General features: G+C 42.4%; 6 protein-coding genes across 11 annotated transcripts; 3 read left to right on the forward strand and 3 right to left on the reverse strand.

Moving 5' to 3' along the window:
• The first annotated feature begins 51,669 nt into the window (after nucleotides 1–51,669).
• On the forward strand, nucleotides 51,670–101,988 carry ctnnbl1 (catenin, beta like 1). 2 transcript variants are annotated; one of them, XM_079178519.1, is made up of 16 exons: nucleotides 51,670–51,787; nucleotides 52,538–52,768; nucleotides 54,975–55,081; nucleotides 55,362–55,501; nucleotides 56,743–56,840; nucleotides 59,762–59,855; nucleotides 63,031–63,122; nucleotides 63,549–63,621; nucleotides 65,153–65,211; nucleotides 65,626–65,774; nucleotides 70,222–70,403; nucleotides 80,902–80,999; nucleotides 82,543–82,623; nucleotides 93,043–93,180; nucleotides 93,669–93,741; nucleotides 101,170–101,988. In XM_079178519.1, exons 1-16 carry the CDS (start codon nucleotides 51,758–51,760, stop codon nucleotides 101,256–101,258), a joined length of 1,734 nt encoding a protein of 577 aa, XP_079034645.1. In that variant the 5' UTR covers nucleotides 51,670–51,757; the 3' UTR covers nucleotides 101,259–101,988. The 2 variants fall into 2 exon arrangements, with proteins under 2 accessions (XP_079034645.1, XP_079034646.1); XM_079178520.1 differs by lacking the exon at nucleotides 56,743–56,840 and having other exon boundaries at nucleotides 55,362–55,446; nucleotides 59,774–59,855.
• Nucleotides 101,989–107,249: 5,261 nt separating this feature from the next.
• vstm2la (V-set and transmembrane domain containing 2 like a) lies at nucleotides 107,250–157,797 on the forward strand (the record flags this gene model as incomplete). Its single annotated transcript, XM_079183012.1, has 4 exons — nucleotides 107,250–107,439; nucleotides 145,856–146,025; nucleotides 146,122–146,166; nucleotides 157,333–157,797. Exons 1-4 carry the CDS (start codon nucleotides 107,322–107,324, stop codon nucleotides 157,795–157,797), a joined length of 798 nt encoding a protein of 265 aa, XP_079039138.1. The 5' UTR covers nucleotides 107,250–107,321.
• A 4,065-nt stretch (nucleotides 157,798–161,862) lies between these two features.
• tti1 (TELO2 interacting protein 1) lies at nucleotides 161,863–182,380 on the reverse strand. Of its 2 annotated transcripts, none has more exons than XM_079181234.1 (14): nucleotides 182,249–182,380; nucleotides 180,701–181,467; nucleotides 178,998–179,335; nucleotides 178,596–178,896; nucleotides 177,398–177,575; nucleotides 176,185–176,477; nucleotides 173,660–174,076; nucleotides 172,298–172,457; nucleotides 171,843–172,007; nucleotides 171,504–171,652; nucleotides 170,533–170,673; nucleotides 169,511–169,715; nucleotides 163,662–163,749; nucleotides 161,863–162,809 (listed from the first exon to the last, which is right to left on the reverse strand). In XM_079181234.1, exons 2-14 carry the CDS (start codon nucleotides 181,424–181,426, stop codon nucleotides 162,602–162,604), a joined length of 3,369 nt encoding a protein of 1,122 aa, XP_079037360.1. In that variant the 5' UTR covers nucleotides 181,427–181,467; nucleotides 182,249–182,380; the 3' UTR covers nucleotides 161,863–162,601. The 2 variants fall into 2 exon arrangements, with proteins under 2 accessions (XP_079037360.1, XP_079037359.1); XM_079181233.1 differs by having other exon boundaries at nucleotides 171,504–171,655.
• A 532-nt stretch (nucleotides 182,381–182,912) lies between these two features.
• On the forward strand, nucleotides 182,913–187,968 carry zgpat (zinc finger, CCCH-type with G patch domain). Its single transcript, XM_079180202.1, has 7 exons — nucleotides 182,913–183,052; nucleotides 183,583–184,240; nucleotides 184,641–184,774; nucleotides 184,869–185,033; nucleotides 185,271–185,393; nucleotides 186,710–187,139; nucleotides 187,389–187,968. Exons 2-7 carry the CDS (start codon nucleotides 183,639–183,641, stop codon nucleotides 187,525–187,527), a joined length of 1,593 nt encoding a protein of 530 aa, XP_079036328.1. The 5' UTR covers nucleotides 182,913–183,052; nucleotides 183,583–183,638; the 3' UTR covers nucleotides 187,528–187,968.
• Nucleotides 187,969–194,060: 6,092 nt separating this feature from the next.
• chrna4b (cholinergic receptor, nicotinic, alpha 4b) lies at nucleotides 194,061–203,408 on the reverse strand (the record flags this gene model as incomplete). Its single annotated transcript, XM_079169887.1, has 6 exons — nucleotides 194,061–194,186; nucleotides 195,160–196,579; nucleotides 198,461–198,570; nucleotides 198,665–198,709; nucleotides 200,595–200,746; nucleotides 203,357–203,408. 6 exons carry the CDS (start codon nucleotides 203,406–203,408, stop codon nucleotides 194,061–194,063), a joined length of 1,905 nt encoding a protein of 634 aa, XP_079026013.1.
• Nucleotides 203,409–235,739: 32,331 nt separating this feature from the next.
• On the reverse strand, nucleotides 235,740–258,104 carry LOC306703898 (potassium voltage-gated channel subfamily KQT member 2-like; the record flags this gene model as incomplete). 4 transcript variants are annotated; one of them, XM_079170047.1, is made up of 19 exons in its annotated part: nucleotides 235,740–236,582; nucleotides 236,700–236,793; nucleotides 237,611–237,679; nucleotides 238,304–238,435; nucleotides 239,472–239,577; nucleotides 240,354–240,371; nucleotides 240,895–240,942; nucleotides 241,589–241,788; nucleotides 242,586–242,639; nucleotides 243,175–243,204; nucleotides 243,775–243,834; nucleotides 244,462–244,556; nucleotides 244,661–244,756; nucleotides 246,304–246,414; nucleotides 246,593–246,718; nucleotides 247,797–247,972; nucleotides 248,321–248,447; nucleotides 248,542–248,632; nucleotides 257,806–258,104. In XM_079170047.1, the coding sequence occupies 19 exons, from the start codon at nucleotides 258,102–258,104 to the stop codon at nucleotides 235,740–235,742; spliced, it is 2,775 nt and encodes a 924-aa protein (XP_079026173.1). The 4 variants fall into 4 exon arrangements, with proteins under 4 accessions (XP_079026173.1, XP_079026174.1, XP_079026175.1 ...); XM_079170048.1 differs by lacking the exon at nucleotides 242,586–242,639; XM_079170049.1 differs by lacking the exon at nucleotides 237,611–237,679.
• Between the last annotated feature and the right edge of the window lie 1,898 nt (nucleotides 258,105–260,002).

Here is a 260,002-nt window from a genome sequence, read left to right on the forward strand (position 1 = left end):
GCTGAACATATTTAATAGTAACCGGACTCATGGATAAAGGTTCAGCTTTATTATCATTATAATACAGGATTGCACAATTAACTGCAGCTGTAGCTCCCTCAAAGATTCGCACACAGAAACAATCTAAACAATTGACAATAAGTAGTAGTTAGAATAGTTCCAAGTCAAATTCACAGATGCATTGCAACGTGTAAAGTTGAGGTTTATGAGAGGAGTCATTTATTTATGGTGGTGTGCAGAGGATGTCGCTCAAAGCCGAAAGGAAAGAAGCTTCTCTGAAGTCAGTTTGGCAGCTGATACTTCTGTATCTCTTGCCAGACGGTAGCAGGGGGGGAAAGGCTGTCGCTGGGGTGGCTGTTGTCTGTTAGGATCGCTTGATCTCTGCGCAGGCGCCTCTTGTCACCAATGATACTCGGTAGATGGGTACCAACGGCTCTGGCATTCAGAGTGGAGGATGTGTGACCTCCAAACCGTACTGGCTGGGGTATCCAGTTCGGTGTGGTGACCAAGCCAAGAGTGCTAACCAGCCAAGCAGTGTCATTCTGATGTGTGAAGACTGAGAGGAGGGCTGTGAAGAGGCATCCTCTGTGGATCCGCTGGCGAGGGTCCGGGCTGGTTGGGGATGTCGTTTTTAAGATGTGCTGGCGAACCAGTTTCTCAAAGCTTGGGTGAAGGCCAACAGGGTGGTTGTCATTTAGACTACACACTGCTAACTGCTGTCTTAAAGCAGGTAGGAACACTCTCCTGCGACAGTGACGTGTAACATTTTTAGACATCTTCTTAGAACGCGGCCGGGGATGCTATCGGGCCGACAGCTTTACTCACATTCACTCTCAGCAGGGTTCCTCTCACATCCGCTGTGGGCACTGGCAGTGGCAGGTCCTCTGGAGGCGTTCACAGTTGAAAGCTGACTCTTTGTTGAGGAGATTAAAGCGAGCATTGAAGGTGTTAAGCTGATCTGGCAGCGAGGGCTCACACATGCTTTTGTAGCCTATGATGGTCTGGATGGCCTACCGGATGTCCTTGGAGTTGAGGTGGCTCTCCAGTGTCTCCCGACGCCTCCGCTTTGCCTCCTCGATGCCAGCTTTCAGTCTCGCGGTGCTTCGTGCTTCCTTGTCACCTGACCCATGAATGCCCGTGTTAAGGCCACAGCAAGGCCTTTAAAACTACATGGCAAAACAAGCATCCTCCAAAACACTGACTGAACAGAAAAATGCTGTCTTTAGCATGGCAGACGAGTTCCCAGAAGAAAGAGTCATGTATGCAGAACAATAATAAGCAGTGGTTAATTCCACCGTGAAGGAAAATAAGTGTAAAAATATTTTTTCTTCGCAGAGCCTTGGACCAACTCCAACCTCATCAGGGGGGCAAATTTATTTCAGAGTCAGAAATGCATTGGCTTTAATTTCACGCTGCTCGCATTTCGATACCAGCAAGAGGATGGAAAAAGAGAGGAGCAGGGAGAGAGACAAAGAGGACGAGAGAGGAGAAAATGAAGTTTAATTTTCTGCCAAAAGCCACCATACCAAAGAGAATTAAAGTTGATACACTTACAAACAAAGGAGGAAGAGAGGGAAAACGAGACGAGGGGATGTTTAGTTATCGAGGTAATGTAAATTCAGGGGAGGCGATTGGAATTTTTGTCGTGGAAATAATAGAATTTGTTCAGTGTTTGATGTCTTCGGCTTTCTGCAACTGATGCTTTCTGTAACTCCTTCATTTTACTTGAGTTTGAACAGAATTTGACAGGCTATGAACAGAATGAATTGGCTGTGTTGATGCTGTTGCGGGGGCTCCTTGCGTGATGGAACTTCAAAAACAGCGGGCAGTGGAATGAGGGGAGAAAGGGATACACCCTTGAAAATAAATATGTGGTTGATAAACATATATAGAATGAGTCTAATGCATTGTGTCTTTTGACAGAAAATTTCAAATTTCTTCAAATTTACCAGCTGAATCTGGGGTGTGTCACTATTAACAATTTACACTAATGAAACAGAACAATTTGATAATTTCATGTGGTGTTGGTCATTTTTGAATAACTTGGATGTGATATTTCAGAGTTTTAGCCATGCTAGCTGTGTGGCTCTGGAGATGTTGGTCCGTCAGTCGGTCCTTCACTTTGGTCCGGACTGAAATATCTTGAGAATTCTTTGGAGGGATTTGCATGAGGATGTATCCCACACTGTTTATCTCAATGCATCCAGCTCCTAATGTACATAACAGCAGTGGATGGAAACAGATCAAAGATTTTCTGGAAATACGGTTAAAGTGGTAACTACATTTAGAAGGAGGCTTCACTTTGTGTTTGCTTGTGTTCAGCTCAGCCACTGACTGATCTCAAAACTGAGAGGAAAGTCCAGCTCATTCCGTTATTTCCCTTCAGTCTCTCTCCTTTTCCCTCTGATCTGTGTATGAAACAAATTCAATAAGTCCTGGGGCAATTGCAAGTTTTTCACTCAAGTTGAAACATTTGGAACTCACGGGGTGCCGCCCTGGCCCAAATTCCCATCTAATTGCGTCCATGGACTCTAAAATTTGCATCGTGTCCTGTCTGAGCGCCGCAGTCTTGTTTGAGTTTTAGATTTGTTAGTTAGTAGGAAAATACATTTTCATTTATTAAGTACATATTGTCGATTAGTGGCAGCTATCAGTTGTTTTTTTTACATCAGTGGTAAAAGTTAACTTTTTGAATGTCACAAACATAGAGACAATAGAATTATTAGGATGGCATTCACTGTATGCATGTGTATGTATGTACTGTACGTGTGTGTGTGTGTGTGTGTGTGTGTGTGTGTGCGTATGAAAATGTAATACAATGGCTATCAGTGTCACAAACCATCATCGATCACCACCATCTGAAGTAAACCAGTAAACAGTCGCTTTTTGCACTGGTTCTTTAAAATTATTCACACATCTTGGCATTAAATCCACAAAAGAAGCACTCTGAGAAAAACAAATATTTAATAAGTATATCCCCAAATGAAAACTACTAAATATATCCTCAATGGTTGAGCATCCGTCCAAATCTTCTTTCTCTCACAGCTTCCCTCAAATCCAAAGTCCTTGGTGCTCTGTCAGAATTCTCTCAGTCTGCATTCAGCAGCCTCCTGCCCGCTTTACTGTACCTGCCAAGAGCTGCTTCTATTTATGGAGCTGAGAAACTGCTACAGGGACCTTATCACACAACATGCATGACAATAAGACACAGGTTATCACCCAACAGCACTGTCGTTATGTTATTGCACCGACGGGAAAGTTTAATTAGGGACAGAAATACAAAAAAGGGAAAACACAAAAAAAGCACTACAGTCGGTTTTTGAAAGATCTTGTGTGACAAAATGTTCATCTAATCCTCAGATGGGCCCTTGAACCCGTCTGTTTTCATCCGAGTCTAGACAGAGTCAATAAGCTTTTAAATGCTCTAAAGATGATGACTGTAAAGAAACCTTGTTCCACAGCAATGGCTGAGTCACCGCTCTGCTGCAGAGACATGAGCAGGCTGCAGAGGGCATGACCCTACATGAACCCACACACAGACACAACACACTGAGCAAGGCAACGATGGAGCTGTACTCTGTTGACTTCCTGTGGAGATGAGCCACTAAAGACGGATGTGAAAATGTTCATATGCTTTTTCTTTTCTTTAGAGTTTCATTAGCCAAACCATTGCGGTGTATAGCTGCAGGGAATTGTGGTGCAGACATACATGAATTGTGATGGCAGACAGGCAAATATCTTTCTTAGAATTAAGGTTCAAGTACAGTGAGTAAGGTCAAGTCAAGTCACAAGTCTTTGAGCTGGAGTCCAAGTCAAGTCTCTTATGGTTGTGATGAATGTTCATCTGCGTCATGCCTCCCATTCTGCTTAGAACACGGCATAGCTATATCTAAGGAATTTAGAGCATGTACTGCATCATCACTCCTGTTAATATTATCAAACAGTATCCACATGTATTAGTTGCTGGTATGACTTTAAACAGGCTACAGATATAACAAAAAAAACGCAATTAAAACTTTCCTTTGTAGTTAATGACAAGTATTTGGTCCCCAAAAATAGATATAGAATGTTACTCAGGGTTTCAGGAACATATTGGAAACATTATTGGGCATACACTAATAACTGTAAACATTGTTTTCAGTAAAGGTTAAAGTATAACCCCACTGTGTAATTACACAGCTTCTACTCTACTGCAACGTAACACATCCTGGAGCATCTCAAACCCAGAGGTGCTCGCAAGTCATTTTTTGTCCAAGTCCAAGTCAAGTCCCACGACACTGTGTGTTCAGTGCAAGTCCCGAGTCCAAGTCCCCATCTCCCCCCTATGGCTAGCTCTGTCCACCAAGTTAAGCACCATATTAACTCAAACTTTTAGCTCTGTTTTAGGCCCTCACCAACTCCTGAGGGGAAGTGGCTCTTTAGATGCTAAATGCTCCATCATATTCACAGTAAATAGACTGAGGACACACACACACACACACACACACATGCATACACATAGACTGTCCATCGTGAGACATGAATGAGGAAATTGTATCTATCGAACATAACGTGCATCTATCTTCACCAAATGCTCATTTAAAAATGTAATATGTGCTTCAAACTGTGTGATGACACAAGGACAGTGATGGATGACTTTATAAACCAAGTCCAGCATGAAGAAACATGTTCTACATGCACAAGCGAGAAAGCAATTACAGCAGAGATCATTTTCATATATACACAAATGTCAACGAACTCCTCTTCATCCAATAACCTCGGTCGGTCTCTGTTGCCTTCGCTACCAGTCACTTCTTCAAATGTTGGAACTAGTGCAGCTGCACTGTATGTGCGTATTTGACATGACCAGTCGGCTTGAAATTAGATACATCTTTTTAGTGACATGGATTCATGTTCAGTGATTCTTGAGTTCTGACGTAGTAGTAATAATTGTGATTTAATATATTCACCTTGTCATAGATTTTCCAAGAAATACACCCTGAGTAGACCAAGTGGAGACAGAATGTGATGTTTTTCAATAACAAAAAAGTGGTTGCTCTAAACGGGTCTCTTAATATTCTTCCAATCAAAAGGTGTGTTTAAACCACCGTTCTTCATCATTCTGCACAGATCTTGATTTTGTAAAAGGCTAGTTTCTCGAGTTTGCAGTAGCTCTTTTTATTCTGATTGAACAATCGGGTGGAAGACTCAGTTGATGCTGATTATTTAGCCCCGTGGTCCTGTTAATTCAAATTTTACTCCAGCTAAAAGGCAAACTGTTTGGACGATATCCTCGTAAGGAGGGCCTTTTTGGTGTTAAAAGGTTAAAACAGTTGTACACGATCTCGAGCATCTTTAAATTCTGTACTCTAATTAGTACATTTGAAGGCGTATTAGGGTCATTGTAGGTAAATCAAAAAAGAATCACAGAGCGGGGAGGGTGTAATATTCCAAGATTAAAGTCATAGATTCATGAGGGAAAATAAACATGGCTATTTTCTGAGATTTAAGTTTATATTTACTAGAAAAAAAAAACTGTCCCTGCGTCAGTGTGAAAGGAAAAGAACACAACAAAGCACATAACATAACTGCTTGTGTTGACCCACTGATTATGGTGAAGTGAGAGTATAGTGAAGAGGGACGTCTGGAACACGATGCTCCTGCTGCTCCAGCGACCCGACCCTGGAGAAGAGGATAATAATGGATGGATGGATGGAGAGTTCACAACAATATGACATATTTTTCACTCGGCGGCTCACATTACCACAGTGTTTGATCGTTGGCGTCTGCGGTGTGATGAGGTTGATTCCGTTCTTGCAAAGTGAAGCGATGTGGTTCATCACCACGATTTCACTCGTAAATGTATGACTTTATAATCGAGCAAATTTGTTTGTTTTTTCTCAGAGAATTGCCACTTTAATCTCAGAGAATATCTGTGTGTGTTTTCCACAAAAATATATGACTTTATAATCTCTACTCTCCCCCGACTCGGCAGTTATTATCTATTTTTTTAACTACAATGGCCCGAATATACCGACTTAAATTACAGTTCCTCATGCACAAAGATTCAAGGGAGGAATGTCCACTAAATGTGGACCTTTTAGGTAGATGGTTATTTAAACTTGCATGTGGCAGCAGGCTCAGTATGCGTTAACTCTCATATGAGGGTTTACTGTAGCCATATTACCATTATGCCAACTCAAAACCAAAAAGCCATCCAATCTACTACTATTTGATTGTCTAAAAGCACAACATCTTCTCTCCCAACAAGTCTTTGCATTGATTGTAACAACAAAAAAAGAAGACAAAGTGATATTTTCAAGTTCTGAGAGTACTTCATTAATTCATCTGTCTTTATCTCTGGACATCATGAAACATGAAAGAACAAAAAAAACTTGCCCTATTGAAACAAATTCCTGAAGACCCCTCTCCATGTTTCTGTCGTATGGGTTGGATGGAGTTAGATGGCCAAGGAGACCTGTTTTGTTTCCGGTCCACAAACTCTTCTTCTTCTGTTACTCGCAGATTACAGCCATCCGTAGCCTATAGAGCCAACGTCTGACGAAAGTAGGCTTTGCATAACCGTGTTTGTTGGCTCCAAACCATCTGATGTAAATCTAATTCAAAAGTTCACTTAAATTCGTTTGTTAATTCAACAGAAACATGACTAGTGTTTTCCTGACTGCAAAGACCGAACTAGCAGGGGGGGAAAAACAACGTGTGTGTGCGTGTGTTTGTCCAGGGCCTTTAAATACACTTTACATTTTACACTATATTAAAATCTACATATAAATTCTGGACTTTTTTTAAAATGTCTATTGAGAAGTCAATGGGTTCTATGGTTCTGCAAACACATCTCAGCAGTGTGCTCCCATTTCTCATATTCGCCCTTTTTCTTCCGAGTGGTGCAGGATTCACCTGCAGTAGAAATGTCCTGTTTACACACACACACACACACACACACACACACACACACACACACACACACACACACACACACACACACACACACACACACACACACACACACACACACACACACACACACACACACACACACACACCTCACTGGTCCCATTCTTATTGACAGAGTAGCAGTGAGCAGTAACTTCTGCTGTGACTGCTGTGAGATGTTCATTCAAACAGCACCTTCAATAGTAGCACCAGGATTCAGGACAGCTATAACCCCACACACATGCACGCACACACACGCACACACTCTCACACATGCAGTCGGTGCAAACACTGTACGAACCCATGTAGGCCTCCATAGACAGAAGGGCACATAGCATGTTTACACCCCTCACACAACTACAAGGACATAAAGATGCAGATGCACACACTCTGCAGAAGACTGGGTTGCTATAGTAACATCAGTAGAGAGATACATACTGTGGAGCATCTTGTTTGGTCACTGCCCTTTTGAAATGGCCGTCCGCTGAGGCACTTTTTTTCTGAGGAGATGAGAGCGCAGACTGAAGATATGGATTGTAAGGCCTCCTCTCCTGCACCTACAGCAAAGATGAACAGCTGACGTCCGTTTCTCTCACCCCTTTTACAGACGCATTTTGTTTATTTAAGAGAGTCACATTTTAAGAATGCATTTGGAAGTGACTCTTACGAAAGATTTTACGTAGTCTTGATTATTTGCATCTTCTTCTGTGGCGCCTGTATCTTTACTCATTCAAAGCAAATCACCACAAAAGTTCAGCATTTCTTGTATATAAAGTTTTGACTGCAACATTTAAGGAAAATTCCAAATTGTCTTATGAGTGTTATTGTGCCAGTTAAAGCCGATACACCAGTTCTAGGCAACTTTTAAGCAGTGCAACCCTAACCCAACTATATAAAGCAGTACCAGGCTGTGGCGTTCCAAATGAAGGTGAACATTAAAAGTTTAAACTTGCAAGCTGTTGTGGCTTCTTTGTGAACATTGGGACATGGGCTGAGTCCTCTTGTGCAAATGAGCAGTCATACAAAATTAGCGATGGAAATCTTTGGAAATGGAAATTTGATTTTGATTCTTGGCGTCACGATTTTATTCATCTTTCATCATCTCTTTGATCAAAACCAATTCTCGATTCAATAAACCAAAATAAAATAGCACACTACTTTTAAGGCTCTTACTCTGGTGAACTGTGTGCCAACAGACCATTATTTATGATGTACAAGAATCACTTTTTTGGAATTTGTGGATTGATTCATAGAAACGTTTTTTTCTTCTTTTCCCCCAACCTAGTACAAAATGAGGAGTCATGCATGAACCAATGGAGCTGCTTCCAGTGGAGTTTCCTCTGTCTCTACAATAATGGTGGTAAGTACAGCACCTGAACAACATCCAGTAGGTATCAGCCAAAAACACAAAACAAACTTTACAGCCTTTACAGTACAGCAGCCCAATATCCCTAGAGATTACGCCCGTATTGAAATTCCTCACCTCACGATTGACGTCCAGTCCCAATATTGAGTGCCAATGTTGGGATAAGTAGATCTTTTCCACTGGCACTTTTGGCCTCACCAAGTCAAACCAGGTCATGCTGTTTTCATCACCAGTTTTAGCGCGACGAGTTTCGCCGAGTCGTGCCCAAGGTGGACCATCTCCGGAGTCAGGCCAAAGTGCCCCTGTCACGACTCCAAGCGTGCTGCGGTGAGGTCTCGCTGGCCGTGGCCAACCCGTGACGACCGCGATGACGAATGTTCACTTCTATATTGACCATAAGCCTGACCACACCTTAACCAGGGTCTGTTTGGCGTGGCCGCAATTGTTGCTTAGCTTTGACTCCATGTGAAAGCTCTGGTGCTTGTACTTGCATTTATGTTATTTCACAACTTTATTTTCATAGTTTTGTCCTTTATTCCTGTTAGTTGCAATAAAATGTTGCTCACCAAGATGACATATGGGTATGAAGCTCTAATGGTCAGATGATCAGACCCTTTCTTGAAGGTTAAACTGAAAGTAGGAATGCCAGAAATACCAATTGTATTGCATAGAAAGAAACATGTACAACTGCATGTAGAACTACACTGTGCGTTCCAGTACCCATACTAACATACTATTTGGTATGCCCACATTTCTTTTGTCCAAATACATAGACCAGGATGTTTTACTGCATCCGGTCGCATTTTGCAGTATGCAAGCTGGCTATTGTGACCCACAGTCCTGTAGTGGATATATGAGCAAGAGGGTCAAAGTTCAAGGTGCAATGTTGTGACTAAGTGCGTATGTCCCAATTGAATGCATACTGCATGCAACCGTACATACTGTATGGCAGCTGCTGCAGTATGTACCAAAAGCGATATTTTCACAGTACGCTATGTAAGTCAAAGCTGAACCAGAAAGTTGGTCCGCAACATCTGTTTGTTCCTGTTCTTTGCTCTGTTTGTTGGATTCCGTTCTCGCAAAGCTGCATCCATAGAACTTACAGCCTTAAAACTACCCAAAACATTACCCGGGTTGTAAAAGGATGGATTTTTCCTTAAAATCCATCACTCTGACAGGAGAGATGCAAAACAAAGACAAACGCAGAGTTTTCAACGCACTGAAAACGTGAATTGTTCATGAGGCTGGATATTAAGAAGGTGCTGCTGTGACACACAGTGCACTCGGTGTGTAGCTGGCAGGTCTGTATGAGTGCAGGCTGTGTGGGTGGCGATGCACTGTGGTCGGTAGGATTCACACCGAGCCTTCAATACCACCCCATCACACAGTCTCTTCAACTCACAGCTCCATCTTAACAGAGGTAATCATTTATCCTCTGAGGATCCACTGAAGAGACACACACACATACACACAGACACACACGCACACACGTATTAGTCAATTCTCACTCCCTCTGCTGACACCATCACAGATAGAGTGATGAAATGATTTTCTCCTCCAGTGCTTTTCAATTCACATTAGGGGGAATATCGAGCCCCCCTTTTAAAGCGGCCGCAGGTAAATCAAACTATATTGGGTCCACTGAAAGCCGACCCTTGTCTCTTTATCAGCGCGATCTAGAGAGGGCCGTATCTAGCTGTTTTTTTTTTTTAAAGTGGAGATTTATTTATTACTTATAGTTTAAGTGCATTGGGACTTTTATGTGAAGTCTAAATTATAATCATTTTGTATGTTTTACTTCTTTCTTTAGGATTTTTATGGCACAATGAAATCGCTTTAGAATATCGTTGGAATGTGGCTGAGAGTCAAACGGCTACATATATGCGAGACCATACACACCACTGTAATATGATGTCTTTAATGGGCGCTGGATATTAAGAAAGACATAAAGTCTGCAGACAGCCATGCCGATTGTCCTTCCTCTCTTTTAAGTCTGCTCAGACTTGGAACTGGTACAACTTCGTTAGCAACAGCTCACATACACACCCACCAACAGGAAACGCACACGCACACAAACTCAAAGAAAACACAGATCTCTGTTAAAACTGGCAGCAGAGAAGCTGATGAACAAACCGCTCTCTGAACAAGAACAAAGCACTACAAAGCAAATCAACGCTTGATGCCAGAGTAATGACATCTGGGAATTGAATCACTTTAGAGAGCTGCAATCAGGTATTGCCATCCCTCTCTGAAAAACTCTGCAATTCAAATTGACGGCACAGAGTCAAAACATTCTCGCTTCTTCTCTTTCCTTTCCACCTGGCAGAGGATTGATGTGCAGACAGCTGTGTTAAGTCCTAACACCAGTCACCAATTTGTCTTACTGGCTCAGTTCAGGCCCGATGATCGGCTCAGTGTTTCAAAATGCGGTTTGCAGGAAACTGGGGACCACTTGTTCATAAGGGATAAGCCTGCGTTACACTGGGAACATAGATTTTTAAAGACATTGGCTTTTACCAGAGTCAAGTTGCATTATGGTGTGTTTTTGATCCACAGTAGCATTAAGAGGAAGTGCAATGATAAATTGCTGGCAACTGACATTCTCTCAAGCCTAATAGTTCAGGAAGCATTACATTAGAGTTATTTAGCAGACACTTTTATCCAAAGCAACTTACAATTCTATCACAATTCTACACCGTAGGCACAGCTACAGGAGCAAGTGTCTTGCTCAAGGACACATCAACAAGCAGCTAGTGGAGCTGAGGGGGATTGAACCGCCAATCCTCTGATTGAAGGACGGCTCTGCTATCCACTTCAGCACAGTCTCCCCACATGGGAGTATACATGGTATGCTATAGTTAAAGGGGAAATTTAGTGATAGTGAAATAACCAGGACGTATCTCAGTGGTAGCCATGATAAGAGCTAGTAGAATGATCTCAATGATCAGGGAAAGGTGCTTCAATGCTTCCTTTCATATCTCCTTCAGCATAGGGCACAGGGGACCATTCTTTACGAAAGGAAAGGAGATAATGCCATCCCATAATTCCTTTGTCGCAGCAACAAGTAAGCTTACCAGACCTCTGCAGCCCGCTCCTCCCCTCTGCTGGAGGCTAGCGGCTCGGGGCTACATTACCCGCTACCACCACAATCTCAGAACTCAGCTGTCAGAGTTGAGACATCCTTTTACATGTGCTGCACATTGTTCACAGTCCGATTAGACTTGAGATGCAATGGAGTTGAGAGACAATGTGTATGACCAGATTGTTTCACAAGTAGCCAATTTATAAGCTCATTTTAAACCAATAAAAAGCGAAATACTCGTCAGAGGATAGCCTGTGGGTTCCGAGATTGCATTTCAGCCAATGCTTTCTGCCCATTTTGCTCTGCTTACGGACTGTTGACTCTCATTTAACCAAAGGCTGCTTGAACGTGACTGGCCAGCACTACTCTGAATACAAACGGAAACCAGAACGCTTCCGATGCCCAAATCTTGTCCCGTTGCCTACAGATTCGACATGTGATTGCAGAATCTGTTAATCGAGATTACTACTACCATAGCTCAATGGTTGACAGTTGTGTTGCATTATGGGTATTGTAGCCATCAAGTATCAAAATTGTCAACGGATCCGATGTGAGTCTGACAATGTTATAGAAATGCAGTGCTAAACTGGTGGTGGACATAAATGGAGTAAAGATGTTTGTGTATTAGAGTATGGCGTACTTTATTATTCTGTGATGAGAAGATTTTTTTGAAACGTTTTTATTTTTGACAATCTTGTATCTCGGTAGATACCAAAATGATGTGTAAAATCTTCAGTATCCACTGTCCTCGGGAACCGTCGACTTTATTCCATTCACCAATGTTCTTGTACGCAGTTTAACTTTACAGAAAAAGAACAGGATGTAGTAGCTGCTGCAGCGCTGATACATGGCAGTCAGTGATTATCACTGGAAGAGAGCTGCGCTTCAAAACCAAGAATGCAAAGCTTTCCCTCTCTTTTTCTCTAAATTTGGTTCCTTTATCATACCAGCAGCTCATCAGAGACTACACCGCTTGAGCAGCTTACAAAATATAAGAAATTTCACTTTTCACACACTCACACACACGCACACACACACACACACAGTGGGTGATGGGAGTTGTGGGCCCGGTGTAATTACCCATAGTTCTCTGTCTGATAAGAGTTGGGTTCATCTATCTCTCTTAAAAATCATTTGGCCCTGAGAAATCGTTTCCTGGACCCCTGACATGAAATGACCTGGGGTGGTCTGGGCCTGAGGTGTGTGTGCGTGTGTGTGTGTGTGTGTGTGTGTGGACAGGCGTTTTAGTTTCCAGAGACCGAGAACCATCAATCCCACTGAGCACCTTAACATTCATTTATTGTACCAGCTGTCGACCTGTTTCATGTAACACCTCTGGTGATCAGGGCCCCCGACTAAATCGCCTTTGGTACCCGATCCTTAAATCCCTTCAGATGGCGACTCGCCGCCTCTGGAGACTCCTGGAAAAACTTTATAAACTTGTCGATCTAAAATTAAAGTTTCCAAACAAGCTGCCATGTTGGTCCGTTTTGAAATCCGGCCGCAGACCATGAAGCAACCCGCACCATCACTGTCCGTTTTTGGGCCATAAACATCTTTTTGGTCACAGCGAGCTCCACCAATCAGAGGCATCGCTTTTAAAATGTCACTTCTCCATTTAGAATAAAACATGTCTTTTAAAAGATGACTTCTTACGGACTTGTGGTTTCTATGCCATCCTTACATAACCTCATAGCTTGTGGTAAGTTTACATTATAACCTGCTGCCAGATGGTTTGTTAGACAGAACCATCTGGGAAGCCGTCATTGGAAACTGTTTGGAAAAGGGCAGGCACTTTCAAATAATACGTGGCAGGTGATTGGATGAACCACCTGTCAATCAGACTCGAAAAGCCTTCAGTTTCATCATTTGCTCTTCTTTCAATGAAGAAATACTCTCCAGTTCTAATAGAAACTGATGCTATTGCAGCAGCTATGCTAACATCTTCAGTAGCAGCCATTGTTGTTTTGAACAAAGACCTGCCTTTTTGTGTCATTTACACACACCTAAGCCCCGTAGCTGCCTGTTGCTCCTCACAGGATGCTGATTGGTGCATGCACTGGCCTGCAATCCCGTAATTTTTGCATGATCTCGGGACATCGTGAGAATCCAGCTGCCGGGCAAGGTAAACGACATTACGGCTGACAATCGAAAACCTCCATTCAGACTACGAATGGGCATTTTTCACTCCCAGAACCTCACTGCTGAGCTCGGCTTGTTTTCAATATAGGCACCCAGACGCTGGAATTGTTCGGGGCAAATCCAGCGCTGCAGTTGCCTGTCTGAGGGCCTGCTGTGTGACGAGATCATCGTGGTCTGGATTCTTCATTTTCCTCAAAGTTATGCAAGCATCCCGAGTCTGTATGAATGCACAGGCAACAAAGAGTTGGGAGACTATATAGAGATGGCAGAAATCACATTTATGTTGCTCATATCCATGGAACACCACCAACAAAGAAACTATAAGTGGAAAGAAGCCATTTGGAGAATTGCCTCTTTCACTTATTGCAGTGAAATTTGTTGTGAAAAATACTTTCCTCTGATGTGAAATATAGAGAGTATGTATCCATAGCAGCAAGAAGAGGAAATAATAAAATGTGCTGCCGCATTATGAGCAGCGGCTCCTATTGTGTTGGTTATCAGTATTCATGTGGGAATGGAGCATTTAGAGGGATTCATCTGCATTTAATGACTCTGTTAATCATTTTAAAAACAAACTTATTCTTCGCAATACATCTGTTTTACACTCAAGGCGCAGAGCTGTTGGGTATTAAGGCATGCAGCCCGAGAATAAAGAAAAACGCTGCGCAGAAAAGACAGGCAAGTTAAGAGAAAGAGAGATTGCCACCTTCAATTCTCTGCCCAGGGATAAAGAGATCGCTACCCTCCATTTCACAAGTCTGTCCCTGATGAGCTGGTTTAGTCGGTTCTGCTTAGAGGTGGGCCAGCCACAATTACTGGCAATCCACTTAACTCGTGACAGCTTCCCTAAACGTGATAAATTACACTGGCGGGGCAGAAATAACATTCTAAACTTTTGTTTGATGAATTTGGTCTCTGTTTTGTTCCAAAACTTTGCGAGGTAATGAGCGAAGTCCCACAACTCCCGAGGTTTTAATTGGTGTGCTTCGTCGTGATTGTTTTTTCTTAGGGGTGTAGGAGAGTGTTGGTGACACTGATTTATTTCTCTCTATCTATCTATCTATCTATATATCTATCTGTCTGTCTGTCAGCTGAGGGAGAAGTAACATTTTTCCATCTGCAGACAATCACTGGAAGAGATCAAATAATCTTAGGGGAGGCAGAGGAAATATTAGGTAGGATGCATGATTACCCGTTGTTGTTTAATTGTGTGTTTTGTGTACATTTTTAGGGGGTACAGGACTTCCCCTGAAGGGGTCAGAAAATACTTGTCTACAGTCTAGAGTTGGCTGTGATGCTGGATGTCACAGTGACAATTACTGTAAGATGCCCATATGCAGTGTTTGGACATGATGCAACATTTCACAATAAATCTTGGAAATTGCCACTTGATTTTGTCAGCCAAGTCACTGTCCGGTACTTGCTCCTTCTTCTCCACTTCCCTGTTCCTTATTATTTAGGATGGGAATCGTGTTCCGGCCATTGCGTTGGACACAAAATGTCAACCCAGTCAGCAAAAAAAAGAAATGTTGGCATTGTACTTTACTTCAAACCACAGGAAACATTGAATCTTGACTTTTCTAAACCAAAAATACATTTCATGAATACGTTTAGCCTAGTATCACGCTTGCAGAAACGCACAATGGTCACATGGTTAACGGTGAGATACGATTGGTTATGTTTAGGCAACAGAACTACTTGGTTAAGGTTAAACAACGAAACAACTTAAAGTAACAACCATAATTACGCTATTATTGTAAATCCAACAACAACCGCACTCAGCTGACTTTCTTATGTTATGTTACCTAACAAGCATAACAACATCACGTAACAACGTCAACGTTTACTTTTGGTTTCACACAAACAAAGGTGTCCTGGGTGAGAGTCCTGTGTTTGTGTGACCCATCTACCTCTCGCCGTATGTGATTCTCTCGCTGGTTATACTCATTAGTGTACCAAGAAACTTTCAAAAATGGTTGCTCGATAGACTACGCTACTTTCTTTGACCAAAATAAATGCATTTAATGACTCCTTGATGACCTCATCATTTATCATTGCAAATAACGTGCAAAATAAAAAGCCAGACATACAGTGACAAAAATAGGAACCAAGAAACACTATGAAACGCCAGAGGCCTTGGCTGCAGAGGACTGACAAAGTGAAAAGCCTTTACGCTTGTTGTCATGCAGCAGCAGCAGCAGTGGATTTCTCTCTCTCTCTGAATCCTAAAGACTTTGTTAATACAAGTGTACATTCATTAACGCCAATTGATTTGAAATTTCTGAAACAGAAATAAAGGTATTACATGCAGTGCTATATAATATTTCTCTGTCTGTCGCTCATCTTTTCTGGGACAACAGATGTTGACGTCACACGGGCAAACGATGCATCTCACCAATGTTCACTGGGTTAGAAACACAGCAGGTTAACATTTTGAGAAATGTGCCTCAAAGCTTTCCTACGGTGATTGATGTAAATGTCATGTCTGTGTGAGAGATACAAAGTTGGGACATGTTTAGCCTAGCTTAGCATTAGCACTAGGGGACAAACAGCATAGTTCAGGTCAAAAACGTGTCCACCAGCAACTCTATCTTGACTTTACATGAACAGAAATACAAAAAAAACATCAATTTGGGATTGGAGGGAAGTTACATTTGACAACAAAACTGTGGCTTTCTGTGCATAGTTACTGCACCCGACTGTTATATCCAAATAAATACTTCCTCTAAAATCACAAATTGTTGCTTTGACCTACTACAGATTTTATATATATATATACACACACATGATACATGTTAAGTAGTCGGTTTTAAAGTAGTCTGTTTTTGAACTTTTGACAGAGCCATGCTAGGCATTTCCCCGTTTCTAGTCTTTATGCTAAGCTAGGCTAGCCACTTCCCGACTTCAGCTCTGCACTAAATGCACAGACAGGAGATTGATGTCAATCTTCTCATCTCACTCTCAGAAAGAGAGTTTTTTTGAATAATAATGAATTGGCCCAAAGGGGGATTTCTTCATTTATAGGGTACAACATGATTGTTTTTGCTTTGATTCTTTGTAAATTAATTTCTGCTTCCGTCTCTCAGGTATACCCAGAGCTTATGATTCTCTTGCTCACACAATTAATTTCATTCTTCGGCGTTATTCTTGCTCTTTCTTGCGAGCCCTCCACAGTGTCCCTTGTGTATATCTCCTCTCTGACACGCTGAATCACTGACATTTTCACCATTTTCTCTCTCTCTCTCTCTCTCTTTCCCTCCCCGCGGCCTCTCTCCCCCCTCCTCTCCCCCATCTCATTCGGATGCACGGCTGTATATTTGGCCTTTGTAGAGACAGCCTCGCTCCTGGAGGATTCTCCTGGAATCAATTTACCCTGCCTGTGCCAAGCCACTGATCAACAATTTACAGGCCATCAACTGCTGGGGCTGCTGGGAGGCTGTTTAACCACTATATTAGGTGTCTGACTTGACAGAGCGTTTACAGCAGGTACAGTCCCCTCTTTAAACACAAAGAGTGCGACATATCAGGAAAACCTTTTGATATTAGGTTTGGGTATTACCCACGCCAAGTTTCCTTTCCCCTGCTCTCCTGTTTGCTGACATGCTTTTGGGACCCGGAGTAGATTTAATCGATGAGGAGTTAGTCGGTAACACAAATGTGCTGCAGCAAACTGTGTCCAGAGCTCAATTTCAAAATATCGTGTAAATTCAAATATTTTGTAGAATCTCATTTGGGGCTTTGAATTGTATTCAAGTTGCAAACATCATAGTGACAGGAAGATCAAGGCCAAATTACATTTGGAGTGATAATGTAACACACGCGACATCTCCACAGCAACACAATGAAGCGAGGCGTTAAACACGTTCCACCGGATAGAATTACATCCGACACATTCCAGCGTGATCTCAGTGGCGGAGTTGAAGCCTGTGCAGATATATTTGCACCAGACCTGCATTTAAGACTAATTCAGACATGTAAACCCCATTACAGAGCCCTCACGCGTCATTGCCTTCTTTTGTCGAGCTGTGGAAAATTGCAATATACAATTTAAAAAACCCCGGCTCTGCTGTGCCGTATCCATGGAGATTAATTAGATTCATTGGGGCTCTCTCGTTCTCTCTCGAGACCCTCTATGTGTGTAGAGAAAAGAAAGAAAGAGGTAGAGAGAGAAGAAAAAGAAGAAGAAAATAAAAAGGCAAGAGAGAAAGTGGGAGAGACAGTCAGGCAGGTTAAACAACAGGCAGGCAGATAAGAACGCAGCGGTTGCCATGCGACGGCGGCCATATAGAGCGGTGATGGCCGTGGTAATGCTACCTGGCATTCTGTTCAGTGATTTAATCAGCTCGCCCAGCCAGCCATAAATCATCATCAGGCTGAGTTCTCAAAGCTTAAAGGAGAAACACGGACAAACACCAGAATTCAACGTCACTGAAGGAGAAGCTTGTTGCTTTGACTTCTGTGTTTGAAGTTAAACTCTGGTCTCAGAATGGAACAATTACACGGTCCAGTGTGTGGCGAGTGGCAGTCCTTAAGATTTGTCTGCATAGTTTTGAGACCTAGAATTTAATTAAATGTTTTTCTAAAAACAATCTGTGTATATATCCTTTTGTTTACTTTTTTCATGCTGTGACATCTACTCCTTCTTTAGTGAGCAAATCTTTGGTTCGTACTGACAGTGCGGGCACCGGTAGTTCGATTGGTGCATTACTCGTGTGGGCTGAACATAGTTTGTAACGTCACTTCAGTTCCGAAGGCCACACAGACAGTTAACCAGCTGGGTGTTGCTACGTTGTTTAGCCATTGCTCAGTCCCATCTGTGACTTTAGCACCCCTTACGTTACTCCATGACTCCATACGTTACTCCGTGCCCAGGATTAAAACCACGGGATACTTCGCTGAACGCTGTGGTTCCGGGATTCTACTTGATGCAGTGAGTTTTGACAGTCTGGCCATTTGCCATCACTGGACCCATGAAAAAAGAGACAGGTAGCTACACCATCCTTTCTATCATGCAGGACAAGCACAGCACAAGTGTGCCAGGAGCTGACATGACTCAGCAGGTGTTGAAGTAACATGAACATTTATTTTCTGAGACAACTCAAACAACACAGAGTAAAGCAGGGTTTACCGGTCCAATTTTTACACAGCTAAATCCAGAGCATCCTGTCATTTTTGATTACTGTCTGGTACATTGGCGTCAGTTTATGATTTTGTCATATGGGTGCCCAAATTAAGTGAATACCACCAAGGCAGGACAGAGTGCCTAAAGCGGAGCTTCTTCCTAAAGCTATGCGTTACTAGGCACACAAAAGTCGGCCTATTTGTCATTGTATGTATATTGTATGAGGTGTGCTCACACAGTCGTTCCATCTCTCCTGAAATTAATTCCACCAGCCTAGCCGTGGTAATCAAAGGATCTTGAACATTGGGTGGGAATCAATGCTAACCGAAGTTGAAAAATAACCACAATAACTGTAGAATCAGTCTATATTTCCTTACACAAAAAGTGATGTCCGTTTGTCTGCAAAAAAGTACAATTGTAAAAGTAAAAAATGGTTCACGGCATAATTTAATTCTATCTATCACTGCAAAGGTTTTCAGCAATTGCCACAACAAGACTCTAATTTGTGGTACATTATAGTGAAACATTATAGCGAAATATATGCAAACCTCTCAAATCAATTACTGAGGTGAAGTTTCAACAAAGCCATCTACCCAGTTGCCAGAAAAATTGTTGGTTTTACAAATCTCTGCAAACCACGGGATACATTGAATGCCGACGTTTCTGAACCAAAGGTTTCACGATGCGTTTAATATCAGCCTCGTATCACGCTTGCAGAAACACATAATGCCACATGGTTACCATTGTTAAAATGATTGGTTAGGTTTAGGAGACAAACTACTTTTTCAAGGTAAGCAAAAACATCATGGTTTTTTGTTTAAATAATAATGTAACAATGTAATGTAACACCAGTAGCAATGTAACTAGCTTAAATAAATAACAAGCACCTTTAACATACTTTCTTACATAGCGCTACGTAACAAGCGCAAAGTCAACGTTTACTTTTGGTTTCGCACAGGACACGGACTGCAGTCTCCTGGGTGAAAGTCTTGTGTTTGTTGTCTGTTTGTTTGATCCATCCACCATCCCTCCAACCCACCTATTGTGGACTTTCTTGCTTGTTCTCATACCACGTAACTTTCAATAACAGTTGCTCGATATACTACATCACTTTCCTTGACCATAATTATCATCATGAACTCCCTAAATGTGTAGGGAATTCCCCCTCAATACTTCCAAAGTCCTCAACATCAGTCTGCTGTCTGTGCGTTGTGTTAATCAGTTGATTAAGTGAACTGACGTGATGATGGGAACAACACGGGAAAATTGAATGTCCGCTGTGATCTGTAATTAAAAACCCAACCTAATGGCCATTTTGGCCAGTATCGCACTGGGCAAGGTGATGAGATACATTCCTTTTTAATGCATCTGTGGACACTGTGAGCCTGTGTTTGACTGTTGTTTATGCCTTGCTTCATCTGTGACACAAGATAAGATGTCACAGTAGCTCACTTTCACTGCCAGACTTTAAGTATTTATTGTCATCATAATCACAATCATCCTGTCTTGTAGTGGTGAGATTTAGTGTTGATGCTGTTAGGGTTTAAAAAAAGAATTGTCATGAGTCAAAACTCCACTAGCACAAGCCCACCTTCACTGAGACATTTTGGTAAAATGTTGGTTTAAACCAAACTGTTTTTTTTAAGCATTTCTACGCAGTGTAGTAACATTTAATACATAGTTTATATACAGTATAACACCCTCTACTGTAATTGTAAGCAAATAAAGACATTGTTTTGTGTATCAATGTGTTATTATAATTTCTCCTATGAAGAATTCATAACTGTTTAACAAGTAATAAATGCTTATTGCACAGCATAAGGATTTGTCCATGTGTAAGATTTATTGATGCTTTTTAGGATATTTTTCGAATCCTTAACAAATGTATAACTGAATCCTAAGGGAGAAAAGCATTATAGGGCTTCTTAGGTTAATAAGTTCTTAAATCTGCTTACAACTAAATAGTAGTGTGTTATAAATCATTTATTAGGTGTAGTTTTGGGGAAGTTGAATGAAAATGGTACCATTTTTGTCTGTTGTTTTTCCTTACCTCTGTAAATGTTACTGCTAAATGCCGCTTCAAAGCCTTCTCCACACTTTCGAGAGCAAACATACCCCAAAGATCACACCTCCCAATCTATAGGCGCTCTGTTCATCCTGGCAGACCTTTGCCTCTACATGCATGCTTTGCCCAAGATCTCGTCAGAGAGACTTGAAATCCCTTGACAACCCACACAACAGGCATGCAAGCCACCCCTGTCTGCGGCACCCATCAACCAAGTTCTCCAATGTACCTCTTTGAGGTAATGTCTCTTTGATCCTCATGGGGAAGAGGCTGCTACTGCGTGCCCAGATGCCTTTTGTAAAGCACATTTCAAGAGCTATTAAATAATCTATAGCCTTCATTGCATATTGTAAGGGTGCTGCACTGACTTGAACAGAACTTTTATCTAGCTGCATATCAGAAATATTGGTTTATGTGATGTTTGACTGCGTATAATTTGTGGATTCATCATTGGGCTCAATGAAATCATCATCATCTCTGTCTATAAAGTAGCGCCCTCCAACTCCCCTTTAAGTACAGGACAGATGGCTCCTGTGTCAAGTAAGCTGTTTCAAGAAAGAAGGCAACGCACACAAACACACGCGTGCAAACAAACACACCTGCAGGTAGACTTGAACCGTAGGTCTTATCGGGTTGCCCCAGCTGTGGTGCCAGACGCTGGCCTCCACTCGCCGTCTGTCTGCCGGAGTTAAACTGGTGGTGTTTAAAATTAGATTTAACATCGATCATTTCCCCAGCCTGAATGGGGCCCAATGTCAGGGGCTGGCAGGGGCCATCCCTCACCCACCGTCCGGCTGCCTCATCTCAACACACCATCAGTCAGGCCTGGGAGAGATTGAGGGAGGGAGAGAGAGAGAGAGAGAGAGAGAGAGAGGGTCACAGTAGGGAGAAAGGTAGGAAAGGATAAGACGAAGGAAAGGAGATAAGGAGCAGATGGTGGAATTGATCAGTGAATGAGAGAGGGAAAGAATGAGTGATGGAGAGAAATAGAAGACTAGAGGTGGAGGAAAAAGAGACGAGGGAAGAGAGGAAAATTAAGACATAAATAAAGTCTTCATGCTCTCATTCTACCTACAAGGTGGATCAATTTAGCACTCTATATTTCTTTTACGAAAACACTTGTGAAAACACCTTTGGAGCAAACGTATAGGTTTGGGGACAGAGATTGAAACAGTAACTTTTATTCATCATTTGCCCGTGAATGGAGAGCAGAGATTATACAGCAGTCATAGAGATTGCAGGTTCCTACAGTGGTGTCATTTACATGACTTATTTGTATGGTAATTGTATTTTCATGCTACATTTCCCTTTATGCAGTGTCACCACCGAGCAAGAGGAGGAAGGTGATCTGCATATTAACAAGTTACATGGTGGGTAATGGTGCCACAATGTTGGATACCAGAATAAGTGGGCTATATAATCTAAGTTATTGCTGTCCCTGTGGCGTAGCTTCGTTTGAAGGAGAGTCAAAAGGTGCTTCAGTTAAGCAGGAGGAGGAAATGTGGTTAAAGACGTGTTCAATTTAATGTTACCTTGAAAATGTGGATACTTTCAGCAGCTTTCTCCATCTGACATGTTCAGCTTCCAAAGCAGCACCAATACTGAACAAGTCCAAAAAGCTGTCCTTGTAGAAGCTCATTCTCATTTTCTATACAAGCATCTTAGAGCATAAACCAGAGCAAACGTACAGTGCAGAAACAAATAAATACAATAAGTGCAACAAACTAATACAAATACAATGAGTGCTAAGTGGAAGGCTCAGGGTAGTACTTCTTGAAGAGGTGAGTTTTCAGCCTGATGAAAGATGGGCAGCAACTCTGCTGTCCTGACGTCAGTGGGGAGTTCATTCCACCACTGTGGGGCCAGGACAGAAAACAGCCGTGACCGGGTCGATCGGCCGCAGGGACCTCTGAGCGATGGGGCAACCAATCGCCCCGAGGCAGCAGTCTGAATATTCAGACGTTCAATGATCAGTACATTTAAAGTGGTGCCCATCCAGAAATAAAAGCAGACTTTGCAGAACACAAAGGCAAAAAGAACGCATGGGGCCATTTCAGTCACATCTCTAATATCTGACCCTTTTCCAGTCGAGCAGTACATCTTTTTATGAAACACACAATAAAGTATTTTCAAGCATGACATTCACTCTGTAATGCCATCCATCCACCACACCCCACTTATGGCCTTGCAGCCATAATGCCCACTCATTGGACTGTCGCTATTGCCATCAGCATCCTTGTTATGTTTGTAAAGCATGGACTTGCCAAATGCAAGCAACATTGATTTTTATATCCCTGCTCCCAACAAGGTTTATAATATCTTTAGTCTTCCTCGCTGGCCTTGCGTCTTTACAGGGACAATATTTTTGAGTGAGTATGGTAATTAAGCCGTTAACGTCTTTCTGAAATACATTTGATCAGCAGTATGATCAACTGTTTCCCCTCCATAGAATAAATACCCGACCCTGTTTCTGTTCAGTTACTTCTTGAAGTGGCTTTCTCATTACTGTCTTGATGACTGTTCAATTAGAGTTACCATCACTTTGAATTGAAAGTGAATTAGCGCAACACTGCAGTCTCTGAAATGCAGTCAACTCTTTGTACAAAGGGGCCATTCAGGGTGTGAAAATGGGTTATACCTCAGGGAGGAAATCATAGGGCTGTTACAATAATGGGAGACTAGACAGTGAATGTAACATAATGTAGCGTGAATCTATGGGCTGCCAATGTGTACAGAATGGGCCAAATAATTCACTGTTTCTCTGCACATACTATATGTATTATGCCTCTGCACACACTTACTAAAACACAAAGTTGTTGTAGGTTCCATTTCTGCAGATTGCACTTTTTTTTAGTTATACGAAGGACGCACCCAGATACAGACATAGAGACAGCTGTACAGACAGAGTTGACAGATTGCTTTATAGTGAGATTGATAGCTACTAGTGCAACAGCACAACTCCACACTTTTTACCTGCCAAGTGTGAAGTAGATCAAATGAACGGTTGTCAAGAAGGCAAAATTGGCATCAATGTTAATAGAGTGGAGCGGTCCTGTGTGTTGTGATCTACAGTGAGGATTAGTCTATTTGTAGCCATGCTCCCAGCATGGCTCTAGGGGTTGCAATGTCGGTCAGTAGGACATAACACCACTGTGGTCCAAACTGAAATATGTCAACATCGATGGGATGGATCGCCATGAACTGTCATTTATGTTCCCCAGAGGTTGAAGCCGGCTCTTCCTACAGTGCAACCATGACCTTGACGCGCTTGGCTTTTAGCAAAATATGTTGACAACTATTGGATGGATAGCCAAGACAGTTGGTGCCACCAGCAAATCAGTAATCCTGAGAAATGTTTTTAACATCTATTTCATGGAGTGGCATCCAATCAGTGGCGGGCCGTGGATTTTATACCTGGGCCTTCAGTGCTGTTCTCCACTTCTAATAACCTCATTATGACGTCACAGCTACGGGTTATTATTTGTTTCGTGTAAAAGCCGCATATTCACATAACACTGCAACATTTGACAAATGAAATAAAATGTGCAGATACATGAATACGAGCATGACGGGACGCTGCGTCATTAACGGACAATATAGTCCAAATCAATGTAACACAATGACCAACTCACAAGAGCAGTCGCACATATTCATATGACAACAAAGCAACAAATCAATCCAGCAGACCTGCATCGGATCCACGCATTCCACCACACGAGCACGAGCCATTCAAATACTATTCATAAAAACGCCACGATAGACAAATGAACAGTAGAAACAGTAGAGGTAAACAAACGAAGTTCACTTACCAAATGCTGTCTATGCTGACAAAGAGTTTAATCCCAGTACATCAGTTCCAGTAAGAAGTCCAACCGGATCCGCCGCCGGTCGCTTGTCCGTCTTCCGCGGCCGGTCGGTGGTCCGTTTTCCGCCGCAGTTCGGTGGTCGCCTTCGACCGTTCGGTGGTCGTCTTCGGCCGTGGACCGGCGAAGGGCGGGCCGCGGTTGTGAGTTGTAGATCCACTCCAGTCTCTCCAAAAGTACCGACGCTCAGTTAAAATGAAACACATTCCCAACCATAACATGTGCAACGCTTCTGACGCTGCATACAAATCCTTTTCCTGGCTGGTCAGGGCTGCTAGCTGTGGGGTCATTTCTTACTGTCCAGTTTGTTCAGAAATGTCCTTCTTGAGAAAAGCGTTCCCTGTAACTCTGCCACTAAATCCGTTTCTCCTCCTTCCGCCATTTCATATTAAAAAAACAAAGCTAGGTAAAATGTCTTTCAAATATTTCCACTTGAAAGCTCTGCTAGCAATCATGTTTCGCGGGCACATAGTCACGTGCCCGCTCACTGACCAATCACAGCACACTCTGCACCTTGCTGGCAGAGAGGCATCTGGACTCTGAGCTGACGTAACTAGGCCTGCAAACTGCTCTGGTGGGGCCATGAATCCCAAACTAAAGATCTGATTGGTTGAATCAACAATATCGTCCCCATTCAATTTAAACTGCACATGGCAGCACTGGGTGAGTCTGCAGGCCTGGGCCTCTCTTCTTACTACAGACACAGAGGTGAAATCTGATTGGATAAAAGCTCTACTTAAAACAAGCTGCACTGGAAGCAGAGCAACTGAGGAGCACAGTAGCTGTGCAATGAGAAAATAAGATAATGGGAAAAATATTTTTATAAATTATAATACATATAAGAAAACATTAAATGTATTTAAGAAAACATATTAAATTATAAAATAGCTATAACTTTGTGATTCTGTTTAGGCCAGCAGAGAAGGCTTTGCAGGCCCTGACGGCCCGCCACTGCATCCAATTTGGTAGACATCATGGTGTCCTTCGAAATCCTACAGACTTTAGTGATGCCATTACTTTTCCTGTGGTCCTTTCCTTTCGGGAGCCTAAAATGTCTTATGTAGCATTCGGTTGTACTTAGCTCCACCCTCTCTTGTCACTTCTGGTTGTAAACGGCCAAGATGACGATGGCCGTATCGAGGATGGCGACGGCCAAAATGCGAACTGAAGGCTTAAAAATTGCAGTCCACAAACCAATGTGTTGTGTCATGATGACTTCGTCCACTTCTTACATATGGTCTATGCTAGCACCTTCATTGGGTTGTAATGTTAGCATGCTAATACACATTAGATGGTGAATATGGGAAACACTAAGCCTGCCTAGCGTTAGCGTTGTCATTGTATGCGTGCAGAGATGGGCAGTATTTCTATTACTTGTAATTGAAATACGTATTTCAATTACTTTTGAGTATTTTGTAATTTGTATTTGATAGGGCCGATTAAAAATCTAACGTAATTTGTAACAAAATACTTCAGAGTGGAGTAATTTTGTATTTAAAATACTCAAAATACTTTCTCCACGAAACAAAAAACAGTTCACGAGTTCAGTCTTCAGATCTTCAAGTTCAACGGATTGTCTGTCAAGTTAAATATTGTATCTGAGTGTGACAGATGTCAACTAGCTTGATGTATAACTTATGTCTGGGTCTGGCTACATAGCCTATTGTATAAACATGGTGATGGTTATAATATCAAGCTAGCGATCGATGCTAACATGCGAGCGATCGATGCTAATATGCTAATGACGCTAGCATGCTGTCTAGGCTAGTGCATAGCCAGTGTTTAGCAAGTTAACTTATCAGTCGAGTAGCTAGCTATTTAAGCAAAGCAACTTCACGTGGAGAATCTCCAGAAACTGAGCAGAGTGGATCTGCTTCTGTGTTGAAGGCATAATGATATGAAATGTTCTTATTGTAGAACATATGATGTGTCTACTGAACTAATCTACATCAAATTATTTTTATTAAACATGTTTCTTTTTGTTAACTTGTTTAGAACTTTTCTTCTTTTAGTATACAAGTGTTCATGACAATAAAATCTTAAACTGCCTTTAAATATTAGTCTTGGCCAATGTAAACATTAAGAATAAGCTTAAATAAATATGTTATATATTTGTAAACACACACTGCTATATATTTGTAAACACTGCTATATATTCGTAAACACATTTAGTGAAGCTTAAACCATATGCTATGTGCAGTAATCATAATATGTCTCTAAGTGTAAAGTCACAGAGTGAGGCAGTGTATTCCACCTGCGCAGGGCCCCCTCATTATCTAATACAAAACAGGAACCAGGTACTCCCCGGTCTTGCCACTGCCTGGTACAAAATAACAGTTTCGACTAAGAAGTAGTTAAGCGACCTTGGCTTTAGAATGAACTCTCAAACACACACACACACACACACACACACACTGATCTGACTCATCGCTGGAGTGGCTGGCTATCCGTGTGCCGGTGGGGACGGACGTCCTGTGCACCAATGAGGCCCTCAGAAAGTTTAAACCAAGAGCCGCCTCCACCAATAGTCAACCAATCACAAAATGCCCTTAAGAACATATAAATCATTGTGACTCCCCCTTGGGGAGCGCCTTTTTCTTTGCTGTCACAGACAGTTTTGATGAGGTCCGAGCTCGTATTGATCTGCTGCGTCAGAATACTCCTGTTATGAATAAACACTTTGTTCGATTTTAAGTATTTTGAGTTCAGTCTTGTCTGTGTCCTCTTTCATTAACACCAACTAAAGTCCAAAGAACCTGAAATGTAGAGATGAGTATAGTGTCAGTAAGCCGTTGTAATGAAACATGTTGGTTAGATGTCTTTAGGAGAAGATATATCAACCAACATACTGTTGTCTGAGGTGCAGGGGAATGTGTCACAGACTTTCAGATGTGAAATAACTAAATAACATTACAATGAATGAGAGAGCTTTAGGGCTCTCTTAGTGTTTGGAGCTAAGTTGTATTTCCTAAACGTGCAAAAGGACTAAATATCTGTTTTAAGTTATCAATTTTGTATCAGAAGGCACATTTGTGAGGCTTATAAGGACTTCAGTGTGAAATGTTTGCCTAAAGCAGAACAGCTGGAGGTCAGAGTGGGTGACATCAGCTGCTCCGCTATCGCCCCCTTCTGGCTTGGGCCCCGTTCCTTGTACGTGGTTCAACTAAGTCAATCAAATGTCCTATCATCCAGCTTAAATTAACCCGATGATTGATGTCAGGCTATCTCGCGTCCTCAAAGGCTGATCCGCGCTCAAACAATCTCGTTAATTCGAACCAGAAACCATGATTTCCTAACAGTACAACGGCCAATAAACTCAAAGAAAGAGCCTCTTTTTTGTCCGCTGATGAGCAGGAGATGATCATGAACGCATATGAGGGAGTTAAATGCGTAAGTGTTGGGAAAATGTATAGGTTAATTTTAAGTGCCTCATCACCCCAATCAATCAGATGATATTTCTTTAAATGTGACTGCTGGCAGTAGGCTTAATGGAATGCATCATCCAATGAGATCTTATAGTGAAAATTATTATCTCAACTCTTTCAGAATAAGTAGATAAAAACAAGCCCAAAGAGTATCTAACTGATACGAATTAATAGATACTTATGAGGATATATGTACTGTATGCGCTTATGTATCATGTACTATATATATGTGTATATACATGTATGTGTAGTTTACCATATACAACTAGGAGTTTGAATATGCGTGTGCGAATCTGTGTATGGGCATATCAGTATATGTATTATTCATAATCAGTAATTCAATCAATTGAAGCAGTGAAAATAAATTGTGTGTGATTCTCTCTATTCTTATCATGAGTCCACCTTAATCATGTTCTACAATAATGATATGCTATGGTGTACTAATAATACTGTCATATAATTATGAGTGCTTTCAACCATCATGTAGTTGCAACCCAGCTATCAAGAGGACATGGGAGCAAGTAAAAACTAAGCACTAAAACATTATTCAGAATGGTGAGTCAATATGAAGGCAAATCACTGTCAAAATCCAAGAGCGCAAATGAGATCCATGCGCGAGCGAAAATCAAACAGCCGCGCTGTTACTTTGAGGAGCGCTTTTATATCACTCAGCGAGCAAAAGTCGCTCGCGAAGTTTAAACCTGCTCGCTCGTGAGTCTTTTTCCTGCTCGCTCGCGAGTAGTTTTTCTTTTTGACAGTAAGTGGGCGGACCCAGTCTCCCTTGTATCTCTACATATAATTGGTTACAAACCTCGTCTTTGGATAAACTGGATATCACTCTGACTTTTCAGATTTTCAGATTGCACTACAGGTCAGGGGCAAATAATGTACATTTTACTGCACGGGTACTTTTACTTTCTGCACATAAAGTACATTTTGCTGATAATAACATACTTGACTAAGGTTTTGATTGCAGGTATTTTACTCGTAGTGGATTATTGTTTCATCAGTATGTTATTAGTACGTTTACTGCAGTGAGGATCTGAATACTTTTTCATCCACTAATTACTTGTCAGTGATTTAAGTTGGGCAAACAGTTAATATACAAATAGTGGTCCCTAATCTCGGCTCCAGATCCTTGAGCGGGTCCAAATTGTTGCTCATATTATATCTCTTAACTTCTGTAAACATAACAGTATGATTAAATATGATCATCATGTTTTAATCAATTAAGATCAAAAAGTGTCACAAGAGGTTTGACTATCAAACACACATTGTCTGTAATAGAATGATGGAGTGAATTTAAACCAATCTGAGCAACTTGACTTTAACACATTTTGTATTATTGTATTTAATAACGCGATTAAATTGAATTGAAAACCACCTCTATCAGACCTAGCATCTGCGTCAGAGTGATATCCGGTTTATCCAAAGACGAGGAATTTAACCAATTATATGTAGAGATACAAGTGAGACTGGGTCCGCCCACTTACTGTCAAAAAGAAAAACTACTCACGAGCGAGCAAGAAAAAGACTCGCGAGCAAGCAGATTAAAGTTTCGCGAGCGAACAGGTTTAAACTTCGCGAGCGACTTTCACTCGCACGAGAGTGAATTTTGCTCGCGGAGTGATATAAAAGTGCTCGTCAAAGTAAAATACGCTCGCGGCTGTTTGATTTTCGCGCGCGCATGGATCTCATTTGCGCTCTCGGATTTTGACAGTGATTTGCCTTCATATGCGGCGTGTGGTGTTAAATGTATGGCTTGAGAAGGTCTTGTAAATAAATGATTCCGTGTCGGCAGAATCGATAGCGCTCGTACAGGAAGTCATCATGCCATACCAGACAGTGATGCCTGTGGTGAGGGTGCTCTCTACCAGTCCTCTGTAGGCCTGGGTGAGAGGGCGACGGCTCAGACCAGCTTTCCTGAGCAGCCTGATGAAATAAAGCCTTTTCTGGGCTTTCTTTACTGTGGCTGTGGTGTTAGGAGTCCAGCTCAGGTCCGAAGTAACCTGCATTCCCAAGAATCTGTAGCCGTCGGTCCTCTCCACCTCGGTCCCCTTGATGATAAGAGGCTGTAGAGGGGGAGGATTCTTCCTGAAGTCTATTATTATTTCTTTGGTTTTGTCTGTGTTGAGGATGAGGTTGTTCTCTTCTCCGTAGACAAGAATGTTATTTACCAGGGTCCTGCACCCTGACTCGTCCCCTCTGTATATATGTGGCCTAATTAAAAGGATGAGACCAAACACTCAGATACATTTAGATTTTATGTGGGTCTGTCGTGTAGACAAGTTAACAAATTGAGTTCGAGGCGTTTACTTAGATTCAAGCAATAGTTTTATTTATCACAGAGATATTAGCCGAGCAGTTAAACGTGCACGGTCCTAACAGTTCCTCTCCGAGTGAGAGCAACGTGAAAAGGCGCTTGGACACGGCAGCGCGGTAAGTTTTGTAGGTTCTCCTTAGAGGAGCCATTGGTCAAAGTCAAGTTGCAGGCGGGATCGATTTTAGCAGAGCGACGGCCTGGTTGGAGCACTGAGCATATCCGCTCACACTGGCTCTCGCCCGGGATCCTCCTTCGATGCGTCTTCAGTGTGTGTGTATGTTGTGAAAGCCTAGCCTAACAGGCTCCAAAGTGTGACGTCTACGTTTTGCTATCTCAAGCTGTGGTACGTACTGTTCTCAGCTGGCAGTTTACTCCAAGATTTGATATCAGTGTATAGTTGCCCAAGCGTGTCCTTCAGAGTTACAGTTTTCTCATTCCTTTGTACAGGCGAGTGCTAGAGCGCCCCGCCTGGAGTTTTAAACCCTTCATAACCTGTAACTCGCAACTCCGCTAATTAGCACATAACGCTCTGATTAAGTGTATTTACATAACAGGTCTTTTATTTCCCCCCGACTGCACTCACAGAGTACAGCGTTAATTAGTCAGATTTTAAGGCACTTTACAATTTACAGCAAACCTAAACCATTGCTTTTTACTGAATTTAAGGTTACGATATACATATAGCTACATATAAAACACAACAGTAGTGGCTTCCTCCTGCCAAACAGAAACAAAGAACCTCGGCATCTGGGCCATGCTGTTCAACTCTCCAAGATATGCAGATAACATTCATTTACACAGGAACACAATTTATCACTCCCTCACTCCCTCATCAGCAATCGACCTGTGCGCTCTGATCCACACCCATGGAACTGACGGCAGCTTCCGTCTCCCCTCTAAACGAGGCAGATGTACACAACTCAACACCAGATGCGTACAACTTAACACCAGTTAACAACAAACAGTTAACCCCAATTTCAAGGTGATTCTGCATTTATTCGTAACTTACGCTGACCCGTAGTTCAGGTATTTCTAATCAGCTCAGTTCTCAGCAGCCTCTGATTCCCGCTCTTTATTTACACATGTCGCGTGAACTCAGTCCTCTCGCGTAGCTCACGCTTCACGGTTCTTAAAGTGACAGTACAAAAACCTTCCTACCCCCACTTCGCCTGGCTACATATATATATATATATATATATATATATATATATATATATATATATATATATATATTTGTGAGCTGTGGCCAGGTTTTAACACGTCAAGCACTTCTACATATCACAATTAGAAGAGCAATATACACTCTAAAAAGCACAACACAGCAAATGTGTAAACCATTCGCCGTCAAGTCAAGGCTCGCTCCGCCGTCAACTGCCGACAGGCTCCGCCCCGCCCCATCCCGCTCCGCCCCACCCTGCCCCGCTCCGCCGTCAAGTGCAGACAGGCTCGACGGGCTCCGCTCCGCCGTCTAGTCCGACAGGCATGCCGACAAGCTCCGCCGAGCCACAAGCTCCGCCTGGCACACAAGCTCCACTGAACCGACAGGCCTATACCAATGCCAACAAACTCCCGAATCCGACAAACTCCGCCGATGCCGACAGGCTCCTCCGATGCCGACAGGCTCCGCCAATGCCGACAAGCTCCACCGAGCCGACAGTCAGGAGACTGTCGGATCGGCGGTGCTGCTCCGCCGAGGCTAACGCTCGGCAGAACCTGTCGGATCAACAGAGCCGCTCGTCGGACGCTCGCGGATACTGTCGGATCGGCGGTGCCGCTCCGCCGAGCCTGATGCTCGGCGGAACCTGTCGGATTGGTGGAGCTGCTCCGCCGAGCAGGCTCGGCGGAGCCATGAAGGCAAAGCTCCCGGCGTCAAGGCTCAAGCGGCCGCCGTCTAGGCTCAAGGCTTCGCCGTCTACACTCAGGCTCCAGCGTCAAGGCACAAGGCTTCGCAGTCAAGGCTCAAGGCTCTGCTCTGCCGTCTGTTCAAGGTAGGGCCATCCAATCAATTTCAGCAAACTTCCCAGTATGATTTAATGCAAACAAATTAAGGTATCAAACACGCATTACTACCTTGCAGTTAAATATTTAACATTATTCCAACACGAGAAAAAGCAGTAAATAACATCTTATTTTTGTCACCCTCACAGGCAATTCAATATATATATATATAATAATAATAATAATAATAATAATGACGACTATAATACATTTAATTTCACTATATTTTTTAAATAAAGATGTCTACATTTCCCTTTCTCTCCTGTAAGCTAAGCTCTTTTTTATTCTACTAAGTTAATAATCAATGTGAACAATTTGATATTCAAGGAGGGATTTGGTAATCCTAAAATCAGTCTGGTGGCATCAAACATCCTGAGCCAAATAACAAAAAGTGGTAGCAGTCAAAGTCTATTCTGAATCCAAAGTTACAGGTCAGATATGCTACTGGTTTACACGACAGGAGTTTGGTGCAAGTATCTTACCACAGCATCCTACATCAGACCCACGGGAAGCTTGAAGTGAGCTCTGAGGCAGACTGGCACAAAGACTTCCTGCCCCCAGGTAGCACTGAAAACTGGCCGACCATCTTTACACTCAGCTGACGGCAGCCTGCGGCTTGCCCCACCCAGCGAAGTAAGCCACACAGTGACCTATCATTGGCAGGACTCAAGAGCGCGACTGAGTCTTCCCCCCCAGTTCAAACACTCACCGTCAGCATTGGCTCCGAGAAGCCAGCTACTACCTGGGGGCAGTTCTGAAAATATGCTGCGGCCTACCTCAGAGCTATCCAGCTGTCCTCTATGGAGTTGTTTTTTTTTCCATACTATACAACATTTCTACAACTGTGTGATTATAAATACCGTGGCTCATTGGGTAGAGGGGGTCGTCCGGTAACCGCGAGGGCGGCGGTTTCATCCTTGGCTGCTACATGTCCTGTGCCAAAGTATACCTGAGCAAGACACTAAACCCAGCCCACTGCTCCCAATATGCTAGGGATTGGTTAAATGCAGAGCTTGAATTTCATATGTATATAATGATGACTATAATACATTTAATTTCACTATATTTTTTAAATAAAGATGTCTACATTTCCCTTTCTCTCCTGTAAGCTAAGCTCTTTTTTATTCTACTAATTAAATAATCAATGTGAACAATTTGATATTCAAGGAGGGATTTGGTAATCCTAAAATCAGTCTGGTGGCACCAAACATCCTGAGCCAAATAACAAAAAGTGGTAGCAGTCAAAGTCTATTCTGAATCCAAAGTTACACGTCAGATATGCTACTGGTTTACACGACAGGAGTTTGGTGCAAGTATCTTACCACAGCATCCTACATCAGACCCACGGGAAGCTTGAAGTGAGCTCTGAGGCAGACTGGCACAAAGACTTCCTGCCCCCAGGTAGCACTGAAAACTGGCCGACCATCTTTACACTCTGCTGACGGCAGCCTGCGGCTTGCCCCACCCAGCGAAGTAAGCCACACAGTGACCTATCATTGGCAGGACTCAAGAGCGCGACTGAGTCTTCCCCCCAGTTCAAACACTCACCGTCAGCATTGGCTCCGAGAAGCCAGCTACTACCTGGGGGCAGTTCTGAAAATATGCTGCGGCCTACCTCAGAGCCTCAGAGCTGTCCGGCTGTCCTCTGTAAAGTTTTGGAAGATACTGAGTTTAATTTGCATATTAACCTGGCTTCATACATAAGATGACACGTCAACATTCTAATTTATTCGAGTCAGAGAACAGTGCGTGTTCCATCCAGCATTCTATTCTATTCTCAAGGGCAGATAATGTCTTCTTTTATGAATTCACTATTTGCTAGTCCAGCGTTCACTATGTTTTCCATGGCACAGTTTTCACAAAACTACACACATTATGACCAGTTAGCAGTAATGAAATAACACTGTATATTACAAATAAAATGTGTCTATTGCTTTGCAGAGTCACAAGTCAGAACAAAAGTTTAAGCTGTTGCAAATAACTCAACAAATTCTCCTTTTAACATTGTTAAGCTGTCTATGTTTGCAAATTCATATTCAAATGCCCGTGTACTTGATGGTAACTATAGCAACATCCAATCTCACCTGCTCCTGAGTTTGGGAATTAGTCAGTTGATGGATTTAAGACCTTAAAACTGTTTTGAACTGAAGTATTTGGTGGTTAATAGTTATTAAGACAAATAATAATAATAAGTCTTTCTATTACCCAATTTACATTTTACTACTATGACTTTTTTTGACATAATATAGGCCTACTATGACTTTATTCAATATGCTATACTGTGACTTATTTATTACTTTATTCGACATGCTAAAGCTAAACTATGACTTTTTTAGCTTGTGAAGTAATTCATATTTTTCTAGCTACAACGTTAGCGAGCAAGCAAGCTAAGGTTAGCCAGCTAGCTGCAATTTAGCTATGCTGCATGGATTTGGCAAAAACGTTTTGGACATACTTTATATGACTTTTTTCAATATACAATACTTAAACTTTTTAGACATACTGTAATATGACTTTTCTTTGACTTGGTCCATATTATTTTGCGACAAAGGATGCTCTGCTTAATATTTAAAATGTAAAAGGTATTGTGGACTCTCATCTTAGTATAAATATTCATTTTTAATTGAAAGCTTCCTAAAATTCCTCTTTTTGGGGTCCCAGTAAAGGAGGACGATGCTGTAGGATCTCTGAAGTACTTAAACTGCAGGCTTGCTATCTTAGTGAGTGTGCAGTATGAGAACAACGGAACTGTGACATCAGTGGCGGCTGGTGGAAAATCCCAGTATGGTTTAATGCAAACAAATTAAGGTATCAAACACGCATTACTACTTTGCAGTTAAATATTTAACATTTATTCCAACACGAAAAAAAGCAGTAAATAACATCTTATTTTTGTCACCCTCACAGGCAATTCAATATATATATATATTAATATAAAATGCATATATAGATATAAGCTATGATGAGTTTTCACTGTTAATTTACCATCTCAATTAAATATTGATGCCTCCATGACCAAGTTAAGCAGATGAGACTGAGGACAACTATGTAGAAGAAAAGATGTTCACTTTGCCTAATATGTAGCTTGACAGAGTTCTCATGTGTGCCCTGGTGTTCTCATGTTTCCTTACCTCCTCATCCCTCACTCCCAAACCTGGTTTTTTCATGTTTCCTTACCTCCTCATCCCTCACTCCCAAACCTGGTTTTTTCATGTTTCCTAACCTCCTCATCCCGCACTCCAGTAACTGTCCGTGCTGGATCTGTTCCCGTTGTTTTAAGTTATTAGCGTGACTGCATCCAGCTAGCCAAACCTGTCTGGTATAGCTAGTAGAGAAGCTTCATGTACTGCTTCCTTTTCCCGCTAGTCTGCTGTCTGATTGTGAGGTCAGGCTTATCTGGGGTCAGCTCTTTGGCCTGTAGTTTCTCCTAAAACTTCTCCTCTCAAACGGGTCTTGGGGGAGTAGCGCTCGCGCTCGCCTGTCGAGACTTCTCCTGACGAGAACGCGCAGCTTGGGGCCAAATCATTTTGGCCCCACTCTGAATCTATTTGAGGACGCTGATTGGGTAAATTGTATGTCACTCATTTCTATCTTTAATCAGCAATTGGCTAAACTGCTTCATAGACCCGCCTCGGTGGGGCCAGCCCCACTAGCTGCGCGTTTTGAGCCGTGCACACAAGCGGAGATGATGAGCAGACAGGCTGCATACAAAATCCCCTTCAAAATAAAAACACAGGATTTTCTTTTCTTCTTTTTTTTTGGGGCTCAAGGTGGGGTCAGGCCCCATGGCCCCCTATTGACCAGCCGCCACTGGAACCAATGTTCACAGGGTAGGCATTGCACGTAGAAATGTGTTCTCAATTATATGTTATCTATTTGTATTGTCATATGCAGGCTTTATAGAGTTAATTCAGATACTGTGTGATGGACAAAGAGAACAGCCAATAAGAGGTGCTGAAGGTGACGTGTCAATAAAGTTTTACTTTGAAAAAAGAGTTCCACTGAACAGAAGTGATGCCCCACGTTGTTTTATTCCTCCGTAATTACATTCGGGTTAGCACTGGGTATACACGCCAGCATCGCTGTACAATCTACATCTGCTAACAGGTTATGGGCCCAGAGTTATCCAGAGCTACCCAGGGTCACCCAGAGAAAATTATCCAGCGAAGTACCACCGAGAGAAAAGTCGCAACTGTGGAGAATTTAAGAATTAAAAGCATTATTTAGTAGAATTTATAGCACCCCTAGTGGTGAATAAAATTGTCACAATGATGAGAATGTAAATTATGTTAAGAGTCACAATATATTTACTTATGGAATGTAATATAGGTTTACAGGATGTTTACTTATAGAAGATATTATATGTTTGCAATAAGTTTACTTGTAGGAGTCTTTTAACATAATCATTGGAAGTGTTGAACCAAAGTACAGTCACATAGTTAGGGGGTTCTGAGCCATGAGGAAGAGACATCAAAGGGGACACAGAGGTGCTGGACAAATGGCCAAGGAAGGAGGAGGAGAACCGGAGACAACTGAAGGGAAGCAGACGGTCATAAAATAACAGAGAGGACTCCTGGGTAAACACCATGCGGCCGCAGGACAGAGGGCAGGTCAGAGGTGATGTCAGAGGTGATGTCACAAGGGGTCCAGCCATTGAGATGAGCAGTGGATCGATGAAGGAGGCGTCAGAGCGATTGGAAGCCAATCACTGACCCCCAGAAGACGGCCTTTGTGTTTTACGACAGATTTCGGACACTTTCCGACCATCAAAGGACATAAAAGGACTGTTTGCGAGGACGTGCGCCAGGCCATGGTAGTTCGCTTTGCAGGATCCGACTTGGTCGGGCCTGTGAGGGGAGTTGCACGTGGTCTCTGCTCTCGAGATGCATACTATCGATAGTGTATTATAGGTTGTAATTGTCATCATCAGTTTACAGTCGTCATTGTTTAATTAAATACTGTTTTGAATTTGGACCGGATCGAGTTACTTTATGATGCGCCTGCGCAGAAAGAAGTAAACACAGCAGCGGCCTTGCGCTTCCTCCACCAGTTTCAGCCTCAACACAACGTACCGCGTGTCCAGTGAGAGTTCGCATACTATGCTAGCACCATGAGTAGGCGAAATTATGAACTGTGGGAGACGAAATTTTTGGGCCATCTTCGGTTGCAAGGGCTAAAGGATACTATTTTAAATGAGCCCACCGAGGATGAAGAACCGGCAGCCTACGAGACGAAAAATGCCAAAGCATACGCAGAGCTAATCCAGTTTCTGGATGATAAAAGTTTGTCGCTAGTAATGAGAGAAGCGGCAGACGATGGGCGGAAAGTACTGACGATTCTGAGAGACTATTATGCTGGCAAAGGGAAGCCACACGTATTTAGTGTGTATACAGAACTGACTTTGCTTCAAAAGTCGAGCAGTGAGAGTGTGACGGAGTATGTTATACGCGCAGAGACCGCCATCACAGCATTGAGAAACGCAGGTGAGACATTGAGTGACGGGCTGTTAGTAGCAATGATTTTGAAGGGACTGCCAGAATCATTTAAGAAGAGGGAGATAGGGAGCTTGTATGTCATATGTGATGAATATTTTCTTGTTGATACAACGCCAAAGTTTATGGGCTGTTAAGTCCCATTAATACAAATATATATATATATACATAATCAATCAAGTTGTTGTCTTGTAATAGCTTTGCTTAGTTACACTGACATTCCGTGACTGTTCTTCCTTTTTGTGCGGTTCACCAGAGCTTTGTGTACATTATAGCCCAAACCTGAATGCTCTGCTATACCAAATTGTGAGAAAACAGAAAATCCAGAAAAAAGTATTTCCTATATTTTAAATACAAAATACATGTATTTTGTTACATTTTCTGGCACCAGTATTTTGTATTTTGTATTTTGTTGTAATACATTTATTTGGGGGTATTTTGTATTTTGTATCAAAATACATTTTGATGTATTTTTGCCCATCTCTGTATGCGTGCACAGTAGTGTATGACAGAGGGCTCTCCTGTTTAATCATTTATAAGGCGTATGAGCTGTCTCTTACAATATCTCTCCTTTACATCCATCCAAACTAAGTTTATTTTCTCTTTTTTCCATCACCGTCTTCTTCTCTCTCGACCCCTCTGCGATAGCCATCAATCCTTAACTGTTGAGGGACACACTCATTTCACAGGTCAATTAATTTTAATCAGAGTGTGTCAATTTAATCTGAGTTCAAACCACTAGACGGACACTTTGTAAAAATCTCATTAACCTTCCCATTTCCAATCTGCTCACTTCATCAGCAGGGCAGAGCAATGACTCAGTCATTTTTAAACCCACAATTTTTTTTCTGTAGGTAAACAAACTTGGATAATTCGGATAATGTCACAGGAAAAGAGACGCCAGGGAGGGGAAACACAACATCCTCTCACACCAAAAAAAACGACACTGACATTGACTTATTGTCCTCACGTAGGTTTTTTAATAGCAATAACACTGGCAAGAAAATCAATGTGATCTCAAGATAAGGTTAAGGTTAAATGATTGTCGTGAGGATAAAGGATGACTGCAACAGGAAGACAGTAGAATATAGAAAGCACTAAAAAGAAGACAATGCTATATAAGATAATGTAAAAGAATGGACTGTAGATTAAACAGCAACAAATAACACAATACATGTGTCTTCATCAGACTAACAAAGAGTAAAAAGGCTCACTACTATGTCCACACTGCAGATAAAACATCCTTACAAGGTTTTCTATCACTCCTACATGACATACATCAGACGTTTACTGATGGGATGATTTCTGATTTCAGCTATATCACTCTGCACTCTGTCACTGTTATTTAAAACTCCGTTTGCAATCCAGCCGAAAGACACACACGCCTGTCATCCATCGCTAAGGTGGAGTAAGTAAAGAGTTTTAAGTTCCCGGTTATTTCTTTAGGAAACTTAAGAAGGCAAAATGCCAAGTTGTTGTTAACTTTTACAGAGGAGCAATAAAAAAACACATTGATACTTGATTGAACTTCATTGATACTATCAGTGATATTGGTGACAAGAGGTGCCTGCGCAGAGCCCATGGAATCAAAGACAATACCCAATACGGCTTTGATACTCAATTCATCCTCAATTCATCCTCCACCCACCCCATATGATGTAGTTTTGTTTTTTGTGTGTTTTTCTTATGTAGTCAAATGGGACTACACACTGCATTTTGTTGCACAACCCTGTTGAACAATGACAAAAAAAGATCCTTGTAATCAGTTATTTACCCAGCAAACAGCAAGGTCATAACTATAATTAGTATTTGGGGGGATGCTTACATTCACACTAAATTACAAGGGATACTTGTAAAAATGTACAATTACCAAAAGGAGACCAATTAAAGCCACAGCAATTTCTTTGCTTCAGCATAAAAAAGGAACTTAAAAGCTGCGCTAATCAATAATTTAGTATGAACATTAAATGAAATGACTTTGTGTATTGTAGTAGTGCCAAACCCACAGATACGTATCACCTGACTCTGCAGTTCCCCATAGTTCTTATACTTAAACTTTATTACATTTGTCATATAGCCTACGTACATGAAATTTGACCTTATTTCACCCAACCTAAGCATAGGACCAGTGGGCTGCTGTGAAGTGCTCTATGAAGCGGTTCAGCTTCTTTAAGCTCATTGTTTTGGTTTTGCTGCACAAAACTTCACTGTGTTGGTTCAAGCCATACGTATGAAAGCAGCAATTACAGCAGAGCAGATGTGCACGTGTGCATAATTAGCTTATCATCATTATCGGATTTTCAATAGAATAACACTACAGTTGGTCCAATGCTGTGATGTTAGTTATTCACATGATCATATTGCAGCTTTCCCTTAATGGTACATTAGAAAATGAGACTTGTAAATGAGACTTGTCCTGAAAAATACTGTTGATGTATGCTGACTCTTTATGCACAAAGATTACATCTCATCAGTCGACGGTACACACACCTCATTAAGCCTGGCTCTCATTGCAACTCCGGCGTAGTGCTTTTTATTCTAGAGGTTTCAATGTGCTTGACAGACCGAAGCAAAGCAAGCGCACCCGACCACTATGGCCAGTATTCATTATTTGGACTTTGGGTGTCGTGACAAGCTTGATAAGATGCAAGCTCATTTGCATGAGGGGCCAAGACACACTTCAGAAACCACAGAGCCGTGCAGGCCAGCCGCTATAGTGAACACTGGCCTTTCATCGCCATCTCCATCTCCATCTCCTTTACTCTCATATTCTCTTTCTTCACACAGGCACACACTCGCACTGCCAGGCACAAAAGAATAATAGACACGCACTGCAGAAAAATGTTTAAGGTTGGCAAGAGATTTTATTTGCTATCAAAGCTCATCAGCTTCTTTTTAAGATCGCCTCAGTCAACCCACTCTACTGCAGACTCCCAGCAGCATGATGTGAATTGTTTCAGGACAAAAGGAGAAAAATAGTTATTTTGTGATTATTCCCTGTAATAGGTCATTTGAAGTGAAACCAGAGGAATTCAAGAGAAGGAGCAGCATTGTAGTTTCACAAAAAAATACCCATGGGCGAGGATGATCATTCTCGCTCTAAAATACAAGCCCTCACCAAGCTTGTAATTTTTACAGTGCAGGAAGGACACGATCGCTCACGAATACACACACACACACACACACACACACACACACACACACACACACACACACACACACACACACACACACACACACACACACACACACACACACACACACACACACACACACACACACACACACACACACTACTGCTCTCTTTATCTCTCTGTCTTTCACATAAAAACACCCTCTGGCCTCTTTAGTATTCTGATGTGGTTCGTGATTCTCTGTCAACATTTGACTTCACAGGCGGTGGGGATCAGACTCGTACGGGGAGAGGCCAACCGCCTGTGGCTCGCCACCGCAGAGGACTGTAGGTGGGAGCTGACACGGACAGAGAGACGGACTGACAGAATGACATACAGACAGATGCCGACTCTGCCGTCCTTACATCTGGAGCTGCATAATCTTTGACCTTAAACGAAGCGGGTAATCAACAAGCAATCGGATGAACTGTCGCACAAGTGCCTGACCCCCGTCTCCTGTCTCCTTGAGCTACGGTGGCTTGTAACTGTCCGATTGTGTCACGAGAAAGACGAATAGGCTTGCTAATCAGAGCAGAGGCCTGCAAATGTAGTGCGGCCATGTTGTGCTACTCGGCAGTAACTGTTTTACTTATAGCCCCTTTAACATTCATCTCACATCCAGTTTGCTTCTGGATATGATTCAGCTGGAGTACATTTACGCCTGACATTAAAATGCGACTGCGGTATACACAGTGAAATTGGATTTCTTTTTCCCCTCGCCCAAATGCAGATTGTGTCCTTTACGTCCTTCAAAGCTGACAGTAAACATCTCATCTTGCTTGTTGTTCACCCACAAGTGTCCTATATTTTACTGGTATTTTACAATCGGAGCTCCCTGTCGGCAGTTTGATTTGTTTTATTTCCGTCTTGGGTTGGCTTTATGTGGATTGGAGTTGCTTTACATTAACTATTTAGGCCACCTCAGGGTGTCTGGCAAGCGGAGGTGACATTCTGCACATGCACACACCCACGCTTATAGATAAATGAATCAAACATGCTGGTGCGGCAGTAGCTAGACAGCAATAAAGCTGATCAAATGCTAAATATCTCAACACACATGTTTACTAATAGCTCAAACCTCTAGTGGAGGGTGACTGAACGACGAGAGCTCTGCTTCCTCCTCATCTGCCACTCAAGTGTCCTCGAGCAAGGTACTTCTGTCTGTCTGGTGCAGGTTCGTATCCCTGTTGTGGTCATGTCTTCGAGGCGGATTTGGAATACTCAAACACTGTTATTTCCCCAGTGCCAGCTCGCAGCTGTTAGCTCAGTGCTGACATCTCACATCTGTTTTCATCTCCCAACCCACACTTCTATTAAGTCATAATGCATTCAGAGTAAAGGGGGGGGGGGGGGGGTCACCTTCCATAGAGTGCTGCAGGAACAAATCCTAAAACCTGGTTCCCTTGTCTCGAAGTGCATTTTTTGAATTGTTTATCATGTTATGTCCCTAACCAATATAAAAAAAAAATAAACCATGCACAACATAAAACAACACTGATCCGTCTATTTGTGTGCCACTCAATCAATGTGCCATAGTCAATGTTGTCGCTATGACGCTTACGACTCTATCTGACAGAACGTCTGTATGCTAACGGTTAGCTGACATGCTGAAGAGAAAGTCTGTCCCCACTGCCAGCACCTTTGCGTTTGACAAAAAAAGTAGAAGTACTGGTAGGCAATAAGCCAGGCTAGCGGTTTCCTCGCTGCTTCCAGTTTTTATGCTAAGCTAAGAGAAGCGCCTGCTGCCCCTAGCTTAACGCCTAGTGTACGGACATAAGTGTGGTATCAATCTTCTCATATCTTTCAACATTAAGGTACTTAGCATGTTTCCCAAACTCTCCAACTATTCCTTTAACGTTAGGGTACGCCACCGAGAACTTGTGCAATGTCCTCCAACTCATGCGACAATCAACAACTGAGCACATTGATGCTCTGGTAGTGTTGCAGGCATCAACTGTCATACCTCTTTTGATCACTTTGTGTCTGTCGCATTTCTTAAAGTTGACCCAGGCAGCCAGTCGGAACGAAATATGACTGCCTTTTTATTAGTTCAAAGTGAATCATTTTTTCATGTGTCGTGTTGTCTCTCGCTCTAAATTGGTCCTGTACTTGACAGAGCTCTGATGCTTTTGAAATGGTCTCGTCCTTTTTCTTGTATACAACCTGCATTGGCACTGGGGATTTCCCAAATGATTAGAGCACATGTACAGACTTGGGTAGATTGCCCCTGGTCTCAGCTGGATAGATAGGTGATTCTGTTCACACACCCTCAAACAAAGTCTGCTTTCCTCTTCCTCTAATTGGCAAAAAATGAATCTTTCAACCCGAAGCTTAGTGTTGTAACGCTGTGGGGCAATAACGTCTAATTCAAATTTTTATCCGAACAGCTAATCCCGCTATCAGATCTCTGTATTGTGTGAATTTGATTACGTGTGTGGAAACGTTTCAATGAGGGAATGATAAAGAGAATCTGAGTGGGAATAAGTGGTGTGTAGAACTTTCTGTGTGCTCCCATACAATTGTATATGTATGTGAATTTTTTCGTGTGTGTGTGTGTGAGTGTGTGTGTGTGTGTGTGTGTGTGTGTGTGCACAAGCAAAGCTTCAGGGACTTGATCCTGCGTGTGAGCACTAAGAAGGAGCGATGGAGGGATTTATCCAAAGGGATTTCTTCAGTTGTTGAGGATAATTCATAAAAAATGTGAGATAATGAAACATTTGGTTTCCAAGCATCACTTGTGTTTTGAGCTTACCTCTCAAAGCCGCCAGGAAAGGCAGGGAAGAAGACCGCAGGCAATTAAATGGATGTAAATAATGCTAAATATGTTTTAAACACATCAGCTTTGGAAATGTTTTATGAGGCAGGAATTCAACTCGACACATTTCTCAGACCTCAAGGATACACACAGTGTGGTTTGGTGAGTAACACTGAATGCAAACTTAACTTTATTTTTTAATAACTCAACAGGGCACCTTTAAAATGTGCAATGTGTAAGAAATGTCCTTAATAATTAAAAAAATGAACTATTATGAACAGACCAATGTTCCTTATTAATTGATGGCAGATTGCAAAAAGCTTCTCTATAGTGCAAGCAAACAAATAGTGCTTTTAGCATTTTGTTTTGCCGAATTCCAGTCTGTGTCTGTGAATATGTTTTGTCAGACTGCTGTTTGCAGTATTCACTTGTGAATTCTGAGCTCCTTGAGACCATAAAGAATCCTGAGATGCAATTGAAATAGTAGCTCCCTGCGTTTGGTGGCTGTGTGACTTTAAATCTGGTTTCCACTTACTATACACGGGGAGGTGGGGTGGATTGATTAATACAATTTATTTTCATGCCCTTAAGGAGCTGCTAATCCACCTAAAACATTTTAATCAGTATCAGTTTCATTGGAGAGTTTTTGTATGAGAACACACGAAATTGTGTTTCAGAGGATTTTCCGTCCGCAAATTGTGCGTATGCAGGCTGCTCTTATAAGCTACATCTGGTCCGCTATCACCCAAAGGCGTGGGCCACCACCGCGGCACACCACTGCCATCGTATTCATAATGGAGATAAAATTAATTTGCTCTCCCCTCCTCTATCTCTGCCTGCCACTCTCAACCTCCTCTATCTCCTGTTCTCCTTCTCTCCCCTCCTACGCTGCTCCTACATACATTTATCTCTTGAGTCTAGTGTGTGCTCTGCCTCTTGCCACCTTCTCTCTCTCTCTCTCCCTCTTTTTTTTCCTCTTAGTCTCTCTACAATGTTACAGCAGGCCGGGCAGCAGCCTCCAGCCTCTATCTGTGTCAGGTTTGTGTATGCCAGACAATGGAGAGGAAAGCCTTTAGACTCTTACTGACTTCCTTGAAAGCATTTACAGAAAAATAGGCTTTTTGCTTATCAGGAGAGCACCACGCTAACACACATCCACCCATTCATTAGTCTATCGCATTATGTCAGCACAATGCAAACAAGGCAAATTTACCTTATGCAACCTATGCAAATGAGCGCTTGGTAATCAGTTGATGTTAACATTTAAGTTACAGGACGAGCAGAAGGAGAGTGGGAAAATGAATTTGGAGTCTGAGTCCTTTAGAGTCCTTAAATGAGCCAACTTCTCCTGTTTTTTTTTTCACAGCAGGGGGTCACTGAAAATCTAGGACCTTTCTAAGCTGCAGCTGCGACAATGCACATTAGTCGAAATTGTAATGCTGCTTTGACGTTGTGCGGGAATTGCCCTCAGAATGACTCGACCAATTACAGTGACAACTCGGAAGTGCTTATGCTCTAATCTGCTTTTACCACACTGAAGACATGCAGTGAGTGGGTTCAAGTTTCCCAGCACACCAAATATTGCAAACACAAATAACAACCGCTGTCCAACCCCATCAAAGTGTGGCATATCTAAATCGAACTAACACAGTGGCATTGACAGATGTGACTCAAAGTACCTGTTTGTGTTCTCAGTGCTGAGTTCTCCTTTTGTGATGTAAACTGCACAAAGGGAGGAGAACTACTTGTGGTAGCTTGTCTCCTCATGTGCTGAAACTAATGTTAGCATCCCCTGAGTTTGTTGATCTCTCTGTTACATCAGCCGATCCCTTGTCTGTCCATGGCGCTTCACAACCAGACAAGTTGTCACTCAAGAGGTTCCATTCAATAATAGGCTTAAACACTATTTGAGCATGAAACTGTGAGGTGGAGGTTGCAAAATGGCCGTATCATGTTTCCACCCATCCATCATCTGTCTATCAATCCATTCCATATAAGATAATATAAGATAAAATAAGATAATCCTTTATTATTCCCGTAGCGGGGAAATCAGGATTACAGCAGCATAGTGGATAGTGCAAACAAGAGACAAAACAAGATCAAAACAAGTATTATAAATAAGTAAATAAGTAATAAAACAGTAAAAGAGTAAAAAATCCACAATAACTAAAATATTATATATACAGACAGAATCATTTTTTATTGCACAGTGTTTTTTATATTGTACAGATGTTTTTGTGTTGGGTGGTCTACTGGGAGCACCCATCAACCCATCAATCCATCAATCTGTTCATCCATCCATCCACCCACCCTTCCATCCATCCACCCATCCATCCATCAATACACCATCCATCCATACACCCACCCACCCATCAATCCATCCATCCACCCACCCTTCCATCCATCCATCCATCCATCCATCAATACACCATCCATCCATACACCCACCCACCCACCCATCAATCCATCCATCCATCCATCAATAAATCAATCCATCCATCATCCATACACCCATCCATACACCCACCATACACCCATCCAGTCATCCATCCAACTGTCAGACTGATGTTTCAGTTACAAATCCAGTCATAAAATGTGTTACAAGAAAAATTTGAATTGACTTTGCTTGGAAATTTGTTAGGTTTTTCCAAAGTACAGCAAAGGTACATACAATACACATAACACAACACACTGTCAAGAGCATACAGCATGTATCAGTAGCGGGCCGTGCATTTTATACCTGGGCCTTCAGTGCTGTCCTACTACAGTTGAACCACCTCCTAATAACCTCCTTATGACGCCACAGCTACGGTTATTATTTGTTTTGTGTAAAAACAAAGCTCAACACCTACAAATACACTAACTGCAGAGTGCAGATACATGAATGCGCGCATGACGGGATGCTTCCTCATTAACGGACAATGCATATAGTCAAAATCAATTCAGCATAACTGCGGTGCTAAAACACGCATTCCGCCACACACTCAAGGGCACGGGCTATTCAAATATTATTCACATCAGAGGGAACAATATTAACCATATCATAAAAACGACACCATAGACAAATGAACACAGTAGTAACGCTCCTATCACTCCCTCCAGGAAATACACAACACCTTAGTCCTGGTTACTGATGGATTTATTCATCTGTCAGCACCAAGAGGGAAAATGAGTCCACTTGAAAATACATGAATCTTCAAAGATGATCACTTAAAACTTAAACTTATCTTTAACATTTTAACATTAACACTACGCGGAGTATATCAACTTCTGCCGCTTGACGTGTCTTCTTGTTGCTGTGCCACGATTAAATGTGTCCCAGCACAACATAGGACGTAACAATAGTTTCTATCACATATAAAACCAAACAAAAATCCATATTCATAAAAACAAGTTGTACAAATAATATTATATAAACAAGCATATTAAATAATGACATAAATAATATTTATGGCAGTTAAAGGTACTGCAGATGTAAAAAAAAAAGCAGTGCACTTACTGAACTAGCAGTTCACAGGCTGCTGTTCACTATTTAAAGACAAAGTCCATCCTCTTTTCTTTGTTAATAAAGAGTTTAATGACACGGTTGTTTAGTACATCCCTGCGTTTTAGTTCCAGTAAGAAGTCCTTCTCGATTCACGCACACCAGTGAAGACAGTCGAGCCTCCCCAGTTGTATTTCTTGAATATGTTTCAATGCGTTTTAGGGCTGAAAATGTCCGCTCGACAGAGGCAGCAGATATTGAGATTGTCACCGCCAAACATGTCCCACTAGCCCACTGACCAATCACGTATGGCGAGGCCAGTTGGAATGCTTTGACATGTCAAAGAATACGCAAAATCTGATTGGATAAAAGCTCTACTTAAAACAAGCTGCACTGGAAGCAGAGCAACAGAGGAAGACAGTAGCTGTGCAATGAGATAATAAGCTAATGAGAAAGAATATTTAGAATACATGTAGCATATTTTATGAAAAATAATTAAATAAAATAGCTATAACTTTGTGATTCTGTCTAGGCCAGCAGAGAAGGCTTTGCTGGCCCTGACGGCCCACCACTGGCATGTAAATACGATACATGTTGCAAATGTTGGAAAATACAATTTCACTGGATTGTAAGAAATCTTGAGCTGCAAAAATGATGAGAAAGGTGGACTCCCTCCATGCTCAACCACTAAAAGAGTCATTGGCGCTATTTTTGATCTGAGATGGTTTTGACTAATCTGTCAAAATAAATCCTGTTCGTTTTTTTGTTACTTTGGATTTTTTCCTAATCTAATGGTTGCCTAGCGAGAAGGATGGTACTTAGTTGATAGAGAGGCTTCCTTCATCCATAGAAGGCCTGCCATCATGACCCGAACAACTTGTTGAATCTTCACTGTTGTGGAAATCGAGATAAAGAAATTTATCTTGAACTGTGTGTTGGCGGCTGCTGATGTGATTCATAACTCAAATCATATCTAAGGGGAGAGAAAATCATTTGATTGCACCACTTTACTTAGCGAGGGGAAATGATAAAGCCAATCGGTCCTCATCATCTATCTCTCCTTCTCTTTCAATGATAGCTTTGCCACTCTGAATTTTGAGCACACTTATGTTGGCCTCCGCAGCATGATACAATCACGCTGACCTCATGCGATTTAATGCAATCAGCCCTCACAGCTTGTGTGAAATTGCATTGTTCTATTTCAAAGGAGAAGGGGTAGGATTCTGTGGAAATGATCATACAGCGTTGCCCCGGAATAATTCTGCAGGGAAATGATGAGGCGATGTCATTTAGCAGACGGTTGTGTATGAAAAGCTTTTGGCTCCTTCAGGGATTGTGGAATGTGTTAATCATTGTGTAGGGCAGAAAGGATTTGTAATAATGGAGGTTTCAAGGCAGCTGCAGCAGTGGAGGAAATTCAGAGTTGATTGCGAGGTTGCTGGTTGACTGTATTTGACATGTTTACATTCAAATATAAAAACATAAACTGGGTTTTAAAAATGCCTTATGCCACTGTCAGATATAATCACCTAAATACAGTGGCGGGCCGTGCATTTTATACCTGGGCCTTCCTGCAGCTGAAACACAGCTACGGTTATTATTTGTTTCGTGCAAAAATGAAGCCAACACCTACAGATAGAGTGCGTCTCCTCTCTGCTCTGACTGCAGCTGGGACTGCTGCACTAGGCTTCTGTAGGAGTACCCGCCTGTGTGTGCTTTGGGGAAAAAAATAAGATAGTGGGAAAAATATTTTTATAAATTATAATACATGTAGTGTATTTCAGAAAAATTATAAAATAGCTATAACTCTGTGATCCTGTTTAGGCCAGCAGAGAAGGCTTTGCAGGCCCTGACGGCCCACCACTGCCTAAATATATATCCATGCTCCCCCATCACTGCCTGACATTATGAATTGAATGTATTCATGGTCATATTTCCTCACATGCTTTCAGCTTTTAATGGCACAGAGTTGTCCTCCACATCACTTTTCGGTTTAAAAAAACCATCCATTCTTTGTCACTCCATTGGAGGGAACAGTGTCTCTACCTCATGATGTGTTGGTGGTTGGCTTGGTGCTATTCAAGCATCATTGGTCGTTGAAATTATGCTTTGCTTGAAGCACTGTTTTTATATATGTGAATTATTGAGCACAATCAGAAATAAATATAACTGGCTTTGTTGATTATCCCCCAATTATTCTTAAAATGTAATGTAACCATTTGTCAGTACCTCTAGCAGCCAATGAGATGGCGCTCTGTGACCCACCAGTGGGCCTCCGCCCAGTGGTTGAGAATAGCTGATTTAAAGTGTGTCTTGTTGATCAAAGTTTGACATGTTGGAAAATAAGCTCATCTAATGATATGCTGAGAATTAGATGAGAAGCCTACACATCTCAGCTTAGCGTAGCATAACTACTGGAAACAGGTAAACAGCTAGCCTTGCTTTTTCTAAAGGTAAAAACAAACCACTGAAAACGTCTGGCATCTAGCTGTTGCTGTTTCGGTTAATCTTCTACGCTTCTTAAGAAAGTTCAGATCTGATTTACGGTGAATGATATTGTATGTTTCTGCTTTATTTGTATCTAATGAAATGCAGACTTCCCTGTGTGCCAGTTTACAACACATTTAACCCAACGATCGCTCAGACAAAAAGACTTATTGAATGTTTCATTCATGGGTTTTTACTTCGCTGCAGTCGTCGTCTTTTGCTACGCAGACTTCTCCACGTCTGATAACCACGTGTTTCATCATCATTGTTTAAATGCAGCTTACTGGAGCTGCGCTGTCAGCAACACTTAACATTAAATCAAAAGCCTTGCGTTACACATAACCTTTAATACCTGTGAGCTCACCATCAAGACTCATTTTTAGCATCACAACATATAATTTGGGAAATGTTGATCTGATTTGATCTAATTTACCATTTCTAATCAAAATGATGTTGTAAACTTCATGGAAATAACTTATTTCCAGTTTTCCCAATAAAGGCTGAAGCTGCCTCCTTGTGTCTAGCCTCGATATTTTCATACGCACTTGTATTTTTCACCCCTCTCGCTCTCTTTTTTTCTCTCTTTCGCTCCGTGTCTCTCAGTTTCCTTTGAACAAGTGCTTCTTTCCCTCGTGTTCCTCCGAGACGCCAAGCTTGGCTGCTTGGCAGTTCCCTTTTAAATGTTGTTTCTGTTGCTCCACTGTCACAGATCACTGGCCAGATACTAGAGTGGCAATGGAGGCTTCCACGCCATGCACCGCTCATACGTTTCCCAATGATGCTCATTGACAAGGTGATTTTCTGCCTGTCTGGAACAATAAGACAGCTTGGCATATAAAGCTCTCCTGCAAAGAATACAGCAAAATTGTGCCCTCAAGAACAGTATTATATTATGTGAGGTCTGATGAGGAAACAGTAATGTCTTATTTCACCATGTATCATTAAGGGGATGTATTTCAGGATTGGCGAATGAGCTGAAAGGATTTTGTTGCAGGAAAGACACTTTAGCATTTTTGTCAGGTTATATTACTTTGAGAACAACATGTTTGTGACACTATAATTGACAGAATCATTTCTGAAACGGTATAAGTGGAGCTGTAACACGTTACAAAGTTCACAAAAACATTTAACAGCTACTACTGTATATTGCAGTTGTCTCTGAAACTGTCAATCTGAACAGTTTAAACTTCACGAAAATGATATTTATCGCACAGCTGTATTGTATTATGTTTTACTTTTATCAATTTGCCTTGTACTAATTATTATTCACACCCCAGTCAAAACTAAATATAAACACACATGTCACAGATAGCATGAATCCCTTCAACAGTATGCGGACCATCTGCCCTGTCTGCTAGTATCCTGCTCTTGTTTTTGTCAGGGATCATTAGATGACACACATCTGGGCACATCTGTTCCACCTGTTATGGGGATTTGACCCACTGACTCGTGGCTTGTGCAACACGGAACTACTGCAGTAAATAAATTGCTTTGTTGTTGTCCATGCTCCTGTGTCTCCTTCTGTCACAGACCAAGACCCGAGTTGTGACAGCTGTTATCCTCTGAGGCAAAACTGGACTGTAAAATCTCAATCCAGTCTGTCTCCACATAAAGCATGAATAGCCTAAGCTGTTATTTGTTCACAGATATTTTTCAGGATAAGTAAATCCGATTTGAAATCTAACTTGAAGCACTTCTGTGCATATAAACTTTAAACAAAATAGATAATGTGACATTTTATTATTCTATTATTGAAAGAAATATATTAAAAAGTGACTGACTTAATGTTTGTCCCAAATGTACAGAAAAAAAAGTGAATGGTTCATCATGAGTTGAAATCACGGATGTATCATATCATGGGTATCAGGCAATGTTTACGGCAGTCACTAGCTACGACAGTGAAAATAGGCGTTTTACGGCAAGCGTGTGTGCGTACGGAGAGCTTGTTGTTAGCCGTATAGCTAACTGTTGAAGTGCATCTTACGCTCTTGTTTCCTTCATGAGCTTGAGCAAAACATTCTTACGTTTAGGTTTTTAACCAGGTGACATGGATGTCGGAGAGCTTCTGAACTATCAGGTAGACATTTTATTGCACTCACCAATGAGGAACTCGAATCTAGCTAGCCTTAACTTCTATCATTCGTGGGCTGCTTGCAATAGCATTGCTAGCATTTACTGGTGGCCGCTAGCGGGCTTCAGTTCAGTCTCGTTATCTGCTTTGTTTTGTCTGTTTAAGTCATATTGTTAACTGCCAGTGATTTAAAGTATGTTAGCTTTGTGTAGCGCTGCATGATAGCAGACCAAGGTTTTGTTTATCGATAGATAACGTTAGCAGTTAGCGTAGACAGGTTGCTGTGTGGATGTAGTGAATGAATGTAGCTACGACTCTGACACTTCAGCTTGTTGTTGTTGCCCAAACTAGTTTACATACAGACGCAGATAGACTTCACACGTCAACTGCTGCTGTGTGGAAGGTGTACTTTACTTATGTGAAACAAAGAAGTAGGTGAATATGATTCATGAAAGGTCCCGATGCAGTGTTTCCTTAAAGAGCTTCTGTAGTCATGTTCTCTCTTGTTCATGGAGAGACTTCCGTGTGGGATAAAACGATTACATTTAATTGTTTTTCTCCAATGAATTCTCATGCATTACATGTTAGGCAGAATATCTGTCTACTTTTAAGTTCCTCTACATTTAACTTGAGCTACACCGTGGTTGTCTCAAGACCTTAACAACATCCCTCTTTGTATTCATACGTCACCAAACAGACCAAATTCTTGTGTACGATCATTAACTTTAAATTTCTCCATCTCCTCTCACCTGGCAGCCTGATAGAGGAGCAAAGCGTCCCAGGGGGGAGGATGGAGGAGCAGCGGGAGGAGATGAGGACTCCAGAGGGGGGAAGCAGCAGAAAGGGCTGAGTGCCAGGGAGCTGGCCAGGTACCGGGAAGCAGCAGGAATGGAAGGAGGGGGCGAAATGAGGGACACCGAGGAGCTGACTGGGGACAAGAAGAGGATCCTGGAGAAACTGATGGACCAGGATGAAGAAGAACCTGAGGTGGGTACAATTATTTATGTGATTATTACAGAATTGTTCCATTTGTTTCTCTGCGAAGTGCCATGTTTTTTGTTTTAAATGGTAGTTCCTCTGTTGTTCATAGTTTTAAACCGTGTTATTTCAGTGTTGAAGTGCAGCACAATGTGTTCCAGGAATTACTAGTCTCCTTCACTGTCGGCTCCCGAAAAATTAAGATGCGCACACATTATTTACATTATTTTCCCTCAGATTATCCACAGGTTCAAATTAAGGATGGATTGTTTCGGCCCTGAGTCCAAGTCACTCATCAGTGTTCACTTGTTGCAATTTGAGTAGAGTTGCAAGTACTACAGCATAGTGCTGGGCGGTATACCGGTATTAATTTCCCGTACGATATGAATCCGTCATACCGGAGCACAGTGTATCAACAAATGTCAATCTTCAGCAGGTGGCAAAATACATTGTTCGCCGCAGCTTGCGTCACAGTCGGAGCTAGTTCTATTAAATGTATTGAGAGGGACCCTTGATCATGGTTCTAACTTTATAACACAACAATGAATAACCCACAACTTCCACGCCAACCCACGCTATTTAACAGGGCAAAACACCACGACACAACAGTTTGTGACACAGAAACAATTTGTAACACTAATAATTGTACATTTATATAATTTCACCGCCGAACTGCATGCTGGGTACAGCTCACTCGCCTGCTAGCACAACAGTCACGTCACGTCACGTGATGCAGTTTAGCCAATCAAATAAGGGTATTCTGAAACGTTTCCTTACTCCAGTGAGATGTACCCACACCGTGACACAGGGAGGAGAAACAAGGAAAGACATCATAGAGCAGATCTCATGAGAATCCATGTGTGAAAGTCAAATATCTCTGGTCAATTTTAACAATTGAAATTGCTGAAAAGTCCGCATTCCTAAACCAGTACTGCGAAAACATTGAAATAAAGGTGTTTCTCTTCCGCTCACTTGGCCTTATGGAGAGGTGTATGAGTTTGAAAAGAATACCGTGATATACCGTGCAAATACCGTGATATACATTTTTGGTCATATTGCACAGCACTACTACAGCACTAGAACAGTGAACAATCTGTGGATCAGGACCAGGAAAGTTTCTTTGTGGTTACTTCAGGTCAAAAATAACCCGTTGTCAGTACTGGTGTCGACACGTTATTTTATTCCATTAGAAAACTGAACATCTATTATCATGTTCAAATTATCCGACACTGCAGCCTTTTCAGGTGTCAAGAGCCACTGAGAGGAAAGTGCTGCACTGTTCCGTAATGTCAGACAATTGTAATTTCCAAACCAGTTATTATCTCTCCAACACTTTGCAGGCTTTTAAGCCATCAGGCGGTCAAATGCATTCTTCTTCTTCTAGTGAAATGCTTTCACGCTCCCCCAATTACTACTCTGCTCCACCCTCATAATTAGGGTGACCATAAATAATGTCTTAGCACCAACCAGGCAGTATTGAAATTAATATTATTATTTCTAGAAATGTATTGCATTGTTGAACACTGAAAGACAGGTGTGGTTACTGAGGAACATGCAGGAGTTGTTGACCTGACAAAGCACAGCACTTTAAAAAGATACCCCTCTGGATACCCTGCTGGAAGACTCATGCAATTTAGCAGACATTAGAAGTAGTGAAAATGTACATCTGATTTGGGTCTTGATCACCTAGATCTATGATATTTGGTTGGTGTATGTAACATGTGGAGACAACAAGTCTCCTGGATGTTTATCGTAAACCCAAAAAAACAAAGTGGGCCATCTTGAATTTTACATCTTTTTTTCCCTCTTTTTACGGCGCTGCACTTTAACTCCTCCAGATATGATCAGATCGACTTCAGATTTTGTCAGGACAATCTGATCACCGTTACGATGAAAAGTTATAATAATCTTGATTTTTCTTCTAACAACCGTGACATTTGCCCCGCCCCTCTACTTCAGCCCCGCCCCTTTCACAACTCATAAACCGTTTGTCGCAGGCTCTTGCGGGAGCCGTCATTGCATTTAACAGAGTTCCTGTGTTGTTGTGCCTGGTCACGTCAACAGGCGTCCTGCCAATACCCCCAACGTGAGAGGAGGTGCCAGGGCCCGTTCATTGCTTTAATGTGTTAAAGGTTGTTTTTTTTTTCCTTCCTCTCCGTCATCCCTGTTAAATCTTTCCCTCCCTTCTCCTTCCCTTTATGTTCTAATGACACAGGCAGAGCCCGTGGACGAGAGTTCAGTGAAGAAAATGATCCTGACCTTTGAGAAAAGGTCGTACAAAAATCAGGAATTGAGGATTAAGTTTCCGGACAACCCAGAGAAGTAAGCTCATTACTGACTGTTCACAATGTTTTGCTGTCATGTTTGTATATGAGGACGTCATTAAAACTAATTTCAATTACTGATATTCTGTATGTGAATACATTTTCCACATGTTCTGGTAAATCTATACCTGTGTGCCTCACTATCCCCAAAATGAAATGTATTAAAAAAAAACAGCAGTCAAGCACTTATAATAACCAAATTCCTCTACTGCACTTTAAGATTAATGGTAACGTAGAATGCTAACATGATTACCAAAATGTCTTGCTTCTTAAACCAGGTTCATGGAGACGGAGCTGGATCTGAACGACATTATCCAGGAAATGCACGTGATCGCAACAATGCCAGACCTCTACCACCTGCTGGTGGAGCTTAACGCCGTCCACTCCCTGCTGAGCCTCCTCAGTCATGAAAACACTGATATCCTTTCACTTCAGAATGAAACTTTATACTGTGTATATGTTTTACCTCTTTACAAAGATAAGGTTTGGGGCTGGGAGCCACATACGGGTTAGCGGAGTCAGAAAGTGTGAGAGATGGACTAACACATTGTTGGTGTATGTCTTCTCGTGGTATTTGTTTACAGTGCAAAATAGGGAATATTGCCAGCCTCATCCTGTAATTATGATATCATAATTAACTTTCATTATAACTATGAAATGTATTTGTACATTTTACAAAATGATACACAATTTACACGAGCTAACAATAGAGGGAACAAAGGAAACATTCAAAAGAAAATTGGGTAGAATTAAATAAAGTAGAGTGCGGATCTCCGCCAGGTGTGTCTGCAACGACCACTGCTGTATTGTGTTATTGAATGAATACAACCCACAATGGGCGAACTCCAGGTCTAGACAACAATGGGCTGTAAGGCCTCGTAAATCACACTTCATTCAAGCCCCAAAAAAGTGGCGATGTATGCAAGCAATCAACTTGAAGACGTCGTATAATACACTTCGTAAAATCTTGCCAAATACTAAATTATACTCATCAAGCTGTCTTTTCCCACTTAGCAGCAGCTGAGTTATGGTGAGGTACTGCAGTGTGTGTACTGGGAGTTCTATTAGCTGTGAGACAAACACGCTGTCCGCTCCGTTAGCTGTTAGCACACAATGCAAAACGGTTATTGTGGGCGCAGAGGGAGGGGGGGGGGGTCAAAGACGCTCTCAGCTGTATAAACACTCGTGACCCCTACCGGCTGTGGGCCTGTTAAGAGTAGAGGTTGACGAGTCAGCAGAAAGTCAACTGCAATGTAAACCAGGCAATAAAATATGATGCAGTTTGCTGCAGCAGAATGCGAGAGTAGCCGTGGACAGACACAGAGGTACACACTCACTCACTCACTCATGGACGCATGCACACATGCGACCGATCCCAAATAAAACACAAAACTCATGAAAGACATTTTGGCCAGGTGTAAATTAAAAGAATTAACGATGGCTGAATTATATTTAGCAGCTCTGATAGGTTCATTATCCAACTGATCTGTCAGTGGTTGCATTGTGGGTAATTAAGGCTTGACCAGGAAGAAGAGTGCTGCTCTGCTCTATTTTTATCCCTTTTTCATTCATGGCGAGTCTGACAGTGCTCTCGGTGTGCATTGCTAAATCGGTGGAGTGCTCTTCAAACACAGCGCTGTAGTCCTTAGCCTGAGCCACATGTTGCCATAGCAGTGGTGGACCTGCTGCAGGAGCTGACGGATATCGACACCCTGCAGGAGAGCGAGGAAGGTGCCGAGGTTCTCATCGACGCTCTGGTGAGTTGAGTATTTACATCCGTCTTTAATGGTGTTGATGAAGCAGCACTTTGTGGACTGAATGCTTAACTTTCTAGACTCTGGCATCCAAACAAGGCACAGGGGGTTAATTAACAGCATAGACCGGTCTGATGGAATTTAATTGCAAGTCAACGGCTTGGAGCCGTGTTTACTTCCTGTCAGCTGATGTCATTCACATACACTATTTCTACACTATTATTAGATGTAGAATTATGTTTAAAAAGAAATTGTTTAACTTCCGAAGCATACTGTATTTAACCGGGGGCACAAGGGAGAAAAAAAGTAATTTCAAAGTTTAATGTCAACCATATAATTATAGCTACTCCTCTCACACGTTTCAGTTATCTACAGCTCTTCTCTGTCACCCTCCAGCTGTGTCTGTTGGCATCAGCTCTATGTTTAGCATCTTCTATCGCTGTCTTTCCTTCTCTACTGTACATCTAGACCTCTCTCACTCTCCTTTTTTTTTGTCACGGAGCCTGTCGCGCTGTCAATGAACCAGGGAGGATCTTTGATACCCCACTCTGTGAGCTGACATTTAGAGCGACACAGACAAAGGTCAAACAACAATAATGTGCTGATATTCCTATAACGGAGGAAAGAACCGTGCGCCCCCTGCTCCTTCAAGGCCGTCACCGTGACACTTAATCAAAGAATCCTTTGGCTTGAACGTGTCACAGTTTGTGCCAGGCGACATCCCAGTGGCCTTCATCAGGGTAGTTGTTTCTCACTACAATGAATGGCCTGTTTTGTCTGATGGTCTTCGAGTTCTCTAACTACATATATTAATATATCTTTAATTCAGTATTTAAGTGTAAGACATTACAGTGAGGGACACAGTGATATATATGAAATAGAAATATTATGATAAGTGTGTTATGGAACACATTATTTATCTAATAACCACAACTAATTCTGTTAAGGCACTGCGGAACCTTTCTTTAGAGCTTAGAAATAGAGTTTACTTTAACTTTAATATGTGGCCTGCAAAATTGAGGGTTAATGATCCTGTATTTGTTCATATCCCAATATATATTGCATAGAAAACTAATTACAATGCAAGTTTATTTTCCCGTGCAGTGCCTAGTTGGCAGCTGTTTGGCTCCAAACGACAGAAATCTTCAGTTTGTCACCGGTTCCACAAACTCATTCAAATCTATTATAGGGTTGTTTAATATACATGTGCTTGAGGATGCAGACACAACTTAGACCATCTGATCACCATCTGACATAATTAGATTAGCTTTTTCGTGTTGAAATAATATGTAATTTTCAAGGATTCAAGGACTGTCATTATGCAACACAGGGATGCACAACAAAATGCAGCTGTAGCCCATTTGCAACACAAGAAAAACATGACGACCAAAACAGAACGAAAACCGTAGTGCATTCCTGTAGTGCGTTTGTTTGGGATTTGCATCATAACGAATGTAAACCGCAGCAACAAAACCGATTCTCCTGGCACATAATATGGCCCGACATCTAATGATGATAAGGAGACATCAAGAAAACATTGTTCCATCAACTTTGACTGTGTTTGAGCACCAAGCATCATGATGTCAACACAGACTCCACCTCCTCTCTTGCCCCCGGAGTCCTGTTCTCTGTCCTGCTGTCCGCCCCTCAAGTGCAGCTTGATCCGGGATGCAGCGATTGAGTAAGGTCCCTGTAAAGATGTAACAGTCACCCACCTCCCGCTGCTGGTTTCGCCTGATGTCTTATTTCATCTATCTTATTGTTCTGCGATCGTACATCAGACAGCCAGGAGCATGCTGGGTAGTGGAGTCGCCTTATGTTCCAGCTGGGTTAGCTTAGCTCCCATCTTGGCTCTCCTCCCTGGACCAGTTTGGTGGCGTTTGGTCCGGCAGGTCCGGCTGGTTGGTCGGCCGTGGGGCAGTGACCATCTCAAAGTCCGCTGCACTTAATCCAATGCCCACGCTTCCTTTTCCGATGTTAATGAATGTATGCTATATATATCTATATCTATATATATATATATATATATATATATATATCTATATCTATATCTATATCTATATCTATATCTATATATATATATATATATATCTATATCTATATCTATATCTATATCTATATCTATATCTATAGATATAGATATAGATATAGATATAGATATAGATATAGATATATATATATATATATATATATATATATATATATATATATATATATATATATATATATATATATATAGATATAGATATATATATATGTCCGTTTACCATGGAGCGCCCCACAAACCGCACACCAAGGAAACGTTTTCAGGGCAGCAAGGCTTGGTTAGACCCATTTCTCTCTCCCCTTTGCTGTAAGCTCCAGCTCCTCTGTCCTTGCTGCCAGAAGGCCAGGTGCTATCCTTGATAAGATGAATCGAAGTGATCCACGACGGGTCTCCCGTGGCTCATAAATCGGTGTCGACTGTCCTCTTCTTTCATCTGTAATAATACTTTTATCCAGCCAGTCGGCACCCCGCGAGCTCTCTTTAGTTTAGAGTCTCCAATCTTGACTTGACTGATAACACTTGGACACGTTCAGAGGAGCTCAGACAGGAACCGAGCCTCTTCCGCCAGGACTTCGGAGGAGAGAACATTTGCTTTCCATCCCTGCCGATGCTTCTTTCTTAAACATCACATCCTGTTGCAAAATATAAAGACAAGGACTCACTTGATGGACTTCCAACGCAGTGGGAAAATATTTATAAAGTCTTCTGTGCCCCAACAGTCACTTTTCATATTACACAGTAGTCACGAGGAGAGAAAGTAACGGTGCTTGGGTTGAGGGATGTCGGGTAAGTTTCATTTTTGAATACAGGAAGAGCTTTGTAAGTGCAGAAATGTTTCAGAAGCCAGACTTGAACGTGATCTTTTCTGTGTCTGCAGTTGGAGGGTCAGGTGGTGGCCTTACTGGTGCAGAATATGGAGCGGCTGGATGAGCAGGTGAAGGAGGAGGCTGATGGCATCTATAACACACTGGGTAAGGAAATGTTACACCAAGGCCTTAACAATGACGCCGTCTGTCCTAAAGCCAACTGACATCAACATAAACAAATATCCTGTGTAGTTTTTATCCTCCAAAAAAACCCGTATGTACTGGATTTATATTGAACAAAAGCAACACAATGTCATGTTGTGTCTTTGGAAGCAAAGTAGTTCCATATTCTGGAACCCAGTTGGCTGGACTGAGATGCAGTGAAGATATTATGGTCTGTACGTGGTACATTGTTAAGCTATTGGTCTTTCATAAATATTAGCTAGATTTCTTTTTGCCACACTACCTAACAGTGTCTTCAAACAACAAGAGACCGCTGTTCCTTCCTCATGTGAAACGAGAAGTCAATGTTGATTTATTTGTCACTTAACTTGCGTAGTGTAGTTACGACGATCTTTTCTTAACCTGAGTCGGTATGTTTTCCTAAACCTAACTAGTGCATGGTGGTAGTCCCACTGGCTGGCTAATCTCCGCCGCTCCGCACGGACCATAGGGCGGTTACAGCTAACGCTCACCCTCCGCTTCCCACCCAAGGTAAAGACTTTTAGCTCCGTCAGCACTGTTGCTGTCGTACGCACCGTCAGCTTCTATCTGCCGGCTCAGCATTCGCCATGTTGAGAGCAATTCCTCAATCATGGATGTGCTCTGAATTTGGAATCTATATAATCTACACATACACGCATTTCAGCAGCAAAACGAGCCGGCCGAGTTCCTACGAGCAACGTGACCTCAAATGAACTAAACCAGAAGATGCTCTCAGTGCATTATATTCAGAGCACGTGGTACAAATATTTGAAACAAATCTGGGGCAAAATTCACTGCAGGTGCTGCAGAAACTCTTCTCTTCTCTTCGCCTGTACTTGTGTTTGACATTAGACAAACTAACTTTATTGTATTCTTTAAGCTTTAACAGTTGGTCCCCCAGCTGTCTGGGTCTCCATTTCATTGTGTTGGTGGCATGAACTGTATACTGTTAGTTGTGGAGAATCACAATCTGTGTTTGTGGCAGCACTAAATGTAGACAGGAGGGGCTAGCAGAGGGCTCGGGGGCCAGCAGCTAGTTTGAGAAGTCACGGCCTCTGCATGAATTCCACTTTTGTGCCTCTCAGCTCTTTTATGTGTTGAACGAGTCTACTGAGATGATTCTTTTTTTTCTTCTTCTTCGTTGCCAGATTGAGGCCGAGTGTCAGGAGGGCTGTTTAGGTGTGCGTATTCGGCTCTGTGTGCGAGTGTGGCTTATATCGAAAGAGCAGTGCTTGTGCAGCTTCTATTCAAGTTTGTGTGTGTGTGTGTGTGTGTTATCAAGGGAGCTCTCCAAGCTTGAATAAGCCTTTTGTCTGCCTTGGCTGCTCTCTGCTGTGAGCCTGCTGTCCACCAGGACGCTGTCTGTCTGCTCCGTTTGAATCACTGATAAAGGCCCTTCCTCTCTCTCCCTCAGCGTCTCTCCATCCTCTCCTCTGTTTCGTTCTCTCATCATCTCTCTATCAACTGCCGCCCCTCTCTCCAAATGTTGCTCTTTTGTACTTTTTTTCCTTTTTATGCTCGTCCAACTTTCTACCATGTGTGTTGTGCCGTTGTCACTTTCCCTCATTCCCTCAGCTTTCTGTCCCTCGTCTATGAATTGTCTTCCCACCCGTTTGCCTCCCTTCTGCTTTTCCTCTCCCTTTATTTGCCTCCCCTCCAGCCCCTTGGTTTTTCTTCTTCTCCTTCCCTCTTCTTCATCACCACAGTCTCTCTCTCTCTCTCTCTCTCTCTCTCTTGGTCCCCTTCTGCTGCAGTCTGCTCTGATAGAGATATCATGTGGCAGAGACAGCTTTCTGATATAGATAATATTAGAAGTAGCTGGGACGGGACCCAGACAGAACCTCTATATAAAAGATGACTGTTGTATTACACAGTTCTTCCCCTTCAAAGTGTGCTTGCATAGCATCTGTGTATATGTTAACTCGTGACTGACTTTTGACGTTGATTAAAGACTATACAAACATAAACAAAACACAAGTTGAAGAATGTGTTTTTCTTCTGATTAGTCTGCTTTTGGGTAATTTGACTTTCCTCTCTGCATTAATCATGCATCTCTCATGCTGAAAATTCCACAACACGCATTACCCCAGGTTATAGTCTTTACATGCAACCTGTCGAGCATGTCATGTGTGACAGTCATAGACTAATGTACAGAAAACAGGCCTTTAAACACCGGGGGCGTGACCAATATACGACACGAAAATTCAAAATACTTGCCTGCGAATATAACAAGGTAAGAACGGAAGGCGAACGGAGCAACTTTCATCTCAATAAACGGGGGCCTACCTCTAACGCTGTGTCCAGTTCTCTTTATACATCCATGGCGCTGTCTTTGTCAAGGTTGAAAGGAATAATAAAGGTTGCCATTTTTGTTCAGACTACAGAGCCTACGCGTTATTGTTTCATAAATATTGGCGCAACCAAGCGCCAACCTCCGGTTCTGCCGATTGAAGCCGATGCGGAAGTGCCTTAAACCTGCATTCTCCCGATTGGCCAGCAGGGGGCGACTCCTCTGGTTGCTAAAAGAAGTCTGATTGTATAGAAGTCTATGAGAAAATGACTCTACTCCTCACTTGAATCCAGGCTTCATAACGACGATGACGACGTCCACTTCTTATATACAGTCTATGGCCGCAACTCAGCCTGTTCTGCACAACTTGATTGGCTGATGTCTTTATTCGCGGTGCTAGAGTTCAGAAAAATCAAGTTCCAACATTTTTTTTTTTTTTCCTTCTTCGCCACGTGATATACAAACAACAGTTCAAGAAATGATTATGTGTATATGCATTAATGGCACAGAAAAAACCCACCTCCGGTGTGTAAAGTTTTTAAGTCTGACAGCTAACCAGTAGTGTCTGAGCAGTTTTCTGTCCAATACCTCAGCTGAGGATATATGCTGACAACGATCGGTGCTCTTTTTTTTCCCAGATAGTTGAAACACATTGATGACATTGAGAAATGAAATTTCTTTAGTGGGGATCAGTCACGTCATGGCGATATTTGATCTCTGTCAGGAAATGCTCAGTCTCGGTGACAGCGCTGTCCACGTAGCGGCTAAGTTTATATTGACTCGCTCGGGGCAGACACCGAACATGACGCGTTGAAGTTTGATTTTCTGATGTCACGTCTTCCTCAGCGATCACGGAAAACATGTCCGAGTTCAGACCGGGCCTGTGCACCGAGGCAGCTCAGCAGGGACTCATGCAGTGGCTGCTCAAGAGAATCAAGGTGAGGATGTGGCAGACAACATTTTTAGAGCTGCAACGATAAGTCAATTAATCACTTAGTCGACTGACTGAAAATGTATCCGCAAATATTGAGAATCTATTCACTGTTTTAAGTCATCTTTATGGTGGAGATTATTGTGCTATAGCTACATTTACTCAGTCATTTCCGAAGCAAACACATTTTCAACTTTGTTATGAATACTGAAATGTTTTTTAGCTAATGTTAATTAGTTTGCAGATAACTTGTAAAAACGATGTGATCCAGAAGTTATTGCTTTACGCCACCACTAAATACAATCTCTGCTTATGGTAAAAAATAAAAAAGATGCATATTTAGTTGTAGAAGACAAGACTATTTTCTTAAACTCTGGAGAACAGAGTTTCTTAAGATGAGTGGTAATTGGAATTTGGTCTCTTTCCCTCTCAGGCAAAGATGCCGTTTGATGCTAACAAGTTGTACTGCAGTGAAATCCTGGCCATCTTGCTGCAAAACAATGACAGTAAGTGTGCCTCACTAAATGCTTTGTGGCTTCCAAACGATGTTCGTTTATCTTCCACTTCACCTCTCAGCTTTCTCAAAGCGACACAAAATGCACTGCCCCTTCATTAGTTCTTCGCGTCCTCTATTCTTTCCTTTCTCTTTCTATCCGTCTTGGATTATTCTTATTCTCTTTCAACCTTTCCTCTGTCTGTTCCTCCCCTCTTGCCTCCTTTCCTTTTTGTGTCCTTTCCATCTCTCTCGTTCTACCACTCCTGTCTCTCAATTCAGTTTCCTCTTCCGGTCACTTCCTTTGTCCTTTTCTTTCCTCTCTTGTTCCTGACCTTTTCTTTTTGTCATTTTCTTCAATCACTCTTTGATTTCATATTCCATTTCATGTTCCCCTTTGTCTCCTTTCTTCCAATCCTCTTTCTCCCACTCCCTCCTCAGTCTTCCTCTCTCTCTCCTCGTCTTCCTCTCTCCTTGTGTATGTGTCTTCTCCCCCCCTGACTAAAACCCTGTAAAGCCTCAGGTAGCCACAGGACTATCAGGCCCTTGGATGGGTTCTCACTAATGGTACAAGCCATATTGATATTCAGTGGGAGTCGTGTCTCATTTTACACTCATTCTCTTCCTCTTCTGCCTTTATTCATCCTCCTGCCCTTCAAATACAAAATAAAATTTCACCAAAAAGTTATTTTTTTTTCTCAAAGGAAACTCACTCGCATGAATAATGTTCCCTATTCTATTACTGTCAGTGTCTTGAAGTAAGAATAAGGCCAATCACTCTGCTCGTATTAGGAAAATGACAACGTCATTGATGTGCTAATTTGAATGTAATTATCGCTTCCTGCTGTCAAATTCGACTTTAAACTCCACTCTGAAGGGTTTACATGTAAGAATATGAACCAGTGCTGCTGCGACTGAGAGCTGCGTCTCAGCCTGACTGATTAACTATCCCTGAAGATTCACCACATTTTTCACATTACATTCTACTTTATGTTATGAACGCTTCACTGCCTAGAGGAAGTCATAAATGCAAAGCACCAAATATTGTGAACACGGGTGTACGCCGCGCCTCTTCCTGATGTCAATTTACAGGATTTCTGGGTTCTGACGACCTTAAATTGAAGACATTTGGGATTCACAGCATTTTCAAGCCACTAGGAAGACGAATTGTGTCGTGTAACTTTAAAAAACACATTTTAATACTCGTGCCTGGGTGGAATACCTTGTGTGGATATATATTTTTCAGCGCCCTGGTTTTCTCTCTGAAGGTCCTTGGTAACTGATGTGTTTGTCATTGTTCATGCTCATTGAATGTCTCTGTAGCGCTTCTGTCATTCCCTCCCTCTATGTCCTTTCCTTTTTTTCTTTCCTTCATGTATCCACTTCAACCTTTTTTTTCCCTCAGTTTTCTGTCCTCTCTTCCGCTCCTTAAATATATATATATATTTTTTTTGCAACCATCTCAATTTAATCTCCCTGTTGTCCTGTTACTCCGTTTTTATCTCTTAGTCCTCCTCCGTCTGCATTTCTTCTCTCCTCCACAGATACCAGAGAGTTATTGGGAGAGATGGATGGCATTGATGTGTTACTGCAGCAACTATCTGTAAGATTTAGCTTTTCCTCTATTTTGAATGCGCGGTTTGCTTTAGCTCGCAGTCGTTTCTCAAACATGAGCATTTCTAGACCAAAGATTTAACATGAGCAGTATAAAGCCCAGTCCAACACAAAGCCAATTTTTAACCCTGCTTTCAGCCTCACTATAAACCAAACTCGTACATATTCTAAGCAAAAATACAAATTATAGCTTAAGTTCTCATTAACCAGCATTTTGGTAGTGGCTGTGTGCATTTTCCCACACTGTCTCCTCCTGTTCTCTTAATTATAGCACAAACCTGGCTAATGTTTCTGTCCAGCTGCCTTCGTTTCCGTTCTAAACGCTCCCTTCCCTCGATGCTCTCTCTCTCTCTCTCTCTCTCTCTCTCTCGCGCTCTCTCTCCTCGCCCGCCCTCTCTCTCAGGTGTTCAAGCGCCACAACCCGTCCACAGCCGAGGAGCAGGAGATGATGGAGAACCTCTTCGACTCTCTGTGTTCCTGCCTCATGCTGCCAGCCAATCGGGACCGCTTCCTCAGAGGGGAGGGGCTTCAGCTGATGAATCTCATGCTCAGGTGAGGCTCACGGTACTCACTCCCAGCCGACTCTAATGTGGGAGCGTTGAGTGCATGTGTCCTTCCACATGAAACCCCAAAAAGTGCATTGTTTACATCTTTGTTTCCTAGCTTTTCTTCTTCCTTGCCCAGCTCGATCAAATCCACGGAGCTCCTCCGGGTGATGTTATGAACCCAGACATGACGGCGTTTAGTTTCCCGTGATATCTGGGACTTCCACAACATGTACTAAGCAGAAATATAGGTTATTTTTTCCATGGTTGATGGCGGCTTCCAGGGCGATAAGCCACGAATGATTAAATCGCGCCACGTTTGGTGTGAACACGGCATAACACGAGTGACACAAACGAACTCAAACAGTCCCGTGGTCACACAAGGCAAAAATTCCCTTCAATTTGAGTGTGAACGCACCGTACCGTACCGTACCAGTTTTTGCTTTTGCACTATCCTTGGTGGACACATTTGCAGGCTATTGTTACAGTTAAAGAATACTGCTCAGCAAGTATTGATGCTAAAATGGGCGCCTTTGTATACACTGATAACGGTGCTTGTCAGAGAGGTCAAAACATTTAGGGATAATCGCAGACTATTTTGCTAATATTTGAAAAGCCAACATTCTGGCAAAGTTAAGTCAAGTGGTAAAAGAAAATATTTGTTGCAATACCGCAGTTAATAGGTTTGTTTTTGCAAAATCTTGCTCGACGTATGAACGATGTTCCCGGTGTAATGTTAACCTCCTACAACATACTGGAGTGCTGCTGTAGCATAGCGTTTACAGCAATAAGTGCTTTGGGGCTATTCTCAAAAAACTAAATATACAGTGCCTCCCCCCCTCCCCCCAGTGCTTCCTGTGATGTGAAAATGTGAACACTCATAACAGTTTGTGGCTCAGCACAGAACAGCACACCACTCTGCTGTCTTGCCTGGCGAGACCGCCAGTCTAATCAATCAACAGTTCAGCAGAAGTGTGACCTTAAAGAGTCATAAAGACACATTACACGCATTTATGAAACCTGTACAGCCTACACACCCCTGCGCCATTAATCACATCATGGAACACGTATATTTAAATGCGGGTCAATATCTCATTATTAGATGCAAAAAAAACCTTTTCTGGTAAATCATCCACCAGGGAAACAGAACAAGAAGACCAAGGGAAAACAAAACAAGATGGGACTTTTAGAAACTAAGTGTGAATTTGTAAGAATTCAAGATGCATTTATTTTCTGATACCTTTTTAGAGATGCTAATTTAGAATATTTTCCATGACTGATTGCCGACCTGTTAACTGATGAGAGCAGTGCCTTGCGTGCGTGGTCGCTGTGGTTGAAGCCCGCCCAGCTGCAACGATAACCAATGCACAATAAACAGGCCAAATCCAGCTGCACTGTGAGTCCCCAGTGGGAGAGCAGCCACGACGTTGCGTGCATTGTCGCGTGAAAACATTTGCAGCAACATTTCCCATTAAGTCTTCAGGACCGCGATCTGTTCAGCTGTGTGTCCGCCTGGCACGCACTGTCAATGTTTTCACCAGTGGATTGCATGCATGGTGTAATGTATAAAGTAACGTAGCAGGGCAATGTGTCACAGTTTATTTGTCGGTGAATAAATGCTACAACTGAAGTTCCTGTGTGCTTGCCACTTGCTGAATAAAGTGAAGAGTGACCCGGAAATTAGCGACAACACTTAAGATGGGCTGACCTTTAAGGTGGACCAACTGTTCTCATTTTTAGTGACAAGCGACTCTAATGTTGCGACTTTAATGTTTTCTTTTTAACTGATAGCATTAATCGGTCAGAATTCTTGTCTGTTAACAGTTAAACGGTTAATTATTAACCTAATTCCTATAATTTTGCCCAATACTTGCATGGTCTTTACCGCCATGTTGCAATGTAAATGTCACCGTTCCATCAACCATGCCCAAAATAACCACTATGGCTGCTTTGTACGTGTGGGATCCGTCCCAGTTACGTCGTAAAACCAACCGCAAGCAGACTTGCTGTAATTTAGTTGCAATTTAATTAAATTAAAAAGGATGCAGAAATACAACATAACGCCAATTTGCAAAAAGTCTGACTTCATGCTTTGTCAGAACTGTTCTCAAAACGACAAGCAAACATCTTTTAAAATGCTTGTTTTCTGAATTGAGTTTGGATGTATTGGTGCTAAGCTATGCTAACATTGTAGCTGCTCCATCAACACTCATAATGTATGAATATGAGGTACTATCATAGAGTTCTGGGTGCATTACAAACTGGAGGTGTGGTGTTTGAAAGGTGTGAACTTTTGCCAGTCAGAGAAAGATGGTCTCAAGAAAGATGCTATTATTGAGTTGCATTGTGGGAAATGTAGGATCCAGGCAGGACCTTTTAGAGCTTGACCGATACCAGAGACTAAAAGTCGATATATTTGTACCGTTCTTTTTTTTTTTAACCTTTTCTCTTGCGAGTCCCCCAACTTAATGGTGGCGCAATACTAAATCGCTGGAGTGTCCCTTTTAACTCATCACAGTTCCACGTTTTTCTACCATATCCTTCATCAGTTTTACATTCGGTTTCATTATATTTTTCAGCTCTTGCTTTCTAACCAATACAAAATGCAGCCCAAAAAATGAATACAAAAAAAAACAAGACTGCAACATGATACAAAAAAAAAAAAATCATCTCCACTCACTGAGACACATTTATTGGTTTTCCATCAAAAACTCCATTTCAATTCCGACCAAGCCTCTTCAGCCTTGTGCTCCATACAGATTTCACACCTGGTGTCGTGATGAATTCCCAGCAGAGTTAAATGTTTGTCAGACTAGACACATAAAACTGTGATTTTTTTACAGATGTCTAAGAACCGTATCTACAGCTCACGGTGAGCATAGCATTTTAGAAAGTATCTCCATTTGTGAATGTACAGCTCTATGTTGACATTTTCTGATCCGTCAGCACAGGTGATTCAGTCACGGAGAATTTGAGTCTAATCAAAAACCCACTGCTGCTGTCGTGCCAGCACCCACTTGACATCGACGACGGCATAGTTTGCGGCACCAGGACGCTGAGTTAAGTCACCTGTCTCCCAAACTGAATTGCCTAGTTTCCTTACGGAAAGTACACTGTGTATCACACACACAACCCCCCCCCCCCCCTTCCCTCCTCCCCTCCAACTGGCCCCTCCAGCCGTCCATCATATATAATGTGTCTGTCTGGAGAACCAGACTCAACTGCCTGAAATATGTGTCCCTCCTCTGAGATAAACACTGTCATCTGTCATTGGCGGGAATGGAGGAAGTGACACGGTGACAGACAGCTACATTTCCCGAGAGGAGGCGTGTAGTGGGGGGTGGGGCGGTGGGCGGTGTAGACAGAGCATGAAACAGTTGGTGCCTGTTATCCTGCCAATGCTTTGATGATGGAAAACCAATGTATATAATTATGATTTATCTGTTTTGACAAAACATACATTTTCTTCTGTGGTAGTTTTTCAGGATTAACGTGGAAACAAATGCTTGTTTTATCTTATTTAGAGTTGCTTAGTTTCTTTGAGGTTTCATTGTGATAATGATTGGAAATAAGTAGTTTGGTTGAAGGTATACTCTGATTTTGTCATAGTTCAACTGTGAGTTGTGGGTAAGAGAACATTTTTGGACGTTTTTCATATGTTCTCATATGTAGTATGCTGAACTGATAGGCTGACAGTATCAACACTGCTTGTGAGATTTGATCATTAAAATAATCACCTGAACTTCTAAATTGCCATAAGATTTAAGTAATCACTCATGAAAAAAAGAGTCAAAAGAAGTATTTCACTCTGCGAAGCTGCTGTAAGAAATGTGCAGATGGAAATACAACAAATATAGCAGCATCAGTGGTATTTTGGGGACCTAAGTAACTAGAAAATATGAATAGTACAACTGTGAACGTCATCAAGGCAGTGCCGATTTGTGACAGAAATACAGAGTGAATGGTTTGACTAGTTGCTAAAGAAACATCTTACTTAAAGCTGTTTCAGGGAACTTTAATTGAGTGGGTTTTGGCGATCCCTTTGGACAAAAGCGAGCTAAACCTCTAATTTTACTGCAGCGGGGTCCGACAGATACGAGACAAGTACAGTAGGCAAGGTTTTTTAATTGCTCTGCGATGGCGACAGCCATGGCCAGAAGGCATTATGTATGCATGTTGTCTGTCCGTACGTACGTCCATCCTTTCTCGTGATTGCGATATCTTGGGAACGCCTGGAGGGGATGTCTTCAAATTAGGCTAAAATGGCCGATTCAGTCTTTCTCATAAACAAAAGAACTGAACACACCACAGTTTTCTGGCAGCTTTCTTATCTTGCATACCTTTTTTTTTTTTTTTTTAGGGCACCTCATTGCAAATATGCATCTTCTTCATATCTATTGTATTGAAACAATAAGTAACTCTGACTTCGGCATTGTCTCCTCTCTCTGCTGCAGAGAAAAGAAAATGTCTCGAACCAGTGCGATGAAGGTCCTGGACCATGGGATGATTGGACCAGAGGGAGCAGATAACTCTCATAAGTTTGTGGACATCCTGGGCTTGCGGACCATCTTTCCTCTTTTCATGAAAACCCCCAAGAAGATGAAGAAAGCCGCCGCTTCAGAGAAGGAGCATGAAGGTCAGTCTCTAATTAGAACAAGCCGACAGCAGATGCGGTTTCTTCATGAAAACAGCAATCGGCTGCAAACGTGTCACTCTGTTTGGACCTGTTGCAGTAGTGGGACCCGTCGGGCCAAGCAGTGAAAGCTGTGGTGTGACATTATTGCAGTGTTTGTTATCACATTTAATTAATAAACAGTGCTGGAAATCAATGGCTTCCACACAAACTGAGAATATGATTTGGAATTTAGGTTTTACTACAATAAATCCAGATTGTAAACTAGTTCAAGCACTGCAAATTGGCAGCATTTGATTAAATAGTAAAATGCACTCATGCCTTGTAGAGGGTGTGAATCTTTCGGTATTGTTGATTCTTGGGGTCACGGTTCGATTCCAAATCGATTGTCGATTCAGCGCATCGGGGTGCTGACTACAGGATCTACTCCATTCCTCTGTGTGCTAATGAAGGAGGTGTGGCAATTCATTGCATGAAAGCAGAGTAATATGTATGCAAGAATGTTTTTTTTATGTTAAATGAAATAGTTAAATAAACCGATTGCAATAATGTAAACAGACGTAGGCAAGAAGTAACATTTATACATGCTAGTGCGGAGATATGCACCTTTCTAATAAATGTGTGTTTTCTGTTTAAAAGGTACAAATGTCCCTCAGTAGCAATATCTAGGTTATTTTGTAGGTATATTTGTTTGCACATTTTTTTTTTGAAGTTGTGAATCTAATCAGAATCTCAGAGGATCCCACTGCTAATGCTTACGTTTTAAGCTATTTCATACACTCTACACACACTTTGGCTTCCACATGAAGCTAAGCAGTATGTAAAGGTGACGGGTGATCTCACAGAAAAATCAGTTCCTAGTCATGCAGTTTGTTTTTTCTATTCCAAACATGTACAGATTGAAAGTTTCCATGCAACATGTTATTGAAACTTTATAACGTGCGTATGATAATGCCCGAGCTGTAGATGGTGTAGATGTTGGGGCTTTCTAACACTCCAAATCTCATCATTTTTGTTGTTATTTGTCCTGTAAAGAAGCCGCTTGTTCGCTGACTGTGCTAATTTAAATGATTGCACTAATCGCCGCTGGTTCATTTCTCCTCCTCCTGGTTCTCTGCAACATGCAGTCACACCCGTCTCACGCAGACACACTCCATCCTAATCTGCTCGTGTATCACGGTCCGCTGCCTCTTCGGCCTGTCAGTTTACACTATCAATCCAATCTTGATTGATTTTTTTTTTTTGCCTGCGCTCTCTGAACGCCTCTTGTCTCCGGGGGAGAAATGGGGAGAGCAAACGAGAGCCAGTGAGAGGGAAACGGAAAGGATGTCCACGTGATAGAGGGTGAGAGAAAAGAAACGGAGAAGAGAGTGAAAGAAAAAGAGGTAGAAACCCCATCCATCTCTCTGCTCTTTGTTTGATTACCCACCTACCTAAACGTGGATATCTCTCTCTCTCTCTCCATCTGTATTAATTAAGTTTGATTCCCAGCACTGCAGCGGAGAACAAATTGTCTTCCATTGTGTCCCTTTTCACCCAGGGACTGGATGAATTAACCTTTGACCCCCCTTGAGCAGCAGAGTAGGGAAGATAACCCGTCCTAACCGTTAAAGCTTCTCCCCCCGTGTGTTGAAGCCGCCGACAAGGCGGACACGCACTTAAAAGATGGGCTTTAAAGAGAGATGTGGAAATCCATCCCCAAGGATCTTTCTCTCTGTGAGGTTTGGCACGTGTGGTCTAGCTTTGTGCTTGTTTCTCAACTAAAACATATCTTGAGAGGTACAATATGATGACGTATGATGAGTGGTTTTTTGGAGAGGTGATTATCGGTGCGATGCTGGCGTCCGCTGCTGTGTTTGTTGACACCTTCTGCTTGCAAAGGCAGTTTCGGATACTTCAAAGCCAACTATGTAAACTTGACTGTAATTTCCAAATAAATATAGACTAATTCCCTACCAGCAAATATGTCCCAAGACATCTCGTAGCCCAGTTTCTGCAGACGGCTTGGCGTCTTGTCACCTCCGAATCACTAAACCGGGCATATTGGGCTGCGCTGTTATCAGCCGCACCGACAATAAACCTAAACTGCAGGGGCAAACTAAAGCAAAGTGTCTGTTCTACGGTGTTCATTTTAATACATCTTTATGAAATCCTCATGTTCCATCTAAGACCACACTCTCTCCAAGCCAAGAGGGGAATTCCACACACAAATTCATAGATTTCTGAGACAGTGCAAGTAATCATGGATTGCAAGTTTGTTAGTTCATAATCATGAACTAGAAGATTATGAAAATGAACCCTTACTCTTAATTGGGTCTTAATACTGGACAACTTTCACATCCCCTCTGTGGAGGTCAGATAGAAGTGGCATGTTAATGTTTTGAATATATATATTTTTTTTACCCTAAAGTCAATGTTTTAACCATCATAAGACTTGTATTCTTCTTTGGGTCCCAAAACACGAGATTGAAATTAAAACGGTTACATGAAATGTCACGATGGAAATTCTAAATTCAAGGTTGTTTTTGGAGAACATGAAACCAGAGAAGTAAGTCTCAAGTTTGTGTGATGCCATCAAGTATAAAGTCTGGAGCTGCTCCATAGACAATGACTGGGAGACCGCTTCATACCCAATGAGCTCTATTCTGTTGTTGTGTTCTTAGTTGTGAAACAGAACATGTAGCTATATACTCTGAACATTCCTCTGGGGACTCTCAGTGCCATAAATAACACCTTTCCAGATTTAATACTTGATTACATCACACATTGGAGTTTTAGCACTATAGTTTTGGGAGTTTTTGAGGTATTATAAGATAATCCTGTATTAGTCTCACAGTAGGGGAATTAGAAGTAAACGAGAGGCATCGGCAAAAAAACAAGCAAGAGACGACAAAAAGGTAATTGAAGACTAACGATACTATAAATAACCACAAAGCAAGAAATTGAATATAATAGTTGACCGACTAAATGGTTGTTTACATATATTTTTGGACCGTCTTATACCATAGGAATTATATATATATATATATATATATATATATATATATATATATATATATATATAAAATAATATATGAATTTTGAATATTTACAAAATAAAAAAGAGGGGTTGCCAAGTGATCAATTCCACCGTTGGTGCCGTCATGGCTGACATTGTGTTCAGTGTTGCTAGTGGAAGCAACACTTGCATCATCTAGCAGATCAGCCTGTATTCAACAGTCTCAGCAATTAAATATGCACATGCAAATGTAATTCTGAAATGTGTTTTTCCATAATTAACGCAGCCCGTATAGGCTTTCCCATCATTAGTCTCACACACAGCTATAGGCGGGATGAGATGCCCGTCATAATATCAGGCGTGTTGAGTGAACCCCTCTTTCTCAGGCGGCTAATTGAAAATGCTGTGAATCGAGTGGTTCTCCAAAATAACACAATGACACTGGAGATTAATTAGCCATCGGCGGCTTCAAACAAAAGTAATTATGAGGCAGAGACCTCTCTGTCCTCCTACACTTAGCGCTGTCTCTCTCTCCCGCTCACTCCGCGGCTCTCTCCGTCACAAAACCTCGTCGCATAGATTGATCCCCGTGAAATCCTGTCTGAAATTGACACGGCGCAAATGACCGGGGACTGCCGGGGCCACATTGGCATACAGAGCGGCATAATTAATAGACATTGTAAGTGGATAGAAAAGAAGAAGAAAAACCACAACAAGAAATTGCATGTCTCCGTCCGTCAACATTCCTGTCACGACACTGCCGTTCACCTTGTTTTTAGGGTGTCAGTTTATTGTTGCATGTGCTCCGTCATTACCACTTGAAACAAGGTTTCGTGTGATGGAAATTGGTGGCAGCCGGTTGTTATATTTAGGCGGCTAATGATGCGAGCAAGCGCGAGAGTGGGAGCAGGAGTAAACAGCTAATTTACACGGCGAGGCACAATAGTCATAGCTCTAAAGAGAGTGCTCTTTCTTTTTCATGCGGTTGTTTGTTTGGGAGAGAGAGAGAGAGAGACAGACTGCACAAGAGTGAGAACGGAGGCCTCTGTTGTTGATATGTTTTTGAATGCCACGCAAACAACTTAGTGGAGCGAACGCCCTCGCCGTGACCCTCATTTTCGAATGAAAGCACTCACAGAGGTGTAATGAGTGAGGCATGCTAGCAGAAAGAGGAATACCGTCACATTCTGTGGCCCTGTAGTGGTGTTGGAAGTATGCAGTGAGGGGGAAAAGATGAATAGAAGGGGCTCTTTATTAAAACCTTTCACCCCCTCAAGTGATGGCAGTTTCATTACGAAGATAAAAAGATGGAATTTTATCAGTCCATTACTTTATCACCAGTATCCATCCTCTGATATTAACAAATGGAGATTTAGAGAACTACACAGCAGAATATATGAGATTACATACGAGTCTATCTGGATTTATTGATCAAACTTGCGTCAGACACTCCAATGGAGCCCTCATTTGATCATCTCCCCTCCCAGCACCGCGCGCCTTCGGCTCAGATTGAGATCAGAAACATTTTACACAATTCAAGTTTGATTGTAATCTGTGTTGTCAGAGTCACGCTGCCTAATCCTATTATTAGTGTATTAGAGGGAGAGATTTGCCTTTTAGATCCCTGTGTAAAAATCTAATTAGCATCTTCACGTTTGGTCTTTCCTACGGGTGGGGATAGATCGCGTTCTATCTCTGCAAATTTACACTCTGATGAAATATACCGTGGTATATTTAGTTGCATATCAAAGCTTTTACAGTTAAATATTCTGTCGAGGACAGGATATGTTTGACATTTAGAGGAAATGTAATGTGCTTTAAGTATTCCAGGAAAAGTTTTAAGTCCAACTGGAATTGTATTGCGTGCATATCTAATCTGAGAACAATCAGAAAACCAAGAGGAGGATTTATAATTCATAGTTTTGCTTTAATTTGACAGAATACCGTTCTGGTATCCGTCTGAGAAAATGGAGACACTTTTTTTAAATTAGAGTTGTTCCAATACCAGTATCAGGAATGCCTCCAGAACAGCCCAGAAGGATAGATTGGGTATTGGCAAGTACGCGAGTCTATGCACCGACACAATTTCACATTATTGTATCATTTATGAGCTCATTAACGCCACACAGGGACATCAACAACACGTGTCGCTCGCCACCCAATCCGTACGTCCTGCCCGATCTGTACAGCACATGTGCAAACTGTGGTTAAACCCTATTTTTTCCCTGAAAAGGGTGCGTTGTGACCATCAATTCTCTTTAAATCGGCAGGAGGAGCACTAGTTAACGTTAGCCGTTAGCAGACGGTGGGCAGCACAGTCCTGCTTGGCTAAATAATGGAGCTAACAACTATCAACAAGGTTCCATTGAGTTCCATTATGGTGCGCTCATGGTCAATTGAGAAGAAAATAGTATTGGGTGAAGGTAAATTATAATTATGTTCATTAAATACATGTTTTATATGTAATTAAAACATTATCATGGTGTGTTCAAATGTAGTTTTCTTAAAAAAAAAAGAAAACAAAGACAAAGTGCACCGCTAACATCAGTTTGCAAAAAATACATGGAAATGATTTCTCACTACAGAAAGGCATGACTAATTCCCAGTTGGACCTAAATAGCTCAAACCTTTTGGTATCAGCCATTTTGAAAGTGGAACTTGTTTTGTACATGGACCAAAAGAAATGTGCTAAAAATGCTCCATCTGCTGTCCCAGAATATCTGTTAGAGAGGGGATGAAAGCGACCGTACTGTTTAATGTAGTCCGGACTGGTGCACAGTATGTGGTGCTTCATTTAGTTACCAGTGCTGGAAAGTGAATCACTAAATATGTCGTCATTTGTTCAGCGTTCTACTTTCAGCCTTTTGAGAATTCAGTTCAATTTGGAGCGCTGCCCCTGTGGCTCTTTTCACCACAATAACTTTTCCGGGAGCCTTTTCAAGTATTCAGGAACGTTTTGTAGCCCGGGAGCCATTAGGGTGAAGATTACCGCCTTAAACGTAGCATATTGATCAAACACAATGTCTGAGTGTAAGTAAACAGTTGGGGCCCCTAGTATTCCTATAGAGACTAAGTATGACTTCAAAAGAGCAACATAAAGAAAGAGAAACTAGGCACATTTTAATTGTCTAATTGCAGGTAATATAAAGCCGATAAATAAAACACTCTAGTCTAACCTTTTTGGCACCTTTTATTCTACCCATTGTACACTGCTGGTGTACTGTACTTTACATCTAAGATGTTGTTATTTGCATTGACTTTGCTTACCTACGCTAAATGATACATTATGATGAAAATAACAATAATGTGTGCACCATATACCGCTACTATGTGTCCCTTCCTTTCCGAGAGTTCAGAGCCAGAGTTCGTTCCTGGTCCTTCAGACCGGGAAAGCTGTCTCTAAAAACCCCTGAGAGGTTCGCACGTGGCGCTGGAAGGCTGATTGCTCTCCCCGGGGCACAGTTAGTCCGCTCGCTCGGCGAAGCAACACTGGTCTGTTCTCCTCTTGTTATTCAGAACTACGCAGCGCTTCCTTCAGCTGTCGGTCAATCCGTGAAATCCAGGCCACTCAGGGTTACTTGCACGTTAACTTAGTGCTCTGGATCCCCGGAGGTAAAGACGTGGCAGGCGGCGAATGATTAGTGGAGAATGAGTGAACGCCAGCATTTGGACATGCATAGTGCAATCTGAATGCAAATGTCCCTCAATCAAAAGGTAGTTCCAGGTTTCAAGGATTCAAAGATAATTGATTGTCATTATGCAACAAAGGGCTGCGCAACGAAATGCAGTACACAAGCAAAACAAGACAGAAGAAAAACAGCAGCATTCCTGGAGTGTGTTTTTGTATTTGTATCAGGAGGAAGTAAATATGGCAGGCATCTTAACATACATTTTTTTTGACATCAGGTAAACATTGTCAACTTTGACTAGGTGATGGGTGGGTGTTCATGCATTTCCTTTTCGGAGGTGCCAACTCCAACAACATCATGTAGCTATTGCATTTACCATAAAATGCTCTCTTTGTGAATTGTACCTTCCACGTGTCTTCATGGCCCCTTTTTCTGCCCAGGTGTCCACAGCTGGTCAGTGCATCAAACTCATGAACTTACATTTCCAGCTGTTCTTGTCCAACACTCGTCGGAGAGAGCGATCGTCAACCTTTGGCGCCATTGTCAGATCACACAACAAAGCCAAAACATTTAGTGAAGACTGCTGGACTTGACCCAACTTAACATTAAATCGATTATTATTCCATTTGCAAAAGTTGTGCATAGTACCTGGTACGTTTTTTGTTTTTGGTACCAGCTCGGTCAAGGTTCCAGGCGAGCTGAGCCGATACTAGAAGGTAGGGATGCACTGATCTGACTTTTTCACTCCCGATACGATACCTTGGGTTTGGGTATCAGCCGATACTGATTACCAATCCGATACCAGTGTTTATTTAAAAAGCTGTATGACTCACTGTGTGGAGGTGACTGGGATCATCCTTTTTATAAGGAAACACCAGGCATGACTTAAACATAACTCTGTAAAACAAATAAATACAATTTATATTAAAATAATGTTATCCAATAGCAGATCAGTCTATTCACCAATAATCCAATCCAGCTATTTGAGTCAGTATCGGACCAGTATTGCTATTGGTGCATCTCTATTAGAAGGTTGAGTTATAACACTGCAGACCACTGATTGATCAGAGAGAATTGCCTCTGGAGCAACTCGGGATAAGCCAGTCACTTCAGCCAAGCTACCGTCGATAGCAACCGCAATTTAAAAATGGCACCTCGCAAAACGCCGCCGTACAATTGACGAAGTGCAGGCGCTGCTGTTTGGTTGCTGATGAAAGGATTCAGCAATTTTAGCATTTAAGATGATGTCAAGGCAGTGTCACGTAGAGTATATGGGGATCAGCTGATCATCGCGTCTACAGCGAGGACCTGGTACCAGATACGAGCTGAGTCGAGCCGAACCATGCAGTGGAAATGAGGCATGTGTGTGACAGCACTGTGCAACAAATTGGTCTTGCGTGTGCATCTTGAATGTAAAGTCTTAATCATTTACTTGATTATTACTGTTTCGTCATGGCTATCGTAGAGATTTTGTTGTAGATGTTGCTAGAATCAAAGGGAGATGATGTAAATGATTCCCTGTTTTTAAACTCAACATTTAAGTGTGAAGCAAAGCATGTAAATGAAGTATTGATTGGACACCTTTCTAAAAGGCTCTTTTACGCAGCCCTGCCCTCCATGTTCTACCCAAGATGTAATCCTGCCTCCACCTCTTGACGGATCTCAGCGGAGAGTTTTAAACTCTTTGGATTGAACGTTCCGCAGCCGGCAATCAATAGCCTCCCCGGCAGGGTGCGGAGGTGGCGACATCAATTACCACTCGGATCAAGTTGATAAAGTAGCATCCTTTCGGAAATGGCGGTTAGCCTCCTTGTCATTGTGTACAGGAAACAAGGTTGCATACATTAAAATAAGGAGACCTAGGACTGAAACTACCTGGTGGACAACCAGAACACACCGTTATAACTACATGTAACACCAGTCATACCAATCAGCCAATCGGTGATTTACAGTTTACAGTTTTTGTAATATTCACAGACAATAGTGACTCTGATGGACACTATTAAAAAAAACAAAAAACTTTGTTAAGCCTTAATTTCCCTCTGCAAACACACCAAACACCTTCATCCAAATCAAGTTGTTTGTGTTATAGCATTGAACACCTTAAAAGTACTTTCAAGTACAGTACACAGTACACTATCTGGTACCACTTTTATATGGACTATCGTAACTGTTTAAGGGCGTTCTGAGGGACTACAAGGCTGAATCTACATGCTACCATCTCTGTGAATCTGTACTTAATGCACAGGTGCTGTGAGCTAAATGCTAAAGTCCGCATGCTGTTGTGCTCCCAGTGACAATGTTGCCGAGCTGATGTTCAGCTGGTATAATGTTTATCTTGTTAAGCAATCTTACTTTAGCGTGTTGCCATGCTACACTCTAAAAGTGCAACAGAGGCTGATGGGAAGTGATGCAGGTGTTTGGTCATGAACCAGAGTAAAACAAGTTTGACCTGATGATGGAGCTCCACGAAAAGCTGCGGGATCACCAAACTTTACAAGCAGAACATGAATATACCAAAAATATCATCCTACTGGTAGCGCTTTAAGAAAAGCCAGCGGATCTCCAAAGTCGTCCTCTGGGGACCATGACATTCACTGGCTATCCAGTTGTTTAGATATTTGAGGGTCATGCTGAGGGGCTTTGGTTGAAGTAGAACAGAAGCGTTTCGAGAGCAGTAATTCCATTTATTTCAGCTTTTGGTAGGATATGTGTTCCAATGGGCCTTCTTTCGTCTCCAGTGTGTTTTTATATTGTCTTTCCGTGCATTTCCTGCCTTTTTGTGCTGCAATCTTCATGATGTTGATGGCGATGTGTTCACTCTGTGATTTGGCGGTGGCAGGTGTTACAGCCTTGAGTTTCCTCAGCCTTCAAGTGTTGTTGTGAGATAGGGCGCTGCGGGTCGTAAGGAAATGCACAAAGGGAGCTGACAGCGAACGCGACCCCTTTTAAAAGAAGCAGAAATGGGATTGATTCTTGTCCTCTTGTTGCTTAGCAACTGCAAAGCCTCGATGAGAGAGGATATTGACCTCTTGTTGATGAAGTCCAATTACATTTTCTCCCCACTCTGTGTATCCAGAGATTTTTACAGTGTCATATTCTGCCCCCCCCCCCTCTGTGTGCAGAGTGTATTGTTCAGTCACTATAATAGATAAATATTACACTACGATTGTCTTCTACTGGTGCAGCCTGTGAGCAAGAAGTCCTTTGAATGAGATTACACATCTTGCATAGCATGAATTGGGTTGACAATGGCACTCAATGGGACTAACTAGTTTTTGTCGCAGATTCAGTCAATTAGCATATTTATAGACCCCCCCCCCCCCCGCTAAATGGCCCCAGAGCGGCCAAAGACACATTTCTAATGGGAGAAATGTAATTCAGCCACAGCCAGAACTGTTACGCGTGTTCCAGCATGCCCTAAAAATAATGAAAATTGATTTCTAAATTTCATTAACATTTTCTCCTCCTCTCTTTCTGTCTGTATCCATGCTTAGCTGGCCGCGGGCCGTAAATGCAGATCATCATGTGCTAATCGATTTCTCTCTGTCTTTATTTCTATCTTTGTGGCTGTGAACGATCAGGTCTTCTTGTGTTTACTGTTTTTTAACCGAGGAGCATAACAGCAGCCCGTGTGTTATTTAAAGCACACGCACCTGTCGGGTTTACCGAAAAAACACAATGAGCTCTTTCATGGCGAGTTAACGCCGAGGACCGGAGTTCTCAACCGCTGCTAATGAAGGCCCGCTTCTGATGGCAAAAACAAAAAGTCAGAGGGCCGCTAATTCGAATAAACATTTCATAAAAACCTATAAAAGTGTTTGCGATGTACACTATGAAGCTTTGTCCTTACTTCTCGCTTTACTTTCTGTAGAACACGTCTGCTCCATCATCGCCTCCATGCTGAGAAATCTCAAGTCCCAACAGAGAAGCCGACTCCTCAACAAGTTCACAGAGAACGACTGTGAGAAGGTAAGCTTCCACCGTCTCTTGATTGCCAGCAGATCGTTTCATCAGGAATGTCTAAGCTGAGGTGTTTGTGTGTCATACTTTATGTTTTGGTCACAGGGTCCCTCTACAGTTACTGGAATCAAAACAGGTCCTATATTTTCTACATTTCAAGGCCCTGAAAACATCTTTTCTCAATGTGGTTCCTACAATGGGTTCTTACATGAACACGCTATTTTCTTTTGGAACACTTTAGTATTTCACATAAGATCATTTGTGCTCATTTTAGCTGGTTTGAAGTGGTCGTGGAAAAAATGTGAATATCCAAGATGGAACCTTTCCATGGAAATGAATGGGGAAAAAATGGGAATATAATGGGAATATAGAGGTTATATGAATACCAGGTCATGTGCAGATAGACACTAACCTTTCAGCATAGTATAAGCAGACATAATCCATTATCTTCTGCCAAAAAAACTCATTCATTTGTCAAATACATACAGCAAGGTAATGGGGAAAGGTACTTTGAGAATTTGGGCCAACAATGAGGGCTGTGTGCAGACTTGGGGTTTAAAGTGAAACACAAATTTATAAAATGAATATTTAACTTTCTGTCTTTAGACCCTCGCTTTGGATGAGGAAAAACGTTGTTGACAGTTGTGGGTTTGTTTTCTTATGATGCCACAGCGCTGTCTTATCAAATCTGATCAGCTCCTTACAGTCCTGACTCTTGATAAGTGATACCTTTTAGGATGTCAAGAAAATGCAAAGTTATTTAGATCTTTATATACTTTTCATTATAATGCACAAACACAGGGTTATTTTGTTTAATTTTTTGAATTTCTGCAAAGATTAGTCAACAGTAAGTACGTGAGAGATTAAAGAGTGATTGATCATTTCTGTCATTCTGTCATACACGTCATCACATATACAAGTATACAAATCCCCAGACAGAAAATATGTTTATCATAAAATGACTATCTTTGAGTGTGTATCATTCTAATCCTATTGTTATCTGAGGAAAGAGGCCGACATTTGCACGGCAGGTTAAATACATTCAGGTCCCTTACTCAGTGACTGCACCGCTCTGAACCTGTGTCCACTGACCTCTGCCACACGTTACAGAACTTGACGAAGTGATTTAAATATCATGCCGGACACCACAGCTGACATTTCTCCCACAATTCCCTCTCACATGTGCAAAAAAAATGCTTCATATTCGGTGCGCTCCTCGAGGCCATTTTAATAGGACGCATGACCTTTGATGTAGAAAACGGCCTGTCGCGCAAATCAAACGTGGACGTCTTCTTCACCGCTAAGCCGTCTTCATTTCCGTCGTCCACACCCTCGGTTATTTGACTATATGGTAATACAACTAATTCGATTCTTAAAAATTGTATCCGTGCCTTGTCTTCGTTTTCCCCTTGATAAACCCTCCCCTCTTAAACCGTGAATGATTAATGTGAATATTTTTCTTGTTGTCTCGTTGCTTTCTCTCTCTCTCTCTCTCTGTCTTCCTCCGTTTCATGCTCTCGCTCTCTCGCTCGCTCTCTCGCTCTCTCTCCAGGTTGATCGACTGATGGAGATGCATTTTAAGTACCTGGAGGCTGTTCAACAGGCCGACAAGAGGATCGAAGGAGAAAAACATGTAAGCATCACTCCTTTTCCTTCCCATCCTCTCCCCCTCCCTCCACCACTCGTCTTGGTGCTGTCTCGTTTACACTGGCTTTATATCGGGCAGCTTGATGGATGGATGGATGGATTCACAGGAAACACTGAGGTTTTTAGATTTGCTTTGTTGACTTCAAATGAAATGCCGTCAAAGAGCGGTGATGTTCTACAGTGTGTTCTTTTGTATTTTAGACTCTGAACTGATTGTAGCCTGAGAGGTCCTTGCCCAAACCTGATCTGAAACCGACCTAAACCAGCCATAGACCAGATCAGACCTGTAAAGTCAGCGCTGCTTCAGTAATGACAGGACTAATAATGGCAGGCCGTGTTAACGTAACGTCATTCATAATCGGCATCAATCGGTTCCTTCCAAAAAAGTCACCACGCATTTAGTTTCAATGGACCTTTCCCTAAGCCCCGCCCCCACTAACTAGCAAACGGACAATTCCTCCATCACCAAGTCAGTGACGAAGAACTTTGCAAAGCTTTTAAACGTCCCATACTGTTTTTGCGCCCCCCCCCCCCCCCCCCCTCCTTGCTAAAAGGAGCAAAATATGCAGAATTGCCCGCTGCAGATGGCAGGTGTGCAGTGTGCTACACTGTATTATATGACACATACGGGGGGAGACGTGGAGAGAGCGAGAGAAACGCCTTATTCTTCCCGTCTAATTTTCTCAAATTCTTCCCGTCTTTTAATGAGTGACACAGCAGCTCCAGGCCTTGATGCTGACATCTCCTCACGTGCAGCCCTTCCTCTTCTTGCAGGACGTTTGCACACTTGCAGTTTCCGAAAGTGTCTCCTCTTCAACCAATATTCCAAATTCAGCAGCAGAAAACACTTTCTTTCGCACTTTTCCTGACTGTCAAAACATTCTGGCATCAGATTTTACTCCGAGTCACTTCATGCAAATCAGAAGGAAGCGTGGCTGAGCTCATTTACGCTCAGACCGAAAACGGCGCCGTGTGAAATGATTCGTGTCTGAACTTGTGTTGAAAGGGAGGTAGACGACAGAGTCCAGCTACTCGTGTAACAATATGTCTGCACATACTTGATTGACAGGCAGAAGTTGAGCCTCACACATGATCTCTTAAACCACTTCAGCACTTAACCTGACGACGGTTTAAATATGGTGATACTCGGCTCCACCAGATCAGGAGGTTTAGATCTACAGACACCGGTCAGTGTTGTCATCATCATGAGCTTTGTTCTCATTTTTAATGAGGGGTCCTGGTCCCCTCTGTATCAGCGGGTGGAAACGTCCACTGAAGTCATTTAGTCTGCTGTTGAGTCACACTGTCTCTCAATCAGTGTTTAATTACAACAAAAGCGGAGAGGCCATAACACTCTCATTTGACTACAAACTGTGCAATGAGCATTAATACAATTTGCCTACGAGTTTTCCTCACTCTCTCTTTGCAGTACGCAATAGTGTTATGAAATTATAAACAGAAAATGGCACAAGTGGAATCTAATGACTTTTGGTTGTTTTTTTAAGAGCTCTTCATGGGTCTAATCTTTCTTCAAACGCTTTTTAAGAACAAATCAATTGAACAATTACTTTCTATTAGAATTGTCTGCTGACAATCCCAACCGACAATCATGGTTGTAAAAAATGTAAATAATGTTAGATGTTCAGATATCCAAACGCAAATCTCCGTTATAAAGGGTCGGGAGGATCAAAAGGTCGTCTCTTCATGGCAGATAAGATGTGCAGTTCCACACCGTGTCACATCCAAAGCCACGAGGGGAAGGGACCACAAAACCCCCCCCCCAAAAAAACCATCACACTCCCGCTGATAACAATATGACAGATTACAGAGGAATGGAAAGCTTGATAGCTGTGTGTGGTGCGAGGGCCCTTTTGAGCTGCCTGTGTGTGTGTGTGTGTGTGTGTGTGTGTGTGTGTGTGTGTGTGTGTGTGTGTGTGTGTGTGTGTGTGTGTGTGTGTGTGTGTGTGTGTGTGTGTGTGTGTGTGTGTGTGTGTGTGTGTGTGTGTGTGCATGTCAGTGTGCATGTCAGTGTGTTGATCTGTGGGCCAGATGGACCGATGGAGGGATACAGATAGAAGATAAGTAGCCAGGCAGGGGGATAATGAGAGGGAGGGAGGGAGGGAGAGAGAGAATTCTGTGCTCAGAAAAGCAGGAAGATGAGAAATAATGCAGATGGAGAAACTGTAAATATCTGCACAGGAAGTGCAGTTAAAAGAAGAAGAGTGGAGTGAAAAGGAGATGTAGAATTGGAGGGAGGGAGGTGTGGATGGAGACAGATATGTGTGGGAGATCCCGATCTAAAGATGAAGATTAATTTCTCAGACAGACATCGTGGTGGGATTGCCAAGAAAAGGCCAGACAGTTTGACATTTCCTCTCCCTCCCCCCCCCCCCAGTATGAGCCAGTATGAGTCTGACAAAAAGGTCTGTCTTTTCACCCTACAACGTTTTTTAAAAGCCCCAAAACAAGTCAGTGCTAAAACTATAGTACACAGAATAATCTCATCTAAAAAAAGGAAGAAGAAAGGATTTGTATTGCTGCATTCACAGGTCGGCGGCAGACGGACAACAACCTTTCTTAACGACAGGAGAAAGTTCAGCAGAACGGCAAAACGAAACACTCATGACGGGACAAAATATATTGAATACATTTGTTTTGCGTCTACTATTGAATGTAATTATTCTAGAAATGCACGTGGCTATAAAATGCAGCTTTCTCTTAATATTCTATTGCGAACTTGAACAACTTTATGCTGGTTTTATTCCGTTTTGCCAGATTCCAGAAAATTCCATTATTTTTTTCAGTGGACGTATGCAATGGCATGTTTACATCCTCCTGACCTTCAGTTCAGCAGAATTAATGCTGAAAGAATCCATGTGGTATTAACTTTAACTGAGCTAAAGTTAAAAAAGGATTATGTCATCTCACGAAGTACCTTTTATCTTGAACTTCTAAAGTCTCACATAAAATTACATAAAATCTTTTTTTAATTTTTCCTACTCGATTTATGTTTTCCATTCACCTGATTTCTAAGCTGATATTAAGAAAGTTTGTGGTTCTTTCTTGGTATTTCTTTGTAGTTTTCCTTTTATTTATTGTGTGTTGGGTCTTAATGCTGTAGCACATTAAATATTGGGTTTCTCTCCCCAATGGCTTGAGCTGCGGTTTCATTCCTGCTGGTACAACTCTAATACTGACAACACCCAGATGATACTGTAAGTCTGTGTGCGCATCGCAGCTTCCACCGAACGCCAACCCAGTTCTATCCGGTGCCTCAGCCCAATCGGCTGCCGTCAACAGCGCCGTTTTATCTCTCTCTGCCCCGCCTTCTCCCCCTGTTAAGCCTGTTTTTAAGGGGCGGTAAGCAAAATGTTTTTCCTCCGCAACATATTATCCACAGATTTCTCAGGAGAAGAGCAAAGGGAAAAAAAAGCTGCTGCTGCTTTTTCCTCCCCATCTCCAGCACGGTCCCTTTTAATAAGCTGCTTATTTTCCTCCCACCTTAGTATCTCTCCTCACTTTCTCTCCTCCTCCTCCTCCCTTAAAGCTGCGTTTTCCATCCCTCTTTATTTCCGTGTCCTGTTTTTCTCCCCACATGTGGTCTCCTTTATTTTCATTCTCTCCTTTTTTTGTTGTGTCCTCCCTGCTTTCTTTTACTTGCCTGTGAGCTCACTCAATCACATCTTTTCTTCTTTTGAGTCCTTTCTTCTGCGTTGCTTCCCATCTTTCACATTGTCTCCTCTGGCCTCCTTCCCTCCCATCAATCCTTCACACCTTCTCCCTGTCCTTCCTTCCAGTTCTTCTCTCCCTCTTCCCCTCTAAAGCAACTGCTTTCACTCGTCCTTTTCCACCTCTTTTTCTTCCAAACCCTCCCTTCCTGCTCTCAGCTTGTTGGTAACAGCTCTCTGAGATTGATGAAGCTCAGCAAAACGTGGCCAAGGCCGACCTCAATACTGTAAAATGCCCGAGTGCACCTTCCTAGTGCCTAAGAACCCGGTCGCTCGGTGTGTGTGTGTAGGTGTGTGTGTGTGTGTTTTTTGAGATGGCCTGGTTTAGCAATGCTGACAGTCGGCATTTTAAGTCGGTGCTAAGTTGGAATCGGTTTTGCACCTTGATGGGATATATTTAGTTTTCTTAGAATAAATTCTCTCTCCCTCTCCTCTCTCGATGTCCTCCAGTTTTCTTAAAATAAAGACAAAAAATCACCATTCAATCATTTGCTGAAGATGAAGGAGTGGAACAGCAACGCTAAGAAACACACGTACTGATCCTGCAGTACAAACATAGGCTGTATATAAGAAGTGGACGTGGTGACCATGAAGTCAGCCGTTGGTTTGTGTACTGCTGTTTTGAAGTCTCGGGGGTTTGCTATTTTGTCCGTCACCAGAAGTGACCGTATTTGGACAGAGGGTAGAGCTGGGGAGGGATACGCATTGCTACGACCTCTATCTATATAGACAGGTTGCCGTAGAAGTGACCTGTCAATCACGAGATAGCCACTCCCTACCTTGCTTTATGGTCTATTTGACTCTAAATGGACCATCATTTACTAAATGAACATCATGCTGTGTAGAAGAAGACTTGAAACTAGAGATTGAGACCATAAACTCATGTTTACAATGTTTATTTCCAGTCCAGTTCAGTATTGACACCAAGATGCCTGAAAATGTCTGAATCCTCTCCTTAAAGAGCTGTAGAGCGGTTTATTTAATATATATTCTACGCCTATTGAATCTGCTTATCAAATCTGAGTTAATTCCGATCCCTTATTGAATCCATTTAGGTTTATCGTTCAACTTTTGAAGAAACTAAAGATAAAAATAAGTACGACTTAAAAGTAGCCCTTCGACTTGCATACTGAGATCATTGTTCACTTGAGACGATGTATCGCTCTAATTGTGTTGTGGGCACCACTCACGGTTGTTCAGCGGTGTTATAGAGTGAAGCCTCTTCCCTCACAAAACATCTTTGTCGGGGTACAGACATCAGCTGCAGAAAAAGCGATTTAAACCAGAAAACGTACCAGTTTTTATGTTGACCTGCCGTCAAGTAGCTCTCGGACTTTACATTACCTAGCTGATGTGACCTGCAGTCGGCGACGTTTGTCAGTGAAACCGGTGAAAGCGAACAGTTATCGCCGGCTCAAAATGAGAAGCAGGCTACGCTAGCGAAATGTTTATAACGCTACTCTTAGCAGATTTTGTTAATGGGGAGCTCAGTAAATCTGTCTGTTTTGTATCGGAACCCAAAGTCACCGAAACAGTTTCAGCAAAACGATGATATTCGTTATGGAGGAAGGATATGCATTAGAACGCATTAGCATACATCTCGCCTTTGTGTCACTTATCCAAGTTTACCAGTGTGGCGTCTCCTTTACCACCTCGAGAACTTGTAGTTTAGAAAGTTGTAGAGGCTCATTAACCCCCAAACGGCCACAAGGGGGCAACGACGAGCCCGTTCCACACTCCAAGACTATCTTTGACAAGAGACACATTAAGTGAGATTAATGTTTAATTTAAAGTGAAGCAGCTGAACCCCCCCCCCTGGACCCACCTATAAGATCCAATGTCCACCCTCCACAGTTTAAAAAAAGTCCTGTGGGAAACACACTAATATATAGCGCAATATAAGCTGAGCTTTAATGGTGAAAGACTCTATATTGCAGACCCTTTCCTGTCCCTAATCTCACATCCCACACTTTAAGCTAGTAGGCGCCTATGGCTGGGTCGAGGTATTAATATGACATCCCCTGAGATAATTAACTGAGAAGTGCAGGCAAGTTTCTCTGCTGAACCACAGAGACGGCACTCATGTGTATTTTGTATGTTTGAAACCGTTTTTGGAGTAGTCGTGCATATGTCGGTGGTTTTGAAGGCAGCTGTAATAAGAGTGAGTCCCCAGGTTTCTCGCTGTCCAGCTGAGTTCAGCACGGACTGGACGACGTGGCGTCCTCCTCCTCCCTCCTGGTAACACTGCTGTGCTTTAGTTTTTGTTTGCTTCGCCCCACTTTGTGAACAAACTCTTAATTGATGTGCGCCCCAAAGCACAGGGCAGTTCTTTTTTTCTTGGAGATTATCATAACTTGAAAATCAGCATGTTCCCTCCAGCGCGCTCGCAAAGTTCTGTTTTTTTTGTTTGTTTTTTTCCCCCTGGAAGTTTACCTCATTATCAACCTCTGTATCTCTCTTTTTTTTAATGAGGATATCTAACCTCTATCTTTGTGGTATTTGCTTTAGCAATAAAAAGCATTACGTCCTACACACACACACACACACACACACACACACACACACACACACACACACACACACACACACACACACACACACACACCCCGTCACACACAGTCACACACACACAGTCACAGTGGATTTCTGCAAAGTGCTGACAAAGAAATCACTTTAATTCTGCATCCAAGCATCCCAATGGAAAAGAAAGCGCAGGAATAACAACCAGCCCCACACACACACACACACACACACACACACACACACACACACACACACACACACACACACACACACACACACACACACTGCCTCATGCACAGGAAGGCAAACACGTTCTCTCGTAGAACATTGCCACGCATTCGAACACACACTTAGACAAAAAGTACTCGTTTAAAGACACACATTTCTTATACACGTGTCACACACGAGCACAAACACACGGTTTCTAATATGCACACGCACACAGCCTTCCATAAATCATACCACCCCACGTGCACAAACGCGCACGCTGCCGAGTTACAGTAAAGGGACTGGGACGGGAAATCGCTGCTTATTACTTTGTCTGTACTGTAGCCGTGCTGCCGGGCTCCCCCGAGGTTGCAGTAATTGACTTGTCCGATCCGTCCTTTCAACACGTTATTCTTCCTTCCGCTGCTGCTTCTCGTCCTGTGTTTGCCAGAGGGACCGAGCTGCCACACAAAAGATATTGGCCGCCGTGTCAAAGCTCACGGGTGGACAAAAAGTCTGCCGCTGTAATGAATACAGCCCACGCGGCACCGCGTCGGCTCCGGCTTTTTTAATATCCCTTTTTTTAAATGTCCGGCTCCGCTGCTCACCGTGATGAATATTTAATGCGCCTATCATCTGTTTAACCCCCCCCCCCCCGTACACATTCAAAGGTCCGGCTTGATTCATCATGTGCGTCGAACATCTTTGCTCGGTTCCATTATGGCGAGGCTCCCCGGAGGGGGTGCAGCAATTGACTCGTCTAAGACCTCATTTAAAAATGTTTTACTTTCTGTCTTTTCCCTTGACGAGTCCACTCTAAAGTAGCTAAGAGGGTAAAGTTATTTCTGGTGTCAAGAGTTACAAAAGTAAATGTCCCGCGGTTGGACCATTTAAAAGGCTTTGATGGGCACAAAAACTCCTGTTGAATCAGCAGTTTATTAACAACAAAATCTAACACCGGTGGATACCCGGCTAGACAACATACCAGAGTGGTTTTATCCCCTCTAGCTCAATCAAACAGTCTCTTCTGTCACACTTTTAAGACGAACTCTAATTGTCTGTCTTTCTTTGGTCTTCCGTTGCTGATGTCATGACTTCGCTTGCCTTGATAAGCCACACCAGGACATTAGAGATTGTACGCTGAACATGTTTTGGGTCTGTTCTCTGGTAAATTCCCTCCTTCTGGAGGCAGAGCTGCTGAAGCACTTAGGACTACATTAGTCTCTGCCAAGTTGATACCGAGGAGGCGTGTCCCTGTCCTTAGCTCTACTTCCTCTTCCTCCTCTGTTATTTCTTCAACATGTTGCTCCCGGGCAGATTCTTTGTGTGCACTAAATCAACTAAACGGTCTCTGACTGGATGCGACATGAAAAAAAAAGAAACATGCCGATTTGGTGCTTTATTCCTTTATAAGACATCAGGAACACGATTTCTATCTTTTTTACTGGATTCACTGGTTAACCAGGTGAATCCAGGTGGAAGCTGTTACTTTCTTATGGTTTCACTAATTATATCCTCAGTCATGCAGCACATGTGTAGTAGAACCATTTTTGTCTTTATATGAGTGGTTCCCAACTCTTTTTTGTGTTGTTTTTGTCTGACAACACACATCGCTGTCAGATGAACCCCCCGTCACTGACACATCATGTTCTAAATATGTTCATTTCTATTTATTTTTAGATTGGATGCTAAGTAACACTACAAGGAGGGGATATTGTTATATTTATATATATATATATATATATATATATATATATATATTTACATTTAATTGAACTGTCAATGTTTGGTTTTGGCATGTTTGCACTCACACTACTACCACTTGGAGTAGCAGATGCTGGCTCTTTAAACAAATAAACACAGGGGTGTGTGTTGCACATATGTGTATATGCGCATGTTGTTTTTCACTCATGTATTGTGTCCTACCATTAAGGCCTACTTCCTGTGCATTGCATCTTAGCTGAAGTTGACTTGTGATATTTCTGTAACTTTGCCTGTATTGACTCCGAATAATAAGCAGAGTTGTCCTGGAAACTGAGATAATCTTTTCTTATTTTTTTTCCTACAGTAAAGAGGAATTAAGTAGCTTTGTTTCAAGTTTTTTTTTTTTTTTTTGTTGGTGCATCTTTAATGTGCGCTAGTTGACAGCAACAAGGCCAGGCTTTGGGACTGTTTTACACTGCGATATCTCTCCTCGCTTTGTAATATAACAGAATTATTGGGCCAGTGTTTCTACCCGGAGGACACAGAGGAGAATGCTCTACATATTTAATTATGTTGTTTAATTATCTGCATTGTTTTGCATCTTTAATAAGCTACAGTTTATGTTGAACGGTAGGACTTTGTTCCTGAAGTTGTGTCTGCTTGTCGTCTCTTCTCCCAGGATGGAATCAGTAAAGCAGGATGGCGTCCTGCTTTCAGGACGCAGTGTCACTACAGTACGAGTGGTGTCGTACTGTAGTGCTCGGGAGTTGTCCTTTTGATTGAGTCGTGTTAATGAGCTGAACTTCACAGCTATAATTGGGTTTTACGGTGTAATTGATCTTTAAGGACAAGGCCTTTTGAAAGCTTTAATTTTCTCTGAGATTAAATCATTGGGATGTAAATGTCATGTGTGGTACCCTTTAGCTCGATGCTGAGAGCTATTTGTTTTCATTAGGAACGCTTTGAAAAGTTGCCCTTTTTCTTGATTTACTGTGTCCCATACTGAAGTATCTATTAGTTTTTGTGGGGTTTTTTTTGGGCCATCCTCTCTTACACTGCAACAGACGTAGAGATATGTTACTGCATGAATCAAAAATCAATGCTGAAATTGTACACGGTACATCTTCAGTGTGTATGTTAAATGTGTCAGTGAGGTTTCTTTCTATAAACTGACTGAAAAAGATCGTAAGAGTGAGGCAAGATATGGACTGTTCATTAAAAGGTACAGCTTAAAGCTAGGGTATGCAAATCATTTTAGAAGCATTTTATGCTATATATGTTTAAATTCTCTTTATTTAACGACCGCGATCAATAAATAAATAAAATGCTCTGACAAAAAACACAAACCCCAAAAAGCCCGCCCAATCATTTAAATCTGCCCTCATGAAATGACTGGGGGAACTACCTGCCTGTCGACCTACCTTGGTTTTTATTGTTTGATAAAACTGTGTTTAAGTTTGACCTCAGTTTGTCTCGCTTGTAGTTTCTGTTGTTGTTGGTTGAATACTTTTGAAAATCTAGCATACTCTTGCTTTTTTCTTCAAAGTTGCCTACCAGCTTTAATGTTGACCGAGCCTTCATTTGATTATAATAGACGGCATCAGTGCTAAAAGCATTTTTTCTTCACCCCCCCATTTTCCATTTATAATGGAATGAACCAATCGCGATTTACCACTATGGCTGATGGCTACAGCAACGCATTAATGCTACGTGTCTTTTTGGTTAACATGCTTTTTTTTCCTAACTACAATAGTTTAAGTTCTCATGTATGGCCTTCCCTGTAAAAGGTAAAGGTAACACGCTGTCTTTGTGTTTCTGAACCACTCCAATGGCTTACACTCCAGACTCCCCTCTCCCCTTCAGGTCTGCTTCTTAATCTCTAATGATGATTAATGTGGGCTGTGGGCTTATTGGCAGCACTGTGTTATCGGCATTCTGACAGGGTTGTTAAGATGGATAACTATGCAGGAGTGCATATGCATGTCTGAGTGTGTGAGCCCCCCCCCCCAACCACACACTTTTTGCAGCTTAGCCTCGAAATCAATTGATTTGTGTGTCTGGTCGATGGAGAAAATGGATTTGTGGAAAAAAAGCAGAAAAACAGCTAAATTAGACGTAGTGTCGGGGTTTCTGTGTTCGTTGAATCTGTTTTTAAGGGTGCAGAGAACAATAGAAAGCAAATGTGATTTATTCACCTTGTCATGCATGAAAATAAGTGCGTTTTTACTTTTGCGTGTGTGCAGGAGATGGTTCGTCGGGGGGAGATCCTAGATGACGGCGCGGAGGATGAGTTCTACCTTCGCCGCCTGGATGCCGGACTGTTCGTCCTTCAGCTGATCTGCTATATTATGGTGGAGATCAGCAACTCTGGGATATCACAGGTACACACACACACAGATATTACTTATTGTGAAGACATCTGATCAAACAGGCTATAAAAGTAGGCAGGATTTAGATGTTGTTGTGTTTTGTGAGCGCTGGGTTTCACTGGGCTCCACTTTAATGAACACCACGACACTTTGTGCTGCTGATTCAAAAGCTGCAGCAAATCCCAACTCACTCCCTTCTTTTTAGGGAATAATCATGAGCTAGTGCAACCTTGTTAAATTCCTTGGTAAACCGTTCAGGTGTTGCTAGGAGACATCATAGCCCCGCATAGCTTGTAAACGTTGATACCTTTTTAATAAGCCCACATAACGTTACTATCCTGTTAATACTTACTGTAATAGGACCCATCATGTTTGTGTTTCATTTTGAAATGACATAATTATAATGTTGACTAAATAATTACACAAACAAACGCTAAAGATACTGATTTCTTTGCAGAAACTATTTTTAATTTTACAATATGTTCCTTCTCTGAATTTAGCTGCAGCAAAGGGTCCATCAAATTCTGAACCTAAGAGGAGGCTCTGTCAAAGTAGTGCGACACATCATGAGAGGTAAGTGACTTTGTTTTCTTAGATATAGCCATTTCTAAAATGAAATATTCTCATAACAGCAATAGGACAATACAAACTACCGTTACCTGTACTATCATGGGTCTCTTGGTATACTGTTACCTGTGCTATCATGGTTCTCTTGGTATACCGTTACCTGTACTATCATGGTTCCCTTGGTATACTGTTACCTGTGCTATCATGGTTCTCTTGGTATACCGTTACCTGTACTATCATGGTTCCCTTAGTATACCGTTACCTGTACTATCATGGTTCCCTTGGTATACCGTTACCTGTACTATCATGGTTCCCTTGGTATACCGTTACCTGTACTATCATGGTTCCCTTAGTATACCGTTACCTGTACTATCATGGTTCCCTTGGTATACCGTTACCTGTACTATCATGGTTCTCTTGGTATACCGTTACCTGTACTATCATGGTTCTCTTGGTATACCGTTACCTGTACTATCATGGTTCCCTTGGTATACCGTTACCTGTACTATCATGGTTCTCTTGGTATACCGTTACCTGTACTATCATGGTTCTCTTGGTATACCGTTACCTGTACTATCATGGTTCCCTTGGTATACCGTTACCTGTACTATCATGGTTCTCTTGGTATACCGTTACCTGTGCTATCATGGTTCTCTTGGTATACCGTTACCTGTGCTATCATGGTTCCCTTAGTATACCGTTACCTGTACTATCATGGTTCCCTTGGTATACCGTTACCTGTACTATCATGGTTCTCTTAGTATACCGTTACCTGTACTATCATGGTTCTCTTGGTATACCGTTACCTGTGCTATCATGGTTCCCTTAGTATACCGTTACCTGTACTATCATGGTTCCCTTGGTATACCGTTACCTGTGCTATCATGGTTCCCTTAGTATACCGTTACCTGTACTATCATGGTTCTCTTGGTATACCGTTTCCTGTGCTATCATGGTTCCCTTAGTATACCGTTACCTGTACTATCATGGTTCCCTTAGTATACCGTTACCTGTACTATCATGGTTCTCTTGGTATACCGTTACCTGTGCTATCATGGTTCCCTTGGTATACTTTGCTCTTCTTTGTCCTCGCTCATCTGCTGTCAAGGCAGATGTTTACAACGAGGAATTATTCCCCTCCAAACTGCTGGTATCCACGTGAACAAATGAATGGGATTTCTCACTAAAATATGATCAAATCTACTTCTTGAACGTGGTAGTTTAGAAATGAAGGCAAGTGGCGTGATGCTTTTGGTGTATGTTTGACTTAACACAGAATCATGTGGTTGTGTAGATCTGGCCTTGGCCCAAAAACACAAATCCCTCACCCCTGGGTGAAACGGGATAATGTGTTTCGTCAGGGCAAAAATAACACATAATACCTACAGTAGCTGCTCCAAAAACAATTCATATTACTTTCAGAGAAGCATTTTTATTGACAAATGTTTAAAAAAAAAAGAAAAATGTTTTCCTGTTTCCGAGTGCCTCTCGCCCTGGCAAGGAAGCAAAATGTTGCTCTAATCACTGCTCTGTGGTTGTTATTCGATAGTAAGCCCATGCTGTTCGCCTGCCAAAGTGGTTGTGTTGGAATGTAATGTAATGAAATGCTATGAATAATGTCACTCTTCCTTATTCTTTTAAACAAAGTAAAAGGCCCGGAAAATATAAAAAGGCCCACGAAAACTTTTAAACTGTGAGGTCACAAATGTTTCAAATTTTTCAAGTCAGTATTCTCTGCATATGTATCCATTGCATCCCTCTCTGCATGCATACATTTGTACATTGACGCTAGTAAACAGTACTGCCTACTGGAGCAGAGGACAGAGGATATAGATGATAATGTGACACTCCTAAAGGTCGTAAAATATAAAATGCATGTGGAAAACAAATGTAATTTAATATATTATGGCAGCAATAAATAAACACTGTCAAATTCAGCATCTGCAATATCCAGGTAGAAGCATTTATCGTTTTCTTCACATTACCTGTGTACAGACGGGAAAACAAGATGCATAAATGCATCCCGCTGTGCCAATATGCATCGTAATCTAATCACATTGTCATATTGTCATCGTGAGAGGAGCAGAGACTGTCTCTCTGTCATTCACTCTTTATTTGTCCCCCGTCCCAAATATTCCCTGTCCCGCCGCATTTGTTTTTCCGTCTGGTTTTCAAAGACCCGAGCAGGTGTGTTCTTTTCTTCCCCGGCGCGACATCCATCCTTCCTGTATCGTTGTCGGATAAAGCCCGAGGACGAGTCTCCGTTCACACACACCCCCTCCGGCTCTCCGTGGCATGTAGCACTGTAGATAGAGCTATCCGTCACGCATGGCGATGCCAGCGAGCGTGGCAGTTCTCCAGTCCTCTGTGTGTGTGTGTGTGTGTGTGTGTGTGTGTGTGTGTGTGTGTGTGTGTGCGCATTTGTATATTTGCAGACACGTGTGCCTGGCTTGTCCGGGTAGTTTGCACAATACGTTTCTGTGGAACACCTTGATGGAGTTGTTTTTCGATATTTGGCACAAACGTCAACTTGGACTCAAGAACTGATTTGATTTTCGAGGACAACGGTCATGGTCACTGTGACCTCATGCTTCAAGACACTTTTGTTTTCAAATTTGGCACGGACTAACGCTTGCACAACGAAATTCAGTTGTAGTCCATTGACGTCGCAATGACTACGTCCACTTCTTATATACAGTCTATGGCCGTAACTCGTGCTAATTATGAACATTTCAATCGGTATTGATGGATGTAAACTGCATCATGACTCGTTGTTCTGGCTGCTTACTAACATGATGTTTTTGTTTGTGTGTGCACATCACCTCTACATCTTTACATGTGCACACATGTCCTTGCTTGTTTTCATGTGCAGTAGTTTTACGTTTTAACATATCTTTGAGAGAAAGTCTCTGCAGGTGTGTGTGTTCAGTTTTCCTTTGTGATTCAGCTTGTATAATTTATTCATGTGGTGTGTGTGTGTGTGTGTGTTGTCTTTGCATGATCTTGATGAGACTTATTTATTTATTAGTCATAAATTGTGTTTGTGTTCATGTACGTGTGTGTTTTTTTACGAGAGATGTGTGTGCGCACACCTGCACTTTTTAAAGCCGTGATGCTGCATCTGTCAGTCTTAATGTGTGTGTGTGTGTGTGTGTGTGTGTGTGTGTGTGTGTATGGCTCATAGCGTGTGCCCTCACCCTTTCCATTAGGCCGCACCGTGGAGCCCGCTCCCATTTCAAGTGCCCCGCCCGGTCAATGTGAAACTGCAGAAAAAAGGTTAAGCACATGCAGAGCGCGCCGGCTCGCCCGTCTTGACCCTAATGGCTTGTGCTCTCTGAATGAGAAGCAGCTATGCAGGAAGGACGACTTGGCGCACTCAAAGGAAGAACATTGTTTTCACGCTGAGAAAACCTGCTGTGAGCTTCAGATACTTTCGGTAGGCAATGTTATTGTTTGAGCCGTGAAGGTTTCCTCAGACCGATCCTATATGACAATACTGTATCTAGCCTTTTAGATAACTCGCATGGAGCCTTTTAAAAATAGGAATAGATGACATTCAGGTGTTAGGAAACATACTTTCTGGTAGACTTGTTGCAGTCCACAGCTAACTTCTGTTCATTGGTTGTGAAAAAACAACAACATGGCGACAGACATAATCTAAGATGACCACGGCGAAATCACCAAACTCTAGGCTTCATAACAGTCCACAAACCAACGGGTGACGTCACGATGACTACGTCCACTTCTTATATGGTCTATGTTCAGAACTAGTTTGTACGACGTGTCGTCTGACCTCGTTGGAAGGGAGAAAAGTGTTCATAGCTTGTACCAAATGGTCACACTGGAAGGTGAAGTGAAACATCAGCTGTCAGCGATAGGAGGGAGACATGATGTCATTTATATTTGGGGATAACAGCGCACATATTCCAGACGTTGAAGACTATGGAGACGTTCATAGTGTTGCTGTCAGTTGTTCACGTGAAAAGAGAGAGAAGTTCAAAGCCTGGCACCTTTTCTCACCTGTCCAAACAGTGCGTGAAGTAAGTTTGAATGTCAGATTGTTGATTTTGGAAAGTTACAGAAGTTGTCGGACTCGGCCAAAGCACAGCAAAATGTCACAGGTGGCTCCTGCCGTTCCGCTTTTCCATAGCTTGACAGGATAAACGACGTGTTAGGGCACCGATCCCTGTCGAACTCAGTAATGTCAACCAATTGGTTGTGAACTTGCCGTCTTGGAGCCTCAAGGTTGGTTGGCTATCACCGTCTTGTTTTTTTATTATAACCAGAAGTGGCACGAGAGGGTGGAGCACAACCGAACGCTGAATAAGACGTTTTAAAGCATCCAACATGTTACAGTTAACTTCCATGAACTGAAAACACACCGTGGAAGGGTTCAAGTTTAAAGACGGAAACACAAAAAAACTCCCAAACCGGAAAACGCTGAGGTAGCGACCTGTCAATCACAAGGTAGCTCCGCCCTAAAGGTGTATTTTACTCTAAATGGGGCCATATTTTACTAAATGAACATAAGGCTGTATTTATGAAGACTTGAAACTAGAGGTTGAGACCATAAACTCATGTTTACAATGTTTCCTGAGGTGATAAATCAAGTGAGAAGTCATTTTCTATACAATCAGACTTCTTTTGCACTGGCTATTAGAAAGAGTGCATGTTCAAGGCACTTTAGCGTGGGCTTCACTTTTCAGACAGATAGGTAGGTTGACCCCCAACACTGAACTGCTCTCCAAAGAGCAAAATGCGGTCATAGTAATGAATTATAAATGACCCGATGTGACCGCATGGCTCTTTTATCAGTTGGCTACACATGCGGTACTTGTTAATGCTTGAAAACAAGCTATTTTCACCAAACAGCTAAAGAGAAGGCTAAAAGTAGCCATACAAATCATATTTTAGAGATATTGCAATATGAATTATTTCAGACACCTTCGTATTTGCCCGTTCCTTGTAGCCTCACATTTAAAGAATCGTAAAGCTGGAGATGCATAATACGACTTCACATAACATGAAAAAGGGGCTTCTTTTCTTTCTTTCTTTTTATCGGCTAGTTGATGCGTTTGAAAGCATTATGTTCGTTACATTAACACACCGCAGGATGACGTGAGCCAGCTGGATCCGGCCAGTTTCAGACCGGTGAACCGGTGTTTTGAATGGGTCGCCGTGTCCCGGCTGCCGGCGTAATAACACTCTGAAGGCCGACAGTGAGTCCCTGTCCTCGGCTGCTGCTGCTGCAGAGACTGCGCCTGGAAACGATTCTCCTTGTACTCATGGCAGATCAGTCCTAGTCACTGACCTGAGTAATGGCGATGCTCAGCACTGTATTGTCCTCTGCCACGTTGCCGTGGTGACAGAAGGAGAGAGCACCAGCATGCCAAAGAAAAGCTTCTGCGGAGAGTTGAAGAGTCACCGAAATCTCTGACCTTTCTGTCTGTGTGGCTGACTGCGCCGCCATTTATAGACACGGACACACACACACACACACACACACACACACACACACACACACACACACACACACACACACACACACACACACACACACACACACACACACACACACACAATGACAGATTGGCAATGACAGAGGATGTAGGTTTTCATGTTTTCGCCGAGTCACTCTCTCCGGCTCCCTTTACCTGCTTTTCCTCAGTCAACCTTAAGATTCTTCCTTTTTTTAGTAACATCCCTCACCTCTGTGAATCAAATGCAGATCCCTGTTGCTGCCATTCAAGACACACACACACACACCTCCAGATAGTGGTCCAGCCGTACACTTCTTTATAACTTTACTCCCAACTTCATGGCCTGTCTTTGCCCGACTCCCCTCAGAATACTCAATGATGGAGTGACCTCTGGACACTGTCTGTCTTCTGACCTGAACAGAGAAACCTTACAGCTCAAGAAGCAGTTCACGTACAGCACCGCTCTGCCCACATCCGACTCTGCCTGCAGATGTCCCACCACAGCAAAACTATATCAAAGCATTCATTTTCACAGAACTCATGCAGAACCCCGTCGTATGCTCTTTACTTCCCAAACATATGCGTTATTGCAATACCCTCACTATTTAAAACACGTCCGCATGAACAGTACTCACACGGTGTGAAACTGCTGATGGCCAAAACCTACAAAAATACAACCCTCGTTGTGATAGACCAGAATTATATCTATTAATGTACGTTTGTGATCTTCCAGCACTCATATAGACGAGCGGTGTGCTCCCACAAGACCTCTGTCCCATTACGTCTGCCACTATCCTTTTATATACTATCTAATAACACACAAAGAAGTCTCCGTGGAGTCATTGTCAGCCGTGCTACGTCCTCCTAAACCCCGCGGGCTGTTGTCAGGAAAAGCCCCCTTCATTCTCTTCTTTCTGCTGTGTCTCCCGGAGAAAACTAGTCTTTTTCATCTCCCCGTCTCGACATCCCCGGGTTTACTGTGTAATCCCTGCCTTAGGAGGCTGGCTGGCAGAGAGACGCGGCGAATGCCTGGACTCCACCAGGGACCGCGGCGGCTTTTCTCTTTCTGCACATTAGACTCTCAAATCGACCGTCGGTCGGTCTCGGAGGCCTCCGCGTGGGAGAGGCAGACGCACGAAATGAAGAAAATAGCTCCGAAGCACACAATGACGTACCAGCACTGCGCACTACACCTGGCCTGGTTACTGCTCTCAGAGGGGGGATCTGAGTCCAGTTGCAGTACCAGGACCTTTCATGATATACAAGCTTTTTTTTTTTTTAAAGGATATCTTGATCCTTGGAAGATGGATAGACTAGAGACTGTCCAGACTACAGTAGTTCAGTAATGCAAAGAATAGCTTCATTTCTCTGTCATTCACAAGTGAGGACAATGAGTTCAACTGTAAAAAGGTTCGCTGTGCACTGAAGTTACATCTCTTGACTTCTTCTGTGGAAGTATTTAGTGTATTAAATGAGGGGAAAGAGAGATCCGGGAAAAAAGGGGCAGCCAGGCCTTCATAGCGACTCATTTAATTGTACATTTGTTCTTTTTCACACGAATAAGAATGCATTATTCAGCGGTTGTGTCAGTTTTCAAGGAAATATTTGCTGGTTCCAGCATCTCAAATGTGACTATTTGCCGCTTTTCTTTCTTTGATATAATTGTAAACTGAAACTATTTGGCTCCGTTGTTCAGCTGCTTCTGTATTTCTACACAATCTTTCTTTGCTCTCAGAAATAGTGCAGCACAAAGGCGCTCGCATTGCTTTTACTCCTTAACCTTTGGTGATCTAGTAACTGAAACCCAGACCTAGAAAACCATCCTAAACCACGTGTTGTTTTCAAACGCTTCTGTCTCCAGCGATTGTTCCCTGTGACCTCAGAAGTCAAACGGCAACGCCCGTGCTGTCAAAGCAACTAATCCTCTGACGCTTCTTCTTTTTGTCTTTTGCAGAGTACGCTGAGAGCATTGGAGATGGGAAGAGCGACGAGTTCAAAGAGGCTGAGCGGAAGAGGATCATGGACCTTGTAGAAAATTTCTAATCTCGCTGTCTCTCTCTCGCGCTCTCTCTGACACACACACACACACACACACACACACACACACACACACACACACACACACACTATATTCTCACACTTGAGAATTTTAAAAACTCGCTGGTCTGATTTGGACCGATGGTGACCGTGGGCCAGTCTAAGAACTAAAGTGTTCTTCTGTAACATTCTAACCTAACTGCAGCCACTGAGTATGTGTACATGCACAGCAATACTGCGGCTGCTGCACTAGACTCGTTGTCACAGTTCAAAGAAACGTTGTGTTTTTAAATAACCTGGTTTACTTTGCCTGCATCTTTGGTATCCAGCGTAGGAGGGGGCGGAAAGGGAATCTGAAATTGTCAGATTCTAATTAATTTGTGTTTTTGTAATGAATTCAATTGAATTCATCTCAAAAGCACAATCTGTGTGCGCCAGATGCAGGGTTAGAATGAAATGTTTGCTGTGCATGTCACGCTGCTCACTGTAGAACAAGTTGGAGTTGAGTTTGGAGAGCAGAAGCTCGACTGAATCTCTCAGAAGCACTCGGAGCTGCAGTAATGTTTATTTTCCCTCCCGCGGTGTCGAAACCCTGCAGAGTAATTACGGACGACTCTGCAAACTCGATATCGATCCCTCGGCTCCACCGCTTCACCCCGTGTGTTTGTTTTGGATTCACGTGTAAGATATGTTTTTTTTTTTTTTCTAATAAAACTTTTGCTGATAAAAATCCTGATTGCGTGTTTGGTTTGTTTTGATTAATGTCACGGTTTAGGGAGCGAGATTGGCTCGTTGATAACCGTCAACTCATTACGCCTTCGCTTGGTTACCGGTGCGCAGAAGCACAGATGGAGACAACAAACCCATGTCTGCAGCTTCCTCTCAGAAAGGCAGACCTGCTGCTTCTTCTTCTTCTTCTTCTTCATTTGTCTGAAGCCGCCCACTGCTGGAATCCCAGCAGCCTCTCGGAGCTCTCAGCCCACTGCTGGCTTTGTCTTTGTGACGCTCTTCACACACATCTGTGCGGAGGTGTGTTATGGCAGAGCCGTGTACACAAACAAACCTACTGTGTCATTCTGTGCACAAATACTTCACTGTATCTCTGCCGTCTTTATGCTTAGGAGCAAATAAACATTCCTAATTACTTGTGCGTACTTGAATATGTGAGAGACTTCAACATACTGACCCCACTACTTTTAGTCTGATATGAATCTTGTCGTACAGTAATGTCACAGAAATATGAACAATGGGGAAGAAAAACATTTATCCAAATGTGTTTTTAGATTATTTGGTTTCGTCAGAGTGCAGCCAGCTTGAACATCGAGATAAGACTCATCCCCTGCTATCGTAAGTAAGCAGCCACTGGTGCAGAACTGCATCAGATAGTTGGTATTCGACAATAGGATCTATCATTTATTTATTGCAGTAAATTCCATCGCATTGTCTTGGTGAAGCTGAAGGCTTGTTTTTTATGATTGCTTTACTTCTGCAATGGCCTTTAGGCTGATTGGTTGTTTGATTATTGTCAGTCTATTTCTATTCCCTTATCACTATTATATCCACTGCTGCTGTTGTTATTAGTAACAGTTGTCTTATTTCTATTATTACTGCTGTTATTATTGTCGTTCCATTATATTCACTGCTGCTATTATCAATATTGGCTGAATTTTATCCTCCAGTCAAACTTTTTTTGGCTTCACGGGCCACTGAGCAACTTTCATAGGAAACAACTGGGCGCCGCCTCCAACGCTGTATCCAGTTCTCTTTATACATTTATGGCACACGTACAAGCTGCAAGCAGCAATACCCGAGGCCAAGCAGTCAGCCACGTTCTGAGCGGGCGCTGCACTGGTAGTCCAATACATTTGGTTTATCAGCCGCATTATTGGCCTTCTGCCAGCTGTGTTGAGTTGCCCACATTTGTTAGCATGGTGGCTATTGTTCTGTCTTTTGTTGCACTTTACTAACTGTCCACATTGTGACAGAAGTTGAGCAACTGAAACAAATTGGCAAAAAAACGTTTTTATGACACTAAATAAGTGATGCAATATGGAGTCAGAGGTGATGGAGACTTTCCCTTCCTTGTCTCTGAGTTGGAATGTTTACCATTTGCCACTTGTGAAAGCGACGTGTGAATAAGTGTCAAAACGCCGTGATCGTGGTTTTTGTTGCTCGTATTGATGGAGCATTTGAGTTGATGCCTTACAACAAACCACACACCGTAATTCAGCAAGTGTGTCTTGCTTCGGTGAATTGATTTTCCAATAGTTACACCTAAGCGCTCAGGCCTTTTTTGAGCAGACGGGTCTTAATTGCCTCCTATATGAAACCAGATGCAGCATCTACATGTATTAGGGTCTTGTCAACAGTATATTTCTGTGTTATTAATCACTCAGTCAGTGTACCACGCCCTCTCTGGATCCCTGACCACGATCCTGGCAGGAAGCCGCAGTGTCGGGAGGGAAGGTGGGGGCCGTTCACTGACAGCTGCCACATCTATTGCCTTTCCTAAGTGTCTTTAGGAACTCTAATATCGCTCAGTAACGAGATGGGTAGAACGGCGGGGTATCGTTTGCATATTGTATTGGCGGAGCAGACCCGGCCCCATGCATCTCTTATCAGTGATTATGACTGCAGCGTGTTTAACAGCGGTTGTACAGCAATTTCACAGCCGAGGGGAAGGAGAATAATTGTATTTTCCGAATGACTGAGTGCAAACACTGTGCACCGCTGTGCTTTTGGGGCTCCTCTCTGTTAGTAGGGACTGAGAGGAGAAGGTATTCTGTTATTGAGAGTCAGTGCAGGGATTGATAAAGGGTGGGAAAATAAAACCAGGGGGCCATTGCGACTTAAAAGTCACCGTGGTGCTTCCTTCATTCCTCCCAAATTCTGCCTTCCCTGAAAAGGTCAACACTGTGGAGTCAGTCGGCAATTGGTCAAAGTTGATTGCTGATGGAAATTAAATGATTGAAATTGTGCTGGTATGACTAAGCACTTTGAGCTGGCCAGAAGACCTGATGGCAAATACAAAAAAAAGAGTGAGGAGAAGCTCAGGAAGTCACTCACTGAGGTATCCCACAACAGAACAGACAAAAAGCAGCATGATAAGAGGGGAAAGATGGCACCCGTCCGTGTCCACCATTAGGTGAGATCACTGTCTGTGACACGTGTCTGCGCTAAAGACTTTGCGATGACATATTTGGCACCGAACATGCTCGGGTAGTAGATCGTAGCAGTGGTTCGAGCTGAAGCTGATTTAAGATTAAGAACCCTGCCTTGCGGCCGCACAGTTATAGAAGCTCACACACGTAAAGCTGTCATCGCTCAAACTCAGGGGCTCAAATCAAAGCTGTTGATTGTTGCCGCAGTCCAACTGACACGTCACTGGACACTACGAAAGCACAATCATTTGCCCCCGTGGGTTTTATTGGGGCATAGCAAAATATTACAAAGAAACACTCCCCAGCAAACGGGACCTAATGACACCCCAGAGGTCGTGAAGGCATCACAGCGCACAACAGAAACCAAGTATCAAGCATACCAACCCCCCTTTTTCCACCCTTTGTGTTGTTCACTATTATGTAAAGTTGTATAAACAGCGTGCAATTTTCTTCTTCATCCTTTTTATGGATGTCTTGGATTGGTAAAAAGAAAAAAGAAGCTCATGAACGTCTGGGTTAATGGCTTTTATTAAAGAGGGTAATTGGAATCAGGTAATCCAATCAGCGTGTTGACATTTAGCAATGGGTTACAGCCAGGTCCGTGTCTCTGTTAGAAATCCGAAAAGTTAGGTTACGAGCCGGGTTTGCTCTTCAAAGCAGAGAGACCCAGTGAGGTGAAACGTGCCTCCATCAAGAGATTTCAGGGGAATCGGGCAGGTAGGTGTGTTCTACTTGCGATTGTCTGTTCATGTGTCCACAAGTAACTATAGTTCAAAGATGGAGGAAATACTGGTGTTAACGGACGGAAAGCCCTCAAGATACATTACAATCTAAAATGGTTTGCCGCTGTTGCATCTGGACAGCTTGCAGTTAAAGACGCAATTTAAATATTCAAAAAGAAACATGTCGTATCATCTTTCTGACCTTGATTGTAACGCTGATGTAACTGATGTCATTACTCACACACAAACAAATACATATTGTAAAACACATCTTACCTTTGCTCTGTAACAAATGTACTATAATGCAACTCAACCCCAAAGAAATGTTAAGATTCTACTACAAATACCACCAACATATCGTATACAACCCCAATCTATTTAGACAAAACAAAATACTCTCTGATTTAATGTCCTATGTGTTATTTACAAGTTATTTATGTCTATTCATAGTCCCAAGGCACCACAATTTTGAAACTTCTGCTTCTTGCTCTTAGTTGGAACACAGTATATAATCTTGCCTAACAAGGTGGACAGAATCTCGTCTGGCTATGCTGCCCTGAAAAGGTGCTTAAGATCAATGACGATTATACAAGCACTTACATACTATCCCATCAAGTCCAATGGCCCATATCATAGTGCAGCTTGAGACAGGAAATTCTATCCTCTAGTGTTCAATATGTGAGCGACACTGAGGCTGCATTTCAGCACCATGGACAGCGACGCAGCAGCGCTACAGGAGGCGGTTTGCAGGTCCAAACCAGGGACTTTATTCCAGTTCTCGTAATACTTCTGTGTACTCTTAATACCTCTGTGTACACCTACTACCTGTGTGTACATAGTTAAACCAGAATTTCCACGTCGGAGAACAGAGTAGTTATCTTTTGTTCTTTTGGCAGCTGTGTAAATATCTCATGTTAATTTAAATACATTGAGCAAATATAACTCAATCTGCTGCTATCAATCCCATAGAGGGAAAGAAGTGGACGCAGTCACCATGATGTCATCCGTTGGTTTGAGGACTGACGTTTTGAAGCCTAGAGTTTGGCATTTTGGCCGTAGCTCCGCCTCACTTCCCTCAGCTACAGGAGACTTCTTTGCTGGGAGGAGAGCGAGCTTTTAACAACTTAATGCTTCACCCACACACTACAGCTTAAGAACGTAGCATGTACATTGCTAAACCAGGCGCCAACCTCTGGTTCTGCCAAGTGAAGCTGATGCGGAAGTGTCTTAAAACTTCTCTCTTCTGACCAGCAGGGGGCGACTCCTCCGGTTAGTAAAAGAAGTCTGGTTGTATAGAAGTCTATGAGAAAATGACTCTACTTCTCGCTTGATTTATTCCCTCAGAGACTTTGTACATTTGAAACATTGTAAATAATGAGTTTATGGTCTCAATCTCTAGTTTCAAGTCTTCATCACTACGCTTTCACTATTATTATTTTTCTTCGCCTTTCAGAAAAAACAAAAGTAGGAACAGGTCAATTCAATCCTTCGGGACACTACCAGGAGTAAAAGAAGTGTTCTCTGCTTTCTGACATTTTACTTTTTTTTATGAGTGTATGTATACAAAAATATGTCATAATCAATTAATTAATGAAATATTCAGAGAAGATACATGACACTATGGGACGAAGACTTTTTGCAGCAAAACACTTGATCTAATGTTGGTGCGCTCTAATGCTCTAATGTTTATCCGTGAATTATTGTATTAATAATAATGATAATAAAATAATAATAATAATAATAATGGGCTTTGAATATTTTAGAAGTCTACCGTCCTTTCATAAAGCGCATTCTCATTATTAAAAAAAAGAAACGTCGTGAAGTTTACGGTCGCTGAACGTGTTTCTAATATCCCTCCTCTCATAACTGACATTCCCCGCTGCAAGCCGCGGTACCTCCCATTTGGGTAGAAAGTCCCTCCGCCCCATGTAGAGCCGACTGAGCGGAAGCAGAGCGTCAGTCGGTCTGCTGGCACACCGAGCGGCTGTAGCGGCTTCTTCTGCTCCTTAATTCTTCACAGGTATCTCACGTCCTTCCTCACCAGAACAAGTCACCTGGATTAAAAATAAATAAATAAATAAAAACATAACAAAAAAAACAAAGAAAAGAAGAAGAAAAAAAGCAATCTTTTTTTTTTTTTCGACGTGCATGAGAGGTGGAAGGAGCGCAGCTACAACAGAAGAGACATGGGAGCGTTCAGAGTGCTGCTGGGGAGTTTACATTACATGGGACTCTACATGCAACTTAGTGTCTCCACGAGGCAAGCTGGACACGGCGAGGTGGAGAACCACATCTCTGGGAACGGTAGGTGTGACGTCCGCTTTCGGATCCCTCTCATTCCCCCCCCCCACGAGGAGACTTCAGAAGGTGCTGTGTGTGTGGGTAGAGAGGACGGCACAGGTGATGCCATCTGCCCGCACGCAGGAATTAAACAAAGAGCGGCGCGCGGGCTGATGCTGATCATAGCATGCCAACTGATTCCACTGTGTGTTTTTCTTTGATTGTAAAGAGCTTGTGGTTCCTTGCTGTCGGGCATTAAAAAAAATAAATTAAAAAAAAGAGTTCACCTGTACAATGAATAGATGGAGCTGTCATTCAGTCAGTGCACGTCTGTCCATCTTATGAGCACCAACGAGGTCTGGAGTGTTCGATGCCCAGACCGTGTATTGGAAGGACGCTCTAATGAGTGTTAGGTCTTTGATGTAATTGGTGGTGATGCATGGTGAGCCTGACAGGATTTCTTTGCTTTCTGTTGAGAGCTGCAACCCCCCCCCCCCCCTCAGTGTGTGATTCATCCAGATGGAGCAGAGGTGATGTCAGCTGATAGATGTGAAGTCAATATTCTCTCTTTGATGCCATGAAATCTATACTGAGCAGCATCTTCCTCAGATCTACTTCTAATCCTCCTCACCATGATCTTCCCCTAAATGGCCTTACACTTTGTTACATCACAGACACACACACACACACACACACACACACACACACACACACACACACACACACACACAGAGGGTCATGGTTTGTTTTCGGTAACTTTGGTTTCGACTTGGTCGTCTCCTCGGGTGTCAGGCTGCCAGCTCGGCAGATGTGTGTGTGATGTCTGCGTGGGTTGAAAAGTAAAAACAGTCAGGCGGTTGAGAGTTCCTCGTCGATACTCTGACTCTCACAGTATAGATCCCTTCCTTTGTTACTTCTGCAAATGTGCTCTTATCATCAGACGCTCCCCGGCAGCTTAACCTGAGACCTCCAACACCCACGACTCGGTGTGCACCCCCACACACTAAGCTGAGAAACGTCTGCACCTCAAAATACACCTCAATCACATGAAATCTGAAAGCCATGTCACAACACGGATCAGATCCCCCCATTCCCTTTGATTGAGACACTTGATGCAATTGTCTGGTTGGGTACCATCGTGTTGGAGTTGTGTTTGAAAGCAGAGCTCCGAAACCTTTCAGCTTTTTGACGAAAAAAAGACGGAATGAAAAAAATTTGCTTTATTGCCAAATTGCATTATATCTTTAGTTCCCCCAATTCACATGTTCCGATAGGGCTTATAATTTATAATGGATCTCGATGTACGATCCGATAGTTACGTTTACCTAAAAGCTGTTTGAAGATGTATCTGACATGTTGAAATAACGTAGCCTGCTTAATCTGGCACACTTTATTTACACGATATTTAAACAAGCGCTGAAGGTCCTGATTCAAAAACATTTGACAAGCTTCTGAAATTGAAGTGACACAATCAGCTATCGGGAGAAGCTTTATTTTAGCCAATGCCGATTTATTAAACCTGACCGGGTCAGCCCTTGTCCCGACCCTTTAGAATTGACTCGGGACATCGCTAGCTCCCAGTCTAAACGTCTTCCTGGCTCTAGCTTCATTTTTAATGGGCAAATGAGAGCGAGCATTGACCTTCTCACCCAACTATTTTTTTTCCCAAAAGGTTGAATTATTCCTTAAACTCCCCTGAGCTTCCAATGATATATCATGGGGGTACTTTTCACTACGCTAACTTCATGGAGAATCTTCCAATCCCTTCCAAGCGGAAGTATTTTATCGAGTGACATATAAATGAAGCGCCTACACATGACACACGTTGTGAAGCAACTGACGACGCTCAAGGCTGACAATATGGAACAATAGACTGTGTAAGAGAAGAAGAAGGGGACGTAGTCACTGTGATGTCTTTAGTTTGTGGACGACAGTTTTGAAGCCTTAAGTTTGGCATTTTGGCTGTCGCCATCTTGGCTTTTGCCTACCCACATCGTGTTTGTTTTTTCGCAACCAGAATTGATGAGAGAGGGTGGACCCAACACTAAATAATATTTTTAGGAGACCAAAATGTTAGAATTAGGTGTCATGAACTGAAAACACACTGTGAAAGGGTTAAAGTTCTAAGATGAAAATTTTGACAACTCCCAGACCGGACAACTCCGTGGTAGCGGCCTGTCAATCACAAGGTACAATCAATCATGTACATCATGCGGTGTTGAAGAAGACTTGAAACTCCAGCGGGATGCTTCTGGTGGTTTCTGATGATGTAGCTTTGGTTTTATTCTCATCATCTATTATATCCTATCATCGTTCCTCTATTACATCCGTCACAGGGTTGCCAGGCTTCTTGCCATCAGTAATATCTCTTGGCAGCATGGAGCATCCATAACACAACGCCATACAATCTTTTCAAGCTGAATAATGCACTCGTGGGGAGAGATATTTTCTTACCTCGGGTGTGTGGGATTTTTATGGAAATGAGTGCGTGCAGATACACTTGTTTATTCAGTGTGGCTTTGTGGCACAGTGACTGTAATCCTGCAGGCTTAATCATTCTAATAATAATGTTTATCCGTGCTTCTCCTCACACAGCGTTGCCAACACCTGCTTAAAAAGTACACCACAACGTGCGGCCTGATCGGGAATCATGTGCAATGACTTTTATAAGAGATTCGCCCAGCGGTTTTCCCAAAACTCCCGAAAAACGGAGCAAAATGTGTCCATTCACTTGAATGGGGTTTCGGCGTGAAGAGAGCAAAAAAAACACTTAACTTTGGGTCCATATTGAGTAGCCATACTTTAACGTAGAACAATGATTCAAAGTTTAAAACGTAGACAAAACGCTGAACTTTATTGAGCCAAATGGACATTTTGGTAGCTAGCACAGTTTTCATGAAGTCACAGATTAAGTCCCATCCAGTACAGAAATGACGGGAGCCATTTGTGGACTGTCCATCACGAATACAAGATTCAATCCAAGAGTATGAATCTAAAATGCAGAAAAGAGAGAAGCGCTATCTCAATCGAACCTGAACGACACTACCGGTAACATCGGCGCGTATGTATATTGCGACGTCTTCGGGCAGTAGAAGCCACACTGTCAAAATTTCTTGCGAAATTTTCTAGTTTGTTGTTGTTGTTTTGTCCCGGGGGTAGAATGAAAGTAAAGGAGGAGGGCAGATCTATGTGCTGCAATACTTAATTGAAACATGAAGTGTTACCGCAATGTGGCAATTAGCAAAACATTCAGAAACACAGATAATATGGAAGTAAAGGAGTCTTAATGGGATTGTTGGATTGCAGGTATGATGATCTGCAGGGTGGGAGTGATGAGATGTTTAGGGACTCCCTAAACTCCCTTTAACGCCTCTATATTTGCAGGAATGAATTTGAACACTATTTTTAAAGATTGGCAGCCAGAGGTAAATTCACAGCATTGGCCACAGTGAGTAATATCAAATAACAGCAAGAGGACAGGGGTCGACTGAGCAAATGCCTTCCATTTGCTTTTCTTAGAATATGCTGTATGCTTGGCTTGTGTCGGTGGTTTGTGAGCCCCGTGGGGGGGGTGTCATAATTTATACTCCTTTTTCCTCCACTGGCACTACTACACCAGCTAGAGCAGAGAAGGAGAAAAAAAGAGAAAAAGGAAGTGAGAGAAATGAAAGGAAAACAGTTTGGACATTTTCACGACGTTCCAGTGTACATTTGCTGAGACGCTGCTTAAGTCATTGATGCTTTTCAATTAACTCCTAATTAGGGCCATGGTTATCCAGCGAGGCGATTATTCCAGCCAATCAATCGCGTTAATTAATCAGTGATGGGTAAACGAGCCGCCAGGCCAATACCATGCTTAAACTATACAAAGGAAAAGCAATTGTACTGAGACAACAGGAGAAATGCTACACACACACATTTTAATATTACTTTTTTTTTTTCATGATACCAGATCTTAAAAAATGTTTTAATCACTTTAAAAAAAGATTTTTTTTGCTCTACTGACCGGCTTACGAAAAGGTATCCAGTCTTATATCTTTACCCTGTTTTGACCTCCATCACCAGAGAAAGCCGCCCCATTCTGACACACATTATTCGATTGGATTTGAACCATTCTCTCCAATTCAATAGGTATCTCATTTACCATTCAGTGAAGACAAAAACCCTTTATGGCTGCTGGAACCACCTTGAAAGGCCTCAGGCATGGCCGCTCCTTCAGTGTCTGAGAGGAATATGCCGGATGGATGTGTGAGGATAAACCCAGGTTGATGCAATCTCAGCCTGTGATGGTTAAGCCTCCTTCACAGCCCCGTCTTTAATGCCCTTTTCTAATGATGTGCGTGTTGTGTGATAAATGTACACTCTACAATTTCACCGTAAAATAACAGTAAAATACCGGCAGCAGTAATGGCTGGCAAACAGTAATTTACTGTTATTTTACTATGCTGTGGTTAACCGACGGCATTAACTGTTAATTTACATGCGAAGGATGAATATTTAACCAAGTGTTACAGTAATTATGAAATACTGTAAGCTACTGTTGTAAATCCACTGTACATTTACAGCAGTTCATTGCAGTGTAGTGAAGGCCAAATAGGTCCACTTCCACCAAAAGCAAACTGGAGCACAGAGGAAGCAATGACATCACCCCACTGTTGGCCTATTAAAGATTTAACAGTGGCCGATGCAGTATCACTGGCAAACATTCAGCAGCAGCTTGTGGGGTTTACTCGAGTCTTCTGCGGGATTAGATGCCAAATGTTCCCCGTCTGCTCCTCGCCTCCCACTCGCTGCCACTTCAGTTCTGACGGCGGCGTGTTGACATGACAGTGGGGCTCCAGACGTCGCCACGGCAGCGAGAATAGAAGAGCTGTTACAACCAAAACTCAAAGTAGGATGTGCTGATAATGAGTTTTCATTAATGTGTCAAGTACACTGCTATCGACATCAGCTAATATAGGCACAGATCAGAGTAGCTCTGAATAAACAATTGATGGCATTTGTTTTGTAACAATATTTGGCTAAATTAAAGAAAATCTGAATAATGAAGAAAGTAAGAGCAATATTTCATTTTTTTTCACCTGTTATTTCTGTCAGAATTATAATAAGAGGAAGAAAAACAAGCCAAAAATGTACTTATAAACGCTTGTGTTTTCCCCACTATAACAAGTTAAAATGTGATTTTATCACATCTTGTGAGATAATTGGTTTTGGAACATTTTACCGTTAGCCACCAGCAGCCTATCTTTACCGTGCTGGATGTAACTTCCACGAAAATGGCAGAAGTTATTGCTCCTTGGCCTGTTGCTATACGATAAATGGTAAATCTGCCTTAAGTCCTCAATTAAATTCCCACACAAGATTTGAAGTAACACTGTGTGTGACATCAGTCATTGCTGGCATTTTACCACCATGAGTGTTGTAGAATGTGTTAATGGTAATTGGTTGACGATGCTGACACCTTCTTTGCATGTATTGCAGACTCGTATCAACGGGTCTAACGCAGGTCTGTGTTGTCTATGACATGTCTGAATCTTCGCTGTGCTGCATTGTTATAAACTATGATAATATGGTTATGAGCAAGTGGCAACCTCCATTAATGAGAAATGAAGCCAACACGGAAGTGCCAAATAACTGCAGTTCTGTGAATGGCCACTAGGGATTAGCCCCCTTAAAGGTCGTCAATCCCCATAGAACTCCATGTTAAAATGATGAATTTTACAGAAATAAACTTGTTTACAGCCTGGTACAGAAAATTATTTTGGTCTCTGTAACTAATATCCTTGTTCATGACAGTGACACCTTGTTGACTTTTTATATAACTCACCTGTGTAAATTATATTAAGGCTTAAAGTTCGGCGTAATAGAGGGCGTGGCTGTTTGGACTGACAGGATGCTCAGATCGCTAGGTGTTAGCTGCCTGCTCTGCTGCTGTTTGTCCATTTTTAGCTTTACAACGGCTCTTCAGAAACCTATGTGTGACGTCACGGAGCGTAAGTTTGTGTTTTGTGGTCATGAGTCACATCTGTTGCTCTGGTCCAGGTGCCTGGTCTCACTCCCACTTCTTCTCCTTGCAGTTCTGATACTCATAGAGCGGAAGTTACAACCAGTAACTACCATTTTTCTTTTGTGCTTTCTTTTCCTCTTTTTTTTGGCCGATAATTGGTCGACCATTACTTAAAAGATATTATCTTGGGAAATCACAGTCTGTCGACTGTAGCTCAGTGGCTCAGTCTTTTTTCAATCAGAGGATCGGCGGTTCGATCCCCGGCTCCGCTAGGCCATGTCGACGTGTCCATGTGTGCTTAGTTAGAGTCCTGATGGGCAGGTGGCACCTTGCATGGTAGCCCCTGCCATCAGGGTGTGAATGGGTGAATTATGATGACATGTAACGTTAAAGCTCTTTGAGTCGTCGGAAGACTAGAAAAGCGCGATACAAGTACAGTCCATTCACCATTTACCATTCTTGGAAACTGTGACGACCATTTCCCCATATTTTCTGACAATTTAGAGAATAAACACAAAGTATAAGCACGCAAACGAATGCTTTTACCTTATCCGGAATATCTAAATGAAATTGATTTTGTGCATACAAAATACTGTATTAAAGCACATGTCCTTTCTATACCATAGACCGACCCTTTGAATCCGGGTCAACTTTTTCTTCCATGTCCAAATAAAGTCCATATGATTCCCACAGTCATGCGGCAATACTTGAAATAGAACCACCTTCATGCAGAAGATATAATCTGAATCACTGCTGAATTGCGTCAGTGAACGGCGGAGAGCAGCAAAGTCAACACCCATTAATATGAAAATGTCACGGATTATTACTTGGAGCATGCTTTGCTCATGAGAGGATATGCACACAAAGCCCAGAGACCCACTCAAGATTGATTTTTAAGTCCTGAGACAGCCGAGGTGAGGTGCACCGCGCGGAGATACGGCGCAGCTACAGTAATCATTCCTCTCCTGTCTGTAGTTAATCCGAGGCTGCCCTCCAGCACTTGTCTTCTCAGTGAGGAGTATATACTGAGGTCAGGACCTAAATGCATTGGCTCTACCTACCGCTGAGCGCCAAACAAGCTTTGAAACTGTCAGCCTGTCACTCTCTCCTCGGCTACCTTGCCCCGTTTGCTCCGACGCGTTCCTCCTTCCATTACGGTATGTCTCTCTCTGTCTACAGACAGCAGCAGACAGGCAGAGAGACACGGAAAGAGAGAAAAGGAACCGTAAGTAATCTTAAGTCTGAAGTCAATTTAGGCTACTTCAAGGCAATCTGGGCATCTGTTGACTTTGCAGAGAACAGTTATAAAAGGTAGAGTTATGTGATTCAAGTTGCATCGTTTGGCAGTTTAATTAAACTCCCATCTTTCCACAACCCACCAAAAAGAAAGCAGTTTTCACCTATACTCTTGAGTAAACCCGTGTTCAGGTGAGGCCGCCGAACTCAACGTATCAATGAGAGTGATGAAGGCGTGAGGTAGATGTCAATCAACACAGTCCGAACACGCCCACACAGTCCCGGGGAGAGGTCTAATCTAGCCCAAGTTTACAGTAAAGTGATGTCATTTCCTGAACCTACCAGACTGTTCAATTATCTGTCTTCACCAGCTGTCTTTAACAACTGGCGATTATTTATAAAAAGTCTTTTATACCAACTCTGCAACATCGCCAAAATAATGACATTGAGGTTGAAAATATTGTGATATTAGAATTCCTCCACATTGCCCAGCCCTAGTTTTTGCTTTTTAAAATCTGTGTTTTTATTATTCCATTTTTTTTTGGATTGAAGATCAGCTAGCTCCAGCACACAGTATCTTAAAAGGCCTTGGCCGCAGACTTCCTTTGGCACAGAGAGAAGACCTTGAAAAACTAACTCGCTCAAAACCTGATTAAACAAGCTTCATACCACAGGAGGCAGGCAGAAAAATATACCTGCACGTTTCTACACCTAAAAAACTCCAAAACGATGAATGAAAGAGAGACCGAAAAAAGGTGAGATATAGGGAGATAAAGAAACCACAAATTCTGCATGTGGTGTGAAACAATGGCGCCTATGCCAGAGGAAAGACGAAATGGTTCCCAACAGGAAGCTACAGTCCTGGCTGAACTACACAAACTAAGACAGAAACACACAGACGCCACTGGAAACTAACATAAAGGACCTTTTGGAAAGGATCGCCTTTGTTGGAACAACAAATATGGAGAAAAGGCCGAGTGACATGAAGGACAGAACGGCCACGCTGGAAAGATCAACCACCTTTCTGATACGCTAAAGACGTCAAACTATCTGTGCAAGTGCGAAGACTTGGAATCACAGTCGAGACGCCACGACGTACGGATATTTGGTCGAAAACAAACGGTAGGAGCTGTGACTGACCTCGCCTCAGCCTTGAGGGTGCACGGCTCGTCCGATGCTAAACTCAGAGATAACACGACACCTCAGAGAGCGATTATGCTCCGCTTCTTTGACCATAGAGCAAAAGAGCAAGTGCTGCAATGAGCATAGAAGCGAAGCAGAATGATGTACCGGGGACTGCAACTTTACTTCAAGACTATAACATGGAAAACTGGTGCGGGATGTAATTAAAAAGCTCGGGAATAGATTGTCGAGGCACAGTCTCCATATCCTGCCCAGCTGAAACTTATTTTTAGGAGTCCGGCACGGGAACACGGTCGACACGCCGACAGACGCCGCCGCGCCCGTGATCGAGGCGATGGGGATGCACACAGAGAAAAGTTCAGAAAGCCCTGAAACAAGGCAACGGGAGCACTGTGAGGAGGAGCGACTGCCAAAGATGACACTGATCCAAGTGATTTCATCCAAATAAACTGTGTGGCAAGCGTCTCAACGAGAACACGCCTGGTGACTATGAATGATAATTATGATTATAGCATTTTTCACTTCTCCAAATTATTGTTGATGATACATTTTTATTTGGACAAACATTTGTAGAGACACTGCCAAAGTGTCTTGTTTTGAATAACAAGCGTTGCGCTTGTTATTCCTTCAGTTCTTTTTTTATGTAAATGAAAAACACCTCATCTTGCACCACTCAGGCACCAGCATGTATACATGTTTAATGCACACTCTTGCATCCAAGAGTTTTATTTTCATGTCTGTTGCTGGGAACGTTAAGATAAAAAATGAACCCATTCTGCTGAATTGAAACTTTAACATTTTTTTTTTATTAAAACTGCTTTTTCCCACATTTAGTGAACATGTTATTCTCTATGAACAAATATCTGCATACAGAATCAGAATCTGTCGGTATCAGAGGCGCTCTGACTTGCGTTTGTAGTCCGAGTTGTATTGACCAATCACGTTTGGACGGGCTTTGGTTGAATGCAGGTGAAGAGTTTGTGTGGGGAGCAAAAGATGCGGAATGAGTTTGCCGAAATGCAATCCGGGAACCCATGGGCTGTATGTGATGATTTAGCTTTTTTTTTTTTTTTTATTGATTCATCTGCATTTGTATGCAGATATCTGATATCTAACAGCAGACGTCATCTCTCGACTCCAACTCCATTCTTGATTCTCAAGTTGCTCATAGGATGGCAAACAAAGGCCACTCCACTGAAGAGGAAGTCTTGGCCCGGATTATCAGTGGCTGCACCGGAACCCCCTGAAATATTGGTCGTTGCCCCCTGAGGCTGTATCGTCGTCAAACCGACAGCCCATGGGTTCTGAGATTCTCATCGTGCTCATGCAGGACACTTTTATATTTCCGTGCAGAAGTACAAGGATTCAGTGGCGCTTTTTTTTAAGGTGGAAAAGGGTTTGCAGCTCAGATGAGACATCCTATTCAACAGTTCTGCAGTACGATAGGTCTGTAAATGAATAATGAACTCACAGAGAAATAGAGCAAAATGTAAAAGAATTAATATAATATGCCCGGAGCATAAACTTCACTCTAGCTTACAGTCTCGCCGTATGGTGAGTGAGGAAAGTGGGGACAGCGAGTGGCTGTATCTGATAGAAGCAGCCGATCCATCCGTCTAATGCTGAAAAAAGCCAGCAGCAGTTCAGGTACTCATTGCTTAACAATGTGGACTCAGACCTTCGGTGTCCTCCATCATTCTTGCCTCCACCTTGCTTCCCATTGCTTGTCACTGCCAGCTGCATCGTGTGTAAAATTAACTCTGAATTCCCCCCCCCACCCACCGATCAGGACGGTCTCTTCAGAATCGGCACAAACAAGCTGCAGGGTCAGCCGGCAGTCAAGGACTCTCCCTCTGTCTTTCTCGATAAGTGCCTTCTGCTGCTGCACTCGTACTTCACTCTCTCGCAAAGCACTTCACTGTTGTGTGTGTGGGTGTGTGTGTGGGTGTGTGTGTGTGTGTGTGTGTGGGTGTGGGTGTGTGTGTGGGGACGTACTTTGGAGGAGAAATGATTGCGGGCAGCTTTGAGCATGGCGATCCGAAGCCCCACTTTCTCTGAGGTGTCCCTCCGTGACTAAAACTCATCTCCGGAACTCATCATCCGACCCACCGGGTGTGTGTGTGTGTGCCTGTGTGTGTGTGTGTGTGTGTGTGTGTGTGTGCCTGTGTGCCTGTGTGTGTGTGTGTGTGTGTGTGCCTGGGTGTGTGCACGAGGCTCTGCGAACTTTGTGTGAGAGACGATAAAGGCAGCTTTGAGACAGATGATCCAAACCGTCACTCTCTCGTATTCTGTGTGTGTGTGTGTGTGTGTGTGTAGCTGTGTTTGTGTCTTTGCATGGGTGTACACGGCGACTTGACCGTGTGTGTGTGTGTGTGTGTGTGTGAGGGGGGGAGAGAGTATTCCCTCTCTTGCACTCAGCATGATGATGTTGGGGGGGGGGGTGCTTGGCTGTGAAGACTTGTCTAAGAGAGTGTTGCTTATCTTCCATTAGACACATTACTGCCAACGTTGCCATCAAAGTGGAAAGACACACACACACACACACGTGCACACAGACTCTCAGATTTAGAGAGAGAGACTTCTCCTGGGGAGGCACTTGGCAGTGTTCATCTGTTGGCAGTCTCACTGAGGGAAGAAAGAGGAAGAAGAGGAAGGCAGGCGGAGAGGGGAACGTGATGTATCCGTGGTCCAGGATCAGTCATTTGCAGCCTGACAGAGCTCCTCAGCCTCCACATAATTTAGTGAAGTATTGTTCCCTGGAGAGTCTCTAAGATTTGTGTTAGACTTTGTATGCAACTGCATTTTAAGTTAAAGCATGTTGGTTAGACATTGATTATTATCCCCATGCAATACATGTATCTGGCAGAACTACTTTTAGTCTATATATATATATATATATATATATATATATATATATATATTATTAGACATCACATATTACCTCGGTGGTCCAGAGGGAGTCTGAGAAGTGTCAATTAATCATGAATTACATTTTTTTTAAAGCCACAAGGCCTACATATTTGTGCATTTTAATCAAGCACATTCTGCAAAAAGCTGCCTTAGTGCTTTTTTAAATCACATTTAGCGCAGCAATGCAAGTACAAGGCTGCCTCGTTAACCCATTGCAGTGAATTTATCAGTCACATACTGCTCTTAAGCCTATTGTGCATACAGTAACATACACCTACTATAGATTACCATATCATATTCATATTGCAAATCTACACTACACCTATGTGTTTGGATAGGAAAAGAACAAATACTGTTTGTTTATAACATTCAGTTGCCATAACGGAACATATCAAAGTATGGAAAGTCAAGTCAGCTGAAAACAATGAAAAATCAGCCAGAGACAGTGTTTATAACTAACTCATAGGGCTAATTAGCTTCATTAGCTAGCTAAATAAACTTGAAAATCTCTTAAACTTGTTATAACCACAGACTTTAACCATAAACCCATTAAAAAGTAACTCATTACCTTGGAGACAAGGGAACAGGAAGTGCAAAAATGCAAACTCATTTCTTGGTTTTAGGACTGGTTCCAGCAGCACTCCAAGCTTCTCTGTTCACGTAGCCTGTCTAGCCGCTCGTGCATGTTAGTGCATGTGAGCGTGTGCCACGGGCTTGCTAACCGCCGCCGCTCTGCTCTTAACTCATACGGCAGTTTAGCGCTGATAAGGGTGTCCCGTCACACGTCGGCGGCGCCGAAGCGCTTCGCCCTCCGGTTTCCCCCAGGTTAACACTGTCAGCACTGTTGCCGTTGTTCTTGATTTTAGCACCGTTAGCTGCAAGCTGCCGGCTCAGCCGTCGCCATGTTGAGAGCCATGCAGAGGCAATCATAGATATGCTCGGAATTTCGGAATTTCTGACCTTTAACTTCTATTTTCAAATTATTGGTCATCATGTATCACTTTCTTTAGTTTGAACACCCACCCTCTCTCCTAACCTACCAACTACCTCCCTCTCTCCTAACCTACCGACTACCTCCCTCTCTCCTAACCTACCAACCATCTTCCTCTCTCCTAACCTACCGACTATCTTCCTCTCTCCTAACCTACCGACTACCTCCCTCTCTCCTAACCTACCGACTACCTCCCTCTCTCCTAACCTACAGACTATCTTCCTCTCTCCTAACCTACCGACTATCTTCCTCTCTCCTAACCTACCGACTACCTCCCTCTCTCCTAACCTACCAACTATCTTCCTCTCTCCTAACCTACCGACTATCTTCCTCTCTCCTAACCTACCGACTACCTCCCTCTCTCCTAACCTACCAACTATCTTCCTCTCTCCTAACCTACCGACTATCTTCCTCTCTCCTAACCTACCGACTACCTCCCTCTCTCCTAACCTACAGACTATCTTCCTCTCTCCTAACCTACCGACTATCTTCCTCTCTCCTAACCTACCGACTATCTTCCTCTCTCCTAACCTACCGACTACCTCCCTCTCTCCTAACCTACCGACTACCTCCCTCTCTCCTAACCTACAGACTATCTTCCTCTCTCCTAACCTACCGACTACCTCCCTCTCTCCCAACCTACCGACTACCTCTCGTAGACCTCATGCTCTGAAGAAAGTATCTCCTTCTATTCTATTTGCAGTAATGCTGTGGCCCTGTGTCAGTCCTTTGAAATCAACCCATCACATAATCAGCAGGCGGCATCTCATGACTTCAAGCGTACGGGGAAAACTGACTTTGAAGATTGCCATAAAGTGTTTGCTTCTTTAAGCCACACTGCCTTTCATGTGGCTGATATGAATGTAAGTCAGGCCCACCGATGTGCCCTGAGTCCCCAGACCCACAGAACTTTGGGGGGTGCCCCCCACCTACGCTATGCATCCCTCCAGCTGACAAGGTTTCTAATAAAAAGAAGAAGAAAAAAGAGGTGCACATAAAAACTATTTTATACTTTAATTGTGTATTTAGCTGCCTAATTTAGGAGGAAGAGAGTCAACAGGCCATCAAATCTTGCACATAACTGCAAGCTTAAGAATGACCCGCCAGGTCAACGCACCATACAAAGAATTGTGGGAGCTGCCATTAATGGATGTTTGGTGATCATGGACATAAAAAAGTAGCTTAAGGCAAAAGGAAATTCAACTAACAAAATATCCAGCTTGGAATATGTAGGTTGTGAGTTCTCCTCGTGTCTCTTAAAAATGTGTTATTCCCCTCGCGTTGCCGGGCAGTAGAGGTATCATTGATCAACGCCAACAGCATGGAAGGAATTGTAAATATCCATGATGCCTTACATAACCCAACCAATCCTTTGTGATGCTATACTTGTGAACAACAGGACTGGAGAATTTGCTATAAATAATGTAATTGATGAGAAAATCTACATGAACCACTCACAAATGTCACTTTTAAAGCCGGTTAGCCTGCCTCTCGTGTTATTTCCTTTATCCAAAACTGGTGAAGAATGCCAGTTGAGTTGAGAACATTAACAAAACATTGTTTCACTTAAAACAAAATTAACTGTGTGTCTGCATCAGGCAGAAAAGTGTCGGACAATACTCGTTCTCAGGACGTCTTTATGCTCACGGTCCCAAATGCCAGAACGGAAATTGGGAAAAAGGGCTTTTGTGTACTCTGCACCCTCATCATGGAATATGTTGCAGAATGATTTAAAACTCAAAGAACTGATATCACGTACTGCTTTTAAATCTAAATTGAAAGAAATAGAGGCAGGTTCCCAAAAATGTCAATGTTTTTTAAATTAACTCGGTTACGTCAGTGTCTCTTAACTTTTAGTTCTTTTAACTTGTCTTGTTCTGTGTTTTCTTATGTTGCTGCCTGTCTTGGCCAGGTCTCCCTTGAACAAGAGATTTTTAATCAATCAATGGGACTCACCTGGTTAAATAAAGGTTTAAATAAAAAATGACTGGTGTGATAACTGCATGCCAAATTAATCAGAGCACACAAGGCCCAATTGCCTCATAAGTCACCAGAATCCGGTTGCTGACAAACAATGTGACATTTAATTGGCTATTTTTTAAAAGGAGTCCGGTGCAGTGCTCACACTACATGAAACGCAGCGGGACTACACTACATCACTTCCAGTAAACTTCAAAGAGAACTAAGAGGGCAAAATACCTTAACTTGGATATAAAAAAATAAAAAATAAAAATGTAAAAACAGTTTTTTCATAACATTTTAAATTGCATTGCAATTTTGCATTACATTTAAATGTACTCCAAAGCAAAGTGTTTGAACTCTAGGTCAAGTAGACTTCACATATAAACAGGTGCAGGTGTGAAAATTGCTATGGCAACTCCTTTAATGTTCTGAGACACTTGAAATCCAGTGCACAGCAATTATCAGCTACTCGTAGATTTCTAGACACAAGTTAAAAAGTTAGAAGAGAGTGCAATGGCAAATTGAAAAAAACATATGAAGAATATGTCAAAGTAAATATTTGAAATAAAAGTGTAATTAAAGATTGACGGTGTAGAGAAATCTATATCTACACAAAAAAACACTTCCCAAACTAGTTAAAAACAGCAATGTGTCAGACTGTTTCCGTGGGTGGTGTGACTAGATGTTTTTATACCACACAAATTATTTTTAATCAAGTAATAAAAGGCAAGGCCAGAGGATGTTTGAGTCGGACTCGGAATAGAGGTAGTGGTGAGAGGTTACGATGGTTACCATGCTGAGTTAGAAATCAGCTGGATCAGCTGTACATATACAACAAACTAGATTATTAACTCAACCCTAGCTGTAACAAAGTCCACACAAGCAACGAAGAAGGCAACAAACATCTTGGTGCTCTAAACTTGTGGCTTCACTCCCTCTTGTGTAGCCATTTCCTTAAACATGGCCTTTGAAAAGCTCTGCGACGTGTTTGTTCTGCATAAGCAGAGAGTTTTGTTTTTTTCCTTCCTTGAATGCATATATGTGAAGGCCAAATATGTTAAAGTTGTTTAATGTGAAATGTCACCGACACTGCAGGGCTTCAGACCCCCACGTTCATTAGATGCTGCCGCACACGCAATCCAAGCGAGCAGAGACGAAACAAAAGTGAGCAGTAAGGTGTGCCATATTTGTGGCCCTCCCCCTTGTGAAGCACACACATGCGCGCTCACGCACACACATGCACGCATGTAGACACGCCGTGCTCAATTACGTGTGCCGCCCCCGGCCATTTTAAGACAGGGTTATCCATTACAACGTCTCTGCAGTGACCAGGCCTAATTACACCGCTGTGGAGAGCCTCTTTGCTACACAGTGGGTGTGTATGTATACGGACACAGGCGTTGTGTGTGTGTGTGCGTGTGTGTGTGTGTGTGTGTGTGTGTGTATTTGTGTGTGCGATCGTTGCCTGTGAATGACTCTACATCTCCTGGTTGGTTTCCGCAATTACCCAAACTCTAGCCAAACCAGCTGGCATACACTCGTGCAGTCGTTGAAAGTATTGTTTGGTGTTCACACACACACACACACACACACACACACACACTGACAGGCTCATTTTGCTTGGGTCCAATCATGCTCTTTCCCTCCTTTAGCTGGCTGCCAGTGATTCCCATATTCTATATTACATGTCCAGCTAATAGGCTCTTGGCCATCTTTGAGGCCCTCCATGGTATTTACAAAGGTCTGCTGAGTTGGACAGCCTGATACCTGTGGGCAGTGTAGAATGAAACATGTAAACACACAAACACACACACACACACACACACACACACACACACAGAGACAATAATAACCTTGCACTCAGCTTGTTAGAACAGCATAAAAGTAAATGGTGTTTTCTCAGTGTGGTTTGGAATGTGGCTGCACTGCAGATGAAACACTCCTGCTGGTTTGACATATATGTATTTAATGATTGTCCTTCAGCATTTATTTTTAAGTCTTCCTCATTATATATAAATGTGAAAAATGTTGATTGCGGTTTCCTAGTGTCTACGGTAGCGTTCTTAAAGTGTGCATTGTGTCTGACCAACTGTCCAAAACAGAGATATTCAATCTGCAATGGTATAAAACAGAGAAAGGCAGAAAAGCTTAATTTTCTTTTTTCTTGATCAACAACATTTTCTGCCAACAGACTAATCGTTCCAACTCTTATCACTGTAAAACAACAGCGTTGGCTTGATCTCTGTAATGTGAATATGCCAACCCTGACGAGTCTTTTTTTATTATGTTTTTCCCTCTATTCAACTCTGGCATAAAATGAGTGCATTGGATGTGTACAAGAGTTGGACTAAATTAAAAATTACACTTAATTTGCATTCCTGCAGAGAGTTAGAGGAAAGAATTCACACTACTTTCGAGTGTTTTCTTTAAGTACGCAGCTGGAGTCAGAATCTCGTTAGCCTAGCTTAGCATAGAGACTGGAAGAAAGGAGAAACAGCCAACCTGGCTCTCAACCAAACCACAGAAATGTGTGAACTTTGGAGAAGGCCTGGCTAGCTGTTTGCACTGCTTCCAGTCTTGATGCTAAGCTAACTTCCATCCTCCTGTGAGTGGTATCGATCTTCTCATCTAAGGCCCTGTAGCAAGACAGCGAAAAGAAACGCGTTTCCTAAAATGTCCCGAAGCAATTATTTTAAAGAGTCATTCGCGTGCGTCAGAATGAGGAAAATAAAGCCGATACGTTTTGTACCAGACCTCTGCAGGACACCGACACTTGGCTCCGGAAGAGAGCTGAGCAGCAAAGCACCTTCATGCAGAAGGGACTCCCAGACATTTCATAGCTGAGGACATCCGACAGAGGGGCTGTGGATGAGGCCGCTCAGAGCTGTGCTTAACTGTCCCCCGGGTGGATTTCTGCCTGCAGCCGGCTGTGCTGCTTATAGAGGTTTGGCCAGATAAGATGCAGCTCAATATTGGAGCTACATAGCCCGAAACATGACATGGTAACAGCGATGAGAGCATGCGGCGTATCCGGCCGGATTGCTACTAGAGGGATGCTTTAACCATGAAACCGCTCAGTGCTGGAGCCATAACTCCAGACAAGGGATTAGTGATGAGAATATGTTGCATATCAAATCACCTTTTGACTGGAGGGATGATTTACCCAGCAGTGCATTTACACTCATTTCCTTGCCTCTCCCAGGGTTTCCTGGCTTCGCTTTGCTTTCCCTGCAGCTCTACTGCGGTGGACATTTTGCCTTTTTTTCCCAGTACGTTTTCAAGTGAAATGTCTTCAGGGTCTCAAAATGGTGTAGGAGCAAATGAACATGAATGTGAGAATCGGTTTCAACAAAAAATGGCGTCGTAGACCGGAAGATCAAACTTGCCCTCCAGTTGCTGCATTCGGCAACATCCTCCATCAGCCTCCGTAGCTTCTGCAGTGTATCGACTCTTAACAGCGCATGGATCGGTTACAAAGTTCGTTCTTTAGCCCAAATCATTGCATGACTCTATACTGGAAACATCATCACAGTTTATAGACTTTGACCTATTGCTTACCGTGGATGTATGTATCAAGCACAGTTTTCCTTTGCAGAGAGGGTTTACATCTGAGATGCGCTCACGTTCGGTTTTACCTCCAAATAAAGTGGTTTAGATACTCCGTCACAACTGTTGGCTTGTTGTTTATAGTATAAAGTCTGATTATCTGACTTGATGGACTGAAGTGATTAGAACCCATGGAAATCTTAACCAAAATTACCAGAATGATCTATTTCACGTATATTAAAAAGACAATTGATTTACTGCATAACTTCATAACTGTATCACATACTCAAACGTTCCGGAGCTTTCTACCATATCACACATCTTCAGCAGCAGATGGTGTTTGGCCGGTTGATGTCTGTCTGGAGGGTGAACTCTTGCTCTTCATTGGAGGAGACTTTGTGATATGGTCAAAACCTTCAAAATCAGTAAGTGGACCTTGAGTTGAGATTGCTGTTTCCAAGGTCAAGGTTATTCAGATTACTGCCATCTTCTCCATGTGTTTTAGTACAGCCCAAATTGACAGAATTATCAAACCTTTTATTTTATTGGAAACTTTCCCATCTCCCACGTTACCCATGTCATAATCCTTTAACTCTGATAGCTTGCTTTGGTGCATGTCTCATTTGATTTTTAACACGGATGTAAGCAGATCATCTGTCATGTCATTCCTTTCAGATTAGATGTTATCTCTCCCCCGATAAACTCTGATGTCCCGACGTTGTCCTGAGCCGTCAGATGTGTCGAGCTCATTAGCTCCACCAAACGTCAGTTAGAGAAAGACGAACCCAAATGAGATCTCCTACAAGCGAAGCTGCAAACTAGATTACACCGGAGGAGTTGTATTCCCAACGTCGGCTCTGATTAGCGCGCTGAACGGCGCCGCTCGTTCTGGGTTTTTTTTTTCCAAGACAGAGTTGTTCCTGTGTGACAGCTCGGCGTCTCAGAGGAGGCCCGACGTGTCGCGTCCCTATTAGATGTGACGCTGTTATTCTTTTTTTTTTAATCTGCCGTGTCAAAGTCGCGCTCCCAACTTTTCTTTTCTCGTCTTTTTCCTCAATCTTTTTTGGCGGCGTCTCGCTCCACTCGTTTCTTCTCCCTTTCTCGTTTCCCTTTCTTCCTCCCTCTCTCTCTCTCTCCACGTGTTAATGTGGCCGAGGTGTTCGCGGGTGTGGCAGCAGCTGAAAAGATGAAAAGATCACGCGCTGATTCAAACAGGGGGCAGACCCCTCACCTCTGATTCATCCAATGTGATTATGGAAGTTTGGTAAGTAGGCCAGGAGCCTCTCTCCCCCGTCAGCTCTCTGTGCCTCTGGCGTCATGAGGCGCTTTTTAGTTCCATTCTTTTTGTTTTTCTTTTACACATTTTTAAATGTAATGAGCTGTACTCCACTGAGACTGCAGTTATTTGAAAAATAATGCTCCCATCTTCCTATTTTGTCACTAGTTCATCACGCAACTGTGGTATAAAGATTAAAAAAGATTGTGTTTAGATAAATGTATTATTTTCGGTATTTCTAATGAAAATTCCAGTTGTGAATCTTTGTTCAGCTTTACTTTCAGGATGTGGAATAAGTGCAGCTTTTACTCACTGAGCAACAATAAATTACAGTCGTGCCGCACCGCTAACAAGCTCCAGGGTTGCGTTCTCAGTCACAGCACGACAAGTCACTGTCCTCCGTCCGCCTACTTCAGTATATCACCTTGATTTTTATCTCTGCCAGTCGTAGTGTGTGTGTGTGTGTGTGTGTGCTGGACCCACTGGCCCAATATTTTTATGTGCCCATTTATGACCATATGCTCAAGGACCTATCGTAGATGCAAGTCATCCAGACGTTTTGAAAACCCTATTTTATTGACAGTTTGATATTGTCACTGACTGCTAACCCCTCACTGCTCTTAACCGGCCGGTATGGGCCGCAAGTCATAAACAACAGCTTTAATTTGGAATTTTGTTTCTGCTATACACGGTTAATAATTGTTCCTATCTCGATTTGCCTACCAAAGTAAGACAATTGTAAGCGTGACCTTTTGTGTTTAATGCCTGCTTGCCAACCAAATTTCCTTCAGGGTGATAATGTTGGAACATCATCATGGCGAAAAATCATTTTCTCCTTTTATTGCAGTGATTGTGTTGCAAAAAGTGAGCCAGGTGAGAAAGTGTTCTAATGTCAAGGTGACCTCATGGGCCACACGTATGCTACCTGCATACTTTTAACACCTACCGACAAATCTAGCCACTGTGTACTCGGACATTCCCTTGATGATTGTGGCCAGCGAGAAAAACGTACCTTCCAGTCATGAAGATGCAGCAAACCGCAGCGATTGGCCTCCTCTGAAGTGATGCTGAATGACTTCGTTGTGGAGGGGAATTTCCTTGATGGTGGCTTTGTGACAACCATCTAAATTTCGACGCTTTCACTTTTTGATTCATGTTTAAGTATTTTAGAAAGAATTCTGAGTAACTACTCAAACCTTTTAAATCGCCCTTTTTTCCCCCCTTTTTATGGCTAAAGTCGAGCTGGGCTGCTGGCAGCTGTAATTTGTTTTGCTTTCTGTAAATGGCATTTCTTAAGAGCAAACTGCCTCGCTCCAAAACGTGTTTGGCATTTCTTGTTTTAAGTTGAGAAGGAGAGCAGAGACGTGACAGAATGGGACGGTGATTTGAAGACGGCGTATAATGAGCACATGACTGTATTAGTCCAAATTAGTTCAGATTTCTTTTTGGACAACTTTAACGAGCTTACATTTAAGATCTACTAACTCTCTCCAGACGCTTCACAGCTGCAGCATCATTATGCCAAAGAGTTCATGTTATCACATCACCCAAAACTATATCTAAATATAGTTTCAAACATCTATAAATATGGTTTAGTGGCTATATCTATACTGAGAGAATAAATCATCCAACGGGGTGAAAACAAGGCGTTTCATGTGTGAAGCTTTTTCAAGGATTCTCTCTTTTTGTGAAAAATAAGTTGACATTAAAATACTCAGAGCGGCGTTGCGAGGGAATTAATCTCAGCACGTTCGTAATTTGTTTTAGCAAAGATAAGTCTGAGCTGCGGTATCTGCACTCTCTTATCTTGCGCTTGACAGCTTCAGACCACAGCCCTGTTTTATTATTATTCCAGCATATCGGAACAAGGAAAGCTTATTTGCTGTTCATTTTCTGAATCTCTTTTATTCACTGCGGGTCAGTGATCTCGGTGATCCTTCTACCGTTAGCAGATATGTCTTTTCGGCTCCGGCTTCTGCGTTTTAAACAAGCTCTGTGCACACAAACCGTTTTATATCTTGACATCTTAGCTCGCCTCATTATATTGATGTAGCATTACCTGATACATAAACAACATGGACATAATGCAACACTGTATCGTTTGGGCCCTTGCTGAGGCAAAATGCTCTTTCCCCTCGACTGTTGAGAGACTTTTTCAATTTAAAAATGCTGTATATTGGTATATTTGGTGTATATCTGAAAATGATATTTATATTTCCATAAATGGTTTTGCTGCATGTACTGCAGAGATGGTTAACCCTTTATGTTCTTTCAGAGTTTAGTGCCAGTTTCAAAGATTTCATTTCGTCTATTTGTTGCTAAGTCTCTCTTTGACATTGATTAGAGTTAGTTGATCAAATTAGTAATCCAAATCCTTGATCATTTCATTATTTGTGTTTTTAATGCGTGTGTTGAAAGTTGATACAATGCTCGCACTAATCGTAAGATGTCACCATATAGACGCCACTGAGAATTTTTGACTTGTTCGGATCCACTCTGACTCAGTGATCAACGTGTGATCTCAGATGAGATTCTTTTTTGTATTTCAGTCTTTTTTTCCTCAAAGTACACAGACTCAGGATCCCAACCTCCACAGGTTTATTTCTGTCCCACTGTCAAACCGTCGCGTTTGAGGGCTACAACAGACATGTTGAGCCTTTTATGAACACTCTCTGTGTGAGTCAGATGCAGACTTTGCCCAAGGGAATTACCCACAATTCATTGCAATGGGGGCGTTAAACACGGGGTAACCAGTGGAGGCATAGAGACGTAAACAAAGAGGACGGCTCAGGTGTGTTCAGTCTTATTACATTTACTCAGAAACATTATGTAAAGATGAAAAATAATAAACGTGATATTTATTTATTTCATTTTGTCATTGAAGCTGTTTTGACAAAAACGAATTAATATATGATCCAAAAAAAAGAGCCTGGAAGTTTACATCATATTTAGTTGTTGTCATGGTAACGTGATGTGTTGCAGCAAAGTGCTGTCCCGTTCATATTTCCACCATTTCAAGCCCTCACAGTCTCTCACACTCAACCACTCACCAGGTGACGTCAGTGAGTCCCTGAGGGTTCAGGGTTTGAGGCCTGGGGGGGGGGGGAGACACTGGGATTGGGCCTCAGACTGTCCGTCCTGTCTCCTGGCCCCGCCTCCATCTTGCAGAGTGTAAACCTGCCTCCATGCTCTCTGTTTGATTACGTTCATTCTGTGATGAAGCTAAACCTGTACCGTAATCTCCGCCATTCATCAACGTCAGCCCTTGGTAGAGGCGGAGAAGGGAAGGAGTGTAAGGGAGGCCTGTTGGTAAACCTCCTGTGACCGCCTCTACATCTGCTGGTGTGAACATGCTCCATCAAAAACAAAAAGCCCATTTTGCGTCGCGTGTGTGCGGCAATATGTACTTCAGTTTACTGAGCGTTGGAAAGACAGCGCATGAGTGTCTTTCCTCTCTGCGGAAAGGTGCGTGTACGTGCGTCCGACAAGCCAGTTCACTTGTGTATCCGTGCTGTCAGCTCGCCTCCACAAGAGCCTCGCTCGCAACGACGAGGAGGAGGAGGAGGAGCGAGAGAAAATTAAGGAAAAGAGGAGGAAGAGGTGTGCAGAGAGGTGTGATTTGTGTGGAGGGGAATTTCACCACTCTCTGCCAGACAGGGAGGCTCGATTCCAGCTGTCTACCAACAAGCCTCCTGCACCCCCCTCCCCTGCTTCCTCCCCCTCCTTCTCCCTGTTGCTGCCTGCACGCCTCCAGCATTGGACACAAAGGCTTTCTTCTCAGCTCTGGCTTTTAACAGAGTGGAGATAATAGGAGGACTCTTTTTTTTTTTGTTGGCTCTCTGCAAACAGCTCCATAACTCCCGGTGCTGTGTTCTCAGTCAAGCCAAACAGAGCATCGATCAGTCCTCCACGTCAAAGGAAGACGTAAAGCCCGATCCGTGACGTGGCGTCCGATTCGCCCCCAGTGCAATATCCACACATGGCCCTGAATATGGAGATTCAAGCTGTGACTCTGTTTTTATATTTTCAGTTCTAAACATTCATTGTCCAAATCCACAATCAGCCTTGTCCCAGTCTTTTATTATCACAATCCAAACTGTGTGTGAGGCAAGTATGTTCGAGCAGACTAAGAACTCCAGTCGTCTATCCTCGAGGACGGCAGAGGGCAATAAAAGCTGCTACCACTGTGGTTAGCAGTAGTGGTTTTCAAGGTGACTTAAACTTTCATCATTTATTTTCTGGATCTAACCCCCCCCCCCCCCCCCCCCCCTTGCCCTTTGCTACAAATACATCTTGCTGTAGGAATCCAGCAGAGATGGGACCAAATCTTTAGTTTTTTTAACAAGCTAAATCCAACAATGTGATTCCCACCGCATATTTCAACAATCTCCCAGAAGCCAGTAGCTTTCCACTTTCCGTTAGAACTTTCTAAAAAGGAAAAAGAAAAGGGCCTTGTCTCACACAATTACCTGCCTTTTTTTGCGCTTCTTTTAAATAAAGTATAACACTTGAAGATTCGTATAGGGTTCTACTACAGTAGGCGTTTTTTCTTTTGTAATGTAGATCTAAAAGCCCCGGGGAAAGGACTGATAGATAAATAAGACGTTAAACAAGCCCAGCTGATTCAGCCTTCCTAATCCATCCTTCCTCCATCCTTCCTCCATCCCCCGTTCTGTTCCGAGTCAGGCCCAGCAGGGAGAGCTTACCTTTAGCTGTAAAGCTTCGGGTGCTAGGTTGCTGTCGACTCCTATCTCCCTGCCTGTGTTGGCGCTGGAGGGGATACTCTGGGGTGCTTTAGAGAGGGGTGGGGAGATTTAGATACCGAGTGCCGATAAAGCTCTCGTCTCTCCCCCCCTGTGCCTCCTCTCTGCCGCCCGCCGCCCGGCTCCAGGAGAACGAGGCTGGTGGAGGCAGCTTCTGAAGACGCAGAGAAAGAAGGGATGCTCCCCCGTCGTGACTTCTGCGGGCTTGTCTCTCTCATTCCGCCCATCTGGCTTCTTCATCTCCTCTTCTGCTTTTCTTCTCTGAAACTAGTCCTCCTCCCACGGCTGCACTGATGTGGAAAATAAGAACACTGCAATAACACCAAAAAGAAAAGAAATGACGAAAAAGACTTAAGCGGCTCGTGGTTCATTGCCCTGTTGAACATGACTGTATCTACACTTTGTGTGTGTCTATATTGGGAGCTGCTATGGATTCACCTTGGAGATGGCTTTATTGATCGCTCTGTCTCTCGGAGTGAGCTACACACCTTTTTAAATTCGTCGACTGAATGTTTTGGCGAGGTGATTTTCTTGCTGTGTGCTAGTACGCCGAGTAGCTGAGCCATTTGGGAGAAGAAGCAGACATGTGAGGAGAAATGCACCGCAGGGCACACATAGCAACAGAGCCTAAACACAACTGTCGGGCCACCGTGAGGCTGACAGTTTGGGTTTACTGGATGGATTGCCGTGAAATTCAGTGCATTTAGTGCACACAAGTGTTTTAAAATGGGCTTTTTTCTTTTATAAAGGAGGGAGGAAGGCATATGCTGCCATCCCACATATCTTATTTTGTCAATACACTGCTCAGGTTAAAGTTGATTTCTTGTTTGACAAGTAACAGAGCATTTTCTTCCATTTTGTGCTAGTTTCTCTAAAATTCCAATTAACATTTTACATATAGTTCTTTCAGCAGCATATGGTATTTTTATACCTATTCATTCTTTATTTTTTTCCCTCTTTAAATAGAACTTTCTCAAAGGTCGTGTTGTAAATCAAAGCTTCCAGTAATCCAAACTTTTTTGCTATAAAAAAAATCCTGATTTGTCCGTGTGTATTTGTTCTGAAGTTTGGTGAATGATTCATATCATTCATATCTGAAATATGTGACGTTCCTTTTGTGCCCCAGCTTCCCTAGTTGATTTCCATATTTGGGATTTGTATTGATGGATTATTCCTTAATTTAAAAAAAAATTAATAATCCTGCAAGCCTGTGCTATATGTGCTATTTTTAACAAAATACTTATATACTAACATAACTTACTAACATAATTGTGTGCCTAGTAAAAATGTTCACTTAAGTTGTAACTAAGGCTTCAATTGTTAGCTTGGCTGTTATTTATTGGTTTTAATTTGTTTGCGGACCTCTGTTTGTGTGTTTAGTCGGTTAAGACCTAACACTTAACACAGCTGATCAAATACCTGCAAAACCACCTGTACTTCGTGTTCAGTGCTAAATGTTAGCATGCTAACACGCTGAACATTATGTCTGCCAAACAAGACTGCACATGTTAGCATGCTGACATTTAGCATTCATCTCGTAGCGTGGTATTCTTCCCTCAAACGCACCGCAACACTTTGACGCAACTCCAATGTCAAATAAATTAGTGTTTGAGTGAAAAAAGATACGCATTTGTGCTGTAGCACGGAACATACTCAGAGATGCACTTTGATGACATCTAACACTTGCCTCTACGGAGGTTGAAGGCAACTATTGTAAGAAAAATATCTGCTCAATGAATGTAATTTGATTTCAACAGCGGCAACACATTAACCATAGTTTATGTTCATTGTTGACCATGTGAACAATATATGTGGCAAAATAGTGTCAATTGGATCTTTCCCTGATCAGCCAGTGATCAGCCAGTGAGGAGAGATTTTTAGTATAAAGCTGCATTCTGTTCTGAACAGGTCACATAAAAGTGTACCATAACAGAAGCTTATGGTGAAAAAATGTCCAATTCCCGATAACCTTGGCTTCCTTTATTAAATTAGAGACTCCGTATGCAAGCGGCGTGCCTTTTACAAACCCTCGTGAACACCAAGGCACGGCTCATAAACGCGGCGGCATTTACACATGGCTGTTCAAACCTTCGTGTCATCCATCACTGTTTTATGGCTAGTTAGCTCGGCTCCTGCCGCGCTGCCCACACACACCCCGCGGGGCGTTTCTTTTATCGAGGCTCATAAAGTAACATTACGCACCTCTCGCCCTGACGCATTTCTGACACATTCCATTTTTTTTGAGGACATATTTTTTTTTCTGAGGGGGGAGGGGGGTTCAAGGTGAAGCGTGAACAGAAAGAGATTTATGATGCTAGAGGACAGGTAGAAATTGCATCTCCGCTGCGGTTATAACACAGAAACGGGTTAATCCTAAAACAAGGGGGAAAGATTTTCTGTATTTACATAGAAAGTTGTCTCATTCTGCTCCGATTTGTCGCTCAAACTGGACAGATTATCTTCCCCACTCGGGAAACTGTTGTTAAATCCATGACAAATAGCAGGACGGGGCGGATTAAGTGACTCTCCACAAGTGTAGGAAGTTTGCTTCGGAGAGAAAAACTGACTGAAAGGTCTTTTTTTTTTATTCATCATGTTTTGAAGCGGCGTCTCTAAATTCCCCTACCCCGACTCACATGATTCCATTCCGTTGTTTAGACTGCTGATTAAAGTCGTGACGTATTGTTGACCTTTTTATATGAATAGGAAAAAAAGGCACAACAAATTCCACTGAATTCATGTGTGGTTTCTCATTACAGCATCTTAAAACAGAAGCTACAGAGACAGTCTTTGGGTTTGTTCGGGCTTAGGGGCTTCCGGCAGGTTCTCTGTGTAACTGACGGCAGCTGTTTACCACAGAGCTGTGTAGAGGCACATTATTAGAGCGTGAAGCTTGTTATGAGGCCTTGCGAGAGACTCGTTAGTCGCTAATTATTTCTAAAGGAGCTGCCTGGCCAGTCTGGATGGAAATGAGTATGTAGAGATGCAGAGAGACAGTAGGAGGATGGAGGATGTGGTGTTGCAGAGACGGAGGTCAGATGTGTCTAAACCTGCTGGGAGTTTATTCACATTAAAGTTTGGCTTGTGGCTATATGGGTCGTTTGTGATACAATCCCTATTTATTGGACGGATAAAAGAGAGAATCAAGCTTTTTTAGCTCCAGATCCAAGTCGTGTCATATCGAGTATCTGCTGATGCAGATCCTCCGATGCTTTTATTTTTCTAGACGATACAGCTGCAAAATGCACACTTCAAGTACATTAAAGCTATTAAAAACAATCCAACGCATAGGTATGCTTGACAGTTGAATAGCTTTGCATTGCTTGCATGGATTATTTCTCTCTCTTTTTAAAAGTGTCCTCCAGTGTTTGTTGCTTCGGTGCAGCCTTACCTGAGTTACCTGAAGCTGTATTCAGTGTGACTGAGTCTTTATTTTCATTGACTGTCCACCTTTTGTTCGGAGTGCGTTGATAAGTTACCTTTTTTCTTGCGGTGCTCTTGTTGCACATCTTCATGGCTCTTTGCTGTAATGTTACCCACATTCCACTATAACACATGTTGCGTACCGTCGACAGTTCGCTTAAATCTGACTTTTGGACAAAATGTGTTTCCCAATTCTTCCTGCCGGTGCCTCGTGTCTCATTACCTGAATCATCAATTCTGGGTTCTTTACACTTTTGGTAGTTTGTCGTGCACAGCAGCTTTTAGGCATTTTTGCTGTTGTTTGCTAGCAGACGAGGCGATTGACAAGGAGCCACCTTCACACACATGAATTGTTTTCCCCCTCCGGTGTGGGAGGGAGTTAAATGCAGCTTTACATTTTTTTTTTATAAGGTCTGTCTTTGTTTTTTGGGGCATTTGGTCCATAAAACTGACAAAAAGAGAGAAAAATCAAGAGTGATCATAGCTTTTGGATCTATTCAGTCCATCTATTTATTCATATATACTAGTGATATTTAGTACACAGTATATCTCACACCATGGCATACCTGGGCTGCAGACAAAGAAAGTGTGTCGTGGGAGGGGGGGGGGGGGGGGGTCTGTGTGTTAGACTTTCTCTCCATTTCCAGGCTGTGGATGTTGTAGCCTGCCGTCTGGCTGTGATCAACATATTATCTCTCTAAATGTCAGCTCCATGTCGATCCTCTTTTACTTGCTCTTACTTGATTTCAAACACGGCAAGATGTTCTTTGCTAATCCTTCCTCACCTTCCCAGTAGTTTTTTCTTACTTTGATTTATTTTACAACCTACACATATCCTCCAGTCCAAGCTGCCTCTTAATGACACTGAAAGCAAAGTTTGTCTCCAGTGTATACAGTATATAGGCTCATTAATGTGTGTGTGTGTGTGTGTGTATCTACATGGGCATTAGCAAAGGTTTATGGGTATCTATTTTTCCCTTTTCAATACCTTCATATTTTGCCCACAATCACACATTTTACTAAACCACCTGGGGATTTGAGTTGTCGCAGCAGAAAATAAGATAAAACAATACAACAAATGCAGAGTGCAGATAAACTCAAACAGAACATGTCGATTGTCAGACAACATCTAAAGATGTAAACGCGCCGTCTTTGTTTGATAGGCGGATGTCTGGATTGTGGCATCAAAGCCACCTCCAATCAGCTATTGAGGACATTTCTTTTTCCCCGCTGGTTCTAAAGGTTGATCCTTTATACCTGACGGTGGGCGGTCTGTTTCAGTCCGTGCGGCTCACTGTGAGAGAAGAGAATTTTTTAACAGCATCTCACTGGCTGCATGTTTTTTATGCATAGCACAGAGGACAGAAATAGCCCCGGCTCTCCAGCCCTGCATTTCTTATTGTTCCAACCACGAGCTCTGAGCCAGGCGACTGATGTGGTCTTTCAGAGCGGAATAAGGCCGCTGCTGGATGAGACGCCAGATTCATGTGCCTGTGTTATTCCTGGTGGTGATGGAGAGGAAAGATACCGCACTGCACAGAGAAACAATGCATCTAGATACTGTCTCCTGATTACAAAAACAACAAATATACAGCCAATCCTTTAATGTTACTTTGATTACAGATTATTTGATGTTAAGGTTTTGTTCGCCATCTCTTGAATGATCAAGCGAGCCTCTTCATCCGCCCGATGCCTCTCTCAGATACGTGTGCTGAACACGAGATGCTTCAAGCACACTCGCCTCCTCAAACAGCTTTGTACTACAAAGGCGTCATTGTTATTCTGAACTCTCCGCACCCATTGGGTTTCTGCGAGGAAGTAATCGTTGGGTGTTGATGTGGTAATAATTTCTTGTGCAGAGGTGGCACCTTTTGTTGTGTTGAATTACAGAAAATAACAAAAAAAGCTGACCTGTCCTTGGTGTTCTGGCTGAACCCTCTGGCTCAGGAAGCCATGTTCTCCTTTTAACCTTTTTCATTTGATTAAGAGGGGAAACAGTGTTTGACCTGCGCTGTGGGGAGGCAGGCAGGCAGGCAGCTGGGATTTGGGCCAAAACAGCAGGAAGCTGAGCTCAAGTGGGGGGAGCTGGCAGGGCCAAGGGTGGAGAAGGTCCACAGGCACACACACACACACACACACACACACACACACACACACACACACACACACACACACACACACACACACACACACACACACACACACACACACACTTCCCTGTATGTATGTGTGTGTGTAATTAGATGCACAAAAACGGATAATTTACTCTGGAATTGATGATGTAGAACCAGGCGGCAACCTTTGGCTCTGCTGAGTGAAGCCAAGTGTCTTAAACTTGCATTCTCTCTACTGACCAGCAGGGGGGGCGTCTCCTCCGGTTGCAAAAAGAAGTCTGATTGTATAGAAGTCTATGAGAAAATGACTCTACTTCTCTCTTGGTTTATTCCTTCAGTAAACATTGTAAACATGAGTTTATGGTCTCAATCTCTAGTTTCAAGTCTTCTTTATTACAGCATGATGCTCATTTAGTAAATGATGGTCCTTTTAAAGCGGAGTATTCTTTAGGGCGGGCGTACTGTGATTGACGGGTCGCTGTTGCTACCAGATCCGTATCAGGCATCACTACGTCACTCCTCCGCATTCCAAACATGGTAACTTCCGTTGATCGGTTGCAAAAAAGCCAAGATGGCGACGGCTAAATCGGCAAACTCAAGGCTTCGTAGTGGCAGTCCACAAACCAATGGGTGACGTCACGATGACTACGTCCACCTCTTATATACAGTATGTGTAGAACCAATGAATATATGTAAAATATGACAGTAATGGGATGATATCGTTGCTCCGTGGCATTCAGCTTACTTTAGAGTTCTTCAGCCCTCTAGTGGTCAATGATCGGTCAGTCTTAGTCAGCGTGAATTCTCATATAAAAGTCAGCACTCAAATAATAGTCAGAGGCTTAGACATCACAAATAGATGATATAACAAATCATTTACAAATAGAGGCTGGTTTGCATGCAACCCCTCAAAGTCTTTGGTCTTGTCTCTGTCTCTACGCTGTGCTCCTGGTCGTGACTTGGTCTTGGTTTAGTTGGTCTTTACTACAACACTGGTACACTGGTAGCTAGAAAAGGCCTAGAAACAACAACAACAACAACAACAGCTTACATGGTAAAATCAGTATGATGTACGTTTCCTCAGCTGTAAACACTATATCTACTCTCACGGAAATAATGTCTTATACCTATAACTTTCTTATGTATTTTTTCCACAATAAAAGCCTACATGAAATAGTAAGGCTGCAAACTTTTAACTTAAACATTTTCTTTTTTCTTCCATGGTACTATAGCGTATTGTTGCTTACGGAGAGTGGAGCACTTGACATGACTCTGGCTGTACTAATTGCTGTGGAAATGTACATTATGTTGTATTGATCCGGAGTTTTCATTAACCGAGGGTCTCGAAAGGGATCACCACCTTACCGTGATGTGGGGGTTTGCGCGTCTCGATGACCGGTGGAGTTATGTTGCCTCTATGTTGGCTGGAGTCTTGTACTCCTGGTAGAGACATCCGTGCCGAACAGGTCAAAACCTTCTGGTCCTCCAGGTTTGAGGTTGGGCTCATAACCCTCTCTTTAAAGGAGAATACCAGTGGTCCCCGTTGCGGGTCAGCCCATCTTTAGTGCGCCTGAGCCGGAGTTGTCGCTAACTTTGAGGTTAACCCACTTCACTTCAATCACCAAGTCGCAAGCACACGAGAACTTGACTTGGGTCTTGAGGAGATTTAGCATTTATTCACAGACAAATTAAATGTATTTTGTAATAACACGGTTTTAAGCATCAAGCTTACGTAAATGGTTACTTAATAACATAGTTCCAAATATAGGCCTGGCTCTCTCTCTCTCTCTCACTGAGGTAAATAAATAAACAAAATATACTGATAATTATTTACTGTAGACACTTCGTAAATTGCACCAGCTGCAAACACAGCAAGGTTCTTGTTTTGTATCAGAGGGAAAACTCACAGAACATTTTGACAACATATGGCAAACGCAAAGCCTGCATTGCTGAAAACTCCAGTGTACACAAGTTTCCCATCTGCTAATCTTGGATAAGACCATACACTCATGATACAAGGGGTGGACCTTCTCGGGTCTTATTTTGATCCAACGAGGATTTCAAAACTTCATTTGAAATCTAACGGAAAAAATCTCAATCAACAGTGGCTCTTAGAGACAGCATCTTGTTAGTGTGTGGCTGCAGGTTTGATTGCTCACACTGTACTGACTAAACTCCAACCAGCTTCCCTGACTGCTGTTCTTGCTGAGTCTGACCTCTGACCTCCCCGTCGGAGAAGAGCACAAGAGCTACACTACCCCTAACGTTTAACTACAGCGCATCACGTAATGAACGGCATTCAGATTCAGAGGCTGATGCCACAGTTCCAGTTTCATTTCAGCCATTTAGCAGACGTAGAAAAGATGCAAACGCAAGAGATGTTACTCTCTGCAGTTTGAGTGAAGCCGTAACCACAGCGGCATTTACATTTAAATATATAGAGGCTATCCATTAGGGAATATTAGATACATTAGCATTGTAATGAAAATACAATTCTACTTAGCAGAGGTGTAATTGAACAAAACAGCAATATAAACCCTCCTCTTTCTCGGAGTGTGACGGAGGACGGCCATAAATCAGCCTAATTGCCGTTATGGTGGCGAGTGAGTCGCACGGCGATGGTGGGGAAGCTCTTGAGAGTACTGTATGCAGCCCGATGCACCACCAGCCATCTCGCACACCGAACAGCATTGACATTCAGGGGCTGATGCCGCCGGCTGCCCGATCATGCAGCAGGCGCCATCTATTTTGCAACAAAATAACAAGTAGAAGTGAGCCGTTTGCAACTTGTCTCACATCGTCTGGTTCACACGGTGGCAGTTTTAAAGAAGGGTAATTCATGTCAAGGCTTCACATCGGTGATCATGTTTAGGCAGACAAACAATATTTGATTTGACAGGTTGTTTGTTTCATGATTCTATCTGCATTTAGATTGTAACAGTTTGGTAGTTTGTAATACGGTCGATTGGTGCCATACCTTTTTAATTTGTGTTCTTACCCTTCCTGTCAACAACGAATTCTCCAACCATTTTTTCATTTAAGCTGTTTCATTTCCATTTCTTCATATCATATCTTCAATGTATTCTGCATTTCTTTAGGTTTTTCCAGTGGTTGTGTAGATGCTGTTTCAGTGTCTTTTTGGTATGTATGAGTTTACATTTGAACCACACACATGGGGCAGACAACTATTGCTGGACTGACCTTCATAATTACAAACTGCTGGCCGCAATTAGCGGGTGCTTTATTCCTAAGAGAAGTTCACTGTTGATTATTCATGCTAGGGAACATTCTAGTCCCCTGATGAATTAGCTTAAGCTTTGGCTGTCAGCAGTGTAAGGCAGTTACAAAGATATGTGACGTGTAGGTGTAGAGGATAAGGAGTTGTTTTTAAAAGGAGCCCTCTATGGAATTCCGAGCAAACCCATGTGGATTGCCTCCACGTGGCTCTCGAACACGATGATGGATGAGCCTGTGGCTAGCCGCTAACGTGTGTTAACAGCTCAAACGGTGCAAACATATCAGTTATCGTGATAACCGCCGTATGAGGGCAGTGCAGAACAGCGGCCATTAGCTAGCCAGTGGGGCACACAAACAGGGACTTGCATGCACTAACACGCATGGCAGCCGGACCATTAATATGCTACAATAATGCTCTGAACGTCATATAGACACGGCCCCTTTGACAGAACTGTGCTGTTGCTGACTGATCAATAAGGTGATGTACTCACGTTTCAATTAATAATGAATTAATTTCAGTTTTCAATTCACTCAATTTAAATGTTTGTGGTTGCTTTGAAGTTTTAGTGCATTTTTAAATTAGTGTGCAGAGAAACATGGAAGTCTTTTTCCTCAAAGCTGTAAAAACTACGTTAACGATGACTCTGGGACATCTAAATGGGATTCAACCAATATTTAAGCTGAATCAGCTTCACAAGCTGAACACACAACTCTGACAAAAGAGACGGAAAAAAAAAAAAAAAGAAGCTCTGCGGAGCGGCAACGTCGGGTTATAATTCTGTGCGTGTACGGCAGACTCCTTTCTTATTACGCAGGCTAATTTGATTGAGTGTAACTGTAAAAATATTGATTAGTGGAGCTTTAAAGTTATTCGGCACACCAGCGTTCGACAAGACACAATGTTCAATCTGTAAGCGCATTGATCTCTTGCCACAAATATTGCCATGCACCCACTCATTAAACCGAAACCCGTGTGCATTATGGACAGTACATCACTCCCGTGATTCTCATTTGACATGACTGTCTTTGATGTGAACCTGTCCTTCCCTTCTTTCTGACCTTGTCATTTCAGAGTGCTCATCATCCCGAGGTAGACCCATACTGCCCGTGTAAACAGGCTATTAGATGGAGTAAGGTGGAGGTTTTAGGGAGGCTGGAGTAATACCGTGGCGCACAGAAACATCTCCCGCTCCCCCTTTTATCACGGCTGTAATTACTGCATTCCATTTGTCAAAGAAATAAACAATAACAGGCGCCCGCCCGCAGCTATCTGCTACCTCGCACATTGTCCTCCGCCTTCCTCCTCTTCTTCTCTCTCTCTCTCACTCACTCACTCATATATTAATTCCTCCCTTTATCCTTACGATATATTAGTCTCTCACAAACACACCAACACCGACCCTGCTCATTAATTCAATCTCAGGTGTTGATTTATTCTCTCGCTCATCGCACACATACAGAGTTTCTCCTTCTCGGGAACATTTCTGCGTCCATCTCCACTTTACCTCCTCCCCCCGCCGTAAATGGGTTGACGGGGATGGTACTGTAGCTTTCGTTCAGCAATGGCCCGAGAGCCTTCCGCTGTTTATCTTGGAGATAATGATAATGCTCATCGCAGCCTTTTATTGCCTCAACAATGAGAGCGTAAGGGCTTAGAGATGACTATTACCAAGAGATACTACATTAGATAGCCACGTGTTTGAATCATCGGCACTCCAGAGTCGATGGACAATAAAGATTTGCAGAGCAGGAGATAGTGATTACATTCAAAGTGGTGATCGGCCAGATTTTCTTAAAGTTTTCTCCCAATTCTTTTGACAGTAAAAGCTGTTTTTAAGTATCAAATATGTGCTCAAATGTAATAGCACGTCATGTGATCTGATTTGCATTTGATGGGAGGATTTTGTAAATTGCTCAGTGAGCTTTATCTCCCTTACATTATAATGGGCCGGTGATGACTATCACAGTTTCCTGGTTTCCGATTGTGTGAAGCATTTGGTCGAAGAAATGTGCTCGGATTCCGCGTTTCGGGCTTCACAGCTAATTGGGAAAAAGACAGATAATCATTGCGAAAGAGGCTCGATCTCTTACACAGCAGGTTGTTCTTTTTTTTATGTCCAAGCTTTGAATATTATCAACAACAGAGGGGCATTGTTGTTGGCTCCGGCTGTGTAATGTCAAATCGATACCCGGTGTGCTTCGGGTTTCACAAATGAAAAATACAAGCAGATTTGATCAATGTACAAGAGAGATGTATGACTGGAGGCTTGTACTGCTCTCGTAACGCAAGGCGGATCCATAGCGCAGCCTCAGTAGGTCGAACAGACGATGTTAATCTGTGGCCGGCACTTAGTCGGTGCAGGTTTGACTCATTTTTATTGACTGATGAGCCAGACAAATCGTTGAGCAGGACTCCTGCTTTCTTTTAAAATAGCTTAATGATTAAATAAACATGCACAATCCTTCTGAAGTGTCACTCTCCTGTCAGGAAAAAAGCTCAGAATGCCAGATATACTTCAGTGACATCAAATTTGACTCAAATCATGTGGCGCTGATCTTCGATTGGAATGAAACTCCTCATCTGTGACGCCGGGTTTCCCCCAGAGGAGAAAACACATCTCATCTGCTGGTTTCAAGGGGACTTCCACATGTGTGGAGTGGCAAATATTGTCACAGTCGCAGTATTGAAAATGCAGTCGCTATTATTTTCATGGCGATGGAAGGAGCTCTCATTACCAAAATGTGAGTTGACTTCATCCACCTTATGTGAAATAGGTTCAGTTGTGCCTTGTGGCATTTTAATTGTGGTTCCACATTTTCCTAATTAATTTCCGTAAATCAATTCTTCGCTATTTCTCTTCCCTTCCCCGTACTGTTAGTCAGAGCTGCCACTTCTTATCTTAAAGTACATTTAGTCTGGATTTCAGTGGAGACGAAAAAGATGACTTATAATCTTTGTTTCCTTGTCATACAAAAGTTGTTCACATGTTTGTTTGATGGCATTTGAAACCACTGATTGTACACCATTAAGACAAGACTGAGTAACATGTAACACCTGTAGCACACAGATGAAGTAGTTCATGTAGAGTAGTCAGGATGTGCCGGTCCAGAGAAGACGAAGAAGCAGGAACCCTCTGGAGCAGGGGTGTCCACACTTTTTCGGCTTGCGAGCTACTTTTAAAATGACCAAGTCAAAATGATCTACCTACATTAAAAATGCTAAATATCTATTTATTACTTATTACTTACTGAGTATACTTTATATTTACAATATATGTTGGCATAACCTTGCATAACTGCATGAACCCTTATGGCACAATACAATTCTGTACATTTTTGGTCATCACCTTACTCTGATGACTTGCACTGAATGGAATCAACCAGGTTTAAATATTCCGGACAGTAGCTGCTGGTAGCCAGCCTCAAGCAGACTTCTATGATCATCAGTCATGGTGGAACGATATTTGGACTTAATATTCTTCATGTGGGAAAAGGCTGACTCACATAAATAAGTAGAGCCGAATAATGCAGTCAAGAAGGTGGCACATTTCCTCATGTTTGGTTACTAAAACTGTCCATGACAGCGTTGACATTTTTAATGCGAGTGAATCAACCTCAATATCTTCCTGAAATTTGCATCACATAAATGTAGCGACTGGCTCGAGTAAAGCAAAGTCTTGAAAGCGTTTGTCAAACTCTGACAGACATCAATCTGCTCTGTGGAACGCGCACTGTCAAGTTGCCCACACGCCTTCCGTTGCGTCTCCAGCTCTGACGCGAGGTTTTGGAAGTTACTCAAATCATGGCGCTGCAGCTTTAGCTTCTTTAGTAGAAATACATTGGAAGGCTAACTAATTAGCTCGCGGAGTTTTGCAGTAGCTCACGTTGTTGATCGCGCATACGTGGTGACTCGTGTGTTAGAAAAGACGTGAAATTCACACTGACTGCACTGTACGTCAATCAAGTGGCAAATGCCATGAGGACATCACATTTATTTTGAATGGCATGCGATCTACCGGCACTACCTCCGCGATCGACCGTTCGATCGCGTTCGACCGTTCGATCGCGATCGACGTATTGGGCACCCCTGCTCTGGAGGGTTGTGCGATGATTTTTGGAAGTAGGACATGCGTTGAATCGAGGGTTGAAACCTACACCACATAAAAAAAGCTTTAATTGTTTAATGCTGAGCAAACAGCATAATGCTGACGAGGAAGACTGTCTCGTGTGCTCCAGAAAGATTCATTGAAAGGACCTTTTTATTTATTTTTATTTTGATGTCAAACAACTGTTTAACTTGTAAAGAATGAAAGCAAATGACTCCGTTCACCGTGACATTACCCTTTTTATTTTTTCATTAGCAAAAGTAACTTGAGCGTGCAAAAACAATCCCAGTCCTAAAAAGTTGCCTTCTTGTGTGAAATAATTCCTGCTGAGCTCCACTCAGAAAGGCTCACCTTCAGTTTGACTCGGGTCTGTGGTTTGAGTTGGATGATTAGAAAAAGGATATTACAGAAATACATAGAAAGGAAAAGGGAATGCAAGTTAGAGGATTTTCCTAGTCCGGCAGTTACCAGTTTCCAAATTTATGGATGCCAAAAGACTTCAGTATATCCATGACCATGGTACTTTCAGACGATTTGGATGAAAGTGTCCACAAAATGATAACTGACATTTACCATTCAGCTTGAGCCTATTTCCAAGTTTGATCCCTGTTCCACTGTCGGTTCAGATGTGTCCCAGTTAAAGGAGGGGCTTCAACAACTGATGGACAACCGACAACTTGTGTCCCACGGTTTGTTGTTTATATCCATGTAATTACCATCTGACGGTAAAGGCCTGTGCTTATGAGCAAATGTCGGCCTGGTTTACACTATTTATACCTGCTGAGACTTTTCAATGGAACCCATAGAGTGTAGTAGAGCAGTAGAAAGATGTATATTCACAACTTTGATCTTCAATTACATCTTTGTCTCTTCAAAATTGGTGTTGAGATGTTTTTCCGAGTATAATTTAACAACACTAACTAGTCTAATTCTTTGCTTTCTAAAGCTTGTTGCAAATACTATTTTCAGTTCAGGGAAACCACTGACGAAGACAGAAACATGTACCTGTTGTAAAACATGAAACAATAAATGTAACTTTCCCTCTTCATAAATGCTACGGAGTATTCGTGAGGCAAGGAGATGTATGGCTCCCTGTTAAGCTAAATATCCAGGGTTCCTTAGTGCATTGTGGGGGAGACAGCTGGTCTGTTGGGTTTTGTTTTTATGGTTTTGTGCAGCTTGATGGGAACCAAAATGTTCCAAATGTGGGTTCAGATTTAGCTCCGGCTGCACCTGAATATAACACTCACTCGTTCAGGTTCGGTATCGGCGGCTAATTACAGATTGTGCAAATACAGCTATGTAAAAGGATTTTGTTAGCACTCACGCTATAGGCTATAAGGTGCTGGTGAGTAAAGTATTTTCAAAGGATTAGTGAATATGAAGCTCAAATATTTGCACCAATGTGAGAATTTCTTCATCATTTCATGGTTTCCTGTAACTAACTCCTGTATAACTCTCCTGCTGGTTCTGGGTCTAGGAGTCATCCTGATCAGATGCCCGAATCAACCTTGACTTGCAATTTAAGATAATAAAATCACAATAAATGTGACTTCCATCCATCAGGAACAAACGTCATATCTTTGGTGTATCTGAACATGTTTTTAAAAAGGCACTTTACCGTTTGAACGTTCGATTAAATGATTAGAAATCGGAAAAATATTTGTATTTCATTTTGTCATAATGACATCATGTGTTAACCGTGTCGCCTTCTGTGTCTCTCCAGCCATGTTCACAGAGGTGCCTCATGATATGACTGCTCAGAAGGGTCAGGACGTGGAGATGGCGTGCTCCTTCAGAGGGGCGGGGACGCCCTCGTATTCACTGGAGATCCAGTGGTGGTACATCAGGAACCATCTTGACTGGACGGACAGACAACCCTGGACCACCAATGAAGTAGGTTCATAGCAGGAACTCTGCTGCCTTCTGATAATATGTCTATAACCCCAAAATAACTGGAATCTAACTGAAATTCTTAATCTATTGTTCTAGGTGGCTCCTGAGGAGGAGATGCCTAAGGATGCTACAAAGATAAGTGTGAGTAAACCACTATCTCCAGTCATTCTTGTGAAACAAAGCCTCGTGTTTGCAGTGGTATTATATGATGAAATGAGGCACAAAGCCCTCGTGATTAAATTAAAATGTCTTCGTCCAGGTGTTGTTGTTAAACGGATCTCTTTTTTCACTCGGTGCTGTTAACGCCCCAGACGATGCATCAACACATTCACTCCTCCCTTGACGGGTTTGCAGAATCACAGTGTGAGCCAAAGAGCAGGTGTCACCGGAGCTCGTAGGGGGGGCGGTGGTGTCGTCCTTGGGAGGGGGGGGGGGGGTTCTCAGATTCTCATAAACGCCACTGCATCCTTATGACTTTAACACCGAATCCAAATAATAAACCGTGAAGGGGACACGCTGGGGAAGTCAGCAGAGCTTTTTATATATCTCCTCCTGGATCCATGCTTTAGCTCACCCAGGTGACCAGTTTCCCCACAACAAGCAGGGAGGGCCTTCTACTGAGCCACACCGTGTAATGACTAAGAATGTGGACTTTTTTTTTTAATTTACTGTAGAAGTGAGCAGAGTGTAGGAACTACTGCACATTACATCCACACCAACATATTCCTCTCACTAAATCTCCATGCCGACTTTACCATTACAAAAATGAGCAACAGAGGCTACGGGCTAATTATACAATCTTACTCCAGCAGCGATGTAAATACAATTTTATGTGAAGTAAAAAAATATCTGCAAAGATGTGTAGCGCAGAAACACACACACAAAAAACATGAAGCCTCTGTTCTTCCTCCCAAGAGGCCAACTGCTGCTGATTCGCTATTATGAAAGCACCAGCTGTGTGTGTGTGTGTGTGTGTGTGTGTGTGTGTGTGTGTGTGTGTGGGGGTGGAGCCCGAACTCTGCAGGCTGTACAGCTGGGAGATGATGATGAGCTTTCTCTATATAATGAATGTCGGCCCACATTCATATAGTACAGCAAAAACACGCAGACACAAACTGATGACTTGTGCTACAAAACATCGTTAAGCTTTCACATACAGTCAGTTTGTGGTGGAAAACAACTGTTCAACAGTACCGAGTGAGTCCTATGGTACTGAAATTACGAAACATTGAGAAAAGAAGTTTGTCTTTAAAGTATTTATTCTCTGCACAGAGAAGCTTCAATCGTCATACAGAATGCAATGCGGTTCTGAAGGAGGAATGAACCCAGAGTGTTGTGTTGTGTACGACTTATGAAGGCCTGGAGCACATGGTGGGTAGGAGGAGTTCATCACTAGGACATCTGGACAACAGTGACCATTCACTGATTAACCATTGAATGGTTAATCACTGATTGGTCCACAGATTGCATCGCCATTCAGCCCCTTATCTAAGTTGACAATATCATGCCCCTGATTAAGACACACATCCAATACTACTCAACCTGAGAGGACCCGTACCGACCATGTCTGACATGTATTAACCTTACAAAGAGTGGTCAGAGAATAAAACAGATAGATAAGTCACGGTGGAAATGTGTCATCACAACACGCACATGCAGGGACCGGCACACGAGCACCTACCGCCGTCACAGGGAGGAAGGTGGGTGATAAACAAAGTCGTATTTATATCTTGGCACGTCACACGTCTCAATGTCCCCAGACTCTTACAGTAGCTTCTCTGTGATGTGAACTTGCAAAGCTTTTACTTCCAAGATGTGGTGTCTTTGTACTTTCAAGGCCCAAAATAGATTTTATTTAAGCAGCACCTTTGTCTGAGAGTGTGAGTGTGTGTGTGTGTGTGTGTGTGTGTGTGTGTGTGTGTGTGTGTGTGTGTGTGTGTGTGTGTGTGTGAATGGGAGGAGCTGCAGCCGTAGAGTGTCCAGGCTATGCACCATAACATCTCCTATACTGTGGCTCTTATATGTTGCCTTTGTATCTCTCTGTGTATCTGTCTACATACGTGCTAAACCTGATTTCATCTTAAACATTGCCACGCCCAATTCATAATAGGCAGCTGTAAACCTTTTACATGTATTTTTACTGAACTTGTATGCACCAACGACACTAATACCATTAAAGGAAACGTATGTTTTGGAGAACACTCATTTGCTTTCTTGCTGAGAGGTAGATTAGAAGAGAACAACAAAACAAACAAACTCAAAAGCACTTAAAAAAAAAAAACATTCACAGTTTCCTCCTGCCTCCAGTCTTTATGCTAAGCTAGGCTAACCATCTCCTGCCTGTAGCTTCACAGTTCATAGAGAAACATGAGTGGTCGATAAGCACATCATTATTTTTGCATTACAGTTACATTCAGCAAAGTATAGTGTATGATTTTTATTTTCTAATAAAAATACAGTATACAGCATGATGGTAGAATTTCTTTTAGACATACTATACTTTTTAAAATGACTTTTTACAACATTAGAGACTATTTTTTTCTCCACTTTTTTAGAAATACTATGACTTTTTATGACTTTTACTGACATATTGTGACCTTTTATGACTTTTTTTCGACATCCTCTACTATGACTTTTTGAGTTCTTCCCACTTTTTTGTCATGCTATACTATGACTTTTTTATGACTTTTGTTGACGTGCTATTCACGGTATGGCAAACAGACAACAGTGAATTGACCCAAATGCGGACAGACACATGGAGCAGAAGGATGATAAACGGTGATTTTAATAAAGAAACTTACATGCCAAGTCAGTCCAAAATGTAATAACTAAAATCCAAATTAACAGAATCGTTCAAAATGACATATAAAACAGGATGAGGTACAAAAGATAACTGCACGAAGGATACAAACCTTCATGAGAGAAAACTCTCCTCAACGGATGGATCCCAGACGTCCTGATAGTTAAACAAGGCCTGTAGGGTGGGTGGAGTGGGTCCGGAGGAGGGATGTCTTGGACAAAGTGGCCAGAGAGCTGAAGAATGGAGGGGGGCTGGAAAGGGGTGGAGACTCATGGTCTGGGGCCTAGGCAGGCAGAACCCCACTGGAGGGCATCCAGGAGGACAACCAAACGGGCTGAACCATCCCCCATCAGCAAACTGTGACTTTATTGCATCATGCTATACTGTGACTTTATTGCATCACGCTATACTGTGACTTTATTGCATCATGCTATACTGTGACTTTATTGCATCATGCTATACTATGACTTTACTTCATCATGCTATACTGTGACTTTATTGCATCATGCTATACTGTGACTTTATTGCATCATGCTATACTGTGACTTTATTTCATCACGCTATACTGTGACTTTATTGCATCATGCTATACTATGACTTTACTTCATCACGCTATACTGTGACTTTATTTCATCATGCTATACTATGACTTTATTGCATCATGCTATACTGTGACTTTATTTCATCACGCTATACTGTGACTTTATTGCATCATGCTATACTGTGACTTTATTGCATCACGCTATACTGTGACTTTATTGCATCACGCTATACTGTGACTTTATTGCATCACGCTATACTGTGACTTTATTGCATCATGCTATACTGTGACTTTATTGCATCACGCATTACTGTGACTTTATTGCATCATGCTATACTGTGACTTTATTGCATCATGCTATATTGTGACTTTATTGCATCACGCTGTACTGTGACTTTATTTCATCATGCTATACTGTGACTTTATTGCATCACGCTATACTGTGACTTTATTGCATCACGCTATACTGTGACTTTATTGCATCACGCTATACTGTGACTTTATTGCATCACGCTATACTGTGACTTTATTGCATCACGCTATACTGTGACTTTATTGCATCACGCTATACTGTGACTTTATTGCATCATGCTATACTGTGACTTTATTGCATCATGCTATACCGTGACTTTATTGCATCATGCTATACTGTGACTTTATTGCATCATGCTATACCGTGACTTTATTGCATCATGCTATACTGTGACTTTATTGCATCATGCTATATTGTGACTTTATTGCATCACGCTGTACTGTGACTTTATTTCATCATGCTATACTGTGACTTTATTGCATCACGCTATACTGTGACTTTATTGCATCACGCTATACTGTGACTTTATTGCATCACGCTATACTGTGACTTTATTGCATCACGCTATACTGTGACTTTATTGCATCACGCTATACTGTGACTTTATTGCATCACGCTATACTGTGACTTTATTGCATCATGCTATACTGTGACTTTATTGCATCATGCTATACTGTGACTTTATTGCATCATGCTATATTGTGACTTTATTGCATCACGCTGTACTGTGACTTTATTTCATCATGCTATACTGTGACTTTATTGCATCACGCTATACTGTGACTTTATTGCATCACGCTATACTGTGACTTTATTGCATCACGCTATACTGTGACTTTATTGCATCACGCTATACTGTGACTTTATTGCATCACGCTATACTGTGACTTTATTGCATCACGCTGTACTGTGACTTTATTTCATCATGCTATACTGTGACTTTATTGCATCACGCTATACTGTGACTTTATTGCATCACGCTATACTGTGACTTTATTGCATCACGCTATACTGTGACTTTATTGCATCACGCTATACTGTGACTTTATTGCATCACGCTATACTGTGACTTTATTGCATCACGCTATACTGTGACTTTATTGCATCACGCTATACTGTGACTTTATTGCATCACGCTATACTGTGACTTTATTGCATCACGCTATACTGTGACTTTATTGCATCACGCTATACTGTGACTTTATTGCATCATGCTATACCGTGACTTTATTGCATCATGCTATACTGTGACTTTATTGCATCACGCTATACTGTGACTTTATTGCATCACGCTATACTATGACTTTATTTCATCATGCTATACCGTGACTTTATTGCATCATGCTATACTGTGACTTTATTGCATCACGCTATACTGTGACTTTATTGCATCATGCTATACCGTGACTTTATTGCATCATGCTATACCGTGACTTTATTGCATCACGCTATACTGTGACTTTATTGCATCACGCTATACTGTGACTTTATTGCATCACGCTATACTGTGACTTTATTGCATCACGCTATACTGTGACTTTATTGCATCACGCATTACTGTGACTTTATTGCATCATGCTATACTGTGACTTTATTGCATCATGCTATACTGTGACTTTATTGCATCATGCTATATTGTGACTTTATTGCATCACGCTGTACTGTGACTTTATTGCATCACGCTATACTGTGACTTTATTGCATCACGCTATACTGTGACTTTATTGCATCATGCTATACTGTGACTTTATTGCATCATGCTATATTGTGACTTTATTGCATCACGCTGTACTGTGACTTTATTGCATCACGCTGTACTGTGACTTTATTGCATCACGCTGTACTGTGACTTTATTGCATCATGCTATACTGTGACTTTATTTCATCATGCTATATTGTGACTTTATTGCATCACGCTATATTGTGACTTTATTGCATCATGCTATACTGTGACTTTATTTCATCATGCTATATTGTGACTTTATTGCATCACGCTGTACTGTGACTTTATTGCATCATGCTATACTGTGACTTTATTTCATCATGCTATATTGTGACTTTATTGCATCACGCTATATTGTGACTTTATTGCATCATGCTATACTGTGACTTTATTTCATCATGCTATATTGTGACTTTATTGCATCATGCTATACTGTGACTTTATTTCATCATGCTATATTGTGACTTTATTGCATCACGCTATATTGTGACTTTATTGCATCATGCTATACTGTGACTTTATTTCATCATGCTATATTGTGACTTTATTGCATCACGCTATATTGTGACTTTATTGCATCATGCTATATTGTGACTTTATTGCATCACGCTGTACTGTGACTTTATTGCATCACGCTGTACTGTGACTTTATTGCATCACGCTGTACTGTGACTTTATTGCATCATGCTATACTGTGACTTTATTTCATCATGCTATATTGTGACTTTATTGCATCATGCTATATTGTGACTTTATTGCATCATGCTATACTGTGACTTTATTTCATCATGCTATATTGTGACTTTATTGCATCACGCTGTACTGTGACTTTATTGCATCATGCTATACTGTGACTTTATTTCATCATGCTATATTGTGACTTTATTGCATCACGCTATATTGTGACTTTATTGCATCATGCTATACTGTGACTTTATTTCATCATGCTATATTGTGACTTTATTGCATCACGCTATACTGTGACTTTATTGCATCACGCTATACTGTGACTTTATTTCATCATGCTATATTGTGACTTTATTGCATCACGCTGTACTGTGACTTTATTGCATCACGCTATACTGTGACTTTATTGCATCATGCTATACTGTGACTTTATTGCATCACGCTATACTGTGACTTTATTTCATCATGCTATATTGTGACTTTATTGCATCATGCTATACTGTGACTTTATTGCATCACGCTGTACTGTGACTTTATTGCATCACGCTATACTGTGACTTTATTGCATCATGCTATACTGTGACTTTATTGCATCACGCTATACTGTGACTTTATTTCATCATGCTATATTGTGACTTTATTGCATCACGCTGTACTGTGACTTTATTGCATCACGCTATACTGTGACTTTATTTCATCATGCTATACTGTGACTTTATTGCATCACGCTATACTGTGACTTTATTGCATCACGCTATACTGTGACTTTATTGCATCACGCTATACTGTGACTTTATTGCATCACGCTATACTGTGACTTTATTGCATCATGCTATACTGTGACTTTATTGCATCATGCTATATTGTGACTTTATTGCATCACGCTGTACTGTGACTTTATTGCATCACGCATTACTGTGACTTTATTGCATCATGCTATATTGTGACTTTATTGCATCACGCTGTACTGTGACTTTATTGCATCACGCATTACTGTGACTTTATTGCATCACGCTATACTGTGACTTTATTGCATCATGCTATATTGTGACTTTATTGCATCACGCATTACTGTGACTTTATTGCATCACGCTATACTGTGACTTTATTGCATCACGCTATACTGTGACTTTATTGCATCACGCTATACTGTGACTTTATTGCATCACGCTATACTGTGACTTTATTGCATCATGCTATATTGTGACTTTATTGCATCACGCTGTACTATGACTTTATTGCATCATGCTGTACTGTGACTTTATTGCATCATGCTATACTGTGACTTTATTGCATCATGCTATACTATGACTTTATTGCATCATGCTGTACTGTGACTTTATTGCATCATGCTATACTGTGACTTTATTGCATCATGCTATACTATGACTTTATTGCATCATGCTATACTGTGACTTTATTGCATCACGCTGTACTATGACTTTATTGCATCATGCTGTACTGTGACTTTATTGCATCATGCTATACTGTGACTTTATTGCATCATGCTATACTATGACTTTATTGCATCATGCTATACTGTGACTTTATTGCATCATGCTATACTGTGACTTTATTGCATCATGCTATATTGTGACTTTATTGCATCACGCTGTACTGTGACTTTATTGCATCACGCTATACTGTGACTTTATTGCATCACGCTATACTGTGACTTTATTGCATCATGCTATACTGTGACTTTATTGCATCATGCTATATTGTGACTTTATTGCATCACGCTGTACTGTGACTTTATTGCATCACGCTGTACTGTGACTTTATTGCATCACGCTGTACTGTGACTTTATTGCATCACGCTATACTGTGACTTTATTTCATCATGCTATATTGTGACTTTATTGCATCACGCTATATTGTGACTTTATTGCATCATGCTATACTGTGACTTTATTTCATCATGCTATATTGTGACTTTATTGCATCACGCTGTACTGTGACTTTATTGCATCATGCTATACTGTGACTTTATTTCATCATGCTATATTGTGACTTTATTGCATCACGCTATATTGTGACTTTATTGCATCATGCTATACTGTGACTTTATTTCATCATGCTATATTGTGACTTTATTGCATCATGCTATACTGTGACTTTATTGCATCACGCTGTACTGTGACTTTATTGCATCACGCTATACTGTGACTTTATTGCATCATGCTATACTGTGACTTTATTGCATCACGCTATACTGTGACTTTATTTCATCATGCTATATTGTGACTTTATTGCATCACGCTGTACTGTGACTTTATTGCATCACGCTGTACTGTGACTTTATTGCATCACGCTATACTGTGACTTTATTGCATCACGCTATACTGTGACTTTATTGCATCACGCTATACTGTGACTTTATTGCATCACGCTATACTGTGACTTTATTGCATCACGCTATACTGTGACTTTATTGCATCATGCTATACTGTGACTTTATTGCATCATGCTATATTGTGACTTTATTGCATCACGCTGTACTGTGACTTTATTGCATCACGCATTACTGTGACTTTATTGCATCATGCTATATTGTGACTTTATTGCATCACGCTATACTGTGACTTTATTGCATCATGCTATATTGTGACTTTATTGCATCACGCTATACTGTGACTTTATTGCATCACGCTATACTGTGACTTTATTGCATCACGCTATACTGTGACTTTATTGCATCATGCTATACTGTGACTTTATTTCATCATGCTATATTGTGACTTTATTGCATCACGCTGTACTGTGACTTTATTGCATCACGCATTACTGTGACTTTATTGCATCACGCTATACTGTGACTTTATTGCATCATGCTATATTGTGACTTTATTGCATCACGCATTACTGTGACTTTATTGCATCACGCTATACTGTGACTTTATTGCATCACGCTATACTGTGACTTTATTGCATCACGCTATACTGTGACTTTATTGCATCACGCTATACTGTGACTTTATTGCATCATGCTATATTGTGACTTTATTGCATCACGCTGTACTATGACTTTATTGCATCATGCTGTACTGTGACTTTATTGCATCATGCTATACTGTGACTTTATTGCATCATGCTATACTATGACTTTATTGCATCATGCTGTACTGTGACTTTATTGCATCATGCTATACTGTGACTTTATTGCATCATGCTATACTATGACTTTATTGCATCATGCTATACTGTGACTTTATTGCATCATGCTATACTGTGACTTTATTGCATCATGCTATACTATGACTTTATTTCATCATGCTATACTATGACTTTATTGCATCATGCTATACTATGTGTACTGTAGCGTCACGTGAAGCAACTTCTGTTTCTGATGACAGCGGCCGCTGATCACAGCTGTCAGTCAGCTTTAACAGCTGGAGAGACTTTTGACAGTTTGTACCGTACACATGATCACAGTACTTATACTAATAAAGACACAGTTATCATCTCTGACATAGTAGGTGTTTTATCTCTGTAGCCTGTTACTTGTTTCACAAACTGCATTGAGTATTTATACTGTGTTCTGTGTATAAGCGCAGAATACTTTGTCATATTTATTAATTATTTGCATCTATATGTTTTGAAATTCTGATTGTGAAGTCATTAAATAACCCAGAATATGATTATGGTTTCTCTTGAACACTGGAATTAATTTATTAGGCTCCACGTTTCGTGGGAAATTGAAATGATATAACTCATCAAACCCAACACTCAGGAATGATCAGTCCCACGCGACTGAATTAAATGATGTAAAAAGTGTTTCCTTTCTCTGACTTTAAATGTGTCCATAATAGAAGTTATTGAGGGATCAGATCATAAAAAGATAAATCTTTCTAATAAATGAAGACATTTTTTTGTGGTCCTTTTGTTGTTCAGACCTACAATTACCATATATTTAAACCAAATGGTGAATCAGAAAATTAATCAAATATAAAACTTGAGTTTAATCTGTAAAATGTCTTCAATCTGGTATGAAACTCCAGTGATCTTGAGAACAATCAGATCAGTCCGATCAGCTGCAGCCTCCAATCAAATAACTGATGAATGAAGGGGGCGTGCCGGCTGCTAAAACACTTCCTGGAAGGCTGCTTCCGTGCATCCTCGCTCCTCAGCGATCCCTCCTCGCTCCTCAGAGCAGAAATAAGAGCTTTGGGACGGCGAGGAAATGTCAAATAAGAGACTTGGGATGTACCCTATGACGTTTTGTTTGACATGCTATTCTAAAATACATGTTGCATGGCTGGGAACAAAACAATAATGCACGGGAGCGCAGAACATCTCGCCGCCAGAAAGGTGGAGCTTTAAAGGTGGCCCAGGTGCCTCCAACTAGTGCAATCAACACCTCCAGGTACCTGTTGCATGAAAGAGACATATACAAGTAAACAAGCCAGGGGACCGTCACAGCATACTATACTGTACCATTTTGAATGTAGGGTGGGTGGAGGGGGTCCGGAGGAGGGATGTCTTGGACAAAAATACTAAAATGGATACAAAAATGGACTAGAATATGATAATCCTATGTCACATTATACTATGACATGTTTTATAGCATACTATACTATGACCTTTGGTCATTTTTCTTATGGTCATTGTACTTTATCAGGTACATAAAAAAAGGCTACCGACATGTTAAACTGATGTTGTTAAAACAGTTGCTACTGGGGGAATGACTCATTGGCTTAGCAGCGATTTAACTGATGATTCAATGGTTAGTATGAGTGTGACTGATTTTCCTGTAGTGCTTCATTGCACATTCGCATTACGCACTCTTTGTCTGCCATGTTTGTTTATTGCATGCAGCGCTAGCGGTGTTAGATTATGGGATGTTCATCATGGAAGAAATAGACCTGATCACAAATGCTGAATTGTGTTTCAGGAAGACATTTATTTCCAATTAATGGTTTTGTTCCGTTGCCATTTTGCACCAACATTGAAAACTTTTCAAGGTTTTTGCTTTAAGTGAGAGTAAGTTAAGTATAATTAGGTCATTCCTCCTCTTCCAAAAATGAATAATAAAATAAATTCTTGCTCAATTTAATACACTTTATTTGGTGTGATATGACCAGTAGCTTATGGTGGCTAATGTTAGCACACTTTAGATAGCTTTGTGACTGACATTGCCACTTGAATTACTTAAGATATCCTGTTATGGACACAGCAGTGGCCACTCGGCAAAAGTTGCTACTTTCTAACTTTTCTCCCTTTATCTCGTCCACCGTTGCCAGGTTGTGAAGGTTGTAGGAAGCAACATCTCGCATAAACTCCGCCTCTCCCGGGTCAAGCCATCTGACGAGGGCACCTACGAGTGCCACGTAATCGACTTCAGCGACGACGAGGGTTCCCGCCACCACCGCGTCAGGGCCTACCTGCAGGTGGTGCCAGAGAGCGACATCCCCGACAGCAACCGCAACGACAACTTCGAGGCCCTGGACGACACCAAGGGAGGGGTGGCGTTCATCGACGACGCCGCCGAGTCTCACGGCGGCGCCAAAGAGCACGCCCACGGCCATCACCAGAACCACGGGCACCACCAGGAGAAGGGCAAGCGGCCCTCGTCACCGGCCCACCACGGCCACAGCCACAGCGGCAGCAGTCAGCAGCAGAAGGCGGGCAGAGAGCTGAGGAAGCGGGACGCGGACAGTAACCACAACCACAATGACTGCACCAACGAGCCGAGCTGCGCGCCGTAGACGCTGGGCTCATTACACCTGAGTGATAGATTACACGAGGATTGCGTAACGTGACGCGTGTCACAGCATGAAAAGCTATTCTTCCCACACAGCTCCGAAATGTACAGTGTTCAGAGCATGGTGCTGTAAACTGTGGTGGGAAATGTAGCTTTTTCCTGCTGTGCGTGGGTCTGGGCTGGACTGCTCACTGTCAGTAAAGCATTGCTTTATGACATTCAGCAATGGGTGTGTGGGGTGGGGGGGGGGGGGCACTTGTCTTGCTATTTACCCATTCCACTCTTGTACTTTAGATACTGTAAATGACACAACCCTGCTTTCAGGCTCATACTTCTTCCACTGCCTTACTCTCTCATTTGGTACACACTCAGAAAAAAACGGGTGTTAGACTTTTTGTAACTGGGTCTGTGCCCAGTGCGAGCAAGTTCCTTTTATTCTGAGGGTGCACTGAGTGAAATCAAATCCAGTCAGTAATTCTTCCCTGGGAATCTTGTCGAAGGCTGATTCCTCCGCTTTGAACGCAGAGCTCTAGCTGCACTGCATCTTTCTGTGTGTTCTAATAATGGACCCGAGTACGGTTGCAAAATCTGTGTGTGCACCCGAAATCCAGCAATTTATTCTGTGTTTACTCCCGGGAGGGGGGGGGGGGGGGGGGAGACGGGACATGCTTTCTTCAACAGAAACGCATCAAGGTCCCAACGCAGCAGCGCTCATCAAGGACAGATACGGCCTCAATTCATTTGTCTTGGAGTAAACACAGTGGCAAAAACGAAAAAATCCCAATTTCCTACATTTGTGCGCAATTCAAACAAGGCACATCACAGGCTGTATTTTGACCACAGCTCCTACTAGCTTATGAACTTGCAGTGCAACAGAAAATATGATCCCCCCCCCCCCCCCCCCCCCCTGTTCAGGCTGCGAGAACATCAATCCTTGTTGTCCCATGTGGACCCCCACCTGTTTTGGAAAGCCATGAAAGAATCAAAATCTGTGCCACTAAAAGAATCTGGCGTGCCGCTGAATCCACTCTGCGACAAGAAATCTATGGGAGAAATGTGATCTTGGTGCAAGATACTTTTTTGGAAGAGTAGTGCTGTATTCCTATCCCAGCTTTAGTTCCCTATTCTGATGCTCCGGCCCAGCGCTCAATCATTTAACAAGCCTCAATCCTCTCCACTACAAGCCTCTAATCCACTCTGTATATATGACTGTATAATATGAAATAAAGTGCATGCTCAGTAATTTTCTTAAAACACTTTTTCAACCAACCATACACAAAGACAGTTTGTTAGTTCACTTTTTTTTTTTTCATTTATTTGTTTGGTTCATTTAAAAAAAGAAAAAAAAAAAGTTCTGAATCTTTCTTTCTTTCTTGGAAGTCTCGTCCAATAAGAGATTTTATTTGCGAAGCAGTTTTCAGTTGCTTTACTGCTCTCCAGAAGTGCTGTACAGACAGATGAATGACATGTTCTCTTCATAGCTGCTCAGAAAGGGATTTCCGTTATTGTATCTTAGTACTTAAGCAGTGTTTCTCAAAACTACTGCGCTGTATGTGCAGGGCCGCAAACATGAGTGTTGCTGTGTTTTAATGAGCTTGAACGTAGGATTCATTTTGTGCAGTTTGGGACTGGGGGGGGGGGGGGGGGGGGGGGGGGGGGGGTCTGAAAAGATGTGAGAGGCCATTTCACCTCTGCCAATTTTGTAACTTGATGAGCATCTCTTGGTTTAGATGCTTGCGTGAAGCAAGCAGGGCAACGCTTCGCTCTGAGGGGATCTAATGGGACAACAATGGGTGAATGGGGGTCACGTTGTGGATAAAGCCCCGCGGGCAGCGAGGAGCAAAATGTTGTTAGTGAAACACTGAAGTTGTCTGTTCACACTGCCTCAAAATACAGCCTGAGTCTCAAGGCCATGCGGGGGCTGTACTTCTCCGCTGTACTATCCATCAGACGAACTACAGCGCTCCTGTTATCGTTGGCTGACTGAACAGATCAGTGGGATTGCTTTCTTTCTTTTTTTTGTTTTTCAATAAGTAACTTTGATTTGATGTTTTGTAAAGAACAGATCACTGTAAAAAAAAAGGAAAAAAAAAAGAGGTATAATGTACATTTCTTCTAGAATGTTCGGTCTCACACTAAGTGTATGGCTTTATCAAATAAAATAAATTGTATATGAAACATCAGTGGACATTCTCGCATTGATTTGGAGACGTGAGAGGGCAGAAGCCACAACCAGCATAGATTTCATTTAGACCCTCCTGGGCGCTCACTATATATTTATATCTAAAGGGTTATTGAGGGTGTTTGTACAGTGCCACGTCAGCTATGGTTTAGCTTCTGGCCCCCTGCTCTCTGCGTGTGTGTGTGTGTGTGTGTGTGTGTGTCCGCATGCATAAAGGAGAAACGGTATTAGGCAGTTGCCTGTGTGTAATAGGTGCTGCCAAAGCCCCCTCTTCCATTGCTGCTGATGACTAATGGTGCTATTGTCAGCACTGGCAGCAGGATAAATAGCAACAGCGCAGCATGAGATAAAGAGGCACTGTGCCGCGCTCGCTAGCATTAAGCCAGCCAAATACAAAACACGTGGCGATCTTGTTTCACACTGGAAGGCTCACACATTCATTATGATGGGCTTCTCCCGTCAGTGAGGTGATGCGATAACGGAGGGGGCTTCCTGTTCCCTTCATTTAAACATCCCTAGAACCCTGTAGGGCTCTAAATGATAACAGGTACAATGATAGATGGGCCACTATCCCTGTCATGAGGCGTTCAATCCCCCCGTAGTTACACAACCTGGTGCAGCCCGGTTCCCTTCCAGCTGACGCATCTTCTGCCGAAAGCATGTGGGATGTGGGTGGCAGGACAGCTCGAGGGTTAGTGAGGGCATCTCCTAATGGGGCAGAGTTCCTCCATCCGTTATAGAGCTACACCGCCATAGAATCCTTACAGGTTGAGTCTGGTTTTACTCTTATGACAAGCAAATCTCAAAACGTCCTGACTGCCCGAACCTGTTTGTGGCACTTAACCTCTTTGCCCACTGGCTCCTACTGAATGTGTAAAATCTTTAAAAACAGGGTCAATCCAGGGTTTTGATGACAAAATGAAAAGTATAGAATATTACCAGCAAAATACCTAACGCAGATGAGCTGAACTAGATACTTGGTAATTGGAGACTGTTCAATAAAAAATACACTATTTGTGAGACATATCTAGAAAGGCTGAGTGACATTTGACATGTTTTTTTTGGGAGGGGGAAGGACATAATAATGGGGGTGGGGGATGGGGGATGGGGTAGCTGGGGGGTAGAAGCATAGACTGTACATAAGTGGACGTAGTTACCGGAGCTACGTACAATCCAACGCTAAAGAAGACATTTTTAAGTGACCAAAATGTTGCAATTCACTTTAATGAACTGAAAACATACTGCGAAAGGGTTAAAGTTGCAAGACGAAAAAACAGAGAACTCACAATCATGGCCTGTCAAACACAAGGTAGCCCCGCCCTGAAGCATACTCTGCTTTATTGTAATGTTTACTCTAAATGGACCATTATTTACTAAATGAACATCCTGCTGTGATTGAGACCATAAACTCATGTTTACTGAGGTAATAAATCCATTGGGAAGTAGAGTCATTTCCTCACTGACTTCTATACAATCTATAAACCGAAACCATGTGCACAGCGCTCCACTTGAGAATTCAGAATCTCAACAAAAGGCATTGGCGTCTCTAAGAATCGTATTGACAGGAAAGAGGTAGAGGAGAAAACGGCCAATCAGCTGTGTAAAATCAGTGGACATCCTCTAAGACCAAGAGCCACGTATTTGGAACACTTGCCTACACAATGCATGCAACACACATGCCGACAGTCTTGTCTGAGATTCGGTCGTGTTATGCCCGTAGCGGCTGACGTAGCCTTGAGTGGCTACACTCAGACAGAGATGAGGAGCGCGCTACAGACGTCTGGTAAGCTCACTTCTTTTTAACTTCCCCCCCCCCCCCCCCGATCTTTTACCTTTGTAGTCTTCAACCCCATCCGATGCCGACTCAAGTGACATCGCCTGTAGGCATCGGACTTCACAGAGCTCCCTCTGGAGCCACAAAAGGCTTTCTACAGCTTTCTTCACATATTCAGTCGTACTCGCCAAGAACCTGTCAGCAGCCTTTGATGTGTGAAACCGGTGGAGTTCCCCGTTAAGGACTTTAAAGTAAAAAGATCATCAATCTGGCCAGACATTTGAGCTTTTCCGTTAGTGCTAAAGACACGTTTTAGTTGACACCAATAACGTTTGAGGCCTTTTCTTCAAGCGCTTAATGTTTGACTGCAACATGACAAAGTATTTTGAATAGTGTGAGTATTTGATGATTGTTTTAATTAAGAATGGTTCAGGGTCACAGAAAAGCGTTCTATCTGAGTCACTAACAGCCAAGTTAATCAGTATAAAAGTCCCAGAACAACATAACATTTGCATATGTATATGTCTATATATTCTCACATGGAATGAAAAACATCTGCACTGTGCCGGCATGTCTCCTAATGTAGAAGCGCTGTCGCAAGTGTTCCTGCTTTCTGCACCTGCAGCAGGAGAGGCAACTGCAGCAGATATGCTCCATTGATATTTTCCTTTTGCACCTCGCTGCTCATCAGAGCTGTGTAGAGCATGAAGGTTATCGCAGCGCTATCTTGATGGCCGTCTTTCGGCACAATTGTCAGATTTTTCTTTTGGTGAACTGACTTGTTTGAGTTAGCGGTTCAATAGGCCGTCCGTCCGTGTGAGGCACGAGTCGATCACATCAATCGCTAGCTCATTAGCTGGCTGTCTCGGCAGCCGAGCCGAACTCCTCCCTCAGCAGTTTCAGCACGTTGTCGGAGTACTCGTCCCTCGGTCGACCCATTCCGCTCAGATGCACAGGCTGGAGGTCCGGGTGGGGCGGCACGTAGGAGGAGGGGCAGTGCAGCTCGTTTAGGGTAAACCAGAAGGCATCCGGATCCACCTGGATCAAGTGTTGGAAAACGCTGTGGAGAGGAATGGAAGAAGATTATCTCTGGGCTAGAATATATATATATATATATATATATAAACACCTTCCTGTAATCCAAAGTGACAAGACATTTAAATACGCATACACACATACAGAGAGAGAAACCCTGGCTCCTCTCTCACCTCCGCACAGCTGACCAATCACGTGGCGAAGTGGGTGTGAGTGTCGGATCATCGGCCCAAATAGAACTCGTAACAAAGACACACGTAGGAATCTGTCTCTGCTTTTCTGTTTAATTATGGTGTGCGTGTTGCTTCCCACAGGGATAATATACACAGTAGGTCTAATACAGAAACAATGACAGAATGACATTCCCAGTAGATGACCTGCATATTCATGACATTTACAGGTTTACTACGAGCAGCAAGTAAATCAATCAGTGTACGGTCTTAAATTGACTTCCACCCAGGAACATGAATTATATAGTGAACCATTCCACATAGTATAAAACATTTCTTTGTGTCCTTTACAGCACTCACATATTTGATGTGTGCATTTTAAATGTATTGCACGGCTTACAGACACTTTAATATGCAAAGATACTTTAAAGTGTACTCAGCATAATATTCAGCACCACGGACGGCCAACATTAAGAAGCTCCTCCAGGCGTGTGCGCTGTATCTTAAATAGAGATGACAGCATAAGCTGATTAATCATCAGAAAATTACCTTATATACTGTTGGCTAATTGAATCTATAACAACCCAACAGGTGATTGTTTTATATGTAAATAAATCAGCAGCGTAACGACGGCAGTCAAACAAATGTAGTGAAGTACAAACTGTAATGTACAGCATCACATGCAAGGACTTTGGATCAGGGCTCACCTTCGGCCGGCCTCCTGCAGTCTGATTGGCTGTCTACAGCTCAGGTAGGGCAGGCAGGCCTCACAGACGGCATCCAGGTCGGCATCACCTGAGAAACCCAAACACAGAACTGTTACTGCATTTCATCCTCTCGGTACATAATATCATGCTACACTTAAAGTCATCCGCAGAACAATATAATCATATCAGGAAACAATCGGCCACTATCGATATCAACGTTATATACCCTTTCCTTAAATCCACACGATCAAACACTCAAGATGTAATCACAGTTCCCAGCACACGGCGTAGCTTGGTAAGATGGTAGATAGGGAAGGGAGGAGGAAGAGAAAGGGGGGAGAGAGAGAAAGAGATCCTCTTCTAACTCCTAATGAGCAGAGAGAAACTGCTGAGATGGCCGAGGAAAACATTTCACAGCAAGCCGTTACAACATCTCTGGTTTTCACACCCCCCCCCCTTTTGAGGAGTGGATGTATGTGAAAATGGCTACCTTTCCCGCCCCCCCCTGTTCTTTATCTCTACCTTTTATAGCCTTGCCAGCTCCTGCTCCCTCCATCCACATGACTTCTCTCCACTCTTTCATCTCATCTCTCTCTCTCCCTCTCTCTCTCTCTCTCTCTCTCTCTCTCTCTCCTTCCCAGCAGACATTTAGCGATTCCCTAAGCTGCGGACTGGGCTGCCTTTCAAGCCTCATTTCAAAACACGTCTCTCTCTCCCTTTCCCCGCTCACCCTGTTTGCCGATTCAACCCACACTCGGCTTGAGCCGGGCCTGCTCGCTGCGCGTCGAGAATAAAAGCAGCGGTGCACATTTCAGACTTAAATGTGATTATTCGGCGGCCGCTTTCATCCCCCCTTTCTTCCTCTTGTTTCTGGTGCGGCACTCGTAGCCTGGAGTCTTTGGTGGAACCAAGGTGCTCGGAGGGAAGCAGAGAAGTGGGAAATACTTAAGGAGGAAGTGGGCCAGGTGCTGTTGAGATTTTCTGGTAAATGAATCACGGGGTGGAATTGGAGCTGAAGCTGGAACTGCGGGGCTGGAAAGCATTATTTGCTTCAGTCAATCTGTGTTTCTGTCTTTCTCTCCCTGTGACTGAGGCTCGGTAATTGGCTTGCTGCAGGCGTCCCAGAGGTAAAGCTGTAGCCAGAAATCGGTATTCACACGAGTAAAGGCTGCAGCCGCTGACTGTTTCTCTCCTGCTCTTTCGCATCCCCTCCATCTCCCGACTTCAAATCCCCAAAAGTAATAAAAAAAACAGTGCGCAGGGATCTTAAATGCATGGGCTAGACTCTTTTCTTTAATGACATTTTTTCTTTTTACTTAAATACATTCCAGCCATATGAAGGTTGTAGCTAAAACATTTGAAGTGAGCTAATAATGTCGTGGTCATGCAATGGATAGAGGTTGCTTTTCCGCGGTTTAAAAGCTGCACCATACACCAGGTCTATCTGCCAAAATCACCCGCATGCTGTTGCGCGAGCAGAAGAAAACCCTCAATGACCCTTGAAGACTTCCCATTTTGACACTAATTAAATCCTGGTATCATGTAGAGACGGCGACAAGGAAAGCCTGGACACAGATAGCCACAGAGTGCACTTATTAACCCCAAAGGGGGGATTGTTAAGCTATAAACTGTCTCCTACACGGCAGCGAGTGGGCGGCCTGTCCACACAGAGGTCTGCTCTGTGTCCTCTCCTCTCAACACATCACTGGGTACGTGGTTACTGGTTGGTGGACTTGCATTTGTATCGCGCCTTTAACGCTACACGTCAACATGTAGTGTAGCAACCATCACAGAGCAGAAACGGGCGTCAAACTGAGGAACCCTGAGACTCAAAGACGACCGTGATAAAAGATATATATATTCTTCCTTCTGCAACACTGCAACTCATCTGGGAGCAACCGTAAAACAACCTTTACTAGCTGCGCCTCTACTTCTGCAGCTTGCACTCCTCTAACATGTGTACTGGCACTGACACACCAACTGGCAGCCAACTACCAGTGCATGACACGCCAACGTGTCATAATAAATATAGAACAAATAAACATCAAGCACATATTACAGCTAAACAGGTGAGTTATCAGCCATCGTGGAGCGTTTCTGTAAAGCGGACCCGTGTGGTAAACTTTAAATGCAGTTACCTCAATAGATCATGAATAAAGCAATGTTGCAGATTTATTACAACCTGTCTAATCGTCAGACTGCTCATGTTTTCCCACTGTCGGACACTTTTAGCGATGCCACCGACTTCCCTGATCTCAAAATCGCAAATACATTATTCTCATAAAGTGATACAAATGATGGCCAAAACTACACAAATAAAAGCCAAGTTGAAATAAAGCATAATCATCCTTTAATAAGAAAATAAAACAATTGGCCTTTTGTTGTTTCCACAGTATAATACAGCAAACTATCAGTAAGCCAAATGCAAAGTAACGACCCAACACGTATACAGAACTATCTTGTAGCAGTTTTCAGTGAAAGACAGAAAAAATCTGTCAGTGAGTGTTCACAAAGTTATCTGTGGTCGGCTGCACTAACTAATACAGCATTTGCAGTTAATTGACTGTGGTAGATTGTCCTACTGTGACTTTACCACACAGCTAATAAAAGAAGACTAGCAAAACCATACCGCAATGTGAAAACTCACAGCTACAGCGTAACGTTTACCGTTTGAGTCCACAATCGTATATTTTGTTGCTTTTTTCCACACTTTGGTTGATTATTTCTTATTGAAGGGGAATTACAATGGTAAAGTAAAATACATTTTGTCTCTCAATAATAATCCAGTCGTGATTGTTTTTATTCTGATTTTGTTTGCAATACTGTGTTAACGTCAAAGCGAGAAGCCGGCGTGGCGTATCAAACCAAACTGTGAGCTGAATGTCTCATTACACTTGTAATGGCTGTAGCTGTGGCTGCAGAGCTAGACTTCTGTCGTCTCTCATGTGGGAACCTGGGAGGAGCTGGCAGACACTGAAAGGATGCGCAACGAGCCTGAAGGAACATCGTTCCATGAGAAGGGGTCAACCTAAGCCTATACCTGTAGGCACTTCATGAATGTGACTACATGTACATTGTTTTATGATGAAAGGTAAGCGCTATAAGATCAAATGCAACATAACCCTGGCTGTGTGACAGACAACCTCATTCTAGACGCGTTGAAAGACTTTTTGATATTATCGTTACGTAAGAACAATCGGGAGGTCGCCAACAAAAAAAAAGTAGTGAGTGAGCGAGAGATGAATTCATATTCTTAGCACAAAGTCCAACACGTTTTCGGTAGCCGCCAGGGGTTGTCCGCTGTCAACGATTCGGTTTGTAATTTTCGTGGATAGGAAATAAAGGTGCAGCCCGCAGGAGGAGCTGGAAACGTGCCACGTGATCCGACTTCCTCCGAAGCGTACGACACATTTCTCTCTATTATTGGATGGCTGCAGACGGCGTCTTTTATGTTCCGTCTGTATTTATATATACCGTACACGGGTCTCTTTTGCACATTATATATGTAATGTTTGTTGGCTTCATAAGAGTAAGATTCAATGTTGTCTTTATAGATTTTCAACAGAAAAAAAAGAACCATCTCTGCTTGTTCTGGTTTTCACTGAGCTTTTATATTCCCACAAAGGAAGAGACTGATTACTGCAGTTTACAGTACCAGGGTCTTGTTGTGGTGACCGATCATACCCATGACCTACTGTTTAAACTGTAAATAGTATTAAATAGTATTTTTCCCCTCCCTCTCCCAGACTGGAGATAACACTACTCAGTATCACATTTCAGGTCTTTGGACAGAAACTTAACATTCGTGCCCCCCCCCCCCCCCAAAAAAAAATCTGATGCTGCAGAATAAAAGCCATTATTTTTGCTTCAAAAACAAAAATAATGATCCCTATGATTCAGCTGTATTAAACATCTGTGCACTTTGCTGCTGGAGCCCCACCAACCACTTCATGCATACTCACAGTCCTTAGGAAGTACAAGTGATTATGATTACCACTGAATGAAGGAAAAGACCATCTTCATCACTGATTGCAATTATTCCTTCCTAGGTTGAAAAAACACGTAGCCCCACTCACACGTTGCAGACATAAGTAAACGCACCAAAATAGAGATCGCATTAAGCGCATTACGGTGCTTTTGGTTTCACTATAAGTACTGTGTTTCCTCTCGAGTATTCAGCAGTGTCGGGAAATCAGAGCAACCTGAACCCGGTGCTGTGACGGGGACGCAGCTGCTTAATGAACATGAGGATTGATGAAAAATGAGACAAGCAGCTCATAATTATATCATCTTAACACACTGGCACTGAGCCCCCCCGGGCCACTTTGGATGAACATTTTCTGATATTATGCTGAAGACGTGCCAAGCACAAAATACACAACTGTAAAAAAAAAATTGGAGTAAATGAATGAAATGTTCTCCTTTCCTGTAGCTTCTTGATTTGCTGATGGCTGTGCAGATTTAACGTGTGTTGTTTGCTTGTGGTGAGCCGGAGCTCGAGGGAGAAGCGCTGCTCGCGGCAGTTATCGAGACTGCGACTAAGGATTCAGCAGCATCCTGTCGGCTCGGTTGGCTCAAGTCTGTATGTTCAAAGTCATCATTAAAATATGTTGGATTCAAGCGCTGCCGCAGCCTGAAGGCCTTTTAAGTTACGATGCTCCACTGAGAGTCTTGGGATTCAGTGTGCGAGTGGAACTGGCCTGTGCACTTGCGGCACACTGCAACGCATGGGATGTAAAGCTGCGCTATCAACAAAGGAAGGTTAACAAAACAATACTGATCTGAAAGGCACATCGTCGTGAAGGCCACTGCCTCGTCCCAAATACAAGAGAGACAAGCACCAAGAAGAAAATGACTGTAACGTATCAATAAATACATGGATTGCAAATTTGTATAAGGTGTCTTTAGTTCTTCATAGTAAGACAGAGCAGGAACATTGAGATACACAAACTCCTGCCTGGTTTTCACTGTTATACAAGACTGCCACCTGGTGGTAAATAAAGCCACCGTGCTCTGTGTGTGTTTTGGGAAATGAGGTGGCCATATTGGGAGGATGCAGAGAAGCTTTCACATCCACCCATTTCAATATAAAGTCATCAAAATGAATGCTACATTTTTTTTTAAATAACCCGAAATGACTATTTGGGGAGAGTTATGACCTTGAACTATTTGTTAGCAAACCACAGCCAAGTGCAATCCCAAAGTATTTACATAATTGTGCAAAAAGCTGTAAATGAGCCTGCTTTAGACATGTTGGTGCTATAGGCAGCTTCACTTTGGACAGAGTTGGGTCATTCGTTTCCCTCTGATCGAGTCTTAATGATGAGCAACCACATCCTGACTCCCGCTCCGTTCTTGACGCACAAACACAACAATAGCATTCATCATCTTTCTCTTCTTCAATCTTATGCTCAGAAAGAAAGCAAAATATTTGCGTCCAAAAATTGCAAACTATTCCTTTAATGCTGCCGCTGGAAAGAGAGTTGAATGAACTTTATTGCTATAGATTACTGGCTGCTTCTTGTTAATGGCTTGACTGAGCACAATTTTGCTCTGGTAATTCATCAGATGCTCTCATTATTCAACACACTTTGGTAAATATAACATAATTACATCATGCAAATTGAGGCTGGTCTCACTTAAATGGGCCTAATGTTGCACTAACCAATAAGAAACCTGCCCTATTAGAGTTAAGAACCACAATCAAGTGTTCTCTGTCCACTTGTTATCCTGGTATGACCATGGTTGTACTCTGGGTCATACCATGTCCAGCACAGGATGATGATGATGTATGTTGCGTCTGGGGAAAACCTGTGTTGTTTGTGTGGCGTGCATTTCTATTCCCTCACCCAGATCCAGCCTCTGGCACAGTGAGCCCAGCCCCTGCAGCACAGCCAGCTGCAGCTTGTAGGCCAGGGTGTGCGTGTAGACGGGTCCGGCCTTGGCGCTGACCGGAGCCTGCCGCACCAGCGAGGAGCTCAGCTTGGGCAGAACCTCTTTGGACACCCTCCTCCGCAGGAAGTCGCCGCATGTTTCACCCAGCGTGCACAGCACCTGGCGGAGAGACGCGTCATGTGAAGTACGTCAAGCATAGCGAGTTGCTATAATGTAATAAAATGTCCCGTTAGTTCATCTTCTGACTAATTACACTGTATTATCCCCTGGATGAACCATTGTATTTACCCCAAAAGCTGCCACATTGCTGATGACCATAGCACAGTCTGACAGCAGCCAGCGATGAGTAAATGACAATTTACAAAGCAGTTATGTCAGATTCTGTCAGTTCATCAGGGAAAATATGAGAGAAAGATACAAAACTGGTCCAACTAAAGACAAGCAGACTAATCCACAGCGACAGCAGAATCAATGGACACCTGTACTTTGAGAAATGATCAGACACAAGTGTGATCTTCATTCATCAGGGAACAAGGCAGAGGGATATTTTCATCCTCTGCGACGCTCTGAAATAATTTGAAGAAGCCAGTTCTGGGATGACAACGTAATGACTTCCCTGTCTTGTTAGTTTAGAGTGTTTTGACATTTTTTTTCCACAGAATTACAAACAATGACACATCCTGCCAAAAGGAACCATTATAGACAGTCCATGCTGACATTAGACAACACTTGTGTTATTTCAATTTAGTCAATAATGTAGCCAGACCTGTTGTTGCACATGATGTACATAAACACAATATGCAAAATATAATGTAATACAACATTAAACAGTTACCTAATAAACTTTGTATGAACTTTTTCCACACTATCAAGCTGCATACGTTGTTAGATGACCGACTGACACAGTCAATGAACACTCTTCAGTCTTCTTATTACTACGACTGAGTAAATGGAGAGACGGACTTGCTTTACGTACCCTGAAGGCTCGGAGGACTGCTAAAGGGTCGTCGGCTGTGAGTCTCTGTAGGAGGGCGGGCCAGCAGCGATGGGCCATAGGCAGCAACTCGTTTTCCCTCTCACTCAGCACACACACGCACAGCTCCAGCACGTCCAGCACCTGAGGACAAGCACATGCAGCACACCCGTTGCTATGGATACAGCAACACCTACATCTGGACAGGTAGCTCTTAGGTGATGTAACACAACCTCTGTCCGCCATAATGGAGGTCAAAAGCTCCTTAGTAACAATGTTTAAGAAATAATGGTTTTTCTACAGTGCAGCTGGCCTGTTTCAGCTGAACTGAGCTGTGGGGGTTGGTTGATTCATCACTGATACATCACATGCATTTCACCATTTCACTGTCTTGTTGGCCAGGCTCCATGGATCCACATCAGCAATACATATTTTAGCCTCCTAAAAAAAAAAAATCAATATCCGTTTAAGTGTACACTATAGTTAGAATATCTTCCGACAAGGAACTGAGCTTAAAGTGAATTTTATCAATACTGTTTTGGCATTGAAGAGAACATGAATAAGTTTCAGTTCAGTTCTCTGTTGGAAAATATTCTAACTATAGCGCTCACTTAAACGGATGTAGATGTTTTTAAAAGGTGAGCCTTTCTTTCAGGTGGCTAAATTACATATTGCTGCTGCCCCCGTCTATAATGAGGTTAAAGTGGTTTCTAGCAAGCCTGAGCGATGTATTATACACCAAATACTGCTTTTTTTAAACAATATCTCAGTCCGTTTTGTATTAGATCTTCATGGGGGCATCATGTGTGGCTGGGAGATTTGTAACACCAATACAGCTGGTGTTACAGTGTAGAGGCAAAACTCTTTCTACAGTATCTATGCACTTAAAAAGGCTTCCATTACAAGAGTGAACAACCCTCACCAGGATTACTATCCTCTAAACCAAACGTTCCCCATCACACCGGAGACACTACCTTGAGTCGGAGCCTGAGACTCGGGTCGGACAGCAGGTGAATGCAGCGCTCCATGACATCTTTAGTGATGCTGAGGTGGGCGGGAAGCTCGGCTTTCACATCAGGACCACCGATATCTTCGACATCCTCACAGTCTGTGGGAGGTGGGACTTCTGGAGGGACAGTGATGGGTGACGTGTGATTGATCGACTCTGCGAACACCCAATGTTGTTTTGGGCTTTTATATTTCATACTTTATTACTATTCCCGCGACTGATCAGTTCCATCTAACATGACAACAACATGAAACCTACACTACAACTACGGTTGTGTCCTCATACAGACATCGCACTGTATTACCAAGGTCTTCGGTGTCGTCCTCTATTCCAATGCCCTCTGCCAGCTCTTTCTGTTTGCGGAGATCCAGCAGGAACTGGCGGATGTCGAGGACTTCCTTGGGAGGGGAGGTGTGTTTGGGTCCGGCAGACTCACGGGTCCTACCACAACTGGAGGGGAACCACCTCGCTAAAGGAAGAAGAACCAGAGCAGGTTAGGTTAGTGACGCAGTGAGGTGTGTGACGCCAAAGCGCTAGTACGCATCATCCTTTCCTGTATTTTGTCTCGTCTCTTAGAGGTCACCTGTAAATGAACCTGAAATGTTTTCACTATAACGGAATTGAATGCTTAAGTAAAGCGTGGTGTATGGTGTGGTACAGTGTTGTATGGGTTTTGTAGTGTCGCATACGCAATCTACTAAATTCATCCTTTTTCACCCAAGCCACATGTGATAAATGAGTAGACTTTTGAAACCTCACCCAGCGCCTTCATGAGTGCGTGCAGCACGGAGCAGAAGAGTGCGGCCTTGTGGTCGTAGCTGAGATCCAGAGCCGTCAGCACATCCTGAACGATGTCGCCGACCAGAGGCAGCAGGCTGCAGTCGGAGTGAGTCAACATCACCGTCAACACCCGTGGAGCCTGGCCAAGGAGACGGGAATATGATGAAATACATGCTCGACACTAAACCCATGCAGGCCCGTTCACAGTGTTCACCTGGGCCATAAACCAGAGCACTCGAGACTTGGACTAGAATCAAACTCGAGTCATCAATGTAACGTCTGTAAGCTTGACCTGACAAAAACTTTAACTTTAATACCAATGACTTGTGACCTCATGTGACTTTAGCCTTTTGACTTGGAATGACTTGTTATGCCTCCGCAAGCCGAAAACAATAAGTTATGAAACACTTTGAATCAGTCTGGCAGCAGCCAATCACATTGTACTAAGAAGAGGGAGAGGTGCTCTGGTGGCGAGTGGACTGACAACATTCAGATGTAAAACCTCTGATGTGGTCAAAAAAAATAAAATGATTAGCAGCATGCAAAAACATTCAGATTAGAAATGACAAATGATTTTAGTTTTCACAGGAACAATTTAAGATACCAAACCTGATCATTTTGCTGTTCATTTGAAACAGATAAATTAATCGAAGCATTTATTATCATTCTTCATATACTATCCTGTTACTCTGTGTGACAAATGTAAATAACCTTACCTCTAGTGAAGTGTGCGTAATTACAAAATTAGGACACAAAACACAAAGTATAGGACTTCACTTTGAATCTTCAGACTTATTTGTGACTTGCAGAACAATGTCCCAAGTGTGAGTACCCCACGAATGTAAATATGATTTAATTGTATAAAACGATGATTATAAGAAAATTAGATAAAAACAAAATGAAGCACAAATTCTAAATATTGTTGTTTTGTAAATTGAACATCTTTGTGTTTTGGACTTTAGGTCCGACAAAACAAGATGTCACCTTCTTCAACTTATGGCATATTAATTTCATTATTTTGTTACATTCCATAGACTAAACAATTAATTAGTTAAACAAAAAAAGACAAATTGATAATCAATAATTGTTAGTTGCCGCACCACTAATTTGCACAACCATATCCGCTAATGAAACTATAAAACACTAACTTTTCCTACATTTTCTTGTTATATTTGCACTTTGAAAGGATAATATCATCTTACTGAACTTCCTGCTCACACCACTTCCTTTCTTAAATGATCTTAAAAACGTCGTCTCTCTTTCCTTAGTTGTTATTTATTTCCCCTCCTCCTGCAGTGCTGCCGTGCAGTCTAACAACCCACCGAACCGTGACAGTGTTACCTGTGGGTGCTGGCCGAGCCTCTGCAGGTTAAGAGATACGTCATTGAGCAGGTAGTCGGAGTTCTCGTTGATCAGCTCCTTCAGGGAGTGGTAGCCACAGGCCTTACTGATGTCCCACATGGAGCCCAGCGCCGCCTGGCTGACCAGCAGCGTCTCCTCCCCGGCTTTCTCCAGTACGGGATACAGTGATGTCATCAAAATGGGCCTGAAGTCCCGTCCCAGTGCCTGAGCAAAGCAGGCGATGCCCTCGAGTTGGATGCACAGCTGCCAGATGTTGCTGTTGAGCTGGTGGATTGCGGAGGTCGACGACGAGGAAGAAGGGCTGCCAAACGAGGAGGGAATCACTTGGAGAGAGTTTGCTTTGGTGTTGCTGACATCATTGTTGGATATGGAGAGGAGTCCTGCTGGGCTGAGTAGCTGCAGAAAGACAAAAGACAAATGCCATCATACAACCTCATATAGTTCTCTTGAACTATTCAATAGTGTTTTAGTTCATAGACATAAAAAGGTCAATACATAGATGATGATGAATCTTTGCTGATGAAGGTCCACTGACTGAAACACAGATTCACGTCAATGCTGTTGAAGGTTCATTTAGAAGATAATGTTAACTTGTGTTGTGTTGGCTGATTGTAAAGTGAGGGATGAAGTCGCACAGAAAATACTTCATCCAACAATCTTAAAGGTACCCTGTGGATCATTTCTATGAGCGCTGTGGAGCAGTGTTTCTGAGAGACAATTCACAGTCCTGACAAAGATTAGTTTTTGAGGTGGTAGTAAAGTAGAGAAAGATAACACAGTAACAGGAAGAGCACTGCTAGCAAGCAAACATGGATGCACATGGATGTTTTTTGAGGAAGAAAAAGGATTAAACCAATGGTGATAAACAGGGTATGTCGAAAAGAAAGTGCACAGGGTACCTTACTTTGAAAACACATCAGATAGCCAAAACAGCAATATCACCACATTCCAAAATTGAATACATTATTAAAATATTCAAAGCCTCTATTGGCTGTTCAAGCCCTCCAACTCATAAAAGACTATTTGTTTGACTTTCCTGTACAGATGAACGTAGCTCACATCAGTCATCAGTAACTTGCTGTATCAGTACAGACAGCATAAACACTGTGGCTGTGCTGAACACTGATGTCAGCATTTACAGCTAACCGCCTGTAGTTTCTAGAGTTCATATATCTATTCTATAATGCTTTTTTTACGAGTTTGATTTGAGGGAGAACCCCACAGCAGTGGCCAAACCTTCCCTCTAACAAGTGTACATTACTGTGCTCAGAATCCTTTTCATTCGCTGGTGTGCCTCTGGGCACACATTTTAGCTGACAAAGAGAAACTGAAAGTTTATCTCCAAAGAACACAGCGCTGCCAGTGTTTTCAGGCCTCTGTTGGCCTTGAAAGTTTAGAGCACTCACTTGAAGCCTGAACCCTCTTGTTAGGCCTGTTTAGGCATAACTGCACACGGCCATATTGTGAGCGAAGTGTGGATGTCTTTGTTTGTTCGGAGTGGAGCGATCTGATCGAACTTAAGTGCAGAAAGAGTTGTGCGGCTGCGGGCTGAGCATGATTAGAAAACATTCACGGAATACCAAATGAGACTTCTTCATTCAAAGACGAGTGGGATCGGAGCTACAGAGGACTGTTGGCTCCACACTCACACCTCCCTCAGCTGCCGTTAGATGCAGGAGCAGGAGGAGGGAGAGATGAAAGGCAAACTTTGTCGAATTTCTAGGTACTATGATGCACAATCAGTGGAGTGCGGTTTCATATGACTGGTGTGGCTAGCTTGTCCCCCAAAGTCTCATTTGATTGGATTATTTTTTTGCAAGCCATTACAGCAGCTAAAAATGCTCCAACTTCCTTTGCATTGGGACTTTAAAAGTGACAAGAGTGAGATGAGAAGATTAAACCACTCTTATGTCTCTGCGCTAAATATGAAGCTGCAGCTTTTCTTAGCTTAGCGGGAAGACTGGAAACTGGAAACAGCTAACCTGGCTCCGTCTAAAGGTTAAAACATCTGCCTGGAGTGACTTCCTGGCCTTCTTGGAGCCTTGTCTTCAGCGGAGACTCCAGCAAGTCACTTGCATGACCATGTTTTTACACTTAGATTTTTGTATGGATTAAACAAAACAAATACAAAATGTTAAATAGTGAGCTTTAGAGGGGCTGGTTGTCAGATTTTCTTACCTTTGGACAGAGCCAGGCTAGCTGTGTACCCCCTGCTCCTGTTCTTTATGCTAAGCTAAGCTAATCGCCTACAGGCTGTAGTTTCATACTTATGCTCGACCATATCACACGTGACAAAGCAACAAGCAACAGGACATCTTCAACGGAAGTCGTGATATGAAGCAACAAACTGACACCCGACACTTGTCGCTGCATGACGTTTTCAGTGCCCCAATGATGCATTAAAGCTTCAACCAATCACACTTATTCTTCCAGTCAGCCAGTTCCCAGTGCTATTTAAGGACAACTACGTTCACGAGCGCTCGAGCGACACTCGGCGGCCTCACCTGCTGGTCTTGTCGGTCCCTCTCCGTCTCCTCACTGACGGTAATCAAGTGCCAGTTATGCAGGCTGGTGTACTCCTCCATGACGGACACCACTGCCACTTTAAGGTCCTCCCGGCTGGCAGAGTGTCCCCGAACTTCACTCTCCAGACCGTGACCCTCTGTTGCCACGGCGATGCCTGCTGCGCCCCTGACGATCTCGTTCAGCACCGTGGCAGCCTGCTTCCTGTACGCGGAGGACTGCTGGTACAGGTCCAGGAAGTGATCGGTCAGCAGGTAAATGTTCCCGTAGAAGCCTAAAGATAGACAGAGGGGAGGAGAGCTACATGTAAACCAAGTGGTTCTGTTGACTCACAGAATAAAACAATTAAAATATGATGCATTCTTATTCATTAAGCTTTTCAGCATCTTATTAGAAATAAAAAAGCTCCGCCTTGAACAGAAACATTGGAGTACACTGTGCTGATAATGCCTCTCTTTCACTTAAAGTAAACATTAGAATGCAGGACTTTCACTGTGCGGTATTATCAGTTGTACTATCAATCATTAGTTTAAATTATTAATTGTTTAAAGTACTTCTTCTACCACTGCCAGTCCCAGTTAGAGAAAGAGTGATTAGTAAAGCAAGACAATGTTTGCCAAGGACCCCAAATCACTAAACCTGTCCCTGAGAAGACACACACGCGCTGGGTTTACTCACAGTCAGAAACATTGATAAATACAATCAGCAGAGGTGATTTACAAATCGGCTTATTAGTCGCTTACTTCGAAATGACCACCGCAACTTTAAAGTAGAGCATTGATTTAATGAGAAGAGGTATTTTGCTGGCGGTAAAGTTAGAAGATAGTATTGCAAAAACACAATTTGAGGGACTGCACAGAGCGCTGTGTGCTTGTTCATTCAAAGTTATTATTATGTTGCGTGTCCAAATTTTACCAAATTCGACAAAGCACCTCATGGGATCCCCGTCAATAAGAGCTACCACCTCTATTGATGAGTCAACTAATCGCTCGTTTTGGTCTCAGTCGACTTTCTTTCGTCGATTCGTCGTTTTTGACTTATAAACGCATCTCTGGAAACAACAGACTTAAAGTCTAGTGTTGGGCGACTAAGAATTTCTTTGCTAGAATAAATTCGACACGGACATTAAATACTGTTATATACAAACGTACTGTAGATCATTTGCCTGATGTTCATGTGAAACAGCACTCGTACCTAATGTTCGACAGATCTCCATGAGCGCAGAGAAGATCTTCTCATCTGTGAAGTAGAGGAAATGCTTCCTCTGTGTGTGAGCGGAGTAGGAACCCGGAGAGCCCGGGCTCGTCTCTATGGTAGCAGCGTGACTCCTTTCCTCCACAATGCGGACATCCGTCACATCCAGCTCCAGCACCTGTAAAGGCATACAAGACAGCAACAGTCAGACATAAAGGGTCTCATATATAAAACTGACAAAGCTTGATTTGTGTTCCCACAGCAGGTTTGACAACTTTATCTTGGCTGTGTGACGCGAGCTGTATAAAACAAAGACACGACTATTCAAACGCACAATATGTCGTTTTATATATATATATATATATATATATATATAGCTAAAAGACAAACTAAGATCCTAAAAGTGTATCGTAAAAATGTGTTTTTAATTAAAAATAGATAAAAAGTCAATTTACCACAGCTTCTGGCAGACCCACAGGGGATGTGACGCCACTGACAGGCGGCCATATGAAACTGACCATTACCTTGATTAAAATGATTTCTCTAGGTTTGAAAATTGTTGCAAACATCTGGGATAATGTAAGCACACAACTCAACAGAATACTGTATATTACATAGGTATAGTCCTTTTTAGAGGTTTAATGTGGAAAAGTTACGTAATATACCTTTAACTCCACTTGTCAACCACTAAAATGCTTAAACGCTGTATGTTGTACAGTTATATTCTATAACAAACAATAAAGGTCCTCTTGTCTTATATGACCACTCTCGTAGAGATTTAATTATACTGGTTGGTGTACAACATTATATTTAAACTGTATTTTGAATCTTTGGTGCAGGTATAGTACAAAAAACGACATTGTGAGTGGATGCAATACATGTCATCTACCAAATATACATGCATAAATGTAAATTTGCGATACTAAACTAGTATACACAAGAAATAAAGGCCTGTAGCTTCACAGCGGTACACTGGCATCAAGGAAGCAGCAGTGTGTGCCAGCGTTAACGGGAGAACACACACTGCTGCTCCGTGCGTTTGTTTTCTCCCTATGCATGTAGACGTGTTCTAGTAGAAGCCCCAAATACAAGCAGGAACCTGAAAATGAGCTTCTGTCCCCTTAAACAACAGTAATGAAGCCAGGTTCCTTTCTGATTCCCATTCAAACAGAATATGAAGTATAATCTGACAGATTACCTGCATCAAGGCTTTAGAAATCCTCTCGAGGTGCGCGGCCGAGTTTAGCACCACGGAGACCAGCGGTCCCAGCACTTTTAGATAACCCAGGAACACGTTGAGGACAAACAGCTTCTTCTGGTCGTCGGAGGTCCTCATCAGTCTGGGCAGGGAGGTGGCCAAAGAGTGCAGATTCTCTGAAAGCACATCAGTGAAGGTCTGTGCGCTGCTGCTGCTGCTGCTGCTTTTACTGGTAATATCGCCGCCGCTGCTGCTACGTCTCTGAGTCCTCAGTGACACCTCGCTGAGGACAACTTCACACCTAGAGGAGAAGACAGGGACAGGAGAGAAGTTTCATTAAACATCTTGCCATCAAGTAGTCTGGGATTTAGTATCGTCTCCTCACACAAGTGCAAATCAAACCTCCTTCTGACTCTGGGCTCCTCGTCATTGACTGCTCCCACCAGCGCTTCCAGGAGCGGTCCCACACACTCTCCCAGTGACTGGCTACACCTGGCCAGCAGGTGGTCATCCAGCTCCACCATCTCTAGTCGGACCCTCCAGTGCTGGTGAGACGAGGTGCAGGAGATGATCTTCCTCAGGAGCACGGACAGCCTCTCCGCCGTGCTCTTCACCCACGCTGGTGTCCGGCGGACCATCAGCTGTGCGATCCTCCCCATGTCGGCTGAGGGAGTCTTGCTGGGCTCGCCGGCCTGAATCTGGGCGTCTTCCATGACGAGCCCCACAGTCCTGGACCAAACCTGAATGACAACACAAGTGAAAAGAGGTGATTGTACATTTGGACTAGGATGTAATCACTGTTTTATAGTTGTGCTCTTTTAAATGTGGTTAGTTTGCCATCAACTTGCACCTACTGTACAACCTGTTATCCTATCAGATTAGAGTTGTAGGTGGCATAAAGTCAGCATACTCTATACATTTTGCTTGGCATGATGAGCTTTTTTTTGCATTTTTCTGTGTCCTGGCAGTAATTTGGTAATTTTGGTAGTTGGACAGTATTCATTTGTTCAAACAAATTCAACTTGATGAAGAAACACACAAAAGGTTTAAGTCAACCGATACAAGGATGCTTTCTGTAAATGTCAAAAAATTACACTCAATAACATGAATACTTCATTTTGCCTTAAATGTTATATTATGTCAGCGTGGAGAAGCCTCTGAAACCGCATACAGTCTATCAAGGGACGCTCACTTCTTATACAATATACAGCATATTTATAATATATAGTGTGATGATCAACTAAACATTCACTGACAGAAAACTCATCTAAAAAAAAAAGAAATCTATAAATTGTTTTAAATGTACTAATCTAAAGCTCCAAACATTCATTTAATGTAGTTTATCAAATTTGCAGATTTTCTCAGGATTATTATCCGAATATTAAAAATTTTAGACAAAAACAGCAATTCGAAGACGACACCTTGGGTCCCAGCAGCTTGTGATGGACAATTTGTGTTCTTATTCTCTGATCAATCAACAAGGGAAATAATCAACACATTCATCGATAAAGATTTGGGTTGTTATTAATGATTAATATGATCTCAGCCAGGAGAATCATGCGATCGCTGGTCTGTGTGTGTCCGTCTGTCCGTGAGTGAGTCTGCAACTCCGTGTCTGTCCACAGCTAATCTCCCATTCTGCTGCAGAAAACTGCATATACTTTGGGTGGCTCACTTTTATTCTTTTGGACGGTGTGTTTGGCAACCGGTACACACTCTGCTTTATATCTACGCCACTCAGCAGCTGCCATTTTTGCGTGAAAATGGACTTAAATAGACAAATAATAGATTACCAAAAACGTGGAGATGACTACTCTGTTAATGCATTCATCGTTGCAGCTCTAAGAATAATCCTCAGTCGCAGTTTTAATAATATATAATAGGAATTGTAACAAACTTGTTTTGTAGTAAAATATCCACGAATCCTTGTGTGGAATGCAGTCAAAACACACACAGCGTAATATAAGAATGGACACAAACCTGACAGACGTCAACAGTGACAGAATGAATAACTTGTAACAAGTTCTGCAGTAAAAAGATTTGAGGATTGATTTGCTGTACTGCATCATCACACCAGGAACTGAACTAACACGGAGATGTGTTACCTTGATGGCCCTGATTGTGACTGCATGGCCTTGTCTCAGATCTCCTGTAATGATCCTGGCTACAGCCACAGTGATGCCAGGTAGGAATGAAGCCATGGTGCCGCCTATCGTGCATCTCTCCTCTGAGGATGGGACCACATGCTCCTGAGTGCAGCCGCACTGCAGAGTCAGCGCCTGGAGGCACTTCAACGCTGCTGCCTGTACATCTCGAGATTTCTCCTTCTCTGCTAAGGCCAGCAGCAATGATATGGCAGCTCCCAGCCCGGGCAGCATAACCGGTTCAAAGAGTTTGAAGACTATATCACCGTAGGCAGCATGAAGCAGCGCGTCCAGGCACCTCAACACAGCCGATTTCAGCTCCTCCGACGTGTCTGCGGGTTTCCCAGGATCAGTCGGTGAGCAGAGGCAGAGGCAAAGCTCCGAGAGGAGGTCGCGGAGGGTCTCCCAGCTCTGGACACAAGTGTCCTCGAGGACGTGGCTCATGGCCTCAGCCACAGTCTGCACCAGTTTTTCATTCTTGGGCCCGGGGACTTTGAGGACGAAGCGAAGAGGGAAGAGGACGTACTCTTGGAGCTGCTGCAATGTGGCATCGTCGACTTCTTTTAACTGGCCGCTCAGCGTCTCCACGTTGGTCACAGTGGGCGCCCGGGTGAGGAGGACACAGGCCGGGCGCAGGTAGGCAAACGCGATCTTGGGATCACTGATCTGAGCCATGATCGAAGGCATGACCGCAGGGGCCACTTTAGTGAAGGGGTGCTGAAGAAGAACTGGGAGATGCAAGAACAAGAAAACTCAAGACTTTTCAAGTACTGTAGCAGACAATGAAATTAATGTATTCTTATAGATAAAATGTTTTACATTTTGACTGTGAGATTAAATCTGTAATGGCCACCTGCCATATTTAAAGTATGAGGAGTGATTTTCTGATCAAATGTATCATCACTTTTCAACACTGGCTCTGAAAATATGTTTGACCTATCTGCTCTGGGTATTTACAAAAACAGATTGATCAGAGAGCCAATGGTTACGAAAATAAACGGTATCATGTCTGAATGTTGACACTCTGTGGTCATTGTACTCCCCTCTGGCGTTTCTTACTAATGAGGTTAAAACTTAAGCTGCTTCATCCCTGCTGCTTCCTAAATGTTCACAAAGTTAAAGGAGGGAGTCCATGGTGATTTACTAAACAGCATGCCAGCATTATTGATTGTGGTCATGCTGGTGTTTTATGTTGTATTGCTCGAGACTCCTCCCTGACTGTTTGTTGTACCAACCAGTGTTGAGCTAGCTACTGTATGTGCAACGCTGTTTTGAGGGCTTATTATCAACCAAGTGCCCACTGTGACAACGTTGAATTTGTATTGTAAGATAAGAAGCAGACACATGTGAACACTATGTCTATGCAGCAGCAGCAGAACATCTTACGTTAAAGTTATAGCATCGTTGTAACGTTAAGTTGGTCTAAGTTATCAGCTAGCTAGCTGACAGCATCGAGCATGCTGCTGAAGCTGCACTGCGGGTTTTGGCGTCAACAAACAGGTGGCCTACCTTCACATTGGTAGTATTAAGTGGACCCGCTGTGCAGCAGTAAGTCTATAGAAGAGGTTTCATTTTAAATGGAAAAAATATAACAACAAACACTGATAAAGTTGCTGAACACTGGCTTGAGGTAACGTCATGATTCTGCGTCGGCGGCGCACGTTCGACGTAGAGCAAACTGAGACTTCCGGGTTTGGAGATTTATCTTCAAAATAAAAGAACATAACGTTTTACAGTGAAAAAGAAAAATCTTCAAGACCATAATAAACAATGCTTTCATCGTAGAAAAGTGTGAATCCTGCAAGTTAAATGAAGAATTGTGAAATTGAATTGAATATTCAAGTAGCGTTGTCACACTCAAATCAGAAACACACATTTTAATCGTTTATCATAGAGAATAGTGATTTATTTGTTGAAACAAGCTACCATATGAAATATAGTCTTATGAAAAATAATTATGGGGAATAGCTTCAGACACTAGTTCAACACTAGGAAGCTACATTTGTAACGTTGTACCGTCATTAGTCGTCAGAACCATAGACATGTAAATAAACGTATATGTCTACGGTCAGAGGGTAAGAACCATCCAATGTCTGAACACATTTGTTTTATTTTGAAAGAAAATACAATTCACAACGCGGATGTACCATTCATTCTTTTCTGTTAGCTTGATACTGGACCGGTTACTGTGGTGTTCTACTTGGAGGATCTAGCAATTTCAATTACTTAATTTCTGAACATACCACATATTTTCATGGCCGTCACTTTTTCCGTCGGTGCAGTGGATGTCAGACCGCGAGGCTAATTACGAAGGTAATGCAAGTGTTATTATAATCAGTTAAAGTTAGCTTAAAGACGGCTAACATTTAGCTAAAACTAGCTTTGACATAGAGCTATCTATTCAAAGCTGTGTTAGATATTTTGGCAAAGTTGATAGTAGTTACCTAATTACGTTAGATAGGGGAGTTTTATGAAGCTTCCATAAAAGCCTCCATAACATACCGTCAGGGTAGGAAGTAACGTTGATGTGAATCGTTATTACAGTAACGTTAAAGCACAGAATCTGTTAGCATTGATTCAGTGGTAACGTTATTAGCTAAATCACTGATCACAGTCATCTTCTCTGTTACTGTGTCCTTCCAAATTCAGTCTGCCATTTCACTGAGTCTCTGTTATAAATAGATAGTCACTAAAATATGACTTCAATAGGATCCAGGAAAGGATCCATTGTATTCTTGTGTGATGAGAAAGGATAATGGCATTTTGCAGGAGTGCATCTTTTCATTCTGCTGAAATGTCTTCACTTGATTCCACTTCAAATGAACCATCTTCTTTTTCCTCAGGGGTCTTGGAGGCTTGATGCTGTCCTTTCCTGTCCTGCCCCGTGCCAAGTGTCAGCATGGAGGAAGACACCCTTGAGGCGGCCATCAGTGCCTATGGTGCCCAGCTGCAGCAGGTGGAGTCAGTCCTGTCAGCCGGCCTGGATCCTTCCCAGCAGTCGGACCTGCTCAAACTGAAAGACGACCTTTGTCAGCTGATAGAGCTCACAGAGTCCAGCCTGGTGTCTGTCAAAAAGAGTCGGCTACTGGCCAGCCTCGAGAACGGTGATGGACTGCATGCGTTCACCTCAGAGGCAGCAGCTGACACAAGCGTTCCGAACGGCGGATTGGACGGTGAGATGGCTGCTTTCTACTCTAAACTCGGGGAGTCATCGGGTAGTAGCTCTGATCCTAGAGATGGGGACAATGGGGAGGAAGGTGGGGTAGAGTATGACGAAGAGGAGGCAGAAGAAGAAGATGCACTCAGTGGTACCAAAGTAAGAGCACCCTACCGGACAACATGGGGGACACTGGAGTATCACAATGCCATGGTGATGGGGGCAGAACCGTCAGATGGAGAGGAGGCACAAGTAAGAGTGCTGTACGTCTACCCCACCCAGAAGTCTATGAAGCCCTGTCCTTACTACCTCGAGGACAAATGCCGCTTCCTGGAGAATTGCAGGTAGAGTACCGCTGTTTTGTTTTTTACCCTTGCACATGCAAAAGATTGCTGCATGTTAAAACTTGCTTATTTCTGCCTTCTTTGTAGTAGCAAATACCATCCAGCAAGTGTCACCCATTGTCCACATGATGCAGGCGGACCATAGCAACAGAAAACATAAACAGTGCTGTGAAATGTTGTTTTCTTTGCACTTTTTTATTTTAATAATATCATTGTCTCCGTATTGATCTGCACATTTTTTTGGTGACCCATAGCCGTCTAAAGGCCAGCTCTGAGGCAGAAAGAAACAGTTTTCTAGCCCAGTATGAGCTCCAATGGGCCATATTGGTTGAATCCCTCAATTACTAGTGAACACTCCACTTGTTCTCAGTTATGTTTCCCTTTCCCTTTTTTTTTGAAGGTTTTCCCACGGCGAGGCGGTGTATGTGTCGGAGCTCAGAGAGTTCCTTGAGTTCGACCTCAGTAATCTTGAAGAAGGCTCTTCCTGCTTGGCTCGACACGAGGACGGCATCTGGTACCCCGCCAAAATCAAAGGTATTCCGCTGAGAGGGCCAGTTTTTTGACAATGTATTTTACGGTAAGAATCAGCTGAATGTTTTGCTCACTAAAATGTGTTCTCTCAATTTAGACGTAGACAGTGGTTTCTACACTGTGAAGTTTGACTCGGTGCTGCTGAAAGATGTTGCGCTCGAGGCCGACTGCATTATCCCGCCTTTGAGAGAAGACGACCCGCTCTCCTCTGACTCTGACCTGGACGACACTGGAGATGGACTTGATATGGCTTTTGCAAAAGGTGTCTATGGATTATGTGTTGCCATACCTCTGTAAATCAAAACAGGAGCTCGTCTTACAAATCTTGCAAAAGATGAAATGTGATTTGGGTTTATTTTCATAGAATTGTGGAGGCGAATTATAAGCCTAGTATTCCATTCTACTTGCCAGTAAAGGTTTTAATATTTGAATTAGTTTGAAAGTTGTTTGACAAAGTAACTGACTGTTTCCACTTTGACTTCCACTTGCTACCCAACAGTTATGGACACTGCTGTGGAATCCACAGACGCGGTGAACAGTGCAAACTTTGGTGGCTGGGAGGCTCATACCAGAGGCATCGGATCCAAGCTGATGCTCAAAATGGGCTATGAATATGGGAAAGGTAAGTGCAAGTGCACAACAATAACCACATTTTAGGTTCTGAAGTCATAACGTTCTGTTGTGAACAAATCAACACAAGCTCAGTCATCCGCTGCGATACATTCAATACAAATGTTTCAACAGCTTTTGACACACACACATACACATACACATACATATACATATATTAAAGCTGCAAGCGATGAACGAGACCTCACACCTTCCCACGTGTCGGGGGAACTGGTGGGACGACTACTCGACCCGACACAACAAAACAACTCTACTGAGTGCAGTTATACCGAGTGTACGACAAACGCTTCAGGGGCTATGAAGGGGGGGGGGGGAGCAAACAGTCTCTAATGAACAAGGAACTCTGCTAGCGATTGCTCCCACAAGATTTGGGGCAGATTGGACATTATAGGCTGAAGAAGGAGATGCACTTATGACTTCTGGTGACTAGTAGTTCTCTTGAATACCTATGTTGAATACACTTATTGTAAGTCGCTTTGGATAAAAGCGTCTGCTAAATGACTGTAATTTAATGTAAGATACAATAACTTCTTGTTTTCATGGCGAAAAGGCACGTTTTCATCCGGGTGCTCGGGCCCTAATAACACGTCACATGCAAGCTAAAGCTTTACAACCAGCATAGTGCCTCCGTTGTATTGTCATCCCCTAGCAAGAAGGTCGAGAACCCCCCCCCCCCCCCCCCAAGGCCGACCGGGGCATGTTTTGCATGTTCTGCCCGTGTTCACGGTTCCCCAGGGTTTCCTCCTACCCCAAACACATTCATGCTCGAGTTACAAAATCCTTTCGCCTCTGCCCTTGACCAAAGCATTTAGCCTCAGAACCTGAGTTGGTCCCCGGGCTCTGCACTGTGGCTGCCAGCTGCACCTAAATAGAAGGAAAAAAATCTATAATGCAATACAAGGAGTACCCGCACACCGGAATCACAGCTCCCTTACGCTGAGTGACATTAAAATCATCTTATCACGTTCATACATCGTCCCGACGAGGCAAATGATCAAAAGAACACTCGTGTTGATGGACATACAAGTTCCAACCATGGGTCACCAAAGATGCGATACAGATATCTAACAGTTAAATCTAATGAGCTGGGTGCCATCGGTTGACAAGACATTAGAGGCCAACAAGAGTCATTAAAAAGCATATTTCACGTGTTAAATGTTCATAAAAGTATAACCTAACTGTACCTTTTTAAAATGTATGTTTAAATCTATTGTGCATTGTGTTGCCAGGTGTTTGTTTTGCATACGCTTTCCCCCCGTTGGGTACACGTGTTCCTCTTCCTCGCTCAATCGCTTTTTGTTTTCTCAGGCTTGGGAAAGATGCAGGAGGGTCGAGTAGAGCCAGTCCTGGCCGTGGTTCTACCCAAACGCAGGTCTCTGGACCAGTGTGCCGAGCTCACCCAGAGACGCACCCAGAGCAAGGTCGCCCAAGACGGCACACCGACGGGCCGCCCAAAGAGACGCAGGAAGCCCCGCGCCGCCACCGGAGGGCGCCGTACCGTCTTTGACTTTCTCAACCAGAAGCTAGAAGGCAAGAGCACCGGTACCGCCGAGGAGGGCGCTGCTGCTGCTGCTGCTGCTGCGGCGGCCGCGGCGGCGACAGGGGTGGAGGCTTACAGGGGGGGCAAGAGCACCAAGAGGACTCTGAATGTGAAGCTGTTCCAGGCTGCTGAGAGGGTGTCCCAGACCGAGAGGGAGATCCAGAAACTGACTGAGACACTCAGCAGACAGACGGGCAGGTCAGTACTCACTCCCGTGTTTTGCTCGTTTATTAGGAGAGTACAGACACATTAGCAATCCCATACACACACACACACATACACAGCACTTTAGTTGCTATTTTGAGATGGCTTGGGGGAGTTAAACTGTAAATAAGGTGCAGAAATTGGAGGTTAGACACTTGTTTCCGCGGCTTATTCTGCAAAGTGCATCTAAACCCAGCTTGTCTCCCCACGTCCTAATCCGTTTGTTATTTTGTGTGTGCAAAGGGACGCCTCCAGAGTGAAGCAGCTGGAGGAGAAGCTGTCAGCAGCCCGCCGGCTGCTGGCCCAGCAGAAAACCCAGGAGCTGTCCATCCAGGGAGAGCACCGGAAGGCCGACACGCACAAGAAGATGACTGAGTTTTAAGATCAGTTCTCTCGAAAGACTCTGAGGATAAAGGGAAGCACTGCCTGAAATGAACTTTTATCCGTTGCCTGTCGTCAGTTTTTTTGCTATATATTGTTTAGCATTATTTCTCACCGGCATCATGGATTCGACTCGGCTGCGATGCCTATTTTATGCAGAATGCAGCATTTCTGCTTCTCATTATAATTTTCGAGGACTAAGCAGTTTTATTTTGTGCGAACAGTTGTTTGCTTCCTAATCGAACCCTTCACAATAATGTTCAAAACTAAATTTTATTTGTGATGAACATTTTGTGTATTTTTCTTCATCCACACTAAAACACTGTGTTTGCAGAACCTAATGTTCAATTTTCATTCTTTTTTTTTTTTTTTAACCATACGCCTCTGTAGTGATTTCTCTGCCACCAAATTATTAATGTGTTCTTTTGTTTTACTTTTCGGAGAGAGGTTTCAATAATTCCAGCCAGAGGCTGCTCCAGTGGTAAGTGCAGTATACCTGTACTCGGATGTCTGGCAGACTTTTAAATTACAACCTCGGGAGTTGGGAGACCTTTCCACAGTTCTGAAGTGGAGCCCCTCCATTCGCCCACGCCTCACACACAGCATCTTTGAAGCCACGACCATAACCCCTCTATTAAATAATGAATTTGGAGCGCACCTCGTCTGCTCGTTGATCCGACACACATTGTCCGTAGGCGGTGGGTGGGTTGAGTAGTGACTGCGTCCGCCTCGCTGCACTTCCACCTTCTCAAGTAATGGTTTAAGTTAAGATGTTAGGCAGCTCTAGGTGAGGTCCTTCTTATGAGCAATTTATAATCTTTATGTGGTACAGCATGAAACACAAAACTATTGTATTTGCCGCATATGTTCAACTTTTTCTTTTTTTAATAAAAGGCGTTCCGAAAGAATCAGTAGGGCTTAGAAATGTAAAGTTTAGTGTGACCCTGAGTCCATAAAAGACAGCTGGAGATCTGGTGACCATCAGCAAGTCGCGTTGTCCCCGAAGGAGGAGGAGATAGTAAATACCTCATGTTAAAGCAATCAGCTGGGAGATGCAGTCGCTCTGTAAGCCCTCCTATGAAGTCTCTGGATGGACTCTCGGGCGCAGCAGAGGGCAGCCGCACACACCCCTCGGTGTCCTGAGGGAAGCTCCCGCTCCCGCTCCGTTCTGATGAGTGGCAGCACTTTTAGATTGCCGGTGACTGGAGGGATCACACTGAAATTGCTGATCGTTGTTGAAAAAAAAAGAAGGCAAAAATGCAGCGCGTGTGTTGATTTAATGGGATCCCTCGAGGGTCTGTGCTTCACGCTTTACCCCATTTACGGGTCCCTGGCGGTATCACCCCACAGCCAACAGCAGATTTACTCAGAGAGTGTGTGTGTGTGTGTGCGCGTGCTCAGGTCTAAGTGTTGTCTCCATCCTTGGTCGTCTGTATGCACTGCACACTCCTGCACACGTCTGTCTCGTGTGTGGATTCAGACTGGCCTATTAGGGGAGTTTTCTCTGCTAATCTGCATTTATCAGGACCTGGATTATGTGGTTAAGGAGATGTGATGGGGAACTTGATTGGAAGGCCACCTTGACAGATGTTTTACTCAGGAGTTGACTTTAGGCGGTTCAGCCGTGAGGGTTGCCAGGCTACAGGGGGGACGACCTGTGAAGTAGAGTCGGTCGGGCTTTAGTGTTATTCTACCGGCATTCTCTGTGCTTCCAATTTAGATCGCATTTTCTAATAACTAACTAAGTTGTACGTCTTTGAACTATTCAGCATTTTTGTCTCTGTGTGACAGCCACCGTGAGTAATTGTGGTTCCTGTGGACAGAAGTTCGGTCACAGTCGTTTAGTCTGCAGCGGTTTCACAAATCATGTTTTTTGCTCTTTTGCAGACGAATCGAGATTTGACAAAACAACCTCAGCCGACGATCCAGTTGCTGGAATAGTGTTTTTTTCTTTTTTTACAGCTTACAAACCGCATCACGCAGTGTTTCTAGGATGGAACGGTTGGAGTTTGCTCAGTTGTCATGGAGATGAATCCGTTGACATGCAATCTCAGTAGCCGCTCTGATTTCATCCATTTTTAGCCTCGCCGGCAGCACGACTACTGATTGGCAATGTCAGTCGGTCAGTCGGTACACCGCTTCACACTGGAATACCTCAACCACTGCTAAATGAATTGGTGTGACATTTTGCAGGAACATTTGTGTTCCCCAGAGAATGAAGCCTGATGACTTTGGTGATCTCGTGACTTTTCCTTTGGTGTCAGCAGTTCAACATGTCCCGTTATCCTGTGAAATATCTCATCAACCATATGGATTGGCACAAAGAAAATATTTGTATCTGCAAAAGGGGGGGCCCGTGTAAAAGGTTTGGGAGCCACTGCCACGATATGGTAAATAGTCTACCTGCTTAACATCAGCATGTTAGCTCAAAGTAGGCTACAGACCTTGAAATAGTTTGATAAAACAACCCTAACTAGGTCCACTTTCTAGCTTTTTCTAAGCCTGTCAGCCGCACCAGGCGTCTGTATCGCATGCCTAGAAATTCATCTCCACAACAGCCGAGCAAACTCCTCACGCTGATGATAATTATGCGATGTGGTTCAATCCTTCTGAAACCTAAGATCCAGGCCTGAGAACAGTCATGACCAGTTGCTGACAACTGTCCAGAAATTGCAAACAAACTAGGTTTTGTGGGATTATGTCGGATTATGACTCTATCCTAGCATACACAAAACATGCTGCTCCTTTATTTCAATTTCTACATGGTTCATCAACTCGTGAGAATGCTGACTTTTTGTTATTTTTAGCCCCAGACTTTTAACATTGTATCATATGTAGCCAATATTCATCATCATGTACATATTCACCCCTACAGGGTTCTCCTTTTAAAATGAATCGTCTGGAAACATCAAGAAGCCAGCGGGGGACTGCAGCACATACTAACATACATACAGTGCTTACATCCATAACTAACAGTTTATCAGGAAGCTGTATTACTATCCGGTTCATCGTGTGCCATGCATCTATTCATTTAAGCAAGTCTCCTTGTCTAAGTTCATTATCTTAGTCCTAGCATATGTATCTGCAAAGACGATCCCTTAATTGAAACCAGCATTGAAGGTCCATTTTTCATCAAGGTAAGTGTCACAAAATGACATTTGGTTGTAAATAATAGCTTCTCCTTACTTGCGTGGCATTTGCATTGCTTTCTTGAGGCCGCGGATACAGAGGACCTTTATGGAGCTTGACCACGTGACGTGACCATTTGTAATTTGTATGATTTTATTAATACCAGAGTTTTACATAAATCCCTGCTGAAACGGCACGTCTTATCATATAATGGAAATGTTGTAGTTTAATAAAGACCATCCTCGTTTCTTGTGTTTCCAGGGATAACTGGAAGGACAAATGGAAATGAATATCCGCTCGTACATTATCTTTGCATACAGACAAAAGAATTACTTAAGCTAATTTCTTTTTTATAAAGCTGTGCTTTTAAGTCATTTAAAGTTGCAACAAAGCTGCAATGTATTTCAGACCATCATGCAGCCTTTCTTCTGCAAATGATGTGCTGGATTCAATGAATAAATACACAGCGCTGCAGGTACATCGCCTTGTTTAAAGTGCCGTCTTTCCATATTGTGCTTAATTGCAATTTTCTCCTGTGTGTTTTTTACATAATGATCAATGGTTGGTCCTCTGCTGAGCCAGTGGAAGTACAATAGTTTGTTGAGTTCAAGATGAAGGTCATCACTTTGGGCATTCAGGTGTAACGTTACATGCTTTTAAATCTAATCAAATCGGGGATTTTACCAAGGTGGAGCAGCAGGATGCAGATGGGAACAGGATTAAAGTGGACAAGAGTTGATGACTTGCTGTAAACAGGAATGTAATGCTTTTTGGTTTTTGGTGCACATATTAACAAGTTAGAAACTTAAATAATCCGAAGGCCGTAGCTGCCTCAGTTTTGAAGCTAGAGTGAAGGTGCTGTCATCATATGAAACTACACGACCGATTGGTACCATGTCATGCTAGCTTGCCGGTAAAGGATGCTGAAATTTTAGGCCATATTTTGGCAAGGGAAAACTGGTTTTGCCATTTTGAGCTTCCCCTTTACAGACATGCCCACTTTACAATAATCCCGTGCAGTTTGGGGCAAAAACCATGCGGTTGTTAGAATTCAGTATAAATGTGGTATTTTTGCCTGTTCTAAAAAGGATGTATTTTATTATTTCTGCATCCCAAATTAGTCTCGGAATTGCATACATTAGGTATGACTGGAAAGCTGAAACTCTACTGGATCCAATGAGCTTAATTGTATTCTTGTGTGATGATGTGAGTCCCCATTGTAGCCATGTCACATTGTGAGACCATTTTTTGAAAGTTGACGTCACTATGAAATGACATGTTGTGACCTCTAGGACGATCACAGCCTCAGGAAACTTTGCATCCACAAACTAGAGACCTGTGGCATTTAGAGAACGTATGACTTATCTAGGTATATTGACAATAAGGGGGTTTCACAGAAGAAGACAGAAGCACTTGACATTCAATCTGCAAAAAATGCAATTCTTACAGAAATCTCCAAATGTCAAACGTTTTTTTAATACCACATCACAGCATGGAATTTTCTGTGGTGTTCCTGAAGGTCTTGGTATCAATATGTGGTATTTTGGAGGGATTATAAATCATGTTGATCAATTCCCGAGTAGTACATTCTTTTTTTTATTAATTTAGCTCCAAATATGTGTCAGAATTGGTATCAATCCCAAAAAACAGCTTGTAAGACATAAAATAGCATGGCAATCGCCATCATATAATCCCATCATCATTGTATAAGCCCCTTTACTCTCTATATGACGAGAACAATTTAACACCCTGAGCCGCAGCTCAAAAATGATCTTTGGGTTCTCAGCTTTCAGACGACATATTCTATGTGGCATTTACTGTCAACCTACTATCTCCCCCCCAAAAAAGACAACTTTGTTACAGTAATTTAAGTCAATTTAATTTGTTACTTCCACCCCTGCACCTAATACAAACACTATATGCAGCTCACTGCCATCTGATAATTTGTGTCATACTGCAGCACAATTAACCTTTCCCTAAAAGTTTTAACTGTTTGTACAGAACCAATGGCCTAATCATCTGTTCATTTAGCTTCTGCAGATATTGAAAAGATTAATTAAGCAAAGCCGCAAAAGTCATGCACTATCTAAATTAACAAAATGTGATGTTATTAAGGAAAGTTTGGAGTCTTTCCATAATAAAGTCAGCCTCATATACTTATATAATAATATTAATACAAATAATAATAATACAAACAATAATACTCTTTTTGTATGGTAAAGGATGGACCACATTTTTACTGTCAATATAGGTGCATGACCTGTGTCTTACCTTAATGGTGTAATGATTTAAAATGTACCATCAACACTTCTCTGCTCGTTGGCGTCGCTCCAGGTGTGTTTCTCTTTTGTCATTAATATTCAGAAGCGATTTCACCATCAGCCTTTCACTCCTTCCACTGCCTGAAACCTTCAACTCATCAAGAACAGCTTTTTATTGTTCAGCACTTTGAAAGCAATTTGATTTCCTGCCCTGTCATGATTGTATTGCACAGTGTAAAATGCAGTGTGGAGGCTGGTTTTCTTTATTCCAGATAAAAGTAAAAATGTCTCCAAAGTTATTTATTGATATTCACCTTAAACTTTAAATATCAGTACCTAATTATTATGGTCTTGAAAGTCATGCTTGACAAAAAAAAAGAAGAAGAAATGAATAAAATCAGGCCGCTCATTCCACTCCTATTCTACTCATTTATCAAGCAATAGAAAGAATTGGCAGGGGTTGAGGGGGAGGAAGGGCTTTGCATGAGCGGAGAGAGAGACTCTCTCCCTGTTAACGCCAAAGTGCTGTGGTAGCAACAAAAGAAATATTGAATGATGTGTTTATTTAACTGCTACGTTTAGAAAATCCTACCCATGAGTGACCACTGGAAAAAAAAAAAAAAAACTGGTCACACATGAACAAACACGCACAACTCCCTCCCAGAAATTCAATCAGGTCGCACTGAAACTTGAATATTTTACATCGACATTGTAGCAGGAATGTGAAAATTGAGATTTAAACCAAACCTTTTACAGTCTTATTAACATCTTATGTTCTCTGTGGGATTTTCTGCAGTTATATATATTGGTCAAACTCTATTCTTCTCTGTTTTTTTTGTTATACAAGGTGAAAACATGAGCTATACAACTCAATGTCAAAATTGAGTGGTGAAGAAGGACTTCTTCGCTGTTGGCCTTTTGCCCTCATAAAGAATTTATATGCTCAATGGAATCAATGAGACATATTTCATCTTGTTTCTCCGTGAGTAGCCTTTTGATAACCTGGAGAAAGACCAAGGCGTGGGACTTGTAGTTCCTTTGAAAAATAAAAAAAATGATATATATATTTTCTTTTTTTTAAAGAGATAAGACAGTTCGTTTCCTGTAAGTGTTCGTAGACTCCCTGTCCTTTAATGGCGCGATTCTAGATCATTCCAGCCAGCCAAGGAGGAAGAAAGAGTCCCACAGATCCCAGTATACACACCATTACAAACATCCAGAGGAATATCCTGTCAATGACCATGGCCACATACTTCCAGTCCTCTTTCACCTAGCAGAGAAGAGACACAGCAGAGAGGGACATTTCAGAATTTCACCACACCTTTCTTTTTACCAGCTGTCAGTTTTCACCCTTCATTGATTTCCCTCGAATGGCTGGTTTTTTTCATTATAAGGCGGCTATCGCCCAAATGTCAGTCAATTCTTGCTCATCTCTCTTATGAAATATTCAAGGGCGAATTACGGAGGTCCCATTGTCCCAAACACGGGGCTTTTCTGGCGAGAGAAAGAAAGTACATTGTAGTCCTGACAATGACTGGCGTCAATGAATGCAATAACTTTTTTTTCTTTCTATTATTTTAGAATAATTGTACACATTTTCGAACTTCTGATCCCACTCCACAGAGACAGCTTTCATTCTTTTGCAAGTGACTCGGCAATTAACACTGAATCAGTGTTGTACTGTATGCTGGAAAAAGGTTCTTGCTTTCCTTATCAAAGTGCATTTTCACTGATTTATTTCAAGGTAACTTTTTTTAAACCATTAAAACTAGAGGCCGGCAGTTTGACACATGGTGCGACGTAGGTAAAGTCTCATTAAACTGTCACTTGTCTGATGGTCATTTGCTCTGGGAAGCTCTCAGTTATGCAATGTAAGTAATTCCGCAAACACAGGTTGTAGTAGGAACACCCACGGTTGGATTACAAGGCACGGCATGCTTATACACTGAGAACTTTGACTTGCACAGATGATTACAGATTGGCTATTGATATTTCCCTTCATTAAAATAGCAGCTCAAATTTCAGTTCTATCTAGACAGTCCTATTGCATGTGCTGCATGTGGGATTGTACTTGTATCCAACAAAATTGAATCTGACAAACTCATTGAAGCAATATTGAGTTATAAGAAGCTCTGTTGGACTTTCTTTTTCCAAATATGAGCACTACATGGATATTTAGAAACTATTATGTCATTTACCACGGCTTTACCAATTATTTAAACGAAGGTAATGTTTCAACTTACTGAGAAATCTGCATCCTCTGCCCTGAGATGATCAGCGACGTACTGAACTCCCTCTATGGCCCGTCGCACAGCTGGGGATATAGTTGGAATTACGGTGTCCTGCTGGGTACTCGCGTCTTTAGTTGACTCAGCTGTGATGGTTCCTGCTGGGTGATCTGTACAGGCTTGTTTCTTCACCCACCCTGCGATCGCCATAAGCCCAGGGCCTTCATCGTGCAGACAGCAGTACTGGAAGCTGCGGGAGCGACACCGGTGTCTGGCTCTCTGAGGGTCACACATTTGCTCTGCGCTGAGAGAGCGGCCATTTGGGGCCAGTGTATTTGATTCTTCTTTGGAAAGGCTGTGGAGTGGACCCATTGGCAACACTGGGGGCAAGGATAGTTGCGAAGAAGACGAGACCGCGGAGTTGTTTCCCCGTGGGGGTTGTTTCTCAGAGAGAACTGAATACTGACCGGATGTGGTCCGGCAGAAGATGTTGGCCTTCAGTGGGTGATCCTCTTCCTTGTCCTCAAGAGGGGATGAGGGTGGAGAGGGCGAGCAGACGTGGATGCTTGGACTGTCGGATGGAGTCTTTGGGAGCGCATTCTCCATCTGGCACATCTGTCTCAGCCCCGTCTCCAACCCTGTCCAATAGGCCAGCGAGTTGCCTGTTGCAGATATGGTGGTCGGACGGTGCATCATCTCGATAAGCTTCTTGCAGTGCTGCTTGGCTGTGCCCGGCGGACGCTTCATGAAGAGGACTCGCGGCACCATGTCCAAGAATACTCTCCGCACCCAGTGAGGCATGCTGTGGGTCTGTGGCGACCGGTGATGTACGTTCAAAACAAAGACGGTAATTACGATGGAGAGAGTGACAAAAACCATGGTGAACAGCAGATATTCACCAATCAGCGGAATCACCAGCGATGTAGACGGTATGATCTCTGTGATCAGCAGGAGGAACACTGTTAGGGACAGTAGCACTGAGATGCACAAGGTGATCTTCTCTCCACATTGCGATGGCAAATAAAACACCAGCACGGTCAAACAGGAGATAAGAAGACAGGGGATGATGAGGTTGATGGTGTAGAACAACGGAAGCCTCCGGATAATGAAGTAGTAGGTGATGTCTGAGTAGATCTCCGTGCAGCACTCGTACTTTTTGGTGTTGTACTTGCCCACTGCATTGACGATGACCCATTCGCCACTCTCCCAGTAGTCCATCTGGTCCACGTCGCTGGCCATGCTGATGAGATCGATCTTGGCGCGGTCATAGGTCCACGAGCCAAACTTCATCTTGCAGCTCTGCTGGTCAAATGGGAAGAAGGTGACATCTATGCTGCACGAAGACTTGTAGATGGCCGGTGGCATCCACTTTATCCGACCATCGTGGAACAGATGTGCCTTCGTGAGGTGAGTCACCGCAAAGTCGCCATCAGCACTGCACACAAAAGAACGGGGTATGACAGGGGAGAGAAGTGGGGGGAAAAAATGTACTTAACATTTTTACCTTCACCAAGGGTTGCATTACAATACTTTTGTTCTGGCCAAGTGCTTCAAGCGATACCATTAATTCCACATTTTATTGTTTTCAACCTCATCTTACCGTCGCCTTCAGTGGATTGAGTTTGGTCATTTGTTTGCGGTTGGAAAATGCTGGTAAGTTGCCATTTTTAACCACTGACTAAAGCGAACTTGTAACTTGAAGAACAAATGACTCTTTTATACAGTGTGACAAGTGCAAAGCATACAAACTGCTAAACATTTACATTGCTAATGTTCTTTAAAAAGAATAAAAAAATAAAAAGCAATGGGAGAAAATCATCAGAGAACTATTTACCATAATTCAAATCTTCTAAGTCTTCTTAATTCAAAGTTTGTTTTCCATTCTTTTAATCACCCTCGACATGCTCTGATTAGCAGAGACACAACATTTGTTAATATATGTATTCTGATTAAATTCACATTTACATGTCTCTATCACATGTGAAATTTGGCACAATGAGCTGTTTGTGGTGCCAGAGAAGAGCTACAGGAAGACAGTGATCCAATCTCTGAATACGGACAGCTGCCCCATCTTCCCCTGTCTCATCTCCTGCCTCTATAATCTGATCAATCGTTGTTGAAATCCTTCCATAATTCCAGCCCTGCCAGTACACACCTAAACTCCCCTCCCATTACTTCCTGCTGCAGCTCATCTTCTGACATAGTCATCTGTCCATCTTGTTGCAATTAGTACAATTTAGTACATATTGAGGTAAGCTATCAGTCACTTCGTGCTGGACCGTCTATGTTGCTTTTACTCTGTTCTGCCTGTAGAACAAACATTGGTTTAGTGTCAGTGGAAACGTGTTACAACAGATGTATTTGTTAAAGAACCCTGTAGATGCTCTGAACATCTGCCCGTCATAGCCCTCTGGATTCCTACTATGTTGCCCTTTAGTCTGATCCAGCAATACAATAAAAGGTAACCTAAGTCAGATATTTTAGTGTAGTCATAGATTCAAGACCATAGACAAGACAAGACCAACGACAGCCTTTTCCAACGCAACAATATAGCAATTATTAGATCATTTATGTTGAAATCTCTATCATTCTGAGCTCTGCCGCTCACGTCTTTACAAAAGCTGAACAACCTCCCTGATCTTTTCTTTTTTCTTTCAATGCAATTGTGTTCATTTTGTGTCATTTTTGTTTCGTTGTAGTCAGTGTCTTATGAAATACCCTGTGCACAAAATAGGATTTAAAAAAAAAAGTTGCCCTGCCTTTCCCTATTAGTTCCTACAAATAAATGACTTAGCCTCAGATATTTCATCACGAGAAAGCTAAATCATGTTTCTATCACAACACAAAATTGACATTTTTATTTAGCTGTCATGCCGGTTTTGTGATCCAGTTTTAGCTGATTTCCCTAATTTAGAGTGAAATAAATACAGGTCTACTTGGGGCTTTCACACTGGATGCATTTTATCCGAGGCCCCTTGAAACACATCCAATTACGTTCCATCTTATAATTCCCAGGCTAATGTATTGCTTTGTACAATGTACCGAGCTGTGTGTAACCACATCCATTAAGGCTGACCTTGTTCCCATTTATTTTAGCTAAATTACTTTACGACATTGGCACAGGACGAGATGTTAGGCACAACAGCTAAATCTTCAAGTGTTCCCTCCAGTCATACCGTCTGTTGGAATGAAATCATTCCCATGTGAACATTGGCTGCTATGCGATTAGTTTTGCCTTGAATGTGGCAACATTTGAGATCCCAGGGTCTCTTACAGTTTCTTCACATGAAAACAAGCTATTGACACAGATCCTCACTTGTTGTAGAGGACTATGTCGGGCCTCCAGATGATCTCTGAGGGAATACGGATGGAGGTGACATTTTCGTATTCCTCCGGTTTCCAGCGGAGTTTGTAATCGTTCCATTCCTGTAGGAAAACATGAATCAAATGTATATACTGTAGCTTTATATTGGACTATATAATTAGCATGTGTTTGATCTCTATCTATATTATTACATACTTGCTTGACCCAAACGTTTGTGGTCATCATCTGGTTCTTCTCATCCTTATTTCATGTAAACAGGAGAGGGAAATTAATTATATGTCAGCCTGGACTTCATCATCGCATGGGTTTCATTAATTAATTTTATATTCATAAATATTCATTTTTTCAAAGCTGCTTTCAAAATAAATCAACATACCCTCTATTTAAAAAGACAGATTAGTTGTGTAATACGTCAATAATAAAAAAAAAAACATTAGGTAATGCTACATGCTTTGCTGCCAGTGCTGGCAAGCTGCTGTCTCCAGCTCTCTCCCAGCAACATCTGAGACACAGCAGTCAGTGAAAAGGCACTGTAGGAGAGAACAACTTCACCAGGAGCTGACTCTCACTGCCGCGCATGTGAAGCAAGCCCTGCCACCTAATTGTGTGTCAAAAACCCGGAGAATCATCCCCCAGATGCAGGCTGCATGTATTAGATACTGAAGCTGCACCAGGGAACTTTGCATGGTTCCAAATGGCAGTTAAAGGCCTTGTAAAAAACGGGTTTACCTTAGTCAACAGAAACCCTGCAACATAATTTGTGTCTGTAATGTAAAGATAAGACAAGAGGCAAGAGAGAATAGAGATGTTTTTTGTTGAGACCAGCTGTGTCTGGATTTGGATAGTTACTGCCATACTTGACAACTGAATTTAATTTGTGAAAATAATTCAGTCTCTTCTGTTGTGGTTTAATTTCCGCTGATAAGCGATCTGTATATTTAGATTTATCTCTCTTTTTCCTGGTGTAGCTTTGAGCTGGTTGCTAGTGTGATCATGATGAATATGATACATAAGACATAGAGAGCACAATTGAAACGATACACAACTGCATTGGACCAACATTCATAATAATAAATCAAATTTTCAAGGCTCACACCTACTGGGCGAAGTGATATTTGCATTTAAGTTGCAGTTTAATGTGCCGCAGCTGACCAGCATGTTAGCTATTCAGCCTGCAAACTGGCATTAACAGTGCACTTTTCCACAGTGAACGTTTGGTGGCTTGTTCAACGAGCTACGGTGCAGGACGGGTGGTCATGTATGTTTGTAAGTTAGAGAAGAAGAAAGCAGCAAAGTTGTGGTCTTTGGCTCTTGTGTTGTGTGTGTGTGCCTATGATGCCTATGAGCCCAATCGGCAAAATGTTAGCATTGCACGTTTCTGCAAACCATGTCAACGTTTTTTTGCATTCAGTCAGAACAAGTGAGGTAGTGCAACAGAGGAAGGGACGTAGTATATCAAGCGACTGTTATTGAAAGTTTCGTAATAATAATAACAAGTAAAACTAGCAAGAAAGTCCACGAAGGGTAGTAGGGAATGGGTCAAGCAAACACACAACAAACACAGGACTTTCACCCAGGAGACCACTGCTCATGTCCCATGTGAAACCAAAACTAAACATTGACTTATGGACTACTTTTATGTTGCTTTGTTACGTAACATTATGTAAGTAAGTCTGTTAATGGCGGTTGTTGTTTATTTACGCTAGTTACGTTACATTTACTGTTATTATTGTGACAGAATAGGATCTTTTTTCCAGTCTTAACCAAGTAGTTTAGTTGCCGAAACATAACCATTTGTTCAAAATGTCAACCACGTGGCGTTGCACTGTGCGTTTCTGCAAGCGTTATACGCCACCGATATAAACGTTTATTCATGAAACATATTTTTGGTTCAGAAACGTCGAGATACAAAGTATTATGGATGCCACCATAAAAAAATGTTTTCTTTTTCCTTTTGTTTCTTAATTTTTTCATCAGAAGAGACCACGGGGCAAGTGCTAGACAGAGCAGATATGTATGCTGTAGCAGTAGAAAAACAAAAACAATTTATTTCAGTTGGACTTCAATATTGATATCCAGGGTTGGCTATTGGTGAAACGCAACAATGCTGTGAGGTTTTACTCACCACATCAATGAGCTGGGCAATAGATAATCCAAAGTGGACCAGCACTGTGTCTGAAGTGTTTTCCACAGGCCGGGAGAGCTTATTGTAATGTGCGAACAGATCCTGGAGCAGCCTTTCTTCAGCGTGGGCACGAGGTCGAACTTGGAAACAAACTAGGGGATAGAAGAAGAGATTAGACACACAAGTTAAGCTTGGATTAATTACATTGACCCTTTTTTAGCCCATATGTGCCAATAAAAGTATTTTTAGAACTTCAAAACAATACGTTTGCTAGAGACTGCATGTCATTGCTGCTCCTTTGTGCTCATTTATGACAGTGGCCGTGATTTGTTTCTCTTTTGCTCTTTTATACTTAAAATAAAAGCCACAATTTCAAATGCATAATATTAATACTGAATATATTTTCTACAATACATTCATCTTTAATGGATTTAACTGATCCATGCCGCCATGAAGGATTCACTGTACAGAGTGTAATCTAAAAGGAGGGTGACCTCTATTATACAGGTGGCGTTTGGTTACAAGGGACTGTATCTGAGTGATGGGGGGGGGGGGGTTGAGGGGGGTGGAGATGAGAGAAGGTAAAAGCGGAAGCATGAATCTGAGTCTGAGGGCATCCGCTGCGTCTCTGAACAGACGTGCTGATGGAGCAGTCTGTCGAGACGTCTCATCCCTCCCTCACCCCCTCTCACCCTCTCTGCCACGGTGTCTCTCTGCCACGGCTGCTCTGATGGAGCAACTCAACCCCCGCCGCCTCCACCCAACCCCGCGCTGAGGATGACCTAACAAGGTCTCAGAACAATTAAAAGGAACGGAGATCGTCCCGAGAGTCGTACAGTATAATGTCCTTTGTGTTTCAAACCTTTTTTTTTCCCCTATTGAATTAGGCATTTTCCTATTATGGACATAGCGAGTCTGTGCAGGTAATTCAATGGCACAGCAATTCATCATCGGCTGGGATTTTGTTTCACCAGCCTCACTGATATATCATTATTCCTGGCACTTCTGCACATTTCAATGTCTTTCTATCGTGTGGTGCATTGTATTGTAAATATTGTTTACTGCTTATTGTACAAAATATTAAATTGTACCGGAACTGGGGGGAATTCGTATCTACCTATCTGTCTATCAATCTATCTACCTTGAAGAAAGATGCTGGTCCAATTTGTATTTTTGAAACAAGGACACAGATGTTGTTGTCATGCTGCCGGCCTTCCTCTCGGGTTCTCCCACCCACTCAATCAAAGCTGAAGGGCTGTCCTTCAGTTGCCTGAAAACTGGCATCCTCAGTTTGTAAAAGGCTTTGGATCAATATCTTATTAAATGGATATAGTTTATTTTTCCCACCGTGCTTTTATTTCCCTTTCTAATGTGGTGGACATGTCCGGATGCTCAACAACCTTGAAATGTCTCTGCATTTTTGCAGATGAAAAAGAAACGACACAGGTGCCCTTTGTTTCATCACGTCACCTCGGAGCGATATCTGTTGAATGCAGATGGTATTAAATAAATAGGGACGCTCCGGTAAACTCTAAAGCAGCCTCCCAACTAATGGGTTTAGATGGGGGAGCTCGCAGGGTGCCATGACTTTGACAATGTGTGGGTCAGAGCAGTAATGTGTGTAGGAGAAAGTATAGGTAACTGCTGAATGAGCTTGCTTCCGTACAATGGGCTTTACAGGAAACTGTGAATAGCACCGGCACAGACCGTGATGTTACCAGTTAATCAGAATGGAGAAACCTGAACCTTTTCACCCCGGCTGCCTGGCATATACTTACTCAGATTTCTCTCTTCTATTATCATACCATTCCCCTTGCTACTTCTCATTGATGGCATCTGGTCTTTTATGTGCTCATGAAGACAATCAAAATGAATTATGTAAACTATCCAGAAAAGTAAATACAATCTTAAAATCAAAAAAGCAAATCTCCATTTTAGCATTGTTTGTCCACTGATATTTACAGTTTTACGAACGATTTCTATCTTAGCTTAGCTTAGTTATCTTGTGTCTGAGCCACTAGATCCAGTTCTGTCCTCATTTGATCAATGAACTCTCGCAGGCCAATAATGCATGAGCAGCAAATATCACTTTCTATACAAGTGAGTCCTGCTCAGACAAAGCTTTGTTGCCAGGTCACTAAGCAACGGAGGCAGTTTCTACCTCCTCGTCCAATAAAAACTATGGCAAGCACCTAAGTTTTTGTGTCTTGAAGGTTGTGCGTTTTTGTCGGTGATTGTTCATCATCTTGTCAGTTTCACCGCCAGAAAAAAACTCCTTGCCTTTCTAATGCATACTGGGGCTGCGGCTTCATTCGGGAATATATAAAAGTTATTGGGGAGGGAAGGGGGGCTGAATCTTATATTTTATAAAAAAAAATTAATAAATAGATTTGCTGCCTTTTTTAAATGTTTTCTTTCGACCCTTCACTTTTTTCAAAAATTGCAATACCCTCCCTTCATTACATCAAAATGTCATGGCATGAACAAAACTCAACAACAAAATAGAGAAAATACAGCCTCTACTTTTGAATAAAGAGCTGATGAATGGTTAAGGCATCAACTTTGATCAAATGAATGAAACATTAAAACAATTGTGATGAGTAAAAGTTGACACACTCCTGCTCTCCCAATAAATATAGACCAGCTTCCCCATATATTCAAAATACATACATGCCCCCCAATCATTTTCACACAATCCCTTACAATTATAAAGAAAATGGCAGGTGAAGCAACTGTCACTGACAGTAAGGGAAAATATTTACCTTGTGGAGGAAGAGTGAAGAAAAGTACGCTCAGACATTTGTATACATCCATTGCGAACTCCCTCCGAACTTCTGCTGGATCTCAGTCCTGATGGTCAGTCATGTGTCCTGTGGCGGTCGTCAGGAGGGTTCAGATTAGGTGAAACAGCCAGATGGAGAGGTCATGTCGGTCTGTGTCAGCCATGGGCCTGGCGTTCCTCCATCCGTCCATCTCGTCAGTTGGTCTTCTGTCTAGTCTGAAGGACCCCCAGACCTGTAGTTCAGTCTCCTTGATCCAGCACTTGAACGTCCCTCCTCACTCCGCTGGAATCCTTCATCCAAGTGTGCCTTATCCCTCTCTTCTCCACCCTCCCTGTCTCCATTACTCCCTCCCTCGCCTCTCATCTCTCCGCCTCCTCACCTCATCTCCCTCTCTCTCTCTCTCTCACACACAGTCACACTCACCTCATTTCTCTCTTTGCATTCTCTTTCCCTCCCACTTATTTGCTTTCCTCACAGTTACACTTTTCTGTCTCTCCTTCACTTTTTTCCCCATGAAAAACAGTGAACTTTTGTGTGTGTGCGTGTAGGTGTGTGTGTGTAAGGGAAAAAAGAGAATATATATCTGTTGAGATTTTCCTTACCAGTCTATACAGTATCCATAAGCAGAGCTGTGTGTGTGTGTGTGTGTGTGTGTGTGTGTGTGTGTGTGTGTGTGTGTGTGTGTGTGTGTGTGTGTGTGTTTGTGCGGACCAGATATGTATGTGAGCTGTGTTACAGTGTGCGTGCGTTTGTGGTGTGTGGATGTCTGTCAAAGACCAGTCTAGTAAAAGTGCCGGTGAGTCATAGGAACTCTGGATACTCTATGGTCTCCTCTCTGCCCCGTTTCCCAGGAGCATATAATCTCAACCCAACCTCTCCTTTTATCTTATCCTTTCTCTTTTAAACACCCCTGACCCTCATCTGCTGTCACACAGAGATTGTATCGCTCTCTCTCTCTCTCTGTGCTTCCCTGCCCGTCTGCATCACAGCGTTTCTACGTCAGCGGAGCTCGGTACCATGCCATCCTCTGAAACACTTGCACTTGCTTTAGGAGTGTTTACCATTACCGCACTTTCTTTTTACTTTTTTTCCCCAGCAATGTCATGACAGCATGTCGTGCTTTGATAACATAAAAGCGAGAGTGATTAACTGGAGACACTCAAATAAAACCTTGACTCAAGAGTCATGTTTACTTGAGATGAAGAAGCTCGGCTTTTGACTGTGTTACGTGATCAGAGTGCAACAAAAGAGGTCCGGGTGGAGATATATTTTGCCGCTGTAGATATCTTTGTTCAATACGCTATGAGCCCACAGAGAGAAAGCCCCCGCAGTGTGCACATTGATTTTTTCTAATCAAAGACGCGGCTCTCTTGATCCGACGATGACTAACGGTGACTTGACAGATGAAGAGATTCCTCTCAGCGGTGTGCCAGCACAGATGCACACTCTTACCATCAGAGATTTGAGAGCTGATTATTTAGTTGGATTGCTGTCAAGAGTCCGGCAGGAATTTATAAGTGGGACAATGCAGGGGGAGGGGGGCCACCGGAAGAGGAAATTTCACAGGCAGTAAAGGTGCAGGGTGTACAAATAGGCCAATTAAAGCCTGGTGGCTGACACATGCATCAGTTTATCTCACACCCACATATAGATACATATAAGCTCCTTCTGTGGCCACCTAAGCCGATGAGACGGACCATCTGCACCTTACCAATGGTGTGGTAAATGGACTGCATTTATATGTAGTGCTGGGCGCATGTTATATATATTATATATGAGAATGTATCATCTTTCAATGGAATCCTACTGTGATGAAATAATACGGAGATATCATGATACACAATTATGTCTTCTAAATTGATACTAACAAGCGCATGCCAACTCTGAAAATCGGAATTGATAAGAATTCTGCTCATTGTAATACCCCAATGTAGGTACATCAAACTATTCTCTTAATCCGATTGCTCTATATTTCTGTGCAAGTATATACTGTATATACACACACGTTCTTAATTAAATTATTTTTATTTATTCGTCAGTTATTTAATTTACTCAGGAGTATACAAAATAAAGCATTACTATTTGGTATTTTCATAAAGAATATTTATTTATTAAGTTAGTAGAAAAGGTGATATATATTGATATAGAGATATGAAATTACCTATATTGTGATAGAAAATTTGGGGCACATTGCTCAGCGCTGTATAAACAGCCCTTTTATAGTCTAGTCATCAACACATGCCAGCTTTTAACCATTCAAACACAGTCATACACTGGCAGTAGAGGCTTCCACACAAGATCATCATCAGGAGCAATAAACATTCACAGGCACTCTCACACACCGATGGCATAAGCCACCGGGAGCAAATTGGGGTTCAGTACCTTCCCTCCGAAGGACACTCCCGACATGTTGACCCCAGTGTCACGGTTTAGGCTTTGCCCCCTTTGTGTCTCTGTGTCTCTATCTCTGTAGCTCCGCCCCTGGTCTCCTCCCAGCTCCCTCCTGTGTCTCTGTGTCTGAATGTGTTTCCTGATTGTCCTCATTCACTAGACCTGTGCCCAATCACCTGCCCCTGGGTTTTCCCTCTGTCAACCGCTCTTATATAAACTCCGCTGCTTCCCTGTTGTTTTGTCGGATCGTTTAGTTGCTTCCCTGTGTGTGCTCTGTGTTCCAAGTTTGTTCCCGCCATGTCCCAGGGTTTGGACTTGGTCTTTTTGGACTTTGCCTTTTGGACTTTGCCTTTCATTTCAGATTGTATTTTTCGCGCTCCCTGTTGGAGTTGTTTTTGGTTCCTGTTTTAGTCCACTTTTGTGCCAGTAAATTAACCTTGCCTTCCACCTCGTCTCCAGTGTCTGCGCTTGAGTCTTTGCTCTACCTCTGCACCACATCCCATGACATCCAGGGATCGAGCCACCCACCTTCTGATTAGTGGACAATAACTGTATCTCCAGAGCCACAGCCGCCCCCGTAAAGGAGTGGCAATATTCACCTCTTGCAGAAGCCTCCTTAATAATTCAACTTGTCCAGATATGGAGGAGGATTTTGTGATCCCCAAACAAGCACTTTGACCTTTGCTTCAGAACCCTGAGTTGGGTCGCTGTTACTTACAAATTGATGAGCTTTCAGGGTTGAACAATCTGGACCAAAACAAAATGTGAGCTGAGCAGTGTCTTGGCATTTGATAGCCCTTCAAATGCAACTAGTTTGACTGTTTGTGCAGACCACAAACCAATGGGTGACGTCCCAATGACTACATCGACTTCTTATATTCAGTCTATGGCTCCATATGTAGATATAAACCACTCATTCTAAGGTAATGCAAACAAGATTCTTATTTCCAGGTGTTATACACTGAAGAAAACATACTCATTATTATTATTATTCTATTTCAGCTAATAGATTTCCCCAAATGCTACACACTGTTACTTTAAATGTAGTTTTATAAACTTTGTTCAGGAACGGGACCACGCCCAGAACACGGCTCATTTCCACCGGACAAGTATTTAAGCTCTACTAACCCGTTCACTTCCTCTTTGGATCTGTTCTCTCATCCCTCCCCCCGACCCCATTTTTTGTTTTCCTTTTTCTCTCTCTCGCAGGATTACAGGAACGACTGGGGACTCTGCACCTCCAGAGCTTCCTAAGAGACGGCCCCCCCATTCCAACAGTCTCCGTTCCCACCAGCCGCCGGACACCAACGGTCCCTCGTCACGTCCCTTCATCCCTCTACCTCTATCCCTAACCTACATCTTTTCATCCCTCTACCTTGATCCCTACCCCGCATCCCTTCATCCCTTCAACCCTCTACCTCTTCCGCTTCCTCATCCAACAATCATTCCGTTATGCAATAAACCTCTCGAAACTCATACAGTTATGTGCGTGGTCCTTGTTAGTGAAATGTAGTTGACTATACTGCAATCTAAAAACACCCTCATATAGCAACCTTGCATTGCAGTACTATATGTAGCTGTAGACTTTAGTTTGGGGTCTCAAAGGTTATTCAGAGCTGAGTCACATTTGACTTGCCAAATCAATTATACAAAATCTCAGAACTCTTCTTATTAAACTCAAACGCTAACGACTCAAAACTCCACTTGGGCTTGAAATGAGTTGACACCCTGCCAAACCTAGATTAATAATCGTGATAATGTACTGCTTGTCATTCTCAGACAAGCCTGTTCAACTGATGGGGAGAAAGGGCAGGAGAGAGACAGAGAGTTGTGATAGATGAGAGGGGGGGGGGGAACACAATGTACCCACACAAGAAATACTATGCTCTGAAATAAAGTGCAGATGCTGCGTCAGTCTCTGCATGTTATTTTATATCCGAAAACTGATGAAGGACTAAGGTTTACTGGTACAATTCAAGCATGGTCTTCCTGTCTGTTTGGAGTCTCTGCTGGGCTGTAATAAACAGAGGGGAAATGAATTACTCAGCAAATTGTATCATTCAAACTATTTGGTGAAGAGCAGATTATGATATTTGAATAATTGAAGACTCAACAATCAGGTTTTGGCCCTTCAACGCTTCAATGACTTGAGACTTGACAGTGACATTGTCTCTCCTGAGCTTTATTGGTGCAGCTTCAGGTGATGTTTCTTCAAGTTAAACAGCGCAGTCAAGAAGAATCACAGTCTTGAAGTGGCAACTTGCCCAAATCAGATTGAAGCAAGCATAACAGTAGCCTACACTTCCTGCCTTCGCTGAAACATTATATTTTGTAATTTTATTCCCTGGCTCAAATTGTTTGCTGCTAAACCTAAAAAGAGCCATACTTTTATACCAGGACAAATCAAAACAAAACAATGACAACCATAAGGGCACTCAGAAAGCGCAGACCTCCGCCAAGGCTATTTCCATAGGTGAAAAATAATACACATATACACAATTTAACATGATTTTCCTTGGCCCATCTTACACCCTTCCACCAAGTTTCATAAGAATCTGGCCGGCAGTTTTTCTGTAATCCTGCTGACAAACAGCTTGGCAGAGCTAAAGTTTCTATCTAAAGTATTAAGCTTCACTGAATAAATGATATTACTATAATACATATTTCTACCACAGAGCAGTGGTTCCCTGCACAGGGGATTACCTGCAAAAACGACAACTTATATACTTTTCACTAGGTGTGATCAAATAAAAGGTATCATTGCTGATCCACTGCTAATCTCCACCAGACTCAGTGTGGTAGACCTGAGGAGCCAGACACAAGTTTGCACAGTGAATAAATGATCTTGGTTCAGAATTCAAGAGGAACTATCATGTAAGCAGTTGTGTAATGCATCCTTGTAGCAGAACAGTGAGGCCTGGGGTATAATCTATCTGAACGGTTAAATATGGGGATAACAGCTCACATTTTTGTCTAATAGACATTCATAGTGTCGCACTTGGTTGTTCACAAGAAAAGTGACAGAAACGGTTGTGTCAAGAATGAAAAAAAGAGAGCCAGAGAGAGAAGTTGAAACTCTGGCTCCTTTCTCACCTTCACACAGCTGGCCAAGTGGGTGTAAATCGTTTGGGAATATACAGAAATGGTCTGACACGTCCCCCCAAATCCAAGATCAGAAGGCGTGGTTTCCGAACTATTGGACCATCCGACATGACCTTCTGATGGAGTATACTGCCCCCTTAAAGGAGAACTATACCTATTTTCAAAATTCATACATTATCCCTTTGGTCTGAGACAGTCCAAAATAATTTGTTAACATGAGTAACCAAACCAAAAAACTACAGGTTTTGTGTACAATTTTAAGCATAGTGATCAAATATTTTGTAACACAATGCTGCTTGTATTTGACTTTAATCTTATGATTTTAATGTACAAAGACTTGAACCTTTGACTTTTAATGAATGAACCAGGATTCAGTGCAGTTTCTCATTATTCATACTAACAATTTAGCAAGAGGAGTTTTGTGCCCATTTCTACAGTAGCTCCAGCCCCAAATGATTGTCCTTGAGAAAAATATTCAGTACACTACACTTCTCAGTGGTCATTACCAATAACAAGATCGATGTCGACATAGCCCATAGCAAGGATACATGACAACAAGGATAGTGGGAGGGTGCGCTATAGATTTAATGTTAATCAGACAGTTGCAGGTAGCCACGAGGGGATTGAATCATACATGAGAATAGTAGCACTATTGATGGGCTACCAAAATCCAGTGAAGCATCTGTAGTATTAACAGATCACAGATCAGTGTTCCCTTTTGAAGCCTCTGCTAGGAGAGCTCCCTCCCTGGAACAGCCCCAGGATCTGAGATCACCGGGTCAGGTATAGCGCTTACCAGTGCAGGATTTGCCCGAGTGATTCACACAGCTCTCTTTGTTACACTCACACTAACATGCATCCACACAAAAAAAAAACCCACACAGATGCAGGGATTCATCCCATGCATGCATCAGCAGCCTACTTGGGTTGCGAAGATCACCTGTCAATCATGGCTTCCACTTCTTTAGAAGGAGAGGCAACACTTTTCCTGGATTGTCTCTGTAAAATGAAGGTGTTTCACATTTGCTTCTCTGTGAATGCCTTGTGGGGATATGAATCTAGATCGTTCAGGCTTGAATAATAAAAGTGTTTGCTGTCAAGGCCTTTGCTGTCACATAGTCTAATTTTGATCAACTTTGCTCGTGGGATGGAGACAAATTGAATGAAACAAGCCCCCTTAAACGGTGGATGGATGTCGAAGCCATCCTGAATGCTGTGGGCAATCTAATGAAATAGAATCTCGACATTTTCGGATTCCAACCTTGAACCCACCTGCAACACCCCAGGGGGTAAGCCGAGATGGCCGGTGAACGGGCACCAGCAAAGATGGGGCACCTGCGGCATCTGTGAGCCACATACACACACACACGACCACAACAAAATATCACCATCACCGTTGATTTCATCCAAAAGGGTGACAGTAATGCAACTTCCTTATTTCTTGAAAGATGTCAAGGACAACTCAATGGCGTCTTTTTACACTGGCTGATGCCATATGTTGGTATCACTGCTGTTTGAGATCAATATCATTTTGATTGCAGTGAAAATCAATCGGCACAAACACCATTAAACCAAATGATACTATGTCCAGGACAATAGGAGTCCCTGGCTTTATGTGTCCATTGACAGTTGGTCGTTAATAGATTGATCATCGACATGATATTACAGACCCATTAGAGCTACTTTATCATGGTGTTCATGGCGGTCACAAGTTAGTAAAAGTAATGATACACTTATAGCAGAATATTGTAACGTCAATGTTGAGAACCATACATTAGAGTGTATTACTGGGGGAAGAAGACATTTGATGTTTTCACAGGGAAAATAAATACATTTCATTATCACATGAAAAAAACAGTAGTTCCTCGTCAGTTGCGAAAAGGTGATGGCCAAATAGAAAAAAAACAGAAACTAAACCGCCTTAACGCTGCCTTCACCATTTCCACAAAACATCACGACTGCACCTTTTGAAAAAGCACGTAACAGCGTTGGGGTTAGCCAAGGCTAAGGGCAGATCTTGACATTTCACGATCTCATTTGTTTTTCTCACGAACATAATCGACGCCAATAATACTAAATATATATTATTTATATACAGTGGGAAATATTCATCATATATAATGGCAGCTCTCCTGCAATGTTTGAATCAGCATGTTCATTTTTCATCTCATTCTACATAATGTTTCTGCCATTGTTTCAGCAGCAGGGTACACAAAGTATAACATGTTATTTTCATTTCCTGAATGTACATGACTCAGCTCTCCCCTGGCTTGTTTCATATCATGAATGCTGGAATACCATTTGTTTTTCTACGGAAACAGATTCTTATCAACTCTTAGAAATATGCAGTGCTTCCAAAGCTTTAAATGGCCTTGTGCTTCCATTAAACACAGAATCATTTATTCTCGAAGAGCATATTCAAACATGCCTAACAGAAGGAAGATGTCCTTGTTGTTCTCCATACTGGAGATAAAGCCTCCAACACTCCTCAAGTTAATACTCTGCATGGTCCCCAACTAGTCTTTCCTTTCCCTGTCCGTCTGTCCCTGCTAAAGGCAGTTTGAACTTTTAAGAGACATGGGTCGGACTTATTACATTCAAATTGCTTGATAAATTAAATGGATCTAACCTTGTTATTTGTCTTTAGTTTTCCCTGAAACTGCTTCACTGCAGATCTTCAAATCAGATCTTCATTGTTACATCTTCAGAATCAAACCGTCTCAAATACAGCGCCACTGGCTGAGAGAGAAGCCTTTTGTTGTTGCTTTAAATCAATTTAAAAATCGATTTGTTTTAGATGTTACTAAAACACCCAGGATCTATGAACAACATTTCCCCACAGTGACTCCTTTCAATGGTGAATACAATAGAGCTCGATATATCTCCTGTACAGTATCCCTGCTAACAACTACATTGTTATTCAAAACATAACCACAATAACAGCAGAGCTAATCAGTGGAGCACATCTCTACTGACGGCTGATGCCATAGGCTTTAATAAATGTGGGGTGGGAATCATATCAACCACAATTATTGACAAAGTTGTTGTGCTGCCTCATAGCATTGTAATTGGAACTAGGGCTTTCGCTGGTTTTGTTGAGATTATGAAATATCCACATTGGACTTGATTAACACAAAGGCCACCTGAGGTTTAAGCTAATACAGTAAAATCTCTTAGTACACAGCGGGCGCAGAAAAATTCAATTACAGTTTAATTACTACACACAACAGATACAAGCCTTAATCCTCTGTTGCCACTGCTGACTCAGTATTCTCCATGCAAGGGCATGTATGTGCCATTAACGTCTGGTGGACTGCACACAGAGGGTAAAAGACAAAGTTACACAGTTTGGAGACTAATTCAGTAACATTGTTGGTTAAGTTTTGACATCTATTGTAAAATTACATTTTTATTTTAAGGCAAACCATAATTTTTTCACTAAACCTAACCAAGAAGCTGTGTGTTTTTTTGTTTTGTTTTAATTTACGTCGATAATTACACGTTTAAAACTGCGAGTGTTATATGGGAGGAAACTACATTTCCCTTGAAGCACAATTGAGAATGCAGTTTAGTTATATGGGGAACTTCATTTTGTAGGAGACAGGGTTGCTCTCTAATGTATAAGCATGGCCCTGGAGGGGGGATAATCTGTCAATAATGCAATATTGCTTTATATGACACACGTTTGCATCATAATGAGCGCTTGGGGCATGGCATAATTACAAATGGGAAATAAGAGGCAACTATAAGCGTGCCACCATTGATGTTATCCCAAAGGTGGGCTGCAGTCTCATCCGCACACTAGAGTTGATTTGCCTTTAACTCTTAACCCAGTGTCTTCATCCTTAACTCACTAACCTCTGTGTCTGTTTGCAGTGTGCTGCCTCAACATAAAAAGTATTAAAGAATATTGCCACCTGGATTTTAATAGCCACAGAAACTGATTGGCCAGAAATTTCAGAATAAAAGCCCATTTGAAAAGTAATTGTCTGAAAAGCCTGATAAAGATCTTGTCTTACAGTACACTTGATGTTATTGAGTTTCTGCAAGGCTTTGAATCATAGCGGGTGCTGCGCCTCGTTCTGTTTATTAACCACATGGAGACATACAGTGACACTTGAGTAAAAGCTACAATAGTATTAATGGTGCGAAGAAGTTTACACAGGTCCGTACTTTTCCAGAAGCATTGTCTGTGGAAATATACACATTTGAAACAAAGGCTACACCGACATGAAACAGTGTGTTTCTTCAATATAAGGCAAAAAACATGAGCTGTAACAAAGGCTATCTGTCATCTACCAGCACAAGACAGTGGTTTCTTTTATCGAATCCATCTCACACCTAGGAAAAGTTTTTTAATGAAAATAACCAATATGTACTTTTTGTACAGAAGGACTTGTTGGCTCTTTTATGCACAAGTGTTGGTTTTGTAAAGATGTAACTCTCTTTTGGATAAATGGTATGCTCCTTTTTGACAAATGTTGTGAATTATGTAGACTGTACTGGGGGGGGGTGTTAGTGTCTTTATTATATATAGAAAAAAAATGTCCCTCTCTCCTTTAAAATCGTTGTCCTGTTTTTCACTGTAACTTGTTGATCTTTAATGCATATCTTGAAAATTAAAACAAATTTGAATCCCCCCCCCAAAAAAAAAAGAATACTATGTGGGTTAAGCTTGCACACGTTTCTCCCATGTGTCTTTATTGCCTTATAATGCAATAAAAACTAACATTAGCCAACCATATGGCCATAAATTAACTTCCAATGATGGTCACACAGTAAATAGTAATGATGGATATCCATGCATCATCTCAATGGCGTGGTGGCAGAATGTGATATATCTGGAGGATGTGTGTTAGGATAGTGTTGTGTGTGGGGGAGTACGGTGTGAAGTCCCCGGTGTGTCAGCAGCATATCAGTAAAAACAGCTGAGGAGGCTCCTCTGGGAGACGGTGCAGGGGCACAAAAACGGTAGGAAATTCAATTATTTAACTGTATTTGGCCCATTGGTTTATGTATGCAAATGCCTTGTAATAATTAAGAAGAGGAAAAAAATCCTATTAGAATTTACATGGTAAACTTTTATTTACAACTAACATTTGCCTTCAAGATTTGAATTCAACTAATTTCAGGCAGACTGCACAATGACGTCCCCTTATTCTGTACTGTGATTTCCTTACGAGAGCGTATTCATTAAACTGATGAATACACTAATTGAACAAAGATATCTCGTACAAATGATGTCAAATGCCAACATTGACTACTAGTATGAGACGGCGGGTAGGAAACAGAATGCTCCCACAGAAACAACCCGGTGAGAGTCTGGATCATACAGCAGCTCCATCTGCCAATATTTACATCAATGTTGCATTATCACACATGATATATTGATATAGCATGGTTGCATGCTAAACATTTATTGCTTTTTTTTAATGTCTATGAAAAGAGTTGAGCCGGTTGATTTCGAAAGACGGTGAATATATTGTTCTATGTTTAATTATAATAACAAGCAAGGCAACATATTCAGCGTTTTACCTCTTCACGGTTCAAGAGAGTCGGATCTCAACAACAATAGGCCTAATGCCCTCAGGGAATATTATAGGACAATGTCATAGATTATCAAGCAGCATAAGAAGTAAATAAGAAGCTACTGCAGATAAAGAGATCACACTGTGGTGATTGCAGTCTAAAATGATGAATGTGAGGATTTTATTTTCATATCATTATGCATACAGAGATATCCTTACTTTAAACTTCACTATATGAAAATCTCACAGCCTTCTGCATTTGCACTGAACTTTTCTCCCGAGCGGAAATTGGTACCGCAGGACTGTTGCATGTGAATGTAATTCATAGGAGACGGGGTGGAATTAACGAGACGTCTCCAAAATGTCAAGTGAATTAGAGGGAAATCTCCAATGCATATTAAGAGTAATTTATCTCGGCCGAAGTGAGCGGCTCACGTGGCGCCGCCGCGATCCTGAACATCCCAGGCATGTTGCAATATGGCTCCATCATCCATCACGAGTCAACTTGACGGCACACAACGTGCCTGCCTGACTTCCATGACCATTAGCCTCTGATCCCTCATTGCCCATCCCGCTGTGTTTCCAAGCAAGCCAAGCAAGATTTTTGTTCCAAATGGTGATCCATCAATGACATCATTAGTAGAGGTAACATTTCACCATGCTGGCACCTTTTGTTGCGCGGACCTCTCTATGGACATGCATTTATGTGGCGTCGTTTGTAGTCTCCCCACCGCTCACAGGGTTTCACACCACATGTCAACATTCACTGAGGTGCCAACCTGCTCATCAGGATCTTCCGACCTCCTGAGCCACAGCTGCACCAATTCAAACAGTTGTGCTAACCCCTTGTGTGCTGGGATATTATCAGATTTATATTTATTGTTTATTAACTAGCTATATGCTTGGCATTAGCAAACAGAAAACACGTCCGTGGTGTCCGCAGCCATCTGTGCATGCCTCCGTACAACCCAGACTTTACTTGGCCGCTTGAAAAGAATGGAGCCGTCATTAATATAATTAGTAACACCGGTGCTGTGAAAAAGTTCTGCGTGTGGGTATCATTGGTCTTTTCAGTGAACCAAATAAATGAGCAAATCAACAATCAGACATACACTTTCTACATTTTTGTGAACAGTTTTAAAAATAATGTGTGACCTATTGTATTTATCATATGTTATTGGGGTAGGGGTTTGAGTGTCGCAGTACACTAGTATTGACGATAACCGTGACATTTCAAAAGGACATTTTGATATTACGTTTGAATACACATTATAATATGTAAATAAACCAGCGCCTCTTAAAACATTTTAGTTATGGTTACAGACTCTCCCTCCACCTCCCTATACTCCTATTTTGCAATTGATTTACCACAAAAGAGACAAAACGCACACTAAGCAAAGTTAAAGATGAATTTCACTGACAGCATTACTATCATTTGTTTTCAGACTTTTTACTTGTGTGGTAAAAATCTAATATTATGACAGCCTGGGGCCCCTTAGTACAATGGTAATATTACATTGTCGCCCCATCACACCCTCCCAAACATAAGAATATTCAGCAGTGCTCCTATTACCAGACATGTAGCTCAAGTAGGTGCCCACCAGCTGGAGCAACAATAAGCATAATGGAGCCTATCTCATTTTCTCCTTCCCTGTAATAATGGAGGGTAAGGCTGTTTGACTCCAGGCAGCAAGGATCCTCAGAGATTGACAAGGAAGTCATTTTGCGCTGCTGAGCTTTTTTTGGGGCAGCCGGAACAGCCGGAGGGCTTGTTGTCAGCAGTTTCCATATCCACTTTATTCAATGGTAGAAGACGGCGTTGGAAGTTCAGGGAAAGCGCGGACACAGCCTCGTCATCATTTGAGGCATCTTTGTGCTCTTGAGAAGCTGCTGAACAGGTATTAGCATTAGGATGTGTTTCCCCCTGCATTGTGCATACGAGCGGTTACTCATCCATCCGGGTCAATAGACTGAATGAAATACTTCCAACAGAGAGACCTTGAACACTGATTACTGACTGTACTGGTAAGCCATTTAGAAATGCTTCAACATCTCTTGACTCTCTAACTCCCATATAGACAACTTCCACAACTAAAGCTAGATACTCAAAGTCTATATAAACAATGTGTTTAAAAGTAACAGTAGGAGGGTGACTCACTGTTGCCCTTTTCTGTCTCTAACTTTTGGCTCCCACTTTTGTCCCAATGTTTTCCCCAGCTCCTTGCTCCCCACTCTCTCTGTCTCTCTTTTCCTTCCAAAACATGTCCCTCTTTGGGTCACTATCCATCTTAATCTGTCTCCCCAAATCCACCTGCTGTCTTCTCTTCAGTATAAGGAGGGTCAAGGGAGTTTGTGTGCATACGTGTGTGTGTGTGTGTGTGTGTGTGTGTGTGTGTGTGTGTGTGTGTGTGTGTGTGTGTGTGTGTGTGTGTGTCCTGTATTGATGTTCCCGACAGCTGACAACACCCACTGCGATTACTGTGTTGGAAAGCAAACTAAGGTAAAACTTTTTACATCAAAAACAAACAACCACAAAAAAATAAAATAAAATCACATTCAAAGCATGCTTAAAAATGTTTCAGCATACTTCAGGGAGTTGATATCTTGAAGTATGACAATGTAGTGTAAAACATGTGGTTGAGATTTTGGAAGACTCTGTAGCAATCATTTTCACTTGGGTATATGACGACACATACCTGCATTTGGGAGACAGGCTGAGTCAACTCATCATAAAAAAAACTATTTTCATTGCAGCTACTGCACATTCACGAAGCCTTTTTGTCTTTCACAGGCAGCAACCTCCGGGTCTGAAAAGTGAAGCCAGTGCAGAAGTGCCTTAAACTTGCATTCTTTCTAATCAGGATCTAAGGGAGAGTAGGGGGCGACGACTCTGGTTGAAAAAAAAAGAGGTCAGATTATGTGGAAGTCTATGAAGCTATACTTCTCACTTGATTTATTAACTCAATAAACATTTTAAATGAGACTATAGGCCCATTTGCTAGTTTCAAGTATTCCTCAATACAGCATGATGTTCATTTGGTAAATTATGGTCCCATTTAGAGCCAAATAGACCATAAGGTGGGGTATGCTTTAGGGCAGGGGTATTCAATTAAAGTTCAACAAGATCCATTTAGAAAAAATTTCCTCATGCAAAGGTCTGGAACATCACAATAATGTCTAACTGGCGCTATGATTTAGTCCTATATATATTGAATTAGCCAACAGTTGTATTAACGTCTGTATGTAGTCAACAACTGACTGTCAAATCAAATAAAGAAAGTTCAATTGAATAATCAACAATATTTATTGTCAGATTTCAAATTAAACTGGATGAATTATAAATAATACATAATCTAATAACAAATAAAAGTTATTCTCTCACTTCAAGTAAAATAAGGACTGGATTAAAGAATACATTACATAACAGAACGGTTTTGAAAAATGTGCATCTTAAAAAAAAAAAAAGTACTTCATTTTAGATAAATGAATTCCACTGAATTGCCCTGCAGCTTTAAATTCAGTTAATTCAGGTGTGAAGTGATGTCATACAAAAAAAGCCAGGATATTATATTTTTCTCATCTTTTAATAAGATAAATTTGTGTTCAGGGACTTCGTCTGTGGTTATTAAAACCACTTGTTCAGCCCTGTCTCCTAAAAAGTATTATTGCATTCTCAACTAAATTTGACTAGAAACGTATTTACTCCCCGATTACATTTGTGTTTGACGTATTACAAATACGTTTCTAATCAACATATCTTTGCCGTACTCTAGTCTTTATTATTTTTCTGTGATCTGCCTCGCCTCTACCCCGGCCACCCACGAGTTGTTGCCCCGCGGCCTGTACCATAAAACCAAGTCCCGGATTTCACCCGGGGGACGTTCTGGAGGTATTGTGGCCGGGTGATGTGCCTCGTTGCTGGCGAGGAATGAGCCGAGAGTGGCGGGGTGTTGGAGGTATATTTTATTTATTTTTATCCATGTAACCCAGGGGTCGGCAACCTTTACCATCCAAAGAGCCATTTTGCCTTATATTTCACCAAATAAAATGTGTCTGGAGTCGCAAAAGCTATTTGATATCACAGCTTATAAAGTTTTGTATATAGTTATATCCAGTGGTGGGCCGTCAGGGCCTGCAAAGCCTTCTCTGCTGGCCTAAACAGAACCACAAAGTTATAGCTATTTTATAATTTTATATTTTTTCTTAAATACACTACATGTATTGTAATTTCTATTCTTATTTGCACAGCTACTGTCTTCCTCAGTTGCTCTGCTTCCAGTGCAGCTTGTTTTAAGTAGAGCTTTTATCCAATCAGATTTCACCTCTGTGTCTCGAGGTAAGAAGAGAGGCCCGAGGCCTGCAGACTCACCAGTGAATCCCTTTGCAGTTTAAGTGAATGGGGATTTGTTTGACATGTTGGATGTATTCTTTGACGTGCCAGAGCCTGCTAGCTGGCCTACAGCTACGTCAGCACACAGCTCAGTTTTCAGGTGCAGCTCTGCAGTGATGTGTGTGCTGTGATTGGTCAGTGGGCGAGCATGTGACTATTGGAAAACAAAACTTATGCAGAGGCTTATTCAGAGTAGTGAGAGGTGTTGTCCAGTCTGAGAAATGATCGTGTTTTCCCTCTGAAAAATACGTAAACAGTTAAAAGTTGTAAATTCATGAAAGTTAATTCATACATTTTGGTTGCCTAAAAATTAATTTTCAGCGTTCAGTTGTTCTAAACTCCACCCTCTCGTATCACTTCTGGTTGCAGAAAACCAAGACAGCCAAAATACCGAACTCAAAGCTTTAAAAAACGTCACGTGTCTATGTCCACTTCTTATGTACAGTCTATCGTCCTTCACCACCACCTTTTGGGCCTTGCTTAAAACTATTACTTAACACTAAGTAAATATTAGTTGAAGAAGAAGGGGCTTTTTCTTTCTTTTTTTTAAATCACTCGCAACATTCACAAAAGGAGAAATTTGAAATGATACGTGTAAAACTAAAAACATCCTCAAGAGACTAGAATGCTTTGCAGTCACAAGACACGTTCTGGGTATGTTTTGCAGCTCAGTCTTTTGATCCACTGAAGCCGCTATTGCTGTTTGCCATTGATTCATCTATCCACACATATGACAAATTGCTGGACACAAGCTAACACCCATTCTTAGGGAGATGTCAAGGCCCTCTGGGAAATGTAGGCAGTCTCTTATGAAAGAGTTTCTCTATATGAGTCACAAAACCTACTCCATTACCCACAACGTTAGCTTCACTAGCATCACTTAGAGAGAATGAGGGACCCATGCACACACCACCACTAGCTTTAGCAACATCGTGATCCATGTCTGCACCGTCAGCCGCCGCCTGACTTCAGTTGCTCCTCAAGTAGTGTTGTTATGGTACGGCATGGAGAACGTCATTACCATGGTTTTGCACTCAGCAGCCCACGTTACCGCAGTCTTAGAAGGGGAGGAGTTTAGCGGAGGGGTAGTCAGCTGGTTGCAATCTGCAACCACGCTAGATGTCACCAAATGCTACACACTGTCCCTTTAACAATGGTCTCTGGCCAGACTCACACCAGGACGAGCTTACAGTTACAGGTAAGGGTTCAGCACTACAATGTATTGTCCGACCTTGTCTTAAGGCAGAAGTATTTATATCCGTTCCAAATAGCCGCACTCCAGTGTCATAGCTTCATTCCACTGCCTCCATCAGGTCTTTTCAAGAACTCCAGATTAACGAAGGCTTCAGATGTGACACATTCTGCCCCAAACACGTACAGTATTTATCAAGCAAACTAAATGTCTTCGACTTCACAGCTTCAGTCCACTTGTGGTTCATTTTGTTGAGTTGCACATGTTCCAGCCAACTGTTTTTAACTTACAAGCAAATGGTGGTATTATCACATTTTGACACTGCTGGCCGATTGAATATTACGGATATATTTGCAAGTCCTACAGGGCTGACCGCAAGTATGGTGTTTTGATTAGTAAAACGTGTCGAAATGAGTGAGAAGACATTATGTTATGTTGCAAATTCCAGTTTGCATGTTGCAAATTCGGTGAAACCTTCCTCATTTCCAATGTCACAGTGACGAACAACTGAAAGGCTGGAGACACTCACTAGCTGTGCAAGGAGGATATTTTTGTGTTTGTATCATGGTGATCTTTTATTTATAAGAATAAATCCCTTTGGAAAAACACTGCTCCAGTCCATTGAAACACTTGGCATAAAAAGATGAATAAACATTTTTTTTTTTTTTTAAAGGCAACGTGTCCAGCTTCTGAATATGACCTCAGTACTGTAAATCCCTGGTGTAGTGCCAAACCAAGGTGAGTTAAGAGGATGCTGCTGCTTGGTGTGTATGTTAGTGGTCTTGCTGCACTCATTTTCAGGTTCAGGCACACATACAGTACGCAGGTATCATCAGAATGTTACAAGGAATAGATACAGCACATCGCAGTTACAAATGGCTGCAATATCGAACCACTTAGAAAAGACACATTAAATACCATCTCTACACATCATTTTGAAATCAACATCTGACTCTAGATAAATTACTTTTGGCACCACAGCGTGAATGATTCTTTTGCTTTGGTCAGGTTTTCCTGCAGATCTTTGAATCGGCAGATTAACAGATGAAAATAGAAAAGAAAATTGTTTTTCTTGTAATTGGCATCATGGCTATTATATTGCAGATTTTCTCTTTTTAATATATTTCTTTTTAATAAAATAATGAAAAGGAAACATGATGACAAATAGGTTTAATATCGTTTAATTAATATCATTTTCCGCATAAAACAACCTTACCTTAACCAAACTGTTATTGGTACCCTTAGTAATTCTGTCAGTTGCCTTTGAACTGAAAGAGTCTTTCACTAATGCATACAGATTGTTTCAAGAGAGCCCCATTGTGATAGCTTTAATTAAATGAAAAATACTTAAGTGCAGCCTGAGTGGCTAATGCTGTTCAGGTCACCATCTAATGTCCAGTGGGGGTGGGCTCTTGTCAATACCTCAACATATTCTCAGTAGTGTGCTAGTTTTTTCTGACAAATGCATGACATGCCAAGTGCATTCAACAATTTCGACCAATCCTGGTTTCTTTGTCTGTGAAAGATAAATGTTTGAAGACAATTAGCTTTGGCCAATCTGTCGGTCATGCAAAGTCACTTTGTGATGCAGTCAGTTTAAAGTGCTGTTTAACCAAAGCTCTCGGTCTTTATATGCACTTGTTAATTCATTTGTTGAGTCTTGGGCACTCATGCCTTCAGGCTCTTATCCAGCGACACTTTTCAATTAATGAAAGTTGTTTCAACGGAGCGCATACAGACAGGAGTGTTTTACGCTCGTCTTACTCCCATAGGGCACGACTAACCAATCTTACATTCTGGTTCAAAAGCTTATAACAAAAGTTGAATCTTTGGTATGCTAAGTAAAAAACTAATTGTTTTGAAACATGACGGTAAACAGAGCCTTGTGAGGAAGCTCCACAAATAAGTCGGCAACTAATGTGCCCCATCCTAAAACAATTAAAAATGCATTAAAGAGTGTCACGACCCGGCTCTTGAGCCATGAAAGAAGGGAGACAAACAGGTTGTTATACAAAATGGTTGCATTTATTGCTCAACACAAGGAAGTCATGGTGCTGCAGGAACAGAGAGAGATCCCACTGCAACAGGCAGGTCCCCTATATATCCCTGGGAGACTGGCCAGGTGCTCCCAATTGGGCCGAGAGGCTCCGCCTACAAGGGACCTGCAAGACAAGACACAAAGGACACAAAGGAACGCCCACAGGCCCTGCTGGAATCCAGAGGCCGTCACAAGAGCAATAGGGCAAACTGAGGCCCTGTTCAGACCTGGCATTGACAGGCGTCTTGGGTGATCCGATCACAAGTGGACAGCTCCAAGTACAGGTGTGAATCCAAGACGCAATGAGATCCAATAGCTCAGACCACTGCATCGCATATGGCAACATTTCTTTAGCAGTATGCCAGGAATGTGTCCTGGGCCACATTAGCCCCGTTTCTATTGTGGAATTTGGATATGATTTGAGCATTTATGTGCAATTCGATAAAATCTAATTGCTCCTTTGAGGAGGTTTTTGCCTTTGTCAAAAAAAGAGTTAATGTGACAAATGGATTATGGAAACTTTGTCGAATAAATTCTAACGTAGTGAACTTCAAGCTCATATGACTGATCAGCTCTTTCGGCTGTTGGCATCTTCTCGTGTGAATGGTTGTCTTTTTTTGTTGGACAACATGAAACATGGCTAGTACTAGCTGACATGAGAGAACAATTAAAACTTGCCCAATTTGAAACAAATTCCTGAAGACTTCTCTTCATGTCTGATACAGCCCAGCGTTGATGAATTGTTTGGCTTATAGCTAAATGAAAATAAATAAAACATTCTGGGTAATGTAGGAAATCACTGAGAGGGGTCCTCAAAAGTCAGGTGAGGTGAAGTGTGTTCTCTAAAAACGCACTTAAGCTACAACATGTTGAACTTTATAGACTGGTTTAAGAATCGGGCGCTACTCATTTCAACCTTTATTGCCTATGGAGTTCAAAAAATGATCACACATTTTTGTTTTTTGTACGTATCAGTATTCTTTTTTAGAGGGCCGAAGATCCAATTCCACCTTTTGAACACCAGCTGTGATAATAATTGCGAGGTGAGTACGGCTCTGTCAGTGGAGATGGAGAAGATGGATGAGATATTAAAGATGGATGAGCGATAATTGTGTTGCAGAGCTTGACAAGACTTCCTGGAGTTCCCCATCGTGTAGTCGCGGACCAGCCACTGTGGTTTGAGGCACACTTATAATATAATAATTGGCCTGGTACAATGTGGTATAGGTCATTAAGTTGTAGGATGCATATTTGTTTTAGATTATAATTAAGAACTGATATGATGAGATGTGTATATTATTTGAACAATATACAATTTAGCTTTTTATTTGACTTTAAAAATGGCTGTGAAGTTATATTTTTGGGCTCATTTTGTGCTTTCACTGGAAGTCATTTGTGCCATTTGCTGTGCACACCCTTGATTTGGTTCATTTATGAGTCGACGGTCCACTTGGGAATATCCCGACGGACTAGCGAGAAGACGTTTCAGCGACACAGCAATTTCTTAGGAGTAATTTGAACACATTAGTGCTTTTTAAGTACTGTATACAGCCTTTCCAGGGAGACGAATTGCCATGAATATACAGTAGTGCATCTCGCCCTACCTTAAACCTCAAGATTTTAAATGACACTGTAACTCACAGCTCTCCCTAATAACTCTAATGCATCAGAGGTCAGAGTACATCTCGCTTGTTTTCTAAGAGTGTCATCAATCATTTCCAATCTAAAAGGATGACTAACGTCTAGGTGAAATTGCAAAGAGGCTAAAAAAAATGAATTTGCCGATTTAAAGATTTCCAAGCATTCCACACGTCATCATGACATTTGAAAGTTTAACTTTAAAGATATCCTTCCTCCACCATCCATCCACAGCCTTTTAATGCTACCTAATTCTACCAAACGTGGCAAAGTATTCCTCTCCGTTTGGATTGTGAGCCAAAAGTTTGAAACAGCTCCATTGGCTATTACTTTTCAGATCATGTAAACAAACACTGTTGTGTAGTTCCATTTAATTGGGTATTGAAAATTGATGCCAAAAAACTAGTTTACCCTTTAGACAGTAATATATATATATATATATATATATATATATATATATATATATATATATATATATATTTATAAATCCAACAGTGTAGGATTCCTAAAAGATACCACTCAATCACTGCTGAAATCATCATGACAAGTGGCAGAATATAGCCTCCGCATGACAAGCCTGCTCTAAACACAGAGGGGTTGACAACTCACAGGACTATTGGCATTCCGTGTCCACTTTATTAACACTGCTGGCTGAGTTTGTGACAGGAAGGTTCCCTTTAAAGCTAGAACTGTTTGAAACACTGGTCGCAGGTCAGAAATTACACGGAGAAGTTACTCATTACTTAGAACTTAAGGGCCAAGACTTAGTGGTAAAAGACAAATGGTAAAATACTTAATGGTAGCTTTAAGTCAATCATTAACAACGTAGCAGGGCAGAATTAATATTTTGATAATTATGAAGTGCATATAGGAGCTCACACCAGCCTGGGCCTCATTAGCCCAGAGGTCTGTCGACTCCCACAGAGGTCGAGCACAGTAAGAAAAAGATCTTAAGACCCAAACTTTATGACAAAAATGTAATACTAAATCGCTGGAGTAGCCCTTTAAAACTCTACACCACGAATATTAAACAGGAAAAACCAAACACCTACCTGTGAGTACATGTGTGAAACACCCTGGACAAGAGATCTTATGAATACAAAAAGCAGACAACACCAGCGGTCTGTGAACACCACACCAAAACTGGTCAAAGACATTGTGCGATGACGACCAGAGAGAGGGATCCGGGAAGCCATCCACATACTATACTAGACACCATCCTTGAAAATAAACACAGGTTACAATCCTCCCCCATATACAACCCCGTTATTAGCGGATCAAGGTTCCAGACCTATGCCACATGAGCAAACTACATTTGCTGATGGAGGCAGCGAGATGCAGCTGAAAGCCTTTGAAAATGCTTGTTAGTGGAGTATGAACTGTTCACTTTTAAAAAAAGTAACCACGCAGTTGAACAAATTATAATTATGATGTGCACAAAAGACACAGCTTCACACTGGGTTGTAGACAGATTCTATTTGTATAAAGTGCCTGGTTTAAGGTCATGTCAGACTACAGTAGACACACATCAAGGCCCACCATTTTCACATTCATATCCAAATAAGATGATGATTGCATCTCGGCCCTCAAGTTTAGGATCGAGGTCTCCAGGCATTAACACAGGTTACGTAATGAGCTCACACCTTTGCCTCCCATCCATTCAGCTGAAATGACCACTTCGACCCTTGAACTCTCAGCTCAAATCACAGACATGCTTATTGGTGATGACGGTAAATTCCATTCGTTCCCCTCGATGACAACATTGCACCGGACAACTCTCCGTGACTAAAAGCCGCAACGCCATCTGCGTTTATTTATTACAAGTTGCTCACTCAGCTGGCATTCAGTTCTTCACTGAACAGCACCGTCTGTCAGATGTGAAGAACAAGCAGGACAGATGGGTCTCCTTCACATGGCCGCATTAATTTGCTTCCCTTAAAAACATACAACACTCATCTTCTTCACCTCTATCATCAGTGCCTTCCTTTACACAAATACTAAAGGGGTTCCATTACTTCCATACACTTAAACAGCATGACTACAAAAATGAAATATCTCCACTGGGAGAATCAAGCAATCGTTGTACGCAGTGCTAAACACTGCGTACATGCGCCTGTGAGTGAGTGTGCACCTCTGTGTCTGTCCCCGGCTAATCTCGCATTCTGAAGCAGCAAACTGCATAATATTTTGGGTGTCCAGTTTTGGCCGCATGCTCAAGGACGTCTCGTGGTTTGACTGACTCACTTTCTCAAAACACCTTTATTGCCTGTTGGACACAAAGTCATTGTCTGCCAACTCCTCACTCGCTCACATTGCCGCCATTCAGGGGGCAGACAGCTTGGGGAATTAAATTTTGTTTTTGGCAAGATTGTAGGACGCATCCTATACGACCAGATTGCATACATCAATACTTGTTTTGGAGTTTTAATGAAGTGTATTTTATACATTCAGACATGCATCCAAATTTGTATATTTATTTACACATTAATCTAACTATTTATATGCCTGGTCAATGTATTTCTCTTTATAATTGTAATTATTTATTTACTCTAATCTATCCATATTGTTACTCTCTGCAGCTAAATAAACACATCTGTCAACTTCATCCATCAAAAGTCAGGGGTCGGGTAAAAGCCTCTGATTGGTGAATGAACATGTCTTGCAAGAAGACCCCACCCCTACTCTGCCTCTGATTGGCTATACGCTTCCAGGTGTTCCAGGCATCTGCTAAACACTGGCATTGGCTATGATGCTATATGGAGCTACGAACTAGACGGGCTTGGAGGAGAGCGAGTCAGTGATGGCACCTCAGGTTTCTGTTCCTGTAATCAGAAGGTAGGGAACCCAGTCCGAAGATACTTGAGAGCCGAGCAGCCGAACGTTTTTTTTTACAATTTAATCTCTCAATTCACTTCTTTGAAGTTTTTTAAGCAAGAGATCAACCCCGTAATTTTAAATATTGGCGGTTTAAAGAACAATTTGCTTCAACACTTCCAAGAGTTGAGAAGCTTCACAAACTGGCATAACAGTGAGCTAGCGCTAACGGGGTTCGCTAGCTAGCCAGCCGGCCATTCAATTCTGTGTGAACGCACCTTATCACCGAGCATCTTTGAAACCTTCATGGGTGCAGACCTCCACAGCTGTACTATTCACACTTTATTCCTACTGGAAAATTGACAGAATTGTTCAAAGAGTTTCAATTTAACTTTTTTCATTTCTTCACATTATTCTGTCGTGAGCTTCCGCTCACATGCCCAGACCTATTATTGAGCTTCATTCACTCACATTTATCTCAGCGGCACAATTGTCTTCTGCTGACTGGTTCTCTCCGACCATCAACTTGCCCAATTTCTATACAATGACAAAGAACCTTCACTTCCTCCTAAGAACTTCCATTTCTTACTTCAGACCTCACTGGCTCCATTCAAACACTGTCTGCAACCACAAATCCTACTCAGAGTCCATCTTTTTTGGGGGGGCTTTGTGAGCTTTGTGAGCTTGTTTTAACTTCTGTGAAACTACAGCAACTCAAGATACGCCAATTCTGCGTCTCTCCAGCATCCCTTTCTAATCATCGGGCCAGATCACCACACACACACACACACACACACACACTTCTGCCAAGTTGCTAATTAGAGCTGGCATATCGCCAAAGTAATACCCAAGGATTTAATAAATTATCAAAATTATTTCCCATTCGAACATGGGAAGGAACGAGACCAATCATTTGCATTCAAGTCATTAACCGTGCAGCCATCAGACTGACATATTTATGTTGCTCAGTTTTTCACACCCTTGTTTTCCTGTCTTGTCTCTTTCTCTTTCCACAAGGTCAGACTCCGAAGGCCAGACAAAAGGGCCTTATGACGAGTGCCGTCTCCCTGCTTTCCCGGCATCCCTGACACCAAAGCTCCATGCAGAGGGCGACGCTGCTTTCTTGGTTCAAGAATCAACAATTGTAATTATTGAAGCATTTTCTGATGCCTTTCATGGTTAATAACACTAAGATGTTCTCTTCAAGGCTCTGTGAGATCGGCCCTGCCACTCCCACTGAATACTAATGCGTGGAAAAGCAGCTACGCTTACAGCAACGTATTCAGCAGCACCGAAAGTGTTAGTTTCTAGGTTCTGGAAATATTTACATAATGGTAATTTGCTGTATCGGCCATAAAGGGAGTCACTGAAAGATCTATATCTACCTGTTGAGGTCATCCTTCTCCCAAGTCTATTTTCAGTAAGGTCAGGATAGTCGTTTTGGCTCCAGTATGCAGTGTATGCCCAATCCACTCTTGTGGCTTCTTTCCTCCATCTGCAGCCTGACAATGTGAACTGAAGTTTAACTTGAACTATTATAATTTAAGCTCCTCGTATTGACATGGAATAAGCTGAGAACTTTTCTCTTTTATTGTGCTTAATTGTTTCTCTGTCTGCGAGGAGTTTAATTATGTTTGTTTGCTTAGAGATCAATTATGTTTTGTCCATTTTGCTGAGAAGGACTTTTTGAGCTACATTGTGCGACCTTAATGGACTCAGCAACAGCACTCTTGCCATTGTTTCTCTAACTTCTGTTATATCTCCATTCATTTAAACTAAAACAAGAGAGTGGGATTCTTATATGGCAGTCAAATTGGTAGTACGAGTACTGTTGTATTGCAAGTTATTTTAGCAGTAGTCATATTGTGGTAGTACTCAATGTTCAAACCTAATACATAACCAAAAGGTATTTCTAATTTCTTGTCAACGACATATTATTTTAAGTCGTGTTCAAGTAAATCTTGGATTGTCAAAGAATTATGGGCCCTACAAACAAATTCAAATTATTACCCAGCAGTCAGCTGGCTTGAAAACATCTTCAACACCACAGAGCAGTAAGAAGACCAGTTGATGAGACACAGTATCGGTGTGTTATCCATTATCCGATTCAATATCCTTGACTAATCTCTAATTTATGTGGAGCGTTCTTGAAATTGCAAGGTAATCATGATTGGCATCAAACATGATCAGTCTAAATCTATGAAATGAAGATCTGTCAACTTCAATTTGGATTTTTCAATCTTAAAAAAGGTAATGAATAGTTTAGTCAAATGTACCTTGTATAACATGACCTTAGAAGTAGAGATATTAACTATAACTTTAAGCCAGAGTTGTAGTGACCAGCTAAACCGAGACCAAGTGTAGACCAAGACCAGAGTGGATCGAGACCAAGCATGTATCTGCCCTTTTTGAGTGTGGACTAACACAACTGACATTCCACTTCAAACCTGTTTAAAAGGGAAGATAAATAGATAGATTGTGACCATTATAACCACATGTTAATAAGAATTGATAGCTTTATTACCATCTCAAATATTTGTGGCTTCTCTTACATCTTAAAAGAGATTTCAGTGAGGCAGTTCTTCAACTATTTTTGAATCATATTAACACTTTTCACCCATTCAAAAGTAAGACTATTACCACAAACAAAACATTGCCTGGATGGTGTCGCGCCACCATTGATCATAGGTGAGGTTTGCTTTCCTGTAAAGCTGCATCACGTCTCTGCTGTAAGTTAAAACGGTCCTTTTAATTTCCTGCCTTCAAAAGAAATATACTGTCGGCAGGTCAGGGACTACTTCTTCACAGAGTCGACTTCAATTTCCACCAACTTCCTTTACTTTGTGTCCCTCCAGTAACATTGATCTATTACAGAAGCCGCCCCGGTGTTATGAATACCATTGCAGACACATAAAGCTGAAACTGTATTTAACAATGTGCAAACCCCAAAAGTATACTTTCTCACTACAGTTTTCGGTATTTATTTATTGACATAACTGTACTTTTTTGAGGGCTCATGCACATACGCACATACAGTATACATGACAGTTTGCAAGTATTAGAAAAGTGCACTTAGAACAGAGTTTTTCCACTCTCATTTTAATCTTGTGTCACTGTATGAAGCTAAACTGCAGTTCACAGTGTAACGCTTGTTGACTGTTAGTCCTGGTTTGGGTTCAGCCTCGTTAGCTCCGTCAGCCAAACACACCATAGGACTCCCACCAGCTGCTAACAGCTAACTAGCTCTCCTCCAACCGACATGCGAAGACACGCTAGGTTCAGTTTTGTAGACATTCATCCATGGCATGCAAATCATGATTGGAACAATTTGGAATCCAAACTGAAGCAATTGCTCAGAGAAAATAATAATAATCACAGAGACAACAATACAACACAAGCTCAGCACTTTGAGAGCGTTCATAAAATTGCATTTCCGATCTTTCCCCCTTTGGAATATAAAAGGATTTTGAAATATTTTGATATGTGTCAAATAACTATATGTACAATTTGAAAGAAGCTCACCATCATCATTTCCTGCACCAGCAGGCAGCTGTTTTCAGTGTGAATGCTTTAGTAAACTCACTGCTATACCTACCAAGTTAGAGTTGTTTTTACAGCTCGCTCATTGCTGGTTTAAAGGTTTAAACTGATCAGTCACGGTCAGTTCAGCTATGAGCAACAGGGGAGGGACCCAAATGCACTTACAATCAAAGGAACCCGTTTAAAATGCTGACTCAGCAACATGGAGATATCCAAATACAGCAAACTAATCCAATGGGGGGGAATTCAGGAAGGCAGATCACAAACAGGAAGTTAACAAGCAGGAGTGGGAAGTGGCTGCTAGTTATACCGTGGTGCTATTTGAAAAGTGTGCTGGGTGGAGCTGGACCAGGTGACTGGCAAATTGGAGGGAAAGGCTGAGGGCATCTGGTGGACAGGTGGGGATCTGGAGGGTTCCATAATAAAGACAGAGGCCCAATCCCAATGTCCCCCCGTACGGACTCACGGACTATGAGGCGCGCTCCCGTGAAGTCCGTGAGCGTTTAGGGCTTTCCCACTGTCAAATCATCGAGTGTTTGAGGGCTCCCTCGCAGACATTTTGAGCCCTTTATGAACCCTTTCCGTAAATCAGCATGGGATGCTGACTTTGCCAAAGGGAATTACCCACAAATCATTGCAATGTGACGTTAAATACGGGGTAACCAGTGGATGCATGGAGCAGTAAAAAAAAGGTAAACAAAGAGGACGGCTCACGTGTGTTCAGCCTGGAGTATTAAATGTACTCAGAAACATTAAGGAGTAAAGATGGAACAGAGGATATTTATTTATTTATTCATCAAATATTTGATTTTGTCATTGAAGCTGTTTTGACAAAAAACGAGTAAATAGATGATCTGAAGTTACCTCATCTTGTGAGGAAAGAGCCTGGAAGACGTTCAAATCAGGGAGTACAAAGTATAAAATAAATACACACAGTTGTACATCATATTTGTGGACGTTGTCATAGTAACCTGATATGTTGCAGCAAAGTGCTGTCCCCTTTGTATTTCCACCATTTCAAGCCCTCACAGTCTCTCACACTCACCCACTCACCAGGTGACGTCAGTGAGTCCCTGAGGGTTCAGGGTTTGAGGCTTTAGGGGGGACGCTGGGATTGGGCCTGAGGCTTGACGTTGGAGAGTGGTGAAAGGGAGGACAGGTGTCACAACGACGTGGCGTGATGTCTGATGAATAATTACACAACAATTACTGTATATCATGACCATTAAAAAATATATTTTTTCGGTTGATCATCATCATCACTTGCATTGTGACAGTGAAGATTTTGAAGATGAGTTTCAAACCATGGCTAAATCTAGCAAAGATATTTCACTGATTATTCTACTTCCAGGATTTTAAATGTAATCTGTAATATATTTCACGTATTCCATTACTCTCTGATTATCCTCTCTAAATGTGTTCACAGGCAAGTGACCTATTTGTGATTTCTTTTCCGTCTAATAACTAGAATATCAAGCTAATTAGTCAAGTCAGGATATCTATATTGACACAATTGCCATGTCCTTCCTCCGATCTGATAGACGATGACTAGACTTGCTTCTGGCAGAAGCCTTCAAGGAATTAAGATCAATCCCATTCTGTAATTGTCTGCTGATTAGTGATATGCTCACAGCACTCAATTAGGTTTAGTCCGAGGTACAGGAACCAATACATGGATTCTCTACTTTTTTTTCCCCTTTTTTTACGTTGTTGACCCAGAACTGAAATATTGTAATTTTAAAAAAGAACTGTCTGCACGGAATCATACCACATTTAAGTTACATCTCCACACATGACGAGAGTAGTAGTTATAAATCCCTCTTTCTTTACATTTCTGTCCTAAATGTGATCACACATTTATATCATGACATAATATAATATATGAGCCACACTTTTCCACTGGGTTATCACAATGACGACCATTAGCGGTTAAAGCAACACAGACCGTCCTTGTCATCTTCCAACGCCTTTAGTCTGTGACACAGCCAAAGTTAATGTACCTAAATTGTGATACATGTTCGCCAATATCATTCATACAACCGTTGATCCCAACCCCAGCCCTCATTATGGACCCGCATGTATTTCTGTGTGTGTGTGTTACAGAGGGACAAAGGAAGGTCACCTGCGTCTGCCCTTGGTAGACAGTGATGCCATTTCGCTGATGTTAACTGACACGAATAAAATGTTTACATGGAGGCCACCAGACCTATACACAAACACAGCTGGTGTCAAGGACACAGAGTGGTTCGTGCCTCTCGGCTGTAAATGTCGAGAGTCATCTGTGGCAAATTGTGACTTTACAGTTAGGCTCATTTAAAGAAACGGCGTGTGAGTTCATTTATTTTTTATATTTGTGGCACGATCAATTCAGTGTCGTTAGTTTATTGTGAAAAGCTGGAAAGGAAAGGTAGTTTTAAGTCCAACAACGAGGCTGCCGGAGGAGCTGCGTTCTTATTGCGTTCCTGTCGGTGCACTCGGTGGTGAAACACGCGGCGCCATTACCAAAATGCAAACAGTCCATCTGTTTTTGGCCTCTCGCTCGATAGGTCCCCTGTAGAGCCGGGTCTCTAATGGTTTCATTGATTGTTGGGTCTTGTCATTCATCAGCGAAGGGTCAATGTCCCACTTCTATCTAACGGTACATTATTTAAACCTAAATCTCTCATCTTTAATGTCACATGCAGATGGGCTCCAACAAATGGATTGGCATTATCACTGAGGAATTTAAATTCTTAGCAATTCATTTTGGGTCAAAACTCTGTGTCCATCCTCGGTACGTTGTTGTTGTATAATGAGTATTCACATATTCTCTGCCGTATAGATTTCGAATGCTTGCCCCTGCTGGTTGTTTGTCCTCTGGTTTGTGCTCTGGCTGGTCAAGATATCTGCAATTCCCCAGGTGCTGCAGAGAGTAAACACGGCTTGGGTGCTGTGTCGCCACCATCTGACTTTTATTAATGAGCCAATCAATTCCTATTTGTATCACCCTTTCAAACTAAAATCCTGGCCTCACAACACTTAACAAATTGGCTGACAAAGGGCTAAGCGTGTGGCGTGGAATGGCTCCTTCGCCGTTTCACTGGCATTAGCCAATTGTTGTTAAATAGGTTGTTAAATACGATCGGTCAGGCGATAGCAATGAATAAATCAACCTTTTTTTCAGGTGACGTACACGCAATAGTAGAGAGTTGCAGTGGCTTTATCTACTCTATATGACCAAATGCATGTAGACATACCACATGCATTTGTGGACCTAACATTTTGGGGCTGGCCACTTCAAAAAGAAAATAAATCGTTTTCCAAATTTCGTTGTCAAGAACATGACTGGCCTGCAGAGCCCTGACATCAAACCCATGCAACCCCTTCGGGATGAACTGTGAGCAAGGCCTTATTGCCCACTTGACAGTGTCTGACCTCACTGACACTCTTGTGGCTGAGGGAGCAAATCTCTGCTGTCGGGTTACAAAACCTTGTGTGTAGGTTATTCAAGGTACCACTTTCTGATAAATCATCCTTTATAAAGGGATAACAAGTTGTAATGGTGTTATCAATGGTTAATGAATCCTTTATTCATGTTTTATAGATCAGTTACACTGTAGATTTGTTATAGGTCATTCATATATACAGCATTTGGGTTGGAGGGTGTCTGTCTGTCTCTCTATCTCTGTCTGTCCGTCTATCTATCTATCCATCCATCTATCTCTGTCATCCGTCCATCCATCCGTCCGTCTATCCATATATCAATCCATCCATCTATCTATCTCTCTCTGTCCATCCGTCCATAAATCCACCCATCCGTCTATCTATCCACCCATCTTTTTCTTCAGCTTTTCTCCCACATGTTTTACTGTGACAGGAACCCACTCAGCTGAAGCTCTTGATTGCCATCTACTGATACGTTGCCACCGTTACACCATGATACACTGATACACTTCTCACAGCAGAACATGCCACTGTGTTGCTGCATTGACAGAGACCAAAGAGATGATTTTCAGTGATGTACAAAGTTTTATTATTGAAGAAGAATACGATGCAGTTGCATGATGGTGTTGAACTAAGAGCTACTGTATTGTGGAAAAACCCGACGGGTCCTTTCTTTGGGTTGTAAAAAACATGCCAGCAGGTTTGTTTCTTCTTTTCTGAAAATAATAAAATACATGGATTGTGTATCTTGTGTGAAACAGTCTCTACTAAATGATATTTTCAGTGCAAATGTTAAAATGTTTAAGAATGTCCAATTTGCTACAACTCGGGTTAGTTTTAAGGTCACAAGAACTGTTCATGCTTCAGATGTTCCAATCCCATGCTTTTAACATTATCAGTGGCTGAAACTGTAACAGAACAACCGCTCTCAAGCCACAGAGCCTCCTATATAACACTTGAAAATGCACTTGCACTACTTTTATGAAAATGTTCTGAATTTATCAACTTACAAAATAATGGATATTGGTGTGAAAAATAAGGCCATGTTGATGTTGGTTCTCGATTGCCTGGCTTGCTTTTTATTGCGTTTTCCTCATTTAGTGCAGGACTGACACAGCACCAGAGAGTTTAAAGGACCGATCGCGGGCTCAATACCGTCATGTCTGAGAAACAAGTGTCTCATATGATTTACTTAGTTCAACCGCATATTGTGTAATAACAATACAAAATATATGAGTTAATGTGCATTTTAGTTTCCATATGTGGCATTAAACATCTGCCTTTGTATTTAATGTGGACAAAAAACTGAAATTGTCTTTTTAATTAGCAAGCTTGGGCTGCCTTTAGATGATTGTAACTCAATTAAAACCACATAAAAAAAGCGAACGTATTTTAGCTTGAAACTGGTCATGCACGCACATTTTCATGTCTTGTTCACCTCTCGGTTTGTTTTTATAGAAGTGAGACACTCGTGGAATTTGTCCGCTTACTTTTCTTCTGGTTTTGTAGCCAGCTTAAACGCGGTCCTTAAATCAACCATTTAACATGCCATGCAGCAGGTTCACTGGTTTATCAACGGGGAAGTATCTGCAATACTTTGAGGGGAGTTCTTCTGCAGTACTTAGTGAACACCGGGCTGAATTAACGATTCTAAAAAGCAAGCACATTTCTTTTCTTTTTTTCTCTGCAAGAATCTAATGGATTATCATAGCTAAGGTTTTGGCATCGAAACACCTCAAGTCATTCAAAGGTATAGAAGTGTTATCAAGACACTATGCTAACCGTGTGGTGAGACTGAAACGTTCTTGCATCACTAACTTCCACTATGTTGTCAAAGTTTAAGTGGTCAGTGTAACAGAAGAAGTGCTGAAATGCACTCACTATTCATAAAAGAAGGTGATTTTCTCTCTTATGTTTCATTCAAATCCCTGTCACGTACAAGTTCAGTGCGAAATGAAAAAGTTTCCTAAATGACACTCACACATCTGTTCTCTTGCGTACCTTTCATCACTAATAAATAAACATAAATGTACCCAAGTAAGAAAGAGATGTCCCTAAACAGCTATTTTTCTATTAACCATGATCTCGATGGATACAATGCAACTGTGATTAAGCATTGCATGTAAAGTGTTGGATCACAAACAAAACCAAAAGTTTATAAAGGACGACTCTTTTGTTTTTATAAGTACATATTTCTACCATCCTCACAAATAAAATGCTAATCATAACCATTCACTTCACCTAAAATAGCCTGTAATAGCATCAACAGCAACAGTCAGTTGGCTCCTGATAGGTCTCCCGATGGCCTACTTTAGTCCTGGCCATGCCCTGTCTCCACATGACACCTCTCCAGTGAAGGACAGAGGTGAGGGAGCGTAGAGGTCAGAGTCTGTGTCTGATTCCCCCTCTGCTATGAAGGGTCTGACCCTGGCACAGAGTGAAGGTCCGGCTGCAGCTTCAGTCCCTGCTCCGGCTCCTGAGCCTGTGAAGAAAGAGGGCCCAAAGAAGTCCTCCTTGGCCTGGGAGATGCTGAAGCCGCTGAAGGAGCGCTCCAGCTCCTCGTGGTCGACGGACGGGATGGACAGGGACGTGTCGCTCTCCACTACGGCAGCGTCCTTCTGGCGTCTCCGATGGCGCCTCCTGCTTCGAGAGCCGCTCTCTCTGCCGCCAGGGCCGGAGGAGGATCGGTCGTGGACCGGAGCAGGCGGAGGCGGGAGGCGGAACAGGGAGGGCGAGTGATCGCCGCTGCCGCCGACCGGTGAGGGGGTGTTGGCCACGCTGCTGTTCCAGGCGGGCTGGCTGAGGGGGTGCTGTAGCTGGTGCTGCCAGGAGGTAGAGGGGCGGCTGTGGCTTCCAGAGGGGGTGCCCACTGATCTGGCCTCACAGACACCCAACAAAGGATCTTTCTTTTCCAAAGACCCATCCGAGCAGGGAACAGCTGCCGCCGAGCACGTCTGCAACTCCTTCTCCTCCTTCACCTCCTCCTCGCCCTCCTCCTCCTCCGGCTTGCTCTCCTCCGGGCTGTGGTAAGGCGGGGCTGGATAAGGCTCCTTGGAGTTGAAAAAGGCATCGGTTTCCGAACGAGGGATGCCCATGCGCTGCACATACACGTTGACCAGGAAATCCAGTTTCCTGTCCATGCAGTTCATCTGCAGGGAGAAAGAAGAACACACACACACACACACACACACACAATGTAGAAAAGGTGTTCCCAAAACGTGAACCCACCCGTGCGACGTTAGCAAACCTGGAGGAAACATTCATACCTGCTTTTCCACTTTGACCAGACGTCCCATCATGCTCTGGTCATCTCCAGCTTCTCCCTCAGCTTTAGGACCTTTACCAACTATCTGGTCAACTCTAGCATTTAGACAAAAGTAATATCTGAGATTAAAACACTCTGTTCTGCCACATGGGTTTCACCTTAAGAAGTTCATGATGCCAAAATGATAGTGAACTACCGTCACATGAAAATTCGGTAAAGAAAGCGTTCAATGTCGACAATACTCATCAAGCCACAAGTATGTTTGGAATGAATGAATGGCGGCCTACGTTTCCTGAAAAAGCATGGATTTCAGGTTGACGGTGTGGATGCATGCATGATGAGATCAGGCGGTCTTTACTGAGGCAAAGAGTGAGTGGAGGCGGGAGATTCTGTCTAGGGGCCAAAATGCATCACTTGGCATGCTTTTGTTGTGCTTCATGCTTCATTTCCATTGCATCCTGCTGGGGGAGCTCTCCTTCTCTCTCTCCAATGTGAGAGCAAGCATCTAGCACTGTCAAATCCCTGTTGAGTGGGGGCCACGTGACACGGCTCATCAACATTCTGTGAGAAATTCGGCAGGATGTCTCGCTTTTTTTCCTGCCTTTTTCTTGACAGCAGCTGATATAATGTGACATAAGAGCCAAAGAGGCCGCACAACATTCTCCGAATGTCGCACGTGACGCTGTTTATCTAACTCTTGTCTTGATCCTATTTGATTAAACATTTAAAAAATGTATCTTAGCATGTGTCATCTGGCTAAATAAGACAGGTCCAGTGGCTTAAACTCAAAAGGGGTTCTGTCGATTCAAAATAATAAGGTAGCATGTAACTGCTTCAATATTTGGGCTGTGGTGTAAAGAGCGTAATGCTGGTAAAATGGTTCATTGTAGGGGTGCAGTCTATTAACCTAACCTAGGGTCTTCAGTGGACTTCTTATGGCGAGGTGTTGATGGGGGAGGGGGCCCCACAATCATATCTATCCTGGCAAGGCACACAGAGACGATATGAGCGCAATGAGAAATGAAGCGACGTCTGGAATCACATCAGCTATGGAGAACACGTGTCCATATATTCCACACACACAAGACATACGGTGAGTCTGACTTGCTTCGTTGGATGAGGAGTGCAACTGTTGGAATATATTCATTCTAGACCTTTAGAGGGATTAAAATGGGAGGAGCTAACTCGCGGGAGGTAAAACAATATGATTATACATCAATGTTGGATCTAAAATGATTTTGTGACAAACGGAGTGAATCGTAGTTTGATAAAGAAATGTTACACACACACACACACAACACTGGGATCTGAATACAACACATGTCGCCGGACAAAATGGAACAGGCGAATCAATGACTTGTGTGTCACGACATGTTTGTATCCAGCGAAACCACCAACACTGAATTACTGAATCACATCTCTGCTGTTACACTGAGCTCAAACTGATTATTGAACCAAAATAAATAAACCGAAGATGCATCCTCCGAATCCACCCCGACATTTAGACTCACAGTGAAAGTGACGGTCGATCACTCTGAGACGACCTGGAAATGAGCATAGGTCAGATTTAAACTGCAATGCACTGTATAGCGAACGCTCACTTGCCTGGACTGCAGGTTCTTGATGCGAGACAGCATGTCCAGGTGACCTGCCGAGTACTGCTCGATCACATCCATGACATCGTAAGGCCGCAAGCTCTCTTTGAACCTCCGCTTTGACACCAGAAACTTCATGACGCTGAGGTAGGACACATCGTTTTTTTAAGCACGAGTGGGCCTTTTTGCACAATGGACATTTTGACTTGTCAGAAAAGGACAGTTGATGACATTAATGACGAAGTGTCCCAATAAGCCATGACCAGCATGCACCGTTTCCTACTGTGACATGTCAAAATATCTTTCGTTAAAAAGGCCTTTCATAACAATTTGAAACAGTCGATGTGGAAAACGGTTCTTTCTTTTGAGATAATTCGTTGTAACTTGGGAGTTACTTTCATAGTTTGACAAAATAATCTCAACCTAAGGCCCAGAGCTTCTTCCAGAGCTTTCCAACACATCTCACGGTCTTCATCGGCAGACTACTCACTTGTCATCACATGACCTTAGTATTTTGTCGGGCGATAACAGGTGGTCATATACAAGCAACTCCACAGCAACTGAGCAAACTCCACCCACTAAGAATGTTAGATATGATTGAGTGTTCAGGAAAAAACCTGAGTGGAGATTATTTTGCCAAACTACTATGTCAAAGGTCAAGCATGAACCGTCATGCTCGGACTTGTCGTCATAATTTTGGCCATCCTTACTGTTGGTTAAAATTGAACATTGAACTAGACAAAGTAATGTCTGAGATCTTGGGACACTACAACAAAGTCCAACTTCATTTGGAGGGAAAACCAAAAATGAGAGATCCCAAATGCTACAAGGTCAAAGTTGAACCAGAAATTTGGTCTGGTTCATGAAATTACTTTCATTTTCTCTTCCGGGTAAGTTTACCTGACCAGAACATTAGTCATAAAGCTGTCTGACTTATTGCCCCATCAGACTTCTTTTGAGTGATGTCACCACGTTGCCAGATCTCGCCAATAAACTTAAGCACAATGTTATTATTACGGATGAATGATGGCCGAAACAAGAAAAGCTAAGTTATCCTTAAACACCATCACAACTAATACAGTCTACACACCATTGATGATTAGTTGTGAACACAAAACATAATTGCCGAAGTAAACATTGCAGAACCATTGAAATTGGGTAATAAAGCGAATCCTTACCAGATTGCCCTTATTGTCACCCTCAGGCCTGGTGGTAATTCTTGAGTGAGAAACTCACAGTGGCAGCTCTTGTCGTCGCCAATTTCCTCTCCGGGGAGGCTCGCCTCTACAGAGCAAAGACAAGAGAACTCATATAGCATATTGAATCTGCTTCCACAGCAGAGGCAAAGCAGGGGCTGTTGCTTTCAGCTTTAAAGAGGTGCAAAATGAAATTACCAAGTTGGTTTCAAGCCAGTTAGCCAGTTAGTTTGAGAGTGTGGTGAGCAGGCTTTGCGGAACAACGGAGAAAAAAAAACAGAACTTGGTGCAGAATTGAAGGATAGTGCTGATGGGATAAAGCTTTACTGAACCCTTTAATGACAAGTACTCTCTTCCCACCACCAATAATAGTCTAGATTAGCGTTGTAATCTATGGATTTTGAAACGTATTGCATACAGGCAAAGGAGTCAAGGCCTAATCGTGGTCCAACAGAAATTGGAGGAGGTTCTGGTAGGGAAAGTGAGAGGTCTCTTCATGCAACATAAAGCGGGGCTTTTGGGCATTTTGTCTCTGGATAATTTTTTGGATTATCTTGGCACCGCTCGACTTGAACCGACAATCGACTCGGCCTGACACTAATGTAGATAAACACTATAGTCACCTTTATTGAGAATGCTAATATTAATACATGCTTGTTCTCAGCTAGTATCATGCTTCAGTCGTCAGTCATCGTTGAGTAGGAAAACTCATAAGAAGAAAATAGAAATAAAAAAAGGGTTCATGTCAAGTGAACAAAATCCCAGCAGAGTTCAACATGCAGGTTTCTCAGACCGGTGTAGCTGACTTTTCTTTTGAATATTTCCCCCATAAAAGCCAACCAACACAATATCCCAATGTCTTACTTATTAAACCTTCAATTGCTGCAAAGAGAGGGAGAGAGAGAGAGAGAGAGAGAGAGAGGAGAGACATGGGGAAAGACTTGTTATGGAGTGTAACAGGATGACAATGGCAGACAAATCGATTCCGAACATGGAACAAGTGGAGGACACGGAATGATTTCTGGTTCATGTTTGAAAAGGCTGGTCTCTCTGCCCTTACATTAACACGTACCAAACTGCATATATTATTACATTACATTACAGTCATTTAGCAGACGCTTTTATCCAAAGCGACTTACAATTCAGATTATATCACAATTCTACACTGTAGGCACAGCTACAGGAGCAATTTTGGGGTTAAGTGTCTTGCTCAAGGACACATCGATATGCGACTAGTGGAGCCTGACCGGGATCGAACCACCGATCTTCTGATTGAAAGACAGCCCTGCTATCCACTTCGCCACAATTATAAAGTTTATGTAACTTATGTGGCAGAATATACTGCTAGGCATCACAGAGTGCATCACAGTCTAAAGTGAAGACATGTCATGGTGACTTGTCTGACCTGGAGAACTCTTCAGTCCAAAGTCTTCATCCTGCATTTCAATCAGCACTTTAACATGCCATGAAGCGGAGGAAGAAAAAACAACCAATGAGACTGGGTACTCAAATAGTTTGACAAAAAAGGCGAAGAAACGGCAACGTAGAGAAGTGTATTTGCTGACACAGTGGCCTGGATGACATGTGGATGCGGTTGGGCTGACGAGCAACGGGTGATGGCGGGACACCAACGTTTAGATGTTGGTGTCCGGTGACCAACGGACCTCTGTCGACCCGGGACAATGTTGAAACGTTGGTTTCAGGGTGTCTTCCTCGTATGTTTGAATGCATGGGGGAGGAATCACAGTATGTAGCAACAGTCTGCACAATGAGATAAGATTGGCTTAATTGTAAATCAATTAAGTGCAACAACTCCTCCTTCCTGAAACTATCCGTTTCAGGAAGAAAGCGATTAAGCGTATTCCCCCAGAAAATGCAGAGGTATTCCTTTAAACAGCTGCAAACTGTTTAAAGTGTTTTGTGAAGGTTTGAATGCAGTTTCAGAGACTTTCCACCTCAACGTGAATGCAATTATACAGCAAATTGATCACTTATTCTACTGCGAACGATTGGCATATTGCTATTTCTAAAACAGGGGTATTTGTAGCGGTACTGTCCCTTTAATACTCATTCTGCTGCACTGTGTGGAGCTCCCTCACCCTCGGAGTTTTGCCGCGAGGCGCTGCCCCTAGACCTGAAGGAGTGCCCTCGGTTCTTCTCGGTGAAGCTCCAGCTGTTGGCGACTTTGCCGGGACTCGCCTCGGCCCCGTCCTCTGGCCCCGGAGACTGGGATTTGCCCTTGGCCATGGGAGCCTTGGAGGGACTGGGGAACACCTTGTCCTTCAGGCTGGCCTTCCGGCTTGAGGAGGGAAATGTGACCAATTTTTTTTTTTTTTTTTAACATCATCATTAAATATAGGCACACAACTATCTGTAACTAAATGCCTTCATCCTACTGCTGTGTTGCTCTAAGTGTAATCTTGTGAATTTGTCAAATTCAACACTGATGTGATGGTAAATCTTACCTCAGCAGAAACGCAAAAAGGGCAATGTCCTACTGCAGAAGGAGCCATGGCCACATACCAACATAGTGGAGCATTCGGCAGGTCGGGCAAGCAGCAGGGAGCTACGAGCAAGCATGCACGGGAAGCAGAGTGACAGCGCACGCCTCAAAAAGGAAGAGACTGTATGCAAAAAGTGAACACAAATCGTGCAAAATAATTCACCATCGTACTGTGCACTCCAACTGATACACGGGAATCGGTCAAAGGAATATGTCATTAGGCAATATGCACCTTGCTTGCCTGCTGAACAGAAGTGCTGATTAGGCCAAAAAAAAAAAAAGGCAGCAAGCAAATCAACGGCATAAAGTCATTACTAAACAGAAACCATAAATCAACTGTGACAGGGCGATAAACAAGGATGTATAACTGTGTTTTTTCAGAGAGAAACGTAAAAGCTGTGGGTGGATTAGCTCTCTCATGTACACATCATTGAAAGAACTAAAGTCAAGTCAGAATCTATTTTTTTACTCATTGAAAAACACCTCCTTATACTGTGATTCCTCAACCTTTCTTTGTGTTTAATTAAAGAGGGAGAGGAACAGAGGTGGGAAAGGAAGAAGACACACACACAGACTTGCAGTGCAAACTATACCTAAGAGTTCTCGGACAGCACCCGCAAAGTCTGTCTTTGTGTACATTTTCATTACTGGAGTGGCGGGCAGTAGAGGAGACACAAAAAGATCAAGTAGCAGTGGATACAGTCACAAAAACAGCAGTGTGCGCCATACTGTGATGCAAGTAACACTTCAATACATTTGCAACCAGTCGCATATCAGAAAGGATGTGGAGAGATTTGAAATGCCCCGTAGTATTTTTCTTTGTTTTTGTTTTTTAAACAGTTAAAATTAAGATATGCAAATGGCTTACGAAGTCATGATAAAGTGTTACCACATCGTATAATAATTACACTTGTTTCTTTGGCTCGAAAACAATGTGATCAAAATCAAGCAATGCTCGTAAAGTGTTCCAAATCTCCCCCCCCCCCCCCCCCCCCCCAAATGCAGCAAATGCAGCATGACCGTTCTTGAAGGAGGTGCTTAACACACACACACACACACACACACACACACACACACACACACACTCCCCCAAGAAGAGTGCCTCAGCAGCAGCTAAGAGCAGATTTGAAGAGAAGCCAACGGGGGAGGTGAAGAGAGATGAGAAGCGATCGGATCACAGACCTGGGAAAGGTTTCCGTTTGAGACTCCTTCCTGTGAGGAGAAAGGACACCAGCTGTGACACGGTGCAAGTCGCTCATGTGTTGCACCGTGTGTCATAATCGACATGTTGTCAGGGTCGAGCTGTTAAGATGCTCAATATTGAGTCATGCTGCTAGATGGTAAAAGCAGTGAAATTCAAATAATACATAGGAGGAGACAAAGCAATGATGTAATCCAAAGCTGGCACTTAAGTCAATAGGTATGGATGTGTACGTGAATAAGAACTTATTTAAACCTGCAATAACTTGTTTGGGCCATTTGGGGGCAGTAGAAACAAGCTGTTAATTAGCTTTTAGATATTTTGGTCTTCACCAAATTTAATCGGGTCTTCAATTTGCTAAATGCTGCACTCTGTTCAGCAGTGTCATGCTCACTATCGTTGCTGTTATCATTACCTCTTCTCATATTGATTAGTGTAGCTTTAATATGGATTTCAAAGTATTTTCTTCTTTCTATTCCGAGATAATTGCTTCAGCAATAATATTCATTATCCCCATTACCAGCATCCCAAACTCATCATCATCATCGTCATCATCAGTGTTGTCTCTGTCATGTTAGTACCTGAATGACTTGCCCTTCAGATTCCTCAGCAGGTCCAGCTGATTCAGAGGCGGAATAAGTCTGGGAAAAGACAAAGAGCATTTCTGTTGAGTCACTTTCACTAAGTCAGTGTTGGAAGGTTAAAGCTCGCCGCCGGGCACTTGAAAGCTAATTCCATTTAGTTTGGCAGTCATCTATTCTGCTCGTCATCACCTTTTCACCTCAAATTACAAGTGGAATGAAACCGAACATGAAGTCATTTCCAGACAGAGACAAGCAGCGACCCTCTAGTTTTAGTTGCAACAAAAGGCAGAAATTGGCTCCGTGAAAGTCAAGCACGGCAGCTTATTTTGCTGATTCAAACAGTTGGACTGATGAATACGTGTTGTTGATTTTACAAAGTAGCCGCTGGGAATTTGTCTTTTGAGCAGCATTTCAAAGAGGCGCCGGTGGCCCTGCCAATACACCAGCCTCATCCACTGTAAAATCACAGGAAGTGAAAAGCAACACCAGTGTGTGATTCTTCACAACGGACGTATCTGATTCAACAGAGGAGTTTGCGACACAATAAGACGAGGATGCCCTGCAGGCTTTCCACTCGGCTTCCCAGTTTTAAGAGAGATGGCAGAATGCGATATGGGGAAAACAATTGCATTTTTCGAATAGTTAAATAATGCACAGCACTATTCAGACAGTTTCATCACGTACCTGTACATTGGGACAGCTACAGTCTGCTCGTAGAAATCCCAAGTGTACAGCAGATCTGTGCGGGAAAGGTTGGTAGCATAAAACCTCCACGCAGCCTGGATGGAGGAATACAAAATAATAAGACACGTTTGACTTTTTGTGAACAAACAGAGATGTTTTGATAGTTTCTTAAATCTGAAAAGAGAAAACATCTGTATACCTGGATGAGGCCTGCTGCAGGGGTACGCCTCTTCTCAAAATGTTTCTGCCTGTGTTGCTCTTGGACTTTGAGTGCAAAGCCAGAACCCAGGATGCCCTGTGCAGATTCAGTGTTACACACAACACGATTAGTTACCTGTATTGACCTCTGACGGCCAGGAGTTGGGATTGCAACCCTTGTAGAACCCTTTCAGAGCAGAGCTCAGTGAGCAAATCCAACGAAAGGATCTACGTAATATCATTGATTTACACACGTCGGCAAAGCCTCAGGGTAATAGAAATGTGACAGCAAATGCTGGCGAGAGTGGCGAAAACTCTTTCCTGTTTCAGAGCGCTGATACAGCAATCCACTTTTTTTCTGTGTGTGTGATCAACTGAATGAGCAGAGTTTTTGTGGATTCAGAGGAAGCTTTTAGCTTATTTCTACAGTCGAAGTACCACAAAGGAGAAATGGAATGTAACATACCGGCTCACTTAGAGTGCTTTCTTTTTCTGAGTGACTAGAGTGGAATCATAAAAGACTGAAAAGTTATTAGGTGGTTTGGATGCACATTATCATATAAAGTGCTGCACATCTTTTTCCAATATATATCACAGCAGACATATCACAGCAAGAAGAGCAAAGGTGTAATTGATAACACAAACATTCTGTTCAGGTGCTCCAGATCCATGGCCCTGTTATGCTGGTTCACTGAGACACGTATATGTAACCACGCCATGACTGTGATAGTGGTTCAACCTGTGTTTTCACTGCAAGTACAACTCAAAATGTCTGATGTGAGAAAGGTCTGCTACATCTTTCTTGAGCAGTTGTCTTTTATTCATAATATATATATATATATATATATATATATATATTAGGAACTACAACACACATGAACGTAATAACTTAATTGTCCTTCTTCACTGCTTACTGTTACAAATAATAACACTTGCCTTACATTTTAAAGCAGCATTCATGGTTTAGTTTTTGGCTGTGGACACACTATATACACATGGAGAAGGGTCTGGATGCACACAACCATTTGACTACACAAATACACTTCCCTACACAGCAGACACTCTTCACTTCACTTCACAGCCCACCCATTGCATTACACAACACAACCAGTACAAGACCTATCCACTACACGACACAACTACACAACACACCTACTACACTACAAGCCTACTACACTACACAACAAGCCTACTACACGACACACCAACTACACTACACAACTACACGACTCGCCTACTACACTACACACCAACTACACTACACAACTACACGACTCGCCTACTACACTACACGACTCACTTTCTATACTACACACCTACTATACTACACACCTACTACACTACACGACTCACTTACTATACTACACAACACACCTACACAACACACCCACTTTGCCATACATTACAGCACTTTACTACACTACATAATCATTCGGTGGGTCTTTGATGGAGAAAATGGATTAATGTGATAGGACTGGACACACTCTTTCAGGTGGAGTGCCATTAAGACCACATCAATGAGCGCTTTACACTATGATTAATAGAGACTAAATGAACACAAACAAGGCACAATCAGCATTATAAGCTTACCATCATGCCAACAAAACGAGATTGAAAGTACCCCTGATGATCCCTCGTACTTACAGCGGGAAGAGCAAAGAAGGCCACCCCGATCATGCTGAATGTTGCTGCCAGCAAGCGTCCATTCCAGGTCTTGGGAACCTTATCACCATAACCAATGGTGGTGAGAGTGATCTGTTCAAAGTAAAGTCACGACTTTATTCAAGTGGTGTGGTAAAGGTTGCAGATTTTTTTTAAATAAAAGCGGAAGCATACTGGAAATAAAATCAGTAACATAACATTTCAGAATGTTTTCTCTTTAACGATAATGTGGATACTGAAGTCTTTTGTTTTGATTTCGGGTAAATCTTACCAGTCCCCACCAAAGAGCATCAGCATAGGTCTCAAACTCCTTATTTGACTCCTTTTCCACCGAGTACACCAGGAATGAAGCCAAGATGAGACACAGAAAGCCTATGTACCACGCCGTGATGAGCTCCTGCAGGGAAAATCAATACAATGAGCATCAGGGAATCCAAAGTAATAACGTGTCACCTAGGATGCCTTGCAAAATGGTGATGTAACCACTTTAAATTGGTTTTAAAAAGAAATGGCATTTCTGTAATAATATCGGACACGGCTATGTGAGGCGCATGCCCTCTGTGGCAAACCAAGCACTTTATGAATGTCTTTATTTCCCTCAACACACGCTGCACACCCGACCTCTCTCCCTCTCACCACATCACACACAAAACACACACACACACACACACACACACACACACACACACACACACACACACACACACACGTACAGTTGTACATTTCCCACAGTTTATTAGTGCATGCTAATAATTCAAATTCAAAGCTCATTACAATAAAACTGCAAAGAAATATGTCTGCATGACGGAGTAACTTCGAAGAGATACTGGAAACAGTTTGTCACTGAAGTAACTCAGTGGACAATGAAGCACTTTTAGTTTAACACCCATGTGTATTCACATGGCAGGCCATCCTTCTTTTTTTTTGCCACCCAAGGACATCATTTCCACTGGGGGGGGGGGGGGGGGGGGGGGGCAGGGACATGTCCCCCTCACTTTACAAAGGTCCTGTGTTTGCCTCTCAGCATACAGGCTGCAATAGCTTATTAAGATGGATGAGGCTGGACACAATCTGAGAGGAAGACTACAGACATTACTCAAGGTAGGAAAAGTATACTTTCACCTCCTCTGCATGTTTTCTGGGTAAAAAAAATGTGTTAATTATTCTCCTAACACGATGCTGGAAGTGGACATAAATCAAATAGAAGACAGTAAAGGGTAGTACTCTTTATAGTACAGATTGTAGTTACAACATTATTCATTATTTTAGGTATTTCTGTTATGCTACTATTATTATGTAAAGCATGATAACTCAAATTAGATTTTAGATTTAGCTGCAGTGCACATCAGCCATGGTTTTAAACCCCGCAGACGGCTGGCTACTAAAACCAACTCTCTCATCAAAAGATGTTTCAGCGAAGGAGCGCTCAACTCCTCCTGAACCGCTTCACAACAACATAAAGCAAATGATGTCACCTTGCTGTGGGCATACACTACAGATCCCAGCAACTTCCAGGTGCCTCCGCGGCGATCCATGCGCAGCATGCGCAGGATCTGCAGGAATCTCAGACTCCTGATGGCCGAGGTAGCAAAAACATTGCCCTTGGATCCAGCTGCCAGCACGGACACTGAGGCGATCAGCACCATGATGTCTGGAGAGAGGAAGAGAGCAACACATAATCACAAAGCTCCACACGTGCTGAGGAGCTGGCAAAAGCCATACATGGTTGATTAAATCAGACTGAATTAACTACACTTTACTGAGTACTAAAGATGTTCCAAATTCAAATTTCAATTGAGTTTCCCAAACTTCTTTTCACCTCATCTTTAGCGTAACCTCAATGTAACGCTGAAAATCACAAGAAAGCACGATAAAGATGGTTGTCACATTCTTAAACCCTCCAGGATTTGATTTAGAAAAAAATGGAAACACAGTGTTATGTTCTTTAGAGAGAGCAAGGCGAGAGAAATGACTCAAGCCCCCACCCTGTTTTTCTCACCTATGACACAGAAAGGCTTTGCGGCGAATTTTAGCCTCCCTCTCGATCCTCTGTACCGACAGCAGCAGCCAGCGGCCCATATCCTCACAATGTACTCCACCCCAAACACCACGATAGTCACAATTTCCTGAGGGACAAAGCCGAAACAGTGGAGTTAACCCTGTGATGTGATCATGTATATATGTGCAGTGTCGGTTTACAGCAAATGCAATTTTACCTACCAGGATGTACAAGGCACTCTCTGAGCTATTTTTGAACTCTCTGATGGTGGCAAAGACTGAAAGTATGAGGCAGGAGAAGACCAGGAGGAAGCTGGACGAGATAGGAGACAAAAACAGTTTGGGTTAGTTATTTATTTTTATTCCAAAGTATGTCACTGCTCCATTTGTCTGATCCAGTTTTAGATACGGGAAGCTCAACAGTGAAGCAGACTGGAGAAGCGTATGGATAGAACAGCTGGGAAATTGCCACGCTCTGTCAGGTATAAGCCACACAATCGTGTGCATTCGGTGTGTGAAGCAGTTGAGCAAACGCAACCAAACTTAAGCCTCAATATTCTATGAATGGGACAAACTTTCATAAACAATGCTCCAGTCCATCTGGATAAACGACAGACCTCCGCCAACAGCTATCATGGGGACTATTTCTTTGGTTTAAAAAAAAAGTAGTTGTAAAACTCTATCTGCATTACTAGATGCCATCAGAGCTGAACCAACCCTTTACGGTACTTCTACATTGGATTTAATATCCAGATGTGGTGATAGCATGCGGTAATACACCATGAAGGCCGATTGCCATCTGCTAATCAATTTCTAGCTTAAGAGGGTACGGCTGGGGACTGAATGAGTAATTGGGAGCCGCAGAACCTGGGCGGCGCCTCCATTAGTGAAAGTACGCCAAACTGCAGAAACAGCTGCAGCTCAGTTGGATGAGTAAAAAGAAAAAGAATCCTGAAAGAAGAAATGAAGGCAGGGGAGCATGAGGTACATGTTCACCTTGACTCTGATTTTACTTGAACAACTTTAACAAAGCTAATTCGGTTGTTATTGATTGCGGTAAATCCAATTCACTGTGAGTCCTTACAGTCTGAACAAGTCGTTGATGTTCAGCCTTTTCAGCACAGGATGGGAGTTAACGTAAGAGGTCGTTAAACTGTTAAGACTTGAACAATAGACCAAACATCGCCAAAAAAAAAAGAAACATGTTCAAAGATCAATAAAACAGTGACTTTTTCTTAAAGATGAAATAGAAAAGGGATGGTGGATGGTTTAAAGTAGACTGATACGATTATGAAGACAAATCTAATCTGCAGCCAGACCTCCAGAAGACTGGCTGACAGCATCAGGTGAGCTCTATTGGATGGAACATAACATGTGAACCTGAGGGACTTTCTTCAGAAAAGATGTATAGATGTACTGGAAGGAATCCAAGGGCAGAGCCAATAGAGAGCGCCTGGTGAAACCCAATGCTGGGACAATGCAGGATGTTAGAAGGCGCATTTAACATGAATCATAGTACAGATACGGTCAGCAAGTATCTTTCTGAGCACACGATGAGGTGTTAAAGCACATTAAAGCACCCTGCACTAGAGCAGTCAATCCCAGTGACACCTTTCCATTTACTTCGTCATTTCATACATTATTAATATAAGACATATTGATTGGTGCAGCTTCAAAAGCACCGTGGCAAGATTCCAACACCAGCCCTGAACTATACAGTCCAAGAACAATTATTCTCTGAGCCTTGGACTGAATCTGGTATTGTCAACAGGTTCAAAGCAAGGATTACATTTAGCCCATTTCATCAAATCATTACAAATCTTAACAAGATCCTAATGGTTGACACTTCTGACTTAAACCCTTTCCAGATGGTAAAAATCTGGAGTGTGATTTAGTTTAAATGAATTGGGCTTGATATGGTCAGCAGACATGTTTTGCTCTGAGAATGACACCAGATACATTTCTTTCCTGTCTTATTCTTAATCCCTCTGGACCTTCCTGATCTACCGTGATACACAAGTTCATCGAAAGCTTTTACGTTTCTTCATGCTTCATCAAGCCCTCACCCATCCTCCTCATTCCCCTGCTGAAAAACATATTTTAGTCTTTTTTTTTTAACCAGAACTGCAGCTCACCTCATTTCCCTTTTCCTGCAGTTTCCGCAGTTTCTGTCATCAAACTCTTGGCAGCAGCCGCTGGCCAATCAGAGTGAAGCGACAGAGACCAATGGAATGTGTGGCAAGTCAACGGACGAGCTTATTCTTTATGATAGTCTCATCATTCTTCATCAGAAAGACAACAAAAAGCCAAGTGAGCACATTCAGCCACAGCTGCTCCAGTTCTCTACATTTTATAGGTTCGATCCAGGTGTGTGTGTGTGTGTGTGTGTGTGTGTGTGTGTGTGTGTGTGTGTGTGTGTGTGTGTGTGTGTGTGTGTGTGTGTGTGTGTGTGTGTGTGTGTGTGTGAGAGAGAGAGAGAGAGAGAGAGAGTGTGTTTTTGGCATCTCATACATCTCTGGTGGCCACAGCAGTCAGTGCTTGCTTGGTAAAAGGGAGCTCTTCAAAGCTTTTGAACATGACATTCTGCCCCAAGTCTGCAGATTTAATCTATGTAAACTGTTGAAAGTCGTCTCTGTTATATTGGCATTTCAGTCAGTATAGATTTTGTCAGATTAAATTAACAATAATGTATTATTCAAAGCAAGGTTTAGTTTTCTTCCGTCAAGGTCACTCAGTGATGCAGTCGTTTTCTGACGGGTTGCTCTTGTACCAGCGGTTTGCATATATCCTCTAGATTTACCAGGATTGGCGTGAAACACAAATTATTTTCTGCTTCTCATTAGCACCCGTTTGATGATCAACTCCATTCAGCTCCTTCTGCAAGAGTGACGGTGGAAAGTGGCGTGTGCACAGTCTTCACATCTTCTCATTAACAGCCCCTTTGACTTGCCACATGGAACTTGTCATTTCACCATCTGGAGACCAACATTGTTTTATTTAGCTCTGCTTGAAACACATCCATTAATAGGACTTCTTGGTTCGAATTCACGAGTCTACAGTGATTGATATCACTTGTAGTCCGCCTGCTGCAAAACATCAGTTCTTCTTTACGTTTTCTATTGTAATTGTTGATAAAGGACTCCTAAATTAAAGCAGATCTCTTTTATCCCTTAAATACATGTCGCCGCAAAAATGTGATGGCTCGCTGCAAGTCTAATTGGACATCGGTTTATGCAACTTTCCAGACCCGACCATGCCAAGCTCATCAGTACCTCCTGATGAGGACACTTACTGATGAAGGAGCGGGGCAGAACCTGGAGCAAACGATTAGCTTCTACAGCTGTGCAGAGTTTATGCCTCTCTCTGGATACACAAAGCAGCTCAAAGTTCTGAGAACGATAGGACAAATATGCACGAGGTCTTGTCAGGACAGTACAAAGAGGACAATTACACCAATTGAACACCAATCAGCCTGAGCCTTAGCACTAAAAGAGGTAAGCTCAGCTTTTTTTGTGAGAACTCTGCACACATGGAGGCCGTGCAAGAAAGAGGAGGAGGAGGAGGACAAATAAGGAGAACATTGCACATTAAAATACACCAGTGATTTAATGCTTTGAAAGACTAGTTCAAATGGTGCGTGTACGTATAGTTTTGTTGCAAAAATGCCGTCTTGAAAAAGGATTTGTGAGGTTTTGATTGCGGAGTTTCATCTTGACATATAAATGAGATGTTAATCTCCAAGGTGCCAAATTCCACAACAAGTTTGTTAGCAATCGCAAAGAAACTGTGACAGCGACTTCAAATAAACTAATGCTGTTATAATTCCAGACTTTCTACAATAACGGGACCAAAAGTTTTCATTCTATTGACCCAATAACAGAAGAATACTGTTTTTCTGATTTGATGGATGGACACTTCAGCTACTAATAAGGTAACATTCAGATAACCCTTATACCACTCCACACCCCCCCTCAGCGGTGTAGCAACGACCCACAAAACAGAGTTTAAGTCATGACCAAAAGTGTATCGAGACCGAGACAAGACCAAGACTTTGAGGGGTTGAGGCCAAGTCAAGACCAAGACGAAGGCAAGGCCCAATCAAGACCAACACTAGTGTGAGTCCCAAACTGCATGACACACCTACAATAAAATGTAGAACATGCAAACCACATGCACTCCTCAAACTGACCTGGTTGATCCAAATTCCCATAAAAACACTCAAGAAGAAACAAATGAAGGTGTCCTTTTCATTCACGTCATTTATTGCCTTATATATATATATATATATATATATATATATATATACACACACGGTATATGTGTGTATGTATATGTGTACCTTGAGAAATGTCTTAATGAAATAATCAACAAGCATTGCAGAGGTGCATTGTACGAGTTGGAATTGTATTTTGTGACTTTTGTACTTTGTTTTCTAATGATGTTAACAAATAGATCAGACAATGAATCGAAATGAATCCAGTAGAAATGCGGTTGATTGCGAGATGAAACGAGACCGATCTCGAGTGCTACAACACTGCTAAACAGCTCTATTTTTACGCAATATCATCGGGATTGTCACGTCTCTCCCCAATAAAAACCCTCTCAAGCGAGAAAATCTCATTCACTCTTGCGGTTGACAACCAGCCACGGGCAGCAATACACAAACACACACACAAACGCACACACATATCCACTTGTTGCCAGAAAGGTCCAGACGACATCACTGAGAATGTGATCAATCAAGATGAGGGGGCTGTTGTTGGAAGCAGAAAAGCCTGCATTTCTTCCTGAGCTGCAGATAAAGAAACATCGATTTGCCCCCCTCAGCACAGCATTGCCTACCCAGACACACTCATCACGCTAAATTTAGACTGCAACGAACTAGAGGAGAGCAAATAAGGAAGGAGGGCTCTTTCACTGAGCACATATCGTGCCATGTGCTAGCACTGCGGCGTCCACTCTGTGGGCTCCTCAAGGAATGATTGAGGGTGCCGATGACTTTCTGGGGCACTCGTCTTGATACATGCACTGTATAGTGACCCTGCTCTCTGCCACCATCGTGTTCCGTTATGAGCCACGGGGTACCTCGTGTCGTCATGTTTAGTTAAGATTCAGAGAAGGGAAAAGTATGTTAAAAAAAACTTTAATGGGAAAAAAGGAAAGCAAGAGGAGGGATACCTTTTCCATGCTTAAAGCAATTTTTTAGGCCACTTTGGACACCAGAAATAGAGTGCAAATACAAGGCATCCGCCACAATCAATATTTTAAAAGGTGAACTTAAACTGTGGCTTATTTGCACATTCAGCAGTTTTGGAGCAACATTAGCACTGTGTCCATCTGATGATTGTAGGTCCAAGTCACACTCATTTTCTGGGTTTTCTCCTCCAGCCCCTGAGGGAAGCATGCGTCTCTGTAACTGCTACATGCTCCACTATGTTTACCAGCTAGTCGCTCACTTTGTCTGGGAAGGTACAGAGCCTTTCCATTAAAAAATAGCCGCCTGCTGAACAGCAGCTGTGGCCACAAATGAGATCAACAGGACGATGATAAATGCAACATGGTGTACCAGTAGACCACAGAGACTCAGTAATGTGGAACCGATGAAGGAATTGAGGGTTGGCATTATCTCCTTTCCTTTCGTAAAGGATGGTCCAATGTAACCTGTAGACCATTTTACAGTTGTAAACATAAACATTCCAAATGTGTCCCAGTTTATTTCCTGTTGCGGTGTGTGTGAATGACATCAGCTGACAGGATGTAAGCATGGATCTAAGCACTTGGCTTGATATGCAATTCCTTTGAAACAGTCTATATGATAAAGGAGATAAGAAAAGGAAGCATTAAAGCATCTTTGCTGAGCATTTACAGAGTTCAACCAGTTCTTATCACAGCTGCCACTTAGACGCTTCGGGCATGAAATGGGATTCAAACGGACAATCCCACTCAAATCTATGTAGCAGGGTGGTCAGAGTGGGGGCCATTTTTAAATGTACCGTTGCCAATGTGACCGTAAGAAGTGAGGTCTTGCAGTATAACAACTAAAACGAGCAGTGAAGTGGCAACGTTACGAAGCGTAGAGTGCCATAGAAAATAACTGAAATTTAACAACCCGATGCTTCGTCCACACACTCGTCGGAAAGCACATTGCTACCGCTAGCTGACAGCTCGCTAATTAGCTAGCTTGCTAACTCCACCATGCTTTAATGCTACACTGGTTACAGAAAATGAGCTGAACGGTGGACGGCTGGTGCTAAGACGAAGCGTTGGTTCTACCGGTCCCTCCACCTCCCTCACCGCTACAATTGCCATTTTCTTTTGTACTAGTCAGATGACCTCTGAAAAATGTCTGTTCTACTCCTATTCTATTTCTATGCTTCCGGGTCATTTCATTCAGTTCGGGACTAAAACAAAAACACTATTCGACGGCAGGCCATGTGAGGCTGGAGCAGCAAAAGCCCTTAGTGTGTCAAATTGAGCGAGGGTGCATTCTCGTGTCAACATCAAGAGGGTCAACCTTTTCATTAAAAATAACTGGGAACACAATTCATTCCTAGCCATAATCCAACTACAGGACTCCGCATGCAAACTTCTACTTCCACCTCCCATCAGACACCTCTTCTCTGGAAAAGAGACCACTCGATCTTGGCAGCCAGCATCTGTCTGCTAACTGTCCTCTCGCCTTTTTCTTTTTTCCTTCGCCAGTTTGTCTTCAGCTATAGCCAGCTCAGCAGAATAGTGAATAACTGGAACGTGTCCTCATTCTGTCCCTCTGAATGACTTTAGGAAAGTTTAACAGAACATTCATATAGTTTTCACTGATCGATCGTTTTCTTAACTCTTTGTTTGCCCCGAGTCTCTTTGCCGTCTTCTACAGTGGTAGTCCCGTGTTCCACTTTGGTGCAGAACTGACACATTTTGTCATCTCACAGCTGCAGAGGCCTTTCAATTTCCTCTGGTGCTTCCTGCAAGAGGACACACAGTACCACGAGGCTCCTATTGAAGTCAAATAAGAGAAGATAATCAGAGCCCTGATCTCTGTATCAGTCTCTTGGATGGATCCCGACAGGAGGCCGAGATGTAGACAGGAACCCGACAAATTAAAAGTCTTTTTTTGCAAGCTGTCAAATTGTCCCCCTCACAGAATGTGTGTGAACAAAGACCAGAGACACGCTGCAACTGTTCCAACAGCAGGATGTTGGATGAAGCCTTTGGATTTAAAGGTTTTTTCACAGCTTTTCCCTTTCACTTGTAATAATTCTAAATGTTCAAACCCAGCATGCTGCATTTTACAAGTGTTAGATCCAGAGGAATATCATTGAGCGTGGACCACTGTGTCTCCCCCCTTTAACTGATGTTGTAGCAGCGACGGAACACAAGGGGGGAGGGAGGCCTTGCGCTCAGACAGCTACTGTACATAGATGGAGAAATAGACAGACAAGAGGCAGCGTGACAGGGAGCATTTTGGATGTTGGTGCTCATGTTCCACATATTGATCATTCACGTGCACTACAAACGAGGCCGAGGGACAAAACACCTGCCTAACATTTCAGGAGGACACGTATCGAAATAGAAATAGCTGCCGTCGGAGTGCGAGTACGTTTCGCAATGCTCGCTGTCAGCTCAAGGCAGTGGTGTCATTTTGTTTCTGTTTTTTTTTTGGAGCAGAGATAAGCCGGAGAATAAATGAGGAGGGGAGAGATCCGACGGAAGTCAGCACATGATAGTTTTATAAATCAGCTGGCTGGAAGTAAAAAAGAGTCGCGAGATTAAATGAAGTGTGGTGGCTATGAATAATGTATAGAACAGACAAATGGAAAGGAGGCGGATGCTGTTCTGCGAGCTGGATGGCACAGAGTGAACCCTGTATGGAGGGTAGAGTTGTACACTAACACAACATGCTTTCCACCAGATTCTAATTTAAGCAGCACACATGCTGACCCTGTTCTAATTAGTTTTCTTGGTGTAGTTTGGCTCTAAATGCTGTGTTAACCAAGAAAAAACATCACTGCTGCCTGCACGAGATTCAGCCATGAAGTTAGCACTACCTCCTTAGAGCCACATTGGTCAATGAACATCAACAGACTAATGGTAAAGAAGGCGATTTATCTGGCTGTTATAGTATTCAGTTAATATTTCAAAAGTAGCCTCTGTGGTGTGTGTGTGTGTGTGTGTGTGTGTGTGTGTGTGTGTGTGTGTGTGTGTGTGTGTGTGTGTGTGTGTGTGTGTGTGTGTGTGTGTGTGTGTGTGTGTGTGTGTGTGTGGTTTCACATTAAAGCACAGGCTTACTTCTGGGCATCCAGCCGTCTCTGGGGAGTCGATATGCTGTGCACAGTGAATTCCTTAATGCCGTGGCGTTTCAGCCTCTCACTAACAAGCATGCACTACTGAGGATTCGGGCATGGCTGGAGGGCAAATACCAGCAATAGAGAGCGGACATTTGGAGGCCAACACATCTTTCACCTTACAAAACTGCAAGTAACGCGTGTTAGAAGAAAACGTACTTATAGTTTGGAGCAGTGCTCAGCTCTGACAAACAGTTAATGTCTTCTGTGGCTCAGGAGAAGCCTTATCAACTCTGAGAAAAGTAAAAAATAATGGATGACAACATTCTTTTTAACAGAAAATCTGCATCACAGACATGGCATTTGAAAGATGCGGGCGATTAAGAGGGATTATGGGAAATGTCGGATCCAAGTGTGGATATCATGGCCCATGCTGCACTGATTCTGACCACTCTTTTTCTCCTGTCTCTTTTGTTAGCCCCTTCCCAAACTTTATGGAAGTGCATCACTAAATTGCTGCAGTACCCCTTTAAATTGAAAAAATCAAGGGATGGTTTTTTTCCGCAAAAGATTGTAGTTGTTGCTGGGGGGATGCCCTCTCACCAGAGGTCACCACCCTCCATTATTCATGACAGCATCGCTGGAGTGATAGCGATCATGTTCCAACTCCAAGCAGCTCGCAGGCCGTTTTCTGGCTGTGGCATCCAGCACGCTCCCTCCCACCGGCCAGAGCCGGGCTGCGACGTTAATTAGTGGAAGTACAGTGACGCGGCGCGGAGCTGTCCACAGGCCGCGGTGCTGAAACCCCGTGCTGCTGCCGCAACACACGAGAACTCTTTATCAACGAAACAAACCATGTAGCGTGTAACATGTCGAACACGGGCACCATCGCATGCAGTCTAACGGCTCAATCAGAAAAACACAAACAGAAGTTTCAAGACGTTAAGAGTTAAAGCAGGAGTTCTGCAGGTGAAGTGACCCCCCCCCCCCCCCTTCCTTTAATCGGGCTATAGCAACATGACAACGCTTAACCCTTTACGATGCGCCTTCTGAGCATCATCAGCGCAAAACGTGGCACAAAACCCGCAAAACTCCACAGCAGCCCCCCCCCCCCCCCCCAAAACAAATACATAATTAAATTCCCAGCCCAAAACGCCACGGTGACCGGATCAACATGTTTGGTCGGAGCCCGTCCGTCACTTACACATAAGCGTGGTAGATGAACGCCCATCCCCGCGGTCTTTCCAGTGCGTTATAGAGGAAATTCTGCAGTTTCCGATAGCTGGCGCTTTTCTTCGACGGCCTGGGTCTCCCGGCGGAGATGCTGGACCTCGGTCTGCAGAGGATGCCGCTCCGCTTGGTGCTCTCCGCGCCCGCAATGAGCAGCGCCCCATCCCTGCCAGATTCGGGAGCGCCGGGGTCCAGTCCGACAAAGCCGACCCTGTGCTTCTTCTCCTCGGCTTGAGTTGGGTAGACCCCGCCGTTGAGAGACTTCTGCACCATCCTAAAGTCGAGACGACTCTAACGAGGAGTTGTCCGTGTCCTTGCCGCCGCGGGGATGCATCACCGGTGCTGAGTGGTGCGTGTGCTGGTGTGGCGAATGCAGTCGGTGTCGGTTCCCACCCCACCCCTGGAAAACCAATTGCGATAACCACGCGAAACTGCACGGCATCTGCTTTTACAGTAGCCCCTTCCGGTCATTTGACAGACACAGCAAGGAGGGGAAATGCACAGGATTGTTCACTCCACAATCTGATCACGTTGGTCATCAGCAATTCAGAAGCTATCTGCAATCATGTAACGGCCCAGGAATGCAAAGTTAAACTGACACATGCAACCAGCCTTCTTCTAACGCTGCGACATCTGGCCAGGTGTGTCGGCAAAACACTCACAGTTGATTACTTTATTTGGGGAAAATTAAGGTGTCTTGTTTCTATATTCAAAAAAAAAAAAAAAAAGCTGGAAAGAAGATGATGCATGTTCATGCAATATTCATGTGTGGTTTTGACTTCGGTCAGTGTAATGGACACATACAACTATGACGATATGTTGTTTTAAAGGTTTGCATTCTGTGGTTGAGCAAAGGCAAAAGACAAATATGTACTTGCCAAAAATCTGATAGTATCGGTCAACATGCGGTGAGACGTAAAACAAATAAATGGAACATCTCAGCCAGGACACACTGTAGAGCAGGACAGTTATGAGAGACAAACACTTCATGCTGGACACCATGTCCTCTCTGTTGAGTTGGCCACTTTGCTGCTTCACTGAAAAAACATCCATCACACTGTGAACATTTTATTTACTAGCTTGTTAAGATTGCATTTACAGTGATAATCTTAGAAAGATTCAACAAAGATCCTTTGTACAGTTATTTTCAAGCAACATAAAATTGCAAATAAGGTATATACAAAAAAAAAAAACATTAGAATAATGTAAATAAATGTGTAATCAGTGACATATTTGTTTGTCCGGCTACACCAACATGCTGCAGTCATTAGATCATTTTTACTGGTGGCGGGTGCTTAAAACCAGATTACGGTAACTAATGCTGCCTTTGTACAATGCACACTGCTCAGATTAAGAGTGAATTTAATAAAGGAGATGATGATGCAAATATCCGCTGAGTCCTATGTGCCAGAAGGGGGGGTGTAGATTTACGGTGGCCATGCTAGTGCCGACGGATGTGGAGAGACTATTCCAACATGCACATTTGGAGGCAGAGTGCTTTTAAATAAATTAAAAAGGACTAAGTAATCTGCCTAATGAGTGCAGCATGTCGAGACAGATTCATGAAATGCTCCTCGAATCTATTTAACAGTAAAAAAAAAGAAAAAGAAAAAAGTTGTCAGTGAGGTTACACTTCTCCAATGCACGGGCATGAATACAAAATGTTTTATATACTATCTTCATAAAAATAATCCAATTTAAGTTATAGCATCACTCGGACATATCCTATCTCTTTTTTTCCTCTGACATCGTTACAGTTTGTATGTACAAGAAATTAAAATCTGTGTTTCAGTCCTGAAACGATCCCTTTGTTTGCGTCATTAAAGAACTGCTTACAGTACGTTTTGCTAACACTGCAACTTGAATGGACCAATTATTGTGCTTGTTTTATTACCCACAGTGAATACAACAGTTCCAAGACAACGTAAAAAACAGTTAAAAAAACTCTAAATAATGTCTTAGTTAACAGAAGGCAATCCTTCAACTAGTACATTTGAATTAATATATTAATAATTTAAAAACCTCTTGACTTGGCTGCTCATTGACAAGCAGCCCGGGATGGTTTGTTTTAGCTTCCTTTGTCCTGATTCTGATTAGCTAGCTTCTGTTCATCTTCCCTCCCTTGCTCTCCCTGAAGATCCAAGTAACACTTCCTGATGTCCAAACATATA

The sequence above is a fragment of the Pholis gunnellus genome, assembly GCF_910591455.1.
Source record: "Pholis gunnellus genome assembly, chromosome: 2".
NCBI classification, from domain to species: Eukaryota; Metazoa; Chordata; class Actinopteri; order Perciformes; family Pholidae; genus Pholis; species Pholis gunnellus.

Bases quoted from the DNA above. Each gene is read 5' to 3' on its own strand.
- ctnnbl1 (XM_079178519.1), top strand. From the start codon at position 51,758: ATGGATGTCGGAGAGCTTCTGAACTATCAG. The intron at 63,622-65,152 runs GTAAGTGTGCCT...TCTCCTCCACAG, and splicing joins CTTGCTGCAAAACAATGACA to ATACCAGAGAGTTATTGGGA. The intron at 93,742-101,169 runs GTAAGTGACTTT...TGTCTTTTGCAG, and splicing joins AGTGCGACACATCATGAGAG to AGTACGCTGAGAGCATTGGA.
- tti1 (XM_079181233.1), bottom strand. From the start codon at position 181,426: ATGCCTTCGATCATGGCTCAGATCAGTGATCCCAAGATCGCGTTTGCC. The intron at 172,008-172,297 runs GTGAGGTTTCAA...TTCTTCCTTTAG, and splicing joins CGCACTCATGAAGGCGCTGG to CGAGGTGGTTCCCCTCCAGT. The intron at 171,656-171,842 runs GTAATACAGTGC...CTGTCCCTCCAG, and splicing joins GGACGACACCGAAGACCTTG to AAGTCCCACCTCCCACAGAC.
- zgpat (XM_079180202.1), top strand. From the start codon at position 183,639: ATGGAGGAAGACACCCTTGAGGCGGCCATCAGTGCCTATGGTGCCCAG. The intron at 185,394-186,709 runs GTAAGTGCAAGT...TTGTTTTCTCAG, and splicing joins GGGCTATGAATATGGGAAAG to GCTTGGGAAAGATGCAGGAG. The intron at 187,140-187,388 runs GTCAGTACTCAC...GTGTGTGCAAAG, and splicing joins CTCAGCAGACAGACGGGCAG to GGACGCCTCCAGAGTGAAGC.